We start from the raw sequence: 243,793 nt of genomic DNA, 5'->3' as shown, positions 1-243,793 counted from the left end.
CCAGGAAATGTTTATTAAGATCTTAAGAGGGTTTGAAGTTACCATGTAGCCTGTTTAGAAAAAACTGTACAAAAGAAAACTGAACCAATGAGATGCCTTTTTTCCCCCCAAGAGAATAGGGCCTCATTCACACTGGCGCTGAGACCTGTAGTCCATGAATGAGTTGTGTGTATATATTGCTTCAGCCGCCAAGTGCTGTGTGCAAGCAGCCCATGTAAGTGTGGGGGGCGCAGTGGCTATGTCTGTGCAATTTGACAGGGGCCGGCCCCGAACACAGACAGTATGCATTTTGGGCTGCTCAGCCACACATCTTTCAAACTGGGATGAGCGGTTATTCAGGAGGATTACCTCTTGAACAACTGGAAGCCACTGCTCTGCCTTCCTCTAAAAAGTAATCCACCATTAATCACTTTTCAGAGGGTGGTAGAACCTGCCACCAATGTTAAAGAGGTCTTAGGGTTCATTCATACTGTGTTCAGATTGCTCCTCAGTCAGCATTTGGAAGGCAGTAAGGAGGTATTGTATTGCCTCCTCACTATCTGCTTTATTTATTTATTTCAGGTATTTCCATAGCGCCGTCAATTTTCGCAGCGCTTTACATACATATATCTTACATTCACATCAGTCCCTAACCCTCAAAGGGCGTACAATCTGAGGTCTCTAACTCACATTCATACATACACCTACTAGGCCCAATTTAGACAGGAGCCAATTAACCTACCAGCATGTCTTTGGAGTGTGGGAGGAAACCAGAGTACCCAGAGGAAACCCACACAGGCACAGGGAGAACATGCAAACTCCAGGCAGGTGGTGCTGAGGTTGGGATTCGAATCAAAGACCCCAATACTGCCAGGCGAAAGAGCTAAACTTTTAGCCTCTGTGCTTTATCCCCTTGGAACCCACCCTAGTCCACCACAACCATATGCATTTCTTGCATAGCACCTACACAAAGCAACAGGGGGTACAGTGGGGCAAAAAAGTATTTAGTCCCCACCAATTGTGCAAGTTCTCCCACTTAAAAAGATGAGAGAGGCCTGTAATTGGCATCATAGGTAGACCTCAAGTATGAGAGACAAAATGAGAAAAAAAATCCAGACAATCACATTGGCTGATTTGGAAAGAATTTATTTGCAAATTATGGTGGAAAATAAGTATTTGGTCACCTACAAACAAGCAAGATTTCTGGCTCTCACAGACCTGTACCTTCTTCTTTAAGAAGCTCCTCTGTCCTGCACTCATTACCTGTATCAATGGCAGCTGTTTGAACTTGTTATCAGTATAAAAGACACCTGTCCACAACCTCAAACAGTCACACTCCAAACTCCACTATGGTGAAGACCAAAGAGCTGTCGAAGGACACCAGAAACCAAATTGTCGACCAGCACCAGGCTGGGAAGACTGAATGTGCAATAGGCAAGCAGCTTGGTGTGAACAAATCAACTGTGGGAGCAATAATTAGAAAATGGAACACACACACACAAGACCACTGATAATCTCCCTCGATCTGGGGCTCCACGCAAGATCTCACCCCGTGGGGTCAAAATGATCACAAGAACGGTGAGCAAAAATCCCAGGTCCACACGGGGGGACCTAGTGAATGACCTGCAGAGAGCTGGGACCAATGTAACAAAGGCTACCATCAGTAACACACTACGCCGCCAGGGACTCAGATCCTGCAGTGCCAGACGTGTCCCCCTGCTTAAGCCAATACATGCCTGGGCCCATCTGAAGTTTGCTAGAGAGCATTTGGATGATCTAGAAGAGGATTGGGAGAATGTCATATGGTCAGATGAAACCAAAATAGAACTGTTTGGTAGAAACACAACTCGTCGTGTCTGGAGGAGAGAGAATGCTGAGTTGCATCCAAAGAACACCATACCTACTGTGAAGCATGGGGGTGGCAACATCATGCTTTGGGGCTGTTTCTCCACAAAGGGACCAGGACGACTGATCCATGTACAGGACAGAATGAATGGGGCCATGTATCGTGACATTTTGAGTGCAAACCTCCTTTCATCAGCAAGGGCATTGAAGATGAAACGTGGCTGGGTCTTCCAACATGACAATGATCCCAAACATACCATCTGGGCAAGGAAGGAGTGGCTTCCTAAGAAGCATTTCAAGGTCCTGGAGTGGCCTAGCCAGTCTCCAGATCTCAACCCCATAGAAAACCTTTGGAGGGAGTTGAAAGTCCATGTTGCCCAGCGACAGCCCCAAAACATCACTGCTCTAGAGGAGCTCTGCATGGAGGAATGGGCCAACATACCAGCAACAGTGTGTGCCAACCTTGTGAAGACTTACAGGAAACGTTTGACCTCTGTCATTGCCAACAAAGGATATATAACAAAGTATTGAGATGAACTTTTGATATTGACCAAATACTTATTTTCCACTATTATTTGCAAATAAATTCTTTCCAAATCAGCCAATGTGATTGTCTGGATTTTTTTCCTCATTTTGTCTCTCATAGTTGATGTCTACCTATGATGCCAATTACAGGCCTCTCTCATCTTTTTAAGTGGGAGAACTTGCACAATTGGTGGCTGACTAAATACTTTTTTGTCCCACTGTATAATCCCTGCCGCAACCACAAAACAATGCATTGTGGCCATAGCATGTGTTCATCTCCAGATGTTGCCTTTGCAGCCAAAGGGGGCAGCAACTGAGGGCTGATTATAACCTGCAACTGTGAGAACATATCTGATGCATACTGAACAGACTGTGAAGACACCCAAGTCAGCTCAGCACAGACTACAGTAATCGCATCTGCACCATTGCCTCAGGGAGACCAGAGCATCCTCTCACCCTCTACTTCCCGTCGCTGAATCTCCAGAGGCATTCTGTGAGGAGAATGCAGGGGCCTTTTTTTCTACAGCGAGACCTCACAGCCACACCAGGGGGACTGAGGGGAGGGCAGTGCCCATTGTTCACACTACTAGCAGGAACTGAAGAGAAAACTGAGGGCATGGATATCAAGAAAAATGTAGGACCCAAAGCGCAATTCAAGGAATCAGGTCAAACCAACCAGTGGACTACTAATGCATGCCAATACTCTGCCACTGTGCTAAAAATACTGTACCAAGTTCATTCAATTTCTGTGATTGGGGTTTTAACTAATTTGTTACTTAAAAATCGCTGTCTGTTGCTTGTATCACCAGTCATATTCAAACTTCTAAGACTGACACCCCTTACATCAGGCTTTCTATGTTTGAGAACTGAGAAGCAATAGGTTCCAGCATCACCAGTAGGTGTGTTTCTGGATCACCACATTGCTGACAAAGGATAATAGGCTGGACCAATGCACTGGATAAATAACTGAAGTATACGTAAACCTATTAAAAAAATTATATATTGCAGATTACCAGTCTTTTCAAGCGGTGGCTGCATTATTTTTTCAACTTTTTTTTTTCTTTTTATCTGTTGATCCTGCCAGTAACCCACTTCCTGTCATATGGTAGGTGACAACATTCACTCACCACACTGTATCTTTAGGGAAACAAGTTTGTCAAAATATAACATGAGGAGTGTTTGCACTAAAGGACATCTCCTTCTCCTGATCTCCATAACATACTGGGGAAGTGTTCTGTAGTCCACAGAGAAAAGTGATAATACTGCTGACAACAGTACGGCACAGAAGGAATGTACAGATCACTAGTTTTCTAACAGGATCTTTGTGTCCCTGCAATTATCAAACCAGTATAAACAAAATCCTGTCAATGGTGTATTTAACATATTGAAAGGGGGCACACAAGAGAAGCCCAATGTGAGTACTGAACTGGTAGGATGTGCCTTTATTCAACACAATAAATATTAAATATAGTTGTAGTCAGTTGCTGAGCTACAGAAACATGGAGAAGGAGACATTTCCTTCTTTACATTCAATTTTCTTTCACTTTCTGCTGTTATGTTGAATGTTGTGTTGACCTATCCCCTCTAGTCAGCAGAGGGCCAGAAAAGTCTATGGATTCCTGTGCAGAACGCTAAGGATCTTGGAATTTGAAATCCAGAAAGTAATTCATATTGGGGAACTTATTGACCCTTTGCACGTTAATTCCCAAGAGATAGTGGGTCAAGGAGGAGCAGTGGAACTGCTTTTAAGAGGCTGTCTAGCTAGGTTCTTCCTCTTGACCTCTGACCTGAGTCAGTTCAGCACAGACCGCAGCAATTGCAGCTGCACCATTGCCTCAGAGAGACCAGCGCAACCTCTCACCCTCTACTTCCTACCTCTGAATCTCTGGAGGCATTCTGTGGAGAAACTACAGGAGTGTATGCCCAGCTTAAATCTTCGCATGGGGAAACCTGGTCCAGTGACAACTGTCTTTGGAGAAATATCTATTCACTTCCCGTTGGGTCTCTGGGATAAGAAGTCCCAAAGGGACAGAGATTGCAAATAAAAAATTGATTGGGGATCTAATAATTATCTATCTATCTATCTATCTATCTATCTATCTATCTATCTATAAATCTGTTGCACTACTAACCAACAACCAAAATTTGAAACTAAGTGTACATAATATTATCAATAAATAAACATAAAAGAAAAGAATCAAATAAAGTCCAAATTAATGTGAGTCCAAATGTGAATCCACCATGATGAGTAAGAACTCCCTTAGGAGCAAAACAAACTCCATGAAATGAAGTGCTGCAACACCAATGCCTCCAAGGAGACACCAATGGTAATTATGTGCTTACCAAAAGCATTTGACCCTCTAGCCAGAGAACTTACAACAAGCTTGTGTATATCATGGACTCCACCAAGCCTCCTTCCACATCAAGCCTCATATATGGACCCCCACATAAGGAAAGGACCCAGCAATGGATTATTCCGTTTGATCTCTTCCCTTCTATGAATACTCAAAGGAAAGAAATATGTTCCACATGGTGTAAATCTTAATTAAAACCGCTTTAATAAAAAGTATTGCACTTAAATATCAACATAAAAAGATCACATGACAAGAAACCAGCCAACATACAAGGTAAACCACGCTCTGTCACTTCCTGGTGTGTGGTGACGTCAGCACGTAGCTCCGCCCTACACGTTTTGTCACAGGTATGGCACTCTACTCCACAAGGGCTGTAGCCAGAACAGAAGCCAACCACATATGATTAATGCTAGGGTGAAACTAAGAGAAATGTAAAAAGGTTCTGATTGGCTGTCGTAAGAATGCATTTGCATTTGCTCCCTTTTCGTCTGTTAAATATACCTGGAAAATGTATAGATAGCAGACTGCCAATTAACTATGCTCAGGTTTGGACATACAGACCCTAAACTCGTTTTCCTGACTGGGATTGTGGACACACCCAGGAAAGATACATTTCTCTGCTTCGCTCCCTCAGCAGCTCGGAGAGGCATACTCAATAGGGCAGAGGTAGCTGGACAAGTGATCTGAAGCCAGGTGAACCTTTTATAACCAGTGTATGGGCAGCCAAGCCAGTCTCTAAAAGCATGGAGCTTCTCTGGACGACCTTAAGGCCAGTTCACACTAAATGCTTTTCAATTGCTTTTTTTCTGCATCCAAAGCGCACACAAAGTTATATGGTTGTCAATGTCATATATCATATCAGTTCTTGCAGTTCCAGTGCATTCCGGTTGTAGAAAAAAAAGTAGAACATGCTACATTTTTCTGCCCAGAACAGTACTGGAACATGGTAAAACGCATCAAGAATGCACTGGAATGCACAAAAATGCACTGGAACGCACAAGTCCCCATTTGAATGGAAAAAAGAGAGGGGAAAAAATAAACTGGAATACATAAAAAACGCACTGGAACTCGTCAAAAACACATACAAATGCACCAGAAAGCACCAAAAAATGCATAAAAACCATGCATGCAGAAACGCATCTAGAGCGCATCTGGACTACGTGTCTACAGTGTGAACCAGCCCTAACTGTTGTGTGGAGCACCTTCCCAGTTACTCTCAGTATACTGCAATTTCAGTAGGGGTGCCCAGCTCCCCCATGTCCTCTGTCCTGGGATCCCTCCAGCAATTCTCCTGTGTTACCAGATCTACCCTGGACTTCACTGTGAGGGACGTTGTGTACGAGGATAGCAGAGATGCCTTGGAAAGCAATACATTGCATGCGCGTGCATCGCTGGCCCCAGGTGTGAGCGTGTCTGCAGCGAACAATGAACCACACAGCACCTTCTATCACTCCCCTGCCTGATTGTATCTACTATTCACAGGAGAATAGGAGTACAATGAATGGCAAGACTCTAAACAACATACACAGGACACAGCAAGTTTTGCAGATAAATCCCATTGTGGATTGTTCTTAAGGTCTCTATATATTATCCTGTTCACAGTATTAGGAGGAGCACAGTAGACAATGAGTTTCATTGTGTTCCCAACTGTTTTATTGAAGTAGTGAATCCCAGCTAGACTATCCATTGCTGTAGCCTTACAGGGATTATACAATGTCTTTGTATGTCACCATGATTGAGCTGCGGAGATATCACTGTGAAGGGTCCATGCTTGTGCAGCTTTCCTAATCTGTTTTGCATTACAGGCGTACCTCGGTTTACGAACACCTCGGTTAACTTAATTTTCGGTTTATGAATGAAAATCCATTGAAAGTAATGCCTCGGTTTATGAATTTTTTCCGCAATATGAATGGATTATATGGTTTTAAACGCATTTACAAATTTCTTTTAATCATGTCCCTGTACAGTACTATGCCTTTAAAGTGCACTTTATAAAGAGTTTTGAACAGATAAGACTCTTTTTGACTTTTTTCTGACCTCCAGAACAGATTAGTTGGTTTTCAATGCATTTACGGATTTTGTTTTTTAATCATGTCCCTTTATGCCTTTAAACTGCACGTTATGAAGAGTTTTGAACAGATAAAACTTTTTTGGACTTTTTTCTGACCTCCGGAAGGAATTAATTGGTTTTCAGTGCATTTACAAATTAATTTTTAATCATGTCCCTGTATAGTATTTATGCCTTTAAAGTGCACTTTATAAAGAGTTTGAACAGATAAGACTTTTTTTTACTTTTTTTCCGACCTCTGGAACGGATTAATTGGTTTTCAATGCATTTCCAAAATTTTTTTTAATAATGTCCCTTTATGCCTGTAAAGTGTACTTTATAAAGAGTTTTGAACAGATAAAACTTTTCTTGACTTTTTTCTGACCTCTGGAACAGATTAATTGGTTTTCAGTGCATTTACAAATTAATTTTTAATCATGTCCCTGTACAGTATTTATGCCTTTAAAGTGCACTTTATAAAGAGTTTTGAACAGATAAAAGATTTTTTAAAACTTTTTTTCTGACCTCTGGAATGCATTAATTGGTTTTCAATGCATTCCTATTTGAAACCGCGTTTTGGTTTATGAATTTTTCACAATACGAAATGTCCCACAGAAGTAATTAAATTTGTAAACTGAGGTACGGCTGTATTTTGTAGTGTGTGCTTTCCCTTTATCTTTCTGACCATGTTTTGATTCATTGCTTTTAACTGTGTGCCCCTTTTAGTAAACTGCAAGTTCCAGTTAAGCAGCCCACAGATTATACAATTTTCTTTCCTTCCACAAGTAGAAAGAAAGAAATTGCTCGATTCCTCCATCAACACAGTCAGCGAATCCCTTTCACAGTGCTACAGCCGCCAGCCGTAATCGCATGAAAAAAATCTGATAGGCTAGTTGGATCATGAATCAATGGACAAACTTCAGTACAACTAGCCTGCCCATAGATGAATTGAATCTCAGCCGGTCACTGCTGAACGGGCTGAGATTCAAACCATCTATGGCTGTGTTTACTCTCCATCTGGTCGTTCAGCTGAATACCCATCCTGTTACAATACCTATTGATCTTCAGAAATCTTGTTAGCTGACAACCTACTGTACTCTGTGCCTGTGCGCAGGAGGGGTTATGGAAATGAGGAGGTGGGGAGGAGATGAGGAGAGGTCTGTGTTCTTTGTAATTCATCTTTTCTCTGTAATGTATCAGAATTGAAGTAGGCAGGGCTGACACCACATGCTTAAAGGATAAGTTAATGTGAAAACAAGGATCGAGGAGGTGCCACTGAGTGCAGACCGTTGACACTTTATTATAAAGATCAATACTGTGAATGTGCACTCACATTGTGTGGAATTAATACAGGCACATTTGGAGTCCAATGTATTCCTCCGGGAGCGGTTGGCATCTGCTGCTGGTCAGTGCATCCAATTCCTGGGTCCAGAAGCCGGCTGACAGGTGGAGTAGGACTGGAAGGCCACTAGGTATGCGGTGGAAGGATAAGTTCACCTTTGGAACATGTTACATGTTCTACCTGTTTTTAGGGTGGAACATGTCACATGTTCCCATAACTGCAGTTGCACCCACCCAGAGCTGCTGTTAGAAACCACAGGGCCCCATACAGCCAACCTGACAGCCCCCCCAAAAAAAACACTCTTTTTTTTAATGCTTCAGTTATGAAAGAACACAGTGAGTGATTGGTACCGATCACTCATTGTGTTCATTCAGGAAAGGAAGGGGCTGGTAAATGTGACATATTTACCAGACCCTTCTCCCACTCTCCATCCTGAAGGATCTTATTGTGTGCTTGCAGCTGGCGCTGGGAAGGAGAGGAGGGAAGCTGGCAGCACTGTGGGGGTGGGGGGACATAGGGGAGCTTGGGCAGCAGGGGATAACATATGGTGCACAGGGAGAGAGCTGGCTGCTGTAGAGGGGCAATTACTGGAACCGATCTTCTGTATGGCTCTCTCTACAGCAGCTGAAAGCCAGTGGGAGGGAGAGAAGAAGCCAGTTTTAGGCTGCTGCAGAAAGAGCCATATAGGGGATTGGTTCCAGTAATTGCCCCCCCACCACACCATGCTGATCACCCTCCCTGCCCACATCTGATTCACCTAGTTGTTTGGGCCCCCCTGCTGGCCTGGGCCCCATACAGGAGAACTGGTGATACCCCCTTATCCATGGCCCTGCACCCACCGCCCCCCTCCCTGTGACAGATAGTACGGGAAGAATTTTCCCCGTGCTATCTGTCAAATTGGAAAACAGCGCCCCCACACAGCCGCGTCATTCAGTCATAAACTTACGTGAATGAATGAACTGTAAGTCCCGACGACCTTAGCGGCTGGTGGCTTGTAGTTTTCAATGAACTACCACGGCACTGTGGAGCCCTGTGGTAGTAAATTGATTCTTCCTGTCAGAATATCTGCTTGCTCATACATCCCGTACTGCAAGCAGATATTCTGACAGGTCTGCAGGAGACCTGCATGGCACCAGCGATTTACTGATCACTGGTGCAATGCTTTCCAGGCTCCTTTGGACAAAAATAATAAATGCACATTTTTTTACCTGCAAAAAAATGTGCTTTTGTCCAAAAGGTGAACTTATCCTTTAAAAATTCAGAGCTCAAAATACACTGGGTTGATTTACTATAACTGAAGAGGACAAAATCTGGTGCAGCTGTGCATGGTAGCCAATCAGCTTCTAACTTCAGCTTTGACCAAAAAAAACCTGGAATCTGATTGGTTTCTATGCAGAGCTGCACCCAATTTTGCACTCTCCAGTTTTAGTAATCACCCCCAATGTGTTGTCATATCAAGAAGATGGGAGCACACTATCTTTCTGTACATGTGGAAATGTGCACATATGGCGAAGTTGTATTGAACAGGTTTTTTTCCTTATCTTACCTTAATATATGCTCTAAGAACATTTTAGGGCCCCCAGTCACCAGGTGAGAAATAATAGTGTTCTATTTGTATCTAGGCTGATGAAAAATGATTAAAAAAAATTAGTACAAAAACTGACAGCGAGATGTACGGGAGGAGAATCGGGATGACCTGTGTGTGGTGTAATCTAGTAATGACGTGATCTGGGTCACGTGACCTTGACAACAGTGTGTAAACAGATTATTTTGTACAGTGGAAAGTAATCGTCCAGGAAATATATTGTGATTGCTGTCACAATGAACATGGTGGTGACACTACACAGAGCCATGGGTTCTCTACCTTACAGCCATGTAACATGTTAGCTTTAATATCACTGAAAGATGAACTCCGGGAAAAACATAGTTTTGCACATTTGCTATGCATCAATAAATGAACCCGAATGCTGGTTTTACTCCCACTGACATCAGTGATATAGGGCTTATTTTCCTACCCCTGGCACCAATTAAATGAGGTGTATTTTATCCTGCCGTCACCATGACAGCGCTTGTTTTTCTCCTACTGCCTCCAACTTTATGGAACTTATTTAACCCCCACTGACACCCATAATTCAGATTTTTTTCTCCCAGTAATACCTAGGTAAAAGGCAGTACATTAGATACTCCTGATCGCTGTGTGTCACATACTCCTGACCACTACACTCTTTATATTATGTTATACTTTATATACTTCTAATTGCTGCACTTTGTATGTTATGTTGTACTTTACATATGTTCCAACTACTGCAGCCTGAATTTTATGTAGTACTTTATATACGTTTGATTGCTGCACTCTGAATGTTTTACTTTACACACTTCTGATAACTGAAATCTGTATAGTATAATGCCCTCTACATTCTTCTAATCCCTGCTCTCTGCATGCTATATATTGCAATGTATATTTTTCTGACCACTATACTTTCTATGTTTTGTTGTACTTTATATTCTATTGACTATGCACTCTGTATGTTAGCTGTATTGTCTAATCGTTGCACATTATATGTTATGTTTTTCTTTACACACTTCTGACCACTATACTCTGTATGTTAAATTATACTTTACATACTTCTGCACTTTGTATAGTATATTATAGTGTATATTCTTCTGACCACTGCACTCTGCAGATATTATGGTACTTTACACTCTTCTTACCGCTGGACTGTGTGTGGTATGTTGTTCCTTAAATACTTCTGACCACTACACTCTGTATGTTATGTTGTACTTTACATGCTTCTGACCACTGCACTCTGTATGTTATGTTGTACTTTACATGCTTCTGACCACTGCACTCTGTATGTTATGTTGTACTTTACATGCTTCTGACCACTGCACTCTGTATGTTATGTTGTACTTTACATGCTTCTGACCACTGCACTCTGTATGTTATGTTGCACTTTGCATACCTCTGCCCACTGCACTCTGTATGTCATGTATGTTATGTTGTATTTTACACTCTTCTGACTTCTGCAGGTTCTGCTGTACTTTGCAGGTACTTATATAGCACTGTCAGTTTTATATATATATATATATATGCACACATATATATATTAAATTCACATCAATCTAAAGTCATACATACATATATTAGGGGCAATTTAGACAGGAACCAATTAACCTCTCAGCATGTCTTTGAGGTGATAGAAAAGATAATAATAATGATAATAATAATACCAATACTACATAGTATAGTGACAGTCGTGTGTATATATTTCTGTGTCTTGCAGGGTGTCAGCAGTGACAGCTCCCATGTGACAGGGGATAGTGACAGCAGGCGGGGGGGCGGAGTCAGTCCGGGGATGGGATCACTCAGCCAGGAAGGTGCCCGGGATCTCCAGTGCCCGCTGCCCTCCGTCCTGCGCTCAGCTCGGCTGTCCCACCACCGCTGGAGGACCCAGCCGGGGCAGAGCGGAGCCCGCAGATGAGAGTGCGCCATGCTGACCGCCGGGCTCCTTCCCCTGCCCCGGGCCACCGCGCTGATCCTACTGCTGGGAGCCGCTACACTCTGCACAGGTACCGGGCCACCCCGACCTGCCCCCCCCCCCCCCAACACTCTGTCCTCCGCTACTTCCAAAACTTCACCCCCCTCCTCTGTGTCCGAAACTCAGGAGGACCCCCCAGTGCGGTCCCGGTCCTCCGGGGTCACCCATCTCTAATAACACTTATATAACCACCACACTCATTCCTACAGACCGAGACTTCATCCCCATACACTGTTCGTCTACTCTCCTGGGAGTATCGTCTGTCTGTCTATCCCTTCTATCCCTTCTATCCCTTCTATCCATGATCTATCCTCTGTTACTCATCGATCCCTGTCTATTATATATTCAATGTAATATCTATCTATGGTCACCATTTCTCTATGTATGTATCTCTCTCTCTCTCTCTCTCTCTCTCTCTCTCTCTCTCTCTCTCTCTCTCTCTCTCTCTCTCTCTCTCTCTCTCTCTCTCTCTCGCTCCTTCCTTTTTTCTTATCTATCTATCTATCTATCTATCTATCTATCTATCTATCTATCTATCTATCTATCTATCTAATCTATCTATCTATCTATCTATCTATCTATCTATCTATCTATCTATCTATCTATCTATCTATCTATCTATCTATCTATCGTCCTCTTTCATTTATCTATTGTGATCTTTCTTTCCTTTCCTTTCCCTTCCTTTCCCTTCCCTTTTCTTTTCTTTCTCAATGTATCAAAATATTTCCCCCAACTGTTGATATACTATTGATTGTTAACAACATAAATGCTACTTTTTTTGTAGATCGGTGGAAATGATGTCAAGTTGTTTTTTTTACCTTATTGAACCCTCCCACTCGCCAACTGTATTTAAAAGAAAGATTTGTCTTTTTGCTGCTTGTAACTTCCGGGGTTATATTTTAAGTCTATATGTACACGAGCCGCTCCTAAACTCGAGTTTAGGAACTTTTGGCATTTTTTTGCTAAAGCTCCTAAACTCGACTCCATAAAACCTGTGTGTCCATGTACACGTAGGCTTTTAGCAGAATTTAGGAGTTGCGTTTAGGTGAGGTTAAATCTCAGGAACGTTTTGACCGGCGACTGCAGGAAAACTCAAAACGCAGTACCGCAGTTGCCGTGTTTTGCCACGATTTGCATTTTCCTGCGGCCGGTGGTCAGGGTAGTCTCGTGTACATGAAGCCTAACACACATATGTGCTGTCGATTTTTTTCAAACTGTATACGGAAATTGATCGTTTTGGCTCAAAAAATCCAACATAACAATTCGTCTTTTTGCCATAAAGGTATGCATTTCGATATTTGAAATGAGCTGAAAGAGCTGAAAGTTGAAAGATCAGGTGTACCGAATGCTTTTTGAACGAATTTCTAACCATGTATGGCCAGTATATGTGCTGTATTAATTAGGGTCCATAGTTGTCAGTGGACCTCTGAAGTATCATTGTGTGTAATGGACTTAAAGGTCACCAGGAAAGTTTCTGTGGATTTGATTTCAGCAATGTTGGCAGCTATGCGGATCGATGTAGTAAATTGCACTCTGTAGTGAACTTTATGATAACATCAAAGTGAAGTAGATTCTAATTCACGTGGAATGTGTACAACTTGTGAATGGGGACGAGTAGAATGTCAGACTCTCTTCATCTGTATCTGTGGTTTATGATGAATGATGATTGGTAGATCAACGTGTGACTCCGATCTCTCCGATAGACCCTCCATAACCCCAGATAGATGGGATTAGTAAACATTCTTACCTCTCACAGAGGAAGGAACATGTTGGTCACATAGCGGATAGAACTCCATGTAACCTTTGTCAGAGATCACAGTTCAAAGGCAGTTCATTATCATTTCCACCACTTTATCATTTAAATAAATCTGATGAACATTAGATGTACCTTCAACTCGCTATCTGTCCTCTGAGCTCTTTATACCCAGCACATGTTATTGATCGCTCTATTATCTATCAGCATAGGCATTCTTTGAAATGTTATTTGGTATTGTGTACTTATACGATTGCAGATCACATTCCTGCAGTTAATATGTACAAAGCAGATATGTGATTACGGTGTAATTCGGGTGTTATGATACTTTTCCACAATATTGCTTTTAAATGGTGTTATGATGCTGACAATTGACCTCACTCAGTTCTCGGTGTCCATAAATGTGAAAGTGAGTTATGATACAGGAATTCCGTTACTTTCAGGTAATTTCTGTTACAATGAAACTAACTTGTCATGAATGGGTTGTTCAGAATTTCAGGCTGACAGATGATCTGTTTGAAAAATGGACAGCTGTGACTGGTGTTTGTATGGGTCTCTTGTGTGATGGCTTCTGTTGTCACCCATGTCACATGTGTGTTGGCGGTGGGTACTCTTATCTGTCACAGGTGATAGCCAGTTCTGCTGTGGATCAAGATGGGCACCCCTGTCTGTCCACGTATGGGTATCATCAGGTGAGCCATTAGAGTAGACTTTCTCAAGCAGGGTTCTTCCAGAGGTTGCCAATGACAGGGGCATTCTTCTTACTGACCAACAATGTAGGAACATTCTTCCCACTGATCACCAATAAAGGAACATTCTTCCCACTGACCACCAATATAAGGAACATTCTTCCCACTCACCACCAACATAAGGAACGTTCTTCCCACTCACCACCAATATAAGGAACATTCTTCCCACTGACCACCAATATAAGGAACATTCTTCTCAGTGACCACCAATATAAGGAACATTCTTCCCACTGACCACCAATATAAGGAACATTCTTCTCACTGACCACCAATAAAAGGAACATTCTTCCCACTCACCACCAACATAAGGAACGTTCTTCCCACTGACCACCAATATAAGGAACATTCTTCTCACTGACCACCAATATAAGGAACATTCTTCCCACTGATCACCAATAAAGGAACATTCTTCCCACTGACCACCAACATAAGGAACGTTCTTCCCACTCACCACCAATATAAGGAACATTCTTCCCACTGACCACCAATATAAGGAACATTCTTCTCACTGACCATCAATATAAGGAACATTCTTCTCACTGACCACCAATATAAGGAACATTCTTCTCACTGACCACCAATATAAGGAACGTTCTTCCCACTGACCACCAATATAAGGAACATTCTTTCCACTAACCACCAATGTAAGGGGCATTTTTCCACTGATCACCAATATAAGGAACATTCTTTCCACTAACCACCAATGTAAGAGGCATTTTTCTCGCTGACCACCAATGAAAGGGACATTCTTCATATTGGCCACTACTGTAAGGAGCATTCTTCTCCCTGACCACCAATGTAAGGGGCATTCTTCCCAGTGAACACTAATGTAAGGAACATTCTTCCTACTGACCACCAACATAAGGGGCATTCTTCCCACTAAACACTAATGTAAGGAGCATTCTTCCCACTGATCACCAATATAAGGAACATTCTTTGCACTGACCACCAATGAAAGGGACATTCTTCCCACTGACGAGCATTATAAATGAAAGGGGCATTTTTCAAACTGACCACTAATGAAAGGGGCATTTTTCTCACTGACCACCAATGAAAGTGGCATTCTTCATACTGACCACTAATGTAAGGGGAATTTTTCTCACTGACCACCAATGAAAGGGGCATTCTTCATACTGACCACTAATGTAAGGGGCATTATTCCCATTGACCAGCAATATAAGGAGCATTCTTCCCACTGACCACCAATGTTAGGCAGCATTTTCCCATTGCCCATCAGCAATCATGTGACCACCATCACAGTGGTTACATAATCATAAGACGGTCCCACCGGCTGCTGATCTGTAGTCTTGACCAAGATCTGTCTTTGACAGCTCAGCCTTTGTGCTCTGGAGCATGCAGTGAGTGCGTCCTCAGCACATAAACATCAGATATGTGCGGCATGTGGCTGTTACAGCCCACTCTTTTGCCATTGCACATATGTGTTAGGTGGTAATAAAAGGGTTAAACACTGTCTCTAGCCAAAACTTTTTTTCTTGAGTTGGAATAGTTAGAACCCATGTTAGGATTCTTTTGTGGTCTGTTTCCCCATAGGGAGATTTCCCTTGACTTTTTGTCCTGTGACAGCATGACAGGGATCCAAGAGTCATCTAAACTATTCCGCTCTGCTGATGCTCCACGTAATTCTGCTCCGCTACACTGACATTGTCTTCTAGGTGTTAAATTGTTGCAATACCTTCTAAGTGAGTGGAAGCAATTGGTGACCTTTCATGCGAATGGACCATGTCTTGCTTCGTTTTTTGGATACAATTCTTGATGGGACTAATAAATTAAAGTGACACTTTATAGTCCTTATTATCATCATTTCTAACCCCTTCTTCTTTTCAGGATCAGGCCACCATTTTTTTTCTCTCTCTCCTTCTTCTTGTCCGTACATTCTCCTTCCTTTTATGCTTACCACATTTTGCAAAATCGGTTAGGCATTGGAAATTGACTTTTAGCTAGTAGCAAGTCTTGGAGGGTCATGTACCATCAGACTTTATATTTTATTCTCTGTCCTTGCACAATTTCCCATCCTATATTCCAGGGGTCACTAGCCTTTTGTCAACACTGTATTCATTGGGTGTGTCTAATTGGTGCATGTGCATTCCTCAGCTGCGTCTGAGTTTCTCCGTAATGTGTCTTGGGTTGTCCGCCTTTTCCTTTTCTTAAATAAAACATTAAAATAGTTCTTACTCTTCAAAAATAATCCAGTGTACATTATTTATGATCATGTGCACTGCTCTATGCATGCAAAAAAAATGTAGTCCATAGTCCTTATTCGATCTTGGGAGCAAGCAAAAGAAAGTGGCTACACTGCTACATACAGTGGGACCATAGAAAATGAATGTAGCCACCCTCTAAGAGGAAGTCAGATCACAGTAACAAAAACAAGGAATTTAGAGATTTGGAGGAGACTGAGAGCAACAGAAGGGACTTTTTTAATTTAAGAATATATACTTGAATACATTTTTTCCTTAACCAGATTGTAGTGTCATTTTAATTTAATCTTACGGTCATGTCCCTCCATTTCTGTCTGATAACACACCACTTCACCCAGAAATTTGTTGCAATTATAAATGTTTAGGCATTCTCATGTTTATTTCTTTTGTTTGTATTGGTATGATGCAAAAATGTGGAGAAACAAAAGCCAAATCTGGCACATTCCACACAAAACCCCAAAAATGGACTGGACAAAATTATTGCCACATTCAATTTAATATTTGCTAGCACACCCCGTGGAAAAAATAACTGAAATCAATTGCTTCCTGTAACCATCAATGAGCTTCTTACACCGCTCTACTGGAATCATGGACCACTCTTCTTTTGCCATCTACTCCAGGTCTCTCAGAGTGGAAGGGTTCCTTTTCCCTACTGCTGTTTTGAGATCTCTCCACAGGTGCTCTATGGGACTGAGATCTGGACTCATTGCTGGCCAGTTCAGTACTCTCCAGGGCTTTGTCTGAAACCTTTTCTGGTGTTTTTTGATGTGTGCTTTGGGTCATTGTCTTGCTGTAAGACTCATGACCTCTAACAGAGACTCACATTTCTGAAATTGGGCCCTGCATTGCACCCCAGAATTCTTGGTAGTCTTTAGATTTCATAATGCTATGCACACGGTCAAGACATCCAGTGCCTGAAGCAGCAAAACAACCCCAATACTTCAGTGAACCTCCACCATGTTTGACTGTAGGGACTGTATTTTTTTCTTTAAAAGCCTCATTTCTTTTTCTGAAAACAATAGAATGATGGGCTTTACCAAAAAGCTGTAATTTTGTTTCATTTGTCCACAGCACATTCTTCCAAAAGAATTTTGGCTTTCTCAGGTAAGTTTTGGCAAACTCCAATCTGACTTTTTTATGTTTCTGTGTCAGCAGTGGGGTCCTCCTGGGTCTCCTACCATAGTGTCCCTTTTTATTCAGTGGGTTACGTATAGTGGAAGCTGACACAGTTCTACCCTGTGTCTGAAGGTCAGCTTGAATTTGTCTGGAAGTTGATAGGGGTTCTTTATCCACCATTCGAACAATCCTTTGTTGCAATCTTTGATCAATTTTTCTCTTTCGTCCACGTCCAGGGAGATTAGCTACAGTGCTATGGGCTGTAAACTGCTTGACAATGTTGCGCACAGTGGACACAGGAACATTAGATCTCTGAAGATGGACTTGAAACCTTGAGACTGTCCATGTTTTTCCACAATTCTTGTTCTCAAATCCTCAGCTCTCTCTCTTCTCCATTCTCCATGTGGCACACAGACACACACAACAGAAAGGTCCATTCAATTTTTCACCATTTTAATTGGTTGCCGGTGTAATTTCTATATTGTCAGCACCTGTTAATTGATACAAGTGAGTTTAATTACAAATTACAGGAGCATCACAAACTTGGAATGCAATTATTTCTTACAATTTTGAGTAGGTGCCAATAATTTTGTCCAGTCCATTTTTGGGGTTTTGTGTAGAATGTGTCAGATTTGGCTTTTTGTTTCTCCACTTTTCAGTGTCATAGCAATACAAATAAAAGAAATTAACCTGGGAATGCCTAAATATTTGTTTGTTAAAGCAACAATTTTCTGGGCAAAGTGGTGCATTATCTGACAGAAATGCAGGGGTGCCAATATTTTTGGTCATGACTGTACTAGCAGATATACTAAAGTCATCATTTACATTATTGAAGAATGACAGTTTTTCTGTAAACTATTGGGGAGGTGGAGTTTGGAATGGCTGAAGGTTATTTCTGTTAAAAAAAAAAGTTTTTTGTTTTTTTTTGTTGTTGCCTTAGGTAATAAAATGTTTTTGTATTTTAAAGTGTTTTTTTTTCTAAATATGGGACCTTCTTTTGGTTTTGCTGATACTCACAAACTTCTTTCATTAATTGCCCCACTTATAATTAATAAAACTTTCCTGTTGATGGAGCTAATAATGTAAGGCTCTGTTCACATCTACTCAGTTGCTTTTTCTCCGTTTTGCAGTGCTTTTCGCAGTTCATTTTTTGTTTTTCTAGATTCATTTTTGACGCGTTTTTACCACATTGTGCAATTTGTTCAGCTATTTTTTTTTTTTGTTACAGTGGAATTTTTTCTGTTGTTGGGCAGAATAAAAATGCAAAACACAAAACGTGGCAAAAACACACTACCATGCATTTGCTTCTCCATTGAACTCTATTGTATCGAAAACGCTGCTTTTAAAAAAGTCCCTGGCCCTTTCCAAAAATGCAGCAGCTCAAAAAAGCATAGATGTGATCATGTTCCATAGGAAACCATGTTAAATGGACTGTAGTGCGTTTCTGCAAAAAGAACTAAAAAATGCATTGGTGTAAACAGAGCCTAAAAGCTACCACCCAAATCTGACTTCATTGTTAAAGGGCTAGTTCATCTTTACCAAAAATCTGCCTATGGGAAAGGGTGTCTGTAGATAAAACCAAACTGTGCGGCTTTGACCAAAGTTAAATAAAGCCCTTGCTATAAGTGTAGGCCAGTTACATACCTCCAGAAGACTGATGGCAAAACTCCCAGACATGGCATTACCCCATCCTGTCTTGTTGCTAGGACATTGCTAAGACGCTCCCAGCCAATTCAAACCCCCTCACATGCACTCTATTTTCCTTGTATCTTTGAGCTTAGTGATGGAGGACATAGTGGATCACATTGTACCTGTTATGGTGGGGGTGTGCAGTAACAGCTGGGAATATCTTAGCAGCATTCTAACAATAAGGCAGGATGGTGTGGCATTTTTGGGAGTTTTTCAGTCAGGCTTCGGGAGGCATGTGAAAGGCTTACATCTATAGCAAGTGCATTATCCAACTTTATCTAAAGCTGCTCAGTTTGTTTTTTATCTACAGATGCCCCTTACATGCATATGCAGTTTTTTGGTAAACTAACCTTTTAAGGTACCTATAGACACTATATTGTGCTGTGTATGTATTGAATAGTATTGCATAGTCTTTCTGAAATATGTTGCCATTGGCTGCATGTTGTGCTTATGAAGGGACACCCGAGCATCTGATTCTGGTGGAAGAATCCAGTCATTGGCCAAAAAAATCCACCCTGGATCATCTTTCTGGTATTTTTAGTTCAACGTGTCTTTTGCATTCATTTGCATTGTTATAGATGTTTTAATACTTCCTGCATCAACTTAAACAAAGCTTTACTTGCCACAATACATTTGTGCTATTGTTGTATAGTTATGTAGATGAACCGCCTTATGTTGAGTGAGAAGTAATGGGTTTCTTGCTGCATAGAGTTGAGCTCCTCTGTATTGTAAATGAATAGGTACGGAGTACAAAGAGTAACGCACCAATATGTACATAGTGACTTGGGCTAACCTGGTTCACACAGCCATTCATTTGTTTAATTTTAGATCAGAAAAAGTAGGTTCAAAGTAGAACTCCCATTGGTGTGAGCTATAATGTCCGAATACCAGCAGGAAAGCCAAACACATTCTGATAAGAGAGTATCACATGTGTCAGTTGGGTTGTGCTTCAGACAAATATTTTTTGACATGTTGGAAACAAATTTACAGACATTCCAAATTCTCCATAGAAAAGCAAATATGCATCGATCAGCAATAACGTTATGATTACCTAATAGCGAGTAGGTCCCCTTTTGCCACCAAAACAGTCCTGCCTCCTAGAGGCATGGATGCCATTAGACCTCTGTAGGTGTGCTGTGGTGTCTGGCACCAAGCTGTCAGTACGAGATGCTTTAAGACCTTTAAGTTGCAAGGCAGACTGTCCAAGGTTTGGACTTGGTTTTCCAGCACATCCCACAGATGCTCATTTGGATTAAGATCTGGAGAACTGGACAAGTCAACACCTTGACCTCGTTGTTGTGTTCCTCAAACCATTCTTGAACCATTTTGCATTGTGGCAGGGTCCATTATCCTGCTGTAGGAGGCCACTGCCATCAGGAAATACAGTTTCCATGAAGGGATGTACTTGGTCACCAACAATGTATAGATAGGGGGTATATGTCTTCCAGTAGAGCATTGCCCAAAGCATCACGTTGCCTCCACCGGCTTACCTTACTCCCATACTTCATCCTCGTGCTAGCCAGGTAAACGATGCACAGGCACCTGGCCATCCACATGATATAAAAGAAAACACGATTAATCAGACCAAGCCACCTTCTTCCATTGCTCAGAGGACCAGTTCTGATGCTCACGTGTTCATTGTAGGTGCTTTTGGCTGCACATATGGGTCAGCATGGGCACCCTAACTGGTCTGCAGCTACACAGCCCAATACACAACAAACTGACATGCTAATTTTTTCTGCTTTCAACATATCAACTTCAAGGACAACATGTTTACTTGCTGCCTGATATATAACACTGACTTTCAGATGCCATTGTAACAAGGTGATACAGTTGTGTTCAAAATAATAGCAGTCAGACATCACTAACCTGATCAATCACTGTTTTTGGTAGAAATGATATTTCTACATGGCAAATAATTTACTAGCAGGTGTAGTAGAATAATGGAAATCCAACAGACCCAACAGTCATGACATGCATGCTGCTGATTCTGTGTAATTAAATCACTAATTGAAAGGGGCATGTTCAAAATAATAGCAGTGTGGAGTTCTATTAGTGAGGTCATTCATTCTTTGAAAAACAGGTGGCAATTATTGCCCTTATTTAAGGAAGGAAGGCAGCAAATGTTGTACATGCTGGTTACAGTGCATTTCTCTCTGAAATTCTGAGGAAAATGGGTCGTTCCAGACATTGTTCAGAAGAACGGCGTACCTTGATTAAAAAAGTTGATTGGAGAGGGGAAAACATATAAAGAAGTGCAGAAAATGATAGGCTGCTCAGCTAAAATGATCGCAAATGCTTTAAAATGGCAACCAAAACCTGAAAGATGTGGAAGAAAGCGAAAAACTACCATTCAAATGGATAGAAGAATAGCCAAAATGGCAAGGACTCAGCCAACAATCAGCTCCAGGAAGATCAAAGAAGGTGTAAAGTTCCCTGTGAGTACTGTTACAATTAGAAGACGCCTATGTGAAGCCAAGCTATCTGCAAGAAGCCCCCGCAAAGTTCCACTGTTGAAAAAAAGACACGTGCTGAAGAGGTTACAATTTGCCAAAGAGCACATTGGCTGGCATAAAGAGAAATGGCGCAACATTTTGTGGACTGATGAAAGTAAGATTGTTCTTTTTGGGTCTAGTGGCCGGAGACAGTTTGTCAGATGACCCCCAAACACTGAATTCAAGCCACAGTACACTGTGAAGACAGTGAAGCATGGTGGTGCAAGCATCATGATATGGGGATGTTTCTCATACTACGGTGTTGGGCCTATTTATCGCATACCAGGGATCATGGATCAGTTTGAATACATCAGAATACTTGAAGAGGTCATGCTGCCTTATGCTGAAGAGGAAATGCCCTTGAAATGGGTGTTCCAACAAGACAACGACCCCAAACACACCAGTAAACGTGCAACATCTTGGTTCCAGACCGACAAGATTGACGTTATGGAGTGACCAGCCCAATCCCCGGATCTTAATCTAATAGAAAACCTGTGGGGTGACATAAAAAATGCAGTTTCTGAGACAAAACCAAGAAATAGAGAAGAACTGTGGAATGTAGTCCAATCATCCTGGGCTGGAATACCTGTTCACAGGTGCCAGAAGTTGGTTGACTCCATGCAACACAGATGTACAGCAGTTCTCAGAAACAGTGCTTATACAACTAAATATTCATTAAGTGATTCAAAGGAAAGCAAAATCTTCAAACATTTTTCAGTTTATATAGTGAATGTTTGAGTTTGTAAAGAAGAATACAAACACTGCAATTTTTTTGAACAGTCTAATATTCACTTTTCTTCAATTTTTTTAGAGGAACAACATAAATTTGATATATTTTTCTTCATGTTTTGATTTGGAATAGAATGTGTAGTGTTCCCAATGCATTTGTGTGTATGGAAATAAAAGCTATTAGAAGGATTTTGAGCTTTATTCACTTTTTTCAACACACTGCTATTATTTTGAACACAACTGTGTATGTTATTCACTTAACCTGTCAGTGGTCGTGATGTTGTGGCTGATCAGTGTGTTTTCATTACACACGCATTGCATTGTAGTTAAGCCCAAGATAGTGAAGGTTGTAAGATGATGTTAGGTGTTCGGTCAGTCTCAGCAGGGGATCAGAAAAGTGCAGATATCACAAATCTGTTCTATTTTCTCTCAGTGGAAAAACGGACCCTTACTATCCCTCTGGGTAGGTGGGTGTAAGCGGACTCATGGCCACCTATATCAACCCACCTTCAGTACAAGCAGTCAAAGCAGACCCTAACGCAAACTTTTGGATGACCCTAAATGGACCCAGAGTTGGGCAGATATACGTAGGTGGATGCTTTATAATGATGTTTCTTCCAGTGATACCCACAACTCAGTGACACTTTTTCCTTCCAGTGACACCACTGATTTAGGGACATTTTTCCCTTGCAGTGATACCACCAAATCAGGGACACTTTTGCCTTCCTGTGGCACAACTGCTGCAGGAACATTTTTTTCTGTTCAGTGATACCAACTCAGGGACATTTTTTGTTCAGTGGCACTGTTGATGCAGGGATATTTTTTCCTTTCAGTGATACCACCAACTCAGGGACACTTTTTTCCTTCCAGTGACACCACCAACTCAGGGACACTTTTTCCTTCCAGTAACACCACCAACTCAGGGACATTTTTCCTTTCAGTGGCACTGTTGATGCAGGGACATTTTTTCCTTTCAGTGATACCACCAACTCAGGGACACTTTTTCCTTCCAGTGACACCACCAACTCAGGGACACTTTTTCCTTCCAGTGACACCACCAATTCAAGGACACTTTTTCCTTCCTCTGGTGCGACTGCTGAAGGAACATTTTTTTTCTTTCAGTGATACCAACTCAGGGATATTTTTTCTTTCAGTGACACTGTTGATGCAGGGACATTTTTTCCTTTCAGTGACACCATCGAGACAGGGACATTTTTCCTTTCAGTGACAGCACCGATGAAGGGACATTTTTTCTTTACCACTGACCTAACCCAGGGGCATTTTTCCCTTTCCAGTGACACCACTGACTCACGGAAGATATTTCCTTCTAGTAACACCAACAACTCAGGGACATTTTTCAACTAATGCAGGGACATACTTCTTTTCAGTGGCACCAACTCAGGGACACTTTTCTTTTCAGTGACACCAATGATAAAGGGACAATTTTCTTTTCAGTGATACCACTGATAGGGATATTTTTCCTTTTTTTTTTTTACACCACCGACAGAGGGACATTTATCCATTTAGTGACACAGACGCAGGGATATTTTTCTTTTTACCGACACCACTGAATGAGGAACATTTTTTCATTTAAGTCACAACACCGAGTCAGGGACTTTTTTCATTTCAGCGACACCATTGATGTAAAGACATATTTTCCTTTCTATGACATCTGCAACCCACCTCGCCACTGTGAGTCCCATACCTGTGCCCCAGAATTATATTTTTCAATTCTCTGAAGTGTACCACAACTATTGGTACTATTTCATTGCATGCTACAAACAATACACACTTTGTGGCATGTGATGCTGTTGGCCTTCTTGGGGGGATAGGCGAAGGGAAGGGGGGTGGGTGATGGTGTGCCTGGGGTGGGGGTTGGGCTGCGGTTTCCCATTTTTGCCCTGGACACTGAATGACCTTGTACTGGCACTGTAACAGCAATAAATTATTTTCTAAGTCTTTATTTTATTTTACAAATCGTATTATGTCAGAGTGGATTGGCACAATCTGGCTGCCATAACTCTGCACTGGAGGGTTAAGCTTGGCATTACAGGTTCTGGAATTCAGAATATAGTTTTTGGCATACAGTGGTATAGATCTTATCCCAGAACCCTTTCACAGGACGCAATGGCGTATACAAGTTTGTGATGTCAGTGTTGAATGTATTATTAAGATAGCAGTGTGTCAGAGGCTTTGTGTAGCGGGTGAGCTGCACCAGATTAAGCCTGCTGCTGCCCAGTGAACTCTGAGTCCTGGTCTAATCTTCTTACCGGAGAGCGCGTCTAAAAAAAGGTCAGAAAGTAGAGCTGGGAGGATATGTATGGGAGATGTGTTTAGATGGTAAGAAAAAAATAAAAAAAGTCCAGAAAGAAATGTAGCAGCCTATGGGCATGTTAATTATAGATGCTGTCATTAGAATGTATAAAATACGCTGCAGAAGTGACTTTTTTATGATGCAGAATCCAAACATATTCTCTCCCATTTATCACCTATAAAGGCCTTAACTGATTTGGTTGGTGCTCATGGAATTGTTTTACGATTTGTAAATGGTTGAATCAATCCAGATGCCCAACCAGACATTTTTAGAGTAAACTTTTTTTTTTTATTTTCAAACCTTAGCAATTTAAATTAATTATAATGATGAAAACTTTCCGTATTCTTTGTATGAAAGTTATAAGCAGGTCTTAATTTTATTACTATATATATATATATATATATATATATATATATATATATATATATATATATATTTATTTATAAATGTATACTGCTCAAAAAAATTCAAGGAACACTTTGAAAACACATCAGATCTCAATGGGGAAAAATAGCATGCGGAATATCTATACTGATATGGACTGGGCAATGTGTTAGGAACGTCATTTGATGGAGATGAAAATGATCAAACTACAGAGGACTGAATTCAAGGACACCCCGAAAATCAAAGTAAAAAAATGATGCAGCAGGCTAGTCCATTTTGCTCAACTCATTGCAAATTCATTGCAGCAACTCAGAATGGTTCTCAGTAGTTTGTATGGCCTCCACATGCTTGTATACATGTCTGACAACATCGGGGCATTCTCCTAATGAGACGACGGATGGTGTCCTGGGGTATTTCCTCCCAGATCTGGACCAGGGCATCACTGAGCTCCTGGATAGTCTGAGGTGCAAGACTGGTGGCGTTGGCTGGACCGAAATATGATATCCCAGTAGTGTTCTATTGGATTTAGGTCAGGTGAGCATGGGGGCCATTCAGTGGTATCAATTCCTTCATCTTCTTGGAACTGCCTGCATACTCTCGCCACATGAGGCTGGGCATTGTCATGCACCAGGAGGAACCCAGGGCCCACTACACCAGCGTAGGGTCTGACAATGTGTCCAAGGATTTCATCCCGATACCTAATGGCAGTCAGGGTGCCATTGTCTAGCTTGTAGAGGTCTGTGCGTCCCTCCATGGATATGCCTCCCCAGACCATCACTGACCCACCACCAAAATGGTCATGCTGAACGATATTGCAGGCAGCATAATGTTCTCCATGGCTTCTCCAGACCCTTTCATGTCTGTCACATGTGCTCAAGGTGAACCTGCTCTCATCTGTGAAAAGCACAGGGCGGCAGTGGCGGACCTGCCAATTCTGGTGCTCAATGGCAAATGCCAATTGAGCTCTTTCGTACCGAGCAGTGAGCACAGGGGCCACTAGAGGATGTTGGGACCTCAGGCCACCCTCATGAAGTCTGCTTCTGATTGTTTGGTCAGAGACATTCATACCAGTGGCCTGCTGGAGGTAAATTTGTAGGGCTCTGGCAGTGCTCATCCTGTTCCTCCTCGCACAAAGGAGCAGATACCAGTAGTGCTAATGGGTTAAATACCTTCTATGGCCCTGTCCAGCTCTTCTAAAGTAATGGCCTGTCTTCTGGAATCTCCTCCATGCTCTTGAGACTGTGCTGGGAGACACAGCAACCCTTCTGGCAATGGCACATATTGATGTGCCATTCTGGAGGAGTGGCCTGCCTGTGCAACCTCTGTAGGGTACAGGTATTACCTCATGCTATCAGTAGTGACACTGACCCTAGCCAAATACAAAGCTAGTGAAAAACAGTTCGAAAAGATGAATAGGGAAAAATGTCAGTGGCCTCCACCTGTAAAACCATTCTTGTTTTGGGGGTCATCTCATTGATGCCTGTCTAGTACACCTGTTGTTAATTTCAATAACACCAAAACAGCTGAAACTGATTAACACCCCCCTCTGCTACTGTACTGACCAGATCAATATCCCTGGAGTTTAATTGACTTGATGCCATATTCTGATTAAAACGTGTTTGTTTAATTTTTTGAGCAGTGTATATATATCCTCACAACAAAAAGGTTGAGCTTTAAAGTTACCAACATAGAAGGGATTAATAAAATAAAATTTTACTAATCATATACAGAGAAAACATTGTTCCTTGAATGCATATTAAAAGAAGTTTGTGATGAAGTTTGTACAGATATTACATAAACCTCTATTTATATATTACTCCATGCACCACCACCTCGAAAATTATATACATCAATAAGTTTAGGTAGCAATGCAGACATGTTCGGGTTGTGGAATACTATCTTTGCTGTATTGTAGTAAATGCGGCGGGATAGAGATGACTTAATGCGTTTCTCTGACAGGAAGGTCTGCTACATCAGGAGAAAATAGAAGTACAGGCAGTCCCTGGGTTGCAAACGAGAGGTTCTGTAGGTTTGTAAGTTGAATTTGTATGTATATTGGAACAGGTATATTTTTTAAGTGTAACTCCAGCCAAAAAAATACTTTTAAGTTTTGGATAGCATATGGAAGGGTTAACTGGCCATGCAGTGATGTGGGATTGTTGACAGGTCAGCCAGAAAGTAGGTGGCTGCATGTGATGAGCAACAAGATGGCGGTGTTTGGGACCATTGTGATGACAGGCTGCCTCTGTTCTTAAGAACGAGTTGGATTTAAGTCGGATGTTTGTACCTTAGGGACTGCCTATAGATCAGGTGAGTGTTCAACCAACAATTTGTCAACTGTAACTTCTAAAAGGTTCCTCAGTCAAGCGCAGGGGCAGTTAAAAGCAAGGCTGACTAGCAGAATTTCCATACAGGACCATAGTCACTCATAAGATGTACTTAGAACTAAGAACTTTTGTTTTTAATAATTTGTCTAGTACATGTAGTACTTGGCCTCATCTTATTTGCTGTCTAAGGCTAGCTGTGAGGTTGGACAGAACGCCCATTCTCCCTTCATGGCCATCTGACAATGCAGCTAGCAAGAGACGACTGCTTTAACTTTTCTCTGTCACCAAGTACTTGCATTGAAATAGTTGACAAAGCCCCCCCCACACTTCCCCCTGCATTCTTTGTGAGACACTTGTCTCAGGTAAGAGCTCTGAGACAGAGAAAGGTGCCATTTCTGAAAGCAGCCATCTTCTTGCTAGCTGTGTTGTAGTATGGGTGTGGAGGGAAGGGAGGTGCCCTGTCTAATCCCTCAGCTAGCCTTAGAGAGCACCTAGGAGGATAAGGCAAAGTATTACATGTACATTGTCCATTGGGGAACAGAACACATGAATAAAAACCAAAGTGGGACTTCTTTAATGCATGTTGATGCCACAAAGATCAATTAAGACTTAATTCAATGTATAGGGGTCAATTCAGTAAGGCTCATGTGAAGGTCTCCTGAAATAGCATCTATGCTAACGCCTGGGTTAAATAAATAGCCCTTCAAATAGGATGGTCAGTCGATGTATAGGGTCCCAAAACTGTGTCCATTTCAAACTAATTAAAGGTGCATTACATGGTCCCCTTAGTATAAGTAAGCTTGGTCCCACCCACCTCCTGAGACTCTACAATGGTCAATAATGATGCCTCCTGAATATCTCATGAAAGAACCAATAGGAAGGATTGTGCAATGGAAATCAGTTGGGGTCCAGCTTGAATTTTACAGGAACGATCTCGATGTGTGTCACGGTCAAGGGTCAGGCTCAGAGACCAGTAACTATAGCAGTAGAGGGGCTCCCACCAACTAAAAGGATAGGTGTACAAGCAAGTCACCCTGGCGGATGATGTGGGCTCACCTTAGGTGCAGTGTCTAAGTACTAACTGGTATTCATGAGAGCTCCTGATGGTGGAGATGGGTTTTGCTACCCTTTAGTACCAGGTGGCGGTCCTCGGGATCACTCCACCAGGAGGTGAGAAAGCCGGGGTCAAGTAGTACATATAGCAGGGAATCAAGTAGAAGAGTAGTCGGTAAACAAGCCAAAGGTTGGCAACAAGTGGTTGCAGGTTGGGATAAAGCAGAAGCGTAATCTAGGAACAAGCCAGAGGTCAGTAACAAGTGGCAGCGAAGTTAAGGACAACTGCAGGTACACAAAGGAGCAAGATATCGGCTGGAGAGAGCACAGTCATCTAGCAATGGGGAGGTGCAAAGGCATGGCTTAAATCAGGAAGTTCATGGGAGGAGCAAAGAGTTCAAGGTTCAAGAGAAACAAGAGACAAGACAAGATTGTCCTAAGAGGTAAGATAGGGAGATGTTCAGTATCTCAGGTGGCAAGAAGAGCTACAGCCAGACATCACAGAGCTCGCAGATACAGATCTGGACCCTGACAATGTGCATATAGCCCAAATTGCCTATATCTCTGGATCTACTGATATGCTATTGGGATTATTTATAAAGATTATAAAATTATGCAGGTTAGTATCATTTACTACACCAACTCTCTTGTACTTCTCGTCCTGGTGACACCTTTTATCAAGGTGTCACAAGGAATTATTGGGACAGGAAGTGAGGGGAAATTACTTTTATTGAGACATAAAAGCCTGACAAAAGTTTTAATGGTTTATGCAGAATAAAAGAGATAAAAAGGATTTACTTGACATCGGACTTTAAAATGTGGGTGAACATATATGTTCAATGGAAGCTGTGCCATAATGAGGAAATAATTTTATCTTTCAGAAACATATTGCAGTACATAATCATTGAATTGGTGCACCATCAGTTTCCTTGAAAAGGTGCGATTGTCCCTGGTGGAAATGTCTATAGGTCTATCAAACCTATTTTGAATAATTATTTTTGAGCAAAAGGTCATTGAAACATTCAGTTCTATGATCAATTGTGTATCATTACGGGAATGGAGAGTAAAAGGTGTGGCATTTTAGCAGACGAAATTTAAAATGGAATTAGGGCAAACTTTTTTTTCCATTTTGGATAAGGGAGGGTTATAACCTGTATCTGTTTTTCACAGCTTTCCTTTCATTTCCTGTACCATAGCCAGAAAAAAGGAATTCCTTCTGAAGTGAGGGAAATCCCTGATTGTCACTAGAATTAATGTCCCCATTGGAAGATTTCACCTCTGTTCCTGTTCTGGTGACAACCCACCTTTGGGATTTTCCTTCACTTTCACTCTCAGTGAGAAAGGTGAACGTGAAATGTGACAAATGGAGAGGGTGATTCTCCATAAGGGGCGGGGGGCATAGTCTGCACTCTATCCAAAACTAAAAAAAGGGTTATATCACAAATAATAAACTGAATAATTGCAGCACTAATTAGAAAATTATAAAGTCCAAATTAAAGTCTTTAAAAGTCCTCAAAGAAATAAAACAAGATGAAGGAGAATGGTCTTGATCTTGTACACCATCACCATTGGTTCTTTGATTTTTGATTGATTTGATTGATTACTACAATCAAAGCTTTGATTGATTACTACACTATGAGTTCTTTCTGTTCTGTATTCCTTTTCTGATTGCCAGATGGGAGATTCTTGGAAGTTTAACCTCTTGGCGCCGGCCACATGCGAATGTGCGGCATCCCAGCGTCTGGGCCTTGATGCCGAGCAACTGCACATTTGCGTCCAATTAAGAAAAACAAATGTGCTGAGAGCTCGCGCCCTGCGCACTCCCAGCACACATGTCCGGTACTCACAGAAAGGTCCCGATCTCCTCTTGCGATCAGGACCTTTCCCGATCATGTGACCGCCGTGACAGTGAATCATGGCAGTCACATTACCCTAAAACCACGCCCCGCCTCCTGGCTTCTGAAACCCTTAAAGGGCCGGGAGGTGCTGGCACCAAGGGGTTAATGAGTTTAAAGTGGATAGTTCTTCCTATATGTGCAAGAGGATTTCCTTTGTGGATCGACTGCCATTCTGAGTCCCTACTACATGGTGCTTACTGACCAGTGTTATTGGGGATTTTTCTTAGCGGAATCATTATCCTTATCTAGCAGACTATATCTATTGGGAACTATTCGCCACATCTATTCCCCATTACACTGCGCATACCAACCGCTATATACGGTCAAAGTGTCCGGTAAGGGGCCAATTTTTTCCGGGTGTATGGTGATGGTGTACAAGATCAAGACCATTCTCCTTCACCTTGTTTTATTTCTTTGAGGTCTTTTAAAGACTTTAATTTGGACTTTATATTTTTCTAATTAGCGCTGCAATTATTCAGTTTATTATTTGTGATATTGCCTTCATTTGTCAGCTGCTTTTTGTTTATATTTATTTATTTAATTTTTAATTTGCTGTTGTTTTTTTATATGCAAGTGGAGTTATTATTTTTTTTCTATTCTGTTTTAAAAAAAAGGGTTGCCTTTAGGAATACTTTAACTCTGAAGTGTACTGTTTTGTCAGTGTGTGTGTGCCGTGCGCCCAACATTGGGTGTCATAGTACTGATATGGACATCTTTTAACACATTGGCTGCTGAAGAATTGCAAATCTTGCTCCTAAAATGTCACATTTTTCTTTTTAGCCTTTTTTTTTTCCTTTATGTTCACCTGATGATCCTGTCAGTAACACACTTTCTGTCCTAGGATGACAATGCTTACATGCGGTGGGACTGCATTGGGTGCCTGTTCCAGCGCAGTCCCACTGCAGGAGAAGGCAAAATGCTTTGTCTCACTATCTGTCGCAGGAGAAGTCCGTGTGACATATCAAATTTGTTTAAATAAAAAAAAAAAAGAAACTACGATGCGTCGAGATAGAAAACATCATCGCTGTGTTGATTTCGACCATCCTGAACACTAGCCACTGCATTTCAGTAATGTAAATGAGCCCTTACTGTACTACATCTATGGAGGAGAAGCATGTCATCTCAGGATAAAATGTGTATTATAACTGCAGAACCTCTCCCTACTCCTCTTCTCCGTATTGTGTGTAGAGGTGTTATATAGTCACAGAAGAGAACTAGGCAAGACTTATAACACTGCTTGCGATAACACAAGACAGCACTGGATTTCTGGCGGGATCAAAAGTATTTTCTTTGCACTTATTGAGCAGATATAACAAAACACTTCTTATGAACCAAACAGAAGCACATAAGAGCATTTCATTGTTAGGGTTTTTTACATTAAGCCCTGGTTCACATTAGCCCACAGGCTTCGGCTGGTTGCAGGTGAATCACACCTGTTCCTGCATTCACAACCACACGCAGCCGACTTGCGCTGCTCTTGCAAGACACGTGGAGCTGCCATTCATTCAATGGCACCTCCACGCATCTCAGCCTGCAGGTGTGAGAACTGCAGGGAAACCGCATGGTGAAAAAGACCATTTCCCTGTGGATGTATTTTTTAAGAGGTGCATGCACTTTTGGCGTGAAATGTAGGCACATCAGCCCATTCAAATGTAAACATGGGACGCACGACTCGCACTAATGTGAACCTAGCCTTAGGCCTCATGTGCACTGGACAGTTTTAACGTGGCTCTTAGGGGCATCTGCCTGTAAATGTCCCTGCATGTTAGCATATGTGTCCATGTGGAGTTTAGAGGCAGAAAAAAAACCCTTGCCAGTGCGTCCAGGATGCTTGATGCATGTAGACGCATCTAAACACGTGTTAACAATAAGCATGTTTAGCGCTTGAGCATTAATTCATTTCTATGGCCAGAATGAATTATTATTATGGCCAAAGAAATGAATTAACACCCAAGCGCTTGATGCCCATACATTTTTTGACTTAGAAAATAACAAAAAAAATAATGCTAATGATTTTTTTGCTGTCTTTTGGCACAAGAACAGTTCCAGAATAATCGAAAATTTGTTCTGTAAAAAAAAAATCATAAAACACTTTACATTTATATATGTAAAGCGCTATGTAAATTGACGACGCTATGTAAGTACCTGAAATAAATAATAAATAAAATTTGCTTTCCCTGTTGACTCTGTTTGCTGTAATGTGGGATTGTGGTGACATTTCAGGGAAATTAAAACTTATCCCAAAACCGTATTTATTAAAATTGAAAACTGAACTGACACCTAAACAGAGGACGGCATATATACAGTATATATACAAAACACCAAAAAGTCTGTTTATTAAACAATTGGTCTGGCTGAAGTTCTTTGAGGATAGCAGTTGCCATAAGTTTACAATAAACGAATAATAGTGCAGCGCCTCCCAATTACTACAATACCCCTTGTGACAATACATCAATATATCATAACATATGTTCAAAAAAAGTCCCATATAATATAATGTGTATTTCTTGATGATGTTCCAATTTTACACCAATTCACAATTCTATTCAACCAAGCTCTTCATATTCATTTATTGTGCTCCTCCACCATCACCCAAGATGTGTTCTTACCTGAAGCTTTTTGACTTCACATTTTATAATATTTGTTCATAAAGCGCTTGTGTCCTCCTAGTGGGACTAATAAAATGATTACTCCCAGATGGATCTCCTTCTCACAGCAATCTCTAGGCCAGGGTTTCTCAACTAGGGTTCCTCCAGAGGTTGCTAGGGGTTCCTTGAGCAATGAGCAATTTCTGCCTCTCAGATAAGTTCCCACTGACACCATTGATTTTTTTAGCTATCTTTAAGGGGTAATTCTTCCTAATGACCACAAGTATAAGGAAAATTCTTCCCACTGATCATCACATTGATATATCATGAGTTGTAGATATATACATTTTTAGCAGGGGTTCCCTGAGACTTGAAAGTTATCTTAGAGGTTCCTCTGTCTCGAAAAGGTTGAGAAAGACTGCTCTAAGTCTTCTCTCGCACCTCCTCCTCTTTTAATCTCTCCGTAAAAAAAGCAGAATAGGTAGAGATAGTGTTTTATCCTTTAAAATGCTTTATTACTTAAAACATTTAAAAATACCACTAACATTTTCATGGTACTTAAAGTGGAGTTCCACCCAAAAGGGGAAGTTCCGCTTTAAGGACTGCTCCCCCGCTCCCCATTAAGGATTGGCACCTTTCCCACTTCCGGTCCGATCGCCTAGGTGCTGACCTTTATTTTTTTACAGGTGAGTGGAACTCCACTTTAATAGCACCAGATCTGTATGGCATAAACTAGTAATCACAGGCTTTCCTCTTGTTACCCATTTGTTGATCTCTCTAGCGTTGTGACGTCAGCTTGTCCCTCCCCTACGCGTTACGTCACAGGCCACGTGACTTCTTCAAGAGGGATGTGTTCAACACATCCCCCTTATTGATTTAAGTATTGTCACAAAGGGTATTGTAGTAATTGGGAGGTGCTACACTATTATTTGTTTAGTGTATAATTTGACACATATATATGAATGGGTCAAGGGTGTAGGTGACTTAAAGAGGGATTGTTTTAAATTGGTTGCTCGCAGGATTAACACCAATATGGTATAAATTTACCTTCTGTCATTTACTTAAACTTTTTTCACAGTCACATAGATACAGTATATGCAGGTTTACCATCTTGTATGTGGCCAAATTGGTCATAGGTTTGGCCATGTGTCCATTTCCCCACATCTGAGCAAACATTCATAAACTGTAGTCTATCAGAGCCTTGTAACTGTAATATATCTGGCAGGCTTCATACTATGTAAACCTCCGACCTTTAGCCTTGTACTCCAGAAGAGAGCTTTGCAAGAGCCAATAAACTGCAGTTACTTATCAGTCTGAAACAGCTGCAACTTTTCCATATGTGCAGATTTTGAAATGTATTTTCACAATTCCATTGTAAACATTTAAGAGCTGACGAAAAATATATCCTTGGCCCATTTGCTGAGAGCGTTAAACAAATATAAACCCATGTTAGAGTTTGAAATATTTTTTGGGATGATTCTTTTTTTTTTAATAATATTTTGCACATTTATACAAAAAAATGCGGTGGTTACAAGAAGTGCAACATTTCAAATATACAAAATGTACAATAAAAATAACAAGTATCAAAATAGTAAGTAGAACCAGACCACACAGTTGAGAGAGTTTGAAATATGAAAAAAAAAAGAATTATAAGAGCTGTGCAGTTTTGCTAAAATGGCTTGTATTGTGCAGTTGTCTTATGGTGGAACTCTGTTGCTGCTGATCTCCTTCAGCCTCTTTCAGCCATTTCCTGTCTACAAACACTCACTCCAGTGATGGCCATATGTGTTGGTACCAGACTATAGTTTAAAAAACTTGTTTACTCAAATGTCTGTGTATACTCTTTATTGTCTTTATGTACAGACTTCATTTATCTTGTACACAGTTCATTTGTGTTCCAAAAATATATAATAGGTTTTATGAAGCAGGTAAGAGGCGGTAATTATAGTAGACACCTGGTGGAAAGTTAAATATTAACAGTCGGTATGTGTTAATAACATTCAATTATCTGAATCCTTGTCTACAGTTCAGTTACGGTGCACTGGGTGGTGATAAGGTAATTGTAGAGCTAGTGGGAGATCACTGGAAAGTATAGATAGGAAGGAAAGAGACACCAGTTCTAAAGCTGATCATTTAAGGCCATTTTTTTCCATAACGGAAATTGCTAAGCGCAAGGAACTCAATTCAGGACAATGCTAAAAATAACAAAATGAAAAAAAAAGTAGCACAATCAGAGGTAAAATAACAAAAATTAAAGGAACACTTTGAAAACACATCAGATCTCAATGGGGAAACATATCATGCTGGATACCTATACTGATATGGACTGGGTAATGTGTTAGGAATGTAAGGATACCCGATCGTTTCATGACAAATGACAATTCCAATGACAACCTACAGAGGACTGAATTCAAAGACACCCCGAAAATCAAAGTGAAAAAATGATGCAGCAGCCTAGTCCATTTTGCTGAAATTTCATTGCAGCAGCTCAAAATGGTACTCAGTAGTTTGTATGTCCCCCACGTGCTTGTATGCATGTCTGGCAACGTCGGGACATTCTCCTAATGGGACGACGGATGGTGTCCTGGGGTATTTCCTCCCAGATCTGGACCAGGACATCACTGAGCTCCTGGACAGTCTGAGGTGCAACCTGGTGGCGTCAGATGGACCGAAACATGATATTCCAGAGGTGTTCTATTGGATTTAGGTCAGGCGAGCGTAGGGGCCAGTCAATGGTATCAATTTCTTCATCTTCCAGGAACTGCCTGCATACTCTCGCAACATGAGGCCAGGCATTGTCATGCACCAGGAAGAACCAGGACCCATTGCACCAGCGTAGGGTCTGACAATGGGTCCAAGGATTTCATCCCGATACCTAATGCCAGTCAAGGTGCCATTATCCAGCCTGTAGACTTCTATGTGTCTCTCCATTAATATGCTTCCCCAGACCATCACTGACCCACCACCAATATGGTCATGCTAAACGATTTTACAGGCAGTATAACTTCTCCACAGCTTCTCCAGACCCTTTCACGTCTGTCACATGTGCTCAGGGTGAACCTGCTCTCATCTGTGAAAAGCAGACCTGCCAAATCTGGTATTCAATTTCAAATGCCAATCAAGCTCTATGGTGCCGGGCAGTGAGCACAGGGCCCACTAGAGGACATTGGGCCCTCAGGCCACCCTCATGAAGTCTGTTTCTGATTGTTTGGTCAGAGACATTCACACCAGTGGCCTGCTGGAGGTAAATTTGTAGAGCTCTGGCAGTGCTCATCCTTTTCCTCCTTACACAAAGGAGCAGATACCGATCCTGCTGATGGGTTAAGGACCTTCTAAGGCCCTGTTTAGAACTCCTAGAGTAACTTCCTGTCTCCTGAAATCTCCTCCATGCTCCTGAGACTGTGCTGGGAGACACAGAAAACCTCCTGGCAATGGCACGTATTGATGTGCCATCCTGGAGGAGTTGGACTGCCTGTGCAACCTCTGTAGGGTCCAGGTATCACCTCATGCTGCCATTAGTGACACTGACCCTAGCAAAATGCAAAACTAGTGAAATACAGTCACAAAAGATGAGTAGGGAAAAAAAAGTCAGTGATCTCCACCTGTAAAACCATTCCTGTTTTGGGGGTAATTTCATTCTCTCCCATCTTGTGCACTTATTAATTTCATTAACACCAAAGCAGCTGAAACTGATTAATAACCCCCTCTGCTACTTAACCTCCTTGGCGGTATGATTCCTTCCGATTTTTTGTGCTGAAAGCGGTACCATTTTTTCGCATGGAAATAGTTTTTTATTGTAGGCTGTAATTTTTAGGAAAATTTCCCCACAAATCAATATCACTCAATTCTGTAAGTGGTTCTGATTTACTATCGCTGTTCTCTAGCCGGTCTAAAACCGCTTTTGACGTAAAGGGACGCTTTTTGGACGCCATGGACTTTTCTAAGTTTCCAGGCAGAAAGAACAGACAAAATGCAGGCAGGGCACAGGACAAAGCACTAGAGACAATATGTATGTGAAATGGGATGAAACAGCAATGTTTTACTATTTAAAATTGAAAAAAAAAAAAATGACATTTTTAAACTTTTTTAAATTCCCCGCCGCCGGCGGCGCCCGTACGTCCCGACGTCACGGGGACCGGAACACAGAAGCCGGATGCCGGCATCGGCCAGAGGAGATGGCCGGGGACGCTGCAGGGGACACATCGTGGGAACGAAGGACAAGGTAAGTGCTGCAGGGACCCCCAGAGCAGCGCCGCATGGTAAGCCCGAGTGTAGCTCGGGGTTACCGCTTGTGGTATAGAAATTCTACCCCGAGCTACACTCGGGAAAACCGCCAGGGAGGTTAACTGACCAGATCAATATCCCAGGAGTTTAATTAACTTGAAGCTATACTCTGATTAAAAAGTGTTCCTTTAATTTTTTTTGAGCAGTGTATATACAGCAGGTAAAATAAGCATTGGACACATCACCATTTTTGGCAGTAAATATATTTCTAAAGGTGCTATTGGCATAACATTTTCACCACATGTTGATAACAACCCACGCTATCCATACATACAAAGAAACCAAAACAAATGAGTTCAGAAATTAAGTTATGTGTAAAAATTGGAATGCCACAGGGAAAAAATTGAACTCTTTGGATGCCATAATAAACACCATGTTTGGAGGTCAAATGGCACTGCACATCATTTCAAAAACACCATACCAACAGTGAAGTCTGGAGGTGGGAACATCATGGTGTGTGACTGTTTTTCAGCATATGGTACTGGCAAACTTCATGTCATTGAAGGAAGAATGAATGGAAAAATGTACCAAGATATTCTTGATAAAAATCTGTTGCCATCCACCAGGATGATGAAGATGAAACAAGTATGTACATTTCAGCAAGACAATGATCCCAAACACAAAGCCAAGGAAACTCTCAATTGGTTTCAAAGAAAAAAAAAATAAAGCTGCTAGAATGGCCCAGCCAATCACCTGACTTGAGTCCAATTAACAATCTATGAAAAGAACTAAAGACCAGAGTTCATAGAAGAGGCCCATGGAACCTTCAAGATTTGAAGACTGTTTGTGTGATAGAATGGGTCAAAATCACACCTGAGCAATGCATGTGACTAGTTTCTCCATATAGGAGGCTTCATGAAGCTGTCATTTCCAACAAAGGATTTTGTACGAACTATTAAATAAATTTCAGTTAGCGTGTTCAATACTTTTTCCCTGTGTCATTGTATTTTACTACACATAACTTAATTTCTGAATTTATTTGTTTTGGTTTCTTTGTATGTATGGATTGCATGGGTTGTTACCAACATGTGAAAATTTAATGTCAAGGGACAATTTTTCTGCCATATTCACCTTCAATCTAAAGATTTATCCTGCAGTACCTTTTTCTGCCACTAGATATCCTCATTCTGATGACTATCATAATTCAGCCCACTTCCTATGCTCCCAGGTTGTCCTGTACTAGTCCTCAACCTGTGACTGAACAGTGAAAAGAGAAGCAGTGCAATGATGAACTCATCTCTATGTCACTCTGCTTTCTCCTCCCATTAGCATGGTTTTTGTCAGCACATGGTATGCTACCAGGTTACATTCAGGTACTTACACTGATTGTATTTATAAAAAACATTTAAGGCTTTGTTCATACGTGCATACTTCAATGTACACCTGGGTGAGGGCCGTGATGGCCCATACGGGGATGCCAAGGCGTTCTGTGCATCCCTATGCAGGCAATTCCATTCATGTCAAATGGGATGCAACTACTGCAGGGACACAGCCTGGTGGGTGCACAGCCCTGAATACAGACAATGTGCTGCGGTGTCCCTGTTGACATAAATGGGACTGCCTGCTCCCAATGTGACATCTGTGTGGGTATGGGTCCCTGAATCCATATTATCTGTGTTTGGGAATCTACACCCACATGGATGTCAAATTGGGAACAGTGGCTCTGTCCATGCAGCTGCTGCATCCCAATTGACATGAATGCGACTGCCTGAACAGGAATGCATGAAACACCTGTGCATCCCTGTGCAGATAAACGCTACCCTTACATGGGGGTACACTATAGTACATCCATGTGAATGAGGCCTAATGATATATTAATTATCCATCTCTCACACCTGTACACCCCTAAGGACTGGAGCAATTTTTCTGCTATGGATCCATTTATTCAAAATATCTTTTTCATGGCTTAAAGTGGTAGTAAACCGTGTTTGAAAAAAAAAAAAAAAGGTCCCTCCACAGGGTAAGGTCATAATGTCATAATGTGCTAGTATACACTGCATACTAGGACATTATGACAGACTTACTGTGAAACAGATCCCTCCAGCAGCACCATGTAACCGCTGACCCGGAATCGATCTTCACCCGGTCTTCCTTCCATGGTCGCTGGTTGTGTCCGCTTGAATGGCCAAGCCACGATGACGTCACACAATAGACGGCATGCCATCCATTGAGAGCGCAGTGTGCATGTGCCGTGACGTCACTGGCCGCTACACATGTAATCATATCCTAAACAGTGAACATTTTGGAGATCTTTTCTATACTTACAAGTTAGCCTTACTATAGGCTTACCTATAGATACAAAGCAAAAAAAAAGGGAGTTTACTCCCACTTTAAGATAAAGTAATACATAATCATGTTTTTTTAGGACATACATGGCCTTTGTCTCATGATATTGTCTTGCAAAAGTTATTTGTTATTTGTTTATATAATCCCTAGGCAAAAAAGTAAAACTTTTTTCTTTTTTGAACAGGGTTTGTTAAAAAAAATAGTAATAACAGATAAAATGTATACATTTCATTCTATAATTGTCCTGTTTAAATTGACATTAAAATGATGGTTCTGAGTATACAGAATTGCAGACTGACAACTGTTTAGCAGAGGCAGAGAAGTGTCACCCAACAGAAAGTACCTGCGCAAGGACTTTCAAGACAGGATTTTATGTTTTTATTTAAAGAAAGTTGGAGATTTAAAATGGTTATAAAGTCAAATATGTTTTTACCTTTACATATCCTGCATTAACCGCTTCCAGTCCAAGCCAATTATGACATTCCTCTCCTACGTGTAAAATCAGCATTTTTTTGCTGGGAAACTAGAAATTAGAACACATTATATATTTTTTAAGCAGAGGCCATAGAGAATAAAATGGTGAGTGATGGATATTTTTATGTCTGACAGTATTCATACACTTTAATTAATTTTAACACACAAAAAGCACAATTGTTTGGTAAAATATTAAAGATGAAAAATCCATTGGCCCCTACTGCTCTCAGTCTAATCCAGTGGGGAGGGCCTCGAGGTACTAAATACTCAGGTGTAAATCAGGGTTTAGGACCACTTACAGTGTACATAACCCTAACATTGAACATTATTTGCTTCTTTTTGGTCTATTTATTACTAATAAAACCTATTTGTTATATCTAATCAATAAGCACACAAGATACCTGTTGATCCTGCCAGAAACCTTGTGAGCTGATATCTTTAAAGCAGAGCTCCACCCAAAAAGGAAAGTTCTGCTTCAAGGCATATTCCCCCCGCTTCCTATTAAGAATTGGCACCTTTGAGGAGTGTGGGGGGGGTTTACCCAAATTTAACAGGTACCTGCTCCCACTTCTGAGACACATGACAGGTCCCAGAACACTACAGTACCATTCACAAAGTGTGGTGCTAGTCGCGCATGCGCAGTGGGCACCCGGCTGTGAAGCTGCAAGCTGTCACAGCCAGGTGCCCATACTGAAGATGTAGGTGGCAGGGGCATAGGAAGGCCGTTGAAGTCGACCGTTGTGAACACACTACTGGATCCTGGGGACAGGTAAGTGGCTGTTTTTTAAAAGTCAGCAGATACAGTTTTTGTAGCTGCTGGCTTTTATTCTTTATTTTGACTGGAGCTCTGCTTTATGTTTGCTTTGCCTCTGCTGACTGTTATATGCTTTCTTATAGTAGTATTACTTAGGTGTCCTTTTATGAAACAGAGATCAGTGGCGATCCTGAGGAACGTTGCTGATCTCTGATCATTAGCGGTTTAGGAAACAGAGATGATCAGTGGAGAACATATTCTCCGCTGATCATCTCAGCACACAGACTGCCAGTATATGAAGGAGCGATGTCAGCCCTTCACTGGTGATCTGTGTTCTCTGTCCAGATTCTCCAGCCCAGAGCTGGAGAATCGGGGGAACCGCAAACGAAGCAATGATAATTTACCGCTGCTTAGTAAACGGTGTTTGACTGATCTCTTACTGTATTCTCGCGAGATTATAGTAAAAGCAGCCGTTTTCCTGCGTTCAAAGCATTTGTAGATCGCTTCTCCCTTCATTTGGAGAAGTGATCTACACCGCTTCATAAAAAGGCATTCAGTGGAGAATTCTCTCCTCTGAGAATGCCGGAGAACTGAGCAGCGGTCATTTACCACTGCATGATAAAAGGACAGCTTAGTCCATAGAGGTATATTGAGAGGTGTGTGGGATTAGCCAGAGAAAACTAGATGGTTGTAGGTGATTTTGGGCTTTTTGCAGTGCTGTCAGGGAGTGCAGATTTGTAAATGGAAGGCTTAACACCGGATTGTTCTCTTTTTTCTTCTACATTTTTCAAGAGAACAGGTACTCCTTTTAAGACAAACATGAGGTGGTGAAATTAGGAAATGTAAAGTGCATTCATGTTAGTAAATACATAAGTGAAACAGTTCAAGACGGGCGTACTAAAGGGGGAGCAAGGGGTACAGGTTTCTACTTATTGCGGGTGCTGTGTACACCCGAGATACATTTCTTCTGTTGCACAGCGCTTCATAACAGCAGCACCATGCAACACGTGGGGGGGGGGGGGGGGGTTTACTGGGGAGGGGAGTCTGTACTGAGGGGTCTGTAATGGGGGGGATGTACTGGGGAAGCGGGTCAGTACTGAAGAGAGGGGTCTGTAATGAGGGGGTCATTGCTGGGGAAGGAGGTCTGTACTGAGTGTAGATGTACTGGGAAGGGAGGGTCTGTATGGAGGAGTCTGTACTGTAGAGGGAGCTCTGTACTGAGGGGTCATTGCTGGGGAGGGAGGTCTGTACTGAGGGGTCATTGCTGGGGAGGGAGGTCTGTACTGAGAGGTCCATTCTAGGGAGAGAGGTCTATACTGGGAGGGATTACTGTGGAGGGAGGACTTTCCTGAGGGATCTACACTGGAGAGGGGTGCCTGTACTGAGGGGACCATGCTGGGGAGGGAGGTCTGTACTGAGGGGTCATTACTGGGGAGGGAGGTCTGTGCTGGGTGGACCATGGTGGGGAGGGAGGTTTGTACTGGGGGGGGTTACTGGGGAGGGGGGCCTTTCCTGAGGGATCTACACTGGGGAGGGGTGCCTGTACTGAGGAGTCATTGTTGGGGAGGGAAGTCTGTACTGGGGAAGGGGGGTCCTGTCCAGGGGGGTCTGTAGTGGAGAGGGGTGTTGTGTCTGTATTGAGGGGGTTTGTACTGGGAGGTGTGTCTGTACTGAGGGGTCATTGCTGAGGGGGGTCTGTACTGTGAAGGGGGGGTGTACTTGGAAGGTGGCTCTGCACTGAGGGGTCTGTGCTGGGGAAGGGGGCTGTATGGAGAAGCCTGTACTGGGGAGAGGGGACTGTACTTAGGTGGGCTGGGAGGGGTAAATTAAGGATGTTAGGGGAAATCTGTACTGTAGAGGATATGGGTATGAGGCAATTGGGGGGGGGGGGGGGCAAAAGTACTGTAGCATATGTGTGCAGTTTGTCCACACCAACATGTGTGCATAAGCCACTTTAATACTTTGTCACATTTTGTTGAGGGTAGTGTTTAAAAATGTTTAAATAATTGTCAGCCCCAGTGCCAGATATCCTAGGTACACCACTGGTTGTAGATACTATTATTTCTCATGAAGAGTATAGTTTTTCCTTTGACTTTGGCTTCATCTATTTTTCTCTATAGAAGAGTCATCTATTATCAGGCCGGCCAGGGTCATCATCTATGTTCAGGATGCTGACTCAGATATGGCACAGTTGTGTTAATCCTGGTGCCCGTGCAGCTCTTGGCTGTGTTCACAATTGTCTGACACAGATTAGACCCTTGCTGCATCCTCTCACCTTGCAACAAAAACATAGGGTTGCAGTTTTGTCAATGGGGGAGAGATGAGAGAGGAAATGCTTTCTTCTTCCTGCAGCAGGACATCATCTCAGCCTAAACAAAATCACTTCCCTGGACCAGAAGAACTGGCCTTTGCTAAAAGTTATAATGATACTGTATATTGTAACATGTCAGGGATGTATCCAGAAAGACTGTTTTTGTAAAGTGCTGGAAGTAACACCTACTGCACCAACAGCTAAAGCCTTGTTTGAGACATGCTGAGTATTTATTAGGTATAGCACGGTTAGGGACATGTCCAGGGGCGGACTGACAACTCATGGGGCCCCCAGGCAATAGGGATCATGGGGCCCCTGTGTCCTTGCCCACACTCAAAGCACACCCAAAAAAGCCTATTAAAAAGGTAACAGGGGCATTTCATGGGGCCCCCTACTGACCCCGGGCCCTCGGGCAGTGCAGAGTGCTCGAATAGTTAGACCGCCCCTGGACATGTCTAAAGACAATAGATTTTCTGACTCTTTAATAGTGGATATGCTTGAGTATTGAGCTTACACTGCACTTTAGCCTGCCTGTCAAAAAGTTTTAATACTGATGCCTGGGCTTATTTTTATCTAGTAGCTGTTAAATGCACCACAATGGAAATTAAAGTGATGATAATAGTATATTTTAATATGAGGTCTACTATGCAAAGAAAAATACCAGACAGGAGATTGCAGACAGTAAAAGGAAGGTGAACCTATCCTAGAAATAGAGTTTCTCCATATATTAACGTGGACTTACTAAAAACTTTACAAGTCTGCATTATGACACTCCTGACATGTCACAATATTTCTTACAGGTATATGTAACGTGCCAAGAAATTACACAAAGCTTTACATTCACATCAGTCCCTTCCCTCAAAGAGCTTACAATCTAAAGCTGGCAATACACTAGTAGATTTTCAAAGGAACATTTGTCCGAACATTCTCAGTACATTTGGTGACTTGACAAATGTTGTTTGAAAGTACTTTCAAATTTCATTTCATCTGATTTCTATACGAATGGACTTTATAAAAGGAAAATCACATTCACTGTTAGAAATTCATTCATTCAAGAAAAAAATGTTACTTTGGTTAAAAACAAAAGTCAATTTGACCCCATAATCTATTAGAAAATCAAGCAAGCGTTCCTAAAATGAATTTTTTTTTAACTAAATTCTACAGTAATGGCCAGCGTATCTAATTCCAGTCCAAGTCAATTTTGACATTCCTCTCCTACATGTCAAAATTTTTTTTTAATTTTTTTTTGCTAGAAAACTACTTAAAACTACCAAACATTATATATTTATTTAAGCAAAGACCCTATAGAATAAAATGGCGGGTGTTTCATAATTCTATGTCACATGATATTTGTGCAGCAGTTTTTCAAACGTAAATTGTTAGGATAAAATACATTTTAATGAATATGAATGCACATAAGCAAAATATATAATACCAGTTTTTTGGTAAAATGTAAAAGATGATTTTACGCTCAGTAAAAAGAGATATCAAACATGTCAGGCTTTAAAATTGGATACATTTTTTTTCTTAATTTTATTATATATATATATATATATATATATATATATATATATATATATATATATATATTACACTATCTCTATAATTTTTTTCTCACTTTTATTGCTATCACAAGGGATGAAGGGAACTGAAGTCCTGTAGCACACTTGCGTATGCACAGAATCCTGGGAGCAAAGGGGGCACAAATGTCAATCTCACCTAGGCAACAAATGCAGAAGTAAAATAAAATAAAATCAATATCCAAAAGTGAGAGAGGAATGGGGGAGGAGACAGGACAAAAGTAAAGTTATCTTAGGGTGAAGGTTGGCTTTAACCCCTTGTCGTCGGTGCCTCCCAGCCCTTTAAGAGGTTTTTGACACAGGGATGCAGGGTGAGGCGGGGTTTAGGGTCATGTGACTGCCATGATTGGCTGTAATGGCAGTCACGTGATTGGAAAGCTACAAGCTGCAAGTAGCAATCGGGACCTTTCTGTGAGGAGCTGGTAAATGTGTCGAGAGTGCACAAATATGTGGCCCCTCGGCGCCAAGGCCCAGCCACCGAGAGGCCACATATTTGCGTATGTTTGGCTCCAAGGAGTTAAGCTCCCTATTTCACATACACACTAGGGCTAATGTAGACAGGTTGCCTTTGGAGTGTGGAAATAAACTGGAGTACCCAGAGGAAACCCACTGAAGCACATGCAGAATTGGAATTCAAACCAAGGACCCCACTGCTGCAAGGCAGAAATACTGAACCCTAAGCTACTCTGCTGTATACAGCATACACAGTATTGGTTTAAAAAAAGAGACCTTACCATTTTTTAGTAAAAAGTATTCCTTGAGCTACAGTCAGGTACGAATTAAGCTTTGCCTAGGTTGAGATGATGTCATCAGTCTTCTGCAGCCTGGAGGAAGCATATCCTCAGTCTCTTCTCCCCCAACCACATCTAAGAATTGGTAAACTGTAAGACGTTACACTTTTGTTTTTGGGTTTAGATTTTTTGTAATTCTTCATGACCATATAATTGAAGCTGTGGGTGTCTTTTAACCAACATACTTTAGGTTGAAAGGTGTTTCTCTTTTCTATCTCACAAAGTTGGAAGGTATAGGAAACATTTAAAGGCACATCAGTACTACTGTAAGTACAACCAAAATCCCCAAAAAGTTGGGACTGAATAAAATCTACATTAAAAACAGAATGCAATGACTAACCCATATTTCATTCACAATAGAAAATAGAAAATGTCAATTTCTTAAAAAATAAAGCCTGCAAAATGACAAAAGCTCAACTCAAATGCTCGTTCAGCCTTGAAGTGTAAGTTCACATTTTCAGAACTAACACCTTACATTTTTCCAACCACTCTGGCCCTGGTGCACTTACCTCCATGGGTGAGGAGCTGTCAGTGACGTCCAGGGATTTGAAATCTCTGCTCTTCTTCCCCTTCTTTCTCTAGGGCTTTCTGGATTGATCAGAGTGATTCCAGTTGGTCAAAGCCATAACGTACTGGTGCTGACCATTCAGAAGTGTTCTGATCCATCCTGGAAGTCCTACAGAAAGATGGGGAAGAAGAGTGGAGATTTCAAACCCTCGGACAGCTACATTGGCTGCATTGGGTATTGAGAACTCATCACCCACCAAGTTAGATACAGCGGGGACTGGTGGAGTGGAGAGGGTGTAGGATGTTAGTTTTTTTCCTGAAAAGTGAACTAACCATTTAAGGAGAATCTGAAAACATTTAAAAAAGACCTGGTAGCTCCCTCTGCTGGCTAAAAGTGAAAATGACAAAAAGTGAAAATTACAATATCTAAATTGCTTGTTGTTAGGAGCTCTGTCCATGTTTTTATTTAAATTCTAGTACTTCTTTATTTTTATTGTTTTAAATATTTTATTAATTTTCAAATTTCAACATATTTCATACATTAATGATCAACTATCATATCATTACATCAAAGTATCAAAATACAAATACAAAGTCCCAATTTTTACTTCCCCCCCTCCGTCCACCCCCCGACTCCCTCCCCCCCACCACCTTTTTCTCCTAGCTCCACGTTCTTCACAGCTCATAGGAATCCTCAGGCTTTCCAACTCCCCTTTTTATCTAATTTCTATCTTACAATCTAATACACATCCTTCAATTCAACAAATTTATTTGATCTCCTAAACTCTTCCCATTTTTCCCACCTTTTACGGAACCTCTCCATTTTATCTTCATCCATATGATAAAGTTCCTCCATTCTATACATATAATCCACCCGTCCTATCCAATCCTTTATTTTCGGTACCTCTTGTTCCCTCCAGAAGTTGGGTATCTGTCCCTTTGCTGCATTTATGAGTTAGAATAACCCTGAGTTTTTATATTTTTCCACTGTAAGCTCAGTTCCATGAAGTAAGCAGACTCCTGTGTCTTTTGGAATTTTAACCCCAGTTATCTCCTGAATCTGGTGGATTATTTCCTCCCAATACTCCTGAATTTTAGGACATCTCCACCAAATATGTGCCATTGTGCATTTTTCAACACATCTACGCCAACACAAAGGTGAATTATCTCCATATTGCTTGTGTGCTACACTCGATGTAATATACCACCTCGCTAAACATTTAAAATTCATTTCCACCACCTTCATATTTACAGTCCCATGTGCTAATCTATAATATTTTTTCTCATCTAATAATATTCCCAATTCCTTTTCCCATTTCTCCTTATACAAAGGGGCAGCGCCTTCTATCATTCTTGTGAGAATTTTATAAATTTGGGAAGTCCCATGATTCCCGTCCTTACGTGTACTCAGTAATTGTTCAAATGGGTTCCACTCAGCTTTTGTCCTTAGGAGCCTAGGGAGCTTTCCCACGAAATGCTTTAATGGAAAATACTTCCACTCATCAAATCTAAAAAACAACTCATTCTTATTTTTAAATTCCTGAAAGGAACAAATCTCCTCCCCATTCATTATATCCTTTAATTGTGCATCTCCCTTTCTTATCCAATTCCCCGCAGTGCTTTCATTTCCAGGTGGAAAGAAATTTGTATCCACTATAGGCATCATCATAGAGTTAAATTTCCACCCCATTTGTTTGTGAACTGTATCCCAAATTTTATTAAATTTATTAATACAATATGTGTATAAGTGCTTGTGCTTTCTGCCGACTTACGATATTGCGGTGATAACCACACCATCCTATCTAATTGTGTCGTGTCTTAGTGTATTTTCTATATCTATCCAACTTTTCCTACATGCGTTGTGTGTCCAATAAAAAATACGTGATAGTACTACTGAATGATAATATCTCTTAAAATCTGGCACCCCAATCCCCCGTTTTCCTTATCTCTACATAGAACTTCATAGCTTATGCTAAGTTTTTTTCCCCCCAAATATACCTTGTTATCATTTTTTTAATTATTTTAAAATACATTTCTGGAAGCTGTATAGGCAGCACGTGGAATTTATGTCTTGTACTTCTTTAACCTCTTGCCGACCGCAGATAGACGAATGACGGCTGCTCTGCTGCGGCCAGTTCTGGGAGGACGTCATATACGTCCTCCCAGAACGCGCTCTCTTGCAAGCCCCAGGGGGGCGCACACCCGGCGATCTCCGTGATCACTGTGTGCTACGGACACAGCTGATCACGTGATGTGGTGAAAGGCCAATCACAACGGCCTTTTACCATGTGATCAGCCGTGTCCAATGGCATACTGATCACTGGGAAATGCAATTGCCGATTATCGGCTGCACTTTCCTCACGCTGTCACAGCGTGAGGAAAGTACTGCCGAGAACTGGCAGTTGTCAGAGGAGTGATCGGCACTGATCATCAGGGCACTTATGATCGATGCCCAGCAGTGCCACCCACAAGTACCCAGCAGTGCCGCCCACAAGTGCCCAGCAGTGTCACCCACCTGTGCCCATCAGTGCCTACCAGTGCCACCTACCAGTGCCCATCAGTGCAGCCCAGCAGTGCCGCCAGTCAGTGCCATCAGTCAGTGCCACTCATCAGTGCCCAGTAGTGCCTCCAGTCAGTGCCAGCTCATCAGTGCCACCTATCAGTGCTACCCATCAGTGCTGCCCATCATTGCCGCCTATCCGTGCCACCCCATCAGTGCCGTCTATAAGTGCCCATCAGTGCAGCCTCAACGCACATCAGTGAAAGAGAAAAATTACCTGTGTGCAAAATTTTATAATAGAAACAAAGAAAAACTTTTCTTTTTTAAAATGTTTTGCTTTTTTTTTGTTTATAAACACCCAGCGGCGAGTAAAAACCACCAAAAGAAAGCTCTATTTGTGTGAAAAAAATTATAAAAATTTCATATGGGTACAGTGTTGCATGACCACGCAATTGTCATTCAAAGTGCAACAGCGCTGAAAGCTGAAAACTGGCCTGGTAAGGAAGGGGGTATAAGTGCCCGGTAGGCAAGTGGTTAATGTCTGACAGTTTCTATCTGCCACCATGCACAGCTCTCAGTGTCACTATGGGGTTCAAGTGGTGTTGTATGTGCGTTTTGTGTCATTTTTAACTTTAAACTATAGACTTGATAGCTGGAAACTGGTTGTTGTAAGCAACAAGAAATGTTCCTGATTGTATTCCTATCATACATAAGCCCCTATGTGCTGTATACTTAGATGTACCTGTTCATCCGTAATGTCTTTGGATTAGTTTTTTCCTTCAACTCTGGCAGCTGTAATCCTTCTGGTGATCCTTTCACGTATTTTGCAGGTCTTGACAAAGTAAATTAAATTGCAGCTTGGGATTATGGACAGAAGCTTGAACATGTATATACTTCATACTTACCTGTGATGATTGAAATGAATTTACCTCTTTGCTTTGACTATGATGAAGTACATATATGTCATCATAATGCTCTATTGTCTAAGCAAAGGAGTTCCATTGTAAAGTTATTGCTGTACTCCTTCCAGAATAAAGTCTGCCATAAGTATACCGTGTCATGAAGCTTTTCAGTCACTTTTCCATACTGACCAATTGGTTCTCGACTGCCCAGAGAAACCAATCAGAATAGAGCATAATGCACTGGAAGCATGGAAGGGAAAGTGATTGGATGCTAAGAAGTACAAGATCCCACGCCTTTATACCTGAGACCTGAATGTTCTTGTAATATACTTTGTAGTATATTTACTAACCCTAGGTTCACGGAGCCATGCACACATGTTACTGCACATGTGCGAATGGCTGGCAGCCATTTTGGAAACGGGAAAATTTGGATTTTTTTTGCCAATCAATGCCTAATGATGTTTGCTTACATGTGAGTGCAACCATACTTTAAATAAATGTTGTGATTATGGTTTTACACTATGTGGAGCGCTCTTTCTTTGCATGTTTTCCACTACAAGTCCAAGCCGTGTCCTGAGCGGTTTAGCTACCCTAATTAAGGTCCATTGTTTGGAAGATCCTTATCTGATCTTTTGGAGATCTGGAGGAGGATTTGAGTGTCTGGCTTTCTGGATTGTTTAACCTCCCTAGCGGTATGATTATGTCCATATTTCTGTGCTCAAAGCGGTACATTTTTTTGCATGGAAATATGTATTTTTTTATTGTAGGCCTGTAATTTTTAGGAATAACTCACTGAAATCTGTCCGAACAAGAGTCTAGTAAACATCCCGGGTATGCTAAAATTTGAAACACGAAATCATAAATTATAATTTAATAAATAATCATAAAAATAATAATATAATAATAAATTTAATTCAATAATATAATCAAACCAAAAACACTGAAATTTGAAATATAGCGCCAAGTTTGCACATCACTGAGCAAAGTCGCAAAATCGTTTTCAGTGTCTGATGACGAATTTCCCCACGAATCATTATCACTCAATTCTGCAAGTCGTTCTAATTTATTATCGCTGTTCTCTAGCTGGTCTAAAACCGATTTTGACCTAAAGAGACGCTTTTTGGATGCCATGGACGTTTCTCAGTTTCCAGGCAGAAAGAACGGTAAAAATGCAGGCAGGGCACAGGACAAAGCACTCGGGACAAAATGTATGTGAAATGGTTTGATACAGTAATGTTTTACTATGTTATTTTAGTGAATGTCACCTTTTGTCGTTTTCAAATTTCCCGCCATTCCGTCCCCGTACGTCCCAACGTCGCAGAGGACGGGACCCAGAAGACAGATGCCGGCATCCGCCGGAGGACATTACAGGGGACACTGCAGGAGGGACATCGCGGGAACTCAGGACAAGGTAAGAGAAGAACAGATTCCGGAGCAGTGCCGCATGGTAAACCCGAGTGTAGCTCGGGGTTACCGCTTGTGGTACTGAAACTTTACCCTTGTTGATCCTGCCATGAAGGCCCATTTTAAGCACATCTTGTAGAGTAACAACACTCTGCAAATTGTGTTCTTGCATTTTCACCTAGACTTCTGATGGCTACAACTGGCCATTTCAAAACATGTTACCCATTTTTTATTCTTTATTAATACCTTATTCAGGGAAACCTTCCCCCACTTGTCGGTTTCTTACCTAGTTGAGAAAGGCGTATTCATTGCCCACAGATTCTTGGGATACCCACATCCCAGTAGGCCATGGGATACTCTACTGTGCATGCGCTGTGCCTCCCCATCAGGGAGGCTGGCTATCTCTTCCTGGTTTTTGCAGCCACCCTCCTGATGACACACCGCAGCACATGCACATCATCACAGGTGTTAACCAGTGCCTAGAGTCCAAGGATGTCTTCCTGCAGCTGGTACTTCTTACTGCTGCTGGTGCTTGGCATCTCCATCTTGGATATGGGAGCTGGCTGTGGCTTCCTGAGAAACCACAGCCAACTCCCCACTGCACATGGGTGAGCATGTGCGGTGCTCTGTGAATGGTCCTGCAGCCCCCTGGGACATGCGACGTGCCCCAGGAGGCTGCTTGAGGGGAAGGAGCAGGGCAAGGGACATCATCTTTCCCCAGACAATGACTGTGGATGAGGCAGTGGGTACTGATAAAAATCCTGACTTGCTCAGTTTAAATTCTGGCAAAGTGTTTGTGTGCCCGGATGACTGAACTCATGTGCAAGAGTGACATCATCTCATGCCAGGCAAGAAAGCAAACGTTGTGAGTCTGCTTCCGGGTCTGGATCGCGCATGCGCGCACCTTCTGCTGACACTATTGATGGCAGTGTCAGTTAGTGTACCTCACAGTGTCAGCTAGCGCCAGATTGCCCACCACACTGTCATACTATAAGTCACTGATCACTGATTGCTTTTACAACCATAAAGGCTGTAAAAGCAATCATTTCTCCTCTCTAACTGCATTCTTACAGCCATTGAGTACAACTGTATGAGCTGTGATTGGTCACAGCTTGTCACATGGTACAAGGCTGTTGTGAATAGCCTTGTACCATGTGACCTCTGTGATCATTCACAGATTTCACACGTAGTAAGCAATGATGTCACAAGTGACATCTTGCGTACTATTCTGCATGTAATCACTGATTGGCCAATCAGTGATCACATGATCTGGACCTCGCACAGAGCTCCTGTCCGACGATCGGTGTTCCACTGTGTCCGGAGGACACAGCGGGCACCAGATCACGGTGCTGCATGCTCCCAGGGAGCGCGCACAAGCAGGGTGCGGGGAGGCCATTTATAAACGGCCACCCGTCCCTGCACTGCCACCGTCCGGCCGTTTATATACAGCAGCCGGACGGGAAGTGGTTAAAAGAAACAGTTTCCATAACATTGGGGAAAGTGACAGCTAATTCTGTGAAAAAAAAAACCTGGCAATTGCATTTAAAAATCAGCACCGACACACAGAAAAAAATTCATAAAAAATTTGTAAACTGAAACATTATTTTCAATGGATTTTCATTCATAAACCGAAAATTAGGTTAACCAAGGTGTTTGTAAACCGAGGTATTACTGTATTTATGGTGATCATTTAGATGCTGGCACTTCTCCAAAATACAAAAAAACAAACAAAATACACTTCTTTATACTAATACAGCACATGCATTCAGTTATATCATGATAGGCACCCAAATAAAGATATCACAGACCCTCTAACCCCTCTCCACACTTTATCCCATTATAGTTCTGGACTTTGTGAACTTACACAATAAACAACATCAGTCGTCAGTGCGGATACATTAACTTTCACAACTACTGTGACAGGCAGTGTAATAACAGAGCAATACCATCAGCCTTGTATGTAAATGTATAGGCTGTAAACACATTGCGGCAGGAAAATTGGCAAGCACGGGCCGCTGAAGTCTGACAGCTTGCCACAATTATATTTAATTTTCAGATCTAATAGCTGGCCTTCACATGGAGAATTTGCCGGCATTTTATTGTTGAGTAATCCTAAATGTAAGACATAATCATTTTTATCCCTCCTGCTAATTATTGCACATGAAAAAGTCTCGGGATTTGTATCTGCATTATTCATCATAGCTTCAGTTTTGAGGTCCCTATGGCAAAAAGTAACCTGACAACAAGGATAAAAAATTTTTTGTGATTAGCTGATATATAATTCATTTTTGTTTTGTTAAAGTGATACAAAATGTTCAGATTTCTTTTCTTTAAAATAACATGTTATACTTACCTGCTCTGTGAAGTGGTTTTGCACAGAGCAGCCCTGATCCTCCACTTTTCGGGTCCCCTGCTGGTGTTCCTGGCCTCTACTCCCACCAAGTGCCCCCACAGCAATTTGTTTGCTTTGGGGGCACCCATGTGTGCTCTAATCCTGAGCCAGCCCGGTGTGCCCACAAGACTCATAGAGCACTGCTCAGGCTCGCCCTCCTCCAATGGCTCCTGCTGTTTTAGCCAATGAGGAGTGAGAGAGGGGAGAGAGCCTTGGCTCTCGGGCAAATCACTGAATCAGGCTCAGGTAAGAATAGGGTGAGGCTGCAGCGGAAGCTGCATGCAGAAGGTTTTTTTACCTTCATACATAGAATGCAAAAATGTCTGCCTTAACAACCACTTTATTGTGTCCATATCCAAACCTTGTATTTTATAGTTTTGGATAGAATAGAAAATGCTTAAAGTGGAATTCCAGTTGAATAAAAAAAATAAAAGTCAGCAGCCACAAAAACTGTAGCTGCTGACAGACACTTACCTGTCCCTTGATCCAGCAGTGTCCTCACCACAGGTGGTTTCACCGGTTGTCTTCTCGGCACCAGCATCCTTAGTGGGGACATCCGGCTGTGACATCTTGCGGCTTCACAACCGGGTGCCCACTGCGCATGTGTAAGTAGCACTGCGCTTTGTGAATGGTCTTGTAGTCTTCTGGTACCTGTCACGTGTCCCAGAAGACTATGGGGAGGGAGGGTAGGAGGACAACGTCTGCTTCCAATCGCCTAGGTGATCGCAGCGGAAGTGGGAGCGGGTACCTGTCAAATTCAAGTGCCCGCTCCCCAAAGGTGCCAATCCTTAACGGGGAGCGGGGAACAAAGCATTAAAGCGGAACTTCCCCTTTTGGGTTGAGCTCCGCTTTAAATCCCAAAATCCTGTTTGGGTGATATACCCTCATTTCCTGACTGTATGACACAGCAGGAAGTGAGAGTTAATCTTCTAAAATGATGGGATTCAGCCAGAAGGGAAGATAGACTATATGGTCAAAAGGATGTGGATGTCCCTCATAATTATTCAGTTCAGATCCATAAAGACATGGAGTTTGTTGTTGAGGAACTAGAGTAGCCTGCACAGAACCCCAGCCTCAAATCTCCTAACACTTCTGGGATGGAATGAAGACCTGCTGTGAGCAGGTCTTCTCATCCCACATCATTACCTGACCTCACACATGTTCTTTTGACTAATTGGGCACAAATTCCCACAGACACAACCCAAAATCTTGTGACTGGCCTTTCTGAGAAGAGTGGGGGCTCTGGTAGGAAAAGTAGAATGGAGGGCAACGCCTTGTTAAAGTGGAACTAAACTCTGCTATACATACATTTACATCAACTGTCCAATGTCCACAAGGTCCTCTGCCATCCATCTTCTCCCTGGCTTCTTCTGGGTGCTAGTCTTAAGCCATCTTGATTGGCTAATATGGGATAATGTCACCCTGTGCATAAACAGGAGTGTAGTGATCCAGGCACACAGACTCCATTCACGAATCGGTATCTACCACTTTAAGATCAGAGGTAAAGTACCTCATAGTGTTTTTCAAAAATGTTTTCACAATTTACTAAAAAACATAAATAAAATACCACATGTGCTATTTCTTGAAGTGATACAATATTTTAGCAATACAAAGTGGCAATATTTAACACCGGTGGCCACCAGCGTCTTTAAAAGCGAGTGAAATAGTATGTTGATGAGGACAAGGGCCTCTTCCCCACAACCCTGGCTCTGTGGTTGTGGAGGTGCGAGGGGTGACTTATCAGAATCTGGAAGCCTCCTTTATTATTATCATTATTGACAAGTTCTTTATCAAAAATGCCAACCCCAGCCCAAAAAAAAAAATATGTCCCCAGAAGTAAATCCATCATCAATCACTATGATCGCCAACTGCCAACCCGCACCAAAAAAAAAAAAAAAGAACCTGATCTGCACCTAATACTTGGCTCCCACTGAATGACAGCTCCGCCACCTTCCTGCTGCTAAATAAACTAGAGGGCTGGCATCCCATTGACAGCAAATGAGTAACAGCTGTTTAGGATGCGGTGGGTGCCGGCTCCTTAACAATCAGCTATTCACTGGTTGTTAAGGATGCCTGCAGTGTCTGACTCCTTAACAACCAGCTAAAATGAAACACATTCTTTAACTATCTCATACCTGGACCACTACTTACAGTATTTAACACACACATTTATTTATTTCCTTTAGTGAATTGATTTTAATGCTACTTTGTACAGTATTTAGCAAGCATTTTTATTTTTTGAGGTAAATATCGAATTAAGGGATAGTGAATCAACATTTTCATTATCGCATGTGATATTTGGGATAAATGTGTCATGTGTCACCCAAATACTGCAAAATATATGATTTAGTGAATGGAGCCCACTGTGCCAAAATGTAAACTGAGCTGCGCATGTGCAGCTAGGGGTACATTCTACAGAAGACTGTGAGCAGGCAGGTAAGTTTATTTTATTGCAGTGGAGACATTGCAAGTATTTTCTGAAATAAAAAAACCTGCCTGCTCACCGTTTTTTTAGTATCAGAATTTAGTTCCACTTTACAGCGTAACCAAACCCATTGATTCATAGTTACATAGTTAGTCTGGCTGAAAAAAGACAAAAATCCATCTAGTTCAACCATTAAAAAAAAAAAAAGTTATAATCCTACACCCACAGTTGATCCAGAGGAAGGCAAAAAAAAATCCAGCAAAGCATGATCCAGTTTGCTCCTGCAGGGAAAAACTTCCTTCCTGATCCCCCAAGAGGCAATCGGATATTCCCTGGATCAACTTTACCTATAAATGTTAGTATCCAGTTATATTCTGTATATCTAAGAAATAATCCAGGCCTTTTTTGAAGCAATCCACTGAGCTGGCCAGAACCAACTCTTGAGGGAATTTATTCATCTGTTTCCTAAAGCAGTTGCATTCAAGATGTGCTGCAAATAATGACTGTTACTTGACAGTTGTTTGTGCTCTGAACCAAAACGTCAAGCCATCAAATGGTTGGAGTCATAACTGATCACATGTGCAGCACCCTGGCAATTGCAGATCAAACAGAGGCTAAAATGGCAGCTTCCTTGGCTGTAAAAGATCAGCGGGTTTAGTTCCATTTTACTGCTGGTGGCTTTAAAGCTCATAAAGGTGTGGTGTCAGGTATTCACCAACGTTTGTCCATATAGCTGCAGTTGGGAACCGACTCTATATTAATGCCTATAGTCTTCAGATGTCCAACAAGCTCATATAAGTGTGATGATGCTCAAGTGTCCACAAACCTTTGGTCATATAGTGTGACTACATAAGATGAATGCCAGGGTATTGGTTAGAGCTGCTCCGCATGGAAGCATATATAGAGCACCAATGATAAACAAGGTTCAGTAACTCTGGACAACCAAACAAAGCACTTTTTACAGATTTGGCAGCACACTGCATTGTGATGGCACAATTTGTAGGTCTTTGCTGTGCCTTGCACTCCATTATTAAATAGTCCAGTTGACGTTTCTGTACAGGTGGTATAAAGCTTGCTTGTCATTGTATGAATGTTTATTGTTCTTTGGTTCACTCCCAATAATCCTTTTGTCTTCTCCCAGTCTTCTGCTGTCTGTCTTCTGAAGGTGTAATAAATCTGACAATGTACACATCTGGGGCCTGTCGGGAACAACTAGCAGTCTTATTACTGTGGCGAAGACATACAGACCCTGTCTTCTTGGTTTTCCAAAGAATATGAGTGATTAGACATATGATAATGTGTAGCCAGGCCTGCAGTGCTGTCTGTGCTCCCAGTAGGCTTCAACTGAAAGGGTTCCCACTACCTTGCCTCCATCCACCAGAGGGTTGAGGTTGTTCTCAGAGTCAAGGCAGAAGAATAGAGACCCCAATCTACTAAGTGGCTCCTGTGGGGGTAGCACTGCAAATGGTTAGTTAACCTCTTGCCACCCATGTAACACATACTGTATGTGCAAAGATGGTGGTCTATAACCACTTAAGGTCTGACCTATAGCAGTTTTACTGCTACAGGGTGAACCTCCTGGGCAAAATCACATATATATGTGATTTTGAACTTCCGCCATAGGGGGTGTGCGCACAGCAGAAGCCCATCTGCGAGTGCCGGTGAGCACCCACCAATCAATGGGCAATACACAGAACAGAGCTCTGCCTATGTAAACAAGGCAGAGCTCTGTTCTGACAGTTGGGGGGGTGAAGCTGGGAACATGATCCTTTACGTCCCCTAGTAAAGGCACCACCTAGTGTACACCAAGCACATAGCTAGGCATATAGTTAACCCTTTGACCACCCTAGATGTTTAACCCCTTCAAGCCAGTGTTATTAGTATAGTGTCAATGCATATGTTTAGCACTGATCACTGTATTAGTGTCACTGGTTCCCACAAAGTGTCAGTTAGTGTAAAAATGTCCACCACAATATCGCAGTTCTGCTATAAGTCGCTGATATCCCCCTTTACTAGTATTAAAACATTTTTTTTACAAATTCCAGTATATGTCCCTTAGTTTGTAGACGGTATACTTTTTTCACAAACTAATCAATATACCCTTATTGTTTTTTTTTATCAAAAATATGTAGCAGAATACATGTTGGCCTAAATTTATGAAGACATTTGATTTTTTAAAATTTTTTTATTGAATGTTTTATAGCAGAAAATAAATATGTTTTTTTTTTTCAAAATTGTCAGTCTTTTTTTGGTTATAATGCAAAAAAGTAAAAAATGCAGAGGTGGTCAAATGCCACCTCTATTTGTGGGGAAGAATGTCATGAATTTTATTTATGTACAGTGTTGCATGACAGTTAAAGTAACGCAGCACTGTATAACAAAAAATGGCCTGGTCAGGAAGGGGGGGGGGTCATGTGGTTAATGCCCACGTGCTGCACATATGTGTCCACATCACTGTGTGATCCAAGTACAGAGAGTTGTCAAAGACAACTCTCGGTCTCTAATGATGGTCAGGAGCCAGTGTGATTGGCTTCTGATCATGTGACCACTGTGACAGCCAATCATAGTGGTCATGTCATCATGCAGCCCTTCCTGTCCTCTAGGTGTACTAGCCCAGGGATGCTGGGGCTGGGCAGGAAGAGGTTAAAGTGTATGAAGAGTGTATGTATAGAGTACTGAAGGATTAAAACACCTGCCAGGATTTTTTAATTGCTGCTACCATGATGAAATTTTCTCTTGACTTCCTGTTCCAGAGACGCAACAGGAAGTTGGTGGAAATCTCTCAAAGTGAGGACAATTTCTCTCTGGTCAGATTGGAAGAATCCTCCTTACTTATTGTTCTAGGGACAACTCTAAAATTTAGAATTTTTCCCCTTCACTTTCTTTCTCAGTGACAATAGTGAGTCTCGGCAGTAGGGACTGAGACAGCTATGAAAACTTGACAGCGTTTAACCCTTCCCAACTCTATCCAAAACTAAAAAAAAAAATGTTTAGCGATAACACTTTAAAGTGATATTAAAGTCAAATTTTGTTTGTAAAAAATAAATAAACATGATACACTTATCTGCTCTGTGCAGTGGTTTTCCTTTTCTTTTCAGTTACCCCGTCAGCGCTCCTGGTCCCTCCCTCCTGTCGAGTAGCCTCACAGCAAGCAGCTGGCTGTAGGGGCACCCAAGCAGGCTTGTTCCTGAGCTGCTGCTCTGCGTGTCTATTCACATATAGAGCCCCACTCCCTCTCTCTCCTCATTGGCTAAATGGCTCCTGCTGCTTTCTCCAATGAGGAGGGAGAGTCCTCATTGGACTCTCGTGGACATCATTGGATCACGATGGGGATCAGGTAAGTATTAGGGGGGCTGGGGGGCTGCTGCACACAGAAAGTTTTTTTAACTTCATGCATAGAATGTATGAAGGTAAAAAAACCTTCTACTTTTACAATCGCTTTTATTTCAACTGGACCTATTTAGTAATATTGAGGATGTTAGACCATTGTTTCCCAAACTTTTTTCAGTCAAGGCACCCTTTAAAATTATGGACAGTCTTGAGGCACTCCATTCTAAAATGTGGAAAACTATTGTAATAGCAGCAACATCCACACATGTAGGACACCCGACATTAGAGGTGATTTATTTTTCCAAAGCAAATACACGTTTGCACACTGGTACTGAGTAGTATTCCAGTGTTTCTCTTCTCCTTCAATTTTTCTCCATCACTGAGCTAATGTGACCCCAGCACTGATGGAGAGGGGCAGGGGAGGGTCAAACTAGGATGCTGTGCAAGTAGCCGACATCCTCCTTATCAACTGATGATGTCGTTGGTTCTCAGGATGCAGGCGTCTAGAAGGTCGTAATGGTGCACAATGAAAACCTGTGGCTTTGTGTAACTAAATGGCAGGCTTGTTCCACCCGCTGGCTTGTATACAAGTTTTGAGCAATTTTTAGACATTTTACCAAGGTACCCCTGAAGAAACCTCAAGGCACCCCAGGATGCCTGGGCACCCTGGTTGAGAAAGGCTGTGTTAGACCACCCATCTGAGTTTTGTTTTCCTTTGTATCATTGTTGGGAGCAAACCCCAGCATTGTTATACTTGAGGGCATCTCAGTACCCTTAATCCAAACCCTTCAACTGTACTGTCATGAAATGTAAATTGACACATGTAGATATAGTGTGGTCAAATGACTTTGTACACAAGTCCTGTGAAATTGCCTATGACTAGCTAACCCAGCTATTCTCAACCTTTTTACCCTGAGGAACTTAAAATACTTTTTCAGTTTCTCAGGAAACCCTTGTTAAAAAGAGTTATACCTATAACTCATGGACAGTAAGGTGATCAATAAGCTAAAGAAAGTAATATGGCATACCTAGCATATTTAATAATTATTTTCAGTAATATTTTCTAAATAACTAACAACTGCAGAAAAGAAAGGCAGGCAATAAACATGTGATGTCTTCTAACATTGATGTTCAGTGTAGATGTGACCCCTTATATTGGTGCTTAGTGTAAAATTGTCCCCTTGCCTTGGTGGTCAGTGTAGATGTGACCCCGCACATTGGTGGTTAGTGTAAAATTGACCCCTTGCATTGATGGTCAGTGTAGGTGGGAGATCAGTCTACCAATGCTCATTTCTCTAGGAACCGCTAACACCCTAATGGGGAACCATGGGGTTCCACAGAACCCTGGTTGAGAAACACTGAGCTAACTCATGCCCTGAAAAATGAAAACCTTCATCAATATAGTCTGTAAAGGTTTGAAATACATATCTAATGGCTGTTTTTTTCCCTGGAGATGCACTTGTGCTGACTTCTCTCCCTTCTCCTTCTTCTATAAACAGAAAAGCTTAGGCAACGCAAGGGTTCATGTATATGCCTACTTCTACCAAAAAAGACCTGTTTCTCAGGTACTGATTGAGCATGAGGACTATGACCAGCTCATGTGTGACTTTGCTTGCAGGAAGGCCTTAGAAAACATATGTAAGAAGAAAGAGATAAACAGACCCAAATTTGTGCATGGGCAGCACTGGGTTCCCTGGTTTGAATTGTGGTCTGGACACTATCTGCATAGAGTTTGCATGTTCTTCCTGTGCTTGCATGAGTTTTCTGTGGGTATTTTCTTTGCATACACCAAAGACATGCTGGTAGGTTAACTGCCTCCTGTCTAGATAGAGCCTAGTAAGTGTATGTTTGCATGTGAGATAGGGACCTTAGATTGTAAACATTTTGAGGATAGGGTCTGATGTGAATATACAGTAGGTAAAGCGGTGTGTGAATTTTTGGCACTACATAAATACCTGTAATAAATAAAAAAAATGGAGTGGACAGAGTGGTACAGTAAAACAGAGACCTGAAACAGGTCTATCCGTTCTGTTAATGTGGGGCACACCACTCCTGACAGCTTCTTGTGCCCTTATGATGGCATGGGAAGCTTAGTTAATTCTGCAGAATATGTTTGAGATTAGTATGACATCTGGGTGAATATTGTGTTTTCTTACACTTTCTCTTTTTATTCTAGGTCTGGAATGTGTGTGTCTGATGTGCGAAACCACCAACTACACCTGCCAGACAGAAGGGGCCTGCTTGACGTCGGTGATGCTCACCAATGGCAAGGAGGAAGTATTCAAGTCTTGTATCTCTATTCTGGAGCTAAAAGCTCAGGTGTACTGTCACAGCTCGAACAACATTACTAGGACGGAGTGCTGCCACTCTGACTTCTGTAATAACATTACACTCCGATTACCTCCAGGTATGTCAGCTCTGGTTCCATATGGACTTTACGGGCTACACTGTGATTGGTAGGAGTTGTTATAGTATCAGTAAGATGTCATCAGTTCATACATTATAATGTGTAATAAGTGAATATCTTATTCATTCAATCTCACATAAGCTTTAACATATTAATGTCATTTCAATAGTTGTATTCAATGCTTTGAAATATCACTTTTCATTAAAAGAATATCTGATGATCCTGCCATGAATGTCTTCATTCAGGCATTTCCTGTTATGAGGTGACAACTGTCTCCTAGGTTTTCTTCCATGCCATCAAAAAATGTAAAGGCATCATATACTTTCAAAGGTTTTTGTTGTTTTAAATAGGTATTAGTGTACAGTAGTCACAGTATGTTCCCTGCGTTTGTTTGCCCTACATTGTAATGATGGGCTCACAAGGTGTGGCTGAAGTTTGTAGTGTTGTGACTGATCAAGTCCCTTTTGTCCATGTATTTCTCCAACCAGCTTATCTGTATTTGTTAAAGGGACAGGCAACTTCTTTTTCCGGGTCAATGCAGTCAATGCCTTTCCATTTCCTCTGTGTTGCATCACAAATGTGGGGATACTAATATGAACAAACACATCTCTTTTCCTTATTGCTCTGTCTGCTTGTGTCTGTGTCAGATCTAATTACTATGCAGTTTTCACTTGTACCAGTGCAAGACTGAGAGATTCAGGGATTGTGGGATATGTAGTTTCTTCAAAGAAAGTGTCAGTTCTTAGTCTACAGACAGAGGTCATGCATGAATCCAACCAGAAATTGCAGACATCGGAATGTGAAGATTTTCTGTACTATATGCTGGGCAACAAATGGCACCTTGAAACTTCATGATCAATGCGCATCTTATGCAGGTGAAAAATACTAGGTGCAGGTATGAAGGATTATAACGCCTTGAAACTTTCCATATAGTAACCATTAAAAGTGTATGTCATGGAAAAATAAGAAAAACAATATATGTAGCACATTTCCCCGTACTTTATCCCTTTCAAGATCCTGCAAGCTCTTAGTCCCATATTTTGCTAGTAAATGGAAAATGGCACAGAGGTTGTCCATCGCCTCCAAATATTATTATTATACAGGATTTATATAGCGCCAACAGTTTGCGCAGCGCTTTACAATATAAGGGAGAAAGTACAATTACAATACATTTCAGTACAGAAGGAATGTGTGGGGCCCTACTCGTGGAGCTTACAATCTAAAGGATGTAAGATAACAGCGAGCACATCTGTTTATCTTGACCATTCTATACTTATATGTGTATTCTTGATTTGTGTCATAATAATCTCATCTCAGTGCTGAAATATAAAAAGAGATAAAAAAAATTAAAACGTTATTTTATAAAAATAAAAAGCATGGCAATTGTTCTGATTCACAGAGCCTTAGCAAACTGAATGCCAGCCGGTTAGGGTTTAGATCTAGTGAAGAAACATGTGTTAAAGATGAATTCCAGGTATGGATATTTTTGCATAGTTGCATTAGTCCAGCTTGGAACAATATAAATACAAACTGTAAATTCCATACCTGTGGGATCCCTGTGGAAGTTCGAAATCACTGTAGAAGTCAACACTACTACAATGATCTCCACTAGCTTCTGGGTCCTGTGCATGGACATGGTGGAGAGAAGGGGCAGGGAGGTCATGGTCTCCACCTTGTCCAATCAGAGAACAGTTTGCATTCAGTGATAAAAATGCAAGGTATTGTGTGAATGGTGCCCATGCCAACTAAGTGACCCCTCTGTTCACTATGCAGCAGGGCATTCACTCAGCACGGGACCCAGGAAACAGTGGCAAGGCGATCACTGGAATAGCGGTGACTGCTACAGTGATTTCCAGCTTCCCCAGGGATCCCACAGGTATAGCATATATATACTTACATTGGTCCAAGCTGGACTAATACAACCAAGTGAAAATTCCATACCTGGAATTCAGCTTTAAAGAGAACAAGAATAGGATGCACTTATCAAAATTGTAAGGATTCTTGAATGGAGGAGCAATGGAGACACCTTTAGACAGTAGCATTGTTAATGTGGGGAGAGGGTAGTGTTAAATGTACTTGCAGATTTAGATGGACCAGACAAATTAAAGCGGAGCTCCACCCAAAAGGGGAAGTTCTGCTTTAAAAACTGGTCCCCGCTCCCCATTAAGGATTGGCACCTTTGGGGAGCAGGTACCCGAAATTGACAGGTACCTGCTCCCACTTCCGCTGCGATCACCTAGGCGATCGGAAGCAGAAGTTGTCTTCCCTCCCTCTCTCCGTAGTCTTCTGGGACATGTGACAGGTCCCAGAAGACTACGGGGCCATTCAGGAAGTGCAGCGCTACTCGTGCATGTGCAGTGGGCACCCGGCTGTGAAGCCGCAAGCTGTCACAGCCAGGTGCCCACAGTGAAGATGCCGGCGCCTGGGACATAGGACGGCCGGTGAAACGGGAGGACACCGCGGGATCATGGGCAGGTGAGTGGCTGTTTTTTTTAAAGTCAGCAGCTACAGTTTTTGTAGCTGATGACTTTTATTTTTTCACAGTGCGACTGGAACTCCGTTTTCAGGCGGAACTCCAGCTAACACTTTTTAAGCAGTTAGAGCAACATTTTTTTTCCTTTTGGGATAAATGTTTCACACAAATGAATTATAGTTGAACGTTGTAAGCACCCCCGTTAGTGGTAAATGGGTTGTCTCAACACTCTACCTGGTACATTTGCTGGACAGCTTGGTCTGTAACAAAAAGTTGAAAAATAACAGACTTACTGGCAGAATAACAGGTGTAAATAAAGGAAAAAAGACTAAAAAAACTCAAACTAATGCAACCACCACATCTAAGGATTGGTAAGCTGCCATATAATACCGTTATATTTTGGGGTCCTGAATAGTCTACAAAAATAAATTCCTGGAATGCCATAATATACAACAACAGTATAATTTTTCAGAAAAGCTCCACCTTTTATTATTAAAAGCAGTCCTCAAGCTTCAGTCCAGGGACTCTGCTTAGCCCCTCTGCTTAGATAATCTAATGTAAATGGATGCTTGCATTCCTTTACATCCAGCTGCAAATAGACTAACATTGAGCTTCCGATCAGATCCGCATGAAAATCTGTATGTGAATGAGGCCTAGGACTGAGATTATGTCATCAGTCTGCTGGAAGGAGGAAGCGTTTCCTCAGTCTCCTCCCCCAGTGATTAGACTGTAACACTGTAGCAAGTCACAGGGTGAGAGGCAGGGGCTGATTTGTGTCAGACATTTATGAACAATGTAAGAAACTGCACAGGCATTAGGATTTACATGACTGTGTCATCTCTGAGTCAGCATCTCATTCAGGGAACTAGATGGTGACCCTGGAGGATTTCCTTTCGATGAGAAAATCAGAAGAAGGCAGTGTCAGGGGAAGTACTGTGATCTCTCGAAGGTAATGAACACCCATAAATGATGATACACTTACATAATTATTTGCATGCATGCAGTTGACCTGCAAAACATATCTGATGCTATATGCACTTTCAACTATTGTAGAGTTTCTCTCTAACACAGCCTACATTTTACTGCAGTGAACAGATGAATCCTTTTATTTGAAAATCGAATTTTCAGTTTGTTGTAAAATATCAGCAAATAAAAATAAGCGTTCTCCATCGTGTTGCAGTATTAAACCCAAACGCAAACATTGACTATATTACAGCTTACCAATTTTTAGATGTGATGGCTGCATTCTTTTTCTTGCTTCTTTCTTTTATTTTCACCTGGTGATCCAGCCAGTATGTCTGCAGATGTACAGTGATTTGAAAAAGTATTCACACCCCTTGATATTTTCCTAATTTTTCATGTTACAACCAAAAACGTAAATGTATTTTATTGGGAGTTTATGTGATAGACCAACATCAAGTGGCACAGAATTGTAAAGTGGAAGGAAAATGACAAATGGTTTTCAAAATGTTTTACAAATAAATATCTGAAAACTGTGGTGTGCATTTGTATTCAGCCCCCTTTACTCTGATACCCCTAACTAAAATCTAGTGGAACCAATTGCCTTCAGAAGTCACCTAATTAGTAAATAGAGTCTACCTGGGTGTACTTTAATCTCAGTATAAATACAGCTGTTCTGTGAAGCTCACCTCCTGGTAGAGCAATCCTGAGGACAGCAACCTGGTACTAACAAGCAGCAAAACCTTTCTCCACCATTAGGAGCTCTGGTGAATACTAGTTAGCCCAATGGTCAAAGGAAACACTGCTCAGGTAAATGATCAACATCAAACCAAAACAGGTGCAGACCCTGGCTCGCCATGACATAACATGCAAATAGGATGAAGGGTTGGCCAAACACCAGTGGAATCATGAAAAACGTGCATAAGATTTATTGATCCATAGGACACAAAAAGCACCAGGACATAGGCATAGCTGTTAACGCGTTTCACATGATCACGTTCTTAGTCATAACCACCATTCCTCTGGTGTGCGGCAAACCCTTCTTCCTATTTGAATACTATCTAGTGCTTACACCTCGCACCTCAGGTGAGCCCATGTCATCAGCCAAGGTGACCTACTTGTTTAATTTTCCAGATGGTCGGTGGGAGCCTCTCTACTGCTACAGCTACTGGTCTCCAAGCCTGACCCGTGACCATGACACTGCAGCATATTACATGTTTGGCTTTGGGTTTAATATTACTCTGATGTCTTCCCATCACTGTAACAAATATACTGTATGTGGCAGCATGGCGGTTGGGCCCAACTGCTGCACATATATGCCCGTGCAGCTCAGAGGGTCTGTGATGACAGCACACTGAGCAAGTGTCACCAGCAGCTCCTGGTCAATGTTTGCATTTGGGAGCCAGCCGGACAGGCTGGTGTTCATGTAACTGCTGTGACAGCCAGTCACAGCAATCAGGTGATCGGGAAGTCAGTTTCTGGCATTAGCACCCACTTAAAGGGCTTGCCAGGAGGCGGTGGCAAGGGGTTAAAAACAAACTTAGTTTTTCCTTTCCCAATTCTACCATGTCAGTGGTGTAACTCCACTATGATATAATCCTTTTCTTCAATCATGTGATGTGCAACAGACACTGCAGAATGACAGATGTATAAAGAATATTTGCTACATAGAATAATATTTTTCCTAATTACAAGGAATAAAACCTCAACAATATGTAACACCCTCCATGTTAGCCAGATAAGCTGGGTTGTTGTATTTGTTTTTTTTAAAAAGGAGCTGAGTAGCAGCCTGGGATGAGTCATCCTGTGAGTGAGGAAGGAGTTCACCTCAGGATAAGCTAGGGATGTTCTGAAGATCAGAGCTTCTGGAGCCCTCCCACCTCTCCAGAAACCTGAGAGCTTTCTGGAGGTAGTGAGGAAGCTCGGATCTGCATACTTGAGGGACCTTGGCCAATCCCCTGGCAGGAGGCTGGGCATGATGACCAATGCAACTCTTAAGTATGACAGAGCCAGGAGAGGAATAAAACCTCAACCATATCTAACACCCTCCAGGTTAGCCAGATAAGCTGGGTTGTTGGGGAGGGGAGGAAGCTTGGATCTTCATACTTGAGGGACCGTGGCCAATCCCCTGGCAGGAGGCTGGGCATAATGACCAACACAACCCTTAAGTATGACAGAGCCAGGAGAGGAAGTTAATGAGTGTCGGGTGGAAGATGGAGTGTGGAGCCTGGGAGGGGGCCTACCTACAGGCAGGGTGCTAGAAAAGAGGATCTCCACTGCACCAACATCTTCTAAGAGGGACATCCCGAGCAGCAGGGAAGGAGCCAGTCCAGCGAAAGGGCAGTCACCAACCCACCAAGCTGACAGGAAGGACAGTGTAAGTACTCTTACACCCCCTGGGCCAGATAAGGGAGAGGACAGTCACGTGGAAAGCCCAACCAGCTTCTCATCCAGGATTGCCTGTTTCAAATTGGCAGCTTCTTGGCCCCCTTGGCCAGGGATACCCTCAGGTAGCTTGGTTTAAGAGGAGGTTTCATCTAGGGGTCATAGGTGGTACACCAAAGAGCTTTTGAACGCTCTTAGAGGAGAGACTTTTTTTGTCCACATTTTTTGTACATAGTTGCTCTAAGTTGTCCTCCCTGGGCATCCCATACACCCCTCAACCCCATCTGAGTTCTAAACCCCTTAAAAAACAAAACTAAGCTGAAAGACTGTTTGCTGACTCTGAGTGCAAATTATGGAAGAAAATGCGTGTTGCCTGGCTGTGCAGAGCTTTAGGGGAATGCAAAAAGTCAGTGACTCCTAAGGCGGTAGTGCTACAAATATATCATTTCCAGGGAGGAGACTGAGGTTCAGCTTTAAATCTTCATTTTTCCATAGCTTGCTTATTTGCACTCTGTCTGGCACCGTCCTCTTGCTAGAAGTCAGCGGTCAGATAACTTATTCCTCTGTGTTTTGTATAAACGGGATTAGGCCTTTTGCCCTACTGACATGCCGAAATAATAATTCCCACAGCAGTGTCAGAGTTGACTTGTTGTTTGTTTTGTTGCACAAGAGGCAAGATTTCGGTAAAAGTGAAAAACGAGGCTGTCTGAGGGCTGCAGCTGCCCAGCACACTGCCCAGTGATCTGTCATAAGGCTCAACAAACACTGAATAAGCATCTTGTTTGCTGTGCAGTTGTGCCTTGTTATTTGTTGGGGTAAAAGGACATTTAAGAAGATTTAAAATAGGTATTTTATTATCAACTTGTCGGAGCAGCTGACAGCAGACTTCTCAAAGCACAGACACAAATGTCAGTTGTGTTCCGTTAGTTAGATTTTGGAATACCTATGCAAAAAAAAAAAAGAAAAACCACCTTTGAAGTGATACTAAAGGTTCCTTTTTTATTTTTTTAAATAACAGACATGTCATACTTACCTGCTCTGTGCAGTGGTTTTGTACACAGCACACATAGTTACATAGTTAGTATGGCTGAAAAAAGACAAAAGTCCATCCAGTTCAACCATTAAAAAAAAAAAAAAATAAAGTTATAATGCTACGCCTACAGTTGATCCAGAGGAAGCAAAAAACCCAGCAAAGCATGATCCAATGTGCTCCTGTAGGGAAACAAATTCCTGCCTGATCCCCTGAGAGGCAATCGGATATTCCCTGGATCAACTTTACCTATAATTGTTATATTCTGTGTATCTAAGAAAGAATCCAGGACTTTTTTTAAAGCAATCCACTGAGCTGGACAGAACCAACTCTTGAGGGAGTCTATTCCACATTTTCACAGCTCTCACTGTGAAGAAACCTTTCCGTATTTGGAGATTAAATATTTTTTCCTCCAGACGTAAAGAGTGCCCCCTTGTCCTCTGTGATGACCTCAGGGTGAATAACTCTATACCGAGTTCACTATATGAACCACTGATGTATTTATACATGATGATCATATCCCCCCTTAATTTCTTCTTAAGAATAAATTCAGTTCCTCTAACCTTTCCTCATAGCTGAGCTCCTCCATGCCTCGTATCAGGTTGGTTGCCCTTCTCTGTACTTTCTCCAGTTCCCCAATGTTCTTTTTGTGAATTGGTTCCCAAAATTGAACTGCATATTCCAGATGAGGTCTTACTAATGATTTGTACCGGGGTAATATGATATCTCTCTCTCTGGAGTCTATACCTCTTTTAATACACAGAAGGTTTTTTATGCACGTGCATAAAATGCATGAAGATGAGAAACCTTCAGCCTTTACAACCACTTTAATGTGGTTGCAAAACTCAGACATGAAATATGAAAAAAGCATATCCCTTTTATAGTGTGTACTTGTCTCAATCTAAAGTGTTTCTCAATCCAGAACGCTAAGTGAAATTTCTGTCTGCTGCTTTGTCCTTTGTATCGGCAGGAGTCACTTCTGATGAGTTTTCCTGACACCAAGAGAAAACTGACAGGGGAGGGACCTCAAGCAGACAGCTTGTGATTGACAGCCACAGCTCTGTTCCTGTGTGCTGTGTAAAGGGGGTGTGTGTCCTTTTCCTCCATTCAGCTCTCAGAGCTCCCCTCGCTGAGTATAGCTTAAAGCAGAGCTCCACCCAAAAGGGGATGTTCCACTTTAACCATTTCAATACCGTGCAATTTTACACCTTCCTGCCCAGGCCATTTTTCAGGTTTCAGCGCTCTCACACTTTGAATGACAATTGCGCAGTCATACCACATTGTACCCAAACTAAAATGTTATCATTTTCTTCACACAACTAGAGCTTTCTTTTGGTGGTATTTAATCACCGCTGGGGTTTTTTATTTTTTGCTAAATTAACAAAAAAAGACCAAAAAGTTTGAAAAAAAACCCACGTTTTCTTTGTGTTATAAAAGTTTACAAATAAATAATTGTTCTTCATCAATTTAGGCCAAGATGTATTCTGCTACATGTCTTTGGTGAAAATAACCCAAATTAGGATGTATTATTTAGTTTGTAGGAAAGTTATAGAGTTCACAAACTATGGTATAGATCTGAAAATTGATCAATCCTGAAGTACTGACAGCCAATCTAATTTCTTGAGGTCCAAGAATGTCAGAGTAGTACAGATATCCCCAAATGACCCCTTTTTGCAGAGTAGACAGTCCGATGTACTTCATAAGAGGAATGGCGAGTTTTTTGAAGTTGTATTTTTTTGTCATAATTTTTCGGAAAATGAAAAAATTAAAAAAATTATTTTCACTATTTTTTTTTTACATACTGTCACGAGTGCAGTACAGCGTCATCATATAACTGGCATGGCGGTGAACATGGACACTGACTGGTGACAGTATGAAAAAAAAAATATATATATATTTTTTTATTATTATTTTTAATTTTTTATTACATTTTTTTTACATTTTTTGAAAGATTTTTTTTCATATTTTACTATGACCAAAGTAGTACAATGTTACCATAGTAACATTGTATTACTTTGGGGAAGTGATCAGTATTTTTTTTTTTTTTTGCACAATTTGCTTATAGCAAAGAATTACTTTTGCTATAAGCAAGCATTTACCTAAATGACATCGATTCATTCAGGTTTTTTTTTTTTTTTTTTGTGCTTAGCTGTGATTTGGCCACAGCTAATCACATGAAATGTGCATGTGACCTGCTGTGACCATTCACAGCTAGGCACTAGTATACAATGGATGGCATGAATGAAGCCATCCATTGTATACAACTGTCATGTGACCTGCTGTGATTGGTCACAGCAGGTCACATGGTACCGGCAATGGGGGCCGGTACTCAGATCTGTCATCGGCCGTGTCCGAGGTACACGGCCGGTGACAGATCGCGCCGCTGCGAGGCTCTGCAACCGCGCAAACTGCGCATGTGCGGGAGGACGCCAAACTGCGTACACCCCGGAAAGCTAAACCATTTTTGCGGCCGCCAAATGGCTATAGGAGGGGCGGCTAATGGTTAAGGCATCCCTGCTCCTCGTTAAGGATTGGAACCTTTGGGGAGCGGGGTTACCCACTCCCACTTCTGCTGCCTAGGGGATTGGAAGCAGAAGTTGTCTTCACCCCCCTCCCTGTAGACTTCTGGGACACGTGACAGGTCCCTGAAGACTACGGGACCATTCACAAGGTGCAGCGCTACTCGTGCATGTGCAGTTGGTACCTGGCTGTGAAGCCGTCAGGGAGAGAAGACGGCCGGTGAAACCAGTGGTGGCTGTATTTAAAAAGTCAGCAGCTACAGTTTTTGTACCTGCTGACTTTTTTGTGATTTTTTGTTTTTTTCAGGTGGAACTCTATAAAACAAATTTGTGTGCACTAAATGCATTTGTACACCCAAATAATACCTTGTAGAAATAACAGTGACATCATCATTGTGCTGTACATAATCTGTGCAGAGCTGTGGGAGGGACCTGACAGGCCCCACCCACTACAGGCTGCCTGTAGAAAACTAGGGGAGGGGGCGGAGACAAGACCAGACATCCTGCGGAAGGAGAGAGAGTAGCAGTGACTGGTCTTTATACAGTTAGCTGCTTCACAAAGAGAACGTTTCATGTTGGATTACTGTACAGATCTGGAAGAAATACAGAAAGCACACCAAGATTCAAGAAAGAATAGACTTGGATATTGTATTTAGATAATTTGGAGTTCAGCTTTAAAGCTGCACAGAGTTGATATGCCTTAGTGGCTAACAGCATATTACTTGTCAAGGTTTTACAACTAACCGGGTATTACTGGTTCAATTCAGGTTAATGATTTGTAGCTATAATTAGGTGTTGTTATTGTAGTGCGTTGTGTCTCAAAGTGGAATTATAGCCAAACCGGCATTTACATACTATAACAAATTAAAAAAAAAGACACATTTTTATTCTTGATTTATGGACAATGGGTGAAACCATGCCCACTGGGCAAGTGTGCAGCCAAATTATGACAGTTCTCAAACTCCGTGGCTGGCCTCCCTTGCCTATCAGTGAGGCTTGACAACTCTGTCCCTTTGGGTGGCCTATGTATGTCCAGAGAGTGAAGTGCAGAAAACAAGCGCATGGCTTCCTGCTGTGTGGTTCAGCATGAATGACAGCACTGATCTTGAGGCCCTATTCACACTTGATGCTGCATGTTTTTGGAGCAGCACCGCTCCCACACCCATTGAAAAGGGCTTCCATCCACTGCAGAAACACACTGAAAGAAGTTCTTGTACCAGATTTTGGACATGAGCCAAGCTTGTTTTGCATTGCCTGTTTTTGTGCATTTTCACATGTTTTGTCACATGGAAAACATGTGGCATATGCAGAGCTGCTACCCAGGGGTGCTGTTGGACAATGGAGGCAAACCATCCTACCACACTTCCTAGCAAAACCTCACATAGCGTGATACTGCATAAACACTTCAAAAATTGCACTTTATTCAAAAATTTAGGGGGGCTACAGCATCAGGACATCTTACCCCTTTTTGCGGTCAGTACCTTTATTTCATTTAATCCCGTGCAATTTTTGAATAAAGTGTTTATGCAGTATCACGCTATGTGATGTCCCTTATTGGGCTCTTCATGAGCACCACCCCTTCACAGCACCAAGGTTAAGGAGGGACTCCAGAGATGTATGAGTGCCTTATGTACCATGGAACCTGACCAGGAGGGATGACCAATGAGAACTAGGGAACGCGGCTTCACCAGAGAGTGTGGAGAACCTAGATGCATCTGAAGAGAGGATACTGCTTACATGCGTTTTTTTGTCGCACTTCTGGTGAGTGCGCATTTAATTAATATATTCCCTGCTCACATTTGGATCACTCGCCTTGATCTGCAGAGGAGACCGGGTAGTACTGACACACCGTACCCCTTTTGCATGTTCATGGACACTGGATTGAACATCAAACTTTTATGATCGATCTTATGACCTTATGCCTTTTTTCTTGTTTTCTATTCCATATACTGAATGAATGTTGATAATTTTATTAGCGCTGCACCTTTTTTCCCATATATTATCCTGGAAGGTTATGTTGGTTGTCTTTTTGGTGTTCTAGCAGCTCTTTTACTTTGATTATATCTTTACCAGAGTAAGCGCTCGCTATACTACTTGTCTCTTATTTTTCATTATTAGCAGGGACTTCCACTTTAATCGGTGGGTTTCAATTTCACCTAGACCTCAGGTAAAGGTTTCCCTTTATCAAGCAAATCAAAATTTCCCTGAAAGCTGTTTTATGAGTCTTTCTCTTCGATCAGACATTTAAAGCGTCACTATACTATATCCTTATTTTCTAAAAATAATCTATACACATCCACAACTTAATGGTCCTCTAATCAATTTTTTTTTTGTATTATTTCTTACTGTGTATTTCTGTCTCCTTGAGCTCCTAAACCTTTCCTTTTCCTCTAACTTCTGTTTGGAACGAACAGTGCTTGTTAGTTCTGGTCATGTGCAGTGCTCTATGCTCACTACACATCCCATAGTCTTCAGGCCATAATACATCTAGGGAGTGAGCAAGAGAGGGGTAGCTACTGTAGCGATATGCTGTTTAATGCCACAGGGATATTTGTGTACATCACTTTCTGTCTCTGTGTGGTTGGACTAGAAACCCCAGAGGGTGGAAGTAAAAAGAGAGAGAGGGGAGAACTGAGGCCACATATTCCTATGAAAGAGCTGTTGCTAATCCAGACCAGAACCAGGGATTGTTAGGCAAGTGTTCCCATGTAAATAGTTTACTATTATTGCCTGTAGCTTAAGGGGGTATACTGTATACAGTATACTTATGATTAATGTTACATGCTTGCTGCAGTAGTTCCTCTGCACCCAATTACGTTAATTTGATTCCGGGTAATTTCCCAGGAAGGAAATGCCTTCTGTTCACAGAGACCCTGTCCTGGGTGGAGGTAATGCCAGCTTTATTATCAAACCATTCTTCCACTTAGTGAAGGTTCCTTTTATTTACGTACAGGTTTAGTGTAATATCCCATTTGTGGAGGGCCATTTCTCATAATCCCTCCAATAGAAGGCTACATTACGTTCCTACATTTAGTAGGCCCATGGAGAACTAACTTAGCCACCAGGGGCGGACTGACAACAGATGGGGCCCCCGGGCAATAGGGGATCATGGGGCCCCTGTGTCCTTGCCCACACCCAAAAAGGCCTATGAAAAAGCCAATGAAAGGTAACAGGGGCATCTCATGGGGCCCCCTACTGACCCCGGGCCCTTGGGCAGTGCCTGATGCTCAAATGGTCAGTCTGTCCCTGGTAGCCATGATCTAACAGGAAGCCAGATCATAGCAGCAAAAATAAAGGAGATTTGGAGGAGGAGAGCATCAGAAGGATTTTTTGAGTTAAAGAAGTACAGCCAAGCTTGTCTGGCTGTACCTCACCTATGGGTCACAGAAGTGCAGTTTGTTCTGCACTCCTGTGACCCGTTTTCACCTGACAGCAGACACCATTCAGCCAGTACAGGCTGGGGAAAGATCATGACCATATGTCTGGGACCCACCCAGGAGCCTGGACCGGCACCTGGCTCAGCCTTCCAGCGAGCCGCTAAGAGCCTGAGTCAGTCGCTCCCCCCCACCTTTCAGCTCACTGCTCCAGTGAACGGGGAAAAGGAAGGGGGGGGGAGGGGCTGAGCAGAGAGTGGTGACTGACAGTCACCGCTCTCTGCTCAGAGTGCCAGGAAGAACTGAGCGATCAGTGATGGGTGAGGGACAGATGCAGCATCGGATCGATGCTGCTTCCACCTAGGTAAGTATGATTTTAAAAAAAAAATATATAAACTTCTCTTTTAAGAATACATGCTTGAACAGGGGCGGACTGACCATTTGGAAACTTGGCACTGCCTGAGGGTCCGGGGTCAGTAGGGTGCCCCATGAGATACCCCTGGTACCTTTTTCATAGGCTTTTTTGAGTTTGGGCAAGGACACAGGGGCCCCATGATCCCCAATTGCCCGGGGGCCCCATGAGTTGTCAGTCAGCCCCTGTGCTTGAATATTTTTTTTTGTTAAACTAAAGTTTAGTGTCACTTTAAGGCCAAGCTGGCAGAAGTCATGTAAACTTTCTGAGGGCTTTGGCTGCCAAGTGAGCCAGTTTAAACTTGCTGGAGATGGTTTTTCCTGATGAAGTGACAAATGGAAGCCATCTAGGGGATTGTGAAATCCTCAATGATAACTACTTCATATGTATATATGCAAAATGTAGGTGATTGTACGATATAACAGGCAGAATGTAACCTGAGCAAACGTTTATCTGAAAGGTGTCATGTAATAAATCTGAAGGTGTCTTCTTCAGGTAGGTCTGTAGCTGTTACATGACGAGTATAACAGAATTTATTGTGATTTTCAAAGGAATTCTAATTGTGTTAAAGGAACATACCTTGAAATGTGTCACGTGACACGTGATCACAGGTTTGTAGAATATAACAATGTAGAAATCACTTTACCATTTAAAATTCATTGCAGTGCTAAGTAATTAGTAGTGGCAGATTAGTGGTTGGTATTATTAATCTGGATGCTAAGAAACGTGTTGATTTAATTAAAGCAGAACTAACCCCTAACTAGATGACATTTAAATGCTAAAACATGGTTTATCATAAACCACATAAACATAACCATACACAACTACTTTATTTTTTTCTTTTAGGGCTCATTTACATGAGCTTTGCTCTCTGAAGAGCGATCTGCTTCCAGATCAGTCTTCAGAGAGCATTTGACAGGCAGTGAGGAGGCATTTGGGGGTTGTTAAAACTGCATGGTGCAAAATCTGGTGCAGCTCTGCATAGAATTTGATCAGCTTCCAGGTTTTATAACCAAAGCCTAATTGAACAAGCTGAAGTTAAGGCTGCATTCACATTTGAGCATCTTGAGTGTCTCTAAAAATGCTCAAACTTTACAAAAAATCAATTGCTCTTTATGGTGCCTATTTGAGAGATCAGGTGGGAACAGGCGCCATAGAGAACAATTAATTTTTTAAGTTTGAGCTTCAAGCTACAAAACCCTCAAGTGTGAATGCAACCTTAAAGCTGATTGGCTACTATGCACAGCTGCACCAGATTCTGAGTGCACCAGTTTTAGTAAATCCCCCCAATTGCTTTGAATCCTTACTGCCTGGTTTAACCCCCTGAATCCCGCACTAGTGTGCTGCAGCCGCATGCATTGCCTGCATTGTATGGCCATCCTTATACTGGCCATGCATTATACAATTTTCTTGAGAATTTTACTTTAGATTTACCGAAAACCATATAATTTGAAGTCAAACCTAAACAACACTTTCAATTGTATCCAATTACGCAGGCTCTTGCACTACATAGCTCAAGGTAAATCTAAAGGAAATTGGGCAGAAAATTGTATAGTGTATGGCTATCCTTAGGCTAGAGCTACACAGGTGATTATTAGTGGCTCAGGCGTACTACTGAAATGTCTATGGCTGGCTATACATTATACAATTTTCCTTTAGATTTATCAAATCCATGAAATATGAGGTCAAACCTAAACACTTTCAATTTGTATGCAATCAGGCAGGCCCTTGCACTATGTAATTGAAGGCAGGGCTTTTTTTCTCAGACAATAAGTGTAGGAACTTTCCCTTTCCAAGTTACCCCTTGTTTCCACCCCCTAGCCACCTCCAAGCAATGTTTCTGCCCTTTTAGACAATACAGAACCAAGTATCGTTTTGTGCTGCTAAGTAATTTGTATGGAAAAGCAGAAAACATAGATTTCCTACAGCCAGCAACAATAGACCCCCTCAAGCAACAATAGATCCCCCAGCAACAATGGATCTTCCCTCAGCCAGCATTAATGGACCCTCTAGCAATCAGCAATAACAGACCCCTCTCTCAATAGTAGATCCATTCTATCAACAATTGACCCCCAGCAACAATAGATCGCATACCAGCATCAATAGACATCCCCAGCACAATAGACCCCCCCTCACAACAATAGATCCCTAACAATAGATCCCCCAGCAACAATGGATCTCCTGTCAGCCAGCATCAATGGACCCTCTAGCAATCAGCAATAATAGACGCCTCTCTCCATAGTAGATCCACCCCATTAACAATTGACCCCCAGCAACAATAGATCCAATACCAGCATCAATAGACCTCCCCAGCACAATAGATCCCCCCACACACACAACAATAGATCCCCAGCAGCCAGCATCAACAGACCCCCTTCAAACAACAATAGATCCACCAGCAACAATGGATCTCCTGTCAGCCAGCATCAATGGACCCTCTAGAAATCAGCACTAAAATACCCCTCTCTCAATAGTAGATCCACCCCATCAACACTTGACCCACAGCAACAATAGATCCCATATCAGCATCAATAGACCTCCTCAGCACAATAAACCCCCCACACAACAATAGATCCCCAGCAGCCAGCATCAATAGACCCTCCAGCACACCCCAGCATCCTTTGACATTACATACATTTAATGCTGGAGGTGCCGGAACTGCGTTCCCCCACGTTCCTGATGAAAAAAAAGTTCTGATTAAGGTAAATCCAGGGGCGTATTTACCATGAGGCAAGCAAGGCATTTGCCTAGGGCGGCATTTTTCAGGGGAGCGATGCCACCCCCGGTAAATGTGACACATGTGGCAGCCGGTGACTGAGGATGGGGAGTATGTGAGGCACAGCAGTGTGGGCTGAAGGCTGCAGGCTGCTGGAGGGTGTTGATGGCTGCTGGCTAGCGCCATGATGGCTGTGGTCATCTGAAGCCCGCAGGTATTTATTTCCAGGAATCGGTGCTGCTGGCTATTCCAGCATGCACCACTCGCTCTCGCGCCCGCGCAGTACAGACACTGCTTGGCGCGATGTACACACTCTGCAATTCCAGCATAGAGCACAATGTAGGACGCAGCAGGATACAGCATCCACGTCTTCCTGTAATCTGGACTCTGGTAAAATGGCGCGAAACACCTCCCATTCGCATCATTTCCAGTTTCCAAGTCCCGCGATTACAGGAAACCAAAGGACTCCTGGGATACAGGAAACGACATCCCAGGAGACCTTGCAAATCGCCTTACGACGTCATTGCCTAGGCAGCCAGAACCGGAAATGCGGGCTTGCAGTGGATTTAAAGGTATGTATATTAAAAAAAAATATCCAACTTGTTCTTTACTTCACAGGGACAACATAATCAGGTAAACTATGAAAAATTGGTGGAACTTCAATTTAAGCTTTTTCCCCTGGTGATCTGTCCAGTAACACACCTCCTGTATTAGAGCGCCCCCACTCTGGATGAGGAACACAGGTGGCACTGTTGGGCAGCAGCATTGTCAGTCTAGGGGTAGCAGATTTAGATACACTAACAAATTAAAAACCATATTCCAGCTCACACTTTATAAGCGGTTACAGCAAACAGTTTTGTTCCTTTTAGGATAAAGGTTTTACTTAAATAAAAGCTAATCGTTGTAAGCACCACTTTCAGTGGTAAATGGTTTGTCTAATTTCTTTAGCTGCTACATCTGCAAGACAGCTTGTTCTGTTGAAAAGCAACACACTTGCCAGATTACCAGGTAAAAATAAAAGGAAGAAAGCCTAAAAAAGGACACTAATGCAGCTATCACATCTAAGAATTGTTAAGCTGCAATATATTAAATATTTGCTTTTCGGTATAACTGCTTTAAGTTTCCTATAGACATGCACAATAATTAACTTGTATACAGCTACAGATATTTTTTGGAGGATATCTCAGGATTTAAAGAAAAGTTTGTCTACATTAAAATAGTATCTCCTTGTATGTGGGCATTGTCAAAATAAAAAGTATTGATGTTACAGAAAACAACCTTGGTTCCTCGGGGGAGGCCTTAAGATCCAATATTAAGGCTTGGCAAGGGATGGGCCCAAGCTCTTAACCACAGTCAAGGTTTGCTTGATACAATGCCCTGGGTGAGTCGTGACTCACGTAGCGGTATATAAGTCATGCATGTAGTCATATCTTGGTGCCTGATATTTCTGTCTGATAACTGTTTAGTACTTTAGAACTTTTGTTTTACCTGATATTGTTATCTATTTACTGTTTTAGTACTTTAGACTTTTTTTTTTCTTTCAATCTTTTTATTGTTTCAAAGAGTAGTCACAGTATACATACATAAAATAGGCTAAGACCTCGGCCAAGCATAATAGAAACAAGTCTCAATAAGCAACATAAAGTAGAGAAAGAACAATAACATTATAACAATAAAAGTTCTGTAGCCTTCATCTAGAAAAGGGTAAATATTCTATACCATCAAGGTGTATATCAATAGGTTCTCATATATCTATACAAACAGACTTAAGAGGCTAATGCAAAGCAGAACCATCTGCTCCCTCATAGCACAAAGTATGGAAGCACATCTATGAGACCTTAACATAGAAATCAGGATAAACGAGAAAAAGGTACTATAAAAAGGAAGAGTAGAAAAAGGGAGAAAATGAAGAGAAAGAAGGGAGAAAGGGAGGACCTGGAGCTGTGGTAAAGAGGCTTATAAGCCTCTCAGAATAAGGGGGAGGCACAGAGCATCATATTACTCTCCAAAGGTTATTGTGGACATAGTCAGCCCAGGGGCCCCAGATTCGCTCAAAGCACCTGGAGGTATCATTGAGCTCGCTAGGACACCTTTCCCCTAAATACAGAGACTGAGACAGAGGACCTTTTCCATGAGTGGACTATGGTGAGTTTATCAGCTAGTAACATGAATAAAATGAATCTTTGTGTCGAGTGGGGCTGTCCCTCCAATATTGTGTTCAATAGGCCACTCAGAGCTATTGGGTCACCAGGGCTCCCAAGACCTTCCTGATTAGAGCAAAGACTTTATTTTCAAAAGCCCCATAGTTTTGGACATTCCCACCAAACATGGTGCCAGTGGAGTGACAGCTGTGAAAGCACAGTGGCAAGGTGCTCCGAAAAGTCCTCGAGAGTCGGGAGGGGACCATATACCATCTGGTCATGACCTTCACATCTGCCTCTACCAACGAAGTGTTCAAAACTTCCTCAAAGGCATGGTGAAAGCAGTTGTGCCAGTGTTCGAAGTCCTTGAATCTAAGTCCGAGTCCCGGGCCTGCATGTAAGGCATTTTGTTAATGGTGTCCAGCAAGAGCCTATAAATGAGTTACCGCCTCTCTGACCTGTATCCTGTGAGCACCAATGTTCATAAGGAGATATCTTAGGGTTCCTGAGGACCTCTGGTCTCAATGGCTTCAGGAAATGGGAAAGTTGATGGAACCAAAAGGTCTCTGAAGCGGGCATTTTTGGATTGGCAATGTAGTAAGGTGAAGGGACCCCTGGGGGTCAAGAAGTGACCTATCCTATAGAGGCCCTTATTAAGCCACCGGTGAAATGCCTCTGGATCTAGACCTGGAGGGAAAGATTGTCAAAGATATGAGATAATAGAAGAAAAGGTGATATGAGGCTGCGGTTGTTCCGCACCCTGACCCATTCAGCCAGGGAGTGTGATAATGTCGGTGCTAGAACTGGCAATCTGTGTTTCGAGTGTTGCCATTTAACTGCCGTTCTCTCCATATTTATCCATTCTTCTTTTTCAGTGCGGGAATATGGTACTTTTTTTTAATCAAAGTTTTTTTTTTTTTGTGACAAGTTCCTGAAAGGCTTCATATCTAAAACAACAGTACATAAAACAGAGCAGCAAGCAATATTTCCAAACATACATCTGATTTATGTTATATCAATGTCTGTTTTTGTGCAGGCGTGGGAACTTTTCAATACATTGTGAATGTTATGTGTGCAGATTTGACATGTAATGCATATAATGTAGCTATTTATATACTAGAGCAGTGGTCTCCAAACTGTGGCCCGAGGGCCAAATGTGGTCCTTTGCTAGCCTTTATATGGCCCTTGGGGCACTATTCCTCCCACTGATATGAGGTACTACTCCGTCCACTGATATCAAAAGTGGGGCATAATTCCTGCCACTGACACTAATGATGGGACACTATTCTTCCCACTAATATCAATGATGGGGCACTATTCTTCCAACTAATATCATTAATGGGGGGCACTATTTCACCCACTAATATCAATGATGGGGCACGTTCCACCCACTAATATCAATGATGGGGCATGTTCCACCCACTGATATCAATATTAAAGCACTATTCCTCTCACTCCTACTAACAAAGGGACACTATTCCTCACACCGACACCAACTATAGGGCACTGTTTCTTCCATGATACCAATGTTGGAGTACTGTTCTTCCCACTGATACCAATGTTGGAGTACTGTTCTTCCCACTGATACCAATGATGGGGTACTGTTCCTTCCAGTAATACCAATGATGGGCTACTATATTTTCTCCTCCTGCTGACCACAGGCGCTATGTAACTGGCTACTAACCCTGAGGCAAGGTTAGTTCTCACTTATGCTGGATCCAGGACATTTTCGACCCCCATTGGTCACAATCCGGCCCTCCTAAAGTCTGAACGATAGTAAACTGGCCCGTTGTTTGAAAAGTTTGGAGACCCCTGTACTAGAGTATTGCATATACATGGAGTACACATATCTGCGACCTTCAGCTCTAGGACTGAGTGATAACAAGTGATGAAATCTGCATTGGGAAACCATTACCCTTTAAAGGAACACCTTACCATAAAGCATGCTTTCCTTCGCTGTGCACCGAGGAGTGGAACTATTTTATATATTGTGTTGTATTTTTTTGTATTTCATAATTATATTTTTTTAAATAATGTTTAGAGGGCTAGTTCACATGACTCAGAGCAGCCAATCATGTTTTATCAGATTAAAGTGGACATACAGTATTGTATACCTAAAGCTAGTAGTTGATTGGTTGGTGCAGGTAAAAAAAAATGTTTTTCTTTGTTTCTATTATAAAATTTTGCAAACAGGTAGTTTTCCTCCTTCACTGATGTGTGTTGAAGAGGCTTCACTGATAGGCAGCACTGATGGGCACTGATGAGGTGGCACGGATAGGCAGGACTGATGGGCACTGATGAGGTGGCATGGATAGGCAGGACTGATGGGCACTGATGAGGTGGCACGGATAGGCAGGACTGATGGGCACTGATGAGGTGGCACGGATAGGCAGGACTGATGGGCACTGATAGAAGGCACTGAAAGGCGGCATTCATGAGCTGGCACTGATGATGCTGCACTGATAGGCAGCACTGAAGGGTGGCACTGACTGACGGCACTGCTGGGCACTGATGGGTGGCACTGCAGGGCACAGGTGGGTGGCACTGATGGGCACAGGTGGGCTGCACTTCTGGGCACTGATCATCAGTGCCCTGATGACCAGTGCCGATCTCTTCTCTGACAATTGCCGGTTATCGGCAGTACTTTCCTCACGCCTGAGGAAAGTGCAGCCGATAACCGGCAACTGTATTTACCCGGTGATCTGTGTCATTGGACACAGCTGATCACGTGGTAAAAGGCCGCTGTGATTGGCCATTTACCGCATCACATAGTCCATAGGACACAGCGATCACCAGCGGAGCCGAGTGCGCACCACTGGGGGCGCGCAGGGGGCATGTTCTGGGAAGACGTCCATGAACGTCCTCCCAGATCTAGACAACCGCGCTGTAATCAGCTAAGAGACCCTGTCACCAAATCATTTATTGAAATCAAAGTCTTCCCATAAAATTATATTAGCATTTATCGTATTTTAGTCACGGTGCTTACCTGTAAAAGCCTCCCTTATGTAGACATTCAAAAGGTCTGAGGCTGCAGCTTGGTGTTGCCATCTTGGATGTGATGTCATCATCCCCAGCAGGCTCACAGCTGTCACTCAGGTGACACACTATAGTATTCTCCTTGGATCCTCCCCCAGATGTTGTCAAAAAGGTTCTGTAGGCAGATGAAGAAAGTGGTGTAGGAGCTGGGCAAGCACAGACAGTAGCTAGACACTCCAAGAAGAGAAGAGGGCTATGGTATGCAAAGAGGGAGGGGGCAGAGATTACATTTGTTGAAGTCATTAGGCCGGGTTCACACCAATGCATTTTTTAGTGCTTTTTCCAGAAACACACTACAGTCCATTTAACATGGTTTCCCGTGGGACACATTCACATCTCTGCTTTTTTGAGCCGCTACATCTTTGTGGAAAGGGTCAGCAACTTTTTTCAACACAAAAAACTGCGTTTTTGCTTCAATAGACTTCAATGGAGACTTTTCAGGAAAATCCATGTAGTGCGTTTTTGATGCATTTTTTAAGCTTTTTTCATTTTTAATCTGCCCAAAAATTTGGCCTCTAAAAACCCTGAGTTCACAGGTATCATGTATATCCAATGCATTTCTGGGGGATCACCTCCCCCTTTATCAGGGCTATTGTACAAACAAACATTAGAAACCATTACAAATTACTAATACATAATAATGGATGATTCAAATGAAAACTAAACAGAATTTTAATGAAAATTCAAATGAATAACTATACCATTAACATGTGCTGTCATTTTAATTTAATCATGATGTATTAGTCATTTTAAAGTTGTTCTAACCCCAGGACCCTGCATTATCTATATCTGGTCTCCCACAGTGCACAGAACATGGAAATGCAATTATTTTAGTAAATATAAACTACTAAATACCTTTTCTCATCAGCAGTTAGAGCAGTCTTGTGACTTCTATCAGTGTCCAGCAGAGCACATATTAAAGCTTGTAGGAGGAGTTTCCTGTCTGTTCTAGGTGGAGGAAGAACCCCTACCCCTGACCTCTGTCTGGACAGCACTGATTGGCCCTGTGCCGATTACATGCACTCTCTCAAGAACAAAAACACCTCTCTAGCAATACACACCAAACTGAGCATGTGCAGACTGACTGCACAAGATATGTCTTATCAGGAGATAAGAGGGGGGGCTGTGGAAAAAGGGGAGGATCAGAGAAGTCAGGATCAAACAGTATTTTTAAACAACACAGAGGATTAACCCCTTAGGTTCCACAGTGATTATAACAACCATGTTTTACTGCATATACAGCATATACTGATTTTACTGTTGTGGGATTAGTAACACTTTAATGGTTTCTAATGTTTGCTTGTACACTAACCCATATGAAGGGGGAGGCAATTCCCCTGAAATGCGTTAGCTATATGTATTAACTGTGAACTTCCAATTTCAATAAACTTCATAATTGCAACTGCAAGTGTGACAAACTTTTCTCTGGGTGCCATTCTATGCTTGCCTCATGTTCTTCAATCAAGAGTCTTATTCATCCTGCTGCAGTCACTAACATAAAATGTATAAAAACCCAATGGGAAGAGAATGGGAGCGCAAACCGCATTTCTTTGTGATCCAGGTGTGAAGCAGTCCTAAGACAATGATGAACAAAAGCAGCGCAAATAAAGTAATAAAAAAAAAATGTTTTATATATATATATATATATATATATATATATATATATAAAAACACTATATATATATATATATATATATATATATATTTTTTTTTTTTTTTCTGCTGCTGCTTTTATTCATCATTGTTACATGAGGTGATTATTGCATTATTCACTATCAGGGCAGCTGCATGCTAATGTTACACATTCTATGCATTCATTTATTGACTTAGGTGAGTGATTTACTATGCATTTTTTCAGGTGTTAGATGTGTTTTTTTTTCTGTTTTTATATATTTTCACATCTCATTTGCGCGGTGAATATACGGTTTATATATTGATTTTGAATCCTAAAACAATGCATATGTACAAATAAAATATCAGCTGCATGACTTGACTAAATTATCCAACATTCTGTGTTTAGAGCTCGAGGCCCCAAAATGAAGTAACCTGGCCCAGCTGGTAGTACATAAAATGTATGATCAGCACAAAACATGAACCAAAAGATGTTCTGTCGCTGATCACAGCTGGAATAGTGACAGCTACTGCTTCTTCTTAGCCAATTCCAGTACCAAGCAAACAATTTTCCCATGTCTCTCCATTCCTGAGTGATGTGGAGCATTGCACGGTACAACATAAATAACTGTCCATTGTAGAGTACAATGGGGCACGTGTTTTGGTTACAGCTAAGCTGTCAGCGGGCACTAACCTGGTACAGCCAATAGAGGGCGCTCTTGTTCAAGGATATTGTTCATTTCATTTGTGGCAGGCTTGCTTTGATTTCATACTGCACACATCTTATACTTTGCCTAGGCTTTACTTTAATCTTAAGGGGCCTTTTACAACCAGAAACTGCGTGTTTATGCATGTGCAGTGATGGGCATTTGACGCAGGTTTTTATGCGCACTTACATGCGTTTGCAAAGCGTTTGTCTGCTTGCATTGCCTTTGAGGTCACTTCCTTCTTGTTTCTTATTTGGGCATTTCTGTGCACTGTGCTGAATTGCAGTGCGTTTTCATGCATTTATGCTGCAAAGAAAATGCAGCGTGCTGTAGTATTTTTACACTGCACTGTAATGGTGTGAACTATGCCCATAGGATATCCTGGATCTTGGACTGTCTCTGTAGTGGGAATACATTCAAAAATGCCTCCATAATGCATCTGGTGTGAATGGGCCCCAAATCAACAGTTTTGACATGTATATTTGTCTTTAGTGTACTATGTATGTAACCATCATGCCAGGCATATAAGGGTTAGTTCACCTGTATAATAAAATTTGCAGTGCAATCAAGAGCACCAAGTAGTTCACAAATCAGAGCAATGTAGAGAAATTGAGGTTTCCTTAACCGCTTCCCAACCGCCCTATAACAGAACTCCTGCTACAGTGTGGCAGGGCTGTGCAAAATCACGTATATATACGCAATTTTGTATGTCTGGGTAGGGAATAACCATTGGCTGCTACACCTGTCGATCACCAGGTCCCGCTGGGGAAGAGTGACAGAGGAGAGGTCTGTATGTGAACAATAGAGATCTCTCCCGTCAGCTCCAGCACACTGCTTTGTATGGCTCTGCATAGCAGAGCCATACAAAACAGTGTGCTTACATGGTAAAGCACACACAGCACACAGTAAGGCCCCATGTACACTGGACACTTCTGAACGATGGAAGCTGACTGCTGGAAAACGTAGGTTAAAAAACATCTGTTTAGCCACGGTTGCATAACGCGTTTATGTGTGTTTTTGTCTAGAAGCGTTTTTTAAAGATAAGCACAGAATTTCCAAATGTTCAGAATGCACTGAAAAGTGGTAAATTATTAACTATTTCAGACTGTTTCAGAGAAATACAGAGAGTAGAAGCAGAGACAGCAGTAGGTGCGCGTTGGTCATTAACATTTCTTTTGTTTCCAAGGGTGGAAAAGGTGTCTGGTGGAGTGAGTCATTAAGGCCACCTGGCAGGGGGTCTTCATGAGGAATTTGAGGTGTGAATGAACATATCTTTTATTTCCAAGAGTGAGAGAGGTCTGAGGTGTGAATTGGTCATTACAATGTGTGACAAGCTTGGTAGGAACATCCTGTGTTCAGTGTTTTGTCCATCTGAGTATCTTGAAAACACTTTGCATGTATTTTTCATGATGAAAAAAGGCTCTGGACAGCATCGGGATCTGAAAGAGTTAAAAACATTTTTCAGACATAAACGCGATTTGCCATGTTTACAAGCGTTTTGCGTTTGAAACGCTGATAAAATCGACTGCTGAACGCTGCGTTCAAAAAAACGACTGTAAACTCAAATGCCTGTAGACAACTGTAAAAAGAGATGTGTACATGGACACATAGGAAAATATTAGGGTGAGTTCAGAGGCTGCTGAAAAAAACGCTGAACGGCTCCTAAACCTGAGTTTATCAGCTGCAGTGTACATAAGCCCTAAAAGACACAGTTAACCCTTTGATCGCCCCAGATGTTGACCCATTGCTGCCCAGTGCCAGTAGTACAGTGTCAGTGCTTTTTATTAGCACTAATCACTGTATTAGTGTCACTGGGGATGTCAGTGGTAGTTAGTCAGTTCCCCCCCAGTGTCAGAATGCCTGCCGCAGACCTGCTATAAGTTGCTGATCGCCACCATTACTAGTATAAAAAAAATTTAATTCCAGTATATATACCGCCATTTGTAAATGCTATAACATTCACGTAAACCAATTAATTTACACGTATTGGGATTTTTTTTAGCAAAGATGTCGCAGAATACATTTTGGCCTAAATTTATGACAAAATCTGATTTTTAAACATTTTTTTGGATATGTTTTAGAGCAAAAAGTCGGTCTTTTTTTGTTTATAGCATCAAAAATTAAAAACGCAAAGGTGATCAAATACTACCAAAAGAAAGCTCTGTTTGTGGGAAAAAATGATGTAAATTTCATTTGGGTGCATGACTGCAAATTGTCAAAGTAACACAGTACCGTATCGCAAGAAATGGTCTGCTCAGGAAGGGGGGTAAATCCTCTGGAGGGCAAGTGGATAAAATACTGTACAGCCAAAATACCTGTAGGCCAAGCATGGCTTCCACAAAGCCCGACTTTTGTCAATCTTGGCAATCAGCATTGTCCCACACCTAAGCTAGGACAGAGGGTACATTGAACAGGTAGCCATCATCACAGGAAGGAGTGTCGGGCAGGAGAGGAGGAGGGAGCAGCTGGCTCCCTAAGAGGTGCAGCCAACTGTCAATCAGACATCCAGGTGGATCCCAGCAATATTGTCGGGATTCTTCCAGAGCCTGGAGCAGCTCTGCTGCATCAGATGAAACTGAGTGGTAGCCTGCTGTTTAGCTGATAGCTGATTCTGGGTCACTGGAGAGCAAAAGTAAGTGTAGTGCTCGACCACCTTAGCACACAAGGGGGTTCCCCAACCATCCCTGTCTCAAAACCTTCCTCATCTTTGCACATGCATAGAAAATCACCTGTGTATGCATAGATGAGCTAACAGGTTCTGCCAGGATCCAAAGGCTGGGCAGAGCTTGTCGGTACATCTGCACATGCACTATAATGGCGGTGCCAAACGATGAGTGGAGTCACCTGAGAAGCAGACTTAAGTAGACATGTGCAGAACAAAAAATTAGTTTTGTTTAGTTTTGAGTCATTATTTACATAATTTTGTTTAGTTAAATTTGTTTTTGGAATTTGTTTATCTTCGTTAATTTGTTTTCAAATTTGATTAGAATTTTCCAAACTTGGTTGAGTTGAATTCAATTCGACTGAATCGAAAAGTTTTGAATTCAAATTTATTCTGTTCAAAATTTGAATTTCGGAAGATGGTTATATTCTTTCTATTTTATTTTATTCTATTTTTTCTATTTTATTCTTTTCTATTCTAATCTATTATATTCTTTGCTATTCTATTCTATTCCTTTATTTTACATTTTGTTTTAGTCTATTCTATTATTTTCTTCTCATTTCTGTTCAATTCTATTCTTTTCTATTCTATTCTTTTCTATTGTATTCCTTTATTTTCTATTCTGTTCTGTTTTGCTCTAATCTTTTCTATTCCATTCCTTTATTTTCTATTCTGTTTTCTTCTATGCTTGTTTTCAAATTCCATTTCCTTTTCAAATTCAATTTAAATTTTGGACACAATTTTGTTTCGTTGTTTCAGATTCGTTACTATTGTAATTCAGAAATTCGAATACATCTGAATCTCTGCATAACAAAAAATTGTCCAAATTTTGATTTGAAACGAAACAAACCTCACATGTCTAGACTAAAGTTCCATTTTAACACCCACATTATTATTATTATTATACAGGATTTATATAGCGCCAACAGTTTGCTCAGCGCTTTACAATATAACGGGAGACAATACAGCAACAATACAGTTCAATACAAGAGGGATAGGAGGGATCTGCTCCTTGGAGCTTACAATCTAAGAGCATCATCAATATGAATCCATGGGCAGAAGAGGTTTCTGTCCTGAGTACACAGCGACTCACTGTGTGTTCCCAGCACAGAGACTGAGCTATCGAAGACAACTCCTGGTCTCTAGTAATGATCAGGAGCTGACGAGAGTGGCCCCTGATTATGTGATCTCTGTGACAGCCAATCATCAGTCATGTGTTTGGACAGACCTTCCCTTTTCCCAGGCATAATTAGCCAGTTAAAGGGATGGTGGGACGGGGTGGGAAGGGGTTAAAGTGCATGTCTGGGCAAAATTAAAAAACAAAAAAACAGACAGTACAGCTTTGCAATACATGTACAATTTTTCATATCGTGTCTCTATAAAAACACTGGAAGCACTGAAAAATAAGTGGTGATCCTGCTGGAAATCTAGTGAGCTTCCTGCTTGAATTGACAACACAGCACTTCTGCTGCACTGAAATCCCCCCCCCCCCCCACACACACACTTATTTAATCGGAGGATTTCAGTGCAGTGGAAGTCGAGTTGTCAGCTCAGACAGGAAGTTAGGAGCTCACTGGATTTATGGGAGATCACCAGGTATTTTCTGTATTTTCAGCATTTTAGGGAGATATAACATGGAGAAATGTGCATGTATTGGAGGGATGTATTGAATATACATTTTTTATTTATTTTGCCCAGATATGCTCTACTTCATAGAGAAGATACATCTGTATTGGTTGCTAAGAGCTTGTTTGCGTTGCCGTACTTAACAGATACACCGGCTGGAGACCGTGCTGGCCATATTACCGTCATTATACTAAAGACTGACAGCATAGCTCCGAGCACAACAGGGAAAGCGTCTAATGAATCCCTAATAAATAACATAAACTAGTAAATCAATATGGAATAGCATCTTCATTTACCTGCCAGTCGGAGGCACTGAGTCATCGGAAAAGGAAAACAACTTTATTTTTGTCCGGATCATTTGGTGAAAGCTGAATTCTAGGCAGACGTTAAAAACACCAATGAATGCAGTTACTGATTATTTTTTTTAATAATATCCTGTATCTGTGCAGAATGAAATATATGTATGTTAACTGCTTCCTTGCCACCCTATAGCAGAAATACTGCTACAGGGCGGCAGGGCTGTGCAAAATGAAAATATATGTGATTTGCATTTCCAGGTAGGGGGCACACGCCTGCCACCCTATCCACCCCGCCATTGGCAGCTACAGATGTTGATTACCAGGTCCCGGCTGGAGATTCCCCGCCGGCACCCGACGATCGCCGAGAAACAGTGACAGGGGACAACACAGGTCTCTCTTCTGCCAACAGTAACATTCTGCTGTGTATGTCTCTGTTCTCCATGTTATATCTGTCCAATCACACTCTGGGGGTGGAGAGGTGGCCTCTCTATGTTACTTAGTTGCAGCAGAGAAGGGTCAGGTCACCAGTCTGGCTGTGTTGTCTGGCAGGGTCCTGTCTGAAATCTCAGTACTAGGTGGAGAGAAACAGAAGTCCTTGTGCAGGCAAAACAGATCTCAAAATACAATAGTGGATTTGTCTGTTTTCTTAGAAGTCAACTTTTAGTCAACTTTCAACCACAACATCTGCGTTCCATATGAGTTTCTGCATGCACTTCTTTGATGCGTTTTTAAGGCTTTATGGTGCGTTTTTGATGCGTTCATCTCAATTGATGACATGCATTCTGGTGCAAATCTGATGCGTTTTGTAACATTCTAGATGCGTTCAGAAGAAATGCAATATGTTCTTCTTTTGTTGACTGCACTGGTGTGAACTAGGGCCATTGGAATACATGGAAAACACTGTCAATGCGTTTTTGACGCAGAATAAAACACACTGGACATGAGAGAGAATTCTTTACTTCACCTGGTCTATATAGGTCATTGACGCCTGTTTTCTACTTTGGTTTGCATTTCTGTCTATAAAAAGTTTATATTTGTATTTTGCATCAATGACTGAACCTCATTCATCATTTTTACCATGTGGATGTAATTGAAACTGCTTTCTTGTTATTTGAAGAATTGAAAAAAAAAACTGCACTGGTGTCAATCAGCCCCTAAAGTGGTTGTAAAGGCTCAAGGTTTTTTACCTTTGTGCATTTTATGCAGCAGCCCCCTCAGCCCCCCCCCCCCCCTTTATACTTACCTGAACCCCATCGTAATTCAGCAATGTGCACGAAAGCCTCAGCTCTCCGGGGACTCTCCCTCCTCATTGGCCATTGGCTCCCACTGCTGTCAATTACAGCCAGTGAACCAATGAGGAGAGAGAAGGGGGCTGGGCCGAGCCACGGTTTTGTGTGTGCATGAACAAGCAAAGCAGCGGCTCAGGAGGGAGCCTGATTGGGTGCCCTCATAGCAAGCTGCTTGCTCTGGGGGTACTCAGTAGGAAGGAGGGGCTAGGAGTGCCAGCGGGGTGCCTGTGAAGAGGAAGATCAGGGCTGCGCTGTGCAAAACCATTACATAGCGCAGGTAGGTATAATGTGTTTATTATTGTTTCATAAAATGCCTTTAATATCACTTTAAAGTACTTTGGTCATAATTATGATCTACTAAAATGATCCAAAATGCAGCTCCAAGGAGTGTCTCTGTCAGTATTTAACAGTATCTGTAAATATCCTTAGGCTAAGTTCATATGTTGGGCCATCATTTATGCACCTCTGAAAGGTGATCTGAAGTGGATCACTTTTCAAAAGTGTTTTGATAGATGGTGAAAAAAGAGATCTGTGGCCTCCCCACTGCCTGTTTTACCCTGTAAATGCCAAACCACAGCTCTGCAACTGCGTGCATTACACACAGTTGCAGGGTGGTTGCAGCACACTAAGGGAAATGATCCACACTACTGCTGCTGCTCTACAATCTTGATTTATTATAGAGACCACAGTACATGCATCACAGATACAGAAGGTTGACGTGTTTTGGCTTACATAGCAGGGTCATAACTGTGTAAGCTGAAACGCGTCGACCCACTGTATCTGTGATGCATGTACTGTGGTCTTTCTAATCAAGATTTTAGAGCAGCAGTGGTAGTGTGGACCGGTTTCCTTACTGAATTGCCTGCAGCAGAGCAACTGTGGATCGGGCACCGATCATACAACAATCAGGTGGACGGGTAGTAGCACCTTTTCCTCTCTTGTTTCTTATCTTGGTTGCGGCACAGTCCTATTCACCTGAATTTAACCCCGAACATGACCAGGGGTAAAATATTCACCATTGCTGTGAAGCAAAGCATTGCATACACCATCGTCTGTCTGCCTTTGTTACATAGTTATTCTGGCTGAAATAAGACAAAAGTCCGTCCAGTTCAACCATTAAAAAAATTATAATCCTACACCCACAGTTGATCCAGAGGAAGGCAAAAGGGGAGATAAAAATGGTCCACTGCCTGTTTTTGTCATCCCTCCTCATCCAACCTCAAGTGTAAACGAACCTTTAATCTGAATTTATGGGCTGACCTTATCACATACGGTTGTCCCAGGTCCATAAAGCTGACACCACTAGGTGACTCATTTTTTGAGAACCCAGGGATCCTAATACTGGCAAGAAAAGCTAGGAAGCTTTGTGGCTGAAAATTGCCCAGTCGAGTTCCATGGTCATGAATGTCCCCCGTCGTGCTCTGTATAAACTGAACGAGTGAAAAGGCACCTTTTAAGGCTGTCCAAGTCCTGAACTTCATGGAACTGGACGTCCTATTAAAGTGTTTTGACGTTCACCTCCTTCTACTGTGTCCTGTATTGATGGAGGGGCTGGCAGATGGAACCAACATACATGGAAGGGTACCAGACATCCAATAATGCGGTGTCTACTTTATTTTTTTTTTTTTTCAGGCTAAGAACATTTCAGCAAGTACAGAAAATTACTGTTGACTTTGCTAGAATTACAGTGTTCTTGTCACTTCCCGTGAGCTTTTAAGACAACTAAAACGACCTTATCTTTCTTGTGTAAACTACTAGTCCCATTGACCCACCATGAAATGGAGATAGACAAAGGCAGACATGTTTGAAGTCCAGCCTGTGTAACAATAAGGGGCTCCCTCCACATGTACAATACAGAACTGAGTGTAGGCACAACGTAACAGGAATTGTGTTTTTTGTTGTACCATGTGAAAATAGAGGGAAATAAGGTTGGAAAAAAAAAGGAAACTAAGGCAACCATCATACCAAAGAACTGGTCAGCTGCAATATATTATATTTTTTTGTGTTTAGATTTAGATACTTTCATGTGTTCTCTTTAATGATTTCAAAACAATGGTTACTCCATCATATTTCCATAGATAATAAGTACCTTTTGTGTCTCTTCATTTCCAAACCTCCAGCATCTCCAAGTACCTCCCACTTTGGCCATGTGGAGCTGACAGTCATAGTCACCATTCCAATCTGTGTCCTGTCATTAGCCATAATCCTCACGGTCTACACCTGTCAGAGGCGGTACGGCACCTACAGAAAGACAAGGCGCCAATGTATTGAGGAGCCCCTCACTGACTGTAACTTGGATACTGATGGGAAATGCTTGAAGGATCTCATCTATGATATGACTACATCAGGATCTGGTTCTGGTAAGTGTAATCCTGTGACTTAAATTAAACATTTTATTATTGTGTTACCAATAATTTTGTTATAAAAAAATCCTAGCAAAAAATAAATTACTGTTGGGATTTTGAGACTTGTTACATTGTATAACAAGGAGGTGTATTTATTTATTTTATGCCTGAAAGGCAAGCTTTCCGTGTGTCCTCCCAACAACAAGTCATATAACGTACCATATGGGCCCTTAATGAACCTTAACATCTGAAAACATAGGCCTGTATTTCTTACAGGCAATGTAGCACAGCAAAAGGCAAAGATTCATATATTTGCATTGTACTGTAGTGTGCGCTGTAATGCTGCTCTGTTTCTTAAAATTTATTTATTCTGGGTTGGCGTTCAGAAGATTACCAACACGATACAAAGCAAGCTGTAGACGTAGGAAGAGATAGCCGCATACCTCTCCTGGCCCAAGTTGTTAACAGGTAAAAGCAGCCTCAGATCAGTCATGCCACCAACATGTTTCACCCTGCCACCATCCTCCTTGATTAAGCCCCAGGGGTGAGACGAAACATGTTGGGGGCATGACTTGGATGAATCTAGCTGAGGCTGCCTTTACCTGCTAACCACTCAGGCTACAGTGTGCTTGGTAATCTTCTGAATGCCAACCCAAGATAAGTACATTTTAACTGCTTCCAAACCGAACTATAGCGGAAATACTACTACAGGACAGCACGGGTGCGCAAAATCACATATATATATATATATATATATATATATATATATATATACGTGATTTTGCATTTCCTAACCACGCCACCGACAGGCAGGAGAACTGTTTTGTTTACTAACAGTTCTCCTCCCTGTCAGCTCGGGCACATTGCTTTGGATGGCTGTGCTGTGCACAGCCATCCAAAGCAGTGTGCTTACAGTGAAGCACACAGACACTGCCCCCTAGTAAAACACTCCCTGCATATGTGATTTTACATATCCGGGTAGGGGGTGCGCGCACTCCCTACCCGTGCCGCCATTCGCAGGCGCAGCTGTCAATCACCGGTTCCCGCCCAGTGATTACTCACCGGCACCCGGTGATTGCAGAGGTTCTCCGATGGGGAGGAGAACTGTATGTAAACAATACAGTTCTCCTCCTTTTTGGCTTGTGCACACTGCTTTGGATGGCTGTGCATAGCACAGCCATGAAAAGCAGTGTGATTACAGTGAAGCACATGGACACAGGACATAGTGAAACAGCACACAGTTAACCCTGTGATCGCCCCTCATGTTAACCCCTTCCTGCCCAGTGCCATAAGTACAGTGTCAGTGCTTTTTTTTAGCACTGATCACTGTATTGGTGTCACTGGGGATGTCAGTGACACCAAGTCAGTTCCCCCCCAGTGTCAGAATGTCCGCCGCAGTCCTGCTATAAGTCGCTGATCGCCACCATTACTAGTAAAAAAAAAAAAAATATCCCAGTATATATACCGCCATTTGTAAACGCTATAACTTTCATGCAAACCAATTAATTTACACGTATTGGGGGGGGGGGGGGGGTTTAGCAAAGACATGTAGCAGAATACATTTTGGCCTAAATTTATGATGAAATTTTATTTTTTAAATTTTTTTTACTGGGCATGTTTAATAGCAAAAAGTCAAAAATATAGTTTTTTTCTCAAAATTTTTGGTCTTTTTTTTATAGCGCAAAAAATAAAAAAACGCACAGGTGATCAAATACCACCGAAAGAAAGCTCAATTTGTGGGGAAAAAAGAACGTAAATTTCATTTGGATGCAGCATTGCAATTGTCAGTGAAAGTAACGCAGCGCCGTAACACAAAAAATGGCCTGGTCAGGAAGGGGGGTAAATCCTCAGGAGGGCAAGTGGTTAAGAAACCTTTCCCCAGCCAGTACCCTCACTGGACAGTGGCATCCAATTCATCAGACCTTATTAGCCTGAGCGGGGGCCACTAAGCATTTATTATGGGTCACGTTACAAAGCACATATACCATGATTTTTGGCGAACGTACATTAACATGCTCAAACAGTTGAGCTTTATTGGGCTGTAGAAATGTGAATTATTCTCCAAAATGTCTAATTTCAGAGGTATTTCTAGTTGTGGTGTGGGGTTCTTCCTCTTAGTGCCTCAACGTGGTTGTAACATTTCTGAACCACAAAATACCACTGTACCGTTTCTATGTTTTAGTCCATGCACCTCCTTTGTATGACCATTTCCTGTTTCTTTTGTAGGGTTGCCTCTGCTTGTCCAGAGGACCATTGCAAGGACAGTTATCATCCAAGAGTTAGTTGGCAAAGGCCGTTTTGGGGAAGTTTGGAGAGGAAAGTGGTGTGGAGAGGACGTCGCTGTGAAAATCTTCTCCTCTCGAGATGAAAGATCCTGGTTTCGGGAAGCAGAGGTCTACCAGACGGTTATGTTAAGACATGAAAATGTTCTTGGCTTTATAGCAGCTGACAATAAAGGTAACATATATATACGGTATATGACATGGTATGTTACAAACTTCCTGGATAATCAAAAGCATATAATTTACTTTATTGCCATATATGTTTGAATTATAGATTTTGTTTCTAACTAAACTTCTACTTTAAGTGAAATAGGAACAATGGATTTTACCTCCTGAAGGTCTGATATGAATAGTACTACATACTTTGTAAAGTGTATATCAAATAAATGCATATGAGCAATCAAGGGATTGGTGCGGAAACCAATGATTGAATTTATGCTAAGGTATCATAAAAACAAAGCATAGTGCGTATAGTGACAATGGTGCCAAAGTCAATATATCAGTGGATTTTTCAAGGTGACATGGGAAATCCGTGACATCTGTGGTATGGAATGTGACTGTTGATTGCACTAACCAGATAGTGCAAAGGGTAGCACATTGGAGTAAACAGACCTACTCCTGGTCATTGGATAAGGGACACTGTTAGAAGGGTGGTCATCAATTCGGCAACCTCCAGATGCTCTGTGTCGTCTCCAGGTGTACCGTAGGCAGCCACCAGAGGGATATTCCAGGATCACTCATGTCAGGAATCACCTTCTGTCATCAACCACCAAGGGGATGTAGTGCACTCTCGAGTGTCAGGAATCACCTTGGGGGCTCGCAGAGTAAACAAGCCCAAGAGAGAGGTATCCAATAGTGTAGTATATTTTATTCAAAAGGTGTAGTAAAACAAGTAATACACTTACATAGTAAAATTCCAAAAGGGATCCAAAATGGCCGCCGGTCAGACGTGTGAACCATGTGGACTAGGTCTTTACGTGGGGTGGCACCTCCCTAACGCGTTTCGTGTCTAATGCACATTATCAAGTCCCTTTGTTTTATATTTGGTTTAGCGCTGCATATTTTATGTTTTAGCTATTTATCAGGAGGCTTTTTGAGGCTTTGCCTTTTATGCCAGCGGCTTCTATCACTTTTACTACCACATCCAGCGCTCGTCTTACCCTTCTTTTATATACTTTGTAAAGTGTTGCGCAATATATCAGTGCTATAAAAAATTGGAAATGATGGAATTTAGTTCTTATTTTACCATCGCTATTTTTATATGTAATTAGTATGTTGTATATGAGATTGTTCTGTATTTTCTACAGATAATGGCACATGGACTCAGCTGTGGCTGATATCGGAGTACCATGAACAAGGCTCCTTGTATGATTATCTTAACCGGACAACAGTAACCATTGGTGGAGTAATGAAAATGGCGTTATCCATTGTCAGTGGGCTGGCTCACCTTCACATGGAAATAGTTGGTACTAGAGGTATGTTCTCTTGTTTTGTGTTGGAAGTTAATATGTCTTAACTAATAACCAACAGAAGCTGGGATTGTGCAAAAAGATAACTGAGGAACAAATAGTACAGTTCATGGTACATTGATACATGGCAAGCAATCTGTAATTAAATCAAGTCAGTGTATAGAATTAGGTCATATATTTAATCACTATGTTCAGTGATTACAAAATGTATTTATTTTTTTTAAGGTAAATGTGAAATATTGCATATAAATATTTCATACTTACCATGTGCAGTCAGCTGTTTTTTTGTTGTTTGGTAAAAATTTTTAATTGTAACAACAAAAACTCACTGAATATGGAGAAAAAAGCATATGCATTCTCACACATTCATTTTATAAATAGGTAAGTGTCAAGTGGCCCTAGAGTGAGCAATGTTACAATAGCATATTTAAAGAAACACACTATTATTTCCTGAGCTACGGAATTTCTTATCCCTTAGCAGACATGGGTATGTGCTTACAGCATGTCCCTCAGACTAAAACGGAGAGTCAGTCGTATTCCTGCATTCTAGCCATTAGATCTAAGTCTTTTCAAATTTCCCAGGGCATGCACAACTTATATAGATCAACTTGTATTTTGATAGAACCTCATTATTACGTTTTAGAAAAACAGGTATATGAATACAGTTATAGTGCAGGTTTTAGGAATGTATTCATCCATAATGTTCAGGAGAAATGTTTCCAGTGTATATGATACCAGAAGGCCAGTTTTGGCCTAGGAAGGAAAATAATCTGGACCAGCAGAACTAGATATGAGGATTTGGCCAAACAATTTTGAAAAAATTGAGCAGGGCCAGTAGCAAAACTTACATCTTGCCTGAGCTCTTTTTTGCCAGCCATTCTGGCGTATAGTAGAGATTGCTCCATCTAATTCAAATCTAGGTGATCCAAAGCAGGAAGATACTTTTTACATTTAGGATATGTCATGCAACAAGGACATTGTTCTATGGTTTGCAAAGGTTTTATAATTAGTAAACATATACTGTATGCATAGAGCTATCACTTTGTGATCTGATATCCTCATAGTGATGCAAAATAAAAAAAAATAAAGATAAAGAGTTCCAAAAGTCCACTGTGCAACAATTTCAAATATTAAAAGTCCAGAAACATATAAGTGAAGTATCTGTGAATCATAGATTCCTCCAGCACTGCATTGCAGCCTGAGGTTAATCCTTCACCGCCACCGTAAAAAATGAAATTCTTATCATATAGCAAGACCTGTTATTATATGGAGGTCAATCGTGCCTATCCCACGCTCATGGGTATCCAAGTGGCCGGCAATGGATTATCCACAGCTAGGAATATCTACTCAAATGCTCCTCTGTATTTAGTATGCCATATGTTCCAAAAGAAATTAAACCACTGTAGTGCTACCCCCGCAAGAGCTGCTAGTAATCTTGTGTCCTATGCTCTTCTTAGCCCTAGGCGAGGCCTCATCCTGGCTCTCCGCATGAGAGGAAGATTATAGAATAATATAACAGACTAAGTCACTTGAGGGCTCTCAAACGAAGGGGCTAGTCTTAGGCTTTAAATTTTAGTTCACCCAATCCCCTTGGAGGGGGGAGTAGCGGGGGAACTTATTCTCGATACTCTTTGTGATATGATCCAATATACTCATTAGGTGCCTGATCTCTCTAATGTTATTTCTTGCATGTTTCCAAATTTCTGTTTCTGATCCCACTGAGTATACTACTGCCCTCAACACTGAGGATTGTTCGGGTTGAGCTGGACTATGGGTGTTAATGTAGTTGTCTAGGGGTTTTTTTGAGCTGGGGAATGCCCCAAGGCTATGTTTTGTAACTTTTATTTCATAAAACAATAAAAAAAAGCTCAATAACGGCAACCACGTTCTGTCCTCAATAAAATGCCTCAGTTAAGTCTTTATGGTGAACATCTGGCTGCTATGTTGGGGCCCTTTTAACTCGCTGGCGTGCAGGATAATGAAGAAGTTACAGAAAGTGGCGCTGAACAGCAGTCTAGTGTAAACTTGAGACTTGGGCTCAGTGAAGGTGTAGACTCTATGAGGCAGCAATGCAGAGAGTGATATTAGTTCAAAGAGCAGTTTGGAGTATATGGATATGAGATGCTAAGGAGCAATAGGAAGCAGGTGAAAGGCAGGACAAAGTTAGTGTTCTGGAATATTAGTGGCCCTCAATTTTAGAGTTGACTTAGATGGGTGCTGCTCAGTGGTGGAATGCAGCAGCCAGTGGAATAGGTCTCTTGAGGCAAAGGGGTTAATGGGAAGAATGGCTGTTTAACCAGACTGGATTAATGAAAGGATTAACAGGCAGTTGTAAATTTAATGCCACCGTACACACCCTCTCATCAGATCTTCCTCTAGACAGCCCTCCAATGTCATCGAGTGTTCTGTACCATAGGGGGCCCCTTTATACAGCGATAGAGCAGACAGTAGCAGATGCGAAGGTGACTTGGACAGCGGCTCTTGATGCAAGTGTCCCCACTCCCAGTTTCGGCATCAAGAACAGAAACCCACTTTCTCTCTCTGGTACTGCACAGCTTGACACAGCATGGCTTGGCACAGTATAACATGACACAGCACAGCTCTCTCTCTCCCATTTGGCAAACTTCTCCAACTGGCCGGCTCCTTCTTGGGCTTTTACTTTTATATGGTCCCACCTGCTCTAGTCTAATTGGCATCGCCATCTTGTGGACAAATAAGGTTCTGCAATTTAGTATCATGGCCCAATGTTACACCACATATAGCATAATATTGCAAGATGACCCACATTTATTAATAAATGTACTTGCAAAGGGGCAGTCAGTTAAAAGCATACAGTGTCCAGAGCGCATGCATGATTCTTGATGATCTCAAACCACGTGCCCCACCCTACATGTTTCATTATAAATAACATCATCAGGGGAATCAGAAAGCACCTGAAGTCATCAGGCATCATGCATGTACGCTGGACAGCAGGACAATTAGGAGCATTCTCCCCTCTGACCACCGATGTAAGGGGCATTTTTCCTATTGATCACGAATGTAGGAAACATTTTACTTATCGACCACCATGTAATGTATCGTGAGCTGTTGATATGTTAATTTTTGGAAGCAGTTCTCTGACACCTGAATGTTATTTCAAGGATTCCTCCATCTTAAACAATTGAGAAAGGATGGCGGAAACATTAGTTTTTAAACCTGTCAGTAACAATTTACTGCCCTTTTTGAAGCTTAGTGTTATGTACCCCCAAAGCATGTCTAAACAAATGGTGTGGATTCCAAGTTACAAATGTGCTCTCGTGGGTCAACCAGTCAGCTACATAGATTATCCTCAGACTAAATTATGCAGAAAATTATTAAGAGGAGGGGAGGCAGATGAGAAAATAAAATTTTATGTATTTAATAAAGTGACCCTGAGTTTCACTTTACCACGTATTGCTTTCTAATGGTTTGATGTATGTCTTTTAATCAATTTGTAAACTCTAGTAACATATTTCTTAGCCTGAAGAAATTATTACCAGATCTTTCAAATGCTTGTCACACCTGTTGATGAGTGTGAGTAGACACATTTATTTATTTTTAAATAAAAATGGGAGTATACTTTCCTGCTTTGTGCAAAACTATTGCACAGAAAGTGTGCTTTACTCCTCTTCTGGCAGTTCCCTCCCTCCTTCACGTCCCGAGGAGGTGCCAAGCTGAGATGTGTGCATCCACAGACACACACAGCACTGGTAAGCCGTGTCCCTGCTCCTTCTCACAAGAGTTTGACTGATTGCAGCAGGAGCCTGTGGCTTTCTCCTGTGAAAGCAGGAAATGAGGGGAGTGGTGCTGGAGCCAGAGACAGCACTGGTGTGTTTAGTGTTTAGGGACAAGGGGGATGGGGGTAGGACAGGTAGTGGGGCATTTTTTTGCCTTAATGCAGTGTTTCTCAATTCCAGTCCTCATGGACCCCCAACAGGTCATGTTTTCAGGATTTCCATTATTTTGCACAGGTGATTTGATCAGTTTCACTGCCTTAGTAATTACCACAGCTGTTTCATCTGAGGGAAATCCTGAAAACATGACCTGTTGGGGGTCCATGAGGACTGGAGTTGAGAAACACTGCACTAATGCATTAAGGTAAAAAATATTTAGCCCTTAGTACCACTTTAATTTAGCAATGTGACTTTTAGATAAAATCTGTGTCTTGTTCACACCATTTAAACAGTTTCTTCCTTTCATTTTAAAATCTGCAGGTAAAATTTAATTGATTGGATTTGAATTACTTAGCAGTCCAACTCTCAGTCACTGTAATATTTGATACCTATTGTGGTTGGTGGCCAGCAGTGTTGATGCTTCATAGTTTAAACAGTATGGTTTCATTTTTACTAATTGTTCCCTGTTGTTGGTTTAGGCAAACCAGCCATTGCACATCGGGATCTCAAGTCTAAGAATATTTTAGTAAAGAGGAATGATACGTGCGCCATTGCAGATCTGGGGCTGGCTGTAAAACACGACTCAATAACTAACACCATAGACATTCCACAAAATCCAAGAGTCGGGACAAAAAGGTAAAGAAGCATCTATTGTTAGATTGTATCCCTTGTAAGGCGTGGATGGTAATAGAGGATTTAGTTTTATCTTGTGTTACAATATCTGCCAGAGAGTGTTGGCCTTCTACTGACATCAGCATTCACAAATGTTGTGGTCATTTAAAGTATATCTAAAGCCAACAACTTTTTTTTTTAAGATTTTGGATGGAGTAAACAATGGTTAAATCCTAAGTCAATTTTTTTTGCACCTGTGTCCATTTTTTTTATCAACTTTCATTCCACTCAAAACTGTAAGTGAAATACCCTCTTAGATAGTTGACACAAGTGTCCTTAAATTTCCTTCTTTATTATTGTTCGGGTGACAACTCCAAATTTTTCATTTCCCCCCTATCATTTCCAGTGACAGTGGTCACCAGGATAAACTGAGAGATTGAGTCTCCCCAGTAGGTACCCAGGTAATAAAAATCTGACAGAGTTTCTAACCCTTCCCTACTCTAGGTAAACTAAAAAAAAAGTTATATTACTAGCTTCTCCTTCCGCAGTTGCAAGCAACCTGGTTGCTTGCATCTAATGGCTTAAGTACACTGCTCAAAAAAATTAAAGGAACACTTTTTAATCAGAGTATAGCATCAAGTCAATTAAACTCCTGGGGTATTAATCTGGTCAGTTAAGTAGCAGAGGGGGTTGTTAAGCAGTTTCAGCTGCTTTGAGTTAATGAAATTAACAACAGGTGCACTAGATGGGCAACAATGAGACGACCCCCAAAACAGGAATGGTTTTACAGGTAGAGGCCACTGACATTTATTTCCCTACTCATCTTTTTTGACTGTTTTTCACTAGTTTTGCATTTGGCTAGGGTCAATGTCACTACTGGTAGCATGAGGCACTACCTGGACCCTACAGATGTTGCACAGACAGTCCAACTCCTGCAGGATGGCACAGCAATACGTGCCATTGCCAGAAGGTTTGCTGTATCTCCCAGCACAGTCTTAAGAGCATGGAGGAGATTCCAGTAGATGGGCAGTTACTCTAGGAGAGCTGGGCAGGGCCATAGAAGGTTCTTAACTCATCAGCAGGAATGGTATCTGCTCCTTTGTGCAAGGAGTAACAGGATGAGCACTGCCAGAGCCCTACAAAATGACCTCCAGCAGGCGCCTGGTGTGAATGTCTCTGACCAATCAAAAACAGACTTCATGAGGGTGGCCTGAGGGCCCAACATCCTCTAGTGGCCCCTGTGCTCACTGCCTGGCACCATAGAGCTCGATTGGAATTTGCCATTGAACAACAGAATTGGCAGGTCCACCACTGGAGCCCTGTGCTTTTCACAGATTAGAACAGGTTCACCCTGAGCACATGTGACAGACGTGAAAGGGTCTGGAGAAGCTGTGAAGAACATTATGCTGCCAATACCATCGTTGAGCATGACCGTTGTGGTGGTGGGTCAGTGATGGCCTGGGGAGGCATATCCATGGAGGGATGCACAGACCTCTACAGGCTAGACAATGGCACCCTAACTGCCATTAGGTATTGGGATGAAATCATCAGACCCATTATTCCCCATTGAGATCTGATGTGTTTTCAAAGTGTTCCTTCAGTTTTTTTAAGCAGTGTATTTTCTGAGCCACTGACTTAGAATGAGTATGCACATCAGTGGTTTGGAATTTATTCTTTCATTACTTGCTGCATGCATGTCACAGGTAGGAGATTCAGAGTTCAAAACCTAGAGACATCTGTTTTTTGATCTGATTTTTTCTGACATCTGATTTTTTTTTAGAAGGAGGTCAACAATATCATCCTGTATATTTCTACAGGGTTCCTGACCACTTTGCTGTTTTTAAATTGATAAATACTCTGTGTTTGAATGACAGGGTCCAATACCAATTTTTACCTACAGAGGCAATGTCTGCAAATCTCAATAAATATCAGATGGTGGATCAAATACAGATGATACAGATGAAGAGTGTCAATGGGGGGCATCCATGTTACTGCCTGTTTTTGATTCAATGCCCTTATAAGATAACTTACAATAGAAAACCACTTTAATTTATAAGGGACACTGAATTTTTGGGCTACATTGAAAGCACTCATTTTCATAGAGCAATTCCCTTTATTGCTACAATAAAAGTAAATCAGCAAAAAAAAAGAACTCTAGATTTAGACTTTACTTGGCGTTCTCTAAATGCAAAGCCATATTTTCATTTGACAGAGTAGGCCTATGTCCATGAGCAGCAAAGGCAAATAGGAGGCTGTTTCCTGTATATTTATTGGTCATCATTATTTTCACATCATCAGCTGAAATACATCTAATGTAAGCTTTACAGGACGTCAATATTTTTAAGACAGTTTAGGACTCAAGTGTGTAGTATAGCCATAGCAGACCATGGAACTGCTATAGGGGCCAGAAGCACAGGGGGCCCAGAACTGTTTGGCTATGCAAATGATATTTGAATGTTGAAATGGCAATTGGTAAATGTGTATATATAATTTTGGAACCTCTATATAACAGCTATGGAACAATTTGTGTTGTATACCACTAGAGGAATTGCTTGTGAGATAGAGATTAGAGAGATAAGGGGCCTCTGAATCATTTTTCTATTGGGCCCTATAGCATAGTTACTGCCCTATTAGCAGAGTGGAGCGTTGCATGCCAAAGACTGTATACCCTACGTGGTTCATCAGTGGAAATTCATCCTTCTATTAAAGTTAATGCAAGTTATAAGCTGATCTCAAAATACCTAAAGACTAAAAAAAAAGTTCCACGCTCAGCTATTTATTTATAACTACTGCATTTAACATTTTTAGCAACACATCAGATAAGATAATCCTCCTACCTTCCTGCAGCTAAATTACAAACAAAACCAACATTGATGTTTTTCTCTTTTAAAAAATATGTGAAATGTTTGTTAGAATCATCTTCTGCCAAAACCACATCTACACCTGACTGTGTATGAACGGAGATGTCAGTATGTTTTGCAGTTGAGACCACGAGAGCATCTGAGCCACCCACAAAGATTCCACTGTCTGCGAGAAGCTAGGTCTTCAGACTATCATTATAAAGTAGGAGTATATTTACACAATAAGGGTATTTTTACCATACAAAATAAATAAATGGACCATAATGAACACATTTACAAATTTCTTGGCAGGAAATTAGTTCATGTACAGTTGTGTTCAAAATAATAGCAGTCAGACATCACTAACCTGATCAATCACTGTTTTTGGTAGAAATGTTATTTCTAAATGGCAAATAATTTACTAGCAGGTGTAGTAGAGTAATAGAAATTCAACAGACCCAACAGTCATGACATGCATGCTGCTGATTCTGTGTAATTGAATCACTAATTGAAAGGGGCATGTTCAAAATAATAGCAGTGTGGAGTTCTATTAGTGAGGTCATTCATTCTTTGAAAAACAGGTGGCAATTATTGCCCTTATTTAAGGAAGGAAGGCAGCAAATGTTGTACATGCTGGTTACAGTGCATTTCTCTCTGAAATTCTGAGGAAAATGGGTCGTTCCAGACATTGTTCAGAAGAACAGCGTACCTTGATTAAAAAGTTGATTGGAGAGGGGAAAACATATAAAGAAGTGCAGAAAATGATAGGCTGCTCAGCTAAAATGATCGCAAATGCTTTAAAATGGCAACCAAAACCTTAAAGACGTGGAAGAAAGCGAAAAACTACCATTCGAATGGATAGAAGAATAGCCAAAATGGCAAGGACTCAGCCAACAATCAGCTCCAGGAAGATCAAAGAAGGTGTAAAGTTACCTGTGAGTACTGTTACAATTAGAAGACGCCTATGTGAAGCCAAGCTATCTGCAAGAAGCCCCCGTAAAGTCCCACTGTTGAAAAAATGACATGTGCTGAAGAGGTTACAATTTGCCAAAGAGCACATTGACTGGCCTAAAGAGCAATGGCGCAACATTTTGTGGACTGATGAAAGTAAGATTGTTCTTTTTGGGTCTAGTGGCCGGAGACAGTTTGTCAGACGACCCCCAAACACTGAATTCAAGCCACAGTACACTGTGAAGACAGTGAAGCATGGTTGCGCAAGCATCATGATATGGGGATGTTTCTCATACTACGGTGTTGGGCCTATTTATCGCATATCAGGGATCATGGATAAGTTTGAATACATCAGAATACTTGAAGAGGTCATGCTGCCTTATGCTGAAGAGGAAATGCCCTTGAAATGGGTGTTCCAACAAGACAACGACCCCAAACACACCAGTAAACGTGCAACATCTTGGTTCCAGACCAACAAGATTGACGTTATGGAGTGGCCAGCTCAATCCCCGGATCTTAATCCAATAGAAAACTTGTGGGGTGACATCAAAAATGCAGTTTCTGAGGCAAAACCAAGAAATAGAGAAGAACTGTGGAATGTAGTCCAATCATCCTGGGCTAGAATACCTGTTCACAGGGGCCAGAAGTTGGGTGACTCCATGCAACACAGATGTACAGCAGTTCTCAGAAACAGTGCTTATACAACTAAATGTTCATTAAGTGATTCAAAGGAAAACAAAATCTTCAAACATTTTTCAGTTTATATAGTGAATGTTTGAGTTTGTAAAGAAGAATACAAACACTGCTATTTTTTTGAACAGTCTAATATTCACTTTTCTTAAATTTTTTAGAGGAACAACACAAATTTTATATATTTTTCTTCATATTTGGATTTGGAATAGAATGTGTAGTGTTCCCAATGCATTTGTGTGTATGGAAATAAAAGCTATTAGAGCAGCGGTTCTCAACCTGGGGGTCGCGACCCCTTTGGGGGTCGAACGACCATTTCCCAGGGGTCGCCTAAGACCATCGGAAAACACATATTTCCGATGGTCTTAGGAACCGAGACACCGCTGCTGTCTCCGGCGATGTGTGGGTGGGATGATATGCTGCCCCTGTCACCGCCTCCTCGCCGCTGATTGGCCACCGGAACTGTAGTTCAGGAGAGGCACACAGGCGGCCAATCACCGGCGAGAAGGTGGAGCTTGGAGAGGAGGAGCCGAGCGGCAGCGCGCGGAGATCGAAGAAGATCGAGGGAGCTGCAGGAACGAGTGAAGAGAGAGGCCAGAGAAGGAAGACAGCTGACAGGTAAGTGCAAATTTTGCTGCTGCAGCCAGGTATGCAGGCTGTAGATGGGAGAGGGAGAGAGCGAGCCCAGGCTGGAGCAGGAGTCAGCAAGGTAAGTATCATTGGTGTCAGTGGAAGGGATAGTGCCCCATCATTTGTGTCACTAATACCAACGATGGGGCACTATTCCTCCCCCCACTGACACCAACGATGGGGCACTATTCCTCCCCTCACTGACACCAACGATGGGGCACTATTCCTCCCCCCACTGACACCAACGATGGGGCACTATTCCTCCCCCCACTGACACCAACGATGGGGCACTATTCCTCCCCTCACTGACACCAACGATGGGGCACTATTCCTCCCCCCACTGACACCAATGATGGGGCACTATTCCTCCCCCCACTGACACCAACGATGGGGCACTATTCCTCCCCTCACTGACACCAACGATGGGGCACTATTCCTCCCCTCACTGACACCAACGATGGGGCACTATTCCTCCCCCCACTGACACCAACGATGGGGCACTATTCCTCCCCCCACTGACACCAACGATGGGGCACTATTCCTCCCCCCACTGACACCAACGATGGGGCACTATTCCTCCCACTAACGCCAATGATGGGGCACTATTCCTCCCACTCATACCAATGATGGGGCACTATTCCTTCCGCTGACACCAATGATGGGGCACTATTCCTCCCACTGATACTAATGATGGGGCACTATTCCTCCCACTGACACGAATGATGGGGCACTATTCCTCCCACTGACACCAATGATGGGGCACTATTCCTCCCACTCATACCAATGATGGGGTACTATTCCTCCCACTCATACCAATGATGGGGCACTATTCCTCCCACTGATACCAATGATGGGGCACTATTCCCCCCACTGATACCAATGATGGGGCACTATTCCCCCCACTGACACCAATGATGGGACACTATTCCTCCCACTGACACCAATGATGGGACACTATTCCTTCCACTGACACCAATGATGGGGCACTATTCCTCCCACTCATACCAATGATGGGGCACTATTCCTTCCGCTGACACCAATGATGGGGCACTATTCCTCCCACTGATACTAATGATGGGGCACTATTCCTCCCACTGACACGAATGATGGGGCACTATTCCTCCCACTGACACCAATGATGGGGCACTATTCCTCCCACTCATACCAATGATGGGGTACTATTCCTCCCACTCATACCAATGATGGGGCACTATTCCTCCCACTGATACCAATGATGGGGCACTATTCCCCCCACTGATACCAATGATGGGGCACTATTCCCCCCACTGACACCAATGATGGGACACTATTCCTCCCACTGACACCAATGATGGGACACTATTCCTCCCACTGACACCAATGATGGGACACTATTCCTCCCACTGACACCAATGATGGGACACTATTCCTCCCACTGACACCAATGATGGGACACTATTCCTCCCACTGACGGCAATGATGGGGCACTATTCCTCCCACTGACGCCAATGATGAGGCACTATTCCTCCCACTGACGCCAATGATTGGGCACTATTCCTCCCACTGACGCCAATGATTGGGCACTATTCCTCCCACTGACACCAATGATAGAGCACTATTCCTCCCACTGACACCAATGATGGGGCACTATTCCTCCCACTGACACCAATGATGGGGCACTATTCCTCCCACTGACACCAATGATGGGACACTATTCCTCCCACTGACACCAATGATGGGGCACTATTCCTCCCACTGATACCAATGATGGGACACTATTCATCCCACTGACATCAGTGATGGGGCGCTAGTCCTCCCACTGCAAAATTACAGTTATGAAGTAGCAACGAAAATAATTTTATGGTTGGGGGTCACCACAACATGAGGAACTGTATTAAGGGGTCGCGGCATTAGAAAGGTTGAGAACCACTGTATTAGAGGGATTTTGAGCTTTATTCACTTTTTTCAACACACTGCTATTATTTTGAACACAACTGTATATGTGTTTCAATTGTGTAGTTACCTGCTTTAAAGCTGAACTTAACTCCCAAAATAGAGTTTGTTCCACTCAAACTCTTCCCCTCCGCAATCACAAATGCTGTTTTTTTTTTTCTCTGTGTTCATTTATATTTCTTATATTCTTTTATCTGAGCCCACTACCTGCCACTATTCTGGCCTAGGGCAGAATGACATGTCCCTGGCCCTGCAGCCTCCTGGGATACTTATGTCACATTTCAAAGGAGGCTACAGGACCAGGCACACAGAGCAGCTAGAGGACAGGATCAGCGCGTTATTGGGAACTGGCTGCTTGAACCTGCAAGAGACAGTCAAGAGAACCAAGATGGTGGTGCAAGACCCGGGTTATAAAAGGATTTGGGGCATAGTTGATTTTTGTGGTGCTCAAGAACAAATATTACAAAAATCTGAAGACAATCCAATTTATTAGTACAGTAAGTACCCTACTTACAAACGTTTAAGTTGCAAACTTTCAAAGATTACAACATCTGCTCGCATGTGTAATCATGTAAAGCTGGGTACACACTCTTTTTTTTTTCATTCAACCCAACGGACTGAATGGAATAAAAACAGATAGATCGCCGTACCAACACAGGCAATCTTGGTGCTGCGATCTCCCCTGCTGTGCCTTTGTGTTCTGAAACACCCAGAACTGATCAGTGCTCACAGCCAATGTCTGCAAGCTGATCTTTGTTGGACTTATGAACAACTTGGATTTATAAACGTGCTTCTGCAATTGAACTCATTCGTAGGAGGCTTACTGTATAAAGGATATGTTTATGCTAATAAATTGGATTGTTTTTAGATATTTGTAATATTCATTCTTAGGCACCACAACAATCCACTATGCCCCAAATCTTTTTGTGTCCTATAAGAAAGTTTGGATGAGGTCTCATCTTTTGCTTCCACCAACCTGTTCCTCGATAAAAGACCTGGGTTAATGTTGCCCAAACAGCGGATCACAGCAGGACAACGCTCGATTTGTGTTTGAAAACAAAATCTGGGGGGGGGGGGCAAAGTTAAATACAGCTTTAAATATTAATACACTTTATTTGTGTTATGGAGGAAATGCAAAAAGCATTGAAACCCTTCAGTAGTTCTGATATTTCCATATTCTATTAAAAAATGGTTATTAAGGTTTGCCATTGTCACTATATAAGAGGGACCTTAGCTAGCAATAGGGCACTATAGTACAATAGGACAACTTAGCTGGCAGCAGAACACTATACAAGTGTTGTTACCACTATAGGAGATCGTCCGCTCCTCCCATGCTCGTCTCCAGGACTTCTCCAGAGCTTCCCCCATCCTCTGGAACTCTCTACCCCAATTTATCAGACTATCGCCTACTCTGCTCACTTTTAGGCAATCTCTGAAAACCTCTCTCTTCAGGGAAGCCTATCCTGCCCTCAGCTAATAATGGAATCTTCTACTCCTCCCACCAGTCCATCCCCCACAGTTACTACCTTTTGTACCACTAGCCCCTTCCTCTTAGATTGTAAGCTCCAAGGAGCAGGGACCTCCTAACCCTCTTGTATTGAACTGTATTGTTACTGTATTGTCTCCCGTTATATTGTAAAGCGCTGAGCAAACTGTTGGTGCTATATAAATCCTGTATAATAATAATAATAACAAGACCTTGGTTATTAGCGGGTCACTATACTGGATCTTTTCTAGCAACAGGCCACTATACCTTAGGTGGCAGCAGTTCACTATATGGGACCTTAGGTAACAACAGGCCACTTTATGTAACTTTAGGTAGCAATAGGTTGCTATGGGGCACCTTAGATAATAGCTCAGTACCAATAGGCCACTATTCAGGGCCTTTGCTAGTAACAGTTTATTTTATGGAACTTTAGCTAGCACAGATCACTATATGGGTCATCAGCTAAAGAGGGGTCATTGTATGGGACCTTAGCTATTAACAGAAAATTATACAGAACTTTAACTAGGAGCAGATCACCAAACGAGACCTTAAGCTGGCCATACACAGAATACTTCCTCCATCTACTCTACACAGTACAGATGTACAGATCTCTCATTGAGACTAGTGTATTTTGACAGCCCTTACCAGCAGCTGCTACCTGAACAGCATCTGCAATTGATTGAATGCAGCTTCTGTTTGGCCCACAATTTCAAACTCGGTTCCTCTGATTTTGCAATTGAAGGATGTCAAGCAGGAGGGAGGTAACAGGGCCATCCAGTAAGCGAATTCTTGGGGATCCAGCCAAAATTCGAAACAGTGTATGGCCAGCTTTAGTTAGCAGCTGGTCACTATACTTGGCCTTTGCTAGCAATATGTCTCCATACTGGGCCTTTGCTAGCAGCAGGTTACTACATGGGACCTTATTTAACAATAGGACACTTTAGTGGACCTAAGCTAGGTCACTATACCAGTCAGCAGGTCTCTATATTAGACCTTATCTAGCAGCTTTTCACTAGAATGTAGCCAGAAACAGGTTTCCACACAAGACCTTAGCTAGTAACATGTCACTACATGGGAGTGTAGCCAGCAATAGGTCACACTGTGAGACTTTACCGAGCAACAGGTCACTATACATACTATATACCAGTGTTTCTCAACCTTTTTTCAGTCAAGGCACCCTATAAAATGATGGACAGCCCCGAGGCACTCTTTAAAATGATGGATAGACTAGAGGCACACCATTCTAAAATGGGGTGCCTCTAGACTGTCCATAATTTTAAAAGGGCACCCCATTCTAAAATGTGAAAGTATTCTAATAGTTTTATATAACTCAGCAACATCCACACATGTAGGACAACCAACGATAGAGGTTCTTCCAGAGCAAATACACTTTTGCACACTAAGTGGTATTTCAGCTTTTCTCTTCTCCCTCAGTTTTTCTCCATCACTGAGCTAATGTGACCCCAGCACTGATGGAGAGGGGGGGAGAGGGTCAAACTAGGATGCTGTGCAGGCAGTTGACAGCCTCCTTATCAACTGATGATGTCATTAGTTGTCAGGACGCCGGCAGCTAGGTGGTCGTAATGGTGCACAATGAAAACCTGTGGCTTTGTGTAACTAAAAGGCAGGCTTGTTCCACCCACTGGCTTGTATACAAGTTTTGAGCAATTTTTAGGCATTTTGCCAAGGCACCCCTGAAGATACCTCAAGGCTCCCCAGGGTGCCTGGGCACCCTGGTTGAGAAAGACTGCTATATAATATAGACTTATGGGACCTTAGCCAGCAGCAGAAGACACAGGGAACAAATTCATCTGCATAGAGACATTATTTGAATTACTGTGAAAACAATACAGTGTTACTTCATCCGGTAACCTGAAATCTTGATTGTAAATGTATCCAATCAACAATGCTTTTAGTCAATATTCCTACAAAGAGCTTGTTTGTCCTTCTCATTGTGCTTGTCTTGGTTCAATAGGTACATGGCCCCAGAATTATTGGACGATTCTATAAATATGTATCATTTTGAGTCATTCAAATGTGCAGACATCTACTCCCTGGGCCTTGTGTACTGGGAAATTGCCAGGAGATGCTCTGTAGGCGGTGAGAACTTGTTATTTTTATTTCAAGTGGAATTGCCTTTATTGTATTTATTACCTTGTTCCTGTTATTTCTTGCATGGCTCATAAAAACAATTTGTGATGCAGCCTGCTCTAATATACAAACATAAAAAACAGACCCTTGACCTGTCAGATTGGGATGTCACATTGTTTTATTGTCCTGTTGGCTGATGACAAATGGATGTTTCTGTTTTCTTGCTTTATTTATGCATTATAGCCCTTAGTCCTTGGCGTAACAGGATAGAGTGTTCCCCATTAATAAAGGACTTTGGTCTAATGAAAATGCAGAATGTTTTTTTTTTACAATAAGAAGTTGGTGAAATCATTAAAATTGATGTAGATTCTTCCATTACTTGCAAAGGGAGAGCAATTAATATGTAGCCAGCAACCAACAATCTGAAAAGTTTGGAGTCTGTGCTAACACCATTCACTGCATCACAGTGAGGTCAGCTTTGCTTACATAGAGAACAATTTAGAAAACAGTTATTGCATGATGGAAGCTAAATTTGTTTTCCTTGTTTAGTCCTGGTTAGCTATCGTTCTACAGCAAAGGAGTGGTGGCCATACACAGGACTGAGAAGAAGCAAAAAAAAAGAAACCAGAAATTCTATGTTCAATTTTTCATTTAGGATGTAGATGCATTTAAAGTGTTACTAAACCCACAACAGTGAAATCAGTCTGTATATGCAGTAAAGCATGCTTGTTATTCTCACTGTGGAACCTAAGGGGTTAATCCTCCACATTGTGTAAAAAGGATGTTTGATCCTGTGTTCTCTGATCCTGCCCTTCTTCCACTGTCCCCAATTCATTTGCTGATAGAACAGAGCCTTAGGGGCAAGCTACACATGCTCAGTTTGGTGTGTATGCATGTGATCAGCACAGGGCCAATCAGCGCTGTCCAGACAGAGGGTCAGGGGTTATGCAGCCACATAAGACAATCAGGGGAGAATGAAAACTACAAGCTTTAACCGGTGCTCTGCTGGACACTGATAGTAGTCACAAGACTGCTGGTAGAAAGGTATTTCGCAGTTTATATTTACTAAAACTATTGCATTTCCATGTTCTGTGTACTGTGGGAGACCAGATATAGTGAATGCAGGGTCCTGGGTTTAATAACAAAAGAGTTTTGGAGGAGCTGCATCCTTTCAGTAACAAGATTATGCCTATATGTTATATTTTTAAATACATTATCAAGACTGTACTAGAATGCCCGTTATTTGTCATGAACCTATTATGGGCACTTTATCTTTAAAAGATATTTGGTTTTGGATGAAACAATAAATGGTTACGTAGCAGGAGTGTGGTGCCTTTCACTAGAGCTCTGTGCAGGACCTTCTTCCCCACACCACCTCTAGTTTCACCATCACCTTCCTCTACCAGCTGGAGCTATGAGAATGACTCCTGGACCTAAATCACATTGAGCTGTTTTAGTGTAATAGCTTTAGCTTGGTATGTACATATTATGTAAGGCAAAAGAAGATTCTGGCTTAAGTCCAACCTGATTTAAGGTTCTGTTCCAAAATGCAGTATACGCCTAGATTTAGTGTAACAGCATAAGTCCAGCTATTTGAAGGCTGTGAATTGAAAAGTAATCTGTATTTTGATCTGTCTTTTACATGCTGGCAGGTGTTGTGGATGAATACCAATTGCCTTACTATGATATGGTGCCTTCTGATCCATCATTGGAGGACATGAGAAAGGTTGTTTGTGAGCAGAAACTTCGACCCAACATTCCAAACCAATGGCAAAGCTTTGAGGTATTTCATTTCTGTACTCAAATACACATCTTTGCTTTCATTGTAAAATTCAAAAGTAGGTTCTCTACCTTCACAGATCACCATGGTACTGATTTGCTTTTGGTGGCCCTCAAGAGCTTGTTGCTTTTCACTAATTATTATTATTATTATACAGGCTTTATATAGCACCAAGAGTTTGTGCAGAAAAACATTACAATTACAATTCAATTCAATTCAAAGGGGTTAGGGGGGTCCTACATGTGAAAGCTTACAATCTAAATGGAGAGGCAACTGATACAAAAGGTAATAACTGTGTGTGTGTGTGTGTGGGGGGGGGGGGTAGGGTTAATGGAGAATACAACATTCCAGTTTTTAGGTAAAGGTGGGATAAGCTTCCCCAAATAAAGTACTTTTCAAGGATCACCTGAAGGCAGAGTTGGAGATAGCTGAATGGATTGGGTTAAGGAATTCCAGAATAAGGGAGAGGCTCTGGAGAAGTCCTTGAGGCAAGCATGAAAGGAGGTGACAAGGGAACTAGAGAACAGAGGTCTTGAGGGGAGTGAAGAGGGTGGTTTGGGTGATATTTTAGGTTAAGGTTGGTAATGTAGCTTAGGGTAGAACTTTGCATGGCTTTGTACTGTATGTTGTAGTTAGTATTTTGAATTTTATGTGCTTGGCGAGAGGAAGACAGTGGAGGGATTAAGAGAGAGGGTTGGTGTAGACCAAGTTGTTGGATAGGTGGAGGAGTCTGGTAGCAGCATTCATGACAGGCTAAAGGGGGGAATTGTGTGCTTAGAGATAGGCCAACAAGGAGGGACTTTCCATAGTTGAGGTAAGAGATAACAAAGGAGTGAAGTAGACATTTTGTGGTATCAGGTTTTAAGAAGTGGGGGAGTTTTATAAATATTGTGGAGATGAAGGTCAGTGGGCAGTGATTGAATGTGGAGCTGAAAGGAGAGGTCCGAGTCCAGGATTACAACTAATTCCGTGGCCTGAGGGGAGTGGTTGATTGCAGTGTTGTTGATCTTGTTGGAAAAACTGAGGGGAGCAGGAAATGTTATGAGCTCAGTTTTGGAAAGATTAAGTTTAAGGAATTGGTGTGACTTCCATCCAGATAGGTCAATTAGTAAGTCATTGATGTGTTAGGAAAAAGAAGAGGTGAGCGTGGAGAGATAGATTTAGGTACGGTCAGCATATTGATATTGGTAACCGGTGAAGTTATCAACTGACCCTGGGAGGAGGTGTAGATAGAAAATAGAAGTGTTTCAAGGACAGAGGCTTAGGTAATCATATGGAAAGAGGAGAAGAGCAAATAGAATTGTAGGTGACAATGAAAGTGTGCTGAGAAAGGTAGGAGGAGAACAGGGAAAAAGCAGATTCTTGGAGGCTGAGGGAGTGGAGATTTTAGAGAATGATCAACTGTGTCAAAGGAAGCAGAAAGAGAGCCATTTCTGTGGAGTGTTGTGGGCAGAAGCAAAACTGAAAGGGGTTGAGAAGGTTGCCAATAGTAAGATTGTAACTCAGATGGTTGTAAACTATGCATTCTAGAAGTTTGGAGGTAAACAGGAGTAAGGAGATGGGTGTTAATTGGACAACAGGGTTTCTGTGAAGGTTTTTTAGTATGGGGTTGACCAGTGAATGTTTTAGAGGATTGGGGAAGATGTTAGAAGAGTGGGAGAGATTTAAGATGTGAGCTAGGAGTGTAGAATAGAGTGAGGCAGAGAGCAAAGTATTTGTGAAGGATCCAGGGGGCAGGTGGTTAACTGGGCATCAGACAGAAGTTTGGCAATCTCTTCTGTGCTAACAGGATCAAAGAAAAAGTGTTGAATGTGTTAGACATGGTATCTTAGGTGGTGGGGATTTGAGGACAGTGGAGATCTTGTCACAATTTGCACCAGTCTTGATTTTGAAGTAATTGCCAATTTTCCAGACAGTGAGTGAATTAGTGGGTGGAAGTGGTGTGGAATGCAGCAGAAAGCAGCAATTTTGTAATGCTTATAGTTTTCTCAGTAAATGGGTGTTTTATTTTAAAGCCAAACTTTATCCAAAACTACTTCTTTTAGTTTTTTAGGTTTTATTTTTAGAAACCCTATCAGTTTATTACTAGAATTGATACCGAAATTTGGACAGATTTAAATTCGGTCTGAATGTCATTATTTTGACTGTCCAGAGCCAAAAAAGAATTTCAGTGTAATCTTTTTGGTGGTTAGGTTTACCAGATAGCGGAGGATCGGGAAAGCGTATTTCTTTTTATTGTTCCACTCAATATAAATGAGCAATTCATTTTTATATTTGCCCATTGTTGGGTTTGAACATTTTTCTGGCAACCTGGCTGGGTAAAGATAGAAGGTAATAGAAAACATACTGTTAGGTGTAACCTGTGCCATTCAAGATGAGAGGTTTTGGGTGTCTAGGCATTGGTAGGGCAGTCTTGGGCAGTATGCAAGTTTGACAATTGCCGGACAGTATTTAATAGGGTTGGAACAATCTGGAATGGTATAATTTGGCAGGAGGTAATGTGAGCATCATAGACTGTGCAGTTTGGGTGTTCATAGATCTGTCTGGCAATATGTGTGTAGTGCTACCCTCTTGAGGGCTGCGGTGTTTTTGGATCCCCCTAAGCTTTGCACAGCCAAGAAACATGCATTTTCCATTCTTGCATCCACAGTCCATGAACAGTAAATAACCTTGGTTTTTGTTATTTTATTAGGGGAAATAACTTGGATGAGGCAATAGGGATTATGGGATGGTCAGCTTGACTGAATCAATGCATGGGGACAACTTCCTTCCTATTTACAGAAAAAGATCCTGGACTGTTCTCCTTGAAAGTCTTTATGGATCAGTAGCGAAAGCCCCTTACAGGCTAGGGACTTTTAGCCCCTCGGAAAGTTAGCACAGATTGTTGCAAACTACATGCATAAGTATCTCCCCTCCCCTGTAGAACTGCTCTAAGCTTCACAGTCTGCAGACCCTACCAGCCCTTCTGTCTGCTCTGAAGATCTCCCAGTACAAGGATAAAGGATTAAGCACAGCGTTGTCCTTTGATTTTTGCTACATGTGGCAGTCTCTCCCCTTGTGAATTCCTGGGTGTGCTGATGTTCTCACTCTGTCCTCTTTGCTCTCACTGCTCCCAGGCAATGATCCTGTTCATACTGTGATGCTGACTGGATCTTCCTGGGCCATCCAGAGACCAGCCTGGAGACCAAGTCCCCTCCTAGACCTAGGGGACCCCTCCCAGACCACCGACATCCTCTTCAGCACTCCATATTCCACCCAACTCCTCTGCTAGCATGGCTCCCTCATATTTATGGGTTAGCCTTACCACAGTACTGGGACCTCCAAACTTGGGTTGGCCAGACTCCCATAAACTTGCAGATTTAGGCCTCCACCTGGCTCTGGAAGCTTCCATGGTCCTCCAGAACCAGGTGGAGGCAACCTGCCAAGTCACCCATCATGACCTGCAGTAACCCAACCTAATTATTGACTCACACAGTTACCATGAGTTATAACATAATAAATTTACCTACACTAACACTAGTAGCAGACTAGAGGATGCTACATGTGCTATCAGGTTCATGGACAGCTTTAAATATTTGACAGATGTATTTACTTTTTTCAGGTCTATCCAAAATTTAAAAAAAGAAGCATTTGGACTGGAGCTGGGTTTTTAACAGCTTATTGGCAGCGTGTTTACAGTTTGCCTACATAAATTCAATGATATGCTTAATGGAAATATTTCTTTTTCTAGGCCCTTCGCGTGATGGGGAGGATAATGCGTGAGTGTTGGTACGCCAATGGCAAAGCTCGTTTGACAGCCCTACGTATAAAGAAGACCCTCTCTCAGCTGTGTGTAGATGAAGACTTTAAGCTGTAATTGTGTGTTTATAGGACTACAACAGTCACACTATTATGTGGGATTGTTGGTAGCTGTGTTTGCTCTACCTCAGAAGTAACAAGTGCCAGACCAGAACACTAAGAACAAAATGCTTCTTGGTTACATTGGTTTGCTAAAGACTTTGCTGACTGGCCTTTTTTACAAGGCTTGAACTGTACATATGAAAATTAGCAGGAAAGAGAATTTATATATATAAAATATGTATTCAGATATATTTTAAGCAGGAAAATGCTATATATAACTACAGTCTTATATGCTTAGAGCAGAATTCCACTAAATGCTACTTGTATGCAAAAAAGCCACAAAACACAAACTTGTAGGTAAATGTCATGCTTGCAAACTTGTTTTGCAGTATCTCCCCACATCCATATGCCAGGACCCTGGGGGGGAAATGTGAATTTTTGCTGCTCAATGTGGCTATTCCTCCTTAGGAACTCATAAGCAAACATAGGGTCAATTCACTGAAGCAGAACATCTGAGATATATTAATTACCATATGCTATATTTAAATATACACAATCAAAAGTGTTTCCATTGCATTAATGACTATTGACTAATTACCACCTCCTCATTATGTTAGCAATTATGGAGAGAATTTTGTATGTAAGCATCAATACACAAAGATTTTTGATCAGTTTAGTACACCTTAAATAACTAAAAGACTTTAACTTGGTATAATGTTTTAATAAAAACGTTGCTCTGTTTTTTTTTATTATGGCCTGGCAAAAGCGCAAAAATGTAAAAAAAAAAAAGTTACCTTTTTTAACTACTTTATTTACCTAATTTTTTAAATATTGTCATTGTATCTGACATTTACAGTATAAAACAGATGAACATTGCCATCTTCAGTTGTACCGCCAACTGTTGGCTTAAGGTTTATTTTGTCAATAAAGCCTCTGGTCTGCAGATGATCACTGTGTTATAGAGAGCATAGTGATCACATGATCATTAAGCATTTTGATCAGTGGGCATTGAGAGGCACTAGTTACACAAAATGGCTGTGTATTAATGTTTCCAGAATGGGGCGTCATACTGGGAAATTTTAATATAATGGCAGGGGGAAGGGGTTATGTGTTTTAATGGAAAAAATTAATGCTAACCTGCACAATATTTATCTTTGTGAATTGTACATTATGATGAGAAATTATAGTAACTCATACAGCTTAGTGAATTGACCCTTATGTTGGAACCAGGTAAAAAAAAACAAAACTCAGCTCCCGTGATGCAGTAGGAGTTTCCTGGTAGGAATTCTATGTAAGCAGTGCTATCTGTCAGGATGATGTAGTGGAATTGGTACAGTCACATTGTGCTTATTCAATCAGGCAAAACGCAAACTGCAGCACTTCATAGCAACCATTTAGAATGCAGTTTATTGAAATCATATTACTACAAGATGGATTCTGACTGGTTGATATGGCTAATGTCCTTTCCCCTTAGCACTTTGCTCTTACTGTTTTGTTGAATAAGTTCAGTTGTACGTGTGTATCGGATACTAGATTGTGTATTAGCAGCTCTCTTATTGCACATAAAACAGATGAAAATGTTCATTTTTTATTTTTTTTTTTCACAGTATTCTGGCATATTAGAACAGAGCTCTTCTTTAATATGGCAAACAGTCAATCAGCAGAGCAACATATAAGCACATAAAATTTATGTCTTATTTTTTTTACATTTTTAATTAAAAAATGAACATACATTATATAGTATTTATCTTTGTATAAGCTTTTACTCATTTAAACTTGAAGTTGACCTGTCGTCTTAAAATGAGCCTATTTTACCTCCACGCTGCCATAAGCTCGGGAGTTGTTACGTTCTCAGTTGATATGAAGAAGCCCCTGCTCCTGATTCGCTCTGCCAATAAGATATTTGGGGGGGTTATTTACTAAAACTGGAGAGTGCAAAATCGGGTGCAACTGTGCATAGAAAACAATCAGTTTCCAGGTTTTATCACCAAAGCTTAATTGAACAAGCTGAAGTTAGAAGCTGATTGGTTACTATGCACAGCTGCACTAGACTCTGAGTGCACTGGTTTTAGTAAATCTCTCCCTTGGGGGTTTATTTACTAAAGCTGGAGAGTCCAAAATCAGACTCCCTTCTGCATAGAAACCAATCAGCTTCTAACCTCAGCTTGTTCAATGAAGCTTTGGCAATAAAACCTGGAAGCTGATTGGTTTCTATGCAGAAGGGAGTCTGATTTTGCACTCTCCAGCTTTAGTAAATAAACCCCTTGGTGTCAACTGATGGGCAGGATTAGTGTTCAGGCCAAGCACCCTGATTGGCCAACTCGATCTAAAATTGATGTTCATCAGAAACCATGTAATCTAATTCTGGTGGGAGTCTACAAAGTTAGACTCTTCCAGGCATGACACAACATTTGTTAGTACTTAATATGTTATAATTCTGAGGTTGGGTTAGGCTTATTTTCAAACCATAGGTAATTGTAATTGTTGTTAAATGGCTATTTCTCTATTGTTCATTGAGGGATACATGTGCTCACTGTAAAATCCTTTTATATCTATTGAAGGACACAGCATGATATTCATTATGTGTGGGTAATACTACTTTCTGTAGATGGCAGTATATCCCACATGTAATAAATATCATACTGTGTCCTTCAATAGGTATAAAAGGATTTTACAGTGAGTACATTTTTTGGGATTAGTAAAGAAAGTGATTGTATTTTATTTAAGGGAACTGTTTTAAAAATTCAATTCGCATTTCATACTTTATTTGTGTTTTTTTTATATTTAGTTATTGCACTATGTTTAGGGACATGCAGGATTGATTTTATGAATAGATATATGAAAGGCAGTACTGGACTGTGTTTTATTTCTACATATATCTCTTACTAGCCCACATCTCTGCACAGGACCAAAATACTTCCTTTTTATGAATTCCTTTTTGATACAGCGTATTTGTTGAGAGCCAGCTCTGCTTACTTTGTCCGGTATGAGAACAGGATGTGTGTAGGCTGCAGCAATATTTGCTATTTTATTAAAGCATGCTAGCCTGATGTTGAGAGATCCACAGGGTGTCACACCATCCAACAAATAAACTCTTGAACCCACTAAAGTATGAGTTTGTGGGCTGGTGTAGACTTGCTGGAGATGTTAAGTTACCAGTCTGGGCCAAATAAATGGAGTATGAAGCTCACTGCCATTAAAGCAGAAGTTCAGTCAAATACTAATTAGACTTAAACCTGCTCCCACCCCCATTCTAACTTCTATTCTAACTTCCCTGTAAAGGAAAGATGTCTATACCTACCTATGCTGAGGGCGCTTTAGTCCAGTCACATGATCTCCAGCAACCAGCTTCAGTGAAGAGCTGCAGAGTCGGTGTCTTGACGTCATTTATAGGCTTATTATGGGACATCCATTGTTGCCTGTCCCTTCTCTACTATGAAGCCAGCGCTGATCATGTGACCAGACCGTAGCACCCTCAGCATAGGTAAGTGTACAGGTTGTTAGAATAGGCTTCGAATGGGGGTGGGAGCAGGTTTAAATATAGTTAGGATTTGACTGGACTTCCACTTTAAAGGCTCGCTTTTCATTATTCACCATCAATGGATAGAGCTAAAATGGCAAATCTTGTTTATTAAAATCTACTGAGTCTTGAAAATCTGCTTAAATTTTGCTCATTTCTGTGGAAAGGGGTAGATAACTGTATTGCACTTTCAAACACATATTTCAAGGGTTACTTCCTCTTCCTCCAAAGAATATCACTGTTGTAGGTAGATGCAAGTTGAATCTCACTATGGCTTCTTATATACACTATATTGCCAAAATTATTGGGACGCCTGTCTTTACACATTCATAAACTTTAATGGCATCCCAGTCTTAGTCCGTAGGGTTCAATATTGAGTTGGCCCGCCCTTTGCAGCTATAACAGCTTCATCTCTTCTGGGAAGGCTGTCAATGAGGTTTAGGAGGGTGTCTATGGGAATGTTTGACCATTCTTTCAGAAGCGCATTTGTGAGGTTAGGCACTGATGTCAGACGAGAAGGCATGGCTCGCATTCTCCACTCTAATTCATCCCAAAGGTGTTCTATCAGGTTGAGGTCAGGACTCTGTGCAGGCCAGTCAAGTTCCTCCACCCCAAACTTGCTCATCCATATCTCTGTTAACGTTGCTTTGTCCACTGGTGCGCAGTCATGTTGGAACAGGAAGGGGCCACCCCAAACTTTTCCCACAAAGTTGGGAGCATGAAATTGTCTAAAATGTCTTGGTATGCTAACACCTTAGGAGTTCCCTTCCCTGAAACTAAGGGGCCAAGCCCAACCCCTGAAAAACAACCCCACACCATAATCCCCCCTCCATCAAACTTTACACTTGGCACAATGCAGTCAGGCAAGTAACATTCTCCTGGCAACCACCAAACCCAGACATGTACATCGAATTGCCAGACAGAGAAACGTGATACGTCACTCTAGAGAACAGGTCTTCACTGTTCTAGAGTCCAGTGGTGGCGTGCTGTACAGCACTGCGTCCGATGCTTTGCATTGCACTTGATGATCTATGGCAGCTGCTCGGCCATGGAAACCCATTCCATGAAGCTCTCTACGCACTGTTGTTGTGATAATCTGAAGGCCACAGGAAGTTAGGAGGTCTTTAGCTATTGACTCTGCAGACAGTTGGCGACTTCTGTGCACTGTGCACTTCAGCATGCGATGACCCCGCTCTGTCATTATACGTGGCCTACCACTTCATATCTGAGTTGCTGTTGTTCCCAGTTGCTTCCACTTTATTATAATACCACTAACAGTTGAGCATAGAATATTTAGTAGCCAGGAAATTTCACGGATGGACTTACAGTATTGCACAGGTGGCATCGCTTGAATTCACTGAGCTCCTGAGAGTGACCCATTCTTTCACAAATATTTGTAGAAGCAGTCTGCATGCCTAGGTGCTTGATTTTTATACACCTGTGGCCATGGAAGTGATTAGAACATCTTAATCCAATGATTTGGAGGGGTGTCCCAATACGTTTGGCAATATAGTGTGTATTGGGTGCTCTAGCAATAGGAACCAACCTGATTTAGGCAGTAGTAGAAAAGCCAATCTACCTTTTACCTGTAATTACTGTATACATGTCATATCACTATAATGGAGTACAGGGGAGCTGGGATATACATTACTGAGTATTGTATATCCCAGCTCCCCTGTACTCCATTATAGTGATATGACATGTATACAGTACTTACTGCTTGAGTCCCCCGCGGCGGTGGAGAGGGTGTCTCCTCTCAGTGGAGGAGAGCGGACCTCTCCTGCACCTGTCCCCTCAGCGGCGGTGCCGAAGAAGCCAGAAACCGGAACTCGGCTTCACAATGAGGCTTGGAGCGCAGCCGCTCCATCATCTGTGCTCGCCTCTCACCGCTAAAGAATTTCTCCTCGCATTTGCGAGCGAGCGAATGGCTTTTCAAGCCCTGGTATAGTGGATGCATTAGTTTTCTTTTTTTAATGCTTTTTCTCTCTCTGTTTTCACCTGGTGGATCTGGCCAGTAACACACCTCCTATTAGAACGCCCCCATTCTGGATGAAGGAGCACAGGGGGCACAGCAGACAGCAGCATTGTCAGACTGGGGGGGAGGAGAGTGTTATAGATACTAACAGATTTAGATACACTAACAAATTGAAGCCAAATATCAGGTAACACTGCAGTTACGCAAGTAGTTACAGCAAGTTTTTTTTATCCTTTTGGGATAAAGGTTATACATAAATAAATAAAAGCTGATCATTGTAAGCACCCCTGTCAGTGGTAAATGGTTTGTATCAACTCACTTTTGAGCCTAGGTTCACACTACAGCGGTGCGGTAAATCCCATGTGATTCGCACAGGAACCGCACCGCATTCCTGTACAAATCACATGCAATACACTTTGTATGGCTCTATTCGCACCACACTCGCACCAAAAACGTGCAGGACCCTTTTTTGATCCGCACTAGAATTGGATCGCATGGGTATTCACACTTATGCAATCCAATTCTGCACATCGCACTGCGTTTTGCGGACCGATGTCGGGGTGTTAACTCAACACACTCGCATCGGTTCATATGATCGGGGTGCGATTGTGATGCAGTGCGGAATTTACACTGAAAACTCTGCAAATTCTGCACTGCATCAGTGTGAACCAGGGCTGAGTGAGTTATTTAAATTGTCTCGACTCTCTTAAATGGTACATTTGCAGGAGAGCTTGTTTGGTTGAAAAACAACAGACCTACTGACAGGATCATCAGATGAAAATAAAGGAAAGAAAGCCTAAAAAAGAAAGCTAATACAGCCACCACATCTAAGAATTTCTTTTTGGCTTTAATACTGCTTTAAAGAGGGTCAACCAGGTACCTAGCATTTAAAGAATGATAAATTAGCAATGGCGGCCATTCAGAAGAGGAAGCTTTTACTTGTTATCACCTCCATCACAAATTAAATTATTCAAACCCAGAAATATGAGACTAAATAGTCAAAATTTCAGACTAAGCTTTAAATTTGAAATTTTGACAATGGTGGCTCCGGGCTTCGCTACAAGTCTGAAAACTGCCACTGAATATTTAAGATTTCAGTGACAGTTTATATTTTTCCACTGTAATCATCATTTGTTTGTTGTCTCGTGTTTATAATCTAGTTCTCGATTAAGTTTAAGACTTGGTTCACACTAGCCCCAACTCTGCAGGGTGGTTGCAGGTGGAAATTAATGCGATTTCTGCATTCGCAACCACCCGCAGCCGCATTGCGCTTCTCTTGCGAGACGCGGGGAGTGGGGTTCATTCTCAATGGCACCCCCACGCATCTCATCCTACAGCACGATCGCGGCACAATCACGGGCGTGGGAACCGATCGGAAACATTTCTGTGCAGATATGTTTCAGAAAACATGCATGCACCTTTTCCTTGGGTGAAACGTGGGTACAGACAGCAGCCCATTCAAATGAATAGGTTGCTGCACGACCCGCACTAGTGTGAACCAAGCCTAATACTCAAACAGTTTATTGTATGACTCTAATGATAATTTATTTTATCCTGACACCATGAAGCATGTCAGGTGCACTTAGTATCAGTGATTGCAGTCTGCCTAATGAATTCCTCAGGTGTTGGGTTCATTTCAGACAATCTCCTACTGAGCAGACATGCGTGGTATAAAAAGACAGATTTGGGGAACATACTAACTGGAGTTGCATCAATTTGCTATCTCATTGCTAAATGTACAGTATTTCCCAATGAAAGCTTGTTGGATAAATGAGGTTCATTTCTTCTAGGGCTTGATTATACTAGCGGCAAGGACCACCGTGCTTCTTAGAAGTGATCTGCACTCAGATTGCTTTTCAGAGGCATTTGACGAGCAATGAGGAGGCGATGTGATTTAACCCCCTAAATGCTGCACTACTACACAATTGAATGGCTCGTGTTTGATGGACGGAAGTGCCCCCTGAACGCAACAGGGGATTTAATCCTGCCACGGTGGCATCATGGCCGTGGCATCTGTACTTTGCAGCTTAAGGAATAGCGGTTGGAGGAGGTAAAACACAGCCCAGCCATGTAGGGTTGCCACCTTATCCCTTTAAAACCAAGCACATATTAATTACACAGGTTCTGAGGCTAATTTAATGCAGGTAAGGCACTAAATGAGTTTAATGACCACCTTAATCAGCCACAGAACCTGTGTAAATAATATGTGTTCAGTTTTAATGGGATGAGGTGGCAACCCCTACAGCCATGTGTTTTTACCACCCCCCTTCCCCAACCACAAGTGTAAATGAGCCCTTAGGCCCCATTTAGACCTCACACTGCCGGAATAAGCATTCCATCTCGTGATTTTAGAGCCCAATTTTCACACAATTTCACGTGTCGCACATATGGCAGCTCATTCACTTCACTGGACTGCCCTATGTGTGTTTGTCACCCAAAGGAATCCCTTGCTGCTTTTTGGGCAACAAACATAGCACAATTTGTAAACTCGTGTTTCCCCACAATAGCTGCTTAATTAGGTCATGTGACAATCTTAGCAGAATCGCACCACGTTTGGGGTACCAATAAAGAGTAATGGCACTCTGCGATTTGGAATGGAACAAGGCCTGAAAGTTTATTAGCTGCAGGGGTGGACTGACCATTGCGGAACTCGGGTGCTGCCCGAGGGCCCAGGGTCAGTAGGGGACCCCATGAGATGTCCCTGGTACCTTTCATAGGCTTTTTTGGGTGTGGTTTGAGTGTGGGCAAAGACACAGGGGCCCCATGATCCCCTATTGCCCGGGGGCCCAATGAGTTGTCAGTCCACCCCTGATTAGCTGTTTAGCTTTTAGGCCCCGTTCACTGCATAGTGTATTGGAATCACGGACAATTCTGCCCGTGATTTTGGATCACTCTAAAAACACAGTAAAACGTTCAATGTACTGTAATACTACTATTCATTCTTAATGACACCCCAAAAGTGCAAAAAAAGCCCCGGTGTGTTTTGCATGAGAAATGAACAAAAAATGCACCAAATCACACTGTCCACAAATGTGCCCAAGTTGGCTCCAAAAAAGGGTATAGATGATACTTTGGCACATTTTTGGAGCAGAGGGCAACCATTCAATGGAAGTGTGTTGTATTCCAAAAACATGGCAAAAAACATACAAAAAAAAAGTGTGAGAAACCCAGCACTTCAGTGTCGCTAGATGTGAATGAGGCCAAAGCACTGGGGTTTAGGGGACATTCTGATATTTCAAATAGCTACAAAATATATTATACAAAGGTACAAAAAAAAAATTCACATAACATGACTTCAAAGTTGAACTGCAAAAAATGTTCTGTTTTATTTGAACAGAGGAAGGAAGGGTTAGTGCACAGTTTGGGAACCATTGGGTTAGAGCCTCTGTCTTTTATTCCAGATGCCCTTTGTGATGGTAGAAGGAGAGATAAGGGCAGAAGTGGGAGGAGTTTCCAAAAACTGGCCCTGTTTGGTTTGTTTATCTATTTATTTTGGCCCAGATATTTTGTAAAATTATATATTGGTATAGAATAATAAGGTTTCATGCGTTAGCAGGCAACCAACCAGTCAACAAGATTTTTGATTTTAAAGCATGCTTTAGAAAAATTACCCCTGGAATTTGATTGGTCACTATGGCTGACAAAGAAACACTGTACACATATTGGGTTCCCTATTTCTACTTACATACAAGTCCCTTCGTCATCAGACCCAACAGAACAATATAATTCCATTTTTTGTCCACATGTATCAAAAACAGCTGCCTTTCATTATAGAATTATTTTGTGGCTATAAATATTCTACCAATACAGTATACGCCTTTGTTCTGTGATGTTTATTGTATGTTTATTCTATATACCGACATTCTTTGTAGGCAAAGCACAGTATGACCAGAGCTATTACATGCATATTGTTTTACAGGTATACATTGTCAAACTTGGGCTTTTTAATGTATTTTTCATGCATTATTTTTATCAACCTGTATCGTTTTGTAAAGTGGTAACTATAGTCCATTCCTATCAGTGTTTCAGTGAAATAATATATATATATATATGTATATAAATATATATATTTTAAATAAAAAAGGAAATGGTGTTCACTGTTTATATATTTTTATTCTACATATTGTTTAGTTACCCTGTCATTGTTTTGATGCGTAGACAACAGGTATTAACATGCCTTGGTCAATGGCTGTTTACCTTATCAACTACAAATTCTAAATTCAAAAATGCTTGTCATTGAACAAAGGAAATGTACATTAACGCATCACAACACACCTGTCTTATGCAGGCCATACATGGGTTGAATTCCGAATTAATTTTCTTTGAAAATCAGATATTTTGTGCATTTTGTAATTCAATGGTGCCACCATTGATTTCAAAATTGGATCAAACAAGGCTTTAATTTCACCTCATGTTGCTACAGAAAAGAATTTTCGTGGCCAAGAATTTTCTTTTCTTTCAATGTCACAGCTCATGCTCATTTCTTTCTCAATTACATTTCTTGCATGATTCTTCCATTATTGATTAGAAATTCATTTGTCTTTCAAAAAATTGCCAACATGCCCAATCATTTAGATTTGACGGTTGCTCGAAAATCTGTTGCTGTGGCCCACTAAATTCGAACAAAAATTCTCCGAAATGCTTTCAAATAAAAAATCTTTCAGAATTCGACGCATATATGGATGGCTTAATGCTACAATAAAAAAAAACTCACCTTGGTGCGCATATAGCTAAATGGGCCCTCAAGAAAAGTTGTAGAATGTTCTTACCTACCAAACCATTCCTCATTGTTTTCCTCAGACCCACTGTCTTCCTATTGGCATAAGAAGCCACCCATTTGGTGCCAAAAGGAGGGAGTGGGGGAAGGGGAGGAGGACTAGAGAGGAAACATGGAAGCTATAGGCAATATTTGCATATTAATGCACCCAATCTTTTGGGGATCCCAAGGTGCCCTGAAAGTAGTCTGTTGGTAGTACATGGAAGTGCCTCTCTATAGACTGGGACCAATTTGGCAAGTATAAAACAGACAACATATTTTTCAGGGTTTGTTCACCCAATGCTAAGAATAAGAACTATCCTTCTAAAAGGAAAGGGTAAAGCCTCGGCCATACATTGAAATTCGGCTGGTCCCTGCTGAACTGGCCATGTTTCGATCCATGTATGGGCAGACTGGTTGGACAGGTCAATCTATCAATCAACTTGTGTACAACCAGCCTGTTGAAAAATGTTCTTTCGATCAACGTTATTATAACTGGTGGTGCTGATGAGTGTATTCTGATGGTGGGGAAATCTTTGTGCTGTCAAAATGCAGAGGCTCAGCAGGAGAGATTTAGATACACAGAATATAACTGGATACTAACATTTATAGGGACAGTTGATCCAGGGAATATCCGATTGCCTGTTGGGGGGGTCAGAAAGGAATTTTTGCCCTGCTGGAGAAAATTGCATCATGCTTTGCTGGGGTTTTTTTTGCCTTCCTCTGGATCAACTGTGGGTATATGATTATAACCTTTTTTTTGTTAATGGTTGAACTGGATAGACTTCTTCTTCTTTCACTATGTAACTATATAACTATCTTTACCAAGGGATCCCCCCAAACCACAGTGAGTGTACAGATAGGGGAAACAAAATAAAATTACTCGTGTGTGGCCAGTTTTGGTTTGGAACCAGGAAAAATGGAATTTGATATTGTTAAATTGGATTCACTTCCTAATCTCCTTTGTGGTATATACGTCTCACTTCTTTTTACTCAGAAAGTTGTAGACCAATGGTTCTTGACCTTAGAGAGACCCAGGTTTGTTAAATTCTTCCCAGACCTTCTATGCCCCAATATGGTAGCAATTGGCAGTTAGATTGTAATTGGCCTGTTGCCGATCCCCATTCTATGTTTGGGCTATAGATACACTTTAAATCCATAACTTATTATCATAAGAAGCTTTAGGACCAATTCATTAAATCAAAGAGGAGAAAAATAGGATACAATTGCAGCTGTATCCCATTTTTACCCAGAAATAAATGGTGAAATCTGATTGTTTCCTATTTGCTACAACTCCAGTTCTGTGTATTTTCTATTCTCGTTTTTATTGTACTGTAATGTAAGTCCCTAGAGTAGACATCTTTGTTGTGACTCATCACACCAATTAGAATGGATATAAATTAGACACATACGGTTCGTTTGGTTCCAAATATAAATCGGGACAAAAATGTTGTTATTCGAATGTATCCGAATCTCCAAATGACAATAGTAATGAATTTGAATTAATCCAAAATAAATGATAATGAAACAAACAAAATTCATTCCTTTCATTCGGATGTTTGAAGCATCTGAACAAAACGAATGCTCCAAATTATTTGATAATAGCTGGTTGTTAAGGAGCTGGTGGCCGGCCAGCTGCCCTATCCTTAACAACCAAGACTTCTCTGCTGTCAGCCGAACCCCCTGTTTTCAGCAGAATGCAAACAAAACAAATGCTGGTTTTAAAAAAGGAAAAGAGTGTGCCCCAATCAAACAGCCAACATTTTTTTAAAAAATGGTGTGGGGTCCTCCCCAAAATCTATACCAGACCCCTATCTGAGCATGCAGCCTGGCAGGCCAAGAAAGGGGGTGGCGAGCGAGCGCCCACCCCACCGAACCATACCAGGCCACGCGCCTTCAACATGGGGGGGGGGTACTTTGTGGGAGGGGTGCTCCTCTAAAAAAAATTGTTTTTTAATTTGGTGTGGGGTTCCCCTATAAAATCCATATCAGACCCAAATGGGGGGTGGGGGAGACCCCAAGTTGTGTTTGGAAAAAATATTTAAACCGGCATTTGTTTTGTTTACATTCCACTGGAATCCCTCTGACAGTAGATGAGACATGAATGTTAAGGATGCTGCAGCCGGCTTGACGGCTCGATCCCTAACAAACACAGGATTAGGATCGGATCAATATTTTTGATTTTGATTTTGATTTTGATTCAAAAGCTAATACTTCTAATCCACATCTAATATAAATTTGCAACATGCAATTTAAAACTGAGTATCAATGAAAGCAGAGTGATCACAGGGGCAACATTGAGCTTGGCAGACAGCAGAGAAATATTGGCAGGAGAAGACCTCACCCACTGCAAAGAATACAGAGACACTGTGATTGGCTGCAGTGCAGCCTGGGAAAGGAGGAGCCCACCCAGGAAACTGTAAAGGACTACTGGGACTGCCTGGAACTATGGGAGATATAGTCCCCAGAAGACAGCCTCTATTAGGTAAAGTGCTGTATGGGACTCCAAGCCCCAGGATCGCTGGTGTTCTGGAGAGAAGGAAAAGGGAAGGAGAAGCCTAGAAGAGGCAGTTTCACATGGGGAGTGAGAAGTGACAGTTGGAGGGTGCTTCTCATGTTAGGAGCACCCCCTAGATCCAGGGTTCAGGTATATAAATACTTGGTTAGATTTGATTATTTTGTTATTGTTTATTACTGTGACATTTTGTTATTGTTGTTATTATCTTGTTGGGTATGCAGCCCAAATAAGTCCTCCTTCATCAGCCTTTTTGTGTTAGAGGGTGTGGCATCTGGAATCAGGAGCGGTTCCTCCAGATGTAAGTTCTACACCAATATATACCCCAAACTGACCACCCTCCATAGCTGACTCATACAACATCCATGAAGTAGATTGCATGCTTTCCTGCCAACCTACCGTAACCATCTTTTGGGGGGGGGGGTTATGACAAATTGCCCTCCCCAAAAAGTACATTGCAATAAGGTAAATAGGAGAACCAGAACCTTCACTAAGAGTGGGTTTGATAATAGAGTTGGTAGTGCATGCCTCCATACAGGACAAGGCCTTTGTGAGCAGAGGGAATTCTCTTCCTCGGAAATTAATCAGTAATCTAAGTCAGTGTTTCTCAACCTTTTTTCAGTTAAGGCACCCTTTAAAATTATGGACAGTCCCAAGGCACCATCTAAAATTATAGACAGTCTTGAGGCACCCCATTCTAAAATGGGGTGCCTCAACACCGTCCATAATTTTAACAGGGTACCCCATTCTTTAATGTGAAAAACTATTATAATAGTTTTATATAATGCAGCAACATCCACACATGTAGGACACCCAACATTAGAGGTAATTTATTCTTCCAAAGTAAATACACTTTTGCACACTGGTACTGGCTGGTATTCCATTGTTTCTTTTCTCCCTTAATTTTTCTCCATCACTGAGCTAATGTGACCCCCAGCACTGATGGAGAGGGGTGGGGGAGGGTCAAACTAGGATGCTGTGCAGGCAGCTGACATCCTCCTTATCATCTGATGATGTAATTGGTTGTCAGGACGCAGGCGGCTAGAAGGTTGTAATGGTGCACAATGGAATCCTGTGGCTTTGTGTAACTAGAGGAAGGCTTGATCCACCCGCTGGCTTGTATACACGTTTTGGGCAATTTTTAGACATTTTGCCAAGGCACCCCTGAAGAAACCTCAAAGCACCCCAGGGTGCCTGGGCACCCTTGTTGAGAAAGGCTGATCTAAGTAATTAGGAGCAAAGGAACTACTGCCGCCAGAATATAACAATAACCTTAAGTGCAGTATATAGATGCACACCAGTATGGAAATAATACAAGTTTTATATTATAAATGATCAATAACAGTATATACATTCAAAGTACAAACAGATCATATTACTAAAGACCTTATATGATATCTGAATATTCAGGCTGAGTTAGAGCTGTGAAATATTTAATTTTGTCTCCTTATTTAGTTTACTTCCTCTAAGTCTGACACTTCAAAGGAACCTGTCAGCATAGAAACATGTTCACTGCGACTTGTTGCTTGTTTGTCGCAGGGCTGTCATCATTGCTGTTCCTTCAATACTTTATGAGTCATTCACCTAGAACACATCTGTGCATATCAGGTATCAGACACCAAATAATATCATGGAAGTTCTATATTAGTAATGCTAATGGGTTGATTTACTAAAGGAGTTGAGAATCTTCACACAATACATTGTGCAAATCTTCTCTTCAATTATCCCATTGTAGGCAGATGAAATAAGTGTAGCCAGGTACTTGATGAACTATGATGAACAAGTTATGGCAGCTTGCAGCAGCTCTTCCCACTATCACTGAACTGATATGCTGATTGATCTCACTGTCTGCCTCTTGCCAGCAGGGGAAGCCGGGAAGTCAAGGAGCTCTATAGACTTCTATGCTGGCTACAGTGTGAGGTGGGAAATTAAGTTCAGTAAAGGAGACTTCTATTAACCATTGCAACTGCATTTCCCAGAGCAGGGGCGGACTGACCATTTGGAAACTTGGGCACTGCCCGAGGGCCCGGGGTCAGTAGGGGGCCCCATGAGATGCCCCTGGTACCTTTTTTTTTTATAGGCTTTTTTTGAGTTTGGGCAAGGACACAGGGGCCCCATGATCCCCTATTACCCGGGGGGGCCCCCATGAGTTGTCAGTCTGCCCCTGTCCCAGAGAGATTGCCAGCAGGAGGGGAAATAGCTGCATTTTCTCAGACTGTACAGGACACAGCTGGGTCTTACTATGAGGGAGCCAGGAGAGTGCACATCGCTGTCCAGTGTGCACCATCATACAGCAGAATCCGTAGTGCTGAGTCTAGATCTACAAAGTGGATTGATCGCTGTATGTGATCTGCAGTATCGCTGTATATCCCTTACTCATGAGGCAAGTGTTAGTGAATTGATGTTTCTTGATCTTAAAATTACTATACAGAATGATACCATTATTGCTTCCACCTTTTTTAAGTCCACTGATAGGAACAGCCCTATACCTAAGGGGAGTTATCATCATCCCTCATGACTAGCTTCCATACCAAAGCGTCAGTTTTTTGCGTTTAAGGCGCAATTGCAGTCACACTAAAGATTTTTTGGAACAGGCCAATTTTCTTAAATCTAGATTTATAGAGAAGGGTTATATCGATATTGATTAGGATAGGATTATATCAGAGGTAACTCTGTGGGACAGGAACTCATTATTAATAGAGAGACGTAGATCATCTACTGACCCTAGTTCTTTGGGCCTTTCACTTATCACTTCCTTTTCTGCAGAGCATTAGAAAATTAAAAAAATCATCCAGAAACATTGGTCTGTGTTAAAGAATGATCGATTAGTAGGCCCCATCTTGCCCGATAAGCCTTTAGTTACTTTTAGGGGAGTTGAGAACCAGGGTGGCCCCTAATAGTTACAATCCTCCTATTCGTCCGGTATTTTTTCATGACTATAAAGGTTTCTTTCCTTGTAGAAAGTGCAATATGTGCAGGATTAAAATACTAAAAGATAGAAAAATCTTGAGTTTCCGGTCGACCCAAACTTTGAGGACTTATGTCCGGAGTTAGTCACGTTTCTGAGCATGCGCGGGACCAGCGTCTGTCTGTCTGTCAGGTTTGCCTGATGAAAGAGCGCTCAGAAATGCATCGCACACCGATGACATTAGACACCCAACGTGACTAACTCCAGACATCTTGGAGACCCAGCCAGGCTTCACCATCCATGCTTTACTTGATGCAGCACCACCTGCTGGCGGACCAAGGTTCACTCCTCTCCGGATCAGTCATCTACATCTGGCTACAGACGTTTTACACCACTTCCCTATGAGCCTGTTTTTATTATACAAGATGTGAGTTGCTATACTTACCTTCTTATTAAATATTGTCACACAGTTTGCACTTAGAGGTGCTGTGTCCTTTTGTTTCTTCTACTGCAGAGTTTGCTTTGCTCCATCGCAGCCTGCCCTTAGTGCCTACTGGATTTCCTCTGCCCACATCGGAACTTAATTTACTATATACATGGACTGCTAAACCATGCACCTGCCATTCTCCTTGTACAAATTTATCTGGTAAGCCTCCCTTGAGCACTGAGTGGGGTGACACGTGGTGTATTTGGATACCTTTTAGTCACTGGAGACACGTGATTGGATTTATGGACATTTCAATGCTTTTTGTCACTGGGACTGATTTAATCACATTACAGTGTTTGTTTTCCATTTGTTAAAATTTGTTCACATTTTATTTATTTTGGTAATTAGCACTGCACTTTTACATGCAATATCGCTGTAACTGTTGAACTGCTGCTGTGGATTTATTATCTGCTGCTAGAGAGAAGAAGCCCTTTAGGAACTGACCATATAGCCAACTAGTCTCCTTATTGATACCTATAGGCTTGAATGGGACTGTTCTCATGTGCACCGATAGTGCAATGTAGCCCCAAGGCTAGCAAGCTGAGTTAGGACTAAATACCGCCCCTTTACAGTAGGCATGTGCATGCCGCAAATTTTCATTTCGCATGCATTCATTCTGTCATATTCATTATGTTGAACCGTCTCTGAAATTCGTTTCATATCTTCGGCATTCGTTTTGTATATTTGGAATAGCTGGTTGCTAAGGAGTGGGCGGCTGTCATGTCCTTAATAACCATGACTTGTAATTTAAACAAGTGGCGGCATTAAAAAAACTTTTAAAAAACAGCACAGAGGTCTCCATCAATCCATGGATTTTGAGGGGAACCCCATGCCAAAATAAAAATAAAATGGCGTGCAGTCTCCCCCAAAATCCATACCTATCCAACCAGATCCGTAGGTCTGCCACAGGACAGAAAGGTTGCTGCAAGAAATCCTATCATGCTCCATATTTCAGAGACAAGATCTTTTAGGTGTGCTCATGATCAATGACAGATTGCAGGATACATACCATATCTTCACATTCTTCAACTACTGCAGAATGGCAATTAGTGATGGTATAAGACATGGAGGAGTGACACATAACAGGGACAAGGCATGTTTTTATTATAACAGTATGCAAAAAAAACCCAATATGAATGCTGGGATCTCTGTCTGTGCGTCATAATACATTAATAGATAGCTTACAGCTTTTTATCTTTGAGACTGTCCAATAAGAAAATAAAACACAAAGCAAATAGATATTTTTTGTTAAATGAAAAATGATGCTGTGTGGGTTTAACCACAATTGGTTCACAGACCCATGTTCTTGAAAAATATGCTTTAAACTGTTCGCACCTAGAGAGTGAAGTAGTGGGTGCGGCAAGTGGGAACAAAAGATTTCCTGTGTTCACAGAATAGAGACAGCTAGCCTTGTTTTAGTAGTAAATGCTATATAGACATTATATAAATCTACTGAATCTAATACATGAATCTAATCTACTACTTAATCTAGAGGTGATCCTTAAAATCGGTGCATGTTTGATTAAAACCCACCAAATTCCATATAATGAGCTCAATGCACAGTATATGTGTACAGGAAATGAGAAATCAGACATTTTTCTTCTTGTTCTGTTTTTCAATGTTTTAAACTCATGGAGGGTTGATAGTAACAGCTGACTGCACTACTGGACTGACTATTAGTCATGACGTCATATACTTGAGTGTTCGGTTGGATCAGCTGACCATATCATTCTTATGGTGATAGGGAGACCCCAACCAGTTATCAGATGAACCAGGCAGGATAGAAAACTGATTCCGATCACTATTGCTGTATTATAAGATAAGTGGTGCTGTCAGTATCTGCTTGTTTACTTGGGTTGACATAAAACTGGCAACAGTTGGTAGAGCTGACCTCCAGCCCAACAGCTAAACACAGAGATAAATTCATATATGATTACTATTATACTTCAGGGCTGGATCTAGACTGTCTGATGTGGGGCTGCAGTACAAAATGTCAGGGGGGCGGAAGATGGGAGGTCAGTGGGGCAGAGGACAGGGGTCACTGCTGGCAGGGTAGAAGACAGGGGCACAACTCTTTCTCTCCTCCCTCTACAGCCTGGGCAAAGGCATCAGAGCTCCTCCTCCTCACACAACACATAACTGAGATCAGTATAGTATCAGTCAAGGACAGTATAGTGTCAGACTAGGGCAGTATAGTAATGTACAATAACCACCCATGCTGACAAATAAATGTCAAATACTTGCTTCTGAAGACATCACACTTAGATGACGAAACACATCCAGCGAAACTTCTGGCGCATCACTTCTGGTTTTCTGGGAGCTCAGCGGTCCACAGTTCCCATGCAATCGGAAGGGTGACAGTTTATAGCTTTGCCTAGTTCTTCCACCTATGAGCATATAATTTTTATGTGAACCATTTTTGTATTATTAAATCATACAGTTTTACACTATGAGAGAATCATTTTTCTATTTTGGATCACATGCCATTTCAATGCCATTGAAGTACCATTCAGCCACTTGGTGAGGAGGTGACAACGGAGAGAGAGGTGTCGAGTAAGGAGGTGCTTGGGTGACCACAAAGTGCTATATGACTATTCTTGTTGTACAACAAGGAGGTCAATGGCATCTGGTGAGTGAGTTGTGTTTCTGATCAATGGTGATGGATCACTCGGCATTGGGAACGGTGGATAAAAGCACTTTCATCGCTTTATATAGATTTTCTGTTCATCTTATTTATATTGGAGTCTATGGAACACTTATGATCTGGGACTTTGCACTTTTGTATGATACATGGATTTATAATCTAATCATCTGCACGTATTTATTTGTATTATTATGTTTTTATGAGCACATTTGTTTTTACATTGATGATGGTAGGAAGCAAGCACCATCAGTTATACATAGGGCAGTATAGTGTCAAAAAAATATCTGACTAGGGTGGTATAGTGTGAGATTAGGGCAGCATAGTGGCAGGTTAGGGTAGTATAGAAGCATGTTAGGCCATTATAGTGGCAGGTCAGGGTAGAATAGTAGCAAGGTAGGGCAGTATAGTGGTAGGTTACGGTAATATAGTGGCAGGGAAGTGGCAAGTTAGGGTAGTATAGTGGCAGGTTAGGGTAGGCTTTGGGGGGACACAACTAAAATCTGGGGGGCATTGCCCATCTCAGCACCTTCCTGAGATTCTAGGAGACAGGCAGTTACTCTAGGAGAGCTAGATAGAGCCATAGAAGGTCCTTAACTCATCAGCAGGACCGGTATCTGCTCCTTTGTGCAAGGAGAAACAGGATGAGCACTGCCAGAGCCCTACAAAATGACTTCGAGCAGGCCACTGATGTAAATCCATGGAGAACGTTATGCTGCCTGTAACATTGTTCAGCATGACCACTTCGGTGGTGGCTCAATGATGATCTGGGGAGGTATATCTATGGAGGGACGCACAGACCTCTACAGGCTAGACAATGGCACCCTGACTGCCATTAGGTATCAGGATGAATTCCTTGGACCCATTGTCAGACCCTACACTGGTGTAGTGGGTCCTGGGTTCCTCCTGGTGCACGACAATGCCTGCCCTCATGTGGCAAGAGTATGCAGGCAGTTCCTGGAGGGTGAAGGAATTGATGCCATTGAATGGCCCCCACACTCACCTGACCTAAATCCAATAGAACACCTCTGGGATATCATGTTTCGGTCCATCCGACGCCACCAGTTTGCACCTCAGACTGTCCAGGAGCTAAGTGATGCCCTGGTCCATATCTGGGAGGAAATACCCCAGGACACCATCCACTGTCTCATTAGGAGCATGACCCAACGTTGTCAGGCATGCATACAAGCATGTGGGGGCCATACAAACTACTGAGTACCATTTTGAGTGCTGCAATGGAATTTCAGCAAAATGGTATCATTAGGTATCAGGATGAATCAGGATGAATTTCTTGGACCCATTGTCAGACCCTATGCTGGTGTAGTGATTCCTGGGTTCCTCTTGGTGCACGACAATGCCCGCCCTCATGTGGCAAGAGTATGCAGGCAGTTCCTGGAGGGTGAAGGAATTGATGCCATTGAATGGCCCCCACACTCGCCTGACCTAAATCCAATAGAACACCTCTGGGATATCATGTTTCGGTCCATCTGACGCCACCAGTTTGCACCTCAGACTGTCCAGGAGCTCAGTGATGCCCTGGTCCAGATCTGGGAGGAAATACCCCAGGATACCATCTGTCGTCTCATTAGGAGCATGACCCGACGTTGTCAGGCATGCATACAAGCACGTGGGGGCCATTTTGAGTTGCTGCAATGAAATTTCAGCAAAATGCCCGCTGCATCATTTTTTCACTTTGATTTTCGGGTGTCTTTGAATTCAGTCCTCTGTAGGTTGATAATTTTCATTTCCATCAAACGGTGGGGCATCCTTAACACATTACCCAGTCCATATCAGTATAGATATCCAGCATGATATTATTTCCCATTGAGATTTGATGTGTTTTCAAAGTGTTCCTTAAATTTTTGTGAGCAGTGTAGTAAAGCTGTCCAGTAAAGACTAGATCAATCCCAAAATTACAGAAATGGGAAAAGAAGATCTACTCTTTTTTTGTGTACTGTATATAGCAGGCGTGTATTTTGCTGTCATTTTTTCTGTGAAAATATAAGATATATACAATAATGGGGGTCTGTTCTGGGCAGGATAGTTTGAATTAAATTTTGTAACCCTCAGGAGACATTTAAAGCCCACCCTTACAAACCACCCTAATTTTGCTTTCCACATTGTATCCAATACATTTAACCAAAAAGATGATTTTTTTTTTTAATTCACTGATTTCATCAAAGTTTTGGAGAAAAACTTTAAATGTCTTTCACCCCTTAATAAATTTCCAAAGTTTTTTTAATGTATGGTTTTCTTTATAAAAACTTTAAATAAAAAAAAAAACAATAGGGAAGATAATTCAGAGAAACTTGAGGAATCTGAAACATAAATACAATATTACTCTCAGCGTATATGAAGTATATAACAGTTAAGACGACTCCGCATATCATGGCCCCAGAATGAAATGTTAACTTGCAATCCTTTTTGATGTTTTAAAGGCACCCGAAAGATTTTATGGGGTGTGACTGCTTCACTTTTACATAGAGTTCTGTTGAAACATTAGCGGCTGACATTGGGAGCTGCCGCATCGCGAGAAATCAGCGGTAATTGGAAATACAGAAAAGCAGCATAAGTTCAAAGTTAAAAAGAAAAAGTCATTCATAATGTACCAGACACAAAATATCTAGAGAGAGATCAAACCTCTCATGCAGAAGATTGTATAATGAAAGGGGTCGATGAAGAAGGCGAGGCGGCAGGGGGGGAGGGCTGAAGATTAATAATTAGCACAGGATTTATGTTGGAGATGGCAAGATTTATCAAACGTAATGGTGGATGAAAGCTTCCCATATTTCAGCTTAAAGAGATCATCCAGCACTTCATTTATGGGCCACTTTTCTAACCATTTTAGCATTTGAAGTCAATCATTAATATTAGGTGTTAGAGGAGATGGTTCACTGTAAATTGTGATGCCCCAGAGATGGATTAGAGAGCGTGGATTCTTATATAGCTGGCCGGAAGATATCCCTCAACTTTTTTAAAGGGGAATTCCACCATTTTAGTGCATTGAAGAAAAGCTGCAGTGAGAGTACATGGAGACTGCAAACAATGATCTGTCCTTCAAAATGGCTATCTCTGCACCAGTAGTGTATTTAGGTTTTGTGCTGCTCTAGGCAACACAAAAATCGTCTGCCCCTACTGACACTACTAATCTGTTTAGCTGTCTGTAAGGGGGTCATTCTTCCCTCTGACCACGGGCGGACTGACCATTTGGAAACTCGGCACTGCCCGAGGGCCAGGGGTCAGTAGGGGGCCCCATGAGATGCCCCTGGTACCTTTTTCATAGGCTTTTTTGAGTTTGGGCAAGGACACAGGGGCTCCATGATCCCCTATTGCCCGGGGGCCCCATGAGATGTCAGTCCACCCCTGCCCCCCACCAGGGAGAGCCTTCCACTAACCCCTCCCCTGGCAATAGAGAAAAAAATAGTCATCTTCACAGCTCCAGACATACCCTGGAACAAGAGTAATGTAGGCCATAGATGGTTCGTTTATCGGCCGATTTTTCGTCCGAAAGAATAATCGGCTGATTTTCACACCGTTAGTGGGGCAATGACATCGGCCGATTTTCGCGGTTCCTCCTCATTTGTTTTATCGGTCATGCTGGAAAATTTGCGAAAAATGGCGGATTTTCACAATCATTGGTGGCAACAGAATGTTCAATGTTTCATTTTTAAACGAACCGTCTATGGACATACACCAACAAGCAGCCCACAGCCTCTCTCCGATCCCACCTGGTTCCCATGACATGCATGTCCCTTCTTTCATCCCTTCTTCTGGGGGGAGGTGTTGCCCCCCTGAAAAATGCCACCCTAGGCAGGTGTCTTGTTTGCCTTGTGGTAAATATGCCTCTGCTCTGCACGACAATTTTATCTCATATTTATCTGCATATGAATATCTGTTGATCTGCCCAGTGAGCTCTGAACGTCCTGTTTGAGCTACAACACTATACCTTTGCTTCATTGAATTCCAAAGTAGTGTTGTCAGCCCTGACTAGTTCTTCTCTGCTGTACTACAGAACAGCTCCATCTGTCCTCATCTCCATAACCTAAAGGGGAGGTATTCTGTAGTCCATTGGATAAGCTGAGCAGGGCTTATAACACTGCCTGAAATATCAGTGCATCAGAGGCATTTTGTTATCAGCTGAGTTAGGGCCCTTCCTCTCGGGCCACACATGCAAAAGATAAGTGCTGCAACCCTCATAACATATTCGAGAAGGAATATAGATCTCAATGTGCAATTCCTGTGGACTTCATTCACTGAACCAATATGTCAATTATAAAAACGTTCCAGAAGACAAGCAAAACTAATGTGTTTCAGCCAAACAAGACTATGAACTATGAGTAAGGTCTTGTACAGTCTCAACAGTTCATCCTCTCCTTGTTGCCAATCCTATATGATTGACCTTTCTCTCGGGCAGTTAGTATTCTGATCAGCAGGGGATCCGTTCACAGATCTGATCAGAGCAAAGCAGGGTGGTTGACATCCATGTCCAGTCAGCTTCAGCAGAGTGGAAACAAACAGACCTCACTCTGCTCTATGGGCTGACGGGAGTAAACAGACTCCGATGTCCGCCTAAACGGAAGAGGACGCAGTCCTCCTCAATTTCTTTTAACGAGCCTGATCGGACCCATAAGAAGATGGGTGTACATGGACACAAGTCAGTATGCACCCACCAGGAATGCATGGACCATAAACTCAGGTCCACCTGACAGGACATCCTGATCGGACCACCCATGTGAAAGGATCCTTAGGCACTCGCTGGGTTTCTGGCAGATCAACAGGTATTTTTCTGTACTTGCAGCATTTTTAAAGGGGCAAAACATTGGGAAAGGCGCATTTATTGCTGAGAAGTACAGACCTTTTTGTTTTACTTTGCACTGACATACACTATAATGGCCTCAGTACTTTCTGAGGCCCTAATCTGGAACAAGTATGAAGGTCAAAAGCTACTGTTTGTCTAATATGCATTTTGGTTCCTGGCCAAGGACTCATAATGTATTCTTAGTTGGACACTTTAATGCATTTGTACCAATTTTTGTTTAATCATGTATAAACTGATATTTTATAGCTATGTACAGTATATATTCATCAATCAGCCATAACTTTATTAACACCCACCTAATGTTGAGTAGGTCCCCCTTTTGACTCATCGAGGCATGGACGCTGCTAGACCTCTGAAAGTATTCTGTGGTATCTGGCACTGAGTCGGCAGTAGCAGATCTTTTAAGTCCTTTAAGTTGCAAGGTGGGACCTCCGTGGATCAGACTCCAATTCTTGACAGCCCAGCAAGCTGCTATCTTAGCCTCTATTTAGATCTCCAATTGTTATAGCGCTGAACATATGATCAGCTATGACACCAGCCATTTGAGAAATTGGTGGAGCACTGACATAAGCACACCAACATCCAACAGTTTTGACCAGAGGCATGTCTTGAATTTAACTTTTTTGGGAATAAGTTACAAATCGATGAGTTTAGTTCCACTTAAGGGACTCAGAATCTAAATTTCATGAGATGGTTTAGAGGACTAGACAAGCCCAATCCTGAGGCCAAAGCAGCATTGCTGCAAGAGGAAGCTGAATATATGCTTTGTTCTTTGAAGTAATGTTGGAAAACCCTCAGTGGGAAATTCTGTTGTATGGCAACTTTGTTCAAATAAAGCAAGCAAGGAAGCTCTAAAGAGAAGATTTTGCGAGTGGCTGCGTCCTTCATGCACTTACCATTGATATTAGTTTCCAATATATATATTGGAAACTGGCGGTATTCCTGAGTGTAGCTCGGGGTAAAGTTTCAGCACCACAAGCGGTAACCGCGAGCTACACTCGGGCTTACCATGCGGCGCTGCTCCGCGATCCCTCGATCACTTACCTTGTCCTGCGCTCCCGCGATATCCCTCCTACAGTGTCCCCGGCAATGTCCTCCGGCCGATGCTGGCATCTGTCATCTGGGTTCCGTCCTATGCGAGCGTCGGGACATATGGGGGACGGAACGGCGGGAAATTTGAAAATGACAAAAAGTGACATTCACTAAAATCACATAGTAAAACATTACTGTATCAAAGCATTTCACATACATTTTGTCCCAAATGCTTTGTCCTGTACCCTGCCTGCATTTTTACTGTTCTTTCTGCCTGGAAACTGAGAAACGTCCATGGCGTCCAAAAAGCGTCCCTTTAGGTCAAAAGCGGTTTTAGACCAGCTAGAGAACAGCGATAGTAAATCAGAACCACTTGCAGAATTGAGTGATAATGATTTGTGAGGAAATTCGTCATCAGACACTGAAAAAGATTTTGCGACTAAGATTAGTGATGTGCAAACTTGGCGCTATATTTCAAATTTCAGTGTTTTTGGTTTGATTATATTATTGAATTAAATTTATTATTATATTATTATTTTTATGATTATTTATTAAATTATAATGTATGATTTCGCATTTCAAATTTTAACATACCTGGGATGTTTACTAGACTCTTGTTCGGACAGATTTCAGTGAGTTATTCCTAAAAATTACAGGCCTACAATATAAAACGCCAAATTTCCATGCAAAATAATGGTGCCGCTTTCAGCACCAAAAATCTGAAATAATCATACCGCCAGGGAGGTTAAAGCGGAACTACCCTTTTGAGTGGAGCTCAACTTTAAATTTCATAAATCTAAAAAACAAAAAATAGCTCTGTCACCCTAGTGGTGTGTTTTAAAATCAGGATATCTAATGTCTCAAAATTTTTGAGCCATGGCAGAAATAAATAAACAAATTACAATCAATCAATATTAATAAATATATTTAAAAGCATTTTCTCTTCCTGTTGGACAAATACTAAATATTACATAGTAACATACCCACAATGTATGCAAGTGTAAAGACTTGTTTAGTTTCAGGTTTGGATAGATTAGGAAAGGGTTGGACCCTTTCATGTCTGTTTTCCTGCTGGAGAGATTTATCCTCTATATCTGTTCTGTTGTTCTTAGCCACTGAGGCAGTAAGTGAAGGGAAATCCATAATATTACTATTGCTACTAGAACAAGGGATGAGGGGAACTTATTTTCTGGTGACGACTGTCTAAGAAGTGAATTCTATCACTTTTGTGGAGATTTCCTCTTGTTTCCAGTTGCTCCTTAAAGGAAATGAAGATAGATTTCTCAGTTAGGACAGGAAAAAAAAACTAGTGTAATCAAAACTAAAAAAGTTTTGGCTATACAAATGCTTTACTTTTAGCCAGCAGGAGGTTCATTTTCACATGCTTTCCTCTGTTTCATTTATTTCTTTGTAAAAAAGGACTATTATTCCCTTAAACTAAAGGTCAGAGCAGTAGCTTATCACAGTGACTGACCCCTTATCATGTTTCAGTCAAAACCAGCCTGCCTGATATGAAATGACACTGCTGTTCTGCCTTTTTGCTAGCCCATAGAGCTCTGTAGGTTCTTTGTCACATATCAAAACATTACAGTCTGGACAACACACCACTTCCTCAAACTCAATCTATCTAAAACTGAGCTCTTAATATTTCCTCCCCACGTGCCCCTTTCCGTGTCAAGATCAATGGCACAACCATCAATCTGTCCCCACATGCCAGGGTGCTAGGTGTAATCCTGGACTCTGAACTTCCCTTTCGGCCCCACATCCAATCACTTTCCAAAGCTTGCCATCTCAACCTCCGCAACATCTCCAAAATACGCACCTTCCAAACCATTGACACCACAAAGCTTCTTATTCATTCCCTGGTTTTCTCTCGTCTTGACAACTCCCTCCTCACTGGCTTACCTTTACATAAGCTATCCCCCCTCCAGTCCATCATGAATGCTTCTGCCAGGCACATCCACCTTACCAACCGTTCATTGTCAGCCACCCCTCTCTGCCAATCCCTGCATTGGCTGCCACTCACCCAACTAATTAAATTTAAAAAACTAGCAATTTACAAAGCCATTCACAACTTGGCCCCCAGCTAAATCACCAACCTTGTCTCAAAATACCAACCAAACCGCTCTCTTCATTCCTACCAAGATCTCCTGCTCTCTAGTTCCCATGTCACCTCCTCCCATACTTGGCTCCAGGACTTTTCCTGAGCTTCTCCCATCCTATGGAACTCCCTACCCCAATCTGTCTGACGGTCTCCTACTCTGTCTACATTTAGGCGATCACTGAAGACTGTTCTCTTCATAGAGGCCGCTCCTGCCTCCACCTAACAACTGTACATGCACTTTCTCCATTGGCTCATCCCCCACAGTTATTACCTTTTGTATCACGTGACCCTCCCTCTTAGACTGTAAGCTCTAACGAGCAGAGCCCTGTGATTGCTCCTGTATTGAATTGTATTGTAACTGTACTGTCTGCCCGCACGTTGAAAAGCGCTGTGCAAACTGTTGGTGCTATATAAATCCTGTATAATAATAATAATATAACAAATAATAATAATATAACATTTTCTTTCTCATTAAAGCAACATGTATCACCTTTAGCCAGTCAATGCATCACTCTTTCCAAAAGGTAATGTGATAGATAGTGGGAAATATTGGTTGCCTATAGGTAACAATGCCTTAGTGGCGCTACAAAAATTAAATTGATTGCTGACTTTTTAGTAAGAAAACAATAAAAGGGAAAATGTAATTTCTTTAAAATGCAAAGAACATTATTTTTGGACAATAAAATATATCTACATCCCACTGACAATCAGCTTGTGTTAAAGGAATGCTCGTTTTTTGCTCTTATTCTGATTGCCATAAAGAAATTATATTGCAGTTTACCACTCCTTAGATGTGGTGGCTGCATTCGTTTTCTTTTTTTCTCTTTTATCTGTACCTGATAATCCTGCGAATAACACTTCTTGCCTTTCAATGACTACACTCACTGCTCCTGTGCATCTATGGAGGGAGCCATGGCTCAGGCTAGACTATAAATACGTCTGTCTTGATCTCTATTGCATCCTTTACACAAGAAAGAAGATTTTGTTTTTTCCTATAGTTCATATCACAGGAAATAAAAAGGATAATGCATGTCAGGGAAAATCAAATGCTCTTCATATTAAAAATGAAACTAATGCAGCTACTACATTTAAGAACTGATAAGCTGCAATATACTACATTTTTGGGGCACAGATGTCGAACTGGCGGCCCTCCAGCTGTTGCCAAACTACAAGTCCCATGAGGCATTGCATGATTGACAGTTACAAGCATGACTCACAAAGGTAGAGGCATAATGGGACTTGTAGTGTTGCAACAGCTGGAGGGCCATCAGTTTGACACCCCTGGGTTAAGGTATACTCAAAGGCTTATCCTCCCTGGTTTTTTTTTTTTTTTTAATTCTGTGCATATGTCTCAGGATTCACCCAGCCGTCAGAAATAATCCTGGTTTTATATACTTATTTGATATGAATGTCACCTCCCTCTAGTGGCGATAATGCTATATTCCCTGATTGAGGTATTTGAGGAAAATACTGCAGTAGGGCCATGAGATGGCGATCACAATCCTATCAAATAAAGACATTGCACACATTATGGTGATTATTCATGACAACTCTGCCATTGCTGAGACATTCACAATGCAGTTTTTGTTTTTTAGCAATAGCCCCCCAGCTGATTAAACAAAAGCAGATCCTGCTGTTCAAAAATCTGAAAAAGGGACATGGCAAGGTAAACAGCAAATTCTTCAGAGGAGAGAAAGCTATGAATCTGCAACATAGTCCTCTGAGAGGTGATTGTTTTTTTCTCAACCCAAGTGGAGATTTGCTTCAAAATGAGCTTTGGAGCTGCCCTATCCATTAAGACTTGTAATGTTAGTTATGGTATATACCAGCATTGCAAGTCACTATTCTGGGCCCGTAAAATCATTCCTACAAACATAAACCTACAGCCTCAGACTGTTGATTTGGCAATTTTTGTAGATGCCACTGTCATCATCCAGTAATAAAGGTAATTGCCAGCATTGTCTTCTTGCCAGTCTGGGGCCTGTAGAATTATTCCTACAAAACAACCTTCCGGGCTCAGAATGCTGATTCTGTAATTTTTATAGATGTCACTGTTGTCAGGTAATTACTAACCTTTTCTCTTTGCTGGTCTGGGCCTGTAGAATTATTCCTACAAAAACAGCCCAACAGGCTCAGACTACCCATTTGGCAACATTGGTAGATACCATAATTTCTAGTATTATTGGCAATTGCCGGCATTGTCTGACTACCCATTTGGGCTTGTGGGCTGATTTTCTGGTGCTATGGTCATTTTTCTGTCAATTTGATTTTTATTGAAGTGTTTATTTACCATGAATACTGTTGACAGAATAAACTCAAACTTGTATTTCCTATGTTTGTTAATTCTGTGATTCTAATCAGCCATGGCTTTCATTTATATGAATCAGAATGAATTCCTGGAACAGAGGCCGGGGTCTCTACTAATGACTCAACAAATTTATGATGATCGAAGCTGGAGATATATAAATTAAAAAAAATTCTAAATCTTGGTCTTGGAAATTGACTCATTTCAGTAATGAAAGTTCTTACTCATAATCACATTTATTATCCAGGCAGACGAGAATCTGTAGAACATGAAATTTTATGTAACGTATTTCAGTTTGTCCCAGAGATAAATGATGAGTACAGCTTTATTTTTCATATTGCTTTAACATAAGATAAGCATTTAATATATATTCTTGAATTAGAGGAAGCTTGTGCTGAGATACATACATACAGGCTAGTTTCCTGGCTTTCATTATGCTTCATTAGCTTCAATACTGAGTCATCAACCTGGAAAACCTACAGGCAATACGTTCCAATTTTGTAGTGCTATGCAGTGGTTGTGCTTTACTGCTCCTATTCACCGGAAAAGTGTATGGGTCAATCAACCCATTGAAAACATTGTATTCCTAGTATGGCTGATTTTTTATTTTAGCCACTGTTAAAGTGGTTGTAAGCCCATTGAAGTGACGATCCTCAGGTGATACACAGAGATGAAACAAATCCTTTGACATAAGTTGTACCTGTTTATCTGTAACACTCTCTCCTCTACAGCCTTCCAAAACACACAGATCAAAAGCTATTTCTCAGCTCCAGCAAGCAGGGGACGGGGATCTGACATCACACACTACACAGCATAGAGCAGCTGAGTGTAATCTGAGACGTGAATGGAGGGAAAGGACACCCCCACAGACATAGTCTCCTAGGAAAATATGTACAGCTGAGGCTGTCAATCATCTGCTGTGTGCTGGAAGGGAGGCAGGGCAGTTTCCCGAGATTGCTTGATGTTGGGATAAATTATCAGAGGTGATTCATGCAGATAGCAGAGGGAGGAGAGAAAAGCTAGAAATCGCACAAGGTGTTTTTGACTGGCACACAATAGAAGGATGTGCCTTTTCATTTTTTATTTCACAGCTTTACAGCCACTTTAAGAGAAAGCTAATGAGAACTGCCTCTAGTGAGTAATCCACAAATCTTCATATTTATTACAAAACCTGTAGAAAGACAAACTCATATAGGGTGAGTACCACCATCTGTATCACAGGATACATTAGCAGAAAACATTTTTGTATAAAAGTCATATGTTTATTATACATACATAAAATATATACTTATTAAATTATCTTTATATTTTCCAGGGTGACATATACAGCACATCTAATTCACATGACATTCTCAGTCCTGCCCATTGTACAAATGTTCCCCTCCTGCAATATATCACCCATCATAGGTTTCCACCACAAAGAAATCCCAGGATTTTCATGTAGGGAGATAGGAGAATGCGTCTCAATGCATTTCATAGACATATATTGCCACTTCCTCAGAAGATAAGGAGGATATAGTTGTCAGGGTGATGTCATGATAAAGCTAGCCAATATTAAAATGGTTCTAAAGGCATTCTATACATAAAAAAAGCCTTCTGCATACAGCTCCCCCTCCCCGCTCATCTCCCCTTATACTCACTTGCGCCCGACCTCAATCCAGTGATGTGCATGAGAGCAGAGGCTCTTTTTGCTGTCACCCTCTTTATTGGCTCAGGGACAGCAGCGAGAGTCATTGGCTCAGGGACAGCTGTCAATTGCAGCCTGTGAGGAGGGAGCAGGGGGCGGAGATGATCTGCACTCTGTGTGTCTATGGGTACACAGAGCTGGCCTGGGAGCGAGCACGCATGAGTGCCCCATAGCAAGCGATTTGCTATGGTGGGCACTCGGCGAGGGGGGAGGGAGGGGCAAGGAGCACTGTTGGGGTTCTGAGAAGAGAACTGGGGCTGTTCTGTGAAAAACCATTGCAAGTATAACATGTTTGTTCAAAAAATAAATAACAAATATTCCTTTACAATCACTTTAAATACCATATGATGCGCACCAAACCTACCAGCAGGGTCTCAGGGTGTAAACCAATGGAAGATCATCAAATTGTCAGAGACCCATGAAGCTTGGAAACATAAATTTGTTCTTAATTATTTGTATGCACCCATGCTTTGTGATGGTATCAAATAATTTCCAGAGTTAGGTGTTGTTCCCACCCACCTCTGTTTTCTTCTACATTCAAGATAAATTAAAAATTCAACAGGGAGAGTAGGAACATCTCATAATGATCATAAACTGAAGTGCAGAGACTATACCATTAGAGTCCACAATAGAGATGTGCATCAAATATAATTTCTTCATATCCATTATATTGGCATGATTCGTTTTCAGAATTTGTTTTCTATATTCGGATTTGTTTCATTGTTCTGAATTGATCCGTAATTTCAGAAGTTATTTCGGAAGATTGGCTATATTCGTTTTAACGTGTTCATTCATTATTTTGAGAGATTACTTTTTGTACTCCGAATCAGCCCTGCTAGTCCAACCCACAAAGAGAAATGGTATGAGCTGATTGGACAATACTGACTGAAGTCACGAGCATTCGAAAGTAATAAATAGAATATAATTAATTTTGGATTCATTCGTTATGTTATGATTCGGAGATTCTGATGGATCCCCCTCCATCCAACATAAATACAATGAGTAGGAATCATCTTATTTCAGTTATATTCCTTTATTATTATTATACAGGATTTATATAGCGCCAACAGTTTGCTCAGTGCTTTAGAATATAACGGGAGACAATACAGCAACAATACAGTTCAATACAAGAGGGTTAGGATGGCCCTGATCTTTGAAGCTTACAATCTAATAATAATATAATAATAATATTCCTTACCGTATTTATTGCAATATGTTTTAATTTCATAATAAAAAATGTTATTGCAAAAAGAATTGGCTGATTATCCAAGAGTCAAAGACTATTTCATCCAAATTAAACAAAAGGATCCCAATCGATTTGAATCATTCGTTATGTCGTTACGTTAATTCAGATGCGTCAAACATTAACAAAAGGCCCAAACTATCATCCAAACGAAACAAATGAATATGAATAAATTTTTTGTTCTCATTATAATTTATTTTGGATTCATTGAAATGTATTACTATTGCGATTCAGAGATTTGTATACAGCTGAATCTCTGAATAACATAAATTTCGTGAGTTAGAGGGTTAAAACCTTTATCCCAAAAGAAATTAAAAAAATATTGCTATAACTGCCTAAAAGTGGCAAACGTATTGGCTTGGGTTCAGATATCTACGGACTGGTTTTGGCAGCACGATTTCAGGCCCATTCTGTGAGACTTCGTTCAGATGTTCAGGTGCAAATTTTTAAAGTGTATGATGAACTGGGCTGAAAAGCGCATCGGACCCTTTCGGAAATCGCGCTGTGTTTGATTCGCACATCTGTGAACTGGCTCCATAGAAAAAGTTGTAGGTTGACATCACATGTACATTGGATGCAGTTCAAAACGCATCCAATTCGCATATATGTGAATTGGGCTAAAAGTTTGTTAGTCAATTATGTAAAGTCTATCTACAGTATCTCACAGAAGAGCGTACAACCCTCACATTTTTGTAACTATTTTATTTTATCTTTTCATGTGACAACACTGAAGAAATGACACTTTGCTACAATGTAAAGTAGTGAGTGTACAGCTTGTATAACAGTGTAAATTTGCTGTCCCCTCAAAATAACTCAACACACAGCCATTAATGTCTAAACCGCTGGCAACAAAAGTGAGTACACCCTGTCACGGATCCACGGTCACCGCCACCAACATGCGACAATCGCACGACCGCGACTAACAGTAATACGTCACGCCCACGGTGTCAGACCCCAGACCTTCTCACCAAACTCGTGACTGAAGGACCAGCCGATCTAAAACCGCGGTGTGACGCGCGTAACAAGGCCCCACCCAGCTGCAGCCTGCACAGCGATTGTCCAGCTAATGGGCTACAATCGGTGCCTGCAGCCTGAATGCGCTTGTTACTGGGTCGGGTTAATTACGCAACTAACCCTTCTACTGCCACCACCGTCTTGAAATGTACAGAGAAGACGGACTCTGTCAGAAATACACTATATTGATTGAAAAGTCACCTGTCCAGGGAGTAAACAAACACAGTAGCGTCTCTTCAAAAGGCAGGAATTCGTGAATTGCAGGTAAGCGCTTAAAAACAGTTTAACACTTTCAGAAAGAAAGATTTATTACTAAGAGTCAAACAGGTGCAATAAAATATTTACAAAGAGATGTCACAAAAATATATATATATGTATATAAAGACACAGCAAAGAGATAATTAGGAAGGAAATTACAGGGTTAAGTTACTTGCCCTTAGCCTGGGTTTGCAGATCCAAGTTGCAGAGCAGGATGATTCTTTATCTCCTCCTTAGATGTTAGCTGGGAGATCTGTGTGTAAAAACTCTAGCGTGTCTCTTCCTAAACGTCCCTCTCAAAGGGAGGGGGGCTCTGACTACACGTTTTGGGAGTGGTCAGTGGGAAACTCTGAATTAAACTACAGCTTCATACCCCATGATATGAAACATAAAGTTGACCTGAGGAATGTTCAATTCTCTTTCAAGTCCGGGAGAGAAGCTATCTTATCTTGATTACGATGGGGGAGAAAGTTACACTGCTGCACCAACTAGGGATGCTTAACCTGGGCTGACCCACACCATCTGTCAGGAGATAACGTTTGCCTCTCAGGACTGGAGGGAGGTAGGGAATGAGGGCTGAGGAATTTCCACTAAAAGCAAAGGAAAAGGGGAGCTCTGATGAGCAAGTGTGCTACACACCCCTAAGTGAAAATTTCCAAATTGGGCCCAAAGTGTCAATATTTTGTGTGGCCACCATTATTTTCCAGCACTACCTTAACCCTCTTGGGCATGGAGTTCACCAGAGCTTCACAGATTGCCACTGGAGTCCTCTTCTACTTCTCTATGATGACATCACAGAGGTGGTGGATGTTAGAGACCTTGCGCTCCTCCACCTTCCATTTGAGGAATCCCCACAGATGCTCAATAGGGTTTAGGTCTGGAGACATGCTTGGCCAGTCCATCACCTTTACCCTCAGCTTCTTTAGCAAGGCAGTGGTCGTCTTGGAGGTGTGTTTGGGGTCGTTATCATGTTGGAATACTGCCCTGCGGCCCAGTCTCCGAAGGGAGGGGATCATGCTCTGCTTCAGTATGTCACAGTACATGTTGGCATTCATGGTTCCCTCAATGAACTGTAGCTCCCCAGTGCAACCAGCACTCATGCAGCCCCAGATCATGACACTCCCACTACCATGCTTGACTGTAGGCAAGACACACTTGTCGTTGTGCTCCTCACCTGGTTGCCGCCATACACGATTGATGCCATGTGAACCAAATAAGTTTATCTTGGTCACATCATGGTTCCAGTAATCCATGTCCTTAGTCTGCTTGTCTTCAGCAAACTGATTGCAGGCTATCTTGTGCATCATCTTTAGAAGAGGTTTCCTTCTGGGATGAGAGCCATTTTTACTTAGGGGTGGACTCACTTTTGTTGCCAGCAGTTTAGACATTAATGGCTGTGTGTTGAGTTATTTTGACTGTTATACAAGCTGTACATTCACTACTTTACATTGTAGCAAAGTGTCATTTCTTCAGTGTTGTCACATGAAAAGATAGAATAAAATATTTACAAAAATGTGAGGGGTGTAATCACTTCTGTGAGATACTGTAAATGTTTTAGTCCATTAAATGCTCCCCTCTCCACAGGTTCCCTATGCTGATGTTAAAGGGTGCCTACACTGTTTTGCTGTAGATACAATGGAGGAGTGAGTGTGGCCACCCTAAGAAAAGTGGTGTGCTACTGGCTGGATCAAGAAGTAAAAAAATAAAATAAAAAGAGATTAAAAAAAGAAACCTACTGCAGCCACCACATTTTAGAAATGGTAAGCTGCAATACAGTATATGACATTTTTGTTCTCATGTTTGGATACAATTTATGTGCAGTATCTGATATTTGCAGTGAAGGGTGAGATGAGCACATGAATGTGATGGTGGGAAATAGTGTGGTTTGCCGGGGGTGTAGACGAAAGCTGTGTGTGACAGTACCATACACTAAACACTAACCTATCTGTCAGTGCGGTGGAAGAGCCTGAATCTACAGACCGGGTAAGAAGCAACCAAAGCAAAAAGACAAACACAACACAAAAAAAGAGACACTTACAGAGGAACATCAGTCACAGAGAAGGAAATATTTATTATCATTCTGGTTATTTTACCATTAATATACCCAATATACACTCACCAGCCACTTTATTAGGTAGAACTGTTCAATTGCTTGGTAACACAAATTGCTAACCAGCCAATCACATGGCATTTAAGTGACTTTGAACGTGGCATGGTTGTTAGTGCCAGGCGGGCTGGTCTGAGCATTTCAAAACTGCGGATCTACTGGGATTTTCATGCACAACCATCTCAAGTGAAATCGTGACTTATCAGACCAGGCGACATTTTTCCAATCCTCTTTTATCCAATTTTGGTGAGCCTTTGTAAACTGTAGCCTCTGTTTCCTGTTATTAGCTGACAGGCGTGTCACCCAGTGTGGTCTTCTGCTGCTGTAGCCCATCTGCTTCAAGGTTCAACGTGTTGTGCATTTAAACATGGTTTCCGCATACCTTGGTTGTAATGAGTGGTTATTTGAGTTAGTGTTGCCTTTCTATCATCACGAACCAGTCTGCCCATTCTCCTCTGACCTTTAACATCAACAAGGCATTTTTGTCCACATAACTGCCGCTCATCCTCTGTAAACCATAGAAATGATTGTGCATGAAAATCCCAGTGGATCAACAGTTTTTGAAATACTCAGACCAGCCTACCTGGCACCAACAACCATGCCAAGTTCAAAGCCACTTAAAGCCCCTTTCTTCCCCATTTTGATGTTTGGTTTGAACTTCAGCAAGTCATTTTCACCACGTCTAGATGCCTAAATGCATTGTGTTGCTGCCATATAATTGGCTGATTAGCAATTTGTGTTACCAGGCAATTGAACATCTGTACCTAATAAAATAGCCAGTGAGTATATTTCTGAATGTCTCAGCTCTCCGTTGGGGACATTGAAGACATTTTGTTACTATATAGTATACAAGAGGACCATTGACATGGCTGAAAGATGCATCAACCTGGCTACGTACTTCAGCTGTCTGGTAGGGTCACCATAGACATTACAATCTTTGTACAATCAACTTTAGCTGTAATATGAGAGACTACATAATCTATCTAATCAATTTGTATTCAGTCAGGCAGTCCCTTGCACTACATAGGTGTTGGTAGATCTAAAGGAGATTGCATATGCGTATGGTGAGTTTTTGGTCACACCAGTATCCTATGCCCATATAGACAAACATGGATCTTAACCTGCCAGGTAAATCTATTTATTATTTATTTATTTATTTCAGGTACTTATATAGCGCCATCATTTACGCAGTGCTTTACATATATATTGTACATTCACATCAGTCTCTAACCCTAAAGGGGCGTACAATCTAAGGTCCCTAACTTACATTGATACAAACACGTACTGGGAGCCAATTTAGACAGGATCCAATTAACTTACCAGCATGTCTTTGGAGTTTGTGAGGAAATCGGAGTACTCAGAGGAAACCCACTCAGGCACAGGGAGAACATGCAAACTCCAGGCAGGTGGTGTTGTGGTTGGAATTTGAACCAATGACCCTAGTACTGCCAGGCAGAAGTGCTAACCATTTAGTCTCTGTGCTGCAGAAATATGCAAAATATACCCGGCTACATATAATATTGTGGCAGGTGTGCATTACTTTATGTGTGTTTTGATGCAAAGCTGTGTAGACCAACCCTTCTTGACGTTTTGTTACCATGGAGGAACCATTAAAATAATGTATGGGTTTCTTGCTTAAAATGATTATATCTACATCTTATGATACAATGATTGTGGTCAGTAGACAAATAACCCCTCACATTGGTGGTCAGTAGAGTTCCCTTTTATATTGGTGGGCAGTGGCAAATTTTCCTACTTTGGAAGTCATAAAGAAAGTTTCCCTGTACAATGGGGTCAGTAGAATGGGTGTCCCCTTACTTTTGTGGTCAGCTGGGGGGATGAACAATTAGAATGGTGGACAGTGGATGGTATACCTTGTCATAATGCTCAGGGAACCCTTAGCAGTCTCTGGAGTGACCCCAGTTCTCCATGAAACCCTGGTTGAAAATCGCTGCTGTGGAAAGTTTTTACCTGAAGTTTTTTTTTTTTTTTTTTGTATTTCAATGGTGTTTATTAATTTTAAACAGTATAAAACAGAGGCAACAAAACACACCCACGCAGGGGCTATCAATTGCACCAATAAAAGAGGCATAATAGAGCAGACAACGCTCTAATTCCAATAAGGCAAAACGTATGCCCACGCAGGGGCTATCAATGGCACATAGGTTACAATAACATCAATAAGACTCTGACTATCGCAACTAAAGACAGTTGTCCACTGTCACATCAAAACAAACAGAAAAGGAGAGAAGAAGAGCAGAGAAGAAAGGGAAAAAAAAACAAAAAAAAAAAACAAAAAAAACCAAAGAGCAGGGGTTCACGAGCGCCAATACCAAACTCCATTACCTCCCCACACTGGCCGGGGGGAGCGTGGGAAAGGCGTATTGCAACCACGGCTCCCATACTTTCAAAAATTTATGTTGAGAGTCGTTGCATATACTCGACATCTGTTCGTTGAGCATCATAGTAGTCATACGATCCCGCACCCCCTGGAAAAGTACAAATGGACTCTTCCAGGCCTGAGCAATTGTCCTAGTAGCCGATAAAAACAAATAGGAAGCCAACCGCTGCTGACGAGCCAAGAGGCCCGGTATGGGGCAATGAAGCAAAGCATACTGAGCATCCCGGCGTATGGAGAGATGAAACAAAGTGAAAAGGAGGCCAAACACACGAGACCAAAAACGAACCAACCTCGAGCATGACCACCAGATATGCAGTACATCGCCACGATGGCCACAACCCCGAAAACATCGATCACTACAGGCAGGGTTAGCCTGGGCCAGACGAGCCGGAACCCAGTACCAACGGAACAATACCTTGTAGGCTGCTTCCAGCGTGGTCGTATTAAATGAACATTTAGCTATGAGTGACCAGGCCCTACTCCAGTCCTCCGGATCCACAGCCACTCCCAGGTCGCGTTCCCACTGAACAACATATGAAAGAGAAGTGTGAGACGAGTGTCTGTTCAAAACTGCATAAAGAAGGGAGATAAGGCCCGAGGCGCCCGGGTGCTGCTGGCAAAGCCGTTCAAAGGCAGATTTCTGATATGGGAAAGCAGAAGTGGCCCTCAGCGAAAGTAGCCAGTGCCGCAATTGAAGGTACCGAAAAAATTCCGCTGGGGGAACATCCCGAGACTCCCGAAGGACATTCCAGGCGGGAAAGGACCGAAAAGTCAAAAAGTGTTGCACCTGTGAGAAACCATGAGCCACCCACCAAGAAAACGCCCTCGGGCAATCCAGACCCGGTGGGAAAAGAGGGTTGTTAACGATTGGAAGCAAGGGCAAAAAGGGTGACATCAGGCCACTGGAGTAACGTACCGAGTCCCAAACTTGTAGGCCATGGAGCAACATCGGACTCAGCGCCATAGGGCGCAGGGCAGGGGGAAGCCATAGGAGTGTCGACAGTGCGATAGGGGCACAATTAGGTAGTTCCAGCAGGACCCAGAGAGGAACATCGGAGGAAGCGTGTAACATAGACAGCGGGGCAATCTGGCTCGCCTGATAATACTTAGCTACATTGGGTACCCCTAGACCACCCTGGAGTCTATGAGCAAAGAGCGTATTTCTAGAGACTCTGGGGTGTTTATCGGCCCAGATAAAACGCATGAACTTCGCCTGAAGCAACCGAAGAAAGTGAGGGGGAACCCGCACGGGGAGGGTGCGAAAATAATATAACAATTTCGGCAAGATGGTCATTTTCACTGAATGAACCCGTCCTATCCAAGACAGGTGCGGAAATTGCCAGGAATGCATAAGAGAAGATAAAGAGCTAAGCAAAGGATAATAATTTGCAGCAAAAAGGGAGTCATAGGTGGGGGTCAAGCGAATGCCCAAGTATTCCAAAAAAGAGGAAGCCCACCGGTAAGGGAAGTGGGATTGTAAGCGCAAAACCAAATCCGAAGCCAAAGTAATATTAAGAGCGACGGTTTTATCCAAGTTGATACGTAGACCCGAAATCAAGGAAAAGCGCTCAAGAACTCGTTGCAAGTTAGGAAGCGTCGTCAGAGGATTAGTAAGGGTCAAGAGGGCATCGTCCGCAAAGAGGCTCAGCTTAAACTCCTGTCCCGCGTATGGAACCCCCGATATATTGCAATCGGTCCGGAGCGCTAAAGCCAGTGGCTCAAGCGCCAGGACAAAGAGCGCCGGGGACAGCGGGCAACCCTGCCTCGTCCCTCGCCCAACAGGAAAGGGATCCGAGAAATACCCAGCGTATTTAACGGAGGCCGAGGGAAAGGAATATAAGGCCTGAATCCAAGAGAGAATAGAATCCCCGAAACCCCGACGAGACAGCACAAACCGCAGATATTCCCAAGATAGAGAATCAAAAGCTTTATATATGTCCAAGGACAGCAGGAATCCTGGGATTTTCCGTTGTTGCAGAAAATGTATAAGATGGACCACCTTACGGACGTTATCACCCGCCTGCCTCCCGGGGACGAACCCTACTTGGTCCCGGTGGACCAGGCTACACAAATATTTATTGATGCGAAAACTAAGGATCTTGCCCAATATCTTCAGGTCTTCATTAAGAAGAGAAATGGGCCGGAAGGCTTGCGGTTCCTGGACATCGTCGGTCGTCTTAGGAATCATAGAGATATGTGCCCTAAGTGCGTCTGGAGAGGGCAAAGAGCCCTGTCGTAACTCATTGAAATAGGCCGCTAAAAAGGGCGCCAATAGGGCTGAGAATTTTTTATAATAGAGACCGAAGAAGCCGTCGGGACCTGGGGCCGCGGTGGACTGTAAAGATTTGATCGCTTGGAGCACTTCCGGTACGGCGACACCAGCGTTGAGGGCTGCCTGTGCTACCTCGGTTAATCCGGGAAGATGGAGGTCTTGAAAGAATGCCTCTGCCTGGGCCACAGGGAAAGGATCTGGGGCAGCATAGAGGCGCGAAAGGAAGTCCGAAAATCGGAAAACAATCTGCTGGGGATTAAAAGTACAGCCACCTGTGGAAAGTCGAAGTCGAATCGGTTTATGGGGTTTCCCCACAGAATTGAGTTTCCTGGCTAGCATGGGACCGGGCTTATTAGCGCAGGAGTAAAATTTATGTCTGGTCCAACGCAGGGCCCGTTCCGCCTCCGAAGAGGCGAGGAGGTCCAATTCTGTCGCCAGAGCGTCCCGAGCGCGTTTATGGGCCACGGATGGAGATGACTTCCAACGCGCATCCGCAGAGGCCAGGAGAGAATGAAGCTCCAAGAGTCGGCGTTCCCGCTCCCGCTTCCGGACCGCAGCCAGCTGTATAACATGACCCCGCATCGTGGCCTTATGCGCTTCCCAAAGGGGCACTGCTGAAGAGACCGATCCCAAATTTTCCGCAAAGTAAAAAGAATTCTATTTGTTGGCAGGTAGCCTGAGTGGTCAGCAAAGAGTCATTGATGCGCCAATGAAAAGGGCGCCGTTCCGACCCAGAAAGGGCAAGGAGGAGTACCAAGGGATCATGATCTGACCAGGGTGAGGAGGGAATAGTTATCTGTCGGACCGAGGGGAGCCGCTGGACCTGCATGAATATATGATCAATTCTACAAAAACTGTCATGAGGATTGGAATAGAACGTAAAGTCGCGTTCAGTTGGATGAAGTTCCCTCCAGACGTCCGCTAGCCCCGCCGTCCGCAAAAGAGAGCGCATACGTTCCTCTAGCACCAAGTCATGAGAGGGGGTCGCTCCCCGTGCGTAGCGCCTATCCAATGTGGAATCCAAGGTAACATTCGAATCCCTCATAACAAGAAGAAGACCCTTAGAGTGTTGAGAAACAATGGTGCAAAGATGCGAAAAGAATTTATGCTGGAAACGGTTAGGCGCATAGTAAGCGACAAAGGTACCTGAAGTATCTTTAATCAGACTATGAAATTATTTGGGTCCCATTCAGGCCTCACCATTTACTGGACCAAATCTGCTTTAATGCAGCTTACTAGCCCTGATGGCCAAGTCCACATACCTAATTGTATGATCCCTATTGTTGGGACATTTAAACATCTCGAAATTTATGTTCACAAAGATATTTCATTATATCAAAAGATTAAAGCAGAGTTCCAGCCAAAAGTGGAAAGTGCGCTTATCTGCCCCGCCCCCCCCCCCCCAACTGCCACATTTGGCACCTTTTGGGGGGGAGCAGGTACCTGGTTTTGACAGGTACCCACTCCTACTTCTGGCTCAGTTCACCGCAGTGAACTGTACTGGAAGTCCACCCCCTCCCTGCTCCTCTGAGACACTTCACAGGTCCCAGAAGACCGCAGCCCATTCACAAGGGGCAGTGCGCTTTGTGCATACGCAGTAGGAGAGTGGATGTGAAGCTGCAAAGCTTCAATGCCGGTTTCCCTTAGTCAAGATGGCGACGCCAGCACCCAATAGCCAGTTGAAGAATTGGCTTGGGGTGAGGACACCGCTAGATCTCTGCACAGGTAAGTGCTCTAATATTAAAAGTCAGTAGCTACAGTATTTGTAATTGTTGATATTTAAAAAAAATGTTGGGGGGGAGGGGCAGAACTCCGCTTTAAAGCAGTATTAAACCAAAGGCAACCATTTGTTTTATTGCTGCTTACCAATTTTTAATTGTGATGGCTGCATGGCTGTCGTTCAAATTGCAAGGGAAGTGACACCAGAGCTTAGTGAATGTTGGGATTTTGAATGTCGCCATTTTTCAAATAATACCTTATTTCATCCAAGGAAAAAAAAAACAGCCTTGTTGCTTGCATATGATTGGATGATGAAGGAAATAAGAGCTTTCATTGTGTTATGGGTCCTACATATTTCATTGCTCTGAGATATTCTACTTCTAGCACTTTGTAGAATGGGAATTGCCAGTTTATAGTAGCAAAAAACCCCCAACATATTCAGCATATTGCTGTAATACAAGCATGTGTTTTATCTATTTAGAGATCCTAGAAAACCTACAGGTCTGTAAGAAATGCACCCAGCTACTAATGACCTGTTGTGACTGACAACACAAAGCCTTTGTAGACTGAAATCACAAGAAAAGGTGACATCCCTGTCCACTTTTCTCATCATAAACTACAGAACCCCTCCCACTCACCTCATTTCCAAAACAGAGGGATGAAGTGTTTTGTAATCCAGGACAAAAACTAGGATGGCTGATTACATTCCTTAATATAACACAGGTAGAATGAACAGTGCACAGAACAGCTATACATTTCTGACAAGGGTAACATATATTCTTCATGTTTTTAAGCAGATATAACAAAATGTGTTAAATTGTTTATTTAACACACTAAATGTGGAAATTAAGAGAAATTTATTGTTGGGGTTTACACACACTGTAATACAAGTCATCAACAAAAACTGACTGATATCAAGACAATCTGTAGATTACTTATCCTGCAATTAATAATTCTAATTTGTTCAGCAAATGTGCAGCTGCCTTGCCTGACATGCATGTTGCCACTAGAGGGACAATCTGCAGCTCTGTACATGAAATACTGTAGATCAGGGGTGCTCAGCCTTTTGAAGAGTGTGGGCCACTTAGGTGATTTGGTTACCGGTCGTGGGCCACAATAAAAAGAAATGGTTCAAAATGTCACATTTTTTATTTTGAATAGCATAATGAACATTTTCCTCCTGCAGCCGCTGAATGTTGATGGGAGGTAGAGGAGCAGAAGTTGCCTTTCAGCAGTTGCAGGAGGAAAATGGAGAGGATCAGTTCCTGTATATGCCAACCTTGCTGCCCCTCCTGTCTGAGTGTAAAACAGAATGTAACAGGGAGGCTGCACGGGCCCCCTGGAGCATATTGCAGGGTCGTCATTTCATGGTAAAAACCATCTGCCCCCCAAAATGTAAATGAGCCCTTACTGTCATGAACCCCCTATAAGGCTGCTTTCACACTGATGCACTTCAGTTTACCAGCACTGTGGGTGCAGTGCAGGGTACCTGTGGTTTTCCTGCACCGTTAGCTGCGCTCTGCCATAGACTTCCATCATATCTTTTGGGTGTGGTGCAGTTTCTAAAAGTGCACCAAAACTCCTGAATGCAGTTTGAGTTCGAGGGACACATCAGAGGCCTCCTAGGGCTACATGTGTCTCTAGGGTCACAGGTTGAGCACCTCTGCTGTAGATCATAGTAATACAAAGCAGCAAGTGAGTAAAAAGGGTGCATTAAACATGTAATATAGGTAATTTTACATCCACAACTCGGAAGATGTCTTCACTGAAAGTGTTCTGTAGTTTCCCTTTTATTTCCCCAAATGCTAAATAGAAGGAGTATTGTTGTCTAATCACAAGACAATTCTCAAGTAATTGCAAATGGCTTTCACACTCAACCAATTGTATGGATACAGCCCAATGCCAACATTTACAACTGTCACCTGAAGTTATCTAATGTGTTGGGTGTAGGACCACTTCAGGAGTTTTGCCATTAGAAAGCTGATTGAAAGTTGGTAAAATTACCTGAAATTTGCAATATGTCTGTGACAGCATAAGAAGGGCACATGGAAGGTGTAAAAGCCTAGGAACGTATAAATAGCCAGCAATACAAGAATGACAGCAACTTCTCATAGTGTAAGTCTGGCAGGTAATGCCATGAGAGGGTTAATGTGACACAGAATGCTCTCCTGGTATCACTAAAGATTTACTAGCTTTACATAGGAAACCACAAAGACTACATTTCCGTTCTCATTACCAGCAGGCTTTGTATTTTTCTTTTTCTACAGCAGTCATGTCTTGTCTCTAAATGAAATTAGCTTGAAGACTCAAAATGTCTATGACCACCAGTCATAGGTCCCCGGAGGATGATGGACCCCAGCTGGGCAGTTTTGTCCTCAGCCAATTAGAGGCTTGTTCCAAAACATTGTTGAATCCTGCCTTGGATGGAAACAGAAGTCACAGCTTGGCAGGTGCCTTGGCCACACTCCCACGGGGACACAAGCAGGTAAGTTTAATCCTCAATATTAATATTTCATAAAGAAATATTGGGAAATTGGATGCAGTGGAGTTACTGCAGGACTATAAATGCCTTGTCCTTAGCCACCTTAAGGATGCAAGTTGTTATAGCTAGACCTAGATATTAGCTTTTATTGTTTTTATATATTCTTTTCCATCTAATGTGTCTTTGCAATTGTTTTACCCCAGAGGAACTCTTGAAATAATTTTCAGATCTAGGGGAACCCCTGCTAAAAACTATTTATAGGGTGGCAGTGGAAAAATCCTGTTCCATTATGAGCAGAGGGAGGTATGCTAACATTGCTGGCTTAAAAAAATCATAAGTGCCATTGGTTCTTCCAAGGAGCATTGGTCCCAGAATTCTGCAACCACCATCATATGGGAGGTCAGTCAGTCACAGATCAAGGAACACTTGATCTGTGACTGATTGGAACTCCAGGAATCCACAGAACTCTGGTTGAGAATGGCTGATCTAATGTAACAGTAAAGCACTATTTTTAAACTGTACCTTACTCTAAACCAGTCTAAATCTTTTCAACACAGAAGAACCCTTGAGATAACTTTCTAGTCTCAGGGAAACCCTACTAAAAATGACTATATCTTCAACTCATGATACATTAGTCTGATGGTTATAGGGAAGAATGATCCCCTTACAGATAGCTAAACAGATTAATAGTATCAGTGGGAACTTATCTGAGAGGCAGATTATTTATTGCTCAAAGGAACCCATAACAAACCATAACAACCATGGAACCCAGGTTGAGAAAGCATGCTCTAAACAGATGTGTTTTAATTCATACTTTGGTCATTGCTGGCTAGCTCTACCCATTTACTTTGGACAGTTTGAAGGCTTTTACAATTTATGAAGAATGTTCTATTTGTTGATGGGCCTGTAGTAGTCTAGAGAAGATCTCTGACACCCTGGAGGAGTTATGCTGATAGCTCCCAATATTTCTAGCTAGTAGGTAGAAGAGACATAGGTTTTCTTAACGCTGGGGGGATGTTTACTGCCCTCTGAAAAGCCATCAGACGACGATATAGCAGCAGTTGGCAGGCATTCAGAAGGTGATCCTGCCACCTACGAAATGTCTGCTTTTTTTCTAAATCCTAAGGGGGATTTTGTAGTACAAAATTGCTCCTCAACTGTGAGTGTTTGGCTCACAGTTGCGGTGTGCTCCTATTGGACTTATTGGGCATATTTGACAGGCAGTGCTGCCTATCAAACTCTATAGCCTGAGTAAATTGCAGCGGGCCAGGCATGTGTATAGCTCTGTCGGGCTGTAATGTTAGCAGTTGGATGGGCAGCCAGGGGCAGTAAAACTGCAGCTCAGCCCCAAAGCTGTCCCTTAAAGAGCAGCTGTCCTAACAGAAATACTCAGTCTGCCATTACTGACCTCCATCTGAAAATGTTAGTTTGTTGGCTGGCTTTGGTTTTAAAACTGTCCTCATCTCTGACCTCTGGCATGTAAAGTCATGAAGTCAAAACTTCTAAATAGCATACTTGTTCCAGAGCTGAGAAGGCAAAAGTACTTTTAATTCCACTTGACAGACAGGCAGTTAGCATTTCAGAACGAGAGGTAGAGAGGTCGTTAATGGCAACTTACATATATCTCTCTGAATAGTTTTCCTTTAAGAAGAACTCAGATACGACAATTCGCCTATTATTGCAGTTTTGCATTTAGTAAAGAGACAGTAAATATATTCTTATATGTAGCTAGTGTTTGAATTGGTATCATCTTCTTGTAATCCCCTGTACATTAAACTGGGAGAGGAAGGGACATCAGTAGGGGTGTGATGCAATGTTCAAATGCCAACAAGGAGTATGCTGATTGGAGAAGAGAGCAGAGTAAGGAGGTAGACAAACTTATTGTTCTGCTTCTTCTTTACTGTCCAATCACAGGCTGGAGGCAGTGAGGTAACCTAGCGCTGTTGCTTAGCTGCAGTCCAATAAAGTCAGGTCATCAACCTGGCTCTGCTGCCTGGCAGGTCTCTGTAAATCGCTAGGCTAGATGGCCAGAAAGACAAAATCCTTGACAAGTAAAACAATTTAAGTACATATATTTCAGATCTGTATTTTTTTTGTGTGTTTGGAGTTAAGCTTTAAACATATCTATATGTCACTATTATTATTATTATACAGGATTTATATAGTGCTGACAGTTTGTCTAGCGATTTACAACATGCGGGCAGACAGTACAGTTACAATACAATTCAATACAGGAGGAATCAGAGGGACTTGCTCGTTAGAGCTTACAATCTAAAACTAGAAGAAGCATTTATGACATAGGGATTGACTTACTCAAGATAATATTATTATTATACAGGATTTATATAGCACCAACAGTTTGCTCAGCGCTTTACAATATAACGGGAGACCATACAGCAACAATACAGTTCAATACAAGAGGGTTAGGAGGGTCCTGCTCCTTGGAGCTTACAATCTAAGAGAATCAGGATTCAGCTGCAGTATGTAACTTAAGTAACTTGAAGTTCTAATTGTTGTCTGTTTTGATTGTACAAATTATTTCATAAATTAAACAGAAATATCTTTTTTTTCAGGCACTGGGGTTAATTTACTAAAACTGGAGAGTGCAAAATCTGGTGCAGCTCTACACAGAAACCAATCATCTTCTAGGTTTTATTGTCCAAGCTTAATTGAATAGGCTGAAGTTAAAAGCTGATTGGCTACCATGCACAACTGTGCCAGATTCTGAGTGCTCCAGTTTTAGTAAATCAACCCCAAAGTCACACATACATTGAATATACTGTATGTTATAAAGAATAACATGCTATGTAAAATGTGGTTTAATTCAGATATGTATTCTTTAAAAACCTCCAAAACATTTCCCACTACAGCTACTGTAAAAGCTTAAACTCTATCATTTTATGTAACTTTCACGTCAGCTGAAAGTTAAAATCAGGCTGGTAGTTGGGGTATCAGCTCCATAGGCAGGAGGAAAGGGGAGAACTTAGGAAGGTTATCACCAGTTTGGTGATATTTACTGATAGAGCAAAAATAGATAGGGAAGTGCCACAAGATCTGATGGGTATTGTTACCTTGTCTATGCTTTGTATCCATACAACACACTAAGGTGGTAGAACATATTCATTATATTCTGGTTAGATCAGTGGTGTAACAATGGCCATAGCCACCAAGGCAGCTGATATGATTAAATTGAGAATTTTCCAGTATAGATGGGATGAAGTCAGTGTAGATTTATTGCCCTCTGAACTTCTACTACAGACTGAAATTAATCCTGAATACCTAAAGCACTAGATAATCCCTCAGTATCTTCTCAGGTAGAACCTAATAGAACAGCTGAGATCAGGGCCGTGAATAAGGGGGTACCACTAGTCCTGCTGTACAGGGCCCAGGTCAGCAGGGGGCCCAGGTAACTGGGTGAATCAGATTTTTGGGCAAGGAGGGTGATTGGCACGGGGGGGGGGGGGGGGGGGCAATTACTGGAACCAATCCCCTGTATGGCTCTCTGCAGCAGCTGAAAGCTAGCCTCTTCTCCTCTCCTTCATGCTGGCTTTCAGCTCCTGCAGAGAGAGCCATACAGGGGATTGGTTCCAGTAATTTCCCCCCCCCCTGCACCCATCACCCTCCCTGTGCACCATACGTTTACCTCTGCTGCCCAGGCCCCCCTGTGTGCCCCCACCCCAGTACTGCTGGCTTCCCTCCTCTCCTTTCCACTGGCAACTGCAGTCATGCAATAAAATCCTTCTGGATGGAGATTGAGGGAAGGGTCAGCTAAATATGCCACATTTACCAGCTTCTTCCTTTCCTGAATGAATGCAATGATCGGTACTGATCACTGAGGGGATCCTGTCAGGTTGAGGGGACCCTGTCAGGTTGAGGGGGCCCTGTCAGGTTGGCTGTATGGGGCCCCGTGGTTTCTAACAGCAGCCCTGGCTGAGATTTCTAGTTCTATAAAAAAGAACTGTTGTGAGCTGCGGCATTTATTATTTTGTCATAATAAAAAATATTAATTATATTATAATTATTATTACTACTACTACAACTAAAACGTTTGACAGCTCTCCTGTAGACCAATGACACTACAGGGTCTTTTTCTGATAAGATCAGTGACACAATGGGGGAGATTTACTAAAACCTGTGCACAAATCACAGCCCTGCATAGTAACCAATCAGCTTACAGGTTTTCTTGGCAATGCTTAACCACTTCCCGAATACCCTATAGCAGAACTACTGCTTCAGGGCGGCAGGGCTGCACAAAATCGCGTATATAGACGTGATTTTGTATTTCCGGGTAGGGGTGGCTACATTGGCGGCTTCCCCGCTGGCACCCACCGATCGCCAAGGGACACTGACAGGAGAGAGGTCTGTATGTAAACAATACAGATCTCTCCCCTGTCAGCACCAGCATGCTGCTTTGTATTGCTCTGCATAGCATAGCAAAGACATGGAGCAGAATACATTTCGGCCTAAATTTATGCCGAAATTTGGTTTTTTTAATTTTTGTACTGGATATGTTTTATAGCAAAAAGTCAAAAATATAGTTTTTTTTTCCAAAATTTTCGGTCTTTTTTTGTTTATACCGCAAAAAAATAAAAACCACACAGGTGATCATATACCACCGAAATAAATCTCTATTTGTGGGCAGAAAAGGACATACATTTTATTTAGGTGCAGTGTTGCATGACCGTGCAATTGTCAGTTAAAATTTAGCAAAAAATGGCCTAGTCAGGAAGGGGGGGGGGGGGGGGGGGTAAATCCTCTGGAGGGCAAGTGGTTAATTGAACATGCTGAAGTTAGGAGTTGATTGGCTACCAGCTGCACCAGTTTTAGTAAATCTCTCCTATGGGGTCTTTTTATTGCTGTTTGCATGTCTCAGCATTCACACAGCCATTGCAATCCCCTACCACCCAATATGTCTAATATGTTTATTTCATATAACCTCAGTTCCATCTAGTGGCCATAACGTGGTATTTTCCTGATATATCTCAGTTGGGAAAATGCCACAATACGGCCACTAGATGAGCTTGATGATCATAGGAAAAAAAAAATTAGCCACATTATGGGATTTATTAAAGATGGCTGTGTGAATGCAGCAAATCTTTTTTATAAATAGACTCCCAATTGTTACAATTGACACTAAGCTGCTACAGGGGAAGTTAGCAGGGGCACCATGATTTGTAGGCATCCCACTTTAATTATTCGTTTCCCAATAACTGCTCCCTGTACTCATCTTTTCTGTAGTTCAGATTGTAACAGATAAGTTTTCAGAAGGCAGAGATATTTTCAGTAGGCAGACGTTGTCAGTCTATAATGTGGTATGTGGTAATAATAAGTTTAATTGTCAGCTGAATAGGCAGTGACAGCACTAAAAGGATAATTAATGTGACAAGGAATTACATGCTGATAGGTGATAAGATGCAATCTAATTAGTTTGGCTCACAACTGTACAATTTCTTAGGTGGTATGGGGACATTGTGAATGTAAACCTGGAGCTGTCATTCAGTTTTATAGCAATATCTGCGACACCACCAAGACTGCAGTATATCATTAATAATAAATTCACTATTCCAATGTCAAGATGTCTGTAAACATCACTGCTCAAATGGGTTTTATTAGTCTTTGTAAGTGACAACAGTGACCCCTGCAGGTCATAGTATGTTCTACACTGCATCGGCAATATAGAAATTACAATATATTTATTTTATTTATTTCAGGTACTTATATAGCGCCGTGAATTTACGCAGCGCTTTACATATATATTGTACATTCACATCAGTCCCTATCCCTCGAGGGGCGTACAGTCTAGGGTCCGTAGCTTACATTCATACAAACACATACTAGGTCCAATTTAGACGGGAGACTATTAGCCTACCAGTATGTCTTTGGAGTGTGGGAGGAAACCGGAGTACCCAGAGGAAACCCACACAGGCGCAAGTAGAACATGCAAACTCCAGGCAGGTGGTGCCATGGTTGGGATTCGAGCCAATGACCCCAATACTGCCAGGCGGACGTGCTGACCATTTAGCCGCTGTGCTGCCCCAATATATAGATATGCCTTAAAAATGAAAAGGAAATGTACCTCTTTCCTCCCACGTAACACTTATATGCGGTGCCACAGAGGGTGGGCTTTAACACCCACACACTTTACATATTTGTCCATGGGTGACTGAGGTTTCTATGCTAAGAGCACGCTCATTGAGTGTTCCCATCACAGTGACTGATCTCTCAAAAACAGCAATGGTCAGAAACCGGCAGAACTGGCTCCTGATCATGTGACCACTGTAACAGCCAATCATAGTGGTGATGTGATTGGGCAGTCATCCCCCACCCGCTGGGCATACTGACCTCATTAAAGGGATGCCAGAGCTGGGTGGGAAGAGGTTAAATAATTTCCGTAGAGTAATTACCTCCAAAAGAAAGTTGGCCTGCCTCCCCCAAACATAGGTATTACTTGCATACCAAAAGTAATGACAAAGGTATTGCCAAATCAATAGGCTGAAATGTGAACTTTGGTCTATTCTGTAGGGGCAAAATGTCAGCTAGCCTTGCAGTGGTTCTTTTTTAAGTTTATTAAATGAGAATTGACCTTGTACAGCAATTATGCATATCAATTGTTAAATACAAGCACTAAGTATGATCTACATTGCATATTTAAATGCATTGATCCAGCTTGGACCGATGTAGCCATGCAAGCTGGCAACCCTTGTAGTAGTCAGCGTTACTACAGTGACCATTATGACCTTCTGGGTCCTGTGATGGCACCTTTCACAGCACACTTTGCTTTTTTGTTTCAATGAATACAAGGCATTCTCTGACTGGATGAGGTACAGATTAGGATATCATGTCCCTCCTCTCCACATCGTCCAGTCAGGGAACGCCTTATATTCATTAAAAAAAGCAAGGCATTCTGGGCATGGCAGTGGTGTTGCTTGAGTGACCCCTTGTAGTAGTGTGCAGGGGGGCAGCCAACTACTACAGTGATTTCCAGCTTCCGGTATTAGATATGCATACAAATATTATGCCAAGCTGGACCAAACTAAGTATGCAATAACCTCTTAGTGCCGGCGCCTCCCAGCCCTTTAAGAGTTTCAGAAGCTGGGAGGCGGGTGGAGTTTTAGGGTCATGGCGAATCATGGCGGTCACATGAAAGGTCCCGATCAAAAGGGGAGATTGGGACCTTTCCATGAGTCCCGGACATATATGCTGGGAGCGCACAGGGCACGCTTTCTAGGCACATGTGTATTTTCTAATTGCACGCAAATATTTGTCAGCTCACTGTTAAGGCCGAGATGCTAAGACGCCGCATATTTGCATGCGCTCGGCGTCAAGGGGTTAAGATCACTCCTGGAGTTCCGCTTTAATGTTTTTAGCTGCTAAATGATCTTTTATTCTCTGGACATACATGGGAAAGTGTAACCTGAGAACCATTCATGTATATCCACAGCCAAAACATTTTTTTTTAGTTTTGAACAGAACAGTGAATGGATAAGGGCTCATTCATACAGTGGGCGTTGGGGTGAATTAGGCAGTCTTGCTCAATGTAGGCCCAATGCTTTTAATAGGACCAGGTCACCCATATAGTAAATGTTGTATTTAAACCCAGCTCAACACAGCACAAAGCACTGCTCCATGTTAAAACGCATCACAACACGCTGCAACGCAATACAAAACAAAGTCACTTGACTGCTGCTGCGAAAAAAGAATAATGCACAGCAATGCAATGCAACTTATGTCAACGTGTAATATACACAATGCACATGGTGAAAATCCAAAACCCTGTAAAATGTTTACTTTTTGATCATCACTGTCTCTTTATGGATATTTACCTTCCCATCCTGTTTTCCAGACTTCAGAGAAAGTAAAAAGAAATCCTGTAGAGTCATTCCCCCCTCCCAATATCCTTGGCCTTCTCTGCACCTGCAGGCATCATCCAGGGATCAAAATTTGCAGCTGGCGATTTCCTGTTAGGGAGAATGGCCACTCGATCACTTTTGCAGGAGGCACAAAAGGGTCTCCCCCTCCTGCCATCACCCCCTTTCCCTGGCTTTCCCATCCAATCGCTGGGACCGCAGCAACTGGTGGCAATAACGGCCAGGTAAGCAGCTGATCAGACCTATCTGTGTCTGATTGGCTGTAGTGGAGGCCAGAGGAAAGAATGGGGTCTGAAGACCCCAGATCTCTGTATAAAAAGGGCCTGCCATAGCCCATGCTTTTACAAGGGATGTTTTTTTTTCCTTGGGAGACTGCATGTGATCAGCACAGGGCCAATCAGCACTGTCCAGACCAGGGGCGGACTGACAACTCATGGGGCCCCCGGGCAATAGGGGATCATGGGGCCCCTGTGTCCTTGCCCAAACTCAAAAAAGCCTATGAAAAGGTACCAGGGGCATCTCTTGATGCCCTCTACTGACCCCGGGCCCTCGGGTAGTGCCCGAGTTTTCAAATGGTCAGTCCACCCCTGGTCCAGACTGAGGTCAGGGGTTCTGCATCCTCCTAGAGCAAAAGGAAAACTAATCCTACAAGCTTTAACATGTGCTCTGCTGGGCACTGATAGAAGTCACAAGACTGCTCTAACTGCTGATGAAAAAAGATATTTAGAAGTTTATATTTACTAAAATAATTGCATTTCCATGTTCTGTGTACTGTGGGAGAGCAGATACAGTGAATGCAGGTTCTGGGTTTAGTAACTCTTTAAGATATGTTGTAATAAATAGTGTTTCATTAATGTTCCTGTACACCCTTTTGTTTTAGGCAGCACTGGTTGCTTTGAGTCACTGGTACACAATTTGAACTCGTGTTCTGGCACATTGTTTCCTAGTTATGATAAAGCTACTGCACGTAATCAGGGCCGTGGATAAGGGGGTACCACCAGTCCTCCTGTAGGGGGCCCAAGCCAGCAGGGGGCCCAGGCAGCTGGGTGAATCAGATGTAGGCAGGGAGAGTGATCAGAACAGCGGAGGGACGATTACTGGAACCGATTCCCTGTATGGTTCTCTCTGCAACAGCTGAAAGCTGGCTTCTTCTCTTCTCCCTCCTGTCAGTTTTCAGCTGCTGCAGAGATTGCCATACAGGGGATCGGTTCCAGTAATTACCCCACATCACCCTCCTTGTGCACCATATGTTTACCCAGGCTGCCTTGGCCCCCCTGTGTGCCCCCACCACCGCAGTCTTGCCGGCTACCTTTCCTTCCTTCCACTGGCAGCTGCAGACAATAGAACAATAGGATCCTTCAGGATGCAGAGTGGGGGACGGTTCCAGTAAATGTGTCACATTTACTAGCCCCTTCCTTTCCTGAATGAACACAATGAGCAATCAGTACCAATCACTAACTGTGTTCATTCATAACTGAAGTATAGTAAACTGTGGGGTTTTTTTGAGGGGGGCCCTGTCAGGTTGGGTGTATGGGGCCCCGTGGTTTCTAACAGCATCCCTGCATGTAATAATCTTTTATAAAGCTGGTATTGTAATTGTACGGTGTAGGTAACACACTATACTTTATTTTCAGTTTGGCAAGTCAAGATCAAACTCTCTAATAGACTCTACTGGATCAGAACCACATAGGTAAGTAGCAAACTCACTTACTACATACCAATTAAATAATTTCATATAAGAGCTATGATAAATTGTCCTCAACTGTAATTTAAAGTGTTTCTAAAGGAATTTTTAGAAAACACTCATCATTGCTTTTTGCAATGGTTTTTGGAAGCTTGAGTTCGTTGTAGAAGACACCGCTACCACAGTGATCTCCACTTGCTTCGTGGTCCTTTGCCGAGTGGTTGCCCAGCTGCATTGTGAACACAGGAGGTTGCTTGCCAACCATGGGCACCACACCAAGGAACATGTTACATTTTCTTAATGAATACAAAGTGTTCTCTGATTTGATGAGGTGGAGAAAACACTTTGCATTCAGTGAGAAAATGCAAAGTTTTCTCTAAATGGGAGGGCGATCTCCTGTGTTCACCAGACAGCAGGGCAGCCACTCGTCATGGGGCACGGAAGCTAGTGGTGATCATTGTAGTAAGGGTGCCTACTACAGTGATTTCAAGATTCCACAGGGATCCCAAAGGTATGGCACATGCATACTTACATTGATCCAAGCTAGAGCAATGTAACTACACTCATTGGTCACTTTATTAGGTTCACCTTGCTAGTGCCAAGAAAATATCCCCCACACCATTACACCACCACCACCAGCCTGAACCATTGATACAATGGATGGATGGATCCATGCTTTCATATTGTTTACACCAAATTCTGACCCTACCATCTGAATGTTGCAGCAACCAGTCTGCCCATTCTCTTCTTACCTCTGACATCAACAAGGCATTTTCATCCACACCACTGCCACTCACTGAATATTTTCTCTTTTTCGGATCTCTGTATACTCTAGAGATGGTTGTATCGGAAAATCTCAGTAGATCAGCAGTTTTTGCAATACTCAGACCACCCTGTCTGGCACCAGCAACCATGCCACGGTCAAAGTCACTTAAATCCCCTTTCTTCCCCATTCTGATGCAGGGTTTGAACTTCAGCAAGTTGTCTTCAACATGTCTAGATACTTAAATGCATTGAGTTGCTGCCATGTGATTTATTAGCAATTTGTGTTACCAAGCAATTGAACGTGTGTACTTAATAAAGTGGCCGGTTGATGTATGTAAAAATTTTCATACGTAAACTTCAGCTTTAACAATGCAGAACATAACAGATAAAGGTCTGAGGGTTCTTTCTGCTAGATAAAATGTCTAAAAACAAATGGGAGGTAAAACAAAATTCTTTATAGAGAAGGAAAACAAATATGTATTTCATGTTATGCTCTGACTTCACTTAAGCATCTGGACTTGGTAATGCATATATAAACATGGACATGTGGCCTGACCGATGGTTCCTGTATATGTCAGTGTTGGTGAGAAGTAGGGGGGAGAGCAGTGAAGGCAGATGCTGTTGGCGCTGCAGCCTAGCTGAGCGGTCCACATTTCTGTGCAATTCCTGTGCAACTCAGTGCAGTGCAATTTGCAGCCCATTCATTTGAATGGGCTGAAATTGTATTGGTCCCACAAAAAGTAGCACATACGTTACTTTCCAAAAGCGCCCTGCTCCAAATCGCATGGTTTGTAAATGGCATTACATTAACGGCAGGTGCAGCACTAAGAAAACTATTGGCTGTCATTCTGGTTGTACAGCTCCAGGAGCAAAAGGCTGAACAAGTTACTAAATGTGAAACTTCTCAGCTTTGTACAAAATTCTATTATTAGATCTTCCACATTTCCGTTTTGGGATATTATGGTTCCCTAAATCAGACCTAAGCTGTAACATTAGGGTTGTTTCAATCTCACATTGGAGGAGAGGGTAGATTAGCAGTTTAAAAAAAAAAACATACTGGTGGAAAAAACATACTTGCCATCCATACAAAGTAGATCTTGTGGCACCACAGTTCTCGGTCATGTGATCTTGAATTGCCATTTTTCAGTGTCATGTGACCCACAGTCACTCTGCAATGTGGTTGCTGACATCAGTAGATTCTTCTGTTTTACTGATGATTCTGCAGTTTTCACTGCCCGACCTCACTGCCTTTGTAGCTTTAGACAATGTGGCCCAGACCCAGATGACAGGTAATTTATGTACATTTAAACCCCCTTGGTCTAGGACCAATTGTACCATCTGGGTCCACTTTACGTAAATCTCCTCCGAAGTGATTTGAAATACAGACCTGCAATTCTTGGACTTGGTGATAACAAATGATGAAAAATGAATTGAGAAACCATTACCCTTTAAAAGAAACACTTTGTGATCCTTAGGTAGTGAGCATTACTTTTACATGCACGGAGCAGTGCAGCAGAACAAAGACCTCCAGGGAAGAAGCATATGTCTTTCACGTTTCATAAAAAACTAGAGTTATTTCAGAAGAACTGGTGTACTGCAACCCATAGCAGTCGAAGACAAATCAAATTTCAGCCTCTTGGAGACGATAGCCTTGATGATTAGTTGCTATGTGTTACTGCACATCACTGCCCATCCGTTATGTCTTTAGCCAACTCGGTAAATGTTCTTATAGGTTTAATGTCCAATTAAACAGCTAAAGCAAATTTATGTGACTCATATACAAAAACTTGGAGCACCTCTCAAAGCACTGCAAAACTCCCCCCTGCAGCCCAAAGCACAGATCAGCACATTAAAACAAGCTCATCTAGGATAGCTGAAACAGATCAGAAGACAAAAGGTGGAAACAGTGCACACCAGAACCCAACCACTAAATAGAGAGATAAAGCAGCCTGAACGCCTCCAAACTATGTTCCTCTGACATGTTTCACCCTGCCTACAGGGCTTAATCATAGAAATTAGGCTGTACAGGGCTTAAAGTGATTGTAAAGGCATTTTTTTTAATAATAAATATGTCATACTTACCTGCTCTGGTTATACTTACCTGCAAATGGTTTTGCACAGAGCAGCCTGATTCTCCTCTTCTCGGGTCCCTCGCTGAAGCTCCAGGCGCCTCCCTGCTGCCAAGTGCCCCAACAGCACGCAGCTTGCTATGGGGGCAACCGAGCAGGCTCGCTCCCTGCACACACAGCTGTGGCTCAGTCCTGTCCCCCGCTCTCTCCTCATTGGCCCACTGGCTGTGATTGACAGTAGTAGGAGCCAATGGCTCCCACTGCTGTCTCAGACAAAGAGGAGGGAGAGATCTTGGACAACGGAGGCTCCTGTGCACATCGCAGAATCAAGATTGGGTTCAAGTAAGTAATGGGGGGGGGGGAGGGCTGCTGCACACAGGAATACAGGAAGGTAAAAAAAAACATGGGCCTCTACAACCACTTTAATCAGGAGTTCAGGCTGAAGCTGCATTCTTACCTCTCTATATAGTGGCTGAGTGGCTGGGTTCCGGTGTGCAGCATTTACACCTTTTTCATATTTCAGGTATGGCTGAAGGATGGTAGGGTGGATCATCTGTAAATTTTATGTTTTGGTGACTTTAGTGGTAAGAGCTGCCCTATGAAGTACCTGATTTCAGATGTTGACACGGAATTAAAAATCCAGCAGGTCGGCAGACTTTGTTACTCAGGGACGGGACCTTTGCTGGAAAGGTGTGGCATCGGTAGAAGGGGACTGTTGGATTCATCTAAGGGTTTTCAAGACTTTTTTTTAGTGAAGAGCTTTTGATGACGTTGGCATGGTGGACATCCAGAGCAAATCAGGAGCAGAATTCTGAGCACAGTGCAGATGTACAGGAGAGCAGAGACTGGGCTGGGGAGATGTACAAGAGTATACTGCGTTGATGGATAATGGAAAATGGCTCTTGCCAAAGGTCAGCAACAAGAAGCATCTGCAAGATTCAGTACAGGAAAGGGACTTTTTCAACAGGTTTTGGGCTTATGTCAACCATAAGTTCAAAATCAGTTTGAAATGCTTCCTAGATCATTCAGAATTCATTTGACCTAGAGCTGATCTCCTTCTGATCTGTATTTGACCTGCCTAGGATTTGTTTTTTGCATTTTGTATGGGGACGCAAAAACTGCTTGATGCTTACTCAGACAAGTCACTAGTCAAGGCACTAGCACTGGTAAGTGAGGTCAGAACCCCTTAAAAATACACTAACACAAAAAAGATAAGATGTAGATAGAAATGAGCTGAAACACATACTGACTGCTAGTTCGGACAAGGAAAACACACCTAATGTGAGACTGTAAGAGGAACGCACATCCAACATATGCAAAGATTGATATATCAGTTTCATATACATGTCGAAATTCTCAGTTTCTGTACAGATGTTCCTTAACTTATATTGATTTGTTTTAGTCTTAGTGGTTTTTCATAGTAGGATTGAAGCATAGCACAGAGCCAAAGATAGCTCTAAACCTTGGGTTCGTTGTGAGGGAGTTATAATTTCTTCATGCCTACCTGATTACAACTACTTGCATTGTGGCAGTATTAGCTAAATCTAAAGATTGTAATTATTTCATTCACAAGAATGTTTTATATTATTTTTTATGTCTCTAACTATATCTAAAAATGGTTACCAGAGACTTTATCAACAGGATGAGACAAATTTGAGTCAATGATTGGGGTGTGGTATCAAATATTTTTGGTGTGTTGGAAAATCTTAGCAGTTACGGCAATTGATATTTTTTTTATACAAAAAGGGAACAAAAACTTCACCATGCATGAGCTGCATCCTGACTCTGGGCTGACCGGGGGAAAGTACCAGAATGTATTTTCTCACCCCATGTATAGTTCTCACTGAGAAATCTGCTCACCTATCTCTACTCTAAAGAGTATTATAAACATGGGGATTTTACTATTCAAAATTACACAATCACTACTGAACAACCCTCCTTTTACACAAACATGCACATCTACCAATCTATGTGTATCAGGAAAACTGCTCATTTCCATAACTAACCAATAAGCCCTCTTTCTAGTAACACCAACACAACACAATCATTTTTTAGTAATTTCAGCATAGACATGAGTAGGACAAGGAACTTATGTAGGTCAGAAGCAGCCCACGGACATGAAGTTAGTCACCTGACCTGGCTGTTCTTTAGATTGGTGATAATCTCATGTCTACTGGAAACTGTGGAGGCCACTGATCGTATAACTGTTGCTTTTCTCTTCAAACACTTCAGCATACCAAGACAAACGTTTTACAGTTGTCTTCAGAACAATAGGTGAGAGTACTGTGTCCAATGGGGACACCTGTCTGGCGATAATGAAGAGAAGGAATTCACCTCACGTTTTGAGGATTTCCTGTTACTTTCTGTTGCGCCTCTAAAGGAAATTTTCATACAGAATACACACAAAAAAAAAAAAATCAAATGGAGGGGGTTTAAAACTTTTTTTGCACTACCCAAATCTGAAAAAAAAAGTTTTGGCCATGCATACAACTTAATAGTGAGTGTTGCTGTGATTGCAGTATTAATGGTTAAATTAGGTAAATTAAGTTATGTTTAGAGTTTATTTAAAGCCAATATGTTGCTTGAATGAAAATGTGAACTAAAATCTGCTCCTGGGAAGAATATTGTAAATACTTACCTCTCCTGATGACCACTGCCACTGAACAACACTCTATTGATAAGAAATCTTCAGCTAAAGTCTTTGCAGAAACCAACACTTATAAAAGTGTAAATCTCTTGTATTTACTGCTGCTCTCAGTAGTTCCTCCTGCCGACCCCTACATTCCTAGTGTATCCTTCACTGATTTGGAAGTCAGCAATAAGAACTACTGAGCACACCAAGGGATATAAGAGATTGATACTACCAGAAGCGTTGGTTCCTGCACAGACTTCAGCAAAGGATTTCTCATCAAAAGAGCAGTGGTATGTAGCCAGGTGTAATGCTGCAGTGAGTCTTCCAACCTGATGGTGGCACTAGCACTTATTCTGGCTGGCAGGAACTCAATTTCTAAATTGTCCCCTGTTTGGGGCTCCAGGCAGCCATCTTGGGAAAGCCAGTGCCTGTAATTGGCACTGAAATCCAGCAAGAATTTAGTGGCCATTCTGGCATATATTTCATATACCCAGTCATTTTGGAGGGAGGTCTGAATGGGAGATAAAAGGGTCACCAGTCACTGTGTAGCTGGGGTGATGCCATGTAGCTGACCTTTCCAGGGAGTGGCCTTGCTCCCCAAAAGCGAGAAGGTATCATGAATCTGTTAACAGGTTGCACTCCCCTCAGGGGAAGTATAGTTAGACTGAGTTCCTGGAGAAGAGGGTGGCAGGATTCAATGCAACAGAGCAAGCACCACAGTACTGCCCCTATTGGATGTGAACTGTAGCACTACATAGGGTGACTATGCTATGTACTGGAATATGCCACATAATGGAACTGTTACCACCCCTTATATAGAACTGTTACTGCTAGATATGGGTGATCTCTACAGGCAACACATGGAACTTCACCTAATGATGAAGATGGCCAGTTTGCTTAGTACAGAGAGGAAAGAAGAAACACCTCGTAATTGTGTGAAAGAGTACTATCTTCTTTCCAGTTACAGCATTTATTCTCAATTTTTTTAGGCAGTAGAGTTATTTGTCCCTTCTTTGTAAATTGTTCCACATAATCTGGATGTCCATCGGCAAGTCCTGCAAGACATGAGGCAGCACACAATTTCCTATGGTAGTTTGGAGCAAAGTGCACTGCTATTGTTTTCTGTTGCTAGCAGGTATCCTGCTAATTTACCTGGGAATGGTGATCACTATGCCTGTGATTGCGCTCATGGAAACAGGAACTGAGAGAACATTTTTCCAACAGGATCACAGACATCCAAAAAAATATGACAGAGTTTCTCACCCTTCTCCAGTCTATTTAAAATTAAACATGAAAAAGGTTGGCTGGAATTCCACTTTACAATTGTGAGTTAGGATCACTACTGTGCCGATTGTACTTAGCCAGAAATCAATGTATGCCCCAATCCTGACAGCAGTTTTCAAGATATCAATCAAATGGACACATTGGAATACCTATACTGTATGCTTTTCTTCCCCTGACATACTGTAAGTGGCTTCCCTGTTAGATTGCCTGTCATCATTTTTCACTTGGCATGAGAACACACAAGTATTAAAGGAATGAAGTTTGATTGTTACATTACTTTCAGTCTATGAAATATCTACAAGCTGGTAAATGCATTGGCTGAAGTCACATGGGAAATACATTTACAATGTTCATGGCAGTAAATGAACTAGTAAATGAAAGAAGTATTTAGTAAAAGTGAAACCTCCAAAGGGTGCACACCCTGGCACCTGCAATTGCCTTAACGGAGAACTTCTGTCAAAACAAAAGTCACCATCACCCACCAGTTTTCAGCTTACACCAATTACAACTGAATTTACTACCATTTACTATCACTGCTTGCGTCATCCCAATCTGTTCAAATCTTCAGTAGCGTGTATTGTGTAGAATATCTGTAGAAACCATTGTGTCACAAAGCAGGCTATAGGAATTTTACAGAGCTGAATTCTCATGTGGATTATCAGCCTTACTGCCAAGCTGTGCATTCTATAACAGGATTTTGTGGTTTAGACTTTAAATATCCTATGCATACGATGACTAGCAAAACTTGAATAGATTGTATAGTGAATTCGTTGAACAATTCCTAGTGGTGCAAAGGTACAATATAGTGCTATATCCATGTTGGAAACCCTATGGGTTTGTCTGCCCATTTCCAGCAACTGCTCTGTTTGGAGGTTCCATAGGGGGTATTCCCATAATTTGTTTGCCATATGGGAAGCATCCACCATTGGATGAGATCACTACTACTGTCTTCCTCTGAAAAAGTTGACTTTGTTTCAATGAAATGCAAAGATCCCTCACAGGGTGGTGGTTTTTGCCAAGCTGACTCTGGACCCACTGCACTTCTTCTTGGATGAGATAGCCATCTGACTGTTGTTTAGGTTATATTGTGCCACCCTTTCCTACTGGCCTGAGATCTGTTACCCAGAATAAAAGAATGTTCAAAAGTGTTTCCAATGCTTTACTGCAACATTTTTTCAAACAGAATGGCACATGATATTTTTCCTTCTTTACAATAATGTGACTCACTGAGTAGGAGTATTAAGTGTAGAACACTATACCTCTATTGCACGACTTCCTGACAGAACAGTAGTTTCTTGCTGTAGAACACTCAATACCATTAGTGTGCCAACTCAGCCATCTTCCCCGGGTGTTGTACTCTCTTCCACAGGTGAGCCTTACACATGGGGTGCTCCTCACTTAGGCTTGAGGATGTCTTAAATCAACCCATAAAACCCACTAACTGAGGGTCAGGTTTCTCTTTGTGTCCTGTGTGTCCTCACCTACCACCCTGGTAGTTCAGTCTGCAGGGGGACTTTCTTTCTCCTCCAGCACAGCACTACAGCTTGCTGATTATGGTTGTCCAACTCTCATACCCCAAGAACCCACAACCCCAACCACAGCTGGTATATATAGAGGCACTAACTTCACCGATTGCATCACTAAAGGAGGGGTAACAGTTAATGGGTACTACACCTGCCAACACAAACTTAAAAAAAAAAGAATTAAAATTAAAATGTACTTATCTGATAACAGATGAAAGATTACTGAAATAGTAGTCTTAAGTTGGCCATACCCTGATCAAAATTTGGCCAGTTCAGCAAGGTCAGGCCAAATTTTGATGTGGCTGTTCCTTCTCAATAGAAGACAATTTTTTGATCAACGTTTGTCAAAAAGACATGATGGAAGAAGTTTGAAGACTGGGTTCTGTTGTCAGAATATAATTCCTTCCAGGGGGATTCCTCCATGCACAAAAACGAGGTAGTAAGTGACAGTAATCTGAACAAAAGAAACAAAAGAAAAGTAACCAAAATAAATGTTAAACTCAACAACACCCTATATAGTGTAGGATTCTTTGTGGTCACCCTGACAGTTTAATGTGAGAAACCACAAATATGCCGTTGCTATGAATAATAAAGTTTGTTTTGAAATTATGACATGGGAAGACCTTGATCTTCCCCTAGGACTGTTTTACTAAAATGTCTAAATAGCGCACTTTATACATTTGAAGCGTCTTCAAAAAATAATTTACAGAAGATTAAATTTTTATTTGTAAATCATTAACTTGCTATTAACAAAACTAAATATTTCACACTACTAGTACTTGGAGGGTAAGGATTTAGTTACTTTAAATGCTTGTTTATTCAGTTCTCTTTCATTTTGTATTTCAGGAGAATAGTGGTTATTACAAAACAGGATAATGAGCCATTTGGATTTGAAATTCAGGTAATTTAGAATAACATCAACTTTGTCTGTGTTGCCAGTCACATAAATATTATATAACTGGATGCTTTGTTGAGCAAGAGTTTGCACTGAGCCCTTCAGCTGAATACATTTTTTGGTATGCCAATACCCAGGGATCACTTAATAAGCTTCAGGAGCATGCAGGGAATGTAGCTGCTTGGTTCTGTCATTTATAATATTCAGAGCATAAAACATCTTTATCTGTGAAAAGGCTTCAAACCTGCTCTCCTTAGATCTTAATACAGTGCGTGGGCAATCAATGGAAAACAGCACTTTTTAAGCTGGTTATGAAACAAGAGATAAGAGAGAATGGCTATTATGCAACTTCTCTATTAGCACTGGATTCAAAAACACCGAAACAAAAATGGAATATATTGCAGCTTACCAGTCTTCATGTGCTGACTGCATTAAGTCGGCCAAACATGGATCAAAATTCGTCCGCTTCATCAGGGACTGGCCGAATTTCAATTCATGTATGGGCATCCTGGTTGTACACCCTTGCCAAAGGCAGACAGGTTTGAAGTTTAGCCTGTGTGAAAACAAAACTTCCCTGATAAATGCAATAGGGAATTGAGTGTAGACATGAAGAGACAAGAAGTGTGTGATTCACAGAAGTACCTGAAAATGAAATAATCCTAAAAAAGAAAACTAATGAAGCCACTACATCTAAGGAATGGTAAGCTGCAATATATTATATTTTTGTTTTTGAGTTAAGATATACTTTATTTGTAATAAAGTATAGTATTTATGCAGTGGCATAACTAGAACCTTCACGGTCCCAGTGCCAGAAACCATGAACCTCGGCTGAGGTTCTTCCCTCTGAGTCCCGTGGTGGAACGTCAGGGCTTGGTCGCAAGTGCGCCCTTTGTGACCCTGGTATTTCCACCACTGGCATCAGTAGTTTTTTTACAATATTATTTATAATTATTTTTTTACAATTTGTTAGGAGCCCTGTTGGGGGGCTTTGGTGAGATATCAGGGGTCAAAACAGACCTCTGATGTTCCACCTTTGAGACAGAGAAAGGAAATTGAGGACACAGCCCTCAATCTCTATCTCTGCAGCCTCAGCAGCACAGAATAAATGAACCGGAATAGCAGAGCTGTACAGAGCTTCTCCTCCATTCACAAACTGAAACATAGTAAACATAGTTTACTATGTTTCAGTTATGAATGAACAGAGTCAGTGAGCAGTACTGATCACTGACTCTCCATTCAGAAAAGTAATGACACATTTACCACCTCCTTCCCTGCTCTCCATCCTGACAGATCCCCCCACAGCAGCCGGCGAGCAAGGGGAGAGGGGAACACATCGGAACTGGGATGGGAGCGAAGGAGGGGAGGAGAAAGCACAGCGGCCAGGAAAGAGGTCAGGGGGCTGGAAAGAATACGAGAGCAGAAAAAAAAAGCTGGATAGGAGGAGTGGCTGAGGGCAGCTGCATATAGAGGAATCGATCTCTCCATGTTCTTTCTGCAGCCACTGAATGCCAGCTTTTCCTTCTCTCCCTCCTGCAGACATTCAGCAGGAGGAACATGGGGAGATCAGTTCCTCTATATGCAGTTGCCCCCCGCTGCTCCTTATATCTAGGCATACAGTCAAAGCACAGGCCGCCTGTGGCAATTGCGACCCCTGTAGGTATGCCCCTGTATTTCCTGTATCTCACATGCAGATAGATGCATCACATATTTGCATGCAAAGCTCTGGTGAAAATTCCGTTACAAATTGCAACTTGCTATAACAGACCCGGTCAAAAATGCCTTTTTGCCGTTAGTAAATCAACCCCTCTATAATTGAAAAGAGAGGTTCCATAGACAATGAATTTGATCAACCCCAACCCACAAAGTTAGGATAAAGGTTCCCAAAGTGAGCTAATTGTCATCTTTCAAAGCAGGCACTTTACACACCTGCATGTTATAACCAAACCATTTTTTTCCCAACTAGTGCTTCATCAGGGATACTAGCTGAGTTATTGTGAATGTGGTGAAGTTTCACTCTGCAAAGAATACCCAATCACATGCAAGGAAAATATAAAAAACAGCATTTTGGCTTGCACATGATGGAAGTCAGCAGAACTTTAACTCATTTGCTAAGCTGTGGAACAAATTTCATTACAAAGTGCAGCTTCCCTTGCAAAGTGAACAGCCTATTTGCCTATAGTAAATCAACCCTAAATTGTACAGGTGGATTATTATTATCATTATTATACAGGATTTATATAGCGCCAACAGTTTGCTCAGCGCTTTACAATATAACGGGAGACAATACAGCAACAATACAGTTCAATACAAGAGGGTTAGGAGGGCCAGATCCTGGGAGCTTACAATCTAAGATTATGGGGCAGGTAACTTTTTTATGTCAATAGCCTAAAAATAAAGTATATGTACTATACATCAGTATTTCCGGATATGTATTTGGCAGATGGGGCTAATGAAATTATTTGCATGGCATCACCCACTGTCATAAAATAGGAAATAATCCTCTTATTTTTTTGGATATGTGATGAAATGAGACATGTGAATACTTCAGTTCCAAGAAGGCTTTACTGTGCTACGCATTGATTAAAGTTGAGGGCTTTTGATTCCCTTAGTCCCTTCTCCCCATAGAATGTATGGCTATATTATCTCACAGATTATATCACAATTACACCATTATATCAAATTATATAAAATAAATAACTGATGTATGATTATGAGATTACACTGTTGATATGCCAAAGGTTTATATAAAAAACTTGTAATTCACATTTTACATTGAACCATGTCTAATACTGATCCAGATGTCTTATTTCTGTATTTGCTGTAGAAATTACATTGTGACTTGGTTTTCTTTAAGGGTTAGAAAATGAAGGTAAATATGGTTTCTCTAGGCACCAGTGTACAAGAGTATAAACTAAATGCCGCTGTTTGCTTTCTAGACGTACAAATTGCAGTATGAATATGGCTCAGACATGAAGACCTATGTGTGCAAAGTCCATGAAAACAGTCCATCCAGTAAGGCTGGTTTGAAAGCAGGTTAGTTTTCCTTTATTTTTGTATTTATATACAGTGTTGGGAGAATCCCAGATGCCATGTGGTCAATGTTCCTTACCTACTTGGCCTTTATGTGGCTGTCAGTAGAAGTCCATATTCACTGATATCCTGCATAGAAAGACAAAGGCTTCCATTGCTTAGCGGTCCCTCTAAAAATGCCAGTTCCACTGCTATTTTTAAGATCTAGTGGTTTCCATTAAGTAATTGACCCTGAACAGTTCTAACTTCAATGGCTGCTTTGCTTGTTATAGCTCACAAAGCAAGTAGCATTTTCAGAGGGAGATCAACAATTGTTCTCATTACATGATTTCTTCAATAGGTTAGTTCAAATCTAGTGTATTCTAAGTTTGTTGGCGAGTTAAAGTTTTACTAAACCCAGGACCCTGCATTCACTATATCTGGTCTCCCACAGTACACAGAACATGGAAATGAAATTATTTTAGTAAATATAAACTGCTAAACCCTTTTTTTCATCAGTTAGAGCAGTGTTGTGACTTCTATCAGTGTCCAGCAGAGTACTGGTTAAAGCTTGTAGGAGGAGTTTTCCTTCTCCCTTGAGTGTCCTGTGAGGCTACATGATTCCTGACCCTCTGTCTGGATAGTACTGATTGGCCCTGTGCTGATCACATGCACCCTCCCAAGAAAAAAAAAACTCCAGCAATACACACCAAACTGAGCACGTGCAGCTTGCCCCCGAGACTCTGTTCTATCAGGCGATGGATTAGGGACAGTAGAAGAAGAGGAGGATCAGAGAAGACAGGATCAAACAGCCTTTTTACAAAATGCAGATGATTAACCCCTTAGGTTCCACAGTGAGTATAAGAAGAATGCTTTACTGCATATACAGACTGATTTTACTGTTGTGGGTTTAGTAACACTTTAAACTTCCTTTTCTTATATATGTTCAGAGTAAAGGTGACCAACAGGTTACTCTCCAGCCACGAACATGACAGGCCGCACATAAACAGCCAGTAAGCCACATGTTGGGCACCAGGGGTTTGAAGACTCTTAGGGTAAAATCTGTGTACACATGACTTTGCCGTTTTGGGATTCTCTAGTCATGCTGGAATTTAAATGTATTTGAATTATGGAAATACAACAGGAAGAGTGGGAATATCTAAAGATGGTTAGGGACATCCCAAATTCCAGAATTAGCAGGAACAGATCCAAATTATAGCAGGGAGTCCCCAAGCCAGCTGGCACACCAGCCAACCAGACACCATCTATAAATGAAGGTTAGAAATTTTTTTTTCCTTCTTTGTTTGTTATTTCTTTTAGTTTGGGGTGAATTTGAGGACAACATTCACTCAGCGGGCTTTTTTTTTTGGAGTAGTACTGTAGTTTAGCCATTGCATATTTTTTGCAGGGGTTTGGAAGGATTAGAGAACAGCAGTCACTTGTTGCTGACCATCCATCTGTGAGCTGCCTTTATTCACAGCACTCCACTGCATGACTTGAAAAGTTAATTAAAAAATACAAAAAGTGTAAAAATAATAGAGATGTACATGACGAAAAAATGTGTTTTGTTTTGATTCAGGTTAATTTGTTAAGTCAATCATTTCATTTTGTCTTATTGGTAATGTTAGAATGATTCATTTTTGGAATTTGCTTCATATATTCTGATTTCTCCTGTATTATTGCTGTTCCGAATCGATTCTTATTTTCAGGAGGTATCTTAGAAGATTTGAATTAATTTCATTATGTTATTTTGGGGACTTGTTTGCGACTTTGATGCGACATTGATGCAACTTGTTTGCGACTTTGATATTTTGCAACTTTGGCTTTGGCTAATCATAACAATACAGAGTGTGACACATATCATTGAACTTACAAAACCCTGTAAAGTCGCAAATGAATTAAATTAATTTATTAGTTGTATTCGTTATAATTTATTTCGGATTCATTGAATTCGTTACTATTGTGATTCGGAGATTCAGGTAAATCCAAATCTCTGAATAATGAAAATTCAAAATTTCGATTTGTAACTAAACAAATCACACATGTCTAAATAATAATGTGCACCAAAAACATCTTACACGATCTTTCCTTGGCGCCCCATATTTGCATTTTTTCTAAAATAAATAGAGCTACAATCTTTAGGTTTGGATGGGTAAAAGCTGGCCAATGGCAGCATTGATTGGCAGCAGCAACAACAGGCTTAAATGGGGAAACAAGGCACAAGAAGCTTTCTTTTAAAAAAGATTACAGTTAAAGCCCTCAGATTTGGCTGGGTTAAAATTGGGGAAGTGGCACCACAAGTTGATGGCAGCACAACCAGGCCTAAAAGCTGAAACATAAGCCACAGAGACGGAACTTTAAAAAAATTAGTGCTATAGCCCTTAGGTTTGGTTGCAGCAACAAAAGGCCCGACACAACACAAGGCACAGGCGGCCATCTTTCAAAAAACCATTAGGGCTACAACCCTCTAAATGGTGTGTAAAATTGGTCAGTAGCACCACAGTTGGCTTTGTAAACAGGCCCAAACGCCAAGACACAAGGAACAGGTAGGTATCTTGCTAAAAACAGGCCAACAGACAAGCCCCAGAGAGACCTGGTAGGTAGTGGATTCGTTGTTTGGGCTATACATTGTGGTAGAGGTGTGCATAGAGCTTTTTGCCTGTAACATTTGGTTCTTCTCAATATAATTCTCAAATCTTCATGTAATTAAGGCAACTTACTGAATTTTAATGTTGTGATTCTCTGTCAGGAGACATGCTGACCAATGTCAATGGAGTGAACATGGAAGGCTTCTGCCACCAGCAGACTGTTGAGCTTATCCGATCCTCTGGAAACTTCCTCAGGTGAGTGACATGACATTATACCTACCTGATTTTGCAATTAACTGATGAATCATTAGAAGAGAACTTTTCTTCTGCCCTGTAACCAGATCCGCCATCTAAAAGCACCCGACACACTCTCAGCACAGTTGCAGGTAGGGACTGGAAAGCTCATGATGCATACTTGTGATCGGCAGCTTTTCCATCAGCCAATCACAGTGGTCAGATGACTCAAATGTCCGCCTCTGCCTCCTGGCATTTAGACACTCTTAAAGGGCCGGGAGGCACAGCGGTAAGGGGTTGAACAGATATAATAAAATGCTTTCAATAGCACGTTTAACAGGTCAAAAGGGAGCAAATAAGAGAAGGTTATTGGTAGGGTTTACATACACTTTAAAATGATATTCAGGGCAAAGTAGTAATGGTAAAAGGTAACTCCTTGCCCCACTGATACATACCTCTCCAGCAACCCCCTGCTAACCCTTCCAGCGACAGAATACCCAATGTGGTTTGGTGTTAATGGAGACCCCTCTGTTTTTGAACATTGCTCAGACAGCAAAGGGTGGCTAGAAAGATGAGTACCATTGCTTTGGAATTGAGACCAGGCATGTTACCACTTGTGCTATTACAGCAGTGACAAAGGTGGGGTGAGAGATCTTCCTTCTGGATTCATAGACCCCATTGTGGGCACAGTAAGAAGATGAGCCTGCCTAACTTTATCCAAAACAGAGGAATTCTGCCTTAATTAACAGTTAAAACAGAAGAGAAATATGAACTGCCAGATTCCTACATGTTCCTTTTTTGTTTGCAGAATTGAAACAGAAATTAGTACTAATATCAGACGATCTGAACTCCAAGCAAGACTGATGCTTTTAAAGGTAAATGACACTGTGGTGGGCTGGCTATTGGGCTCCATCAGAACTGAGTGATCTGTGATCACCATCACATTTATAATAACAAGACTTTATGGGAAGGGAGGAAATGCAGGAGCAATGATATTCTGGCACATTTATTGCTGGGTTTGTTGTCTGAGAAACAAAGTGGAAATGTGCCCCTCTTTGCCCTGCAATGCTCTGATGAAGCATCAATCAAATAATGGTTTTTATCAGCTATGGAATCATTGCATGCTTTTTAAAACATATGTTATAAGAATTGGGGGCAGCACAGTGGCTAAATGGTTATCACTTCTGCCTGGCAGTACTAGGGTCATAGGTTCAAATCCCAACCAAGGCACCTCCTGCCTGGAGTTTGCATGTTCTCCCTCTACAGGTAGTTCACGCTCTTGGAGACGGTGAGGCTGAGCGATCCTCCTTTCCAGTGCCCTGCCTGTAGGTAGGCCCCTTCCCACTGGGCCCCTTCCCAGGTTCCTGCATCTCAGCTTCCTTACATCTTCCACCCGAACTCTGCTGCTGAGCAGCCTCAGTCACTTTTAGGGCTATTGTGACCTTATACTAAGCCTCCTGCTTGGGAATTGGTCCAGCTCCTCCTCCTCCCCTCCCACTGCTTCTAGAATCTTCCCCAAGATTCTAGAGCCGAGGGCGGTATCAAGAAACTGATCAGCAGAGCCTCTCAGCCCTGGCCCAAATTTGACCAAGCTGACTATTGCCCAGGCTGATACTCAGCCTTCGAACTAAAAAATAATCAGCTAGCTCCCCCTAGCTAACTAGGATGACTTAAGAATTTTTTTTGCCTACTGACATGCAATGTCCCTTCTTCAATAACAAACACTTTCCTGCCTGCTCGCAGTCTTCTAATGAATGCACACTGAGCTGCGTATGTGCAGCTCAGCCTGCATTCTTGGCACACTCTGGCTATACCTCAATGAAGGACACCCTTGCACATGGCAAGCAGAAGGTGGAAAACTCGGCACCTGAAAATAGCCAGGGAGTAGATGACAGCATCGAAGGATTTCATTGCCACATCTCTGGAATGAGGAGATGAGTATTTCCTTCAGTTTAATTCTAATTTAAAGAGACCCTGTCACCAACTTTAAAAATTTGCAGGTAAGAGACAAAACAGCATTTTAGGTGTCTATTTCTAGTGTTTCTTCTTTCCATAAATGGTTTTTGTGGCAACTGGTGAAAGAGTGAAGGGGAATATTTTTGAGTGGCACTGGAGTGAGCTCTGCAAGGGAGTCTGACATCGCATCCAAGATGGCGGCACCCAGCAGCAGTATCAGGGCTTCTGGATGACTACACAAGGAAGGCTTTTACATAAAATGCATAAAGTACATTAAATTCAAATATGGTCTTAAAGGAAGATTTTTTTTCAAATGAATGGTCTGATGACACGGTCTTTTTAAAGCTCTGTCTCTAAACTTTATTTTTAAATTAAAGCTGATCAGGAGGACTCAATGGCAGAAGTCTGTGCAGAGCAGAGTTCAGTGATGCTTCTTGTTGACTCCTATGGTACTACAATAGTGATTCAGGGGTTAGCAAGAGGAACTACACTGGGGTAACATAGGAGATTGACACAACAACTCAACCACAGGTTCTTCTTAATGAGAGCAGTGTTTGGTGGTGCAGGCAGGAAAAGGGGTAGGTAATGACATTCTGTTTTACAGCTACAGGTTTGCGGAGAGGTGCAGCATAGTGCAGGTAGTAAATACACAGACTTCGTTTGCAGCAAAACTTGGAACTTGTATTAAACAGAATGTCAAAGTTATAGACACCCTGGTAGGAGGACACAGCTAGGGAAATAACCCACAGATCAATGTAGTCAGATGTAGAGAAAGAGAGGGGCTGACAGCGTCTGTTTCAGAGGGTGAAGCATGGCCTGGCTGGTCCCATCCCAAGAGGGAACCTTCTTTCCAGGATAGCGAGTCCCTAATCTCTCCTTTCCCATCAGGAACCTTTCTCTACCATTAGTTACTTTCCCTAACAAGTGGGGTCTCTTTCCCTACACTAGCTACATGCCAGAAGCGCTCCAAAATGCGGGGGCAGGGACCTACGTGAACCCTGCTTACCCAAGATGGCCACCGGGGGTTACATGGCTTCAGCAGAGCCAATTGGAACGCTGCTCCATTGACCCAGGAAACCATAGACAAACATTGTTTTTCTTGGACGTCCTCTCCAGCCTGGGGTGTCACTCGATGTGAGCACCATCTTCACTGAAGAAAACAAACCGTACCTGCCTACAGGTTGACAGAGTTGCTTTAAAATATACCAATCACCAAAAAAAAAGCTCATATAAATTTACAATGTTTATGTAATTGCAAAAATCAATTTCAATATGTTTCATTCTGCAGCTTTCTTTCTAAAAATCTGGAAATTCTGCCATAAAGGTTCTCTTAAGGTTGTGTTTTGTGGTGATAGCCCTTTATTCTTGTCCTTGCTCCATCATAGTTGTCACCCTCTCACAATGGAGGTGACAAGCAGTCCTGCTTACGCACAATGCACAGATATGGTCCACTGTTGTCATCACCGAGAACCCTGCCCTGTGCAGTGAAAATGGACCCATGCCTCCTGTATGTCAACAGAATGTCCTCTAGTAAAGGAGTGGCCTGGGCAAGTGAACCTTAATCTGAAATTTGGAGAACCCTAAAGTATGCTGTTCCTTAAAACACAACTACCCATTTTATACTGGTTACTTCTTTTTGTTGGTTCAATGAAAATTGCCAGAAACGTTGACTCTTCCTGTAATGCTATCATTACCACTGCACTCAATTCTGTACCACAGCATGGCCAACATATATTTAAAGTGGTTTTAAACCCTTGTATGTACCCAGTAAAGTGACTAGTCTTAAGTTAAACACAGAGATGAAACAAATCATTCTACATAAGTTGTACCTGTTTATCTGAGACCCTCTCTCCTCTACAGCCATTCAAAATGCAGCATTTATACAACTTGTCTGAGCTTTCAAAAAGCAGGTGGTGAGGAGCTAAAGTTACACTCTGCAGGTCCCAGTGATAACAGAAGAGATTGGAGCACACAGGAACGGAGCTGAGGCTGTCAATCGCAGGCTGTGTGTTGGAGTTCTCTCCTTGTCACCTTTTTATATCTTGGTGTCAAGAAAATATGTCAGAAGTGACTCATGCCGATAGGCAGAGGAACAAGGCAGCAGACAAAAATAACATTTAGTGGGAGATTTACTAAACCTGGAGAGTGCAAAATCTGGTGCAGATCTGCATAGAAGCCAATCAGCTTCTAACATCAGCTTGTTCAATTAGATTTTGGCAATAAAACCTGGAAGCTAATTGGTTTATATGCAGAACTGCACCCTCCAGTTTTAGTAAATAAGCCCCTTTGTGCTCTGGATTGAGACAAGTACACACTATAGAGGGATATGCTTTGTTCATATTTCATGTCTGAGGTTTACAACCACTGGTCCTTCTACAGAGGGGGGTCCATTTGATCAGAAGTAGAAAGTATGACACTTTTTCATCTTAACCTCCTGGCCCCTTGTTAGACTTCTTTTTGTAGTTGTTAGTGCAGTATTAAATGCTGCACATGCAGTACCTCCGCTGAGGCCGACTGAGCCTTGTTTATCAGATATGCCAAATAAAAACTGTCCAAGCTGTCCACAGCCACCAGTCCGAATGAACTTAACAGAATGGAAGCACCTAATTGGTAGTTGTTGGTTGTACAAATATCAACCTTTTTTATTTGAATAATGGTTCTATTTTTCCCTTAGCAGCCAATCAGATTTCACCTTTTTCTCCCTTTTTGTAATTGGAGAATGCAAATGAGAATCTGTCTGACTTTTGGGAGAGACGAGAACCATTTTCAGTGGGACATTTTGATAAATAAGCCCTGCAGTGTTTTGTATACCTTGATAAATGAGGTTGACTGTCTTCTCAACTTAAAGAAATTTCAGGTACTCAACACGACGGGGAAAGGGGGTTACTGACAATAAAAAAAGACAAATTCTCCAATTTGCATGTGCTACGTCTACATTTCAGTGCTGCGTGACAGAACCTCACCAAAGGAAATATCAAGTCTGTGTATTTCCGAGCATTGTGGTTATTTAGATTTTACACATTTGCTAGATGTGAAGACATGCAATCGCTCCGCTGCACGACAGTCAATGTTTCATTTTTAATTCAATAATTAAGCGCAAGCAAAGGTTTGCACTGTCTTTCTACAAGACTCATTGCACGGGTAATATGTACGGTACATAGATTTTCTCTGCTACAAGCTTTGTATTTTCTAAAACTTTTCGGAATCAAAGTATAAGAGTGTGCCAGTGTTTGGTTTCCTGTTCTCAATCTGCAGACAGTTACATAACATTGAGTTGGTGTTTCACACCCTGTAAATCACGTGTTTTAAAATCACTCCGTATCAGGGCCTGAAAAATCTAGCATTAATAAGACAAACGGTGAATTCCAGGTAGAAAAAATAAAATTACTTTTATATGTTACAAAAAGGAATATATATATATATATATATATATATATATATATATATATATATATATATATATATATACAGTGTATATATATATATATATATTATATATAGTACTGTGCAAAAGTCTCAGGCAGGTGTGAAAAATGCTGCAAATTAAGTGTAGCGCCCTCTAATGTTAGGTACAGTGAGGTAAATTTATTGCTGACTCATAGTAGTTGCTTGAGCCTGAATTTACTGTGGGTTTATAGTGTGAGATCAGGCTGGAGGGCTCTGCAGACCAGATCTCTTTCACCTCCCCCTGGTTCTGGAGGTTCATGGAAACGTCTAGATTAGAAACTAGTCGGCGGAGGTAAGGAGGCAGGATCTGCATACCTTGGGGATTCTGGCCAATCCCCAGGCAGGAGCCCTGGCAGGGTGGCTAGATCAGCCCTTAATCTCTTCACGCAGAGCGCACACAACTGTGCAGCTGCTTATTTGCGTGCAATTAAAAAAAACATATGTGCTTAGAGCGTGCTCCCTGCGCGCTCCCAGCACACATGTCCAATACTCATAGAAAAGTCCTGATCTCCTCTTGTGATTGGGATCTTTCCCGATCATGTGACCGCCGTAACAGCAAATCACAGTGGTCACATGACCCTAAAACCCCACCCGCCTCCCGGCTTCTGAAACCCTTAAAGAGCCGGGAGGCGCCGGCGCCAAGGGATTAAATATGAGAGAGCCTAGTCAGCAGGGGAGTTGGGTGGAAGATGGATTGCTGAGTTACTGTTGTGTGGCCTGGGAAGGGCCCCCGGGGAAGGGGGGCTCAGCCTCCAGGCTGGAGGAAGGAAGGAAAGGAAGCTGAAAGAAGGAGACAACTACCCTGCAGTCTACTAGAAAAGGACAGCCTGCCCATCCTGGAAAAAAACTAGCCCAGTGAAAAGCCTGAAAGCAGTTTTATCAACAGCTGCAGGGCAATAGGGATAGTGAGAGTACCTCTATACCCCCAGGGCCTACAAGCGAGAGGACTGCCAGGTGCCATACACAGAAAGTTCTCCCTGGGACAGTGCTAAGGACTGTTCTGAAATCCCATGCTCTTGGATACTTTTCAAGGCAGCCAGGTGGGTGGGTAGTTTCCAGCTGTGGTCTTAAGAGATTCATTTAAAGGGGACCAAGTGCTCCTTAAAAAGTCATTGTAACTGATCCGTTAAAAGATGGATTCCACTCCGGAGGCAGTAGAGTTCAGGATCCATCCTTTTTTTTTGGTACAAAAAATAGGAAGTTATCATCAACGTTTTTTCTACTAGTCAAGTTGGGCATCCCATAAAGCCCTAGACATTATCCAAATTTCTTCCCCGAAATGAAACAACAAAAACAAGCCAAGGACTGGTTACTGACTGAAAGAAAGTTGTAAAAAAAATGCATGTTGCCTGGCTGTGCAGGAAATAGGAGGACCCAAAACTCAGTGGCCCTCTAGGGGGTAGCACTACATAAGAATGCTTTCAGAAATAGAAGTGTTATTAGTTTATTGTTATCAATTAATAAAATGGAAAGTAAATGAACAGAAGAGAAATCCAAATCAAATCAATATTTGGTGTATTTAACCTTTGCCTTCAAAACACCATCAATTCTACTCGGTACACTTACATACAGTTTTTGAAAGAACTTGGCAGGTAGGCTGTTCCAAACATCTTGGAGAACTAACCATAGATCTTCTGTGGATGCAGGCTGCCTCATATCCTTCTGTCTCTTTACGTAATCCTAGACAGACTCCATGGTATTGAGTTCAGGGCTCTCTGAGGCCAAATCATCTCTTCCAGAATTCCTTGTTCTTCTTTACTCTGAAGATAGTTCTTAATGACATTGGCTGTATGTTTGGGGTCGTTGTCCTGCTGCAGAATACATTTGGGGCCAATCACATGCCTCCCTGATGGTACGGCATGAAGGATAATTATCTGCCTGTATCTCTCAGCATTGAGGTCACCATTGATCCTGTCCAAATCTCCAATTCCATTTGCAGAAATGCAGCTCCAGACTTGTAAGGAACCTCCACCATGCTTCACAGTTGACTGCAGACACTGCAGTCAGTTTAGTTTCCCTTTAGGTCAGCCATGCATGCTGGGAAATTGCTATACTTTAAAGTATAACTAATGGCAAAACCTTTTCTTTAGTGTTGGGTAAAGTGGAGGGTAATTAGAACCCCTGTCAAGTTTTTATTGTTGTCACTCTATTGGCATATTTATCGAATATGAAAGAAAATCACAAATTTGGGTTGTTACCAGAACAAGAATAGAGGGGGAAATCATCCAACGGAGACAGTAACCAAGGAAAACCAGGGATTCCCTCACTTTGGAGGGATTTCTTCTCACTACCTGTTGTGGCTACAGGACAGGAAATGAAAGGAAATCTCCCCAATGGGACACAGAAAAAAAAACTTGACAGGGGTTATAACCCTCCCTTACTCTATCCATAAAAAGAATAGAAATTTCCTTCTGATTGCATTACTTTACTTGAACAGGTTGCTCTCTGCTACCGCAAACAGACATTTGCACTGCGGTGCGTTGATGTAACACAATGTGCTAAGATGCGAGGGTGTGAATGTACCCTAAATGTGGATAGGGATGCAGGTCAAATCAGTAACACCAAGCACATACCCTCATATTATCTATATTGACTTGGATTTTTCAGCTCTCATTTAATATGTGTACTGTATGGGTCAAATTTGGTGCTAAAATTAAACAGAACTCTCCTTTATATTAACAGCAAGATTTCCGGGCGAAATGGAAAGAGCTACAGGTCATCTTAAGAAAAGAGCATCAACTGCTTTATGGTAATAAATTCAGTTATTAATTAGTATCTTCTTATGATCTTCATGTCTAACTATGAAAATGTAGATTTTCCAGAAGCATATTTTCCACTAAAACCTTTCTATATTGGATATAGTAGGGAAGTGGTAAAAACCCTGTAAGTTTTCTTGTTAAAGAATTTTTTCTGCTTCCTGTCCTGTGGACCCAACAAATAAAGTGATATTAAATCCAAAAATTAAAATGTTACATGTTGCAGCTTACCAATCCTTAGATGTGGTGACTGCATTTAATTTCTTTTTTAAGGATTTTTTTCTTTCTTTTCACCCGGTGATCCGGCCAGTAACACACTTCCTGCCTTGGGGTGTCTCTACTACAGATGGAGGAGCAACGGAGACACATTTGGAAAGCAACATTGTCAGTCTGGGGAGAGGGTAGTGTTCAGGGGCGGACTGACCATTTGGAAACTCGGCACTGCCCAAGGGTCGGGGTCAGTAGGGGGCCCCATGAGATGCCCCTGGTACCTTTTGTATAGGCTTTTTTGAGTTTGGGCGAGGACACAGGGGCCCCATGATCCCCTATTCCCCGGAGGCCCCATGAGTTGTCAGTCCGCCCCTGGTAGTGTTAGATGTTCTAGCATACTTAGATGTACTTGGCTAACAAATTAATGATGAACTCCAGGTAACACCTTATCAGCAGTTACAGAAACAGTTTGGGTTCTCTTGGGATAAAGGTTTTACATAAATTAATAAAAGCTGACCATTGTAAGCACCCCTGTCAATGTAAATACTTTATCTCAACCCTCTAACTGACACTTTGTCTGGACAGCCTGGTCTGTTAAAGGAAGTTGAAAAATTAGACACTTACTGGCTGGATCACCAGGTGAAAATAAAGTGGAAAAAGCCTAAAGAAAGAAAAAATGAAAAAAATGCAGCTACCACATCTAAGGATTGCTAAGCTGCAATTTAATACATTTTTCTTTCATGGGAGGATCTCACTTCTATTCCTGTGCTGGTGACAACCAGGGCCGCTGCTAGACTATTTTGCACCCTAGGCACGACCAGCTGCTTGCAGCAAAAAAAAAAAAAAAGTTTAAAATCAAAAAATATTAAATCAACAAAACATGAAACTGCAAAAGTTCTTTTAATTTGCAAAAATAACCAATATTAAAGACCAAGTTAGTGTCACAGACAGACTGTATCTGTGGCTGGCAGTGGCACGTGGATAGTTCCAGTGAGTGGAAGATGATGGATCCACACTCTGACAGATCCCATGCTGGAATTCCCCAGGCAATGGGGGGAGATAAAACATTGTGGCAGCATACAGCCCAACCAACACACACACAGAGGACATTGCAACCGGCTTGCAGTAAGGGACTGAGTCTGAGAGGAACACTGGAAGGAGCTGAAGTTCAGCTGCTACATTGGCCCCAGACACCCGGCATCTTCCTCTGTCCTTTCTTCCTCCCCTCTCAGCTGAAGGATCATTTATGATGTGGCGGCATCCCACATGGAGAGAGTACCCTAGATGGCAGTGTGCCCTAGGTGGCCACCTAGTTTGCCTAGTGGAAGCATCGGCCCTGGTGACAACACAAAATCTTGGACTTTCCCGCACTTTTCTGCACTTTCAGTCCTGATGGGACTTAATGAGGAAACAGAAAACAATCAAAATCTGATAGGGTGTTCAAACACTGGGGTTTATTTATTACTGTATGTACTTACTGAGAATATACTACCATTTCCCTTTTACAAATAATAAAAATTAACAATTCCAATAAAATGACATGAACTGGGAAGAACAATGGAACATTTTACAACTCAAACCACAAGCCTAGTTAACTCAATAGCAACTTGTAACAGCAAGCCACAATTCTATCATTAAAACTATTATGAGACATGCGCTTGATAAGTAACAGCCTATCAAATCACTACAGATGTAGAAAACATGTACTGTAAGAATTAGTGAATGAACCAAGTGAGCCAAGCTGGCCGGAACAAACTATTTTCTTTACTAATAGTTGTGGCCACTGTCAGCTCTGTATAAAGTGTATGTAACATCAGCTACATACAGTATGCAGTGCTGTGTTCCAGCAGCGTTATGGGGACTTCCTGCCTGCTGCCGAAACAAAATTGAGTTGGGTTGAGCTTTGCTCAGCCATTCACAGGAACCCTTGTATTTTTATCGATAAATACAAAGCTTTCTCTGATTGGCTGAGGTAGAGATCCTTACATCATCTGCTTGCCTTTCCACCTCATTTAATCAGAGGAAGCCTGGTATTCATTGATTTAAATACAAGGCTTTTTGTGAATGGCTCAGCCCGACTTAATTTTGTTACAAAAACAAGACAGGAAGTTCCAGTATAGCTGCCAAAACATAATGCTGTATACTGTGCATAGCTCATACTACATAGAGTTTATACAGTGCTCCCAGTGGTCACATCTATTAGAAAAGGAAATAGTTTATTTGGACCAGCTTGGCCCAAATGAACTATCCAAAGTAAAAGTAAACCTGGAGTTCGTTCCTTAAAGCTCCACCACTGGTCACATATAATGTAGTACTCCTACAGGGTAAGGCAACAATGTAATACACCAGTTGGCCACAAGATAACCCCTTTGGTTTGTTAGCAGGGTGGAAATCTGAGAGTTGCCTGTGGTTGGGTAAATAGAGATGGAGGATTCTGGCAGGAGCCATCACAGAGTAAAGTAGTAACATCAACCATATTTACCTTGGATGGATCTGCTGAAATGGAATCATGTAGTCGGCAGACTTTCTCACCACCAGGCTTCCCAATCAGGAGGGAAGCATCAGGATTGTCTCTCATGCTGTTGGGAGGAAGGATAAGCCACATTCCTTTTATTGGGGAATAGTTAGACGTTGCTCTCTTGGCATTGGGCACAGGACTCAGCCTTTGCTCTCTCATTCTCAGTGGAATTCCATTAATTGGCTCTAATTATTACAAAAATGTGACACTGTTGTGGGAGCATGGCTGATTGGATGAAATTCTGTTATGCCTTGATTATTAAGTAAAAGTGTTGAAAAAGCATCAAGTGAAAAAGCACTCTGGATATTACCTTATACTTCTGACCATAGGGCACATCCCAGGGATATTAGGCACTGTCCTGTGGCTGTGAGGTCTCTAGCCATTGGTGCAGTGGGTTGAATATACCACAGAGTTCTACTTGGGCCACTCCTGGTTGCCTTTATGATGTTCTAAGGGTAGGAGCCAACAGTGTGCTCCTACACACTGGCAAGTACAAACTATATGAGGATATACTGTGTTAATTTTTCATTTCAGGGGGTTACAAACACTTTAAAAGAAAAGTAAGGAAATGGTCAAGAAAAGTACTGACTGTAATCCTTTATTTTCAGGGTCTGTGAATGAGCGCAAAATACGAGAAGAGTTAAACTGCCTTCATGCCAAAATGTCTGAGAACCCCACACCAGGTTCCTTCTTGAATAAACACCGGATGTCCAGTTCAAGCAGCACCAAGAGCTATGCTGGTTCCTTAACGCTTAGTGAGGACGGTTTGGGGTCCATGTCAGAATGCGAGGAGGATTCAGGAACTGAAGCCTTCAGTCGACAGTCTAGCATTGAAGAAGACTATTTTATCTTAAAGTTCAATGGACTCTCATTAAGGAAGTCTACCCTAGCACGCCATAGAAGCATTAGCATAACTAGCAGTGAAAGTGAACCAATGTCACCAAACTGGGACTCTATAAGCCTCTCCAATTTTTTTGGAACATTACCTCGAAAAGCCAGACGAGGGAGTATCAGAAAACATTTCCTGAAGTTCATCCCAGGTCTCCAGAGATCGGTGGTAGAGGAAGAATCTCCCCTGTGACTCTTGTACAATAGACAGAAAACTAGCATTAATACATTAAACCAGGTACTTAGCTGAAGAATGTACTCTAGAGGTGCCTTAGTTTTAAGGAAGGACAACTGTATCTTAAAAAAAGGGTTGGGTTGATGTACAAATGGGATATACATAATTTCTAATCACAAACAGGGACAGACATAAATTCTAATTACACACTAGAGGAAGGAGGGGTGTAACTTTCCTGTATGAGGAGCCTAAGATAATGAGGGTGCCCTCTTGCACAATTCCTTTCTGAGCATCCTTGGAGTTTGAGACAGGGACTGCTAGCACAATGGAAGGGGGCAATTGCCAGGAAGCTGGAACAGCGAACTTAGAAGCATTGGTGTCAGGTAAGCAGAAGCACAATGGTGAAGGCTTCCCAGGTTCACCCAGCCTAGTAGAGAGCAGAGCCAGGTCAGAAGCTGAGTTTATTGACAGTTGGGCAGGAAGGCACTAAATTATGAGCTGGATCAAGGTCAGAGACAAGCAGAAGTTGGCAATGTGCAGGCAACGATGTACAAAATCGATTCGAAGAATTTTGGTCAAGTCTGGGCTTAGGTCAGTAAGTCAATAACAGAGTCAAGCAGGATTCAGGATCCAGGGTAATAGGGATATAAGTGGAAAGACTATTCAGCAGTGATCCCATGCAGGCCTCATGAAAAAGAGCACAATCTCTCTGACGGTTGAAAAGAGGTTCCTGACAAGGGGGTAAGATGAGTTGAGATGGGAGTGAGTCTTCTCCAGGCTCACACAATCATTGTCACTGAATCTTTCACACAGGTCCTTCTTGTCCAGTCTCAGAACACTCCCATCAGGTGATCAGGTGGAACCCAGCAAGTCGAATCCCTGTTTGCAGAAATGCATGAAAAGCTCATCATTGTCCTTTACTCCATGCATGTGACCTTTCATCTCTGAAGGTAGTGTCCTCACGAATACTCCAGGAGGCTATAGTGGTCAAGGTGCTAAGGACACCCAATCTGATCATTGGAGGACAAGCAGGCTGTTCTCCCAGCACAATCACAAATATGACCACACTGAGATGGATGTGTTCTCATGCCTAGGGTGGTCAGTTTCAAATAGGGAATTTAGGGGGACTGGCAATAACAAAAAGTATTTTACACGAAGCAATACAAAGAGAGCAGGATACTTTTAACTCCAATACACGGTACAACAGGCATATATCAGGCATATGAAATGTTGGGGTAACATGTTCTTTAACATATATCATTTTTCCCATCAACAAAGCAAATCTTCAATTTTTCAGGTCATTTTAGGTCCACTTTAAGTATCCACGAGCCCTAAGGTAATGTTGTTGTGTAAGGTAGTGTGAAGGCAGTGTTATTTAAACTTTGGTCTGCTTTAATGCAGAAAAGGCCCCACATACTCAGCTAGTTATAAATACAAAGCACTCAATATTCGCCTTTCATTAGTAGTTTTAAAAGGTAATAAAATTGTAGATTGTAGGATATTTGTTAATTAGTATTGGCTACTTAATTTTGTACATTTCTGTTTGATCTATCCATTAATGCCAATAATGCCTAAATCACAAAATGTCTGTCTTCATTCTGTATAGCTGACAGGTGCACTTTAAAACATATATTTTTATGTGCTTTTTGTATATATCTTTTGTAAATATGGAGTGATTAATGTAAAAAATATACTCATTCTACAAACTTTTTTTACCCATGGTCTTCTGTCTATACACAATACTAGAGAATGTACTTCCAGAGTGCATGTGTTACATAGTTGTGTATGGTGTTAGTAGGCCAGTAAGTCAGTTAATGAAGACTGAGGCTGAAAAGACCCGCATGGACTGATAACAGTGACCCCCACATACACTGTTCATACTATGTCTCTGGCTCCTCACCATGAGTCTTAGGTTCTACATATCACAATAGATAACTAGCTTATTGATTACAAATATTTTCTTTTTCAATTATATTTATTAACAAAACGCAAAGGGGCCAATTCACTTAGAGATAAATACTGCATGAGTTTTTGAGTTAAATTACCTCATGCGGTATTTATCTCAAAAGTAGTCAATTCACTAACAAAAAATGTTATTTACAGAATGCATTACATTTTTTACATTTTGCCATAGTTTGTGTCTAAATTTTGCATTAATTTTGGTGTTTTTTCACAATTTCTTTGCAGGCTAACACTGCACCAGAAGGAACACAGTAATATAGGGACACTATGAAAACATTGTAGTGTGTTTTCATTGACAAAACAATCTCCCTCCTTACAATTAAATGTTTTCCTGAGCTCAGAGAGGAACATTTTCACACTTACACATTGTACACTTTTCAGTTCATGACCAGTGCAGAGTTCCTCTAAGGCTCCATGCCCACTAGTGTTTTTTTTAGCTTAAAAAACGCTGGGAAAAAGGCTCGTAATAGCATTTTTAGTAGCATTTTAGTAGCATTCAGAAGCTTTTAGGAGCGTTTTGGAGTGTTAACGTTTTATTAGCATTTTTACAGTACATGTAGAGGGGAAAAAAAAGCTAGAAAAAGCTGTTTGGAGCTTTTTAATAGTGTTTAGCAGTGTTTAGGAGCTTTTAGTGTTTTTTTCTGCTGAAATAATGCTCCAAAAAAATCTACAAAAATTTTTTTTTCTGCTCCTAGATGCTAAAGTTAAAAAAATGCTAATAGCCTAAAATAGTGTGCATGGACACATAGGATAACACTACTTAGCTTCTAGGAGCAGGAAAAAAATATACTGATAATAGCTTCTAGGAGCTTTAAAAAATGCTGGAGTTTTTGGAGCCTAATTGTTGTTTTGTACATTTCTAAAATACCACCAGCAAACAGCATGTGATAAATAACGAAGGTGTGTGTTTTTTTAGAGAACTGACTTTAATGATTTATCTAATTTTTTGTGGTATTTATCTCACTATTTTAACAACGATATGGTATTTATCTCACTTTGAATATTTTAATTTGATGAATTGACTCTTTTTTTATCTAAGCAATATTTCTGAAAAACTAGTCACTTGACCTTCATATCATATTCGGTAACCTTTGGTGAATTGACCCCAATGAGGGCAAAGCCCCAAAATAATGTTACATAACAGAATGTACAGAGAATTGTTAAGTGCTACATGTCTCAGTACATTGATGAAAATTCACTGTTACAGACATCTTTCGATACTTTGTGCAGTATGAGAAAACATGATTATTCAAAGAAGCATGCAATTCACAAGGAGAATGAAGGCTTCAAATGCCACTGTAGTGTGTCGGCAAGGTAGTGTTATCATTATAGCCCTTCTAATTCACTGTGAAGAAACGGAGTTAGAAAAGCAGTGAGTGAAGACGGTAAAAGGAAAATAATAAGAAAGGAAAGGAAGGAGGAAGGTTAAGCCAGCCATAGATGGATCGAATCTCAGCAGGTTCACCTACCAAAATTCGATCTATCCATGGGCAGGCTGGTTGTACTGAAGTCGATTCATTGACTTCAGTGCAACCAGCTAGTCAGATTTATTTCAAGCAATCACTGCCGACGACTATAGCCACCAGCAGTGATTACTGTGTTTTGCTGGTGGGGAAGGCTCCCCATTGGCAGAACACAATAGCACTGCAGGAGGGATTCCCCCATTAACACTAACTGTGTTGGTGGAGTAATCAAGTTATTTTCTTTCCTTCCACCCGTGGTGGAAAGAACGAAAACTGCATAATATATGTGCTGCTTTAGGGAGAGAGTGGGAGAGTAAGGAGGTGGGGGGAGTAGTTCCCTCCCCCCATGGACTAAATTAGCAACTCAAAGGTTTCTGGTTTGGTTGGGAGTATGGAGTCTATGGGGACCATATTTTCAGGAACTTCTCATGGGTGTATGAAGAAATAGCTTATCATTTTTGATTTACCATGGTTCCATTCAGTCGGGAGTGAACTTCCCAGAAGTTCAACACGGGGGACTTCCATGGGCAACTGTTTGCTTTGTGCCAGTGAAAATAAAAGTAATTAATTTGGCCACGGAATGTGTAACACTCTCTATGGGTTTGATCAAAAGTGCCTCTATCAGGTACTTGCACAGGTTACAACCAAACACTGTATAAATCAAGGAGTAGACTGGAATCCATAGTCTACACAGGCTTTTGGACATGTCCACCAAAATTAAACATTGTACCTTTCTGTTCACAGGCTCTTTGCTGTGGCTGAATATATTTCCTCCCAGTCTTTCTCAAATAAAATCTTACCAAATTCCTTTTCCCATCAGAGCATGTAATGTGTTGGGTGGAACATAAACTATAGCTAGCACACATTGTACCATAAAAATCTAACACTGGAAAAAGACATGTCTGCGCAGTCCATCAATCAGTGAATCAATTTCCTTAAATACTAGGGAGCAGTGTATCAATACACTCACCCCCCTGGAATAGGAGGTGTGGGTGGAATGATAGGACCAGCCAGGCCAGACATATTGCAAACATTGTATAGTGTCTTTGGTAGGGTGAGTCTCTTGAAAGCCATAAATACACAGTTGGTATTTGCTGATACTATTAGTAATCATAGATCTCTTCAGGGGGTCTTGGATATCCCTAATATTCCACAAACCTATGTTTACCCCAGTCATATGATGTCAGAAGAAGCTGTAACACACCAGGATCGCTGAATGTATGGGGTCATGTATGGTTCCAAAGTCATAATGGAGTACAAAGTTAGAGGAGTTTGTGGAAGGGATCCAGGCCAATGTCTCACCAGGAGGCCAGAGTCCCATCGAGAGGAAACACCTGGTGGTTCAAGCCAAGCCGTAGCCAGTAGCTCATTGCAATTATGGATATCCTGGAATGCTGGTATATAGTAACATCACTGAAACCAGTGGAACAACAGCGCCCATCGGGAACAGCTGAAACCCTGCGTTCTCCATGCAGAGTGTAGGTAATAAAGGAAACAGGAAGAATTAAGTGCAACAGGCACAACCAAACATTGCTCCCAAAGAAAAACAGTCAAAAAGACACGTGGGGGTTTATTTACTAAAGCTGGAGAGTCCAAAATCAGACTCCCTTCTGCATAGAAACCAATCAGCTTCTAACCTCAGCTTTTTCAATGAAGCTTTGGCAATGAAACCTGGAAGCTGATTGGTTTCTATGCAGAAGTGAGTCTGATTTTGCACTCTCCAGCTTTAGTAAATAAACCCCATAGTTTCTGGTTGCGGATGGAACAAATATTGTGTCATTAACAGTGGAAAATTTTTCCCCTCGTAGGTTGAAGAGAAGAAAAAACAATTCCTGGTACTTCGCATGAGAGATGACCCCCTTCGTGTAGTAGAATCATAGCTTCCCACTGTTATGCAGTAATTGAAGATAACTCCAAAGCATAGAGACAACATATATTAGTCGGCTTCTGCTTCAACAGGGTGACGGTGGAGATCCGCCTCATGGGTATCTCGCCGGGTATAGCATGGCGTATGAGGCTTGCAGGCATTGCAGTCGTGTCTGAACCTCATTGAATTTTGTTCTGCTGCTCTGGACCTCAGCTGAAAAGTCTGGGTAAAATGAGACCCTGACTCCATTGTATTAAACATTTTGTCGCTCTCGTGCTAGGCGCAGCACAGTTTCTCTATCTCGATAATTGAAAAGTTTCACTAACAGAGGCCTAGGGGGACGGCCTAATTGAAGGTGCCTACTGAGGGTCAGATGGGCCTGTTCCACCAAAAAGTGAAGTGAGAAGGAGTCTTTCCCAAAAGTGTCAAGGAACCAACGATCGGCAAAGTCAGTCCAGGAAGCTTACTACATGAACGCTGCTGCGTCTTATACAATTTTCCAAGTCCTTCATTTGCATGCTTTTCGCTCTTGCCAACCCTTTAGTAGTCTGGGAGTCACACAGGAGCAGTGGAAGTTTGTCTTCTAAGTTGCTGATGTGCCCCTAGGAGTGAGTTTTGGTGACCGGGGAGAGGATGGAAGACAGGATCAACCTCAGGAGCGTTAAGAAGCGTGTCCTCTCACATTCTGTACTCGGTTCTGCCCCCCACACAGTTGTATTCTTACACAATTGTAAGTGCATTTCACATCGAGAAATGGGCTTTATTGTAATTACCACACTATGAGGAGTCCCCCTTAATTCTCAGTTTGATTGCAGCACAGCAGAGGGGAACTCCAATCTCTTAAAGGGACCTGCACATCTGAATGGAAGAATGTGGGATGCTAATAAGTGGAGGTGTATATAACAAAAGTAGTCCACCACACCACGTGCTATGGAATGGTAAACATAGTAGAAGAAGCAAGACATCTATCCCCTTAAAGGGAAAGTGCTATTTGACCTAATATTTATTGGGTCATGTCTTGCAGGTGGGAGCATAGTATGAATGGTTGAGGGTCTCACAGAGCATATGGAGAATGAAAAGGTGGTGAATGAACAGTAAAAAGAGCATATTATTTTAATTTACAACCACATGGTGATTGGCAATATTGCAACATTGGAAATATAGGAGAGATGTTTCACAAAGAATCTATTGGTTTTGACTATTGTTTGAATTGATTATACACTAGTGATAGAATTGGTCTATGGATGTATGTTATTATATAAATGCTTGCATTGTACTTTGAAACAGTTAGAGCAGCATTGTTTATTTGCTTTATTTCACATTTATATTGGAAAACAAGTAGTTGCTTTGCTGCCATATAATTTGGATTTATTATAATATCACTTAGCATATATAAAAGGTATTAAGGGAGTGTCATCAAGCATCTATAAGCTAGGCGGTATCGTCGAGGTTCTCAAGTTCAGAGGCAACCAGGGTAAGGAGGAGATAGCTACTGGGTTACATACTATTGCATCTAGGAGAACCCAAATGAGGGGCCTTCTAATTGGCATGTAAAAGTACTAGAGGAGCGATATGGCGTATCTCATAATATTGCAATAAAAGCAGGATCCCCAGACCACGATTTAACTTATGACAACATAAAGTTGTTTTGTTTAACTCTAGGTCAGAGTTGTCCCCATATTAATTTAAATATTGAATTTTGAAAGGGCTGTAGCACAGACTTTGGGACTTTGATCAATAGAACAATGATGTGGTAAAGACATTTGGGAAGAAGGGTAGTTTTGATGGTATTAGGATGGCCAAGCCACAAAATCAGGTTGACAATAGAATCTTCAGTTTTCGAAATAAGGAGTCGGAAATGGCTTGATATAAGGTGTGCTACGTAGATGTCAGATTTATGCCCAGATATGGTAATAGGGTAGACCAATAAAAACTATTGGTTCAAGGGTTAGTACAAATAGAATTGGAAACAGTGGACATCCCTAACTTGTACACATGATTATGGAGAAGAGTGTTCACAGTAGCAAACTGAGGCTGTTGGGTTGGAGTACACCTCTGTAACCCATTTATGAAATTTGTGGTGAAGTATGTCATGGAAATTTTGTATTGTTGGTCGAACTTTAAATGTGTCATATATGAGTGTTATTCATATGTCTCTCGTGTGGCTTAATTAAAGCTCTGAAGGCTGCAATTGGGCCATGCGCATGTACAATGTATGTATTACAGTACTCAGCTTGGTAATGGATGAGATGGCAGATCTGCGCTTATAGACCGGCGTGTATGCCACCACGGCATTCGATGCGAATGCCGCTGGCAGTAGACCGTGGGCCTGTATCCACATATCAGCAGCATAGTACCACATAGGCTTCATAACGCAAGGCGCCAAGCGGTGTGAACTCCACGTGTAGGCTTATGCATATCTTACAACCCATTACCAACTTGAAACTGTATCTTGGATGGATGTGTTTTAATAAAGATCGTACCGGGCCCATCCAGGTACAGACTGGTGTTTAGCTTAGGGAATACTTGTACAAAGGATTTGCATGCCAATGAGAGCTAGTAGGACAGGAAATATGACCTCAGAAGGCTCATGGGAGGAAGGGGAGGAAGTCTGCTGACCTCAGAAGGCTCATGGGGGAGGACCAGTGATAGATAATAGGAAAGGCTATGCTCCAATCGGAATGTACATCCTGTGTATAGGCACTCCCCATTGCATTGTTCGGTGGGAGGGGATTGACTTTATTCATGTGGGGGGCATGTGTGTATTTTTAATAAAAACCAGGGGCTGAGTCTGAAACCGGCCTTATGTGAATTCAACCATCATCCTGAGAGTGTCGTTTGATCATTCTAGGGTAACGGAGCTCCATCATCCCCACATTTCAACAGAAGCTAAAAGTAGTTGTATGGGCAGGAATCGTGTAGTTTAGCTACAGTCGTGGTAAGCGAGATTCACACAGCTTTATGGGGGATTTCTGCGCATCCAACTGCGAGTACTCACGGTAAGGAGAAATTTGTTAAAGCGAATTTCCAAGACAGTTTGGCGAGCCTGGTGGATACTAACGCGTATTCTTGCATAGCTAACCAAGCACGAGGGGGGAATGGGCCATCATGAACTAGCAAAAAGTATGCCGGCACATTTCAGGTCTCTCTGCCATTAAGAGGATCGCTTTTTGCGCATTCGTGTGGCTGATTTCGCTCTCTGTTAGCTAACAAGAATTACCGCTTAGCAAGGACCTAGTTTTTTGTCCTAAACTCTTGATCTGTGGGTGAAAGACGAGGGTTTTCTCTGCTGAGAGCAGCAGAGGGGTGGGTTTGGTTGGCTGGATTTGGTCAAGTTTAAAAATCTTCCAACCAAAAATTAAACGGGTATATGTTTTAGTGGGTAAAAGTTGTTGCATGTTTAGGTAAGTATTTGCGGGTTGTAAGTACTGTGGTGATTGCTTTACCCCCCTCCACGTGAGGTAATTATTACAGTGCTGAAAGGTTTAGGTTAATTGTTAACTGCTGTAAGATCTCTGTGTGTATGTAGTCTGTGCAATGTTTTGTGGTACTACTGCTCCCAGCAAGCATGCAGCAGGGGGTCCTTTCTGTTACATGTGCATGTTAGTGTGACATGTTGGTGTTTTATATCTGTTCTGTGATTGTGCCAAATTGTGTTGTATGTGTACTTCATATTGTTGTGCAATTGTCCGGTATATGTTCTGTCCAAAAGTCTGTTTTATGTAAGAGGTTAGAGGCAATTTTGAGGCTAGAGTCTGCCGTGTGCTCCTCTGTGGGGGGCCATTCTAGTGTTACCATGTGCTTCCCTGTGGGGGGTCATTTTTCTTGACTAACCACATGTACTCCTTTTGTTTGGTGGCCATTTTGTTAATGACCATGTGCTTTCCCTGTTGGTGGCCATTTTGTTGAGTACCACATGTGCAGTAATCTCTATGCAATGTGCATGAAGTTTCCTATATGCATTTGACCCATATTGTGTTTTTAATCCAAATTTTTTACAGTTTCATTTGTTTGCTTTTAGCTTTAAATTTGCGTATTGCCGGCCAATTTAAAGTGTGTTAAGCGAGTTTTTCCCTCACGTGTTCCACATTTAGTGAGCGCAGTGAAGTCTGGGTTTTTGCACATAGATTTCTTGTATAGTGATTATGTTTTTCTTGTGTTTTTCTTGTTAAAAGTAGTTCCTTATTGTAAAGCGGGTTTGTTTTAAAGCTGCTGCGTTGCGTGTTTCGCGTCCAGCAGACTTTTTGTGTAAACGGTTTTAGGTGGTTGCAGTGAAGATCGCGTGTGTAGCGCAGATCGTTTAGCGGCGCTGATAGGATTGATTTTCGCGTCAGCAACGGGTTATTCTTGGCGCAGTTTTTTGGTTCACCTCTGTGTAATTGTTTTACTGTGACACGTCCCGTGTTTTTCATAAGGATCCACTTTGTCCTTTTTAACAGTTTTTCAGGTTGAAAAAGGGTTTTTCTGTGTGTATTAGGAAAGTTTTTTCTTTACACAAATTTCCTAAAGGTCAGTTAGCAGCTTTCCGGGCAACCAGTGACCCCTAAGTAACATCCGAAAACCCCTCTTTTTGTTTTGACTTGTGTTAGCTACTGTGTGCAGGGAGAGAAAAGCCACTTTCATCATTGTGCGGTGTGGCCTGCCAAACACAGTGGGTGATGAGAACCACATAAATTACGCTGTGCGAGTGGGCTGTCCAGGGAAGTATAACACTTAGCCTGGTTACCACAAACACTTCGGGTGGTCAGGATCACATAAATTGCGCTGTGGGAGTGGGAGGTGTGCTCTCAGTCTGACCGCCACTTGATGCGCTTCGGGTGATCGATAAGTATCACATAAATTACGCCCGTGCTGGGAAAGTGGTGGAATCAGGCCTCTCGGTAGGATCCCACCGAGTGCTCCAGGGGGTAAACAGGTACCTGGACGCGGGATATATACCAGTGACTAGTCACGATGGGCAGTAGTCAGTCCATGAAGAGAGAGGGGGAACCAGCCCTCTTCAGGGTAAGGACAGCTGCACAACTGATGAAGGTGAGTTTGGGGGGGAAGTCTACAGAACCCCTCAAAAGGTGGAATAAATGGTCGAAGGGTACCAGATGGGAAATTCCCCGGGAAGGTACATTTGACGCATGTAGGTGGGAAAAATTCATCTCTGAATTTGGACCACGAATGCAGGCGTCAGAACTAGAGATCGCACAGCTATGGCTTCACAGGTCAATCCGATTAGGGAAGCAGGGCATACATAAACTGGTGTCTGTCCGGAAGAACCAGGTGATGTATACCTGGCCTCCAGAGGGAATAAAACAGGAGGATCCAGTGTCAGAGATGGAGGAAGCTCTTTCAGGGCTGACTCTACTAAGGCAGGCAGGATCAGGGTCTGCTGGGGTTCCCGAACAACCAACAGTGGCTGAGAGAAGTATAACTGCACCTGTCTCTTCTGTTAGTGACGTCACTCTTGATGTACCTTCTGTGTCTTCTGTATCTATGCCTCAGCCTCTACCTCTACCTCTCCCTTCTCCCTGCTTCACCCCAGCTCCTTCTGTTTCCAACTATGAAGCCTACTCAACAACCGATTTGCAGACTATCTGTGAATCAAGGGGAATAGACACCCGGTTAAGAAACAGGGCGGATTGCATCAAAGCGCTACGAACCACTGATCAGACCCCTGCCCCCCAGCTATACCCTGATCTGAGGGACCTCAAACCTGAAGGTGCAGTAAGCGAGGTGGTTAATCTAAGCCCACCGATGAAGCTGGGTCAGCCCTTGCACTCTTTCCGGACCGAGGCCTATCCAGTCAGAGTGCAGCAATTTGAAGGTCCTCCCAATGCACAGGGGGAACGGACTTTAGGGGAACGGGTAGTTTGGCATGTCCCCTTCACTCCGGCAGAGATCCGCACTATTCTGGCTGAGCTCCCGGACTATCAAGTCAATCCGAGAGGATTTGCTCGAATGTTTGGACAAAACCAGTTCAGCTATGGTATGAGTGGGTCAGATTGTGCACAGATCCTGCGGGCGAAGGTGGGCATGGAAGTGGCCAGTACAGTGATTGCAGGGTGCTCTATAACCACGCATGAGGAGATGACTTCAGGGGGCAAAGAGTTCTGTACACAGCTAAAGGCAAAGCTTCCAGAAACGTATGGTGCTACCTCTACTACGGACATGATGAAGCTCACCCAGGGTCCTAATGAGGAAAGCGCCTGCTTCTGGCGCCGTCTAAAGCAGGCGGCACTGGATGCGGATCTGGAAGTTGGACCTGATGCTCCAACTGAAGGGGTAAAGGTGACCGCGACGCACATTCTGTTGCGGGCCAAATTTTTGGAAGGCATCGATACTAAAATTCGGGAAAGGCTGGTTCTGGCCCGACCCGAATATAATGAGATGTCTATCCCTGCTATCCTTTCCACTCTTGCGGCAATAGAGAGGGAAATGGATAGAAGAAAACAGGACAAGGCCAAAGTTCTTATGTCCCAGACCCCACACGAAAAACCAAGGGATCTGGGTCACAGGAAGGATAGGCCCCCACCCAGGTGCTTCCAGTGCCACCAAACGGGGCACATGAGGAGGAGCTGTCCCCAATTACCTAAAGGTCGGTGGCAGTTCATTCCTGATGAATCCTCTGCCCCTATGACCACCATGGTAAGTAACTCCTATGAATTCTCATAGGAAGTTGACAAATCGGTGTCGGCCCAGATCCATCTTTTTCTAGAGGAATTAAAATATCCCCTCCCTTGCCTCACCGACACCAGTGCAGCAAGAATGGTCTTGCGAAAACAGGACATCCAAGGCAAGGTACCCCTCTCAGGGGAAAGCCCTCCTAACCCCTACTAACCTCACTATCAAACGATGCACTATTCTTAACCCAGCTTCTCTTCTTCCTGTGTTGGAAGATGAGAAGGGGGGGAGGACAGCAATGACAGTGCTGAATTTTGCAACACGACTAACAATACTAACACCTCTTCTGCTAACATGTCTTCTTTGTCCACTACTAACCTCTCTTCCAAAGGACACAACTGCATTTCTTTGGTGGAACTGGAGTCAGCGACGACACACCCTATATCACCCCGAGAGTAGCGGTAAGGTTGAACGTCTTAACGGAATCCTTAAAAACAGGATCTCCAACATCATGGCTGATACCCAAAAACCTTGGCCTGAGTGTCTCCCCATTGCCCCCTATTCCATCTGGAATGTCCCTCGGCAACCACATGGGCTGTCACCCTACGAGGTGTTGTTTGGGGGACCTCCCAAAACAGGGTTGTACTTTCCTCAACAGTTGTCGTCTTTGCATTCACAGCTTACAGGTTATGTGCAATCTCTGCAACGGGAGCTGCAGAAGATACACCATCGGGTTCGCGAATCGCTCCCCGATCCAAATGCAATAACAGGTGTTCTTTCTATTGAGCCAGGTGATTGGGTCGTCCTAAAGAAACATCAAAGAACCGGACTCGAGCCACGGTTCACCGGACCATACCAAGTCCAGCTGACGACACCTACCTCACTCAAGCTCGAGGGACAAGACAACTGGGTGCACGCAAGCCACTGCAAGAAGCTTTTCAGCTACACCAGAGAATGAGGGGTGTCATTTTCCTTTTTCTTTGTATGTCTTACATGTGTGTGAACGGAGGAAAAGACGGCAGATACCCCAACCTTTTATTTAAAATGCACCTGCGTTTAGCCAGAACCGCCAACAAAACCAACTGTTGGGTATGCTCTAAGCCCCCACCCAGTCATCACATGTCCGCAATGGCCGCTGTTCATGCCCTATATGACATCCGCGTCGGCATGAAAAAGCAAGGGACCCCTGGTCAGCCCCCACGTAGACATTTGTCGGTAGAACTTAATGACACATTTTTAGCAGGTAACATCAGTTTTAGCACCAATATTAGCTCTAGCTCCTGTAGGACCCTCGTCAGTCCATTATGGGTAACTGGACAGCTAGGCAGCCCTCAGGTGTGCTTTAACATCAGCTTTGGCACAGGTAACAAGTTTGTTGGGACTACCACCTGCGAGGGAGGTATAACTGTCAATCTGACTAACCAGACTTCCCTTCTGAGTAACCACACTGACCGACCAGACCATGTGTGTTGGAAGGACGGATGTGATGTGCAGACTGAGGGAGCAATCCCCCAGTCTGTGCAACTGTTGCTCAGTGCCAGAGGCCGAACGAGGAACTCCTCCTGCTCTGCTCTGACAGGTCCATACTATTTTCTGTGTGGTTCGGCAGCCTATAGAACATTTCCCCAGAACGCAAAAGGTTCGTGTGCCCTCATAAAGCTAGTCCCCGCATCCTATGTAGTGATGGATCATGAAGAGTTGATGGTCCACAAGAAGGTAAGGATGGCAGGGAGAGTTCGCAGAGAGCTGTTCTCTGAGGGCGACCAGGCATGGGCTTGGTTCCCCTCATGGACAGGATGGGGAATAGAACTTATGAAGCGCCTGAACAATTTTTCTGTCATCGTGGATAGTATGTTTAACGAGACCGTAGAGGCTGTCAGAGAAATTGCCCAAGAACAACGGCAGATGGGAATTTTAGTGCTTCAGGAGAAGATGGCCCTGGATTACCTTTTAGCCGCCAAAGGGGGGTTCTGTGAGTTCATCGGAGAGGATTGTTGTACTTGGATAGAAGACACCGATGACAAGGTCCAGGCCCATATGGACAAAGTTAGTGAACTACAGGGAAAAGCTAGAGCTATAGCTAGAGAGGGTTGGAATCCGTTCAAGGGTTTGGGAGGATTGGGAGATTTCCTGTTCTCCATCGGATCTTGGTTGAAGGAAGTGGGAGTGTATGTCCTGATGCTTCTCTTTTTCCTCTGCCTCTTATATGCCGCGGTGAGATGTTCCTGTTGCCTCATCGACCGTGTAAGCCAAGCTCGGGCAGACGACCACATCTCCATGCCCGCTCCTGGGATCCCACTCCAACCACTGATCGGAGGAAGACCTCACCAACCAACCACCTTCTCTACAGATTACGTCCTGGCTTCCCTCTAATTTATCTCTCTGAAGACCACATTCTCCAAGACCTTCAAGCAAGCTTCAAGCCTCATCATGGTTTGTGTCTGCGATTTGGAAAACTGTCTGGGTCGAGACCAGCCTTGTGTGGCCCCGTCTGCAGGGGCAATTTGAGAATCTGTTGCTGGATCTCCCCAGACCACCGTGGGATCACAAGCCTTATTCATACCACAAGTCTGTTTGTGGTTTTTGCAAGAGCCTTCCTGTAGTGAAGGTTCCAACGCTCTTGAGGATCATTGCTTCAATCAAGCCTGTTTGCGTCGAGTTTGCGTCGGGTCTTGTTGTTTCAGGTACCCCGTGGAGCTTTATTCTCAGGGACAACTACAGGAACTCTTTGAGGTTTTGAGACTACACCCATCAAGCTGAAGAAGATCAAGAAGGGACACGAGGAGAATATGATAAAACAGGAGGGAATGTCATGGAAATTTTGTATTGTTGGTCGAACTTTAAATGTGTCATATATGAGTGTTATTCATATGTCTCTCGTGTGGCTTAATTAAAGCTCTGAAGGCTGCAATTGGGCCATGCGCATGTACAATGTATGTATTACAGTACTCAGCTTGGTAATGGATGAGATGGCAGATCTGCGCTTATAGACCGGCGTGTATGCCACCACGGCATTCGATGCGAATGCCGCTGGCAGTAGACCGTGGGCCTGTATCCACATATCAGCAGCATAGTACCACATGGGCTTCATAACGCAAGGCGCCAAGCGGTGTGAACTCCACGTGTAGGCTTATGCATATCTTACAACCCATTACCAACTTGAAACTGTATCTTGGATGGATGTGTTTTAATAAAGATCGTACCGGGCCCATCCAGGTACAGACTGGTGTTTAGCTTAGGGAATACTTGTACAAAGGATTTGCATGCCAATGGGAGCTAGTAGGACAGGAAATATGACCTCAGAAGGCTCATGGGAGGAAGGGGAGGAAGTCTGCTGACCTCAGAAGGCTCATGGGGGAGGACCAGTGATAGATAATAGGAAAGGCTATGCTCCAATCGGAATGTACATCCTGTGTATAGGCACTCCCCATTGCATTGTTCGGTGGGAGGGGATTGACTTTATTCATGTGGGGGGCATGTGTGTATTTTTAATAAAAACCAGGGGCTGAGTCTGAAACCGGCCTTATGTGAATTCAACCATCATCCTGAGAGTATCGTTTGATCATTCTAGGGTAACGGAGCTCCATCATCCCCACATTTCAACAGAAGCTAAAAGTAGTTGGATGGGCAGGGATCGTGTAGTTTAGCTACAGTCGTGGTAAGCGAGATTCACACAGCTTTATGGGGGATTTCTGCGCATCCAACTGCGAGTACTCACGGTAAGGAGAAATTCGTTAAAGCGAATTTCCAAGACAAGTACCACTTTCTAAACACAAAAATATATATATTGCCAAGACAAGTTGCTGAACACTTTCTATGTCGATTGACAATAACATCATCTCTCGGGATCTTGTGTGGGCCAGAAGGATTAAGTGCAAAATATTTTGTATATTGTTGCTAACCTGCCTTTTAGGTATAAAACTGTTGTTCTCAGTGGATTAGATCTCCGAAGTGGGTGTTAAGTCTTTGGGCTAGAATTTTTCTTACATTTTTAAGGTCAATGTTCAAGAGTGATATAATTAGACCAAAGTTGGGGGTCTTTGTTCGACTTCTGTACCATAAGGATATGAGTTTTCAGAAAGTCATAGAAAACGTATTGGAGGTTTTAACTTCATTAAACATTGCAACTAGCCGGGGTATGACCACATCAATAAAATTTTTATAAAACAGGGCAGAAAACCCATTAGGTCCTGGCCTTTTGCCTGCTTTCAGGAACATTATACAGTGAGGAACAGAAGTATTTGAACACCCTGCGATTTAAAAGTTCTCCCACTTAGAAATCATGGAGGGGTCTGAAATTCACATTGTAGGTGCATTCCCACTCCGAGAGACAGAATTAAAAAAAAAATTCAGGAAATCACATTGTATGATTTTTAAAGAATTTATTTGCCTTGCACTGCTGAATATAAGTATTTGAACACCTAAGAAACAGCAAGAATTCTGGCTCTCAAAGACCTGTTACTGTGCCTTTAAAATGTCCACCTCTACTCCACTCATTAATCTAACTTAGTAGCACCTGTTTGAGCTCTTTAAAGACACCTGTCCACCCCACAGTCAGTCAGATGCCAACTACTACCATGGGCAAGACCAAAGAGCTGTCAAAAGACACCAGAGACAAAATTGTGGACCTCCACAAGGCTGGAAAGGGCTACGGGGCAATTGCCAAGCAGCTTGGTGAAAATAGATCAACTGTTGGAGCAATTGTTAGAAAATGGAAGAGGCTAAAGACGACTGTCAGTCTCCCTCGCACTGGGGCTCCATGCTAGATCTCACCTCGTGGGGTATCACTGATGATAAGAAAGGTGAGGAATCAGTCCAGAACTACAAGGGAGGAGCTTGTCAATGACATGAAGAGAGCTGGGACCACAGTTTCAAAGGTCACTGTCGGTAGAACACTACGCCGTCATGGTTTCAAATCACGCATTGCACGGAAGGTTCCCCTGCTCAAGTCATCACATGTCCAGGCCCATCTGAAGTTTGCCAATGACCATCTGGATGATCCAGAGGAGGCATGGGAGAAAGTCATGTGGTCAGATGAGACCAAAGTAGAACTTTTTGGTCTAAACTTCGTCGTGTTTGGAGGAAAAACAAGGATGAGTTGCATCCCAAGAACACCATCCCTACTGTGAAGCATGGGGGTGGTAACATCATGCTTTGGGGGTGCTTTTCTGTGAAGGGGACAGGACGACTGCACTGTATTAAGGAGAGGATGAATGGGGCCATTTATTGTGAGATTTTGAGCAACAACCTCCTTCCCTCAGTCAGAGCATTGAAGGTGGGTCGTGGCTGGGTCTTCCAACATGACGACCCGAAGCACACAGCCAGGATAACCAAGGAGTGGCTCCGTAAGAAGCATATCAAGGTTCTGGAGTGGCCTAGCCTGTCTCCAGACCTAAATCCAATAGAACATCTTTGGAGGGAGCTGAAACTCTGTGTTGCTCAGCGACAGCCCCGAAACCTGACAGATCTAGAGGAGATCTGTGTGGAGGAGTGGGACAAAATCCCTGTTGCAGTGTGTACAAATCTGGTCAAGAACTACAGGAAACGTTTGACCTCTGTAATTGCAAACAAAGGCTTCTGTACCAAATATTAACACTGATTTTCTCAGGTGTTCAAATACTTCTGTTCAGCAGTGCAAGACAAATAAATTCTTTAAAAAGCATCCAATGTGATTTCCTGAATTTTTTTTTTTAATTCTGTCTCTCAGAGTCGGAATGCACCTACAATGTGAATTTCAGACCCCTCCATGATTTCTAAGTGGGAGAACTTGCAAAATTGCAGGGTGTTCAAATACTTCTGTTCCTCACTGTAGCTAATATTACTTCCACAAAAGTGATGTTTGTCTCCAGAAAGTTTGTAAATGAGGTTGAAAACTGAGATCAATATAGTTGGGCAAAGAACTGTTCAGTTTGTGCTTGATCAAATATGGGTGAAGTGAAATAGAGTTTTTTTTTCTACAAATATTCTCTTTTATTAAAACTCCACTTATAGCCAATGTCCCCAATTCTAAAATGTCTCTCCAATTACATTCAAAATTCCAAAAGTGTATGAACGAAGTTATTTGGAAAGAACTCCCTACTGTTTCTGTATTACACAGGGGCCATGGTGCCTTTTCAGAAAACTTTCAGTCTGCTAGTAATAAGGCATGGTTTCAGTAATGGTATAGTAATTGGTATAGCTGTATAATGTATCAAACTGCAAAATGTTCAAGTTGAAAACATTTTACAGAAGTTCAGAGTGGTGAATTGTAAAAAAACCTTTGTCAGGTTTCTTTTGTTTCATTTGTCTCTTCTGGGGAGATTTATTCTACTTTTTTTGCCCTGGTCACCATTGCCACTAGAACAGGTAATGCTGAATCTTAAGCCTGGTACACAGGGGCCAAGCATTGGCTGGTATCAGCCAGTTCAACCGAAAATGACAGACATTCGGCCCATGTGTACATCAGCCTGTCTGAGAGAAGCCAGCCAATGGCTGGGAGTGCTGACTAGTGTGTTCTGGTGGGGGGCAGTCCACCTGTCAGAATACAATAGCACAGCCGGGAGATCACTGTACTAACATTGCATAGTCAATACAGCAAGCTCCTCACAAGCTCCTTAGTTTTTTTCGTTCAGCCCGCTGGGTTGAAAAAAAAAATCATAACGTGTATATCAAACTTTACAGTTGTCACTGTATCAGAAATAGAGAGAAAAGGGGATGTCTGTTTCAGTAACAACTGTATAATATGGGATTTCCTGTTATGTTCCTGTTATGTTAAGATATATTTACCCAATGCAAAAGAAAAGAAAATCCTGGCAAGGACTTTAACCTATTTTTAGTAAAATATATTTGAAATATATTTTAAAAATATTCTTCCCAAATACACCGTGTTCCAAATTATTCTGCAAATTATATTTTTCTCATTTACCTAAATCATTGATGTAAATAACAGTCAGCATAATTCTCATGTTATCAACTATTAAGAGTACAATTCAAATTTTAGTGAACAAATCTCCTAATGATAACAGTATTTTTATTAAACATAAAAAACTTACAATGCACTGTTCTAAATTATTACGCACAGTAAATTTCAAAACACTTTATAGGTTGTAAAGAACTGAAAATTGTCATTTGTTGTGTTTGCAGCATATTTACTGAAATCAAAAGCTATTTCAATCAAACTTTTAACAACATTTTAACTTTTTAAACATTTTAACAGGTCATGTTACATTTTAACATAGGACCCCTTATTTGATAGCAGCTTCACAAGTCTTGCATCCATTGAACTTGTGAGTTTTTGGACAGTTTCTGCTTGAATTTGTTTGCAAGATGTCAGAATAGCCTCCCAGACCTGCTGTTTGGATGTAAACTGCCTCCCACCCTCATAAATCTTTTGCTTGAGGATGCTCCAAAGGTTCTCAATAGGATTGAGGTCAGGGGAGGATGGAGGCCACACCATGACTTACTCTCCTTTTATCCCCATAGCAGCCATTGATGCAGAGGTATTCTTTGCAGTATGAGATGGTGCATTCTCATGCATGAGGATGATTTTATTATGGAAAGCATAGTTTTTCCTTCTGTACCAGGGAAGAAAGTGGTCAGTCATAAACTCCACATACTTTGCAGAGGTCATCTTTACACCTTCGGGGACCTTAAAAGGGCCGACCCGCTCTGTTCTCATGATTCCGGCCCAAAACATGACTCCACCACCGCCTTGCTGACGTCGCAGCCTTGTTGGAACAGGGTGGCCGTCCACCAACCATCCACTACTCTATCCATCTGGACCATCCAGGGTTGCACGGCACTCATCAGTGAACAGGACTGTCTGAAAATTAGTCTTCATGTATTTTTCTGCCCAATGCAGCCGTTTCTGCTTGTGAGCATTGGTTAGTGGTGGCCGAATAGAAGGTTTATGCACAGTTGCAAGACTCTGGAGGACTCTACACCTTGATGTCCGTGGGACTCCAGAGGCACCAGCAGCTTCAAATATCTGTTTGCTGCTATGTAATGGTATTTTAGCAGCTGCTCTCTTGATCCGATACATGGATCTGGCAGAACTCTTCCTCAATGTGCCTTTATCTGCACAAACCCGTCTGTGCTCTGAATCAGCCACAAATCTCTTAATAGTGCAATGATCACGCTTAAGTTTTCGTGAAATATCTAATGTTTTCATACCTCGTCCAAGGCATTGAACTATTTCACTCTTTTCGGCAGCAGAGAGATCCTTTTTCTTCCCCATATTGCTTGAAAATGGTGCTCTGCTTAATAATGTGGAACACCGTCCTTTAGTAGTTTTTCCTTAAATTGGGCTCACCGGCCAATCTAATTATCACTGGTGTCCGAGATTGTTTTCAGTGATCAAAAGAGCCCTGACACACAATGCCATCCATGAGTTAAACTAAAAAACAAAATATTTAATCTTTGTGACACTTAAATAGAATTTGCATAATAATTTGGAACGCGGTGTATATTGCCAAATAATTGAAATGCTACAATTTTGGCCATATTCATTATATTTAAAAAAAAAAAAAAATATATATATATATACACACTACATTTTTGGAATACATTTACAAATATATGTAAAAATGTATGTTAAAATGACTTTTTTATATCTTAAAGAAAATCTGAAGAATATATTTAAAAATATATACTTTCAAAATTCAAAAATATATTTTTTTAAAATATATTCTTCAGATTGTTTTTAACATATAAAAAAGTAATTTTGCCATATATTTTTACATATATTTGTAAATTGTATTTTTAAAGACATACAGTATATTGGAAATGTATTTTGAAAAATATTTTTAATATATTTTGTAATAAAAACGCATTTCAACATGCAGTATATAATATATATATTGAAATATATTGAATATGGCCAAGATTGTAGCATTTCAAATATATGGCAATATATTTGGGAAGAATATTTTTAAAATATATTTCAAATATATTTTTCTTCCATATGGGTGATAATGTAGCATGGTCTCAACAAGCAGTGTTCCCTCACAACATGCTTGCTGCAGCAAGCCAATCTCCTTATGAAACAACAGGTTTCTATAACTGCAAAGAATGTGGTGCACTAACTCCTCATAAATAAACCCATGAGCTTTGAAAACATAAAATGACAGTCCAAAAATTTGTGTAACAAAATTATGATAATAAATGTCCAATCCAGTATATGTTGTGTTATCATTCAGCAATAATCAACACCGTGCTTGAATTGTGGCCCCACTCCCTGCTCACCTTGACCATTGACCTATAGATTATAATAGGCCAAAAACTCGCTTTATAAGGAAAATGTGCCTCCAAGATTCTGATCTGTGACATGTTCCTTCCACGTATTATGCCTCCATTGGACCTTTAAACTCCAGATTCGTGCAAAATAAAACAAAAACATACCACAGTGCAACACCGTTTTATATAACCAAAGATTACACGTGTTACAGTATCCACTCACATTCGACAAATTATATGTGACTCTAAATTGTAGTGAACAACTATATCCATTACTCCACCGTGCCAACTATATTGTGGTGTTTCCCATCACCGGGTAGGTGCACCATGCACTCACCTTCTTCCCTGACCTAACAGATAGGTCATATGCACATAGAGATGATATCAGATTCTGCTTATCCACTGCCGATCCTTAGTAGCGACTTCATTCATTTTGGCTCTTTAAGGGAACATGCTCTTGGATATCCAGTGGGATTAAGCTGTATATGGTCAAAGATAAAGGGAATAGATCATAATGTAACCCCACAAAATATGAACACTTTATTCAAGTAAAAAAAATTACTCAGAAAAATAATGAATCAAAAGCATATCACAGCCATCAATCAAAATGGTTCCTCACATCACTCGTGTGATGCGGCAGGGCAGTGCTTAGAATCAAGGAGAGGTTCCAGACGAGTAGGAAGAGTGCAGAGACACACCATCCTATCTGGAAGCCTCCCTACTTGGATACGGACCGGCAGGCCACATTCCACCCCTCGAGACAGGCGCTACTGGCACACCTGAGACCTTCTGCTACTACTCATCACTGTTACATCTGTGGGTGCCTCCTCAGCAGTCTTCTTGTGTATTGCTGAACTTCAATTTCGGTACAGTTCTGTTTCCTGCAACTGGACTCTGAGTGTTTTCCTGCTTCCACACCCATACACTGATTTCATAGCACATTGTGAGCTTCTCACAATGTAAATTAGAACCTGCAGCAAGTCAGATAGAGCCCACCTCATTTCCTGGATGAAGGACATCCAGCATCATCTAGTTCTGTTCTCTGCAACCTGATTGTCCCTTGTCAGCACTGTCATTCATTGGATTTTAGTTCTTTCAATCATGGAGGCCCAGCATCACATGTGGACATTACCTAGGGTGGTCTGTGTGCAAATACAACCTGCCTAGGAGCACCCAATCCTCCAGACTGACATCCATCCATCAAGGCATTTTGATATTTGGATAGCTCTAGTTCACTGCATCAAGACTGAGAATGGACAGAGATGCACAGAGACTCAATGATGTCACCCCTGGGTATAAAATATGATATGTACTGAGAACAAGGTTGTATTCAAAAATGTGATTAATATGCTGATTATGAAGAAGGCAAGGAGGAACCAGGGAAGGTAAAATATGGGCAGATTAAACGTCAGCTTTAAACTGTCAATTAGTGGTTAGTGAAAATGTCTGCTTACAGGAGGCCGTGACTAAGAATCCGACTCTGGTCTGTGGGTTTTAACTGAATCACCTTGTTATAGACAAGCCGTGCGAAGAAAAGAAGGGTGAGATCTGTAGTCATACTGTTTAGACCACAGACAGAGGCCGTTGGTGAAAAAACCAGTGCGGTTATTTGAAAAAAATCATTCAGACTCCCTGTTAGAAATCAGCATCTTAAATAGCAAGAAGAAAAGACGGAACATCTAAGATAAAAAGAAAACAAAAAAAGGGAACACTTATAAAACTAATGGTATACACGTCAATGGAGTGCACTATTTAATCAATGAAAATGAACACCTTCCCACCCTATGGCAGATTGACAGTCATATGACGTCCTCTCAGAAGGCACGGCTCACGCGACCATGGGGCTGCTCAGTGTTGTGTTCTGTCACCGGCTGTCACAGCCGATGACTGATCACTACACCAGCCTGCTGCCAGAGTCATGAGATTGCTGCAGATCACATGACAATTGTATTCAATGGATGGCTTCCTTTTATGTCATCCATTGTATACTATTGTGTTGTTATATGTGACTGGTTGCAGCAGTCACATGGTACAGACAGGACCAATCACAGTCCATCTGTACCATGTGATGAGCTTTGGCCAATCACAGCTAATTACAATACAAGACACTGAATGAATCAGTTCCATTCAGTAAAAAATGTAATACATTGGTATAGGCAATCATAATGTGTAAAACAAATCCTGATCACTTGCCCAGAGTAATACAATGTTACTATGGTAACACTGTATTGCTCTGGTCACAATGTGTTGAAAAAAAAAAAAAGTTAAAAAAAGAAAAGAAAAGTAATAAAAAAGCAAAAATAATAGAAACTTTTTTTTTTAAAGTTTTTTTTTTTACATACTGTCGCCAGTCAGTGTCCCTGATCACCTCCACACCAGTTATATGATAACGCTGTACTGGACTGGGGGCAGTATGTAAAAAAAAAAATGTGAATTTTTTTTTCCATTTCTTTATTTTCCCAAAAATGAAGAAAAAATTACAATTTCAAAAAACTCGCATGCCTCTTACTAATTACATTGGACTGTCTATTTTCTAAAAAGGGGTCATTTTGGGGTTATTTGTACTATCCTGGCATTTATGAGCCTCGACAAATCAGTACATCAGGAGTTATCGATTGCCAGATATATATACCATAGTTTGTGGACGCTATAACTTTCCTGCAGACTAATACACAATAATTTGGGTTATTTTCACCAAAGCAATATAGCAGAATACATATAAAGGTGCAGCGCTAAAATAACATAAATAAGGACAGCATATTATAGCATAAAATAAAATGCAGAGTATCGGATCACACTGAGGTGAACTTGAGTAAATAAAAAGTCCCAAGATAAATGAGGGCCCACGTGGGGATCCGGTAGATCCTAAGGAGAGCGTGGGGCAGGGTTCCAGTGTACCACACGGTGAATCTAGGGTAAAAAAGTGCGCACTCACCAGAAGTGCGTCAAAAATACGCATGTGAAATTATCCTGTTTCATCAGGTAGTGGTCATCTACTGCCAAGGTAAGGTCAGGATCATACACCTTCCAATCGCAACTCAGGGTAGGTACTCCAAGAGTCTCAAACGTGTCTCAAACGTGTCACCATCTGGGGTCCCTTTGAACAGGTTCTGCAAGTGGGGACTTTCAATGAAGAGAGCCCAATAAGGGACACCACATAGCGTGATACCGTAGACACTGAGTTTATTGTATCAAAGGGTAACACAACAATGAATGGTGGAGTTAAAAATGAAGGTAAACACTGACCATATACTGTTCAGGATGGCCACCAGCGGTGGTCAGACGTCCGGATACTGTAGCCCCCCTACAGTATCCGGACGTCTGACAGGGGCTACAGTGTCCGGACGTCTCACCATTGCTGGTGGCCATCCTGAACGGTATCTGGTCAGTGTTTACCTGAATACAGAATACATGTTGACCTAAATTTTTGAAGAAAGGTACATTTTATAACAGAAACGAAGAAAAATTCATTTTTTTTTTCAAAAGGTTTGTTCTTTTTTGTTTATTAGGCAAACAATAAAAAACTCAGCTCTATTTGTGTGAAGAAAAGTATAAAAATGTTTTTATCAGTACAGTATTGCATGACCGCGCAATTGTCACTCAAATTGCGACAATGCTGAAAGCTGGAAATTGGCCTGGGCAGGAAGGGGGGTAAAAGTGCCTTTTATTGAAGTAGTTAAATACCATTTTAGTGGAGTAAGCTATTTTTGAAAGTAGTGCAGAACTACAGTCTTTTTTACATAGTCAAAGTCTAATTGCAATAGTCTCAACAGGGAAACAAAGCAAAAATTGCAAATTGGTTCTTAAAGAGTAAGTCCGCAGATGGAGTACCTGACTGCTGTACAAGCCTGTTCGATTGCTGTCTTCGAGGCAGTGTGGCTCCCATGGGATAATTTCTCCTCCTCCCGCCTTTGTGCAGATGTATAGTTCTGACAGCCTCCCCAATGTACCTATATGACATTCGTATGTTTGTAACCATGCAGATCTCACCGATCGATGTGCTCCTTTTTTCTCCTGTGATGTTTTTTGTATACATATATATATGTGAAAATCAATAAAAATTGTTAATATAAAAAAAAAAAGTAAGTCCACCCAAAAATAATTATTGATTTGGTCCGAACCATACAACTTTTTTTTCTAAAGCAGATCTCCAGTCAAAAATGAATAGACTATTAAACGATCAAATAATAAAACTAGTATCATGTTACACATGCATTTTTGTTTGTTAGCCTTTAAATAATTTAGTCCCTTCTTCACTCCATAGCTAGGAGATGCTCTGCATAGCTAGCCCCACTCTCATTTCAGTATGTCTTTATTTTCTGTTCTGAGCACATGCAATAAACTCAGCAGCTTCAGTCACAGAGGCACCAGCTAAGCAGCACCAACAATTTGCCCTCTTTGAAGCTCAGTAAGCTATGACACAACTCTGTATTACTGGAGCTTGACATACTATGATTTTTTGATCTATCTTAAAATTCCAGGCCATACATGATTCATTTATTTCTAGTTTAACCAGTGAGTTAAATGAAAAAAAAAATGAACCAATCCCCCATCCACACATTTGATGTGGATGGGGGAATCCTTCCCGCTGAGCAATTGAATTCTGCAGGTGGGGAGCCCTCCCTGCCTGCATAATGCAATGACCAGTGCTGTCAGCTAGCACTGATCTTTCGGGAAAGACCTGACAGGCTGGTTGTACTGAAGTAGTCAATTTCTTTGCTGTGCCGCAAGGTACAGTATCAGAGGTTATGACGGCATATACAGATTCTGGGAAAACGTCGCCTGATAAGCAGAAGTGCAGTCGACATGGTCAGCTGACCGAAAGAGACAAAAAGGACATTGCGCAGGATTGTAATCCAGAATAGGAAAACAACTGCTGCAAACTTGACTTCAGAGCTCACTTTTGCAAAACTTATTCCGGGTCACAATCTTGTGCAATATCCTTTTATCTCTTTCGGTCAGCTAACCATGTTGATAATGTACCCCCCGACATGGCAAATAAATTGGCAACTTCATTCACAGAGGTACCATTTAAGAGGGCACCAACAATTTTCCCTCTTTGAAGCCCAGTAAGCTCTGACATGACTCTGTATTACTAGCAGCACACACAATGAATGACGAAAGTGAGGATTCCTATCTGTTAGCTAGATGTCTCATCACACAGCGGAAGCAAATTAATGTTACTGTACATCACTTCCGCTTTCAACGCGAAACGTGTTGGCACTTTCACACCTGCAAATCATTATTATTATTATACAGGATTCATATAGCGCCAACAGTTTGCTCAGCACTTTACATTATATTCATGTTGTTTTTCCATTTTTTTGTCCAACACCTGTATGAAGATTATCGAAAACAGTGCCATAAATATACTAATCGCTTAAAGCGACACGGCACTGAAGAGTCACAGGAAGAATTATTCTAGAGAGAGAGTTTAATACTATAAAGACAAATGCAAAAGTGAGAATCACACAGCTTCATGAATCCAATGAATCTAAATTCCATCTCTCTGCATCTACGAGTCACTCCTCAAGATCCGCCAAGTCTCTGCAATCAACATCTTACACTCTCAGCCAACAACTAATTAAAATCTGTGCTGATGCTAATGCTTCTAAAATTCAGGCAGCCTTTGCCCAAAAGAAAGCAGAGATGGATGTAGAAGCTGCAGAAACTGCACACAAGAAAGCACTGATGGAAACAGATAAAAGAAGAAACTGCACACAGACAGCAGAGTTGAATGGTTTGGTTGTCACAGCCATAGCAAAGTTAAAGGTTTCAGAGCAAACTGCTAATGAAAGTGAAAAACGTAACAGCAGCCGACACATTGTATGCATCATAATTCTCACACTCAGGGGTGGACTGACAACTCATGGGGCCCCCGGGCAATAGGGGATCATGGGGCCCCTGTGTCCTTGCCCACACTCAAAAAAAGCCTATAAGAAGGAACCAGGGGCATTTCATGGGGCCCCCTACTGACCCCGGGCCCTCGGGCAGTGCCCGAGTTCTCGAATGGTCAGTCCGCCCCTGCTCACACTCTTCCCCAAAATGTCAGCACCAGCCACAGCAGCTGCATTCCTCAACCAAAGTCAGTACACTACTCCTACCACCTCTCAAGACAACCTGCCTACTCATCCCTCTGTATACCAAGCTTCTGCACTGCAGCAAACTCTAGACATAAGTATGTAAATAATGGACAATACAGGCGTACCTCAGTTTAAGAATTTAATGCGTTCTGCGGGATGTTTCGTATTGAGAAAAATTTGTAAACTGAAACGCGGTTTCCAATAGGAAGGCATTAAAAACTAATTAATCCGTCTTTTATCTGTTCAAAACTCCTTATAAAGTGCACTTTAAAGGCATAAATACTGTACAGGGACATGATTAAAAATTAATTCGTAAATGCATTGAAAACCAATTAATCCGTTCCGGTGGTCAGAAAAAAGTAAAACAAAGTTTTATCTGTTCAAAATTCTTTATAAAGTGCACTTTAAAGGTATAGTACTGTACAGGGACATAATTTAAAAAAAATTGTAAATGCATTGAAAAACCAATTAATCAGTTCCAAAGATCATAAAATCAGAAAAAAATAAAAAAACGCTTCGTATTGCGAAACAAATTCGTAAATCGAGGCATTATTTTCAACGAATTTTCTTTCGTAAACCGAAAATTACGTTAACCGAGGCATTCGACGTACGCCTGTATATCTTACCATGAGGCTAAAAACCACAGAGGCTGGAAATCCACCTTCAAAGCAACAATCGGTGAACTAGATATCACAACTACAGAAGAATTAGATTTACTTATCAGGTGACTCAATCAGCTGAGCATATTAAAATCATATTATGTTTGGAGGGCAGTGGAGGGAGCAGATGCCTGATCTCTCCATAAAGAATACCTATTACTGCCTAAGCTGTTGTTCATCCTCTTTGATAGAAATAAAGTTAAAAAAAATAAAAAGATGTAAAAAAAGCAAATTGAGTTAAATTTAAAAATAAAGTAAAACATCCCCACCTCTGGTGCTTCACAAATGCAAACAGGCATGTAGGTTTTGCACGCATATGTAAATGATGATTGCACCACACATGTGAGGTATGTCCTCGAACAGCAGAGTGAGAGCAATAATTCTAGCACCAGAGCTCACATTTAACTCTAAACTGGTAACCTGTAAAGGCTTTAAAGTTTCACCTATTGGGATTTTTAAGTACCATAGTATGTCACCATTTCACTGGCATGAACATGTTGAAAAAAAATTGATTTTTAAAAAGGCGCTCACCCCACTAAAAATAAATGTATTCCCAATCCATGGAAAACATATCACAAATACATCAAAGTGCTAATATCGTTAAATGATAATCAAAACATGATCTATGAAATACATTAAAGTGCTAATATCATTAAATGATAATCAAAACATGATTTAAATAATGTCCAATAAATATAATTCATACATTAAAAAGTGTCCATAATTAAAAGTACATCCACTGATCTTTCATCCATTTATGTGCCCAACACCTGTGTTAATTCCACTTGTTGCTGATTTACCACCATGTGCATTAAAATTAAATGCTGACCATATCCATAATAATTCATGCATATCCCAAAAACAATGCGGAAGCAAACTCCACCAGGGTCTTCTTTTCGGATAAACCAGTGTGACACACAGTTAAGAAACAAAATGTTTCCCATAGTGTAGTAAATTGTATTCAATTCAAAAAGGTTAAAGGATAAAAATACACTCACATTTAAAAGTGCCTCTCCTGACAATTGCACAGCGCATAATTGTGGCTAAGTCTCCAATCACTGCGGATCCGATAAGTTGAGCCGGTGTGCGTTCCACAGACGGCAAACCAAGTCACCGGAAGTGACGTATTCAGCGACTAGATATGACAACAAATGCTATATTATTTATTTTTATATTTTCTTTTTTCACCAAACTGGAGTTACCCATTAAGATGACCAAATGCATTGCAATTTGATAGAACAACTGAACTTTTTATTATTTTATTTTGTAAAAATTGCAAAGCAATCAGGTTGGTTTCAATGTAGAGATGAAGAGATGTGATAGAAATGGCTCTTACTGAACCCGGTGGAAAAATGTAATTGCTTTCAAAGATATTGCAGTGTTTTTTTTCCATCTTCAATTTGGTGTTTGAATAACCTGTATTGCAATTGTCAATTTATTGCCATGTTTTTAGAAGAATTCTCTTTAATTACTGAGACTTTAAAAATGCTAATTCAAACACATAAAACAACATTATCTAAAATATCAATCAAGGTATGTAATGTTTGAAACATTTTTTAGAACATTTTAAAATACAATTACATACTTAGCCTCCTCAAGGCTATTTCAGTACATCATGTAACGTCAAAGCTGGCAACATCACCAAATGTGCCTACACAGTGCCTTAGTTAACCACACCCCTGTATCATAACCAGTCTTCATAAATAAGACTCTTTATTTCCACTGATGTCACTATTGTCTTGTATGCTGGTCATGTGGTGTGGTCCCAGCAGATACATATAATGCTTTTCCTGGATTTCAAGATCCACTTCAACAGGTATCTGTGAGGACTCCATTAGATTAAAGATAGTGGACAACAAAGGTTCAAAACATCACTCTAACTCTTATCACAATGCAAGCATAATGAATACAAAATGGTATACCTGAAGCAATAGCCCTAGCTCATATTTCCCCACACATAGCACCAAAACTCATCTAACTCCATAAAAACAACCCACAATTTCAAAAATATTAATTTGTGTACATAATATTGATAGAATTGAGTGATGGACGACTTGGACACCTCTACCTCACCAAGCAAACCCCCTTCGGCAGAGAGCAATTAGAATGGCATCCATATGATGATCAACATATTATAGATTCAATATCACAACTATCCACAAAGGGGAAACCTGAAGAGGGTCCAGATAATCTGTTGGTTAACTACACATATCTATATTATAGACCAGATCCCATTTGTAGGGCTAATGCCTTCTGATGTTTAAATAGTTTCTCAAACCCACCTTTTTTTACCTTCTGATAATCAGAGCAGTCAATGATGAACTTTGTTACTAAGTAATTGGTGAAGATAAACTCACCCAATTTTTCTTCACCCATCGGGACCACGCCACATGACCAGTGTACAAGACAACAATGGCATCAGGGGGAAAAAAAGATAATCTCTAAGGAATGGTTATAATCTAGGCAAGAGTTTCTCAACCAGGGTTCCATGGAAACCTAGGGTTCCTCCCGAGGTTACTAGGGATTCCTTGAGAAATGGGCATTTTTTGCCTCTCAAATAAGTTCCCTCTGACATGATGGATGTTTTTAGCTATATGTAAGGGGGTAATTCTTCCCAATGATCACAAGTACAAGGTGTGACGATTGTGTGCATTAGAGGCATGGACGCTGTACATGACAAGCCATCTTGTTAGGTTGCAGCCAAGTTGTCTCTCCTGTCCTCCCTCCTCCATTTTGAATGGAATGTGAGGCTGTAAGTGAACGGAGGTCAAAAGGGCCTCTTATCGTAAATAAAACACAGCTAGATGAGCTCCATGGCTGTAAACCACTAATTAGTCTGGTTCCAGGGGGTCTGCTTGAAAACCACTTTCCTCTGCCCGATCGTAACAATAACTCAGTCAGTCATGACCCGATAGGCCATTAGGGCTAGAGCGTGTCATAAAACATACATTCCACATGAGTCATTTTTCATACAAATTCATAAACTTCAGCAGGAACTGGGCACATTAATATGAAGTATATATTCGGATAGGTCATTTTAATATGTGTCACATGAGACCTTACATCCCTATGTTAGCACCCACAAGAGAGTAGAAAGCAATTTCTTTTATCCTGAGTGGCAAGGATATGCTATGTTTGGTACCTTTGTGTTTGGAATATAATTCTAAACATTAATCTGCCAGTTGCACCGTAGTATGAAATTGTAAGAGATTTGGTCATAACCTTCATTACAGCCCAACAGTGGTGTCCTGAGGCAGGTGCGGGGGGTGCGGCCTGCACCGGGTGACACTGACCGCACGGGGTGACACCGGACCCGCTCCACAAAAAGGTAAGTTGTAAAGCAAGCCGACGATCCCCGCAGGATCCCCGTCGGCTTTCTGCGGGGATCGTCGGAGGGGCTGTCACCAAGTGTTACCACACCGGGTGACACCAACCCTAGGGACACCTCTGCCGCCTAACACCCATCCCAAAACGGGATGATTGGCCACTTGTTCTCAGGAGAAACCCCTTTGAGATGATAGAAAAAGATTGACAGCCTGGAGAAAAAGGAGCTCTCTTTTAACATCCATCAGGAACTATCTAAGATTTGAGAGCCAAAGCAGCCTTTTGTTTGGACAATTGGACTCTGCTCAAACCAAGGACTTTTGCAAGTATTCTGCCTTCTGAACGTCTTTCTTTTATTTCTCTGTTGTTTTTTTGCTCTCTTTATATCTTTATAACTTTGGTACATCTTTTTCTGTAAAAATTTAAATTGCACCATTTTGACCTTTTTAGTAATAAATCCTATTTTCTGAAAAGTGTTGAACTGTCTCTAAAGCTTTTAATGCAAACTAAGAATCCCTGTCTCTGAAGAGTGCTACTGTATGTAATAATCCTCTCAATACATCTGTCTGTGGTGACAGGGTGTATTACTGACGCTTATATTAATATCATAGTGTTACTGCTAAGATTTGTGAGTTTCCTCCTTCTCTGTAAAAAGGTGGTGGTGGCAGTGTGAAGGGTTAATTGTGTAATTAACCTGACCCAGTAACAATCGCTCTCAGGCTGCTGGCACATAGATTGTGGTCCCGCGAGCTGGAAAATCTTTGTGCGGGGCACAGCTGCATTGTTATGCAAGTGGCAGCGCGGTGCGAGATCGGCTGGTCCTCGGTCATGAGTTGGTAAGACAGGCTGGGGTCTCACGCCGCGCACCGTCACACAAGGAACATTCTTTTGACTGTCCATCACACTAATGTATCATGAGTTGTAGATGCTGTTTAGTAATTTTTAGCAGGGGTTCCCTGAGACGGGAACATTATTTCAAGAGTTCCTCTGTATTGAAAAGGTTGAGAAAGGCTGGTCTAGGGGTATGGTTAACTAAGGCACTGTGTAGGCACATTAGTGTTCATTGGTGATGTTGTCTACTTTGCATTTACCTGAAGTGCAAAAGTAGTCTTCAGGAAGCTGAGTATTCATATTATATATTTCTATAACATATATATGTATTTTATTATGTTCTAAAAAATGTTTTTAAACATTTTAAATAGGTTATTTGATATTTTAGATCATTTTCTTTTACATGTTTAAATTAGCACCTTAAAAATCCCAATAATTAAAGAGTTTTTCTATATATTGTGCTATAGAGGATGTGATGCAATAGACTAAGGGACCAGTGATTGTTCATTTGTTTATTGCCCGGTTTTGACTTCACAATCAAATTAATTCTGGTGGTGGACAGACTTGTGGGTGCTAGTACCAGTTATGTTCACTTTCACCCTTTCATTTTTAAAATGATACCCATTGGCCACTAAAATCGATTACAGTTATTAAAATGTTCTCTTTTTTAAATACAAATACAAAGCTTTTACGGACAGTTTGAGTATTTTAAAATGAAATGTGTTGCTTATTGAAAATGACCTGAAAATAATCTGTACCATCCGCAGGGTATTCATGTTCCCTGCTTATAATTCCTATAAATGCATTGTGCAATTGCTCCCTGTAAAAAAAACACATAAATGACTCTGGCATACATGCTTTTGGCATTGCTTATTATCCAGGAGAACATTATTAGGTGAATGATGCATTCCATTCCATTTTTTTAATCGTTAAGGCTCCCTAAACTGGGATGATGGGTGTGAAAACTCCCAATAAAACAACTTTAAAGCTAAGTAATTACTTGAACTATATAATAATATAGGCATGTTAATGTGTCAAGAGAGAAATCATAAATCTAACAATTAAAGCAGATGAAAATGAGTGACTACTACTAATGCATCTAGAATTTATGTAATTATTTCTTGTTCAAACAAGCTTTCTATGCCACAGTGGGTTGTTTTCATCTCCAAATGTAACCTGCTTACAATTTTGGGAAAGGTTCTGACCACTACATCCTGTAAAAGCCATGTTTATTCCCACAGAGTCAAAAGAAAAAAGATCATTATGTATTCCAGACGTTGAAGTCCTAATCATCCTTGGTTGAGGAGTGTAACATCTGAAATGTGTAACCAATATTTTGCATTTTAACTCTGCTGAAATAAACATTTAGCCTTAATAGGAACCTTCTGAGACCATAATCAATAGTTTTATTGTTTCAGTACTTTTTTGAGAGATGCATACTGCATGGTTCAGGAGTGTCTGGGTGATTTTTTTTATTTTTGCTACAATGGGGTATACAGTTTCTTTGTGCAGATGGTGACTGTTGGGCATTGCATCCCTGTATAGATCACATATTTCAAAATACTGTATATTTTTTAATTTGATAATTAAATTTGTAGGTGCAAAGAACACATACCGCACAAGTTATTACATAAAATAAACTGTAGTATTTATTACATATGTGCAGACATAAAAATGGTAATTCAATAGCAGTCTTTGAACATTGTAAGATACATATAAAATCATGTCAATGTTAACTGCCTCAATGCTACGCAATATAGCAATGCAGAATAAATATCCAATGAAAATCAAGATATTTTCACCTATTTCTGATGAATACATATGTTGCATAACAAACTTCTATGTGTTGTGCCCAATCAATCTCAACGCGTTTCACTGTTTGCTTCTTCTTGAGAACAAGAAACAATATTAGTGTTTAGGCGGTCAGGAACTGGTGGTCATATCCAAGGCCGGTGCAAGGATTTTTGTCTACAGAGATGAACGTGAATTTGAGCTCTGCTGTACAGGAATTGCAAAAGGCTGATACCAGGCCACATTCAAGTACATACGTCACATGCAGGGGCGGACTGACTATTTGGAAACTCAGGCACTGCCAGAGGGCCCGGGGTCAGTAGGGGGTCCCATGAAATGCCCCTGGTACCTTTTTCATAGGCTTTTTTAAATTTGGGCAAGGACACAGGGGCCCCATGATCCCCTATTGCCCGGGGGCCCCATGACTTGTCAGTCTGCCCCTGGTCACATGCATATAATATTTCTACACAAATGTATGATGTATTAATGATTAGAGAGCTGAACTTTTCATTTTTATATTTGTCAGGGGTTGAGCTTTAAAGATCACCATATATGCTATATTTTCCTGTCATTTTTGATAAATGTCATAGGGGTAATATGCTGCTCACTTTGCAAGGAAATGTTCCCCAGATCTTAGTGAATGTGGTGAAACTTTACTTTGCAAATAATACCCAATAACATGCAAAAGACAACAACAGTGGTTTTGCTTGCACTTAATTGGTTGACAGAAGCCAAATGAGATCTCACTCCCTAAGTCTTTAGTAAACCATCATCATAAAAGCTAAAAACTGTGTGTGTGTGTGTGTGTTTTTTTTTGTTGGGTGGGGGCGGGGGCTCATTTATAATTCCATTTTACTTACTTTTTTGCAAAGAATAAAGTAAAAGGAAAATTACTTACTTTTCTCTAGTTGTTAAGAAGTGTAAGCATTATAATATCTCTTTAATATCGCATAATATATTACACATTAACTCCCATGCGCCTGCGTGGGACGTATGTCATCTCTTGCCGGCCAATCAACATGGTTGGAGATTTGAACCTGAAAGAAGACAGAGGGAAGATGGTGGTGCCAGTGATGGACATTGCTTTGCTGGAGTAGAGGCAGAGTTTTGTTTTGTATGAGTTCACCTTTTCAGAAAAAATTAAATGATCTAACTCCCCACACCCTCTCCACCACCCTGGTTCCTGCTCGACTTAGTTCAATGCGTGATGACCTGTCAGTACCCATGCAGTAGGTGATGTGGTCTGGGAATCTAAGACCTCCCTTCTTTCTGTAGGGCTTCTAGGAGAGATCATAGTGATTCTGATTAGTTAGCGCCAGCACAGAGAATCATTCTGATCTGTCCTAGAAGCCCTTCAGGGACAAGGAGAAGAAGAGAGAAGAGCAGGGATTTAAAATCCCTGTTGAAAAAGGGGTGAAGTGTGGTGTCAGAGGCATAGAGCACACAGAGGCAGAGTGGGGTAACTACATTTTAAACATTCCAACAAGGTACAAAACAGGCCCAGTGGGTGAGCACAGCAGTGATTCTATAACTTGGAGGAGTGAAAGTGAGGCCTGGCTTGTCCAACCCAACTGGGAAACTTCTCCAGAGAGGAAGACATAGTCCCTGCACTTTCCCTACTCTTCTGGAACCTTTCCCTGATGCTAAGTGCTGCCACTAACAGGCAGGGAACCTGCCCCTGCCATTCACAAAATATGTGCCATGTCATGGGGCCAGAGGCTTAAATAAGCTCTGCCCTCACCTAATATGGCCACAGTGGTCACAAGGGGCCCAGCTTCTAATCAGACAGCTGCTCCCAAGTGACCATAGGAAACCATAGAGGGACTAACTTGGTTAACAATTAATTATATATAAAGACACCTGCTTCTAATTTAAAGTAAACCATGAAGCTACTGTGAAGTGAAGAAATATATTATCCACTCTTATTGTGAAATTAAAAAAAGGATGTATGAGGCGCTAACACAATTAAATCTCTACATGAATCAAAAATCAATAATGATCATGAACTCCATAAATATGTTCTATGATCCAATAAAATCCATCAACATGCACTATGCTCACCACGCCGTGCGTTTAAATCTTTTGTGCCTTGATAGATAATCTTCTAATAGTGCCACCACAAATCCCCACCTCTGTGAGAAGTGCACACTCACCAACTATTTCACTAAAGGTCAACTAGCACTTTGGGATAATATACTGTGTATCCTCCAAAATGGTCACACCACTCTCCAGTAGATCTTCTATAATCTCCATATATCTCCAATCATCAGTCTAAAGACACCACAACATCAAACCAGAAAAGTAATATAGTGTAGTGTAGTTTTTTATTATAAAAGATGAACAAAGGTAATAAAGTAATAGCACTCACTTGTATTTGTGCCCAGACTCGGCACTAATGTAAACAGCCTTGCAAGTATTAGCACCCCCATAGCTCAAAAGGATCGGCGTGTGTTCCACCAGCAGGAAGTTCGGACTGGACGTGACATCAATCCGAAACAGGAAGTGATGACAGCTGTGGGACCTCGACTAGTCTCACTCACCGCGTCCATGGCTGTCGTCACTTCTGGTTCTGGTTTGCCGTCATGTTCAGCCCAAGCTTCCTGTTGGTGGAATGCAGGCCAATCCTTTGGAGGTACGGTGGGCGAGCCATCCCTTCCAAGAAAACACAGAGATTATTGATAGTGGCTATTGCTGCTGGCAATAATCACATGAAATATCCTACAGGCTGATTGTACCCAAGTTGTACAACAATCAAACCAGCCAAGATTCGAACCATCTATGACTGGCTTTAGTTTACCTTTTTTAAATTTTGTCATTTTTTCTGAAAAGGTGAACCACCCCTCTAGGCAAACACTGAAATAGCAGACATTAGCAGTATCACATCACATATTACATACCACCATCCATGACATTTAACTGCTATTCCAAGTTATTCAATGATATGACTGATCTATTACCAATAGCCACAGCTTGGTAAATGTACCTTTTTTTTATTGTGTCAAAAGTTCAATGAGCATATTGAAGTAATTAGTGTTTCAAATTTGGAGCATTTGTCTAATGACGTTCCTGAGCAGATTAATAGAACAGAATGGTTAGTGTTGAATTGTAAGCTGGTTGCCGAGACCTAATGTGACTAGCAGTGGTCATTTGCTTTGGATTAAAGATTAAGAACAATTGTTTCTCTTGTTTACAATCAAAGCACAATGAGCCATTCTTGTAGAAACTGAAAATCTCCACTGCTATTGGCCTAAAATTTGTAATAACTACAGGCTGCTCACACAAAAGCTTTATTACACTACCAGTCCCCTTATAAGAAAGACAAATGTGTCTACAATGATTCATGCTAACTCCGAGAAACGCGTGGGGTAACATCTCTGGAAGAATGGTGTTTTGCTGGAGATCACTTTAATCTCCATAATGTCATTGGACCCTGTTTGTTTAAGCTGTGAGCCTTTGCTTCAGAAGTCCTAATCCAACTAAGAAACCAAGGCTATCATTTATTCATAATTATTCAACATTGTCAAGTTTCACAGTAAGGATTTACAGTTATCTTTAAGACACGTATAATGGCAGACGAAATCCAGATCTCTGAATGCAATGGAGATAGACTTCCTGAAATACCACAGCTAACCAATATTATAGATCAAATGGATACATTTACAGCATGTGAAACACGTGAGAATAATCCAGTGTGTCCAAGTGAAAGTAAAGAGGGATCTGGTATATGCTTAGAAGAGAAGATTGATTCTTTGGAAATCAAGGAAAACACTGAAAAAGGTAATGAAAAAAAAATGCTGTAGGTTTTTGTGAATTAATTATAAGGTTTATTTTCTAGCATTTCTAGGCAAGTTTGTCACTTGGTCACTTTGAGCTTAGCAACTGTTGTGTTGGTGGTATACTTGGGCAATGTTCTAATTTCAACCATATTTACCTGGCTTTCATTCACAAAAACAATTGAAGATCAAGATGACCTACCACCAATGTTTCTAATTAACATATGACTCAGTTGAATTTGTTGGTGGTAGGTTTCCTCAATCAATCAGGTTAATTGTAGTAGTCAGGCAGACACAAAACATTGTTAAAATTGCTAGAAAAGTGCTAGAAAATTGTTGGTTCTATGGCCAACAAAAAATAACCCAAGTTTCTCATTTAGCTTTCCCGAGTAGGGAAGCAAAATGAGTTCTCTTCAACATGGACACAGACAGTAAAACAAAAGTTTTGACTGGAATTTGACATTAAGGTATTTTGCATATATTAACAGAGGGCTTCCAATGGATAAAAGGTCTACTGTTGAGTTGTAATTTTTCAGCCAAAAGCCTAGTAGAATCATGAAGGGCACTGCAGGGCTTCACATCCATGTGTATGTGAACATAACTAAGACCTTTTAGTATTCCCATACACAATACACAAATGAAAGGCTGTTTTACCTTCCAAAGGAGCTATGGGGTTTATTTACTAAAGCTGGAGAGTACAAAAGCAGGTGCATTCTGCATAGAAACCAATCAGCTTCCAGGTTTTATTGCCAAACTTTAACTGAACAAGCTGAGGTTAGAAGCTGATTGGCTACCATGCGCAGATGCACCAGATTCTGGGTGAGCCAGCTTTTGTAAATCTCCCTCTATATTCCTTTCTATCTCATCATGAGATACATAGCTCTCCAATAAAGCACATCCTTGCTTGGCAGGACATGAGGCATGCTTTTTTTTTTGTTGTATCTAAATAATATTTACTGGTCTTGACTTAATTGGACAGTGAAATCAGAAGCAGCGGACTGATTAGCCCATTGGTCTGTTGCTGTGATCTCTCCTCCTATCAGCACATTCCGTTCCTTGTTAGCACATGAGCACTGCACACACAGCTGATTGTCTCCTTGTGCTGCTTCTTCCTCTTGCACTCTGAGCTCTGATGTACAGGGATGGCAAAAGGCTGATGCCAGGTCAAATTCATGTGCTTACATCATCTCCATGTAAAAAAACCTTTTAATTATGTATAAATAATTACAAAGTTGAATTAATTTGAAGTTTTATATCTGCCTGGAGTTCAGCATTAAAGCTCAGCAAACATTTTTTATTTTCCTACCATTTTGTATTATTTCTTGAAAACATTGTATGATGTTTAGAAAAGTAGAAGATAAAAACAGGGCATATTTTTGCTTTTTCCTTTGAAGTGCATGCATTGAATCAAGTGCGAATTTATAGAGTATATTTACCTACTTGTATAAATATTTTGCAAGGAATACAGTTAGAGAAAAATTAAGGAGAGGGGATGTGCGCTAAAGGAGCAAATAGTCATACAATCAAAACATAAATTGTGATATACACTAAGTCCATCAATTGTCCATAATATAAATAGTGAGAAAAGAACACAGAGGGGTGCCAGACTAAGTGCAGTATATTGACAGTTCCATTTATAAGCAAATTGGGAACTCACTAGTAGACAGATATGATTGGGCATTTAAAAACCATGTAGGAAGGTTTCCGTGGTGGTCCGGTGGGTGGATTGGTCATCCCAGTCAAGACAGGAGCAGCGGTGTGTGTCCAAACGCTGCTGGAACCAGCATGGAACGCAAAGATGGCACGGCACCAGAAGTGATGACATTGAAGAGATGTCACTCCGTACAGGGGGCGGTCCCCTGTACGGAGTGATGTCTCCTCAGCTTCACTCTGGAGGGTGCTGCCACTGGGGTCACAGCCAGTGGTGTATTTAGGTTTTGTGCTTCCCTAGGCAACAAAAAAATTGCTTCCCCGCTCTAGTGCACCCCCACTGTCTCTAGTGCACCATTTGCTGAGCGGAACTTAGTGGTCGACCACATCTTTCTGTGAAGGTGTCAGTTAGTGGTATGAGCGGTGAGAAGGTGTCATTAGTGGTATGAGTGACGAGAAAGTGTCAGTTAGTGGTATGAGCGGTGTGAAGTTGTCAGTTAGTGGTATGAGAGGTGTGAAGGTGTCAGTTCGTGGTAGGAGCGGTGCCTAGTTTTCAGTTAGTAGTATGAGCAGTACCTAGGTGTCAGTTAGTGGTATGAGTGGTGCCTAGGTGTCAGTTAGTGGTATGAGTGGTGCGAAGGTGTCAATTAGTGGTATGAGGGGTGCGAAGGTGTCAGTTAGTGGTATGAGCGGTGCGAAGGTGTCAGTTCGTGGTAGGAGCGGTGCCTAGTTTTCAGTTAGTAGTATGAGCAGTACCTAGGTGTCAGTTAGTGGTATGAGTCGTGCCTAGGTGTCAGTTAGTGGTATGAGTGGTGCGAAGGTGTCAATTAGTGGTATGAGGGGTGCGAAGGTGTCAGTTAGTGGTATGAGCGGTGCGAAGGTGTCAGTTAGTGGTATGAGCGGAGCGAAGGTGTCAATTAGTGGTATGAGGGGTGCGAAGGTGTCAGTTAGTGGTATGAGTGGTGCGAAGGTGTCAGTTAGTGGTAGGAGTGGTGCGAAGGTGTCAGTTAGTGGTAGGAGTGGTGCCTAGGTGTCAGTTAGTGGTATGAGCGGTGTGAAGTTGTCAGTTAGTGGTATGAGAGGTGTGAAGGTGTCAGTTCGTGGTAGGAGCGGTGCCTAGTTTTCAGTTAGTAGTATGAGCAGTACCTAGGTGTCAGTTAGTGGTATGAGTGGTGCCTAGGTGTCAGTTAGTGGTATGAGCGGAGCGAAGGTGTCAATTAGTGGTATGAGGGGTGCGAAGGTGTCAGTTAGTGGTAGGAGTGGTGCCTAGGTGTCAGTTAGTGGTCTGAGCGGTGCGAAGGTGTCAGTTAGTGGTATGAGTCAGTCACCTAGCAGTCTCTGGTCAGTCTCTGTCAGCTCTCCGCCCCCCCCCCCAATAGTATACATGGTATACACAGTAGTAGGATGGAGATCACTCACCAGGGCTGGTGGAGGGGTGGAGACTGAGGGGGGGGGGGAGCCATGTACTGCTGGTATGTATCCTCCTCACAACCACATTTCCTTTCCCTCTTCCATCTCTGTGACAGAGATCCCTGCCTCCCCTGGACACTGCCGTCCTCCGGGATCATCTCTCAGCCCTGGCTCACCACCATCCACTGCAGAGAGCTCAGAGCAGCCTACAGCCGGGGCACGCTGCATGCTGGGAGTTGTAGTCCTTCCCCCGCACAGCCTGTCAAGATTGTAGTTCGCTCCTGTGGAGGCGGCAGGTCAGAGGCAGGGGAAGGACTACAACTCCCAGCATGCAGTGCACCCAGCCAGGCTGTAGGCTGCTCTGAGGGTCGGAGCTCCTGGAGCTCTCAGCAGTGGATGGTGGTGGGGAGCCAGGACTGAGTGATGATCCCGGAGGATGGCAGTGTCCAGGGGGGGCCTGATACTCCCACTCCTCACTGTATTTTTCTGCTGTAGTAAGTGACATCACTGACGTCCCTTCTTCTGAGGCGCGTCGCCACCCCCCTAAAAAGTGCCTCCCTAGGCAAGTGCCTTGTTTTCCTCGTGGCAAATACGCCCCTGGCCACAGCAGTGTGAACCGAGCCTGACAGTTGCAAACAAAGTTGACCCTGAAAAAAAAATATTAGAGGGGAAAATGTCAATGGAAAATACGAACATTTAATAAGGGCATTCACCTGAAATTATTAAAGGAAGTATTGCACTGATTATGCTGTGTTTGTTCATGTTAAAAAAATAATCATAGTATCATCATATTAAATAATTGGGAAAAATAATTTTTATCATCTTGGCTACTTAGTTAACATACTGTATAATAGAAGAAGGTCCAGCCACATGGCTCAATAGGGTTAAAAGTCCATAGAAATTGTATTTGTAATCCATTAGGACATAGAGGGGGAATCCAACACAAAGCTAGGTTGACTCATTTCAGTCCCTTCTTGGGCCTTAATTGTACCCAACTACTTAGTTTGTTGCCTCACTATGATAACCTTTAATAACATAAGAAGTACCAGGATTACAGATCACAGAACTGATTTATGCAGGCAATGATGTGACCTGGATCAGCATCCCGAATTGTATAACTGCAATAACTGCAAACCATTGACAGTTCATGCCAAAATAATTTGTGCCATTTTGAAATTGTGTCATTGTGCAATTTGTTCCTGGTGACTTTAAGGCATTGCATCCACTCTTGTCAGGGCTAGTATTTAAGTATTCTCCTGCTCGTTATGGCGCCGGTCAAAGCATGCAAATATTTTAGTTAAAAAAAATGATAGAATGTGTTAAGGAGGCACACATGCTGTCTACCATAGTTTCCCAGATACTTTTACCTATTGTGATATGAAGTAGCTCAGGAACGACAGTCAGACGGATTGGTAAAAGCAAAACAGCCAAACTAAAATAGCTTTCTTCAGCAAAACAGGTAGCAATCCGAAATTCTGATACAACGAAACTACATAGCAGGCTCACGCCAATCTCTTGGTTGCACACAGGGGTTAGAGTTCCTCCCTGTTAAGGGTGCCAGACTGGCCACAGGGGTTCAGCAACGAGCGTCTCAGTTTGTCGGAGGGCTCACCCTTAACCACAGTTTGGGAGCCTCATCACTCCCCTGGCTGTGTCTTAACCCCTGCATGGAGTCTAAGCGTTTTCGAAGTTCCGGGTCCCTAGTAACAATTTATTAACTCAGAGAGTACTGAAAGTCAGCCGTCTCTAGCCATACTACCCCAGAGCACCTCAACCTGCATGGGTGAGAACCCCTTAGTATTCAGAAATGTGTGCAAAACTGTCCCCCTTAAAGGGAACACAACACAAATTTTGGGATATACACCTGCTGTTTAGAACACATTCCCAGTGTCCTGTACACTATACAGATTAGCAACTACAATAAAGGAGAGATAATTTCAAGTTTCTTGAATCATAGAGAGTCCTCTGACACCTGGCAACATGTCCTGGACATGTTTCTTATGATAGTTCATTTTCCGAATTTAACCACAAATGTCCAGAGGTTGTTTTATCTCTAATTCTGCTGTCCTAGGCCTTTGGCCCACAGTCCTCATTGTAGAAAATACCACCCTGCCGTCCATCTTCCTTTGTATCTGCCCACTCTTTCCCACAGCCAGTTGGGCAATGTTGGGTCCTCTGACACAGCCCCCCATAATGTGATTGTGGGAGCACTGTATTTTCATCCTCCTCTGGAGAGGGGGAAGACCTGGGATTTACAGGCACACTCCCTCATCCATCCAATTTTTTTCTTTTCTTTTTGGCTGATTGGAACTATGAGTGGTTGGAACCATTTAATGTGGTTCCTTTTTTGTTCAAGTATTTTCTTGTTATTTTGTACAAAGTCAAGCTCCTCATGCTCTGTATTATGACCAAACATAATTCATACACATCTATGTTTGTGGAAACAAAATTGACTTCTGTCTCTCAAATTGACGCTATCTCTCAGTATCTTCATAATCCTCCATTAGTATATTATCACTTGGTGCCTTAATTTGATAATAATCATTATTTATCATAGACACAGGGGGAGAATTAATAAAACTGGTGCACTCAGAATCTGATGCAGTTATTCATGGCAGCCAATCAGTTTCTAACTTCAGCATGTTCAATTAAGCTTTCGCAATAAAACCTGGAAGCTGATTGGTTTCTGTGCAGAGCTGAACCAGATTTTTGCACCCTCCAGTTTTAGTAAATAACTCCACATTTACAAATGGTATATTGTCATTTTTAGTTCTTTCTTTGGCCAAATGTTGCAGCCCCTGACATAAATTGTTAAATGCATTCTCACTTAACATTAAAAAAAAAAAAAAAAAGCCCACAGTGTATTTCATAAACACCGGCTGTCAGTAATTCTTAGTTCTTCTCAATCAGTTCAATACTGCTAAAAGAAACAGAATTTGTTGTCCACCTACTGTACTTAAAGGATAAGTTCACCTTTCATAACATATTACATGTTGCATAGATATTCAGGGTGTAACATGTAACATGTTATGAATATGTTCTGGATAAAATTCTCTTGGAAAGTGCAATTTTCCTCGCAAAGTCAACAACCTATTTGCTTTTATTAAATTAACCCCACTGTGTGTCAGTGCAAACAGAAAGTTAGGAACACACTGGATTTCTGGCAGATCAGCAGGTATTGTTCTTTCAGCTTCAAATAGATAAAACAAAGGTAAATGTACACTTATTTGGAAAATGTAACGGGTGTTTAGGGTTTATTGACTAGTTACACATTTTTTATTGAATGTAACAAAACTAATTGGTAATCGTGACAAGGGAGGAAGACAGTTGTTGAATTCTCCAAGAATCCCATGGATTTGTCAGTATGATATATTTCTGTTATATCATTGAAGTGCTCTTGGCCCATCACCTTCCTAACTCTGTCTATGGGATATCTTTTCTGTACAATTTAATTTAGTGCCACCTGTCCCAAACACCATTATCCTATAATTGCTAGTTGTTTTCAATAGTAGAGTGCATTGTGTGCTATTTGATGCTTACAACATTACAGGTCACCAAACATATTAGGCACTGAGGTGTCCAGCACCACTAATTTATCCAGCATTTAGGCATGGGTTAATGTATTTCCCCCTTAAAGAAGGTTTCCTCTTTAAGTCCTCCCAGGAAGGAGAATGATTTCATTTCCTTCCTGGCAGGATCTTATATATACTTAGAGTGAATTTAGCTGGCAGAATCTTGGATGGATGATGGTAAGAGAAGAGCCAAAAGAGAGAGATGGTTTAACAATATAATCTGTTCTCATTACCCCCCTGAGATTGGCATCCCAGCTACTAGGCACAGAATGTAGACTTTCATAAAGGGAGAATCTCCATGTAGCACTACCCCTAAGTAGTCACTGAGTTTTGGCCCCCCCCTACAGCTCTGCACAGCTAGTCAACAGGCTTTTTCTTACACACAATGCACTCAGAGTCAGCAAATAGTCCTCGAGCTTGTTTTTGTGATTTTATTAAGGGGCTGATAACTTGGATTGGGTTGAGGGGTGTATGGAATACCCAAGGGAACTGCAAACTTGAAGACAAAGTCCTAAGCAACTATGTACAGATATTAACAAAATAGCCTCTCATCTGAGATCATTCCAGCTTTCTGATGTATATCCTCAGACCCCAGATGAATCTTACTCTTCACCAAGCTGTACGGAGGGTATTCCCTGGGTAAGGGGACCCAGAAACTACCAATTTAACGTAGCAGCCCTGGATGAGAAGCTAGTTGGGTTTTACACCTGACTGCCCTCTCTCCTTATGTGGCCCAGGGGGTGTAAGAGTACTCACACTGTCTTTCCTGATAGCTTAATGGGTAGGTGGCTGCCTTCAGACCTTTTGCTAGGCTGGCTTCTTCCCTGCTGTTCAGGATGTTACTCCTAGAAGACAGTGGCACATTGGATATCCTTTGCTCCAGCACCTGCCTGTAGGTAGGCCCTCTCCCTGGGGCCCCCTCCCAGGCTCGGAACTCCAGTTCCTCACTCCATCTTCCATCTAACACTCTGCCCCTGCTGCCCAGGCTCTGCCATTTTTGAGAGATGCCCAGCCTTCTGCCAGGGGATTGGCCAAGATCCTTCAAACATGCAGATCTGTGCCTTCTTCCCTCCTCCACCTCTCTTCCAGAAAGTTATCTAAATTTCTGGAAGAGTGGAAGGGCTCCAGAAGCCCTGCCCTATTAGAGCCTCCCAGCCTGTCCTGAGGTGAACTCCTGCCTCACTCAGGCTGACTCATCCCAGGCTGATACTCAGCCTCTACCTACAAAAATAAAACAATAAACTCTCTCTGGCTAAACTAGAGAGCATTACATGTATATTGCTGATTGAGAATTCATTGAATTTAACTACTTAAAAAAATTGAGTTAGACCAAGCCTGTGGCTGCTTACTTGGTACCTTTACTGCAGTGAAGTGGGATAGCGCCCTGTTAAGCATATGTTAGACAATGCGTCTCATGAGAAACACACATTGAGAAGAAGGATCCCA

General features: G+C 41.8%; 3 protein-coding genes across 4 annotated transcripts in view; all 3 read left to right on the top strand.

Moving 5' to 3' along the window:
• The first annotated feature begins 11,469 nt into the window (after window positions 1-11,469).
• ACVR1C (activin A receptor type 1C) lies at window positions 11,470-121,046 on the top strand. Its single transcript, XM_089659726.1, has 9 exons — window positions 11,470-11,662; window positions 61,062-61,292; window positions 92,653-92,892; window positions 95,104-95,334; window positions 96,467-96,634; window positions 101,019-101,175; window positions 111,656-111,780; window positions 113,424-113,554; window positions 117,282-121,046. The coding sequence occupies exons 1-9, from the start codon at window positions 11,584-11,586 to the stop codon at window positions 117,405-117,407; spliced, it is 1,488 nt and encodes a 495-aa protein (XP_089515852.1). The 5' UTR covers window positions 11,470-11,583; the 3' UTR covers window positions 117,408-121,046.
• Window positions 121,047-161,427: 40,381 nt separating this feature from the next.
• CYTIP (cytohesin 1 interacting protein) lies at window positions 161,428-199,843 on the top strand. Its single transcript, XM_089659725.1, has 8 exons — window positions 161,428-161,639; window positions 171,139-171,194; window positions 180,308-180,362; window positions 183,293-183,389; window positions 186,115-186,208; window positions 186,996-187,062; window positions 194,273-194,339; window positions 197,683-199,843. The coding sequence occupies exons 1-8, from the start codon at window positions 161,466-161,468 to the stop codon at window positions 198,153-198,155; spliced, it is 1,083 nt and encodes a 360-aa protein (XP_089515851.1). The 5' UTR covers window positions 161,428-161,465; the 3' UTR covers window positions 198,156-199,843.
• A 35,390-nt stretch (window positions 199,844-235,233) lies between these two features.
• Window positions 235,234-243,793, top strand: part of ERMN (ermin) — a 15,188-nt gene continuing 6,628 nt past the window's right edge. Inside the window, exon 1 of one of the 2 annotated variants that reach the window (XM_089659709.1) lies at window positions 235,234-235,719. In XM_089659709.1, the coding sequence (XP_089515835.1) occupies window positions 235,509-235,719 (211 nt within the window). In that variant the 5' untranslated portion in view covers window positions 235,234-235,508. The remainder of the gene's footprint in view (window positions 235,720-243,793) is intronic. The other variant, XM_089659718.1, reaches the window with a different exon arrangement.

Source organism: Staurois parvus, unplaced genomic scaffold (assembly GCF_062004578.1).
Source record: "Staurois parvus isolate SC_StPar_1 unplaced genomic scaffold, SC_StPar_1.0 ptg000031l, whole genome shotgun sequence".
Classification (NCBI taxonomy): domain Eukaryota; kingdom Metazoa; phylum Chordata; class Amphibia; order Anura; family Ranidae; genus Staurois; species Staurois parvus.
This window is presented reverse-complemented; position numbering and strand designations above follow the sequence as displayed.

Excerpts from the sequence above, each read along its gene's own strand:
- ACVR1C (XM_089659726.1), top strand. The coding sequence starts at position 11,584 with ATGCTGACCGCCGGGCTCCTTCCCCTGCCCCGGGCCACCGCGCTGATC. Across the intron at positions 92,893-95,103 it reads TACATCAGGATCTGGTTCTG|GGTTGCCTCTGCTTGTCCAG; the intron begins GTAAGTGTAATC and ends TTTCTTTTGTAG. Across the intron at positions 95,335-96,466 it reads TATAGCAGCTGACAATAAAG|ATAATGGCACATGGACTCAG; the intron begins GTAACATATATA and ends TATTTTCTACAG.
- CYTIP (XM_089659725.1), top strand. The coding sequence starts at position 161,466 with ATGTCTATGACCACCAGTCATAGGTCCCCGGAGGATGATGGACCCCAG. Across the intron at positions 161,640-171,138 it reads TCCCACGGGGACACAAGCAG|TTTGGCAAGTCAAGATCAAA; the intron begins GTAAGTTTAATC and ends CTTTATTTTCAG. Across the intron at positions 183,390-186,114 it reads TAAGGCTGGTTTGAAAGCAG|GAGACATGCTGACCAATGTC; the intron begins GTTAGTTTTCCT and ends ATTCTCTGTCAG.